Genomic DNA, 288,358 nt, shown 5'->3' on the forward strand with positions numbered 1-288,358 from the left:
TAATCAAAACTCATCACATAATTAAAATTTATATCGCTCAAATAATTGATAGACACATTTAAATACAATCATTTAGATTGTGTTTTGATATAAACTCAAATTAATTCTCATTTCCAAACTGAAAAATAATTAACTCAAAAAAAGGTCAAACCAAAATTATATAGGGAGAAGAGAGATGACTCGTGATGGGAAACTCAAAAAACACAACACCAAAACATGTCAACCCAAAGTAAAGACATTAAAAAAATAATAATAATAATAATAAAAAATTCATCAACCTAAAGTAAAGTTGCAAGAAAGAGTTAAAAATCTAGAGGGAGAGATAGCATAATCAAATTTTTTTTGGGAGAGAATATGAGAGAGAATAGCAAATTTATAGAATAAACTTTAATGAGAAGAATATTCAAAATGAAATGTATAGTTGTAAACACCAAATTATCCAAGTCATGCTATGTAATGGAATAATATTATATCATTATATTTATAATAAAATAGGATCACATCTAAAAATCAAAGAAAAAATGATAATAGATTTATTTATTTTTAGTCTATACTTACCCCAAAAAAAAAAAAAATCACATCTTACCATTGTATTCATATCCATATAATAATGTAGTACTAGTATTCAATGTCAAGTTGAAGGATCTAGTTTCGCTCTTGCTTAAAAAACAATGTCATTTTCATCAATGTTAAGAGATAGAGATCATAAAAATAAAAATTCCATTTATTTTTAGTTTATACTCACCCAAAATTGACCGAAGTAGACCAAACTGGATTGGACCAAATGAACCAAAGTGGACCAAATTGGAATGAATGGACTAAATTGGATTGAGTTGGACCTAAATGGACCGAATGAACCAAAGTGGACTAAAATGAATCGAATTGGACCAAATGAACCAAATTGAACAAAGTAGGCTGAATTGGACAGAAGTGGACTGAATTGGACCAAAGTATACCTAATTAGACCGAAATGGACCAAATTGGGTATTTATTATCTCTATTTCTTGAAGTTGATGAAAATGTCATATGGTTCTCTAAGTATGAGTAGAATTAATTGGGTCCTTTAACTTGGCCTTGAATACTAAATTAGCATACGGATATGAATAAAGTGATGAAATATGATTTTTTTTTTTTTTTCTGGTAAGTGTAAACTAAAAATAAATAAATGGTGTCTTTGCACAACTTGTTTGCATTGCATGTATTTTCTATTATAAGTTACATTTAGGTTCAAGAATGTGTAAAGTCATGATAGTTAAAAGTGACGGTCCTATCATTATCAGTAATTACAATTAATTTGAGAATATGTGTAAAGGTATAATGCATTATATATATATATATATATATATGGAAAGAAAATGATGACATGACTACTGATATGGCTCAATAGAAGCGTAATAATAATAAATGATACACATCATCTTTTAAATATTATATAGATATAGATATTAAATGGGCAAGGCGGGTGATAAATGGGTTGGAGGCATGCTAAACTTCTAATTAAATTGTACTCTCTCAACCAGGGGCAGAACCGAGATTTTTACTTTAGGGGGTCGAGATTAAACTATTACATTGTTTCACAATTCAAGAAAAACTCAAAGTACCACACAGTCCACCCCCCCCCCCCCACCCCCACCCCCACCCCCACCCCACACGTCTTAGATTTTTAATTCCAAAGTGAATCATAACTCATATAAATTGCATACAAAAGTTTCATTTCTACAAAATTGTCTTATATGAAATCTTTACATATTTCTAAACTCTATTGAGTATACAAAAGTTTTCCAATTTGCTAGTCATGTGTAACAATAACAAAAAAGAAATAAATATAAGTATTAACAAATATAAACTATATTTACAAGAAAACAAAAAAATAATAATAAAGAAATAAATCATAAACCATAAGATAAACAAATAGAACTGAAAAGGGGAAGATCTGAAAAAAGAATTTTGTGCCTTCAAATAAGAATACTATGCTTAGGGGTGGGAAACAATATGCATAATTCCTCCTTTACTCCTTTATTTGATCCAAAGAAGCTAAAGATACCCATATCAAATGCAATTTGGAGACACTAATTAGATAATTTAGTTTGGATTTGAAGCTGAAATTCTAAAATTGAAACAAGAGTACAATGAATTTTTTTTGGAGTAGAATCTATATGTGAGTGAAGTGAAGAGGTCTGGCCCACTGGGTTTGTGTAAGCCAAAGAAAAAGAATTTTGTTTGAGTTGTTGGAACTTAAAAAGGAAAGTGAGTTTCAACTTTCAACTTGTAAAGGTAAAAAAAAAAAAAAAAAAGATTTGGGAAGAAGCTGATGAAGCTTCCAATGGAAGCCAAATGCTAAAAGAATAAAAGTTTAAGCTGAAAAAAATGAATAGTGTGATTTGGGAAAGGGAGAAAGAGACCTGTCATGTATATCTGGGTCCAATTATTTTCTTGTGGGAACCAAGTCTTTATAAAATGTTATTTTCTTGTGTGGCCAAGTTTTTATAAAACATTTGTGAGTCCATATATTTATCTACTACTACTACTTAATTTTAAAAAATTTTGTAGGTGCATGGCTCTGCCCTGCTCTCGACCAGATATTTGTTTTTTTGACATATGTATCTAATTTGTACTCTCTCAGGCATGCAAATGTTTTATTTCTTGGATGTAACAATGTTTAGAATGCCACACATGACAATTTGTACCCCTCTAGCATTACTTAATTTTTTGACCTTCTAAAAAGTGGAGGAAAAAAAATATTCAATTTACATCTTTTATTTTCTTAAAAAAAAAATAAAAAATCACTAATTGACCTCCAATTTGGGGGCCTCTCCTTAGTAGGGGGCCCCAGGCTATGACCTAAGCCCTTATCGTGAGATTGAAGCATTTAAGTGAATAAAGAAAATGTAGACTTTTAGAGGGCGTTTGGCTTGCCCGTTTTCCTGCATCCACGTTTGGTGCTGCGTTTTCTTTGTTTTTTTTTTTTTTTTTTCCTTCTGCCCGCATAAGTTGACTTTGGTGGACAAAAATCACTGTTTTGCACTGTAGCAATACTGTTCATGTACTGTAGTAACACTGTTCACGCATTAAAAAATATTAAAAATAGGTCCCACGGTACTTTTCACAAATTTAAAAATTATTTTGCTACAGTGTTTTCAGTTTTCAGTTTTCAGTTTCAGCAACAATAAGCTCAATCCAAACGGACCCTTACTTTTATTATGTGGATGTAGGTGATGTGGCTGAATCATGTAAAATTCTAACTTTTTCTCTCTTTTCTTTTTTCCATACTCAATCACAAATTTCTACAAGATTGCAAGACCTAGAAAGTTCTTAAAAGTCGCTTCATTGCCTCAGTTTGAGAAGCTTGGCTTTGTTCAAACTTCAAAGAACCATGGGATCCTTTATTGGCAGCTCTAGAATATTCAACAGGTAAATGAAGGAAAATTCAACATTTTTAGTGGGTTGTGCTTTTATTTCATATCATGTCACCTTCCTGGATATTTGCTTGTAATGAAAAGTCTCATTGTGGAGGGCTAACCTCCTGTCTTATACGCCAAGGTCAAAGACATGGGTTTTATCATATAAAGGAAGAGAGGGACCTCTCACCTTACTTAACAAGCACAAATTGAAATTGTGCTTCTTGTTGACAGTCGTAACCATTACATCAATTACTCTTTTAGGATATGTGGAAACTTGTGGGTTTAAGATTTTCCGTTAGTTTAATTGGTAAAGTTTCTTGTGGTCGAATAAAAGATCTATGGTTCAATCCTCACTTACGCTAAAAGACTAATTAGCGTCTTGGTTTAATGATAAACACCAAAAAACCAATTATTTCATTGTCATGTCATGTATTTTAATATGTTCATTCATCATATGAAAACATGATAACATGCATTAAATCATGGCATGGACTTGAATATGTCAAGTTAGATTATCATTAGGATGAGGTTTCATGTTATTTTGCTATGAGTTTTGCCTCCTACATTTTATTAGAGTTTTTATTTATTTATTTATTTTATTTATGGTTAATCTTCTTAGATTTGTGAATCAGTGTGTTTAGAATTTAAATAAAGTCTTGCTTCATCAAAATTTTGAGGTGAACCACATGAAATGATGTTGTACAGACTTTACATCAGGAAATTTCCAGCATGTTATTTTATTTTTGTGTCACATGAAATAATAAAAAACTAAAAATATAATATGATTTTCTTTCGTACATATCATTAACATTTGATTTCCTATACATTAAATGGGTTTCTGCATTTTTCCCTATGTAACATGAAAACATTCACATGAAATGATTTAGAATTGTTTGAGAAGATCAAAATCCCAAATTTGCTATGAAATTTGTCTTTTAAAAGAAAACCATGGCACCTCCTCATACAACATGTAGGAGATCAAAATCCCAAATTTGCTATGAAATTTGTCTTTTAAAAGAAAACCATGGCACCTCCTCATACAACATGTAGGAATTTCATGTAGGATGTGCATTTTAATCTCTTTACATTTTCACGCATTTTCATGCATTTCAATATTACCTATGTATCTTAGGATAGGTTGCATTAATTACTTGATTGTTTTTCATTTTCCTTTTATATATTAGTGACTAACACTCTTTGTTGTAAATGTTGAATGCATTGGATGTTATTTTACTGAATTTTCTAGGTTTTAATGTAATTGTGTGATGGAAAGATAGATTATTTATATTGGTCATTGTACCTCTAACACCTTTTTACTTCATAACTTAGCCTCTCAAGTTTGTCTAAGGAATGTATATATGTAGATTAGGTTTTATTCGATGTAATTTCTTGCTTTCGATATTTTTCATTAAAATGCAACAAGGACATGAAATATGTATTTTCCTTTATATTGGATTGTTGGATTGTATTTAGAACCGAAACCATGAAATTTTTTTTATAGATACTTTTATAATTTATTTTAATTTTTTTTTTTTTTTGGTAAAATTTATTTTAAGGCTTTTGTTAATTTTTTCTTTAGCATAAATTAAAGTAAGTTATATATCCACAACTGATCTCCACCATGATACTCGTTATTGAGGTATACTAAGAATCTCAGTCTCCTTGAGTCTCTCGGTTCTCACAATTACAAATCCAAATCAACCCAAACACAAGAAATCTTTAATCCAACAATAATCACGTAAAAATGATTATATAAACCAATAAAATAAAATCATTTTGAACAAGGAATCCAAGCTTACAAATTACAACTAAGAAGGTGAAATACACCAAAGGATAATACGCACGAGACAAGAGAGCCTTATGGTAAAAAACAAACCGCAATGCAAGAGACAGGAAACCAACCACTATTGGCCAAATTCTGATACCATAATACAAATAAGAAAAGGCGTTACACCAAAACTTAAAAAAGGATGGCTATATTCAGTTGACAGAGGTAGAAAGCTATAATTAACATGCAGAACATATCTGCTTCAACATAAAAATCCTTGAATTCACAAAGAGAATTTTTGAATCTACTAAAAACTATAGGAGAGGACTCTCTAAAATGTTATGAATGACAATAGCTTTATTCCAACCTAAGGAAATAACAACCCTAGCCTAAACCTAAAAGTTAGAAAATTAGATGAAAATAGATGTACAAAGTCAGCCATTGTCATATACCACAAATGGTTAACTATGGGGCAATCAAAACTCAAGATGTCCTATTTTTTGAATGAAGGGGGAGAAGAAGTAAACAATGAAGGGCTTGGGGGCACAGAAACTTCAATCACTCCCTCGAGCATTTGTGTGATCTTTTTCATCGAGGGCCTCAGTGAAGGATCTTCTTGAATACACCAAATCGCCACAATCACAAACCTTTCTAGCCTCTTCATGTCATTCTTTGCCTCCTCGTCATCTTCTATCAACACATCTAATTTTTTATCTTTGTAGCATTCATAAGCCCAATCTATCAATGCCTCCTCTTCTCCTAGTGCAAATGCTACACTAGACTTGCAGCAAATGATCTCTAGTAACATCACACCAAAACTGTACACATCAACCTTAACCGAAATGGATGCTTTCCTAAACCATTCAGGTGCAAAGTATCCAATTGTCCCTCTTCTTGCTGTACGAGCTGCTCGACTTTGATCTGCCAACAAAAGCTTTGCTAATCCAAAATCAGCAATCCTTGGCGTAAAGTACTCATCTAGAAGTATGTTTTGAGGCTTTATATCGCAGTGGATGATTTGGGTACTGCACTCTTCATGTAAGTACATTAGGCCTCGTGCTATTCCAAAAGCAATTTGCACTCTTTGGTTCCAATGAGGCCTGGATATCCCAAAGAGAAAGCTAGCTAAAGAGCCATTACTCATGTACTCATAGACCAGAAGCCGATGCTGCCCCTCATCACAATAGCCGAGCAAACGGACTAAATTCTTGTGATGAGTTTGACCGATGACGCTCACTTCCGTTTTGAATTCCTTTTCACCTTCTTCTACCACCTTACCTAACTTCTTGACTGCAACAAATCTTTTAGAATCTGATGGAAGAACTCCTTTATAAACAGTTCCGGAAGCTCCTTTTCCCACTGTTTGCCTGAAGCCCTTCGTTGCTTCTTCGAGCTCTTTATATGTATAGCTTCTCACATTTGTTGTAAGTGTTCTATCAATATTCCATTGCGAATTGAGCCTTTTGTGGTACAAATAGATAATAGCCACAATACTACCTAAGAAGAAAAGGATATTAAGAAATGCAGAGCTGCCAAGGAGTAGTGCCAAGACAACTACCATAGACTGGTGTTTCTTATCTGAATCTATAATTTTAGGTGTCTTGATGAGAACTTTGCTAGTATTACTTTCTAGATACATTCCATTGGACAGAGGATACTTCTTCTTCCAACATTGATTACCGTTACCTTCATAGATGACCACAATACACAAGCAATCGTCAAGGCATAGCTGTCTACACTCTGCCTCATTAGCCACGGTAACACGACCGTAATCTGTGAACGGCCAATTCACATTTTGAAGCATTTTAAACTCTATATTTTCTTTTTGCCTTTCCCATCCAATTTGGCAGCTAGGCAATAAAAAATCTGGTTTGCAGCCTGCAAAATTATTGGATTGGTCCAAGGGAGAAAATCCCTCAGGACAAAAGCAAAATGCTGGCCCATTCCCACTAGAATCACCTGCGGTACGGCAATATCCGTTCGGTCCACAAAACCCACCTCCAACAGCAGCAGCATCACCAGTGAATGTAGCACAAATATCACTGGGAATGCTTTGCACTACAGTCCATGATGAAGAACAGCTCTCACTTGGGTTGCTCACCTTTCTGGTGTGGTTGTACAATCTGAAGCCACCATCATAATCAATCCTAGCCAAGTAGTAGAAATTTTCTTTTGAGCCTGCAGGACTTTCCTTGGTAAGGTTGTACACTCTGTTTGTATTTGCATCTTGGATATACATGTATCCATCCTCAGTAAAGTTCAACTGTGATTCCCAGTTCGTTGTGCCGGTGGCAAAATAAGCCTTCTCAAGGGCTTCAGATGGCATAGAAAGAGAGTAAAGCACGAAATTGCCATCAATCTGAAAAGAAAGCTGGAAACGCCCTTTTGAATAATTTGTCTCAGATTCTCGAGACCTGAGTGTGGTATTCATGTACAGTATTTGGCCAGGCAAGATTGTATCAGTAGGCTCTTTGAAGCTTTCCCATATAGAATTATACCGCTCATCTAAAATCACCAAGTTACCATTGTCCAGCAGAGCCGCACAACTGGATTTGGAACCATTCCTTGGAGTCTTCCATAACTCTTTGCCATTAGGGTCATTGAGAACAAATGCACCGCTGATATCCTGCGTCAGTTTAGAATCTTGTGGTGCTGGTTCATTTCCATTTGCAGACCAAACTATGGTTGGCTCTTTTATTTTATTGAACCAAACTGCAAGCAAGAACTTCTCACTTTCAAGAGGATGGAATCCGAAGGCAAATTCTTCTAATCTCGACGTGATTGGATTACTGTTTTGCCCTGCAACTAAAGGTGATGAGTCCAGCCTTATGTTACAGTCTTTTTCAGTGTAGGTGAAAACAGTGGGAAGGAGAGGAAGAAGCAGAAGCAGAAGCAAGAGACAACAAATATGAGGAAGTGTTGAAGTAGCCATTGTCGCAAAGGTTATGGCTTATGGGTTTATGAGTTAGAAAGAACCCAGGGCAACCTTTATATAGAAGAAAAAGTCTAATAGGTTTAAACTCGCTTTTCTAAGCAGTTGTTCAAGTCTTGTGATTGAAATTTCTAAGAACCACTGTCATTTTGTCATGGTCAAATATATTTTAATAAACTAATAATATATTGTTTGGAAAACGTCTAACTAAAGACTACCGAGTAATTTTTATTTGTTGACTAGCATCTAAAAAGCATGAATACTTCAACAATTAGCAATATCCGTATTGCACATGTATCCAATGTGAACTTTTGAATACCTTAAATTAATATCTTCTTAATTAGTTATTATTATTTAGAAAAATTTTACTCCTTATGACCTTTTGTTTGATAATTGGGATTTTATTTTTTGATCTAACAATATAATATTTTATTAAATAATGTGACATCGATATATATATATATATATATACATATATATATATATGCAAAAGACTAAAAATATAAGAGAAAACATACGGTCAGAGGTGGCAGTGTTGATTTACGCCACCAATCAGTGTTTGCCACGTCACACATTTAAAGAAAAACCAATACACTCTGTCACACACAATTTTAACTTACTCTGCACACACGTATCAGAGAGCAAACGCCGCGGCGTCGTTCTGGAGCTGGCGCCACCGCACCGAAGTTCTGATCCTTTTTTATTCATTCAAATATTCATTCTTTAACACTATCATCTCTCCCTCACAGACCCAACACAACCAACCCAGCCACCATCATCAAGCCACAAAACAACCCAGCCACCATCAATGAAGCCTACTGATCAAAACCACAGAAGATCGACGCCACTGATCAAACAATCCCAAAACCCACACAAGCCACACAAAATTCACAAAACCCACTGATCAAACAAAGAATAAAAAAGGATCAAAACCCACTTATCAAGACCGTATGGCGCCAGCTCCAGAACGACGCCATACGGTCGAGCTCTTTTACGACGACGGAAGCGGGTCGGGTCTAAGGCCGTTGCCGCCGAGCAGGTCGGATTTTCTGTTGGGGTCCGGGTTCGATCGGCTTTTGGAGCAACTGTCGCAGATCGAATTGAACGGCGTCGTCGCGAGGTACGAGAACCCGCCGGCTTCGAAGTCGGCGATCGAGTCGATGCCCACGATCGAAATCGACGAGACCCAGGTAGAGTCTCACTGCGCGGTTTGCAAAGAGCAATTCGAATTCGGATCCGAAGCTTCAGAATGGGTCTTAGAACGATTTGGAGGCTTCCTGGAGGTGGGTTTGCGGTGGGGAGGTTTTCTGGGCCGAGAGGGAGAATTGGGGAGCGAGAGCTTCCGGTATTGCCTAAAATCTATGTTAGCAATGTGCAATTCTTCATTGTTGATTTAAAAAAAAAAAAAAAAAACTGGTGCTTCTGCCTCTACAATGTCGGTGGTGATTCTGGGGAGAGAGAAGAAGAAGGTGACGTTGGAACTTAAAACTGGAAAGAGAATGAAATAAAAACAATAATGAGAAAAACGGTGGTTGACATGCCTTTTTTTTTTTTTTTAAGGCTTTTAGATGAAATAGTTGCCACGTGTCACTCATCTCCCATTACAGACTTACAGTGAACCTCTCATCACATTTGAATATGGCAAATGTGAGTTCCTCCTAAGTCCTATGATTAAGATTTTAACATGACATGTATGGACAAACATTCTGCAGACTGCAGTATTCTGTACATCATGTACTATTTTAGGGATATCCAACCAATCCTTATATGTAGATTCAGAAGTCACAACACTTTGTATTCAATTTTTTTTATGAATGTTGTGCTCCACTTTATAATCCTAGCCGTGTCTTGCTTTAATAGCCCAATTCATTTGGATGTGGTGGTGATTTGTCTGTTGTGAAAGTTTTGAGTTATGTGGTTGAGAAAGAGAGGAGCTAAGGGATTCAGAGGTATAACCTTTTACAACCACTTCTCTTCTTTTCTTTTTTACATTTCTCCTTTTTAATTTTTTTTTTTTTCTAAAATCTTTAGCTACACGTTTTTATAACTCAAAATCTTGATTTATTATTGGACAAATTGTGCTTCAAACGGGTACTCCTAAGGCAAATCTCTAGACTCTATGAAGTTCAAACATGATGAGTAAGGGTTTGAAATTTTATTCTTTTTCCCCTTTGGAAAATTTATTCTAGAAAATTGATTGCATTCCTGGGTAAATAAGAGGAAACACAAATACAATGCTTTAACAAAAATTAACTAAATTTATTTATTATAAAATTTGTTTGTATAAATCAATAGAGGGTTAGATTTTAATTATGTTGTTATCAATCTAACATTCGAGTTTTCAATTTTGACGTGTTGGGTTTTTTGTTGGAATTACATACAAATAAAAAAAAAGTGGTTTATGAAATCCCATGACAAAGGCAATGGCAAAGGATCCAATCATATCCAATTGCTCTCTCTCTCTCTCTACACAATTCACACCTTTGCCAAAATCACAAATGTATCATCAGAATTGGAATGTCCCTTTGAGGCGAATTTTATTTTTCCACATTTCCTTTGGGATGTTATTTTTAATGTTTTCCAGCTAGAAGGAACTTTGCTTTTTTAATTAATATTAATTTATAATTTTAAGGCATGCAAAATTATTGAAGTTTTCTATGTATGATGAAGATTTGAAAGCTTTAAGGAATCATCCAAATTTATATTTTGGAATTACTTTTTAACCATTGTGGTTTGTGACTTTCAAATGACTGCATATTGCAAATGGTCATGTTGATATTAGTTTGGGACACTTAAAAAAAGTAACAGAGTGTTGTCCTCCTTTTTGAAGTGTCTGTATAGTCTGAAACCTCCATCATGATCAATCCTAGCCCAGTAGTAGAAATCTTCTTTTGAGCCAGGATATTCCTTGGTAAGGTTGTGCACTCCGTTTCATTCGTTTGCATTCTTGATGTACATGTATCCGTCCTCAATAAAGTTCAACTGTGATTCCTAGTTCAGTGTGCCGGTGGCAAAATAAGCCTTCTGAAGGGCTTCGGATGACAGAGATTTTGTCAGAGAATAAAGCACCAAACTGCCACCAAATTGCAGTAACTGTTTGGCGTTTTGGTAGTAATTTGTCAAATTTGTTGAAATTTGACAAAATTACAGTTTTAAACTCAAAAATGAGGTTTGGCGTATTCTATTTTATGTTTTTGATAGGAAATCTTTCTTTTAAAAAAAATAAATAATAATACTATAATAATAAGAAGAAGTCTGCATTGTTTTCTGCAAGTGTTTATGTGTCACTGTTCATGAGTCATGCTTCATATTATCTGGATCCAAAGAACTAGTCACAATAAAATGCTAATGCTATATGATTCCAATACGTAAGGTCCATGAGGGATCTTATAAAGGATAGTGGAATAAAGCATCAATACTAATTTGATTGAACATAACATTTTATACCTAGTTAGTTGAATAAAATGCTAATTCATTCTTGACACAATAATTTGATATGTATGGCACCATTTTCCTTTTTCTTATCTTGTTTGTGTCATTGAAACTTGGAATAAAATGTGAAAAAAGGTGGCAAAGGATCTGAGCGGGAAAGAGATAAATGCATTAGCACAACACATATAGAACCTGCTGACACCATCAACACCATTATTCTTCAATACCCTCTATGATCCATATAGGGAAGGAGCTGACTTCGTTCGTGGATACCCCTTTAGCTTGAGAGAAGCAGTGTCTACTGCCATCTCTCATGGGCTGTGGCTCAACATTCCGACTATGATGCCCCTACTCAGCTTGTCAAGCCTCGTGAGCACAACACCAGGTTAAGTTTATTATCACTCTTAGTAAGGCTTGCTGTTGCTTCTTTTATTGGTTTGTCATTGCTGAACTATGATTTGTTTTTATTTTTATTTTTTTGGTTATCAGTATTATCTCACAAAATGTTCTGTTTTAATACATTTGGTAATATGCTATTCTGTATTTTTCTCAATCAACTTTCAACTTGATGTTATTCTTTTCCTTGGCTGCCAAATAGAGGTGAAGATCATTATCTGATTTTACAATTTTGTAGGGAATGATTCCTTAGTATTGTTGGAATAGACATTTTTTAAGTCTATGACTTCTTTTTTATTATGGTTTGGACTTTGGACTATTGCTGCATTTTTTTTTCCTAATGTTTTTAAATTCTCTAATAATTTCCTGGATTCTCACTCATTGAATTTTGGTGTGTGTGTTTGTAAAAGCTGCTTATGAAAATCCAGGTATTAGCAAGTTGATCAAGATGCTGGTTTCATGTAATGGTGTCTGTAAGATTTTCTTTTCACAAGCCTATAACAGACTGACAGAGATTTATATTTACTTTGATTTAGAATTTTTCTGAAGTTGCAAAATCTTAAAGAACTCTATAAAATTTCAAATTAAGATCTTTTGAACGAACATACCATAATAGAACTTTCCCAATTTTCAAAGATTTATTTCTTATATAAAGAAATGACAACCATGATGAAAGGCAAAATTACCAAACTCTGGACATTGAGGACTATGAGCTGGGACTCTGTCTCTCTCTCTCTCTTTCTCTCTCTCAATACTACCTATAGGTAGAAAAGATTGGTAAAATCAATTCATGACTTCCCAGAACTAGATTTTTTTTCAAGTATACAATTTTGTTTTCAACACTATTTCAGTTTATATTAATTTCTCTTATGCTCACCTGCTGTCCAATGTGTTCTATTCTAGGCATTTAAATGATCTTCTGACTCTTGACTTTTTCTGTAAAAGTCTTCTTTTTTTGTTCTTGTATCATGTGTTCTTGTATTTACATGATAAATATAATCACACAAGTTATTCCTTTGAAGGGTAAAAATATTAGCAATTCAGCCCTGGTGAACCATCATTCCTAGAAGTTGGCTTCCAATCAGATATTTAAATTTGCGTGCAATGATGCTTCTATCTATTGAGAAACCTTATGCACGAAATCAGTATTTTGCCAATTGAACATGTTTTTAATACATTTCTGCTTAATTTGTTTGCCTTAAAACTCATGGCTACACCTGTTTTTCATTTTTATTTTTTTCCTTCAAATGTTGCAGTCTAAGAACTTACAATTTTTTTTAGCGTGCAAATTCTTGATTTTATAGGCATTTACATGATCTTTTCACTCTCTACCATCAATGTAAAGTCTTTATTTGTCTTTGCAGGCTGAGGACTTGGTATAAGTTTTTTTAAGGTCTATTGGACAATTTAATTGACTTGATCCATTCAAAGAAGATAACAAAAGAAAATAGAAAGAACATTTTTGCAGTTGGTGATTCTTCTTCTTCTTTCCATTCAATATTTATAATTTTACTTGTTGATTTGATTTTTGAGAAATTCAAAACTTTTCAATTGAGCACATGTATCCGGAATCTGAATTACATACCAGAAGATATTTATTGTTTATCTAAGTATTATACGTATGATTCTAAATCATAATATTCATTTGAGGGGCATCAAATTATATTAGGTTCTCTATCTCATACACACCAATTTATGTATCAACCGTGATCCATCCTATTTTATTACACTAAAAAAGACAGATTCTTGATGAGAAATAGTATATTTGTAAGCCCAATTATAACAAAGAACAAAGAAGCAAATGTACCCCATTTTTATTTACTTATTTTTTAATATTATTAGTCATTTTTTCCAGCATAAAGAAAACCAACATTTTCAAAAGATCAAGCAGGGCAGAAAAATATAAAATACATTGAAAGCTTGGAGTGCAATATAAAAGTCTGGAAGTCATCCAAGAAAATGTGCTTCTCAACAAAGGATGACATTTAGTGATAGTATTGAACATATCTGAAAACAGGAAACATCAATCACATAATCTTGCAAGATTTGGAACCCAATGACTTGAACTTGATTAAAAATTCAATACTTTCCATGTGTCAGATCAAAAATAGGAAACATCAATCACATGGTAGCCAATAATATGTGGTTCTTGGGAAGAGTGATGCAGTGATGCTTGAGATACATGCATGTTGTTTTGGGTTTGGAGTTTGGATGTCCTAATTTGTTTTTGTTTTATGCGTAGGGGCATGACATTTTGTAATTTTCTTTGTATTTATTTCAGATTTGGTTGGTCAAAATGGACATTCTCAGATCTTTGTTTTTGTTTTAGCTGGTATCTCCACTATGACATTCTCAGATCTGGTAAACATATTTTCAACTGGCCTTTTCAGCATTATAGATGGTTAAGTAAGGGGGATCCTATAGCCCTTCTCTTATGTTTCTTTTTTGTTATGAAGATGCTGAAAAGGATGATTGCAAGAGCAGCAAGAGGCATTCTTATTGTGTTTCAGGTGGGAAAGGAAATTGAGATTTCAAACTTTGTTATAGATGATCCCTGCATCATCTTCGATTGGAAATTTAACTGAGCTTGGTTATCTTAGTTTTCTGCTTCTTTGCATTGAGACACTTCTTCATTAAAAAAGAATATGGGTTCAAGTGAATTGGTTTGAGCGGAAGATGAATTGGCAGCTTTGTAGGCTGCAAGGTAGGTTCTCTTCCCATGCAAAATTAACTTTATTAATTGCTGCAAGGATCTCTGTTTTAGGCTGCTTGGAATTTGATGATTGAACAAATATGGACATTAAATTCTATCAATATATATATATATATATGGACATTAAATTGAAGTGCATTTAACTACTTATTTTCTTTCTTTCTTTAGTATGCTGATATAGGTGGTTTATATATATGATAAATTGAAGTGCATTTTCCATTTTTGTGTTTGATTTCGTTCTAAGTATCAGATCAAATATTTGTAAAATTGTAGAAAAAAAGACATTTTGTCTAATATATTTTCTTGTCCTGCCCTAATATAGGCTTTGTGGAAGGGGCTGCCCTTTCTCAGATCCCAGTTTTTTCCATCCTGAATAATTCTCTTTTCAACTTTCTTGTCACAAAGCTTTAATTATTGTTTTTTGCAAATGCATTTGTAATCATGTTAGCAAGTCAGTGATATAGAAGGTGGAGGAGCCCTGTCTATGATCTATTTGTAATCATGCATTAAGACAAGTTAACACTTAACATGTAGTTGTATCTGCTTCTATTTGAAGTTGAAATAAATCTTGTTCTTTTGCACTAGCTATGTGATATGCTCTTCTCTCCTATTTCTTGTAGTTCAAATAGGCTAGACATGATCTTCATTAAGGGACCCTTTTGTATGCTAATTACCTTTGATTATGTACCCAAATTGAGTGGCATTATTTTCTGGTTTAAGTTATTTGTGTGTTTTATGTAGTTCTCAATATAATGGTGTTTATAAAAACTGAGAGTCAGATTTCAATTCGGTTCAGGCAAGGATAATCAGGAAATGACCTACCATAAAATAAAAAAAATTTTAAAAAAAAAGACCTATTAGATCATGAAGATATTGTCAGAGTTGTGTACAATATTCTTGTACTTTTGTTATTCAGGTATCACTTAGAATGAAAGACATCTGTGACATTATGTACACAAATATGGGCAATTATATCATTTGTTTGTTAATAGATGGTATATATGCAAAGATATCTAATATAAATATCATAAAGCAGAAAAATCTTGTGAGGCTCTGCCATGATTTTGAACTGTTTGTGAAATTTAAGATTGATAAGATAAATGGTATGGTTGTAGAGAAGGGTGGTCGGTCAAGACAGAGGAGAAAGTAGATCAAAGCCACAAAGTTCAAGTCATTACACTAACTTGTATATATTGGTGTGGTTCTTTTAGGTGAAGAGAATGATCAATCCTTTGCCAATAATGAGCTTGATGAAAGAGTGTACAGGCATTATGGGTCTCCTCAATTAGAATGGCTTTTCTTGGGATGTAATTTGCAAAACAGTGGCACTGTGGCAGCTGATGTTTAGCTTTGGGAAGCTCTTATCAAGGTTCCATTCTATCCCGTTAGTAATTTTGCTAGGATAAAGGGTTTTCCTCTAGTTATCACTAAAGAGCACCCCAAAGCATCGCATTCAAACTTGTATTTTTTTTTTTTTTTCTCCTTTGATGAAATGATATTTCTTCTGTATTCATTTAGTAAACTGAGTGTTTTTGGGTAACAAGGGATGTAGTATATATGATCATATCAATTCTATAATAATCAATGAATTGGATAATTTTGAGTAGCTTTTGTTAAGAAATGCATGTTGCAGGAACATTTGGATGCAACTGCATACAAATATAGGGGATCTCATATTTCTGATTTGTGCTTGATTTATGGTAACGAAAGTCAGAATGGAAGATCAAATTGTTTGGACATGAAAATGGAGGTCAACAATAATGCCCTTTGGATGGGATTGACGATAACTTGGGATATGCAATATCCAGCAATGGAGTTTGAAATATCTTATCAGGGGAAAAATAAAATGTTTGCAACTTCTTTAGCCTCTGCACGTTCTCAAAAATTTCAGAGATCAAGGGAGAGTTACAAGAAGCACTTGGGGAAAGGCCATGAGTAGTCAAAACAAATGTGGGTAACGAGAAGGACAAAGACTACAATTGAATAGAATGTATTGATACAACACTTCAAATTGTTCCTGAAATAGACGAGAGAATGGCCATGAAATTTGCAGCGAGGAAATGGTTATTGAGAAAGGTTTGACAGGATATCTATTTTGCTTGTCAAATTTAGAGTAAATATTTTTTTGGAATAGAATTTCTTGCTTGATTTCATTGTTTACTTATAACCAAATCATTTTCAAGTGTTCAAGGTTTTAATAGGAAGTCAATTTGATTTTGTTGGGAGTACCTGCAGCCAGGGCCGGCTCAAGGCCTAGGCAAGTTAGGCCTAGGCCTAAGGCCCCACTCAAAAACAAAATTTTTCTTAAGAAAAAAGGTCCCATTTTTTATAGTTAAAAGTCCAAATTTTTATAAAATTATATTTTTTTTTTAAAGGTTGTACTTTTTTTTATTAGTGATATACAAATTTTATTATTAGTTTACAAATTGTCATGTTATTAATCACAAAAAAATGTGATATAAACATTCATTAGTTAAATTGATGAAGTTCATCAATGAGAAACGATATCACATTATATTTTGAACATTTTATAGTATTTTTAATTAGCGTATTTTTCTTTTTCATTTCTATTAAGACTCTCAAAGTATGAGACAACCTTAACTCAATTGAAACCCTAAAATATTTCAAAAAGAAGTTGCAAATGTGTTAAATCATCAATTATAGATTAATCTCCCCCAATAGTTTGAGACTTTGATTTTTGTAAACTAATATCCTACAATACCATACACCAAATAATATATATATATATATATATATATATATCTCTCTCTCTCTCTTAAAATCAAAATATAAAATTAAAAAATAGATTACAACTTTATTTAACTATGCGTAGTATTATATCCAAAATAAAGTATCTTTTTCAATCGTAATATATTTTTATTTCTTTTTATTAATATTTATAATTCAACTATGATATTCAATTCTCTATATGAAATTAACATTAGTCTAGTTGGTATTATTTATGTATTTAATGTATCAAATTAACTTTAATTTAATTAGTATTAAATAATTTTGTTTAATTAATATTTACATATTAGAGGTCCCGCATAAATTTTTTGCCTTAGGCCCCAAATTATGTTAGGCCGCCCCTGCCTGCAGCTGCATGGTGATGTTTACTGTCTTGCTTCATTGATGAAAAAGTAACAAAGTTTATATTAAATATTAATTATTCTCTAGTCTTCAGACTTGGATAACCCATAATCAGAAGACGAAAGTAATTGAACATTCTTTCAATTACATGTACACTGATTTACTTTTTAAGGCATCGTGTACTTTCAAATTTTTTATTAAAAAAAATAATAATAATTTTTTTATTTTTTTATAAAATTATGGCAAAAATACATTTTTGGTCCATATATTTTGGGTTAATTTTCATTTTGGTTCTTAAATAGATTTTGCACCTACTTCAATCCCTAAAAATAGAAAATTATTTCCATTTTGGTCCTTGCCATCAACTCACTAACATAAAAGTCCTAAGTCCTATGTGGTACACAAAGTACGCTTTTGGCACAATAAATGCTAATATGGCCATTAAAATAATATTTAAAAAAATTATTTTGCATTTAAAAATTGTCATGTCAACATAAAAATTAATAAAAAAATTAATTTATCAAAAACAAAAACAAATTGTGGGGGCCAGACAGTCGCTAGAACTATTAAGGTCAAGTTAATTGGGCCTGTGGCCCATCCGAGGATGCAAATTTGTCCGAGGAGACCCAGGTCAAATTGTAAGGGTAACCACATGAAGGGAATAGTGAATATCACAAAAGGTGAGTTCAGTATTCGTCCGAGGACACAATCCTCCTCGGCAACATGAGTCCGAGGACAATCAGGACGCCATCTTGTTACAAACGTACCTCGGAACTATGTCACCACTAAAAGTGGGATAAGAAACCAAGGGTAAGAAAGAGAAAGCAAACAAATATCTATAGCAACAGCTGCCTCCGCATTAATTGTCTTTCAACCAATTCTCTGGCCGCACTAATGTGGAGGTGATACATGAACAGTGATGAAGCAGCCTTACAGCTACTAATAAGAAGTTCTAGAAGGTGTTAGATGGGACAGAAAGAAATTCCCTGAACCCAACTTACACGTGTGCGGTGAAGATGGTATGAAGGGGACAGTATATAACATGAAAGAATAGCATACGGAAGGGGGACGGAACATAAAAAAAAAAAAAAAAAAAAAAAAAAAAAAAAAAAAAAAAAAAAAAAAAAATACAATTGAAAAAGACTGAGAAACCTTAGAACTTTACTTGTTTCAAAGAGAAACCCATAGTGTCATCGGTTCTAATCCATCTATAAACGTGGGGTGAATCGTTTTTCTTTTGAAGAGTTAATCTAGTTCTCAAATATCCACGCTCTACAAATTTTATTGTTTGGGTCTTTGACGTACGAACCCAATACTCGTTTGGGGTCGTTGCAAATTGAGTCTTTACACAAATAATTCAAAAATTGAAATAATTCTATGTTCTCTTAAATAATAAAAAACTGAACAATTTTGATTTAAACTGAAATAAGTCAAAAACAAAAAACAAATAAATTTTAGTTGAAAGTTGCCCCAAATCAATAAATTTTAAATTTAGTTGTATTTGTAATTTGCCCCAAAAACAAATAATTTTTTTTTTTCAAACAAGTTTTCTCTCCCTCAAACCTGTTGGAGCCCTTGGATTTCTCTCTCTCAAACAATTGGATGTCTCTCTCTTTTGGTTCAAGCCACTGGCACTGCATCCGGCGGCCGAAAACCCAAATCACAGGTAGAACACAGATCACACCATCGCCACCGCCACCATTGACCGAAAACCCAGATCTTTAAGGCTCTCTCAATTTAAGCTCTTGATATCTGATTTGTTCTCTCTCTCTCTCTCTCTCTCTCTCTCTCTCTCATTGCCTTTATCTCTCTCTTTAAACCCATAGTTGAAAACCCAGATCGGTAGTCATTGGGTGGTCTGATCGGACCAAATCTGAAAGAGAGAGAAGCACATATGGTCACTTGGATTGGGTTTTCTTTGGAGTTTGTTGAGGATCTGTAGTTTGATGATTTTGGTTGGAATTTATAGAAGCACAAAGGTTGGGTTTAGTTGGTTTGATCGGTTAGTAACATTTTGCATTTTTAGTTGTAATTCGACGTACAAGGTGACTTTGATGGGTTGATTCCTTATAGGTCAAAATAATATATTATACTAGAATCAACCACAACTAAAAATGAAGGTATTATAAAAAAAGAAGTGCTACATTCACAATATTTTTCATAATATTTTCATAACAAAAATATGAATGCGTAAAACTAGAGTAGTAGCTACATTTTTTTTTTCTTCATTTTGCACTGATCATTGGCCCTTTTTTTTTTTTTTTCTTTTTTGGTATGATTAGACTGACTAGCCACAATTTTACCTATATAAAAAGCACCAATGCCTCTACAGTAACCTTTTGGTTTCGTCAACCCATTTTGCTTTTCTTTTCTTTTTTTCTTTTTTTTCCCTCTACAGTAAACTTTTGGTTTCATCAACTCATTTTGCTTCTTTTTTTTTTTTCTTTATTTGGTAAATTCGTCCAGTCCACTTTTATTTATTTATTTATTTTTATTTTTTTATATATAAAGTTGTTAGTTAACACAATAAATTGTCACAATATTTTTATAATTATTGATGTGTTAATTCCTTATAGGTCAAAATAAAATATCATACTAGAATCAACAACAACTAAAATAAAGGAATTATGAAAAAAGAAGTACTACATTCACAACATTTTTCACAATACTTTCATAACAAAAGTGTGAATGCGCAAAGCAAGAGTAGTAGCTACATTTTTTTTTTCTTCAATTTGCACTGTTCACTGACCTTTTTTTTTGGGGTATATGATTAGACTATGATCAACCACAACTGAAAATATATCTTTTGCAAAAGTGTTGTAACACCTGTTGTTATTATCACAATATTTTCACAATTGTTGAGATCTTAGTTTTTTTATAGATAAAAGAAATGCTAAGTCCACAACAGTTTTACATTAATTTTATAACAAATCATAGGTGGTAATTGGTAAGCTGCTATAGATCGATAAAATTTACCAATTATGTTCCTAGGCTTCCTTTTGGTTTAGTCAAATTTGGTGAGCTAAAATTCACTGTTTCACACACAATTTTATTCAGTTGGTTTTTTGGTTGTTTTTTTTATGCATAGTTTAAAGTAGTTGTCCCAATTAAAAACCAATAACAATTTATCACCTAGAATTTGTTGTCAAAATTTTGTGGATGTAACATTGCTAAAAAATAAAATAATAAAATGTCATACCAAGATCCACCATAACTAAAATTAAGGTATTGATAAAATATCGTGACATTTATTGTGTTCCTAACTTTTTAAAATTTCCTCATTTATATTTTGTAGACAAGCATATAGTCCTTGTCGTTACTCTCTTAGTTAAACCCTAACAAAATCTTATGATTCCTAGAATATTTTATTGTGTAATATCTAAAATGTCTCACTAAATTTTAAAGTCTCAAAAATTTTCTTCGTGTATTTTGCGTTTTATATGTTAGTTGTACTTAGAAAGTAAAAATGGTGATGTATAGTATTGTATTTGGGGAAATTATTGAGTACTCTCGGAGTATCATAAATGCATACATCCCTCTTAAATCTTTAAAATTTATAATTTTATCTAATAGAAACTTCAATGACATATGTCTTTTGTTATCTTATTCTTTTTTTTTTCTTTCTTTCTTAAAAATGTGTTCATTAAAATTTAAGTAAGCTAAACGTCGTAATTAGACTCATAAGATGATAAAAAAGGAAGTATGAATAACAAAATATTCATTGCAAATGGTTGTAGGTATTTAATTTAATGAAGAGTTTCAATTGTAGCCTATAACATCATTTATTGCAAAAATTTAAATATTGTGATAATGTTTTATCAAAACTTAGTTGTCTATTGTTGGAAGATAACGACATTTGTTATCATCCTTAGTAGAATTTTTTTGCAAGTAGATACTGTTTTTAGTAAATAGGTTTTAATAAATTATCATAGTAAATTAGCATAGTAAATAGATGATCATATTTTAAATAACTATTCTAAATTTAAGTACATAAATTCTTACTACTTAAAAAAAAAAAAAATTCTATCTTAAATTTTCTCACTCATGGGGCAGCATGTGCAAGGAACGTGCAACCCCTACTAGTTATTAAAAAATAAGGAAATGTTAAGAAGCACCTTGCACCATAAGGTACTGGTTAAAGTTTCTTTAATGAGAATCTATATAACAAAAAAAAAAATGACATAAAAATATTTTTAAAGTTGAAAAAATAACATAAAGTTGCAAAAAAAAAAAAAAAATTGTTAGAATAAAAGTAAAAAAAAAAATAAAAAAATGTTTGTTAACGGGCACATTGTGTAACACAACCCTTCTAAAAAAACAAGAAAAAGAAATTCTATATAGGAATTAATGTCCATAAGGGTTCTTTTGATCGGAGGGGTGGAAAAGTAGAAGTATAGAAAATGGTAGGAGGATGGAAAAGTGGGAGGAAAGAAAAAAATTGGGTAAATTATATATTTGGTCCCTATCCTTTACATCAAATTTCAATTTAGTCCCTAACCTTTCAATTGTATCAAGTTTGTTCCTAACCTTTCAATGTCATGCTAATTTAGTCATTGCCGTTATGTAGTGGATGGAAATGCCTGATGTGTCAAATGTTCTAAATAATAATAAATAAAAAAATTGTCATATCATTTGCCGCCTAGACTAACATGCCATCATTTTTTATTTTATTTTATAAAATGTCAGCATAATTTTAAATTAAAAAAGAAAAAGAAAAATAGCAGTTGGTAATAATGTCACTGCATTCACAAATGGCAAAATTTAATTCAATCACCTATCTGTTTCTCAACCAAAAAAAAAACTTATCAGTCTGGTTTGGGACATAGATGACATTGCCAGTTTGAAATATCATCGAGTTATTGCTAATTGCTATATGAAAATGTTGCAATTTTTGAACGATCGTAAAGATTGGAAATAAAATTAATAATTATTGCAAAAATTGTTAAACTTATAAAACGTATGTAAACATTGGTTTAGGATTGTCTTTGAGCCTCATCCAGCATTCCACACACAAGTTTGGCATGGAGTACGAAATTTCCAACCCTTTGTTTGACATTTTAGGAGCAGAGTGTAGATCACGCGCATGTAGAACAAACAACCTTCATTAGTGCATAAAAGAAAACAAACAACTTCTTATCATATTGCTTTGTGACCAATTTTTTTCTTTTTGCTGAATATTGTGACCCATTCATTATAAAGTTCTTTTTTCATTGCTTTTCATAGGCTTTTTAAGTAAATTTTACATTACTTTTTGACCAGCTATAAAAGTTTTTATTTTACATTAATTTTTGACTAGCAATAACGGTTTATATCATTTAATAAAGAGTTAAATAATTGAGACGGCAAAACTGCAATATCATGGAAGTTTATGGGTAAAGCCCAAAATAACTCCTTGTACTTTCAACGAACCATACCGGGGTCATTGTGGTCAATCAAACTATGTGAAAGACTCAGATGTCCCTCTTCCACGCAATCTAATACAGCTATTCCACCGACTTTAAATCATTTTAAAGTTTCACCGACTTTGTTAAAGTTAGTGGAAGACTGAAACTTCAAGAATTTTTTATAGTCTTCCGAACATGAAACAATATTTTAAAGTTTTGTTCACGTATTAGTGGTGGTCCTGAAGGATTATAAGAGTACATTATAGTCAATTCAATAGCCATGTATTAAGGACATTAAATAGTAAATAGCTAGCTTCACTAAAAAAATATAAAAATAAAATTTTTCATATTTTGTAATATTTTTTAATGTTCAAAAGTTATATAAAAGAAAGGAAAATAAAGAAGAAAATGTTTTAATGGAAGAGAAGGGCAATTATATGACTTAGTATGCGCTAGGGTCTTGATTATAAACCAGCTTTTTTCTTCTTCTATTTTTTCCTACTTTTTTGTAAATCTCACATGTATCTTCTACTTGTTTTATTTACCTATCAACTTTTATCTATAATGTTTTAACAAAAATCTAAATAAATTGTTTCCAAACAGACGCTTAAATTCATATAATTGGCTCTTTTAATCATTGTATGAGTTTGACGAAAACAATAGAAGCTATACATGAGGTTTATAAAACCATATCCATGTTAACTATAAATTGAAAAATTATTAGTTTACTTTCTACAAAACATGTAAAACTTGCATGATTATAGACTATATACAATATATACCATATTGTACATATTTATACTACAACATTATATTGTACACACTGTAGTGTAATTGTGTACAATTTACATCAATAGCAGATGAAAATTAAACCAATAAATTGTCCTTATAAATTTTACTCTACAGAGAGAACAATAAAGCATCCGATGATATTTTTCAAGTCTTGACACACAGTAGTGTGGCCTGTACCCATGGCCCGATCCCACCACCTGATGCAAATTTCTTCACTGAAGGAGCACGATCATCATGTGCGAAAAGTAGCTTTATATATGTAAATAATTGATTTCTCATCGAAAAAAACGAAAAATATGGGGAACAAAATCAACAACCTAAAGATACTGCTACCCTACCACCGTGTGTGCCTGTGACTCCTCCACTTGAGCTGAGCAAAGGCAATGAGTTTGTCTCCATTATTATTATTATAATACTCAAATAGTCAACAAATGACCTTTGCTTGGATCATGGAATGCTGGATGAGGCTAAAAGACAATCCTAAACCAATGTTTACGTACGTTTTATAAGTTAACAATTTTTGCAATAATTATTAATTTTATTTCCAATCTTTACGATCGTTCAAAAATTGCAACATTTTCATATAGCAATTAGCAATAACTCGATGATATTTCAAACTGGCAATTATTGTATCAATCTAAGAGATTTGGGGTTCAATCTTCGCCTACACTAAAAATTGATTGGTGTCTTGATCTGATGATAAAGAGCTATCATCAGGAGCAAACGCTATAAGTTGAAATTCTCTCTAAAAAAAAATTATTATATCAATCTCAACATCCAAAAACATTGTGCTAATTTCAAAGAGAGAGAGACAGAGTGGGGAAGATGGGCACAACTTTTGAGGAGCAAACTGCAGAATGATGCTACATAATGTAAAAGTTTCTAACTCGAATCGCTCCTTTTTTTTCCACCAAACAGTGTTAATGTCAGAGAATCTCAATCCTCTGCGAAATATTGTGTTGTGTTAATTCAAAGAGAGAAAGAGAGTAAACTGGCACAACTTTTGAGGAGAACAGTGTAGTTGTGGAAATTTTCAACCAATTCTTTGCCCCACCAAGCACTCTGAGAGAGGGAGAGGACACACAAGTTTGGCATGGAGTACGAAATTTCCAACCCTTTGTTTGACATTTTAGGAGCAGAGTGCAGATCACGCGCATGTCGGACAAACAACCTTCATTAGTACATAAAAGAAGACAAACAACTTCTTATCATATTGTTTTGTGACCAGTTTTTTTCTTTTTGCTGAATATTGTGACCCATTTATTATAAAGTTCTTTTTTCATTGCTTTTCACAAGCTTTTTAAGTAAATTTTACATTACTTTTTAACCAACTATAGAGGTTTTTATTTTACATTAGTTTTTGACTAGCAATAACGGTTTACATCATTTAATAAAGAGTTAAATAAATCTCAACTCGGGTTCCATATAAGATAGAAGATTAAATGATCTAAGAATTTTAATAATCAGCTTGATTCAGTTTAGCACAATTGCAACCTAATCTCACAAAACCCGAGAATACTTTATGATTGCCCATGTTATTCAAACAAATTTAAACATATTTTGAGGAGGACCTGAGTTTTAAGTTTCAAGAAGTGAAAATCACAACCGCCCTGTCATTTTTCCTCCTGGGATATATTTATGGTGAAATTACCAATTCAAAAATTTCTCCCACAAAAATTGGCATACAACTTATATTTAGTTGAGAAACAAAGAAAATGATTTGCTTGTTGAAAAGAATTGCTATTCTTGTAGAAGATTTTGTACCACTGAAAAATTGCACTGTTGATCAACGGAATGATTACCACAGTATTTCCCTTGTTAATGTTTGCATGAATATCAGTGTATGCAATATTTGTTTGTATTATTTCTCATTGCAAATCTCCAACATGTAATTAATTCCGACATGTTTACCAATGTTGGGGGGTGCTCGTATTCACTTGTGTTAAGAAAAAAAAAATCTTATTTCTATATACTATTACTTTTGAAAATCTAATGAACAATGTTATCTTTCATTTAACGTTTTTGTTATGCAAATCATCAGTTAATAAATATATGATAATGGTAAGAAGCGTTACAAATGAGATCACTAAAAAATATATAAAATTAATTAGTCACTATCATAATGGAGTAGTAGTTTATAATTTTACGCATCCAAAGAAGTGGAATATATAGAGTTTTCTTAAAGGTATGTGTAAAGATTCACATTTTATACGTGTGTGTGTATAAAAGTAAAAAAAGGTATATTTATGGTTTTTATTAACTTAAAAACTAATGAAAAACCAATGGTTAATAATTAAAATTATAGTTGTGTGGCCCGACGACAGATGGGCCAGATCCACCTATTCACAGGAATGCTTAAGGCCCAGGCTGAAGAGGATAGTAGTCCCAGCCCAATAAACGCAAAGCACCAATGGGCCATAGAAACTGCCGAGGAGGGTACAGCCCTCGGCTAGCCCAGAACTACACTAAGGAAAGGGGTAAAAGCGGCATAGGGATAATCTTGTAAGAAATCTAAAATATCTAGGAAGGGCCGCCCAAACTACCTGCCCTAGACGGAGCCTTGTCTCTCACAGAGTCGTGTCTCTTTAGCCTACTCAACCACTCCCAACAACTCATGTCTTAAACTGATGGGACAAGTGTCAGGCTAGGAAAGTTCGACCCTACACGTGGACGAAGGAAATTGAATGCATGCTAATATAAAAGGAAAATTTGCAACCTAAAGATGGGGGTTCCAAAAAAGAAAAAGAACCAGAAAAATGGGTGAACACCTCTAGATCATGCATGAACAACTTAACAAAACCACAGCCGAGTAAATATGACTTAGCCTTTCGATCCCACTCTCTACAAATGATATTGCACGGGTCCATTTACGTGCGAACCCAACCCTACCGTGGTCCAACGCAAATCGTGTCCCTACAATTGGCGCCGTCTGTGGGGAGGCTTGCATGTTAGCTCGAGCGGTGGTGAAGTTGAGCTTCTGTCGAACAAGGGGCTATGAAGGTGCCTATATCACCGGCGACATATTGCTGATATTCCAACATAAGCTCTTACTAGGGGCTACGTTCCATGTTGTTGACGACATAGACAAGCCTAGGGGCTTCAAACACCAGGCCAGCTCCCCCCACCTTGTTCGAGGAGCTAAGCCTTCAGAAAACAAGCAAATAAAAAGAAGAATACAAGTTTTGGACAGAACCAAGGCCTTGCATGGTCCTCGGACCCAAGCCTCTGGGGAAACCAACTACTTAAAAAGAATCGTACAAGTTTTGGACAGAACCAAGGCCTTGCATGGTCCTCGGACCCAAGCCTCTGGGGAAACCAACTACTTAAGAAGAATCGTACAAGTTTTGGACAGAACCAAGGCCTTGCATGGTCCTCGGACCCAAGCCTCTGGGGAAACCAACTACTTAAAAAGAATCGTACAAGTTTTGGACAGAACCAAGGCCTTGCATGGTCCTCGGACCCAAGCCTCTGGGGAAACCAACTACTTAAGAAGAATCATACAAGTTTTGGACAGAACCAAGGCCTTGCATGGTCCTCGGACCCAAGCCTCTGGGGAAACCAACTACTTAAAAAGAATCGTACAAGTTTTGGACAGAACCAAGGCCTTGCATGGTCCTCGGACCCAAGCCTCTGGGGAAACCAACTACTTAAGAAGAATCCTACAAGTTTTGGACAAAACCAAGGCCTTGCATGGTCCTCGGACCCAAGCCTCTGGGGAAACCAACTACTTAAAAAGAATCGTACAAGTTTTGGACAGAACCAAGGCCTTGCATGGTCCTCGGACCCAAGCCTCTGGGGAAACCAACTACTTAAAAAGAATCGTACAAGTTTTGGACAGAACCAAGGCCTTGCATGGTCCTCGGACCCAAGCCTCTGGGGAAACCAACTACTTAAAAAGAATCGTACAAGTTTTGGACAGAACCAAGGCCTTGCATGGTCCTCGGACCCTAGCCTCTGGGGAAACCAACTACTTAAAAAGAATCGTACAAGTTTTGGACAGAACCAAGGCCTTGCATGGTCCTCGGACCCAAGCCTCTGGGGAAACCAACTACTTAAGAAGAATCATACAAGTTTTGGACAGAACCAAGCCTTGCATGGTCCTCGGACCCAAGCCTCTGGGGAAACCAACTACTTAAAAAGAATCGTACAAGTTTTGGACAGAACCAAGGCCTTGCATGGTCCTCGGACCCAAGCCTCTGGGGAAACCAACTACTTAAGAAGAATCCTACAAGTTTTGGACAGAACCAAGGCCTTGCATGGTCCTCGGACCCAAGCCTCTGGGGAAACCAACTACTTAAAAAGAATCGTACAAGTTTTGGACAGAACCAAGGCCTTGCATGGTCCTCGGACCCAAGCCTCTGGGGAAACCAACTACTTAAAAAGAATCGTACAAGTTTTGGACAGAACCAAGGCCTTGCATGGTCCTCGGACCCAAGCCTCTGGGGAAACCAACTACTTAAGAAGAATCCTACAAGTTTTGGACAGAACCAAGGCCTTGCATGGTCCTCGGACCCAAGCCTCTGGGGAAACCAACTACTTAAAAAGAATCGTACAAGTTTTGGACAGAACCAAGGCCTTGCATGGTCCTCGGACCCAAGCCTCTGGGGAAACCAACTACTTAAGAAGAATCGTACAAGTTTTGGACAGAACCAAGGCCTTGCATGGTCCTCGGACCCAAGCCTCTGGGGAAACCAACTACTTAAAAAGAATCGTACAAGTTTTGGACAGAACCAAGGCCTTGCATGGTCCTCGGACCCAAGCCTCTGGGGAAACCAACTACTTAAAAAGAATCGTACAAGTTTTGGACAGAACCAAGGCCTTGCATGGTCCTCGGACCCAAGCCTCTGGGGAAACCAACTACTTAAGAAGAATCATACAAGTTTTGGACAGAACCAAGCCTTGCATGGTCCTCGGACCCAAGCCTCTGGGGAAACCAACTACTTAAAAAGAATCGTACAAGTTTTGGACAGAACCAAGGCCTTGCATGGTCCTCGGACCCAAGCCTCTGGGGAAACCAACTACTTAAGAAGAATCCTACAAGTTTTGGACAGAACCAAGGCCTTGCATGGTCCTCGGACCCAAGCCTCTGGGGAAACCAACTACTTAAAAAGAATCGTACAAGTTTTGGACAGAACCAAGGCCTTGCATGGTCCTCGGACCCAAGCCTCTGGGGAAACCAACTACTTAAAAAGAATCGTACAAGTTTTGGACAGAACCAAGGCCTTGCATGGTCCTCGGACCCAAGCCTCTGGGGAAACCAACTACTTAAGAAGAATCCTACAAGTTTTGGACAGAACCAAGGCCTTGCATGGTCCTCGGACCCAAGCCTCTGGGGAAACCAACTACTTAAAAAGAATCGTACAAGTTTTGGACAGAACCAAGGCCTTGCATGGTCCTCGGACCCAAGCCTCTGGGGAAACCAACTACTTAAGAAGAATCGTACAAGTTTTGGACAGAACCAAGGCCTTGCATGGTCCTCGGACCCAAGCCTCTGGGGAAACCAACTACTTAAAAAGAATCGTACAAGTTTTGGACAGAACCAAGGCCTTGCATGGTCCTCGGACCCAAGCCTCTGGGGAAACCAACTACTTAAAAAGAATCGTACAAGTTTTGGACAGAACCAAGGCCTTGCATGGTCCTCGGACCCAAGCCTCTGGGGAAACCAACTACTTAAGAAGAATCATACAAGTTTTGGACAGAACCAAGCCTTGCATGGTCCTCGGACCCAAGCCTCTGGGGAAACCAACTACTTAAAAAGAATCGTACAAGTTTTGGACAGAACCAAGGCCTTGCATGGTCCTCGGACCCAAGCCTCTGGGGAAACCAACTACTTAAGAAGAATCCTACAAGTTTTGGACAGAACCAAGGCCTTGCATGGTCCTCGGACCCAAGCCTCTGGGGAAACCAACTACTTAAAAAGAATCCTACAAGTTTTGGACAGAACCAAGGCCTTACATGGTCCTCGGACCCAAGCCTCTGGGGAAACCAACTACTTAAGAAGAATCCTACAAGTTTTGGACAGAACCAAGGCCTTGCATGGTCCTCGGACCCAAGCCTCTGGGGAAACCAACTACTTAAAAAGAATCGTACGAGTTTTGGACAGAACCAAGGCCTTGCATGGTCCTCGGACCCAAGCCTCTGGGGAAACCAACTACTTAAAAAGAATCGTACGAGTTTTGGACAGAACCAAGGCCTTGCATGGTCCTCGGACCCAAGCCTCTGGGGAAACCAACTACTTAAAAAGAATCGTACAAGTCTCGGACCCTCAACACCAAAAGGGCCGATATGAAATGGAGTAACATGTTTCTAAAAACATAATCAAAGTCACTCGATGCTCAGTCACCCCCTGCAATGAATTATTTGGAGTTCGTCGTTTCTCGGACAGCATTCCCGCACATATCACGGGACATTCAACCGATACCTAGGTTAGTTTCCTGAATTTAACTTATTGTCAATTATCATTATGCCTGGTAGTATAGGTAAGTTAAAACAAATTAGAACGAGTTGAATCGTGTTTCAAGGGGCTCTTGCCCTAAGTAGCGCTGAGAGAAAGCACATACGGGGAGTGCACTCAATTCACGAGGTGGTGTGCCAAAAGAACCATACCCAAAAACAAGTATATAAACTGCTATTTTTATTACGATGAAGAAATAGTACATCGTGCCATGAAAGCTGGAATCAGCCTACGTCAAAGCTTACTAGATGAGTACTACATAGGCAAGAAAAAGAAAAATACAAGAAAGCTGTAGAAAGCCGAGGAGGAATGTCGGAGGAAAGGTTGGCTACAGCTCCGAGACCTTATTCTTCCCCCGCACCCTTACCTGCCCATAACTCAGGCAGCCAAAAAGACCCAACTTGAACCTGACACCGTTGAAGAAAAGGTGCAGGGAGTTGAAGGTGATGGGGCTTTTTCTAAATATACACCTGCCGCAAAGCAGAGGCGCTGATGGAGGAAAACCCTTCTTCTGCCATACCAAAGTGCTGGCATGAACAGAGCCTGCTTCGGATTTTGGCTAAAGGAGGGAGAGACGCCATTCTCCCTCGGTGGAGATGGAATACTCTCCTGAACTTATGCTTCCTGTACCCATACCTTACTGTTAAAAGCCTCATGAAGACACGGCGCTTCTGTGGCGGAGACATTTCTTTCTTCCCAACCCTCACTTTCAACATGTAATGCCAAAAAGGGAGAACTCCGAAGATGGAAGCTGTGATGTGGGAGAAAATCTGAAGGATTTGTGCGTATATAAAGCCACTTTCTCTCCTTCCCATTTATTGGAAAAGACAAGGTAATGGCAGTCAACTCATGTGGTTTCCCAAGAAACGCTACAGACAAAACAGTCTTGGCTCAACTTCCAACATCAACTGCAACCACAAGATTAAAGAGCCTCGTAAAGGTGCACCTCGGTCCCCGTGACATCAGAGAGTACCACGTGGCCAGAAGTTGCAGAAATATCTCTTAAATCAGAGGCTAGGTGGATTCGTGGCCCCAGGTCCGCTTTGTGTAAAGGCCCAGGTACTTTGGCCTACGCCGAGCAATGACCATGGCCGAGAACAACCACTGTTAAGTACCTCGGGAAATGCTCAAAGGAAGGGAAAACCAAGTACTAATGCTGACATTGGTCTCGGACAAAACCTAAGGCTTGCATGGTCCTCGGACTCAAGCTAAAAGGGAAAACCAAGTACTAATGCTGACATTGGTCTCGGACAAAACCTAAGGCTTGCATGGTCCTCGAGCTCAAACTAAAAGGAAAAATCAAGTACATAAGATAAAACGCATAAGTCCTGAACAAAACCCAAGTTTTGCAAAGTCCTCGGACTCAGGCTGCCTGGGAAATCAACTGCCCAAATGAAGAAACTTCTCGGCTTAAATATTGGAAAAGGTTAAGGCTCGCGTATCATCGAAGTGGCAGAACAACCTAATGATCGTCAACTTAAAGAGGCCATTCATCCGGCGGGTAACACGTCCTCGGACAGCTACTTCTTACATCTAATCGGAGCATTTAATACCCATCCCGGCTAATTTTAAGATAAGTCTCCTTCTACACTGGTCGGATTGCTACGTTGAATAATTATTTTGTTAAAGTCAGTGCGGCATCTTTTTACCAACGATTACTTTGTCCTTATTTATTACTAATTGAAATGCTATACTATTATGCCGAGCAGCGCATTCGCATTTGTTAAGAGTATATAAACAAGACATACGAAATAGAATAACAATCACTTTTATTAATATGAAAAATTGTTACAACCTACAAGGAAGGGCTTAAACAAGCCTATACAAAAAAATAAACTGCTAAAACAGTAACAACAACCGTAACATAAATGAGTAAACCACCAAGTGTCTTCTGAATTCGCCTTCAAAGTCTTTCTGAAATCTATGCCTCAGTACTGTTCACATCCGGAGAAGATCCTTATACAAAAATAATGAAGGACAAGGAAGAAGAATTGGAACACATGGAAGCACTCCAGCAAGCTCTTGTTGCTAAAAAAAGTAAGGGAAAAAGAAGATGGAAGACATGAGCGGGAAGGAGGAGAAGAAGAGGGAAGCAATGAAAAGAAAGTAAAAGGAGCAAAAGAGGGAAAAGGGGAGCCCTATTAGGTACGCTCATGAGAGGGCAGATGGAGATGACAAGGGAGGTTTTTGACTCGGCCACACCGGAAATAGGATGTGACGAGCCCCTGCTTCGGATTTTGGCTAAAAGAGTGGGGAGACAAACCTTGAGTCTCCACCACCCTTGCCCCGACCGAGCCATCTCCAGTTTCGTTAAGGCATGGTGTTTCTGGGAAAGGAGGGATTCATTCATGGTTGATCACTATGGGGGGGCGTGTTATCAAATGAGGAATAACCAGATGGAAGAAGTGGATTCTGAGAAGAGTCTAAGGGATTCGCATATGAGAGAATCACCTTCTTGTCTTCTCTCTTTATATAGGGGAAAAAGACGAGGGTACGTGACACGCCCCGATCCTCTAACAAATCTACTAGTAAATGCAAAACCGTTTCGTTTCTCCAAGCAATCCGTAACCGCTGGAGTTAAGAGGCCTCGTAAAAGGAAGACATTAAAAGCGCACTACGGCTAACCAAACGGAATAAACGCATCACGCGTAAGTCAAGGGAAATACCTCGTAGACCGGCGCATTCCTTGGGGAGGTGAGAAGTCGCCGACGTTGATCAAGGGACGAACTTAATGAGCCGCAATAAAGTCTCGGTATTATCAAAACCCACCTTTCCAACCGAGGAGTTGGATAGCAGGGTTTTGAGGGGCTATTGTGTGGCCCGACGACAGATGGGCCAGATCCACCTATTCACAGGAATGCTTAAGGCCCAGGCTGAAGAGGATAGTAGTCCCAGCCCAATAAACGCAAAGCACCAATGGGCCATAGAAACTGCCGAGGAGGGTACAGCCCTCGGCTAGCCCAGAACTACACTAAGGAAAGGGGTAAAAGCGGCATAGGGATAATCTTGTAAGAAATCTAAAATATCTAGGAAGGGCCGCCCAAACTACCTGCCCTAGACGGAGCCTTGTCTCTCACAGAGTCGTGTCTCTTTAGCCTACTCAACCACTCCCAACAACTCATGTCTTAAACTGATGGGACAAGTGTCAGGCTAGGAAAGTTCGACCCTACACGTGGACGAAGGAAATTGAATGCATGCTAATATAAAAGGAAAATTTGCAACCTAAAGGTGGGGGTTCCAAAAAAGAAAAAGAACCAGAAAAATGGGTGAACACCTCTAGATCATGCATGAACAACTTAACAAAACCACAGCCGAGTAAATATGACTTAGCCTTTCGATCCCACTCTCTACAAATGATATTGCACGGGTCCATTTACGTGCGAACCCAACCCTACCGTGGTCCAACGCAAATCGTGTCCCTACAATAGTATTAATAAAATATTTAATGAAATCATCCTAAAAAAACTATTATACGCAACGCGCGAGTTTGCGACTAGTATATATATAAAAGTAGAGACCTCATGCGAGAGACTATGAGGTCCTGCCATGTGGCGCTCTATTAGAGCAACTTTTGCATTTGACCTTCCACCTCACCTCTTAAAAAATGGAATTTTAACATCTTTTTTGAAATTGAAAGGATGGAGGTTATTTAATTGCTTCAGCAAAAACCATTGAACCAATTCACTTCTCTTTTCAATTGAAGTTAAATAAAGACAGCACTAATTGTCACAGAGTAAAACAAAAGAAAAAATGTGTTGGACTTAGGAAGCACTAATTGCATATGCTAACCATGCGATTCTCTTTCAATGTTTTAGAGTATTAATTAAGCTCCACCATAGGAGATTTATCTATATAGAAACAAAAAAAAGACTCAAATGAGAATTAAAAAATAAAATACTTATTAGAAGCCTTTTGTCAAACACCTGGCAAATCTAGTAATTTGTTATTATTTATATAACCCTTATGGAAAAATAAATAAAAGAAATGCTATTATAGAGCCTAAATATTATCAACCCATACAAACCCTATAGCTTAGGCCAAATGAATTCATAGCCAAATGATCAAATGTATGGGAAAAAGTGGAGATAGAAATAGATGTCAAGAGGTTAGAAGAAATTGTGTCAAAGTTCAGGCATTCCAAAAGACAGGTTTAGGAGAGAGTAAACTAATGTGGCACTTAATAGAAAAGTCTTCTGGGCTGGAAGAATGTAGAGAGTCTTTCAATTTTAAGTGTCACTTGGCAAAGCCTGGTTTTTAAAGCAAAAATCTAGGAAAATGATTGAATACTCCTCCAAGAGTAACATACATACGTATTTTCCCTTTCTTACATAAATTGTGAATCTCATCATAAATTTAATTTGTAATTTTTTATTTTAAACTTGCAGCAAAATTACAGTTTTGTGCCTACCTTTGTCTCTTAAAATAGAAAATCATTTCTATTTTGGTCATTGCTGTCAACCTACTAACTGAAAAGTCCTACGTGACAGACAGAATGCGTTGTTGCACAATAAATGCTAATGTAGTTATTAGAATAATTTAAAAAAAATTATTAGGCATTTAAAAGTTGCCACATCAGCATATAAATTAATAAAAAATAAAACAAAAAATTTTAATGTATCAAAAACCAAAACAAATAATTCAAAAACTGAAATAATTCTAGTATCTTTTAAATAATAAGGCCCTGTTTGGGAGATGAGTTCTAGCAACTTTTTTCACGTTTTAAACAACTTTACACATATTTTCATACATTTTTTCATCTACACATATATCAAAACACTCAAACAACATAACTCAAACTTCTCTCCCAAACACCCCCTACAAAACTGAAGAATTTTGATTTAAACTAAAATAATTCAAAAAAATTTTAGTTGAAATTTGTCCCAAAAACAATAAATTTAGTTGTATTTATAATTTGCCCCCAAAAAAATAATTTTTATTTTTTGCAAACAGGCTTTCCCTCTCTCTCAAACCCGCTGGAGCCCCTGGATTTGTCTCTCTGTCAATCAAGCTTTAACTTGATTTAAAGTTAGTGGAACAGCTGTATAAGATTGCGTGGAAGAGGGACATCTACGTGTATCACATAGTTTGATTGACCACAATGACCCCGGTATGGTTCGTTGAAAGTTGAAAGGGTTATTTTGGGCTTTACCCAGAAACTTCCATGATATTGCAATTAATGAAAAATTATTGCATCGATCTCAGCATCCAAAAATATTGTGCTAATTTCAAGTACATGTAATCTAACCATAGAGACTATTTGGTACCCACCTTTGAACAACAGTTTTCATTATTTAAAAAACAATAACTATTTTGATACATATTTTTATAACATTCAAACACAAATTTTCATAACATTGAAAATTGAACAATAATACTTAAACAATGTTACTAAGCAGGCATATTTTCAAAATTCACATCTCACCAAAAAAATAAGAGATGGGTTTAAAAAAAAAACTTATATATATATATATATTATTTTTCAGGGAAATAACTTTAATAGTAAATCCTCCCTCAAAAATAAATAAACAAGAAATTTAAGGGGGCCATGGGCCCAAGGCCCCTTAGTGTAGCTGTGGGTCCGTCGTTGCAAACAAGCTCAGCCACAAGCGCATAGTCAGCAAGAGACGATGTAGACAAGTGCATGTAAAGTTCTTAAAAACAAGATAAAGTGAAAACTGTTTGATTGCATTATGCCAAAAATGGTCAAAAGTTACAATAATGCAAGGCTGAAAAGTATTCAAGCGTGAAGGTGAAGTTGGGTCTGACCTTCATAGATTAAGGTCAATATTGGATCAAATTAAAACTACCTGGATTAATTAAAAGGTGTCACAACTTCTAGCTTAGATCAACCCATAAGTTTTTCTCTATTACACTTTAAGATAGATTAATGGATTAATCGATTAATATATAAAAATAGATTAAAAAATGTTCAAATATAAATCTAAATAGTGGCATCCAGCTGGAGGAGTCTGCTAAAGGAGAAAATACACAGTGTACTATCAAGAGACAAAGATATAAAGGAGCAATTTATTGGAAGATGACAATTGACAAGAGATAGATTAGAGCAGAAAGTGCCCCATGCACGGTTTACTATCAAGAGACAACGAAATTAAGGAGCAATTTCTTGGAAGATGATTAGAGATAGAGCCGAAAGTGTCACAAGTATGTCGATTGACCAAAGCCTATCAAGTTATTGACTCCAGATGTACCCAATCCAGAAGTTCTTGATGACTTATTTAACTATGAAAAAAATTGTGTTTTATGGAACTAACTTCGCGTGATGAAAGTAGTCAAATATCATGTTTTGGCAAAATTTATAGTACATTAACACTTATCACCTTTTTTTTTTTGTGAATCTAAATGGTGTAATAGGCAAATGGTTTAATAGCCACGATTTATTTCTTACACTAAAATAGATTAGCATTGCCCATTCTGAAAATGGTTTCTAGGCATCGAATAAAGGCTCCTTAGAAAACGTTATCTACTTTGATTTCAATGTACACCTTTGGTTTTCTTCTCTAAGGATTTTTCCTACAAATTACTGTTTACTGATTGAGCGAGTCTATATGGTAGCTGTAGGTGATAATATTTGTCCTTGCATTCCCATGAGTATTTCAAACTTGCCAGGAAACACACACACAAAAGAGGGGGTTGGGGAAGACTTGACTTAACATCGTGAGGCACGGGTCTTCGTAGTCCAGTCATTTTTCTCTACTAAAGTACTACACCGAAATTTTTGAATCATAACAACCAAGACTATCTTCCTCTCAAGAAAATGAGTATCAAAGACTAGAAATGGCTAGATTCAATGTCAGGCTGACTAGGAAATCCTGATTGGTTTTGCTTGCAATCGTGAATCACAAGGACCGAAACTTAAGCATTGATTAAGTTACACTTGTGTATTCTCTCAATTTCATACTGCATATGTTAAAACCACTAATGTCAAGCCACTAAGTTTGACTATTCAAGCCATTCCAACTTAAACAAAATGTAAAAAAAAAAAGAGTTACTCGACTGTACTAAGATCAAATACTATAAAGAGATATTCAATTTCACTAACATTGAGTATCACAATAATTTTTTTAATTAATTTGAGTACTAAAAAAATAATAAATTATTAAATATTTTCAAAATAGTGCTATTTTATCATAAATTTTGTCAAAACAAGATATTTGACTATTTTCACAGTTCCCATGATATCTTGACACCGGTTTCAGTTCCATGAAACTTGGTAGAGCCATTGACTGTATTGTTGGAATCCAACAGGCTTGCCGCTTGTCAACTTGGAAGACACAAGTGCTCACCTAAACCTCAAGAAGAATAGGATTGCATTAAAATCTAATTAAGAAGTCTGAATACATGAACATCATGCCTATCATAATAAATATGCATCCCCACTCGGCCCTGTCGTCTCCTATCATAATAAATATGCATCCCCATGTGGCCCTGTGTAGAAAACTACGATGAAATGGTAAAAGTATTTATGGGTCTTGTTAACGTGCTGCCGTGCAGCATGGTATAAAGTTACATTAAAATACTAATGTTTTTGGGTGTAGGAAAAAGCTGGATGGGAGTGTTAGGCGTGTGTTAGATTGTCAGCTTAATTTGAAGGAAAAATGACGTTATTTTGCAATCAAACAAAAATGCTCTTTAATTTTTTCCTATACCTTCATCTAACCGATTAGCTTTATCTAGAGTCTGTTTCTAATTTTTTTTTTTTTTTTTTTTTAAACTTTATCTAGAGTCACAAACTTTATTTTTTGTCTTTGCTAAAAAAAAAAAACTTTATTTTTTGTCTCCTATTATTTTTAAAACAAAAATATAATGAAAACCGTTTTTTCATAAAAAATTCTATAATATTTTTAAAGTGGCCAATTAGATATTCTAAATTCAATTATTCATGAAATTGAAAAGAAAAAAAAGAATATATGTATGTATATATATATAAAGTATATTATAAAACAAAAATGAAAAACTTTTGTTATATATGTTGGGAAAAAGTAGATATTAAAAGCAAAAAAAAAAAAAAAAAAAAAAAAAAAAAAAAAAAAAGAAGAAGAAGAAGAAGAGAGACAATTCTATTGAATTTATAAAAATAAAGGGGAGAAATTTAAAAAGGCAAGAGGCCCACCCTTGGACAAAACAAATATTCAATTCACATTCAAATTAGTATAACAAATTCAAGTAGTATGTTTTTTCCTTTTTTCTTTTATGAACATAGGCGTGCAAAACTTCTTGATACTTGACTATTCTCTCAAACAAGAGCAAGGCTAGGGGCTTAAGGGGGACAATTCCTAACCCCACACCCTTAAAAGATTTTCTCCTCTCAACCAAAAAACTAGTCATAAGCATCTCCCAAAACTAAATATAAATACTCACCATCAGCCCACAAAAAGGAGATCACATTTTTCCCTTAGACTCGAAACTTTAGCACAAAATCCCAATCAACTAACAAGAGTTTTTACCATTCCAAAGCCTAGTATAATATAATTGAAGCTAATTCTTCAAAATGCGTAACACAAGGTTCAAGGTTATATATAGGTCATAAAAGAATAGCAAGAAACTATTTCAAAATAAAATTATAAAGTATTCGTGTATTGCGTGGGATATCATCTAGTCTATATCTATATCTGTATATTACTAAAAACTGAAGCATAGCATTTATTGCTACTGAGCTCCTGCTGTGCCACCTCATCGCCACATCATTCGCCACATAATTATTGTTTTTTTTTATTCCTATTTTTTTAACAAAAAAATATAAATAGATTATTGACTTTACATATTCATCTTTGTTGGTTTTACTTTTAACACCTATATATGTTTCTTTTTTATTTCCAATTTTCCTATAATTTTTTTTTTGACATTCACTTTTTTTTTAATATTTACACTTTCTTCAACCTTTTTTCTTTCTTTACCTTTTCATCTCCTCACTACCCTATACTTTAATATCACTATTCATCTTTCCCTTCATCTTCCTTTATTTGTCTCTTCTTATTCACTTTCTCTTACTATAAACTTGTCATTCTCTCTTCCATTATTTGCATAGTTTTCTCTCACAAAAAAGCTCTTTTTCTCTCTCTCAATGTTTTGGTGGATTTTTATTTTTATTGCATCTTCGCTTTAGGTTGATAAATTTTTGTGTTTTTTAGAACTCTAATTTAGTTCGATACAATTTAGTTTTGTGTTTTAAGCTTTTTTTTTTCTTTTTGATTGTTATAAAAATATAAAGATAGTAAATAAAAAATATAATAGTATTCCATTACATAGCATAATTTGGATAATTTAGTATTTATTATTATATCTTTTAATTTTTCTTAATTTTTTCTTCTCATCTTATTTTATTCAATGTTGAAATTCAACCACATCATCCTTATCATTAAATAATTTATATTTTCTCTCTCTTTTTGTTTTAAAAAATAAAAATTTAATATTTTACTTAATACTTAAATTCAAATAAAAGAAAATTGTGCTCATCAAATTGTACTAATTTTTTTATCATTTACACTTTCTCCTTCCCTTTACCTTTTCATCTCCCCAAACATTCTACCTTGATATCACTCTTCCTCTTTCCTTTTATCTTCCTTTGTTTTGTTTCTTTTTATTATCATCTTCTTAGTATAAATTTGTCATTCACTCTTCCATTCTTTACATAATTTTCTCTCACAAAAAAGGGGTTATTTCCCACTCTTTCTCCCTCAATTTTTTGGCAGATTTTTATTTTTATTTTTCTTGCATCTTTGTTTAAGCTTGATAAAGTTTTGTATTCTTTAGAAGTCTATTTTGGTTGATGGGATTTAGTTTCGTGTTTTAAGTTTTTTATTTTTTATTTTTTATTTTTTTATCACTTTGATTGTTAAATGTTATCATATTGCATTATAAAGAATTAAAGATAGTATATAAGAATATACTATTATTATATTACATAGAATGATTTGGATAAGTTAGTGTTTATTGTTATATATTTTATTTTTACCTTTTTTCTCATATAACTTTATTCAACATTTAAATTCAACCACATCTTCCATATATATCATTAAATTATTTATATTTTCTCTCCTTTTTTATTTAAAAAAAATAAAAATATAATATTTTTCCTAAATTAAATAAATAAAATTGTCCTCATTAAGTGGAGTAATGCTAGAGAAACACTCATTCTCACATCCAATGCATCAGAGGAAAAATGAAATACAAAACAAATCAAGTTAGAAACACTAATTAAAAAAAAAAAAAAAACTAATAATGCATATTTAATGTCATAGAACCATCATCCAATTTTGGAAAACGATAGGTTGCCAATGAGAGAGAGAGAGAGAGAGAGAGAGAGAGATGGTAAAGAAAAAAACCAATACAAAGTAATTAATAAAGAGTAGATAAAGGAAAAAAAAATAGCAAATGTCAATTAGTAACCATTGATTGGAAAACAAAGAGGTTATAAAGAGAAGTAAAATGTAAAATAGAGATTATTGTGTAGAAAACATTAAAAACTTTACAGTGTAATAAAATAAACTGTTAAATTTACTAAAAAAATTAAATCAACAATCAACAATTAAATACAATCATAGTACTAAATTTAAATTTAAAACTAATCAAACTCTAACTATGGAAACTATATTAATCAGAACTAAAAAAGAGATGTTCTCTGATAGTAGTAGAAATTACATAAGAAATAAAGTCAGAAAATTTTAAAATCTCTTTTTTCACATTTCATTTAACCTTATTTATAATATATATATATATATATTGATAGTTTTTAGACCCCTTAAAAACACAATTGGATTAACCTAGGTAATTAGCCAAGTTGTTACTTAGTCAAATTTAACAAATACTAGGTTATCACAATCAAAACAATCAAATCACGCAAAGCAGCAGAAAGATAAATAACACAAAGATATGATCACTTAGGAAACCAAACCGGTAAAAATCTAGGGAGGATTTGACCTAACTATCTTCAAGGTAAACTTGAATCTACTATCTTGAAAGAATCGAAATTCATATAATAAGACTTACAAGCCCCCACGCTCGACTTCTTATTGCTATCCACCAGTAGAACTTACTGACATGACCACGTGTAAGCTCTGAATCCACGAACTCCTTCTTTCTTAGATTCACTACCAGATACAAGCACACCTGCTTGTGTTTCTTTAAACTTCAATGACAGCAACTGAATTGATCATCAAGGTGTAGATAATATCTCCTCCTTGAAAACCCTAAGTTTGTGTAAAGGAAAACTCCTCTAGATCTCACAAGAGATTTACACAAACAGCAATATAAGCAACACTAAAACGTGGTTAGGGTTTTCCTTTTATAATTAGGACAAATTAGAAAACCCTAAACGTTTTAAACAAACTAGGGCTGAGTTGGAAACCTGCAGAAAAACGCATTCTACCCGATATTCGATCGATCGAGCTAGGCCGAAATGCACAGTAATTTCTACATTAGCTCGATTCTAACTTTACACAAAAGATACAACTTTAAGCAAGTCTAAACACAACTAAACATATTATTTTGATCATGGTTTGCTAACAATACACATTAGAGTTCTAAATACATAAAAAGCTAAGTCTTTATAGCCTAACATATATATATATATATATATAATTTCCATACATTATTATTTTTGAAAATCTAATGAACAATGCTATCTCTCATTTAACGTCTTTGTTATGCAAATCATCAGTTAGTAAATATATGATAATGGTAAGAAGTATTATAAATGAGATTACTAAAAAATATATATAATTAATTAGTCACTATCATTATGAAGTAGTAATTTATAATTTTACGCATCCAAAGAAGTGGAATATATAAAGATTTTTTGAAGGTATGTGCAAAGATTCACATTATATATATGTGTGTGTGTGTGTAAAGGTAAAAAAATGTATATTTATGGTTTTTATTAACTTAAAAACTAATGAAAAACCAATAGTTAATAACTAAAATTATAGTATTAATAAAATATTTAATGAGATCATCCTAAAAAAATTATCATACGTAACACGAGGGTATGCGACTAGTATATATATAAAAGTAGAGGGTCATGCAAGAGAGCATAAGGTCCTACCACGTGGCGCTCTATTAGAGCAACTTTTGCATTTGACCTTCCACCTCATCTCTTAAAAAATGGAATTTTAACATCTTTTTTGAAATTGAAAGAATGCAGGTTATTTAATTGCTTTAGCAAAAACCATTGAACCAATTCACTTCTCTTTTCAATTGAAGTTAAATAAAGACAGCACTAATTGTCACAGAGTAAAACAAAAGAAAAAATGTATTAGACTTAGGAAGCACTAATTGCATATGCTAACCATGCGACTCTCTTTCAATGTTTTAGAGTATTAATTAAGCTCCACCATATGAGATTTATCTATATAGAAACAAAAAAAAGACTCAAATGAGAATTAAAAAAATAAAATACTTATTAGAAGCCTTTTGTCAAACACCTGGCGAATCTAGTAATTTGCTCTTATTGACATAACCCTTATGGAAAAATAAATAAAAGAAACGCTATTATAGAGCCTAAATATTATCAACCCATACATACCCTACAACTTATGCTAAATGAGTTCATAGCAAAATGATCAAATGTATGGGAAAAAGTGGAAATAAAGATAGATGCCAAGAGGTTAGAAGAGATTGTGTAAAGTTCAGGCATTCCAAAAGACAGGTTTAGGAGAGAGTAAACTAATGTAGCAAAATGTAAACTAACGTAGAGAGTTTTTCAATTTTAAGTGCCATTTAGCAAAGCCTGGTTTTTAAAGTCAAAATTTAGGGAAATTATTGAATACTTTTAAGAGTACCGTATATACGTATTTATTTTCTCTTACATGAATTGTGAGTCTCACCATAAATTTAATTTGTAATTTTTTATTATAAACTTATGGCAAAATTACACTTCTGTGCCTACCTCAGTCCCTAAAAATAGAAAATCATTTTCATTTTGGTCGTTGCCGTCAATCTACTAACTGAAAAGTCCTATGTGGCAGATAGAGTGCGTTGTTTTTTTTTTTTTTTTTTTTTGATAAGGACAGAGTGCGTTGTTGCACAATAAATGTTGATGTAGCTATTAGAATAAGAAAGATACTATATCCACAACATTTTTACAACAAATCACAAGTGATTAGTTGTTAATGGTTCAAATTTGAACTTAACACTGAAATTACTTTTTTGCCCCAATAATAACAACCAGTAACAACTTGCTATTTAAAATTTGTTGTAAATATGTTGTGAAAATATTGTGGACATATCATTTCTCATTAGGATAATATTAAAAAAAAACTTATTTAGCATTTAAAAATTGCCACATTAGCATGTAAATTAGTAAAAAAAAGAAATTAATGTATCAAAAAACCAAAACAAATAATTCAAAAACTGAAATAATTCTAGTATCTCTTAAATAATAAAAAACCGAAGAATTTTGTTTTTTTTTTTAAAACCAAAATAATTCAAAAAAAACAAAAACAAATAAATTTTAGTTGAAATTTGTCCCAAAAACGATAAATTTAGTTGTATTTGTAATTTGCTCCAAAAAAAAAATATATTTTTTTTTTCAAACAAGTTTTCTCTCTCTCAAACCCGCTGCTACAGCCCCTGGATTTGTCTCTCTGTCAATCAAGCTTTAACATGATTTAAAGTTAGTGGAACAGTTGTAAAGATTGCGTGGAAGAGGGACATCTACGTGTATCACATAGTTTGATTGACCACAATGACCCCGGTATGGTTCGTTGAAAGTTGAAAGAGTTATTTTGGGCTTTACCCAGAAACTTCCATGATATTGCAATTAATGAAAAACTTCCATGACATTGTGCTAATTTCAAAGAGAGAGACAGAGTGGAGATGACGGGCACAACTTTTGAAGAGTAAACTGCATATTAATGTTATGTAATGTGAAAATTTCTAACCCGAATCTTTCTTTTTCTTTTTCTTTTTTTTCACCAAACAGTATTAATGTCAGAGAATCTTACTCCTCCACTAAATATTGTGTTGTTTTAATTCAAAGAGAGAAAGGGAGTAAACTGACACAATTTTTGAGGAAAATAGTATAATTGTGGAAAATTTCAATCAATTTTTTGCTCCCACCAAGCACTCTGAAAAAAGGAAAGGACAAATTAATTTGGCATGGTTTACAAAATTTCTAACCCTTCATTTGATGTTTTAAGAGTATTGCAAATTTTCCAAAAACCTTCGTTAGAGCATAAAAGAGGACAAATAATTTTTTAGCATGCTGTTTTGTGACCATTTTTTTAAAAAAAATATTATGATCCATTTCTTTTTACATTGCTTTTCCCAAACTTTTTAAGTAAATATTACATTACTTTTTGACCAGCTAAAGGATTTTATTTTACATTACTTTTTGACTAGTAATGACCCCGGTATGGTTCGTTGAAGGTTCAAAGAGTTATTCTGGGCTTTACTCAGAAACTTCCAGGATATTGCAATTCATGTAAAATGCGTGTCACTTTTTGAAAGAGAGACTACTTAAAGCCTAGCCTCTTGCATCCATTCACTCACCCTCAATTCCTAATTCGTCCTTCACTTTCCTCCCTTTCTATATTAACACCGCTTTCAAAGCTTTCTTTCTCTTCCTCCTTTCAACTTTTTTCATCTTTCTGCTCGTGAATCCCAATGGCCTCATCTCACCAACCCAAGGACTTTGATGTTTTCTTGAGTTTCCGAGGTGAAGATACTCGCCATGGTTTTGTAAGCCATTTATATAAGGCTTTGGATCAACACGGTATTCGAACCTTCGTTGATGATAATCTCACTAGGGGGGAAAACATTTCTGAAGAGCTTTTCAAAGCCATTGAAAACTCAAGCGCATCAATAATTGTATTTTCTAAAAACTATGCATCCTCTAGTTGGTGTTTGGATGAACTTGCTAAGATTATTGAGTGTACCCCCAAAAAAGTGCTACCAGTTTTCTATCAAGTGGATCCATCTGAAGTTCGTAAGCAAAAAGGGGATTTTGGAAAAGCGCTGACTAAGCTTGAAAAAAGAATTAAAGATAAGACAAAGGTACAAAGGTGGAGGGAGGCTTTAACTAATGCAGCCAATATTTCTGGCTGGGACGACAAAAACAGGTATTTGTATAATACTATGTACTCCTGTTTGTTGATCTTCAAGATTTTTAATGGTTTTGTGATGTCCATTAAATTTTATTGTTAATTAAACAACAACTAGAATTAATTGTTAGCTTTTATTTTCTCTTTCAATTTTACTAAATTATGAAAGTAAAATTTTCTTGTCATATCTTTTATACAATGCTATTTTTTTTTTTTTTTTAAATTTTGAGAAGAATCATTTATACTAAGCTAGTTAGCTATAGATTAAAGATGGAAATAAAAGAACTTAATATTAGATTACTTACCATTATTAATTAGGAATTTCACCCCTCATAATATTTGGAAAAATTTTAAAGAAAAAAACTTAATTCATTTTTTCTAAGCATATAATGAGGTCCAGTAAGATTATGTTGTCATCTGAGTGGACTTTTAATGCAACTTCATCCCAAAAGCTAATTGCTACCCAAAAAAATGAATTAAATAAAAATTTTCAATCTGAGTTACATGTCGCTTACTTCACCTAACAACACTTCAACTGTGATGTAAAAAGTAAACGTTTTGCATTCAGTTTATGTTATTTATTTTTCGTAGTCCAACTCGTTACATGTGTTAATTAAATGCTCTGTGAATGACAGTCGCACTGAATCTGAACTTGTCGAACAAATTATTGAAGAGATCTTAAATTCTGAATTCATTTGGATGCCATCAAATGATGCTACAATGCAGCAGCTGGTTGGAATAAATTCTCGCATGGAGGCGGTAACAAAACTTTTAGATATTAAATCAAATGATGTTCGCATGGTAGGGATCACTGGCCTTGGTGGAATAGGCAAAACTACAATTGCAAAAGCTATTTATGATAGGTTTTCAAATCATTTCAAAGCAAAAAGTTTTGTGGAGGATGTTAGAGAGCGGTCAAAGACAGAGCAAGACAAAATCCATTTACAAGAGGCACTTCTTAAAGGTATCTCAGAGGGTAAGAATTGGAGGGTGAGTACTATAAAGGAAGGAACTGCGATGATAAATAGAATTCTTTGCCTAAAAAGGGTTCTTATCATTCTTGATGACGTGGATAATGCCGACCAGATAGAAACATTGCTCGGACGATGTGAAGGCTTTGCTTCTCGAAGTAGGATCATTCTGACAACAAGAAATAAAAGATTGCTAGCTAAACGAAATGGTCTTTCAACCTATGACTATGGGGTTAAGGAATTACATAAAGATGAAGCTATTAAACTCTTTCGTAAGCATGCCTTCCCAAGTAATGAAGTCCCTGAAGATTATTTGGAACTTGAGAAACAAGCTCTAAGTTATGCCAAAGGCCATCCTCTAGCTCTAAAAGTAATGGGTCGTGATTTGTGTGAGAAACCTACAGATTATTGGGAAGATGCGTTAGATTATTATAAAAAAAATCCTCTTGAAGATATTCAAAATGTACTAAAAAGAAGTTATGGAGGATTAACCGAGAATGAAAAGAATATTTTCCTTGATATTGCATGTTTCTTCAAGGGATTTGACATGAGATATAATATTATTAAGGTTGCACTGAAAGCTTGTGGTTTATACCCAATATATGGTATTCAAAATCTTATTGATAAGTGTCTCTTGACTATTGATCGATATAATTATTTGTCGATGCACGACTTATTACAACAAATGGGTATGGACATTGTTCGACAAGAAGCACCACAAAAGCCTGGGGAACGTAGCAGACTATGGTGTTATGAGGAAACTCGTGATGTATTAACTGAAGATATGGTATGTATGTTATTTTGATACACTTCCACCCTTTACTTCACATGAGAGATGTATTACACTTTTTTCCCTTTTTATTTATTTATTTATTCTGAATATTATTTTTGTTTAAAGTTTATTAACTATTATATGTTTTGGTGACTCACTTACCCTTTTGTTCAACTAGGGTTCAGATAAAACTCGAAGCATGATATTGTGGCCGCCTAAATCAGAACAAGTAGAGGTGCAAGTAATGGCACAAATTTGTAAGATGAAAAATCTTAGATTGCTTTTGATTCGTAATGTACGTTGTTGCAATGGACCCCCTGAATGTCTTCCCAATGGATTAATCTTGCTTGATTGGCGTGATTATCCATTTTCTTCATGGCCACCAAATTTTTTTCCTAAAAAACTGGTTGTGCTCAACATGCCTTTTATCGTATTAAAGGAACCAGTACCCAAGCAGGTATGATCATTAGCATTTATAAATTATTATTTTTTTTTAAAGTTTTTAATTTTTAATTTATTCATATGTACTTCTTTAAAGGTTAAAACATGTTCTAACTTTCAAATTTTTTTCTACAGAATTTTGAATCCGTGACATATATGGACTTTAGTGGGTGCGACCTGATAACGAAAATACCTGACTTATCAATGACCCCAAATCTAATGACATTGATACTTTCTAACTGTAAAAATTTAATTGAGATTGATGACTCTGTGGGGCGTCTTGATAAGCTTGAAATGTGGGTCCTTACTGGTTGCCACGAACTTGAAACTCTTCCGGATCTCACGTTGAAATCTCTTAAATCTTTTGATCTGGAAGTGTTCCGGAGCATTAAAAAGTTTCCAAATATCTTGCACGAAATGAATTACCTCCATCGTTTACGTCTTCCAGAAAGCTGTACTGAATTGCCTCCGTCATTTGGGAATTTGATTGGGCTTAAGATCTTAGTTGTAGGAAACACTAATTCAGTAGAGGTGCATCTTCCGGGTAGCATCTATAATTTACAACATATAGAGGAGCTTGAACTTTATGGCAATGTCATATTTCCAAAGAATGTGGAGATTGATAGACAGCAAATGTCCAATTCTCCCAAATGTGTTTTTCCAAGGTTGAAAAAACTAGATTTTGAGGATAATAAAATTTACCCAGAAATAGAATTTATTTTGAATTATTGTTGTCCCCACACACTGGAAGAGTTAGGCATCTACTACAGCAATGTTGTCACCCTCCCAGAAAGCATGAGCAGATTTGAGAGATTACATACGCTTATTATTTTTCGTTGCGATGAGTTTCGGGAAATCCGGAGGCTTCCACATGGTGTAAGACGTGTAGAAGTACTCGGTTGGTACTCGCTGGATTTACAATCATTCTTTCAGGTATATCTCTCTCTTGAAGATATTAAGAAACTATTTGTGTTACCTTCACAAATACTACATGATTTGCTAAGATGTAACATATTGAATTTGCTAATTGCATGCAGCTGGTTCCAGAAATCATAGGGCTTCCACCAAATCTACCACCATGTTTAGGTGTAACAAGCCACATGTTTTCACAACAGCTGCTTCCACGCTCACTTTCATTGCCCGTAACTTCGGAAGAGCACCTTTGTGAACATAGTTTTGAGGTTGATGGAGATGATAATGATATTCCAAATTGGTTCAACCATCAAAGGGATGGAAATTTAATATCATTCTTGATTGGTCCCGAATTTCCAACAATTGCTCTCTGCATTGCTTTTGGAATAGAAGGTGGTTTTGATTATCAAGTCTTTGTTTCCATCAATGGTAGTGAACGAACGTTTGAAAGAAAACTCATTTTTAATCCGATAGAAGGGAGCTCTAGGCACCTGGGTTTTTGCTGTAGACCTCAGAGCTCATTGCAGGAACTATTTCGGGACTTGCAACTAACTGATCGGAATCATGTTGAGATCCTCTGTGAAACTCACTATCTTGTTGAAAGGATAGGAGTCCATGTAGAATGCAATTGCCCTCCTCCTCAAAATCCCAGAATCTTTGAAGACATTAATAGGCACCATTCTTTGCAATCAGGTTCAGGACTTCCAATGGATACAGAAAATGGATCAGACTTAGGTTTGGCATTTGACTCATCAAATGTTGATGGGTCTGATTTGGGCTCATCTTCAGTGGCCCATCCTGTAACGCCCCAAGTAAAAAGAAAGAGTGAAAAAAGAAAAAGGAAAGTAAGGCCACGTTTTGGAACGTTGTTTAAACAACAATTTCCTTTGTTTAAAAAAAGAAAAAGAAACGTGATGGTCTGATTTGTTTAAACAACTCAACTCAACTCAACTTCAAACTCAGATCAGATCAGATCAGATCGAATCCAAATCCAATGGCTATCGCTTTCTCAGATCTCCACACCGAATCAGGCCTCAAATCTCTCGACGAGTTTCTTTCCGGAAAATCCTACGATTCCGGAGACAATCTCACCAAGGATGACATCAAGGTATTCTACGCCGTTTGGTGAAACCCGGTGACTCTTTCCCCAATGTTTGCAAGTGGTACGACGCCGTTTCTTCCCAACTCGCTGCAAGGTTTGCTTTCTCACTCTCTCTCTCTCCCTCTCTTTAATTTATTTAACCTGGTTAAGTTTATTGTCACTCTTAGTAAGGCTTGCTGTTATTAGTTTGTTATTAAAAGTTTATTTGTTTATTTGTTGATATTTGACAAAATTACAGTTTTAAACTCGTAAATGAGGTTTGGCGTATTCTATTTTATGTTTTTGATAGGAAATCTTTCTTTAAAAAAAAAAAAAAATAATACTGTAATAATAAGAAGAATTCTGCATTGTTTTCTGCAAGTGTTTATGTGTTACTGTTCATGAGTCATGCTTCATATTATCTGGATCTAAAGAACTAGTCACAAATTCACAATAAAATGCTAATGCTATATGATTCCAATACGTAAGGTCCATGAGGGATCCTATAAAGGATAGTGGAATAAAGCATCAATACTAATTTGATTGAACATAACATTTTATACCTATTTAGTTGAATAAAATGCTAATTCATTCTTGACACAATAATTTGATATGTATGGCACCATTTTCCTTTTCCTTATCTTGTTTGTGTCATTGAAACTTGGAATAAAATGTGAAAAAAGGTGGCGAAGGATCCGGGCGGGAGAGAGATAAATGCGTTAGCACAACACATACAGAACCTGCTGACACCATCAACACCATTATTCTTCAATACCCTCTATGATCCAAATGTTGCAGTCTAAGAACTTAAAATTTTTTTAGCGTGCAAATTCTTCATTTTATAGGCATTTACATGATCTTTTCACTCTCTACCATCAATGTAAAAGTCTTTATTTGTCTTTGTAGGCTGAGGACTTGGTATAAGTTTTTTTAAGGTCTATTGGACAATTTAATTGACTTGATCCATTCAAAGAAGATAACAAAAGAAAATAGAAAGAACATTTTTGCAGTTGGTGATTCTTTTTCTTCTTTCCATTCAATATTTATAATTTTACTTGTTGATTTGATTTTTGAGAAATTCAAAACTTCTCAATTTAGCACATGCATCCGGAATCTGAATTACATATCAGAAGATATTTATTGTTTATCTAAGTATTATTCGTTTGATTCTAAATCATAATATTCATTTGAGGGGCATCAAATTATATTAGGTTCTCTATCTCATACACACCAGTTTATGTATCAACCATGAACCATCCTATTTTATTACACTAAAAAAGACAGATTCTTGATGAGAAATAGTATATTTGGAAGCCCAATTATAACAAAGAACAAAGAAGCAAATGTACCCCATTTTTATTTACTTATTTTTTAATATTATTACTCATTTTTTCCAGCATAAAGAAAAGCAACATTTTCAAAAGATCAAGCAGGGCAAAAAAATATAAAATACATTGAAAACTTGGAGTGCAATATAAAAGTCTGGAAGTCATCCAAGAAAATGTGCTTCTCTACAAAGGATGACGTTTACTGATAGTATTGAACATATCTAAAAACAGGAAACATCAATCACATAATCTTGCAAGATTTGGAATCCCATGACTTGAACTTGATTAAAAATTCAATACTTTCCATGTGTCGGATCAAAAACAGGAAACATCAATCACATGGTAGCCAATAATGCGTGGTTCTTGGGAAGAGTGATGCAGTGATAATTGAGATACATGCATGTTGTTTTGGGTTTGGAGTTTGGATGTCCTAATTTGTTTTTTTTTTTTTATGCGTAGGGGCATGACATTTTGTAATTTTCTTTGTACTTGTTTCAGATTTGGCTGGTCAAAATGGACTTCAGCTTGTGTCTCCACTCTGACATTCTCAAATGTGGTGAACATATTTTCAACTGGCCTTTTCAGCATTATAGATGGTTAAGTAAGGGGGATCCTATAGCCCTTCTCTTGTGTTTCGTTTTTGTTATGAAGATGCTGAAAAGTATGATTGCAAGAGCAGCAAGAGGCATTCTTATTGTGTTTCAGGTGGGAAAGGAAATTGAGATTTCAAACTTCATTATAGATGATCCCTGCATCATCTTCTATTGGAAATTTAACTTAGCTTGGTTATCTTAGTTTTTTGCTTCTTTGCATTGAGAAATTTCTGCATTAAAAAAGAATACGGGTTTCAAGTGAATTGGTTTGAGCAGAAGATGAATTGGCAGATATTGTAGGCTGTAAGGTAGGTTCTCTTCCCATGCGAAATTAACTTTATTAATTGAAGCAAGGATCTTTGTTTTAGGCTGCTTGGAATTTGATGATTGAACAAATATGGACATTAAATTCTATCAATATATATATATGGACGTTAAACTGAAGTGCATTTAACTACTTATTTTCTTTCTTACTTTAGTATGCTGATTACGTGGTTTATATGTATGATAAATTGAAGTGCATTTTCCATTTTTATGTCTGATTTCGTTCAAAGTATCAGATCAAATATTTGCAAAATTGTAGATAAAAAGACGTTATTTTATCTAATATATTTTCTTGTCCTTCCCTAATTTAGGCTTTGTGGAAGGGGGTGCCCTATCTCAGATCCCAATTTTTTCCATCCTGAATAATTCCCTTTTCAATTTTCTTATTACAAGGCTTTAATATTGTTTTTTGCAAATGCATTTGTAATCATGTTAGCAAGTCAGTGATTTGGAAGGTGGAGGAGCCCTGTCTCTGATCTATTTGTAATCATGCATTAAGACAATTTAACACTTAACATGAAGCTGTATCTGCTTCTATTTGAAGTTGAAATAAATCTTGTTCTTTTGCACTAGCTATGTGATACGCTCTTCTCTCCTATTTCTTGTAGTTCAATAGGCTAGACATGATCTTAATTAAGGAACCCTTTTGTATACTAATTACCTTTGATTCTGTACCCAAATTGAGTGGCATGATTTTCTGGTTTAAGTTATTTGTGTGTTTTGTGTAGTTCTCAATATAATGGTGTTTAAAAAAACTAAGAGTTAGATTTCAATTCGGTTCAGGCAAGGATTATCAGGAAATGACTTACCATAAAAATTAAAAAAAATTAAAAAATGACCTATTAGATCATGAAGATATTGTCTGAGTTGTGTACAATATTCTTATACTTTTGTTATTCAGGTGTCACTTAGAATGAAAGACATCTGTGACATTATGTACACAAATATGGGCAATTATATTATTTGTTTGTTAATAGATGGTATATATGCAAAGATATCTAATATAAATATAATAAAGCAGAAACATCTAGTGAGGTTCCGCCATGATTTTGAACTGTTTGTGAAATTTAAGATTTATAAGATAAATGGTATAGTTGTAAAGGAGGGTGGGCGGTGAAGACAGAGGAGGAGAAAGTAGAGCAAAGCCACTAAGTTCAAGTCATTACACTAACTTGTATATATTGCTGTGGTTCTTTTAGGTGAAGAGAATGATCAATCCTTTGCAAATAATGAGCTTGGTGAAATACAGGCATTACAAGTCTCCTCAATTAGAGTGGCTTTTCTTGGGATGAAATTTGCAAAACAGTGGCTTTTCTTGATGTTTAGCTTTGGGAAGCTTATATCAAGGTGCCATTCTATCCCTTTAGTAATTTTGCTAGAATAAAGGGTTTTCCTCTAGTTATCACTAAAGTGCACCCCAAAGCATAGCATACAAACTTGTATATTTTTCCCCTTTGATGAAATGATATTACTTCTGTATTCATTTGGTAAACTGAGTGTTTTTGGGTAACATTAGATGAAGAATATATGGTCATATTGATTCTATAATAATCAATGAACTGGATAATTTTTTGTAGCTTTCGTTTAAAAATGACATTTTGCAGGAACATTCAGATTTGTGCTTGATTTATGGTAATGAAAGTCAGAATGGAAGATCAAGTTCGTTTGGACATGAAAATGGAGGTCAACAATAATGGCCTTTGGATGGGATTGACGATAACTTGGGATATGCAATATCCAGCGAGGGAGTTTGAAATATCTTATCAGGGGAAAAATGAAAGTTTGCAACTTCTTAAGCCTCAGCATGTTCTCAAAAATTTCATAGATCATCAAGGGAGAGATACAAGAAGCACTGGAGGAAAGGCCAGTAGTAGTCAAAACAAATGTGGGTACCGAAAAGGACAAAGAGTACAATTGAATAGAATGTATTGATACAACATTTCAAATTGTTCCTGAAATAGATGAGAAGCTCTTTTTGAAGGGTTTTTGAACTCTTAGAAGATGAGAGAATGGCCACAAAATTTGCAGCAATGAAATGGTTATTGAGAAAGGTTCGACAGGTCATCTATTTTGCTTGTCAAATTGGGATATAATTTAGCTTTGGTTCCAGAGTTTTGTCAATGTAAATAAGATCCAATTTTAGAGTAAAGATAATTTTGGAATATAATTTCTTGCTTGATTCATTGTTATATTTATACCCAAATCATTTTCAAGTGTTCAAGGTTTTAATAGGAAGTCAGTTCGATTTTGTTGGGAGTACCTGCAGCTGCATGATGATGTTTACTGTCTTGCTTCATTGATGAAAAAGTAACTAAGTTTATATTAAATATTAACTTGTCACTGTCATTCTCTAGGCTTGAGACTTGGGATAAGCCAGAACCAGAAGTCAAAAGTAATTGAACGTACTTTCAATTACTTGTACACTGATTTACTGTTTTAAGTAATCCTACTTACAAATTAAAATAAAAAATAAAAAATAGTCATTCGTCTTTTATTGACTTATTTTTAGGTGGTTTGGGCTTAACCCCCAAGTGTGTTGGGCCTCATGTTTGTAGAATTTATCTCCCTATCTCTTTTATTCCCTTAGCAATAAATAAATAAAAAATAATACTACCAGAGCACCAAGTATAAGCAAATTTCATGCTAAAATGGCAAAGAGGGTGTTGTTTGCACCCAATGCATTATACATATATAACCTTTTTGGCATTTCTGCCATGTGGATCTCTAAGAAAAACAACCCAAACAATTTATACTTGTGGCCCAATACGTCAAAATTTACCCTATTTGTCAAACTGTATATTGTTTATTATAAAAAAAATGTAAAAAAAATTGTGTCATTTTTGTCTTACTGCGGATCGTTTCGTTTACATATATGAGTTCAATAAACATTATGCTGCTTGCAGTGTAAATTCGAGTAGTAGACTCAATGACTGTGGATTGGATGCTATAACATAGAAGTACTGGTAAGAGCATTTGCATCGGACTACTCAATAGGCTAGTCCAGCCAAAATATGCCAAGAAAGCCCAATTAATTGACCCACATTAGACTCGCAACCTAATAACAAAAATTCATGCAAGCTACACTAGTCTTAAACAATAGCATTTTTTTTTTTTTTTATTCATTTTCTTCCTCCATACCTGAGCTGTTTGGTAGTAGTTGGTTGCGGGTGTGGGTAGCAGCATGGGCAAAGGTGTGTAGTGCAGTTAGACATGGCAAAACGGGTCAGACCCGTTTTGACCCGACCCGTTTGACCTGCAACCCGTTTGACCCGTAACCCGATTGACCCGTTTAAAAATGACCCGTTTTGACCCGTGACCTGTTTTGACCCGCGACCCGATTGACCCGCGACCCGATTAACCCGACCCGAACCCGAACCCGAACCCGACCCGCACGTTTTGCCACGTTTACCAATGTTGAGTAGATTTAGATTAAGGTGTAATTTTTATAAAATATTTACTTATTCTTTTTTACTTAATATGTTATGTACTCCATTATAGTTTGTTATTTTTTACTTGCCACCTTTATTTTCTCTTCCTACTTTAAATAGATTAAAGATTATACCAAGATTAGTTTCTAGAAAGCTGGAACAGGAGTTGCACCAAATTTGGGTATCAATTCAAGTGTTTAGTGGTAATTGGTAACAATATCACTAGTGAGAATCTAATCACAATTAAGGAACTCATAAACAATTGACAGATTGCATCTATTTCCAAAAAAAAAAAAAAAAAATTGTTTGAAAAATACGGGTCAACTCGACCCGACTCACGACCCGACTCAACCCGCGACCCGTTTGACCCGCAACCCGATTGACCCGTTTTAAAAATGACCCGTTTTGACCCGTGACCCGTTTAACCCGCAAACCCGATTGACCCGACCCGAACCCGACCCGACCCGCCCGTTTTGCCACGTCTAAGTGCAGTCAGCAGTGTGGCATAGTGGGATTGACATGTGCATTGGCAAAGACAAAGTGAGAAAAATGTAAAGAGTAAGACTAAAAAAACCAAGAAAATCAATCTCCTCTCTTACGGTATTTTACATACATTTAGTCATACCCTCATTCTTGAATAAATTACTTCAAAGGGTTTCAAATATACCACCGAGGTGCTCTCCACGCTTTTCATTGATTTTTTCACACCCCAACCATTTTTTTTTTTTTTGGTTAAAATCAGTTTGGTCCCTCCCACTTTTTCATCCCCCAACCAAATGGACCAAGTGTTTGTTTAGAAAGAAATTGATTCTTGTGTTTTTTGTTTTTGTCTTCCATTCATATGCTGTGGTAGTTTTTTTTTTTTAATCACCACATAAGTTTTAAGTGTGCCAACTTGTCATTTGTTTGCCACATCAACATTTTTTGTTAATAAGTTTCCAGTAGAGACTAAATTAACTACAAATTAAAAATAGTAAAGACTAAATTGATTGTTACTAAAATGAAGAAACCAAACTAACTATAACCCCAATGTATGAACTAAAATGGTAATTTCACCCCAAAAAAAACCAAATATGGAACATAAAGTTAAATTCCTACTTGGCAGCTCTAATGTGTCAATGGCTACATAAGAAAAATATTTTTCAATAGCTCTATTTTGTCCCAGTACCTTTATTTTATATGCCATACCAATTATGAAAGGACATTTGACCAAGAACAATCTTTGAAATTCCTAGAGCCAAAGATGTTGTCACTTGCATGAGTTACATTATGGTTAATAAAATTGCTATATTTGACATGAACCTTAATCATATTATGATAAATACTTGGGTCATTCACAAATACAAGTTGCTATTGAAAGTTCGTCGTCCTCAAAATTTTCTGGCTTCATATCTTGGTTGGAATGTGGTTTGTCATGAGCTTTTCTACACATAACAAATTTCCAGTAATCACAATGTTTTTGCCTATCTCAATGGTGTGTAAAGTCTTGCTCAAGATGGAGAATTGTCACACCTTTCCATTGAAGGTAAGTAGCCCAAATAGTTATTGCAACTAATGATCCTTAATTTATTTTATATAGTTCCCGATGATGAATCAGCTTCAATTAAAACTAAGCTACAACTTAGCATATGATATTCTTTGAATATTTTTGAAAAAAAGTACTACCAAAATTGGTCACTAAAGCTACTTCTCTTCACTAAATGAAATTCTCTAGGAATTTAATAGTTATCCTAATTTGAACATGATTATAATAAAGTGCATCTATAAATGAAAATTCACACCATTGTTTGTTTGTTTGTTTGTTGTTGTTGTTGTTTTTTTTTTTTTTTTTTTGGAAATTTCCTTTCAGGTCTTGACTACTATGTTTGATAACCATAAGGGCAATCCTTAAATAATTGGTGACATATTTGCATCACTTGGAATGAAGGTCCATGACATGTAAGATTTGGTATTTGTGGCAAAAGATATATTTCTTACTATACCTTGCAAAAAAAAAACTAATTATTAACTCAAATCAAATCAGATCAATGGGATAAAGAAAAAGAACTTGTGATGGGGAATTGGAATGCCAATCTATAAAGAGAATCAAATTAAAATTTTAAAAAGACAATAACTGGTAGGGATGAAAGATTGAACTAATTAATAGACAATGGTTGAAGAAGGTAAAAAGTTGAACAAAGTAAATATTACCCAAAAAAAAAAAAAGAGGGATGCTAAAGATGTGGTGCATAAAGTGTTTTATAAAATTTATTACAAAATTTTCATTATCATATATATAGTATAGATATGTATAGACATTGTTTTTGTTTTTGATTTTTCATTATTTAGTTTTAAACATTTAAAATGAAACTAGATAAATATGTAAAGAAAAAGTTATATGTAATTTTAAAACTACCCAATATGAATGTGTAAAATCAATAATCACTTTATATATTTTTGTAAAAAAAGATAATAATAATTTCGTGATTAATAATATGGCAATGAGGTGGTGCAATAGAATCTTAGCAACAATAAATGATACACATACATATATATATATATATATATGTATGTATGTATGTATGTATGTATATTACATCAAGGCAATTTTCCATAAAATATTACATTTATCCTTGGCTCCAGAAATTATAGATGACTTCAATAAAGAAAATAAGGAAGCATCAACTCACTTGAAGTTATACAGAGGCAACACTAATTGCCATTGAGCCAAAAAAAAAAAAAAAAAGTTACATGCTGCATCAATACAATTTTCCATTAACATAACATTTATCCTTGGCTCTTCAAATTGCATATGACTTTCAGTAAAACAAAAAAGAAGCATCATTGCAATTGAAGTTAAATAAAGATAGCACTAATTGTCACAGAGTAAAACAAAATCTAGGAAAATTATTGAATACTTCGTGAGTACCATATATGTACTTCCTCTCTCTTATATGAATTGTGAGTCTCAGTATAAATTTAATTTGTAATTTTTTATCATAAAATTATGGAAAAAAATACACATTTGGTCTCTATATTTTGGGTCAATTCTCATTTTGGTTCTTAAATTGATTTTCCGCCTACCTCAGACCCTGAAAACAGAAAATCATTTTCACTTTGGTCCTTGTTGTCAACCTACTAACAGTCCTACGTGACAAACAGAGTGTACTACTGGCACAATAAATGTTGATGTAACTATTAAAATAATATTATAAAATTTTTTTCGACATTTAAAAATTGTCACGTCAGCATATAAATTAATAAAAAATAAAACAAAAAATTTTAATGTATCAAAAACAAAAACAAATAATTCAAATACTAAAATAATTCTAGTTTCTCTTAAATAATAAAAAAACTGAAGAATTTTGATTTAAACTGAAATAATTCAAAAAAAATACAAATAAAATTTAGTTGAAATTTGCTCAAAAACAATAAATTTAGTTGTATTTATAATTTGCCCCAAAAACAAGTAATTTTTTTTTCAAACAAGTTTTCTCTCTCTCAAACCCGTTAGAGCCCCTGGATTTGTCTCTCTCTCAAACCACTGGATATCTCTTGGTTCAAGCTCTTTCGGTTCAAGCCATTGCCACTGCATCTGACGGCCGAAAACCCAGATCAGAATGCCTATCAACTCTCACCCCAATACCTATCAGCTCTCACCCTCCCATGCTCTCTCTCCCTCTCAGTTTCCTCTCCATAGCCCAGCCACCTCTAATCCCTCTCTCCCACCCATCATTGACTCTGAGATCTAAGATCTATGCTAGAAATATACTTATCATTCTAATCAGTTATTTGAAGTATTAATGAGACCGATTGCTAATCATTTTCTTCAGCTTTTAACCAAAAGGAATTCTCTTTTGTGCTTTTTTAACCTCCACACACCAGTGGCGACGCCACGTTGGTCCCAGGGTGTTCCTTGGAACACCCTGAACTGAAAAAAGAAAATTATATATAAAAATAAATTTTTTTATTTGTTTACCCTTTAAAAAAATATATATATAGGAACACCCTCAATCAAAATTAGGAACCCTCAAATAAAAAAAAATAATAATAATTATTTGTTCTACTTTCAAGTAGCCCAAAAAAAAAAAAAAAACCCCAAAAAAAATTTGAACTAAAATCTTAAAAAAAAAATTGTAATAGAGCAAGCCCACCAGGAAAAAAAGCCCAACATCAATTGGTAAAGCAAACCCAATCTAAAGAAAAAAACAAGGTAAAGCAAACCCAACAAATTACAGTAGCAAACCCATAGATTCTTAAAAAAAAAAAAAAAAAAAAAAATTCCAATATACTGATCAGATTCTCAGAAACCAACGGACGGTGCTTGAAAGAAAGAAAGAATCCTAACCTAAAGTCTAAAATCCTAACCCATAAACCCAATATACTGAGCTCCAAAATGGCAAGACGCCAGAACCAACAGATCGGAAAAGGAGATTGCCAGATCGAAGAAGGAGATTGGATCGGTCTTCCTCGCCTCGATGTGCTACTTGAGTCCCGTTAGTGCCACCCCTCAGCCTCAAGTCTCCCTGCTCCTTTAACCTCAAGGTATTTCATCTCTATCTCAGTCTCTCTTTCTTCATCTCTGTCTGTCAGTCAGTCTCTCTCTTTCTTCATCTCAATTTCTCTTTATTAATATTTACCTTGTTTTTGGCTTTATCCGGTGTTGGTGTTTTTTTTTTTTTTTTTGCTGAATTATCCGGTGTTGGTGATGGATTGATGGTGTAAAGTGTTGGATTAATTGTCTTTTAGTGTTGGTGTTGGTGTCGGTGTCATTTGGTGAGATATAATAAATTGGCTTTATCTGATTGGCTCTAGTCTTGTGATTGGAGCCATGGGCCATTGGGGCAGGGTAGTGCAAGTGTGCTATGTGCTTGTATTAGTGCTAGTGCTAGTGCAAGTGTGCAACTAATAATTAATAAATATGACTATGTGCTATGTGCTAGTTGATTAGTTCAACTAATGGTTATAAAATATATAATGAATCACTCTTTTTTAGACTTGGACTTAAGCTATATGGTCTATAAATTTTTGTGCTACACAATTTATTGACTTTTTTTTTTTTTTTTTTGGTTAAGTAATAGTGTGATATTCCAAGTATCAAACAACCACAGTAATTAGTTGAACTAATTAATTTTGTTTGTTTGGGATATTAATTAACCAATAATTAATTGGGGAAAGCAACTAATAAAAAATAATTAATAATTTAATTAACCAATACATTATAAAAGACAAATAAATTAAATTATATTAGGTTAAACAACAATTAATAAATTTATAATTAATGAAACAACAATATAACAAATTATGGTTTATAAAAGACAAACAAATTAATGAAACAACTAAACAACAATGCATTTGGGAAAAATTCCTAGAGCCCCCACTGGGAAAAATTATGCTTCTTAAGAAATACCCTGGATAAAATTCCTGGAGTCGCCATTGCCACACACTGAGAATGGGACCCAACATCAATAGAGTTAACAATAGTGGTGATAATGGGTAGATTACCATCATTGTCAACATCTATGGAATGGGGTTTATTTCATGTGCTAGTTGGTCATTTTGACATTAACCAACGATTTCTAAATGCTCCCATTTTGGGAAGAACAATATGGTTTTTTGGTGTTGATTTGGTTGTGTGAGATTCATTTTTTTCTTTGATGATTTTGATTTTGGTTGTTTGATATGAGTTGGGGGTTATGATATTCAAATCTAGTTTTTTTTTTTTTTTTTTTTTGGGGTGGGGGGGGGGGGGGGTTTAGTTATGGTATTATGATCTTTGTGTGATGAAATTGTTGTTAAATATTTGACACATCATTTTCATGTACACGACCAAACACTATAAAATGAAAAATATTTTCCTAAAAATATTTTACTTCTAAAAATATTTTACATAAAAATAAACGGAGTGTAAAATACAAAAAAATTAATTAGAAATTTTATATCTCGAAATGTAATAAGAAAGGGGTTTTAGCTAAAAAAAAAAAATATAGAAAATCAAATAAATATTATTTAATTAATATTAAAAAAATCCATTTAAATATATTCCCAATTTATACTATATACTATTATACTATATATAGTATATAGTATAATGCTTTTTTAAGATAGTATACTCTTAGTCATAGATACAAGAGATAATATCTTTTTTTCAAATCTTAACTACCAAATAAATGCTAAAAAGAAAATATTAATTAAGAAGCTTTAATTTAGGGTGTGTTTGTTTGGATGTGAAACATGGTAAATGGAAAACTTTGGAGAGAAAATGGGAAGAATTTTTTTTTGAAATGTGTTTGGTTGGGTGTGAAGGAAAGAAGATAAATGGTGGGGTCCAAATATGTTTTTTCTCTGGACCCACCAAAAAGTTTTCTCCAGAAAATGGAGAGAAAACTAAATGGGAATGAGTTTTTTTTTTTTTTTTTTGATTATGCATTATTCTTTAATAAGGATATATGAGTATATTTACTCAAACTCATTTTTTTTATCCCTCTACTTTTCAATTTTCAACCAAATTAAACAAAAAGAAAATAAAATAAAATTTTTTCTATCCTCTCACCATTTTCTATTTTCCTACTTTTCTCCCCTTTCAACCAAACAGACCCTTAAGAGAGCAGTGTTGAAAATGCATCTTTAAGTTATTCAAAAGTATTTGCATTGGATAGGCATCCATGCATTCTTGACGCTAACGTTACTAGTTTGACATTTTTCAAACAATTTTTTGTTAGTCTATATATATATATAAAACCGAATCTTTTGAAACTCCCACAATTTTCTACGTCAGCACAATATTTAAATTAAATGTAAATTAAATTAAATTTTCCACCTCATCACTGTTTTTCTTTTCCAATACAAATTAGACTTCTAGCCAAATAAGGACACTCTCCCACCGCCTCTACTCTCTCCTATTTAAGAATTGCTTGCGAAGAAAACCTAAGCCCCAAAAACTTATTTTTGCCGCAACACAATTTTCTCCTTAAAACTTATTTTTCTTCAAGATTTTTTTTGAGGGCGGCTCATGCTTCACAATTCACATATTCCACTTATGTATTGGACTCCTCTCCTTCTTTGGTCAATGCATCAAGGTTAGGGTTATTTGATTTGTTCAATAAAAATTATAGATTTGTTGCTTTTTCTTATAAGTTTGTCAATTGTTGTTTTGTTTATTTAATTGCTAGGCCTGAATCTTTTAATTAAATCTTCAAATTTTTATTGAACAAATCAAATAACCCTAACCTTGATGCATTGACCGAAGAAGGAGAGGAGTCCAATACATAAGTGGAAAAGCTATAATCATGGATTCCCTTCTTTCTATTGTATTTCTCTATTGCGTAATTATATATATATATATATATATTGTTTTATTTCAATACTTTTGAAGCTTTGAATCTTCTGATTTAAAAAATTTTTTTTTTTGGCCTTTTGGAAGTTTTAACATCATAACTTTTGGGTTTTATTTTTTCTATTATCAGAAATTATCTAGAAGATTTCAATGAATATCCATGGATTATTCTTTTTGAGGGTAACCCATCTTTATCTTATATTTCTATTCCTAACTTTTTTTCCCTATATTTTTTCTTTAATTGTCCGTGTTTACGTCTCTTTTGTTTTTCTTATTTTTTCTTTAATTGTCCGTGTTTATGTCTCTTTTTGTGTGAGTATGTGTCATCGTATCTGGATACTTAGGCAAAATCTATAAAGACTAAAGATGCTTTTTTTTTTTTTTTTTTTTTTTTTTTTTGTAATGAATTCTGTGTTTTTCATGACTTTAGTGAGTCATATTCTTAATGATCGAAATGGTTTTGTTTGACGTGGATTTTGTTCATATTGGTTTCAAAGTTTATTTCTTGGCTTATATTATAGATTGTAATATATTTATTCATCAAATTGTTTAGTTGAGTTTGTTTTCGAAATTGTTTTCAGTGTTGGACATTTTCTTGAAGCATGTTGATATCATATATTAAAATACTGTTAAGTTGATAATAATAATAATAATATAGTTTAATAAATGTCTGAAACGTATAGCTGTTAACAAATGTTTTAGCTATATGATTTTATTTTACAAATTCAATTTTGGTGTTGTAGTAAAATAAACAAAGATTAAATTATATATTATGCTCAATACATTTCCCGTGCATCGCACGGGTTAGCGACTAGTTTATTATATATCCGAAGAAGACTCAGGCCAAGGAAAAAGACATTGGATCTTATTACAAGATTTAAAACCAAGTTTAAAACCAACCAAACATTTTCTTCTATAAAGGTTGTCGTGGATTTCTTTCTAAGTCATGAACCCAAAAACCTGTGCAATGGTTTCTTCAACACTTCCTCGTTGTTGCTTTCTCTTGCTTATATATACTTCTGCTTCTTCCTCTCCTTCCCACTGTTTTCACCTACACAACAGATGACCGTAACATACAGCAAGGAACTGGTCAACACTTACTTATTTACAACGTAACCTATTATCATCTATCTCAAATGCTTACCTTTCAACTGAGAGTGATTATACGTACAATGAAGGACTTGGGGGCACAAAAACTTCAATTACACCCTCAAGCATTTGTGTGATAGTTTTCTTGAATACACCAAATTGCCACAATCACATGCCTCTCTAGCCTCTTCATGTCACTGCTTGCTTCCTCATCGTTTTCTATCAACTTAACTAATTTTCTGTTTTAATGAATTAATGAATTTCGTTGATACGGCACTGTTTTGCTATAGATTTGCTAAAGGATTTAATGAAACGGTGTCGCAGCACTTAAGTGTAATGAGCTCAGTAGTTTGTTATTAAAAATAGAACACGTGTGATATTACTCTTATTGGCAATTAAGTGTGACGAACTTTCCCAATAATCTTGAAATTAGTTTCAGAGTTTTCTTCTTCTTCAATTAGAATGTATATAAATAAATAAATAACACTCAAAAAAAAAAAATTATATAAATAGCGTCTTTGTAATCTATTCTCACAACTGTTTGGGATCCACTTATTTTAGTGAAATTGAAAACTTTTTGCTGAAAGTACTATAAATAAAGGTAAAAGTTAGCTTAAATAGTACAGTGGGACCTATGAGTAGTATCAAAAAGTAAAGTGGGACCCATAAATTGTAGCAAAAATAAACTAAATAGTAAAATAAGATTGTAAAAAATAAACTATCCAATTGGGACGCTATAATCTTATTCAATATTTTTTTTTATTAGAGGTAAATTTTGACAAATCTATCATCGGATTATATTTTCTTCTTATATCTTCCATAATTGCAAACTTTCTAAAAAAATTAAAAATTAATCGCTATGTCATCAATAAATTATTTAAATGGTACGTTTTTAAGTTTTCATAACAATAAAGTTATTGTCAAGTTTAAGTTCGATTATAAGTTATATAATCTGATGAATTAAGCAGGTGGGTTTGAACAGGTCCATTAGCCATTCATGTCAACCCCATAGGCTTGGAAGGCCCATGACCTGAGATCCAATACCCAGCGCCTAGGAGGATCGAGTTGATTTTCTAGGCATCTTTAGAAATTAAAGTTTATAGGGTGAGCACCTTTTGACTTTGAAGTTTTAAAGTTTCAAATGAGCATTATTGGTGGTTAATGTTTCAAAAATAATTAAGGATCATTCTGTTTTTTTTTGAGAAGAAAGGATCATTCTGTTAATAAATATTATTCTCATTTTCTATGCGGCTGATTGAACAATGCCATAACATTTAGTCATTTAATAGCAACATGATAATATTTTTAATATTAACGAATTACACATTAAAAAAAAAAAAGACCTACAGAAGATCAAAGATCAAAGCCAAATCCATTTGAAATGGTTTTCATCAAATCAAAACCAAGCTAAAATTTCCATTAAAAAAAACCAATCAAGCTAAACTAATGACTTTAGGGATTGATAGCACTTGGTAAACTTCAAAGTCTAAGCACGTATTTTAGCCATTTTTTAAAAGAAAATTCAAGGCAAAAATCTGCTTTATATCCTATTACTTTCACCAATTGTTATTTTAGTCCATTAACTTTTATCAATTGTCATCTTAGTCCACAATGTTTAAATATTGTCATTTCAGTTCATTAACTTTGAATAATTGTCATTTTAGTCCATTGAATTTAAATATTTTCAGTTTTTGGAGACTTAAATAAGTTAATAAAATAATCATTTGTAATGATTACTTGGTGTGTGTGTGGGATAGGGAATGCATATGTCCGATATAATAATCAGATACTCAAAGAGATTTAGATACCAATTTTTTTTTTAAAATAAAAAAAAAATCATTTTCTTGAAATTGCATGTTGATAATATGAATTACCTATGATTTCAGGAGATTCTAGCCTTTTGCCCTTAATTTTTAAAAAATTTAGCAATATACCCCTTTTTCGAAACTATATAGGGATATGCCCCTGTTTCGATACTCGATTACCTTAAAATCGAGTTTCATTAAAATACTCGATTTGTAGAAAATCGAGTTATTTCAAATAAAACTAAAAAAAAAAAAAAACAAGCATGGAACTCGATTTTAGGGAAGTCGAGTTCCAAAACGCCGCTATAGGGCTTTAAAACGTCACTATAGGGCTTAAAAACGCCACTATAGGGCCCCTTGAACTTGGTATGGTTTATAAAAATTTTTTGCAAGAAAACGCCGCTATAGGGCTCTAAAACGTCACTATAGCGCCTTAAAACATCACTATAGCGCCTAAAAACATCACTATGGCACCCAGAACAAAGCGATTACACATAAAAAATTTTTGCAGAAAATCGCCGCTATAGGGCCTTAAAACGTCATTATAGGGCTTAAAAACGCCACTATAGGGCACCCTGAATATGGGCCAATCACAGTTCTAAAAAAATTTGCAGGAAAACGCCGCTATAGGGCTTTAAAACGTCACTATAGGGCTTAAAAACGCCACTATAGGGCTCCTTGAATATAGAACAATCACACTTATAAAATTTTTTTTTGCATGGAACTCGATTTCCTGAAACTCGAGTTTCATGGAAATTTTTTTTTTTTTTTTATATTTTTTTTTTAAGTTTGATCGGGCATAACTCGATTTTCTACAAATCGAGTATTTAATTGAACTCGATTTTAGGATAATCGAGTATCGAAACAGGGGCATGCTCCTATATAGTTTGCAAATAAGGGCATGTTGCTAATTTTTTTTCAAAATTAGGGGTAAAATGCTAGAATCCTCTATGATTTCATGTAAAGTATTATTTTCAGTTGTACGTAATTCGACGCACAAGGTGGCTTTGAATGCAAAATATATATATTTTTATTTCTCATTACTGAATGTAATGTTTGGGAAGAATATAATTTTATATTTAAGAAAAATGGATCAAAGTTTAATTTTTTGCTTTTTTAACTGGCATATTGATATACAGTAAAATAAATCTACGGGCACTGAACTTTTAATGGACTTTTAATGGATGTTCAGGGAGATTTGGCACATTGGAATTTTTTCTTTTGGAAGTGGTGGGGTCCACGTATGTGAGAGAGCATGAAAATTTCCATAAAAACTACTATACCTGAATTAGGAAAAACTAGAAGACTCTTGTGATGGATAACGTTACTTATCCTAAATTAAAAGGAAAATGTTAAAGTCACGCTACAATTTATTTTACAAACTTTTTTTATTTTTTTTTATTTTTATATTTCGAATTTAATAACTACTGATAATAACCGAGTGAGTGGAGATAGTCAGGCAGCTAGGGCCTATCTGGTAGCAGTATCTAAATATTTTTGTTCAGTTTTCAATGTTATAGGAATATATGTTTGAATGCTATAAAAATACGTGTTAAAAATTTTCTAAGGAAAACTTGAGTTCCATTTGCAAACTTGAGTTTCACAAACTGGAGTTTTAAAAATGTGGTAGATCCTTTATTTTTTTCACAAACAGTGATAAATTGATACATATTTTTCGAAACTGTGGTATTTGGCTATTATGCCCATACATCAAATATATGTGGTCCTGATTTTGAGAAATTGCATGCACCAAGACCACAATTTAACACCTTGACCTTGAGTCAGTCAATTGCAGGCCACACCACTCTATGTCAAGACTTGAAAAATATCTTCGGATGCTTTATTGTTCTCTCTGTAGACTAAAAATGAGTAAAATTTATAAGGACAATTTGTTGGTTTAAATTTCATCTGCTACTAATGTAAATTGTACACAATTGCACGACAGTGTGTACAATATAATGTTTTAGTATAAATCTGTACAATATTGTATATATTTATATAGTCTATAATCATGCAAGTTTTACATGTGTAGTAGAAAGTAAACTAATAATTTTTCAATTTATAGTTAACATGGATATGGTTTTATAAACCTCATGTACAGCTTCTATTGTTTTCGTCAAACTCATACGATGATTAAATTGTAACAATTTGAAGTCATATAGTTGTGCATTTTAAACTTTAGACTTTTATTTTATAAAATATTGAATCATGACGTTTATTTTATAATTATTTCCAAATGTGATTATTTATTTACTCATTTTTTCAGAAAATAATAAATTATTATAAAAAGAGCTAGCTATATGAATTTAAGAGTTTGTTTGGAAACAACTTATTTAGATTTTTGTTGAATACATTATAGATAAAAGTTAAAAGGTAAATAAAATAAGTAAAAGATATACGTGAGATTTATAGAAAGTAGGAAAATAAAAATAAAAAAAGAAATAAGCTGCTTTATAATCAAGACCCTAGCACATACTACGTCATATAATTGCCTGTATTTTTTTCTCTTCCATTAAAACATTTTCTTCTTTATTTTCCTTTCTTTTATATAACTTTTGAACATTAAAAAATATTACAAAATATGAAAAATTTTATTTGTATATTTTTTTAGTGAAGCTATTTAATGTCCTCAATACATGGCTATTGAATTGACTATAGCGTACAATTTTAACCCAGAAACTTCCGTGATATAGCAATGTAAAATTAAAACATATGTATGACACCTAGAAAGTTTAATAAGTTACTGTCGCACCGAAAGCATGACCACATAAATTAAGAAATGTCTCAGCTTGTTTGCATCCGGACCCTTTCTCAGTAGATTAGTTTTTCAAATATCGACTTATTAAATAAACAAACACTTTAAATGGGTTGAAGAATTAAAGTGTATGAACTATTTTTGGGATGTAAGAAAAAAATTATTTCTAGATGGATATTATATTTAATATTAAGTAGATTGAAATGGGTTGTGTGACTTGTGTCACATTCGCGTCAATCCAACATAACCCGTTTATTAAGCGTGTTAGGTGGGTTGAGTCAGGTCAACCCAACTTATTAACAGGCCGGATTAGGGTTAAAAGATCATGACACAGTTATTAAATGGATTAGATTCAAATTGAGTTATTTAATCGAATACTCCTATCTCGACACTACTCGAACCCGACACGTTAACCCAAATTCCTGAATTGACACTCCTATTAATAATCACCCATAAAAATATGTCATTTAAAATTGTAGTGAAAATATAGTAGAAATATCATTTTTTTTTTGTTCTTGGTGCAGAAAAGTTATAAGTTTATTTTTCAAAGAAAAGAGACACTACAAAGAAAACAAAGGCAACACCAATCTAATCCCCTTATTTACGCCTTACTCTTTTCCTTTTTTCTTTTTTACATTATCATTTAAAGGCTCTAGTCTAATCCTCCTGGACCACCGCTAATAGGTGAACGAAACTTTAAAATATTGTTTCATATTCGGAAGACTATAAAAAATTCTTAAAGTTTCAGTCTTCCACTAACTTTAACAAAGTCGGAGAAACTTTAACATGATTTAAAGTTTTTTTTTTTTTTTTTTTTTTGGTTACAAAGATTTACAATACTTAAACCTTCAATAGTTGAAGGCTTAAGCAAAGCTTTTAAACAACATGATTTAAAGTTAGTGGAACAGCTGTATAAGATTGCGAGGAAGAGGGACATCTACGTCTTTCACGTAGTTTGATTGACCACAATGACCCCGGTATGGTTCGTTGAAAGTTCAAAGAGTTATTTTGGGCTTTACTCAGAAACTTTTTACTTTTATGATAAAATTGCAATTAATGTAAAATGCGTGTCATTTTTTGAAAGCAAGACTACAATACAGTCTAGCCTCTTGCATCCATTCACTCACCCTCTTCCTGTTCACTTTCCTCACTTTATATTGACGCATCTTTCACAGCTTTTCTTCTCCTCCTACTTTCAACTTTTTTCATCTTTCAGCTCATAAATCCCAATGGCCTCATCTCACCAACTCAAGAACTTTGATGTTTTCTTGAGTTTTTGAGGTGAAGATGTTCGCCATGGTTTTGTAAGTCATTTACATAAGGCTTTGACTCAACAAGGTATTCAAACCTTCATTGATGATAATCTCCCTAGGGGAGAAAACATTTCTGAAGAGCTTCTCAAAGTCATTGAAAACTCAAGTGCATCAATAATTGTATTTTCTAAAAACTATGCATCCTCTGGTTGGTGTTTGGATGAACTTGCAAAAATTATTGAGTGTAGCAAAAAAGTGCTACCAGTTTTCTATCAAGTAGATCCATCTGAAGTTCGTAAGCAAATAGGGGATTTTGGAAACGAACTGACTGAGCTTGAAAAAAAAATTGAAGATAAGACAAAGGTACAAAGGTGGAGGGACGCTTTAAGTGAAGCAGCCAATATTTCTGGTTGGGACGACAAAAACAGGTATTTGTATAGTACTACGTACTCCTATTTGTTGATCTTCAAGAGTTTTAATTGTTTTGTGATGTCCATTAAATTTTATTGTTAATTAAACAACAACTAGAATTAATTGTTAGCTTTTATTTTCTCTTTAAATTTTACTAAATTATGAAAGTAATATGTTCTTGTCATATCGTTTATACTAAGCTTTTTTTTTTTTTTTTTTTTTTAAATTTTGAGAAGAATCTTTTATACTAAGCTTGTTAGCTATAGATTAAATATGGAAATAAAAGAACTTAATTATAGATTGCTTTCCATTATTAATTAGGAATTTCACCCCTCATAATATTTGGAAAATTTTAAAAGAAAAAAAAAAAAACTTAATGCATTTTTTCTAGGCACGTAGTGAGATCTAGTAAGATTATATGTCGTCATCTAAGTGGACTTTTAATGCAACTTCATCCCAAAAGCTAATTGCTACCCAAAAAAAGTGAATTCAATAAAAAAATTTCAATCTATGAGTTACATGTCGCTTACTTCATCTAACAACACTTCAACTATGATGTAAAAATTAAACATTGTTAGGGAGACTTAACCCAACAAACATCTTGCATTCAGTTTATGTTATTTTTTTTTCTTATGGTCCAACTCGTTACATGTGTTAATTAAATGCTCTGTGAATGACAGTTGCAATGAATCTGAACTTGTGCAAAAAATTGTTGAAGAGATCTTAAATTTCGAATTCATTCAAATGCCATCAAATGTTGCTACAATGCAGCTGGTTGGAATAAATTCTCACATAGAGGCCCTAACAAAACTTTTAGATATTGAATCAAATGATGTTCGCATGGTAGGGATCACTGGCCTTGGTGGAATAGGCAAAACTACAATTGCAAAAGCTATCTATAATAGCTTTTCAAATCATTTCAAAGCAAAAAGTTTTGTAGAGAATGTTAGAGAGTGGTCAAAGACAGAGGAAGGCAAAATACGTTTACAAGAGGCACTTCTTAAGGGTATCTCAGAGGATAAGAACTTGAGGGTGAGTACTCTATATGAAGTAATCACAAGGATAGATAGAATTCTTCGCCTAAAAAAGGTTCTTATCATTCTTGATGACGTGGATAATGTCGACCAGATAGAAACATTGCTCGGACAATGTGAAGGCTTTGCATTTGGAAGTAGAATCATTCTGACAACAAGATATAAAAGCTTGCTAGTTAATCGAAATGGTCTTTCAACCTATGACTATGGGGTTAAGGAATTAGATGAAGATGAAGCTATTGAAATCTTTCGTAAGCATGCCTTCCCAAGAAACGAAGTCCTTGAAGATTATTTGGAACTCGAGAAACAAGCTATAAGTTATGCCAAAGGCCTTCCTCTAGCTCTAAAAGTAATGGGTCGTGATTTGTGTGAGAAAACTATACATGAATGGGATGATGCGTTAGATTGTTATAAAAAAAATCCTCCTAAAGATATTCAAAATATACTAAAAAGAAGTTATGAAGGATTACCCGAAAATGAAAAGAATATTTTCCTTGATATTGCATGTTTCTTCAAGGGATATGACATGAGTTATAATATGATTAAGGATGTACTGAAAGCTTGTGGTTTAAACCCAGTATATGGTATTCGAAATCTTATTGATAAGTGTCTCTTGACTATTGATCAAGATAATTATTATTTGTCGATGCACGACTTATTACAACAAATGGGTATGGACATTGTTCGACAAGAAGCACCACTAAAGCCTGAGGAACGTAGTAGACTAAGGTGTTATAAGGAAGCTCTTGATGTATTAACTAAAGATATGGTATGTATGTTATTTTGATACACTTACTCCCTTTACTTCACATGAGAGATGTATTACACTTTTTTCCCTTTTTATTTATTTATTTATTCTGAATATTATTTCTGTTTAAAGTTTATTAACTATTATATTTTTTGGTGATTCACTTACCCTATTGTTCAACTAGGGTTCAGATAAAATTCGAAGCATAATATTGTGGCCGCCTAAATTAGAACAAGTAAAGGTGCAAATAAAGGCACAATTTTGTAAGATGAAAAATCTTAGATTGCTTTTGATTCGTAATGTACATTGTTGCAATGGACCCCTTGAATGTCTTCCCAATGGATTAAGCTTGCTTGATTGGCGTGAATATCCATTTTCTTCGTGGCCATCTAATTTTTTCCCTAAAAAGCTGATTGTGCTCAACATGCCTTTAAACCAATTAAAGGAACCATTCAAGCAGGTAAGATCATTAGCATTTATAAATTATTATTTTTTCAAATTTTTTAATTTTTAATTTATTTATATATACTTCTTTAAAGATTAAACCATGTTCTAACTTTCAATTTTTTTTTTTTTACAGAATTTTGTATCCGTGACATATGTGGACTTCAGATGGTGCAAGCTGATGATGAAAATACCTGACTTATCAATGACCCCAAACATAACGCTATTGAAACTTGAAGGGTGTAAAAATTTAGTTGAGATTGATGACTCCGTGGGGCGTCTTGATAAGCTTAAAGTGTGGGACCTTGGCAGTTGCGATAAACTTGAAACTCTTCCGAACTGTCTCACGATGAAATCTCTTAAATCTTTTAATCTGGAAGGATGTGAGAGGATTAAGAAGTTCCCAAATATCTTGCACGAAATGAAAGGTGTTGAATATTTAGATCTTCAGGGGAACTATACTAATGAATTGCCTCCGTCATTTGGGAATTTGATTGGGCTTAAGGGCTTAACTATATCATCGAATTCAGGAAAGGCACATCTTCCGGGTAGCATCTATAATTTACAACATATAGAGAGCCTTGAACTTACTGGAAATTTCATATTTCCAAAGAATGTGGAGATTGATAGACAGCCAGTGTGCAACCCTCTTGGTTGCTCTTCCAAATATGTTTTTCCAATGTTGAAAAGACTACGTCTTTTTCGCTATGAAATTTGCTCAGAAATAGAATTTATATTGAATTGTTGTTGCCCCCTCACACTGGAGGAGTTAGAAATCCACAGAAGCAAAGTTCTCACCCTCCCAAAAAGCATGAGCAGATGTGAGAGATTACATAGCTTATTATTAGATATTGCAATAAGTTGCGGGAAATCCTAGGGCTTCCGCATAGTATAAGACGTGTAGATGTAGAAGGTTGCCGCTCGCTGGATTTACAATCATTCTTTCAGGTATATCTCTCTCTTAAAGATATTAAGAAACTATTTGTGTTATCTTCACAAATACTACATGATTTGCTAAGATGTAACTTGTTGAATTTGCTAATTGCATGCAGCCACTTCCACCAAATCTACCACCATGTTTAGGTGTAACAAGCCACATGATAATGCTTCCACGCTCATTTACAATGCTTCCAATTTGGCAAAACCGCCTTTGTGAATATAGTTTTGAGTTAATAGGAGATGAGAATGATATTCCAAATTGGTTCAACCATCAAAGGGATGGAAATTTAATAGAATTCTCGATTGGTCCTGAATTTCCAACAATTGCTCTCTGCGTTGCTTTTGGAATACAAGATTATCGTGATTTTGATTATTGTGTCTTCGTTTCCATCAATGGTAGTGAACGAATGTTTGAAAGAAAATTCATTGAAATAGATTGGAGCTTTGGGCATCTATGTTTTTCTTGCAGACCTCAGAGCTCATTTCAGGAACTATTTCGGGACTTGCAACTAACTGATCGGAATCATGTTCAGATACACTGTAAAACTGCTTTCCCTCATGATCCTTCATCCAAAGAAATTGCTCCTATCGTTAAAAGGATAGGAGTCCATGTAGAATGCAATTGTATCTCTCAAGACATTAACAGGCACCGATCATCGTCAGTGGCCCAGCCTTTAAAAAAGAGAAACAAGACAAAGAAAAGTAAGGCCTGATTTTTCAGTTTCAGTTTTGGAACGTTGTTTCAGTTTTCTTTGTTTAAAAAACAAGAAAAGAAAAGTGAAGGTCTGATTTTTTATTTTGTGTCACGCGTGCCCCACCTTCCCCCCATAATATCCACCGCTCATCTCACACTATCACTTTACAAATTAGCAAATTCTTCTTTTTCATTTTTCCCTCAAACACTCTCTTCACTCTTTCATCCTCTCCCACCGGTGTACTTCACATATTTTATATGAGGTAAAAGTTCTAATATCTTTTTATAGGTTTTATGCTCTTGTTTAAGGTTATTTTTATCTAAGCTTTGATAAGGATACCCATATGATTTATGAACTTTGGAAGAGATATTTATGTGTTTATATGTATGGGTTTTGTATTGGTGGAATTATTTCATGAGTGGGTTTATGGTTGTGCTAATGGTGGCTATCTAAGGTTTATTTATGTCGGAAATTTAGGGGTTTTGAGTTATAACATATGTGGTAGTTAGTAAAACTAATTTTTCCATTACTACTGGGTTTATTTGGAGTTAGTTGAAATTCTTAATTTATTGTCTTGGAGCATATTGTGATTTTGCTTTCAATTCCAATCAGTTTCCACTGTGGGAGAGAATGGGAAGACTCTTGATTGGTTTGTTCTTGATGGTCTTTTTATTTTCATTTATTTTTGTTTTTTGTATTTAAGTAATTGTAATTTTATCAATTGGACTGTTCAATGGGACATTGGTCTTATCATGATAGAGATGCTCTAAGCCATAGATGCAAACATTTGAGAAGGCAATATAATGAGAAATGTAACCACTGATATTATGTCTAGTATTCTTATATCCAATCTTGTATCTTTAGAAAATTTGTTGTTCTTTACACTGCATCCGTATGCTTCTTTCATATAGAAATTAATCTGTTCTGAGTTGTCACAGATTATTGTTGCATAGAGTGAAGAGGTTTCTGATGGAGATGCAATGTAGATTTTGACGATGAAGACCCCAATTTGATGATTGGTATGTTTCTTGTTTCAGCATTGAGAGCTTTCCCCAGTAATTCAAGAACGTTGATTTACATGATCTTGTAAATGTTGTAGTCTAAGAACTTGCAGTTTTTTTTAGCGTGCAAATTTTTCATTTTATTGGCATTTACATGATCTTTTCACTCTCTACTATCAATGTAAAAGTCTTTATTTGTCTTTGCAGGCTGAGGGCTTGGAATAAGTTTTTTTTAAGGTCTATTGGACAATTTTAATGACTTGATCCATTCAAAGAAGATAAAAAAAGAAAATAGAAAGAACATTTTTGCAGTTGGTGATTCTTATTCTTCTTTCCACTCAATATTTATAATTTTACTTGTTGATTTGATTTTTGAGAAATTCAAAACTTTTCAAGTTAGCACATGTATCCGGAATCTGAATTACATACTAGAAGATATTTATTGTTTATCTAAGTATTATTGTCACACCCCAAACCTCGAAGGGTCCAAAGCATGAGAAAGACGTCTCAAATACCAGTAAATTTTTTCATTTTTTTGACAATTCAATCCACATAAATCCTATCAAGTGCCAACATCAAGAATTATCATAATAATCCCATAGAATATACTCACAAAGTAAGTGAGAGCTTTAAGCATTAATTACAAGGACCATTGGCCACAAAAGAATAGAGGTCTGAATAAACAATTACATATCAACAGCTTGTCCCATTAGTAGGAATATAGTCATAACCACTATAATACATAAAAGAATGAGTCAAACCTAGTCTAAAATGTACACCATCTAATATATCCATTACAAAAGTTCAGCATCAATCAGTAGTTAGTCTAACTACTATTAGCCACCCAAAAAGCTGTCTCAAAAGATTGTTGCCTACTCTGAAAAGTTTATAAAATAATGGAATGAGACAGAGCCCAGTAAGTAGCATATTTAATGGGAGGGGGGGAAATGCAAGTTTCATCTTCAATAATAATAATATGACAAGAATGATTACATAATGAAACACAAAGTTTCTCAAAGTAAATACCTTGAAACTATATACTATAATATGTGAGCATCAACAATATAATTTCTAAAACCATAATATCTAACATAAGATAAATTATCACAAATCTGCCACACTACCACATAAACTGGTCAGGGGATCCACCCATTCACAACTGGCATGATATTATCCTCTTTGGTATGCAGACTCTTGGCCTTATGGATAGCAACCTCACCCATACCCTCAAGGTTTTTCTCTCCCCCCATGGGCAGCAGAGAGAGCGCGTCAAATAGGACCTCTCTTGCATGTGGTCTCTTGGCCCCATGGGCAACAACCTCACCCACACACAATCAAGGAACCTCTTCCCCCCATGGACAGCAGGGAAGAACGCATCATCCAAAGTGAAAGGACACTGACCTGGATTTGATTCCGTTGTCACAAAGACTACTGAAACCAAATCGGGTGATCACCGAGAAATCACACATGGCATAGGGCTAAAATCACATAAACTCACAGGTTACCTTACTTTGAAACACATAGTTCATATCCAAGTAGTTTTAGAAAACCTTAAATAATCTAACTTCTACAAAGTTTGTAAGGTTTTCAAATTTCATTCTTGTCAAAAGATTTTCTAACAATTTCTCAAATAATACAAGACAAGATAAGCATCTTTAAATTTTTCAATACACCATAAAATCAATGATTTTCTTATCAAAGATTAAATAAATGATGCTCATTTTTCCATATCAACAATTCATGCATTTCCCCAAATGCAATACCAAATATGATGCATTTTTCATATATAGTAAGGGTCACAACACAATACATTTAAGAAAGCATATATCCATATATATCATTTTCCAAAATGTGTTTGACTCAAAAACAATATTTATAAGACATGGTTATTTTCCAAAAATACCCATTAAAAAGCTACTTACCTTACAATCGCAAAATCCTAATTCTCCAAGCTCCAAGGAAATTAGCTAGAACCTAAACAATACCAAGTAAACCTATCACAATAAGCATAGAGCTTGAAATTGCATCTAGCCACAATTTAAGAATTGCCAAATAATCACTTAATTAGGCAAACCTTGTATTTAACCTCATCAATAATAATATATTCTACTTCCAAAGTTTCTCAACAATTAGATTCACAAGGCATAAACTCCAATTTACAAAGTTAACCTATTTAATATCATCTCCAACATTATGACTAGCTTCCATAAAATTTACACTACATCATTAAGAGACCCATAAAAGCAAAATCAATATATCCTCCAAGATAAGAAACTTAGAACTTCAACTAACTCCAAATAAACCCAATGGCAATGAAAAAATTAAATTTACCAACCATCACATGTTATAACTTAAAACCCCTAAATTTTTCACCATACATAAACCTTAAGTAGTCATCAATAGCACAAAATATATACCCACTCATCAAATAATTCCACCAATACAAAACTCATACATAAAAACACATAAATATCACTTCCAATGCTCATAAATCACATGAGTAACATTATTAAAGCTTATATAAAAATAAGCTCAAGCAAAAGTGCAAAACCCACCAAAAAGATGAGAAATTTTTACCTCAAAAAAAGGATGTGAAGATGTTTATGGGTTCCCAAAAAAATTTCCAGTTATCTTGCCAGAAAATGATGGTGGAAATGGTGGTGGTGGTGTGGAAGTGCCGGTGGAGAAGATGAGAGTAGAGAGGAGCGTATGAGAGAATGAAAAAAAAGAAAGAAAAGAAGTGAAGTGAAAGAGCCGGCCAAGAGAGAATGGATAGTGTGGAAATGAGTGGTTGACCTTAAGTAGTCATCAATAGCACAAAATATATACCCACTCATCAAATAATTCCACCAATACAAAACCCATACATAAAAACACATAAATATCACTTTCAATGCTCATAAATCACATGGGTAACATTATTAAAGCTTATATAAAAATAACCTCAAGCAAAAGTGCAAAACCCACAAAAAAGATGAGAAATTTTTACCTCAAAAAAAGATGTGAAGATGTTTACAGGTTCCCCAAAAAATTTCCGGTTATCTTGCCGGAAAATGATGGTGGAAATGGTGGTGGTGGTGTGGAAGTGCCAGTGGAGAAGATGAGAGTAGAGAGGAGCGTATGAGAGAATGAAAAAAAAGAAAGAAAAGAAGTGAAGTGAAAGAGACGGCCAAGAGAGAAAATGAATAGTGTGAAAATGAGTGGTTGAGAATGATGGGTAGTGGGGTTAGGTGGGGCACGTGGGAGCTAAAAAAATCTGACCTTAACCCCCTTTTTTCTTTTTTTAACTGGGTCGTTACAATTATGCGTATGATTCTAAATGATAATATTCATTTGAGGGGCATCAAATTATAGTAGGTTCTCTATATCATACACACCTGTTTATGTATCAACCATGAACCATCCTATTTTATTACACTAAGAAAGACAGATTCTTGATGAGAAATAGTATATTTGTAAGCCCAATTATAACAAACAACAAAGAAGCAAATGTACCCCTTTTTTTATTTATCTATTTTTTAATATTATTAGTCATTGTTTCCAGCATAAAGAAAAACAACATTTTCAAAAGATCAAAGTCAGGAAGTCATCCAAGAAAATGTGCTTCTCAACAAAGGATGACATTTAGTGATAGTATTGAACATATCTGAAAATAGGAAACATCAATCACATAATTTTGCAAGATTTGGAATCCCATGACTTGAACTTGATTAAAATTCAATACTTTCCATGTGTCAGATCAAAAACAGGAAACCCCAATCGCATGGTAGCCAATAATACGTGGCTCTTGGGAAGAGTAATGCAGTGATACTTGAGATATATACATGCATGTTGTTTTGGGTTTGGAGTCTGGATGTCCTAATTTGTTTTTGTTTTACGCGTAAGGGCATGACATTTTGTAATTTTCTTTGTATTTGTTTCAGATTTGGCTGGTCAAAATGGACTTCAGCTTGTATCTCCACTATGACATTCTCAGATCCTGTAAACATATTTTCAACTGGCCTTTTTAGCATTATAGATGGTTAAGTAAGGGGATCCTATAGCCCTTCTCTTATGTTTCTTTTTTGTTTTGAAGATGCTGAAAAGGACGATTGCAAGAGCAGCAAGAGGCATTCTTATTGTGTTTCAGGTGGGAAAGGAAATTGAGATTTCAAACTTCATTATAGATGATCCCTGCATCATCTTCTATTGGAAATTTAACTTAGCTTGGTTATCTTAGTTTTCTGCTTCTTTGCATTGAGAAATCTCTGCATTAAAAAGGAATATGGGTTTCAAGTGAATTGGTTTGAGCAGAAGATGAATTGGCAGATATTGTAGGCTGTAAGGTAGGTTCTCTTCCCATGTGAAATTAACTTTATTAATTGAAGCAAGGATCTTTGTTTTAGGCTGCTTGGAATTTGATGATTGAACAAATATGGACATTAAATTCTATCAATATATATATATATATATATATGGACGTTAAACTGAAGTGCATTTAACTACTTATTTTCTTTCTTACTTTAGTATGCTGATATACGTGGTTTATATGTATGATAAATTGAAGTGCATTTTCCATTTTTATGTCTGATTTTGTTCAAAGTATCAGATCAAGTATTTGCAAAATTGTAGATAAAAAGACGTTATTTTATCTAATATATTTTCTTGTCCTTCCGTAATTCCCTTTCTCAGAGCAAAAAGAAGGGGGTGCCCTTTCTAAGATCCCAATTTTTTCCATCCTGAATAATTCCCTTTTCAATTTTCTTATTACAAGTCTTTAATATTGTTTGTTGCATACGCATTTGTAATCATGTTAGCAAGTCAGTGATATGGAAGGTGGAGGAGCCCTGTCTCTGATCTATTTGTAATCATGATTTAAGACAAGTTAACACTTAACATGAAGCTGTATCTGCTTCTATTTGAAGTTGAAATAAATCTTGTTCTTTTGCACTAGCTATGTGGTACGCGCTTCTCTCTGATTTCTTGTAGTTCAATAGGCTAGACATGATCTTAATTAAGGGACCCTTTTGTATACTAATTACCTTTGCTTCTGTACCCAAATTGAGTGGCATGATTTTCTGGTTTAGGTTATTTGTGTGTTTTATGTAGTTCTCAATATAATGGTGTTTAAAAAAACTGAGAGTCAGATTTCAATTCAGTTCAGGCAAGGATTATCAGGAAATGACTTACCATAAAAATAAAGAAATAAAAAATAAAAAATGACCTATTAGATCATGAAGATAATGTCTGAGTTGTGTACAATATTCTTATACTTTTGTTATTCAGGTGTCACTTAGAATGAAAGACATCTGTGGCATTATGTACACAAATATGGGCAATTATATCATTTGTTTGTTAATAGATGGTATATATGCAAAGATATCTAATATAAATATGATAAAGCAGAAACATCTAGTGAGGCTCTGCCATGATTTTGAACTGTTTGTGAAATTTAAGGTTTATAAGATAAAATGGTATAGTTGTAAAGGAGGGTGGGGGGCGGTGAAGACAGAGGAGGAGAAAGTAGAGCAAAGCAACAAAGTTCAAGTCATTACACTAACTTGTATATATTGGTGTGGTTCTTTTAGGTGAAGAGAATGATCAATCCTTTGCCAATAATGAGCTTGATGAAAGAGTATACAGGCATTACAAGTCTCCTCAATTAGAATGGCTTTTCTTGGGATGAAATTTGCAAAACAGTGGCACTGTGGCAGCTGATGTTTAGCTTTGGGAAGCTTATATCAAGGTGCCATTCTATCCCATTAGTAATTTTACTTAGATAAAGGGTTTTCCTCTAGTTATCACTAAAGAGCACCCCAAAGCATAGCATACAAACTTGTATATTTTTCCCCTTTGATGAAATGATATTACTTCTGTATTCATTTAGTAAACTGAGTGTTTTTTGGGTAACATGAGATGAAGAATATATGATTATATTGATTCTATAATAATCAATGAACTGGATAATTTTTTGTAGCTTTCGTTTAAAAATGACATTTTGCAGGAACATTCGGATTTGTGCTTGATTTATGGTAATGAAAGTGAGAATGGAAGATCAAGTTCGTTTGGACATGAAAATGGAGGTCAACAATAATGGCCTTTGGATGGGATTGACAGTAACTTGGGATATGCAATACCCAGCTAGGGAGTTTGAAATATCTTATCAGGGGAAAAATGAAAGTTTGCAACTTCTTAAGCCTCAGCATGTTCTCAAAAATTTCATAGATCATCAAGCGAGAGTTACAAGAAGCACTTGAGGAAAGGCCATGGGTAGTCAAAACAAATGTGGGTACCGAGAAGGACAGAGACTACAATTGAATAGAATGTATTGATACAACAGTTCAAATTGTTCCTGAAATAGATGAGAAGCTCTTTTTGGAGAGTTTTTGAACTCTTAGAAGATGAGAGAATGGCCACGAAATTTGCAGCGAGGAAATGGTTATTGAGAATGGTTTGACAGGACATCTATTTTGCTTGTCAAATTGGGATATAATTTAGATTTGGTTCCAGAGATTTGTGAATGTAAATAAGATCCAATTTTAGAGTAAAAATATTTTTGGAATAGAATTTCTTGCTTGATTCATTGTTATATTTATAGCCAAATCATTTTCGAGTGTTCAAGGTTTTAATAGGAAGTCAGTTTGATTTTGTTGGGAGTACCTGCAGCTGCATGGTGATGTTTACCGTCTTGCTTCATTGATGAAAAAGTTACTAAGTTTATATTAAATATTAACGTGTCACTATCACTCTCTAGGCTTGAGACTTGGGATAACCCAGAACCAGAAGACAAAAGTAATTGAACGTACTTTCAATTACTTGTACACTTGTTTACTTTTTTAAGGCATCCTGTACTTACAAATAAAAAAAAAAAAAATGTCATTCGTCTTTCATTAACTTATTTTTAGGTGGTTTGGGCTCAACCCCCAGGTCTGTTTGGGCTCATGTTTGTAGAATTTATCTACCTATGTCTTTTATTCACTTAGCAATAAATAAATAAATAAATAATACTACCAGAGTACCATTAAGTATAAGCAAATTTCATGCTAAAATGGCAAAGAGGGTGTTGTTTGCACCCAATGCATTATACATATATAACCTTTTTGGCATTTCCGCCATTTGGATCTCTAAGAACAACCCAAACAATTTATCCTTGTGGCCCAATATGTCAAAATTTACCCTATTTGTCAAACTGTATATTGTTTATTATCAAAAAAATGTAAAAAATTGTGTCATTTTTGTCTTAATGCGGATCATGTCATTTACATATATGAGTTCAATAAACATTACGCCGCTTGCAGTGTAAACTCAAGTAGTAGACCCAATGACTGTGGATTGGATGCTATAACATAGAAGTACTGGTGAGAGCATTTGCATTGGATTAGTCAATAGGCTAGTCCAACCAAAATATGCGTAGAAAGCCCAATTAATTGACCCCCATTGGACTAGCAACCTAATAACAAAAATTCATGCATGCTACACTAGTCATCCAAACATAACTGGCATTGTTGCTTAAACAATTACATTTTTTTTATGTTGTTCCCGATGATGAATTAGCTTCAATTAGAACTAAGCTACAACTTATCATATGATATTCTTTGAATATTTTTGAAAAAAATACTACCAAATTTGGTCTCTAAAGCTGCTTCTCTTCACTAAATGAGATTTTCTAGGAATTTAATAGTTATCCTACTTTGAACATGATTGCAACAAAGTTCATCTATAAATAAAAATTCACCCAGTTTCCTTTTAAAATTTTCTTTCAGGTCTTGACTACTATGTTTGATAACCATAAGGGCCGGCCATCTTGAAATAATTGGTGACATATTTGCATCACTTGGAATGAAGGTCCATGATGGCAAAAATGGCCCTTATGTGTGGAATTTTTTTTTTTTTTTTTCTCGTATTAGTTCTTGGTATGTAAGACTTGGTATTAGTGGCAAAAGGTATATTTCTTACTAATGTTTAGCCATAATTAATGTATAAGGGAAACTTCAAGGAGGCTGAAAAATCATTATAGACAAATCATTACGGTTTTGTTAATAAGTGGAACAAAATGTTCAAATTTCACCCTTTCATTTTTCTTTATAAAGATGGTTGTGGTTAACTTCCTGCTAGACACATCTTCTTGCTGGATTACAGAAGCTGTTTTTTTTTTTTTTTTTTTACAAATATAATATAATTGAAGCTAATTCTTCAAAATTCATAACACAAGGTTCAAGGTTATATAGAGATCATAAAGAATAGCAAGAAATTATTTCAAAATAAAATTATAAAATATCCATGCATCGCACAGGATATCATCTAGCTCAAATTAAAATAGAGAGATGTTAACATTAGTGGCTTCACGGCCTATTATTTATGTTTTTGGCTTTGAGTTGTTTGCGTGCACAGCTTCACAAAATTGCCTAACTTTGTTGACCTTTTCATATATATATATATATATATATATATATATATCTTCAGCGGTTTTGTAAAAAATAATAAATAAATCAATCAATAAAGTGGATGCCATGCAACAATTGAGTAGGGTAAATTTCTCTATTATTATTCTTTGTGATTTGTGAGAGCTTTTTTGGAGTATTTGAAGTTTGTGAAAGTGCTTCTATACTACTTTTCTATTTTTCATATTTATTAGGAAAACTTTCCCCTCGTCAACACCTATAAATGATTTAGGACAAAATTTAGTTACAAAATTGATTACAGCTTAAGAATACAATTTTACTCAATATTTTTTTATTGAATATAAATATTGACAAATCCACCATTGGATTACCTTTTTTATTTTTATTTTTAATTTTTTTATCCTCAATGGTTGTAAAATTTCTAAAAAATTAAAAATCAATAACTATATCATTAATATATTATTTAAATTTCAAGTTTTTGTAGTTTAAAACTAAACTATGCATAAATATAATCTTATAGATTATATAGTAAATAATATTCAATTGATACAAAATTTGACATATGTGTTAAGAGCATAAAGAACATGCAATCCAACTATTAGATTTTTGCCTTGCACTTATTTGTTTATCCTTGCAATTGTTGAGTGCTTCGATTAATTAATTTTCTAATAACGTATATTCTGCATTAAGTGCGTTTAGATTTAAAATTAACTAGTTGTAGACCCGCGCATTGCACGAGATAATTTTTTTTAGGGTGATCTTATTAAATATATTTGGAGTAATAAGTACTAACACTCTCCCATTCTGTTTATATTAATAACAAAATATTTTAAATTTATTTAAGAATCTGTTTATAAATGTTTAACCATGGTTAGTAAAGACATTACTCATAACTTTAGAATTAAAATACAAATTTATAAAATACCAAAACATTTGAAATGACAAATCTCTCCATAACTCATTAGGAAAAGAAAAGGAAAAAAAAAAAAAAAAAGCAAAAGACATTACTTAATATTTTGAAATACACTTTAATTTAAAATTTTAAAATGAGAGATTTTAATTTTAAAATTATGGTTAATTTTGGAACCTATCTTAAGCATAGGCAGGTTAGTACACAATATTTTAATATTAATTTAACAAAGTTTGGTCAAACAAATGTAAAGGGTGAAAATATTTTTTCCTTTCAAGTTTGGGGTAGAGTGTCATTTCTTCAAATCTCAAGAAAGGGGAATGTAATTACCCATATATTATTATTGTTGTTGTTGTTGCTATTATTAATAATTGATTTTTCATTTTCTTCTAAGTTAATAAAAACCTTACATATACCTTTTTATTTATTTATAGAATATACATTTTTTTAACCTTTACATATCTTTTTTTTAATGTGAATCTTTACATATACCTTAAGTAAACTCTATATATTCCACTTCTTTAGATGTGCAAAATCATAGACTACTATTTCATAATGATAGTAGCTAATTAGTTTTATCACTTTTTTTCATAATTTCATTTATAACGTTTTTTACTATTATTATAATTTCATTTCTAACTTTATTTCTTATGTAATTTCTATTATTACATGAGAACATCTCATTTTAGTTATGAATTAGAGTTTGATTAGTTTTAAGTTTAAATATATTGCTATGATTGTGTTTAATTATTGATTATTGATTCAATTTTTTAAGTGAATGTAACAGTTGATTTTATTGCACTATAAAGTTTTTAATGTTATTCATATTGGTTATATTTATTTTTTTATTTTTACTTCTCCTTACAACCTCTTTGTTTTCCAATTAAATTGCATTAAATATGCATTGTAGTTTTTTTTTTTTTTCAATTAATTTTGCTACCCTTAAGTTAGTATATCCATAACTATTAGTTTCTTTATATTATATTTGGTTTGATATCCTCATTATTATTATTATTTTTTAATTTAGTGTTTCCCAATTGGCATTTGTTTTGTATTATATTTTTTCTTTGATGTATTGGGTTTGAGAATGAGTGTGTCCCTAGTATTACTCCACTTTATGAGGACACTTTTATTTATTGAATTTAAGTAAAATTTTAAAATTTTAATTTTCTTAAATAAAAAAAGAAGAGAAATTAAAATATAAATAATTTAATGATATGGAAGATGTGGGAGTTGAATAGTGATATTAAGGTAGAAGGTAGTGGGGAGATGAAAAGATAAAGGTAAGGCAAAAGCTTGGACAAAGTGTAAATGAAAAAAAAAAGTACAATTTTTTAAGGATAATTTTATTGATTTAAATTTAAATAAAATATTCCATGTTTAATTATTTTATATATATATATATATATATAATTTAATGATGTGGAAGATGTGACTGAATTTAAATGTTGAATAACATAACATGAGAAGAAAAAAAAGTAAAAATAAAATATATAACAATAAATACCAATAAAGAGAACAATTGCACATAAAAGATTTTTATTCTTTCTTATAACTCTAATTAAGATTGATGGTTTTTTTTTTTTTTAATATGTGTTTTAGTATTGTGTTTTTTTAATTTCTCATCAGAAAGTCTTTTCTTTCCCTTTTATAATTTTGATTGAATTTTGGTTTGGATTAATACTTAGTTGTTTTTGGAAATAGGAATTTGAATATGCCTACCAATTTTTTTACTAATAAATTATTATAAAATCTATTTTTTTATTTCTTTAGTTTTATTTTAATTTTGGTTAAGTTAACCTTGTAATTTTGTGATGATTTTATTATTATGATAATTTCCTTATTCCATAAGAGATGAGTTGTATATTAAGCAAATGTAACACACTACAATAAAGTTAGAAGAATATGGTTCACCTTAAAAAATATTAATGAAATACAAATTTTTTTTTTTAAATGATATCCACCCCAAATGTTTTCCTATAATGACAAGCTTTATCTTTAACCTTTAAGAAATGCAATGCAATGACCAAAGGATATGCCCCTTTAATATATTGTCACTAATCAAATAAACAAAGGCTCCTGTCCCCTTTAGGTACAGGTTTATACGGAATTCAATTGTTTTCAATTTCTTCTTTCCTCTGTAACAAAGAACCATCAACCTTAACTAATCAAAAAAAAAAAAAAAAAAAACCATCAACATTAATTAGAGTCATGAGAAAGAACAAAAATAGGATAACATTTAACAATTAAAGAGAAAAAACAATTTAAAAAACAAATCTAAATGGCATTAACCAATGTGGAGTTTTAAAGAACTCTTGGTCTACCTAGAATATAATAGAGAAAATAAAAATGATACTAATACTAATTCTAGGAAACATATATAGAGAAATAGAAATATGGATGCTAATTAAAGAACATTGGCAATACCATCAATCCCATTTAAAGCTTAATCATAGCTCCACTAATTTGCTGACTTTCAAATTTTGGCTGGTATATATTCAAACGTTCTCTAATGCCGTAAAATTCCTTATTGTTTGGTTTTACTTGAATTCTGGCAAACTACCCAATCAAATTAAGGAGGAAATGAGCATAATGATTCTAATGTAGGAAAAAAAAAATCCCAAAGATTAGTAATTTGGCATAAATAGAAGAATGTATAAAAAATTCATCGAAAAATTGAGAGAGAACCTTTTTCTGAATTTCAGCAAACTACCCGTTTAAATTAAGTGAGAAAATGAGCATAATGATTCTAGTGTAGAAAAAGGAAAAGAAAAAAGAAAGGATTCCCAAAGATTAGTAATTTGGCATAAATAGAAGAATGTATAAAAAATTCATCCAAAAATTGAGAGAGAGAGAGAGAGAGAGAGAGAGAACCTTTTTTTTGTGAGAGAAAACCATGCATAGAATGGAATAGATAGTTACAAATTTATAGTAAGAAAGTGTGAATAAGAAGAGACAAAATAAAGGAAGATGAAGAGAATGAAGAAGAATAATATTTATGTAGAGGGTAGTGGGGAGATGAAAAGAAGAATAATAATATTTATTTAGAAGGTAGTGGGGAGATGAAAAGGTAAGGGTGGAGAAAGTGTGGAAAAAGTGTAAATACTACAATAAAATAAAAAGTAAATGTTAAAAACAATTATAGGAAAATTGGAAAGAAAATGATAATGAGGTGGACGATGATGTGGCACAACTGGAGCGTAGCAACAATAAATGCTACGCTTCATCTTTTAGATATATATAGATTAAGCTGTAATTAAAATTGAGGGTCTAAACTAGCTCTAGCATTTCCATTATCGAGCTTTCAATTTTTTTTTTCCTGAGTTTGAAAAATAATTCTCTACTTGTGGCTCAGTAGCACTTTTTGATCTCCACAGTAATATCTTGAGTTTGAATCCACTAATTATTATATATAAAAAAAAAGTTCTTGCAATCATGAATTTGAGAACTTGGGTGCCTGCTGTGCCTACACCAAGTTTCCTGACCAATCAACTACATAATCAAAGTGTCTAGTACCAGGACTCCTCATTCTATAAGTTGTGGAGAAGTGATTTATAGAAAACTTTACTACCAATTTTTGGAGAAACACAAAAACTGTGTGTTCCAAAACCCCATAACATCAAAGCCAATGTTTGGTACCATTTCTTGTCCTAACAGATCTGGAAGGGTGTTCTTTTTTATTCAGTTTCTTCTTTCTTTGTTTTGGTGATCATTTCTTTTCCTAACAGATTGAAGATTGAATTCCAATATTTTTCAGGTTTTAGAATTGGAATTTCAAAAATAGATGCTTTTTCTTTTTGTTTGGCAATTTAAGTTTAGCTTTTTGTCACACTTCTCCGTCAACCACCCCCCCCCCCCCCCCCCCCAAAAATAATAATAAAAAAATAAAAATAAAACTAGTTGTTTTTTGAAAACTAGTTTAGCAAATAAGATATTGAAAACTATGGGATACAAAACTATTTGTATCATGAATGATTTGAATTTTTCCATTTTGAGAATTAAAATTTTTTTTTCTTGACTACAATGTTTCGTTTCCTTCATCTATTAGAATTTAAAGTTGGATGACAAATATGATTGGTGCAGTTTTTTTTTTTTTTTTTTTTTTTTTTTTTTTTATAATATAAAATTTAAATTTCAACATCATGTTTGACTTGATTTGTTCAAGGAATAATTATTATGAATCAAGATCCCCTTGGATTGAAGTTCTCACAGTTACAAATCCAAATCAACAATTTAACTAACCCAGGAAAAAAAAGAGTCAGATTGAACTAGGAATCCAAAATTAAAGCTAAGTAACTAAGAAGGTGAAAGACACTAAAGAATAATAGGCATGAAACAAGGGAACCTTGTATCCAAGAACAAAGGACAGAGCAAGAGACAAATGAATAACGGAAACCAACCACGGATCAGTCTGAATTTGATACCATAATACAAATAAGAAAAGGTGTGGTGCCTCACCTTTAAAAGAGGTTGCTCAACACTTAGTTATTTACAAAGTTACCCATTATCATCAATCTCAAATGCTTACCTTTCAACTGAGGAGAATGAAAACTCAAGGGAACTACCTTTTGAAGGTGGAGAGTGATTATACAATGAAGGACTTGGAGGCCCAAAGACTTCAATAACTCCCTCAAGCATCTGTGTGATCTTTTTCATCGAGGGTCTCAGTGAAGGATCTTCTTGAATACACCAAATTGCCACAATCACAAGCCTCTCTAGCCTCTTCATGTCATTACTTGCTTCCTCATCGTTTTCTATCAACTTATCTAATTTTTTATCTTTGTAGCATTCGTAAGCCCAATCTATCAATGCCTCCTCTGCTTGCAACGCAAATGTAATACTAGACTTGCAACAAATAATCTCAAGTAACATCACACCAAAACTGTACACATCAACCTTAACGGAAATGGATGCTTTCCTAAACCATTCAGGTGCAAAGTATCCAATCGTCCCTCTTATTCCTGTTCGAGCAGCTCGAGTTTGCTCAGCCAACAAAAGCTTTGCTAATCCAAAATCAGCAATCCTTGGTGTAAAGTATTCATTCAGAAGTATGTTTTGAGGCTTTATGTCACAATGGATGATTTGGGTGCAGCACTCTTCATGTAAGTACATGAGACCTCTTGCAATTCCAAAAGCAATCTGCACTCTTTGGTTCCAATGAGGCCTGGATATCCCAAAGAGAAAGTTAGCTAAAGAGCCATTACTCATGTACTCATATACCAATAGCCGGTGCTGCCCCTCATCACAATAACCAAGCAACCGGACTAAATTTTTATGATGAGTCTGACCAATCACGCTCACTTCTGTTTTGAATTCTTTTTCTTTCTCACCTTCTTCTACCACCTTACCTAACTTCTTGACTGCAACAAATCTTTTTGAATCTGATGGAAGGACCCCTTTATAAACAGTTCCGAAAGCACCTTTTCCTACTATTTGCTTGAAGCCCCTGGTTGCTTGTTCGAGCTCTTTATATGTATAGCTTCTCACATTTGTTGCAAGTGTGCTATCAATATTCCATGGCGAATTCAGCCTTTTGTGGTGCAAGTAGATAATAGCCACAATACTAGCTATGAAGAAAAGGATATTGAGAAATGCAGAGCTGCCAAGGAGTAGTGCCAAAACAACTACCACAGACTGGCTTTTCTTCACTGGAACAAAGCTATTAGGTACCTTGATGAAAGCTATTCTCGTAATATTTGTGCTATATCTTCCGTTGGACAGAGGATACTTCTTCTTCCAACAATAGCCACCTGTTTTCTCGTAGATGGCCACAACACACATGCAATCGTCAAGGCATTGCTGCTTACACTGTGTCTCATTAGCCCCTTAAACAAGGCTGTAATCTGTAAACGGCCAGTCCATATTTGTAAGCCGTACAAAGCTTACCTGCCCTTTATTTTCTTCCCATCCATTGTCGCAGTTGGGTAATGGAAAATCTGGTTTACACAATTACACCCTGCCCAATCCTCATATGGGTTCAATTGAGAAAATCCGTAAGGACATGAGCAAAATGTCCCGCCCCCACTTGAAGCATCTGAGGTACGACAAACACCGTTGAGTCCACAGAACCCACCTACAAAAGTATTAGCATCAAATACACCACAAATATCAGTAATACCAGGAATGCCTTGCACTGGCTCCCATGTTGAAGGACAGCTTCCACAACTTGTGTCCTGCTGTCTTAGGTGTTTGTATATTCTGAAGACCCCATCATAATCAATCCTAGCCATGTGGTAGAAAGAGTCTTTTGAGCCTGGATCTTGTTGAGTAAGGTTGAAAATGTTAGTTGATTTGTTCGCATCTTGGACATACATGTATCCGGCTTCAGTAAAGATCAACTGTGATTCCCAGAACATTGTCATGGTGGCAAAATAAGCATGATTAAGAACTTCAGATGGCATATTTATAGAATAAAGCACCAGATTGGCATCAAGCTGTAAAGAAAGCTGGAAGCGGCCATAAGAATAATTTGTAATAGATTGGTGAGACCTGAGTGTGGTATTCATGTACAGTATTTGGCCAGGCAAAATCGTATCAGTAGGCTCTTTGAAGCTTTCCCATATAGAATTATACTGCTCATCTAAGATCACCAAGTTCCCATTGTCCAGTAGAGCCGCACAACTGGATTTGGAACCATTCCCTGGAGCCTTCCATAACTCATTGCCATTAGGGTCATTGAGAACAAATGCACTGCTGCTATTCTGCGTCAGTGTAGAACCTTGTGGTGCTGGATCATTGCCATTTGCAGACCAAACTATGGTTTGGTCCTTTGTTTTAGTAAACCAAACTGCAAGCAAGAATTGAGACTCTTTCTCATTGATTTGAAAATGGCGGAATCCAAAGGAAAATTCACCTGAAAGCGACGTGAATAATGGATTAATATCTTGGTCTGTAACTGAAGCCGGTGAGTTCAGCAATATGTTACAGTCATCTTTGGTGTAGGTAAAAACAGTGGGAACGAGAGGAAGAAGCAGAAGGAGAAGAAAGAGAGAACAACAATGATGAAGTGTTGAAGTAACCATTGCCATAATAATGGTTATGGCTTATGGGTTTATGAGTTAGAAAGAAACCATTACAACAACATTTATAATGTTTGATAGGTTTTAAACATGCTGTTCCAAGCAGTTGCTGTAGTCTTGTAATTGAGATTATTTAAGAACCAGTCATTTTCATGGTCTATGACTTCTTCAGATATTTGAATTAACTAACACCAAATTGTTTGGTGTCTAACTAATAAGACTAGCTAGCGTCAAGAAAGCATGAATGCTTCAACTAGTAGCAATATTATGAAATGAGAAAACCTTTTCAATTAATAAAGATAACTCTTTAATCCCTCTCCCTTAAATTAATAGTAGCTTCTTAATTACTACTAGTTTTTTTATTATTCAGACAGATGTTGCTCTGCTTTAGCATTTGTATGATAGTTAAGATTTTATTTCTTGAGTGTAATGTCCTAGAAACAACATGATTCTATGTACACCTTTTGAGTTTATAATAATTAATCTAAACCAAGAAGAATCAAGAGATTTATACATTTTAGGGCTAACTTGATATAATTTAAGGTTTTTTTTTTTTAAATTTTTTTTAATACAGAGTGTCAACTTATGACGTCCGCTTCTGATGATTGCGCTCTTTATCGTCATTCTAAATCATCATTTAGTTTAACTTTCTGCTCTCAAGTCTCAAGCTATTAAAAGAATTGAACATGAATAATTTTTTTTTTTTACAATTGTCCAATATTTAGAAGCCTTTCAAGGAGAGGGAAAGAGTGAAAAACTCATTTATATATATATATATATATATATATTTCTTTTTAAAATGTTACAGAGGATATGATTTTATTTTCCTATTAAAATAACTGAAATTTAAAATGAAAAAAAAATCAATACATGACAAGTTATCTTTGGTGGAACATAAAGTGGTATACAAAAAATGATACAAATAATTTGTATTCACTCAATTAGACCTTACTAGCAGCGTCATTAGCTTAATACATGGGCAATGACGCATTGCCCAAGCTTATAAAAGTGGCAATTTCCACGCCGTTCCTTGATTTAATGCATGTATCATTCCAAGTCCTCACTCTCTCTCTCTCTCTCTCTCTCTCAATTCGTTTTTCTACAATTAATAGCGTAATGACTCTATTAATTACTCCATCTGTTGACAATTGTCAATTGTGGCTTGATTGCCTATTAATTAAAAGGTGTATATATTTGCAATTTGAAATAGTCATTAGGTCGGCTTCTAAAAAAAATAGTCACATTAGCGATTAGCTAGGTATCTTGGTTGAAGCCTCGGCATTGTTTCGTTTGTGAAACTTGATCAAATCAAATTAAAATAGAGAGTAATTAACGTATGTGGCTTGACCGGCCGCCTTTTTTTTTTTTTTTTTTTTTTTTTTTATTCTCTTTTTTGAGAATCTTGACCGCCTATTATTTAAGGGTTGGCTTTGAGTTCTTTGCATGCACAGCTGCACAAAATTGCCAACTTTAGTTGAACAGTATATATATATAGAGAAATGATATGTCCATAATATTTTCACAACATTTTTACAACAAATCCTAAGTGTCAGGTTGTTACTGGTTATTATTGTTGGGGCAAAAAAGTAATCTTAGTATTAGGTTCAAATTTGAACTAATAACAACTAACCAACTATGATTTGTTGTGAAAATGTTGTGGACGTAGCACCTCTCATATATATAACTAGTTGCTAGGAAAAATTTTAGATCAAAGGTTAAAATGTTCTAATTTAAATATTTTTCTAATTTCAACTATTTGAAAGCTAAATCAACTCCAATATAAGATGAAAGATGTAGTTTAAGGGTAATTATTGGGTATTCACGGAGTACCATAAATGTGTATTCCCCCTCTCTCACATAACTATGAGTCTCACTAATTAAATTTATGGTGGGACTCACAATTCATGTAAGAGGAGGGAGTACACATTTATGGTACTTCCGGAATATTCAATAATTTTCCGTAGCTTAAACATTACTTATGAAAAATTGTCAAAAATCTTACCACATAAGATCGTTAAATATGAAAAAACATACAAATATTATGGAGTAAAACATTACAATAATTAAAACATGCTCTTACATTTGTTTAATAAGTATTACAAAAGAATTAGTAAACAAAATTATTTATAATTGTGCTTGTATCTTCAAGCTTTATTCAATGTCTTTTTGGATTTTGCTTTTTGTGAAAAATTCTAATTCTCTTTTGTTCATTGTTTAGAGATTAGATCCATACAAATATTCTAAAAGATTAAACATACTAAAAACAAAAGATATTTGACCAAATGATCGTGCCCTTAACTCTTGCAATTAGCAAGTAACATAGGACATTAATTGCAACTAATCAAATAATTCAACAATTTTAGATCTTACAAAGCATGACAGCAACTATGTTACCAAAAAGCCAAAAGCTTAGAACATTGCATAATTCAACAATACTATGCAAATCTTATATAATCAGTCCATCAACCTTTTTCTTAATTAAGAATAGTAATTAAACAGCACCAAGAAAAAAATTGCACAAGAAAAATAAGATAAAACCAATATGAGTATAAGGCTAGAAGATGTACTCTAAATTCTTGCAATTTTTTATTAAAAAAAATCCATAATTAAAGCAAACATAGAGTTAATATAATTAATTAAGAAATCAAACAAATAAAATTATAGCAATGTTTTATACAACAATATCTAAATATTCAAAAAAAAATCCTACCATATCACAGCCAAATTTGAGATTGGAGCATAATATAAAGAGATCCAAAGAAAAGGGGTACCATATTGATGCAGGGCGAGTAGAGTTGCTAGGGTTTTGGTTAAACAAAAAGAACTCAAATGTGAGAAAAGAAAAATCTAAATTTGATTTTTTTTTAAATACAATTCATACTTGTCCAGCCATGCCAAACACACAAAAGACAATTTAACACAATGGGTCCTCTTTATCTAGAAGGTGGCTCTTTCATCGGTCTTGGAATTCATATTACACAAAAATTGCAACGGAGAGCAAAGCAAAAAAGAAAAAAAAAAAGAGAGAGAACTTGAATTCATTTAGAAGAGGAAAAGAAGCATTATGTTTATGATGGACCAATGCAATCGGATTTTCTGGGTCTTCATTGTGGATAAGAGATTGGATTGGAGTGAGAGGGAAGGAAGGTGGCAATTGAAGCATAAGGTTTTCACCGTGTGTAGAGTTTTCAGAAATTTGGAAAATAAATAATAAAGAGAATAAATTAAATTTAAAAAATAATAATGATGTGGAACATTGTGAAGGCTCCAAAGCTTATGTGGTACAATATAAGGAAGTCAACAAATAGTCAGATATCTTTGATTATATATATATATATATATATATTATTTAGGGTAAATTGCATATTACACCCCTAAAGTTTGGGGGTGTAAAATTCAGATATTTACAAACTTTAGGGAGTAAAATCCAAATTCTGAAACTTCAGGGTGTAAAATCCAAACACCCAAACTTTAGGGGGCAAAAGCCAAATTTTGAAACTTCAGGGTGTAAAATCCAATTACCTCCAAACTTTAGGGGTGCAACTTGTAATTTACTCTATTATTTATAGGGAAACTACTAATTTGGTCCCTATCATTTATATCATATTTCAATTTGGCCCTAACTTTTCAAGGGGATTCTAGCATTTTACCCTTATTTAAAAAAAAAATTAGCAATATGTTCCTGTTTTAAAACTATTTAGGTCTATGCCCCTTTTTTGAAACTCGATTTTGAGAAAATCAAGTTTCAAATGAAAAACTCGATTGCTTTAAAATTGAGTTATGCCTGATCAAACTTCAAAAAAAAAAAAAAAAAAAAAAAATTGCGTGGAACTCATGTTCCATAAAAAACGCCACTATAGGTATGGAAGAATGCAGCTATAGATCAAACTTTTTTTTTAAAAGAATTTTGCATGGAACTCGAGTTCATGGAGCTCGAGTTCCATAAAAACACCACTATAGGTATGGAAGAATGCAGCTATAGATCAAACTTAAAAAAAAAAAAATAAAAATGCATGGAACTCGAGTTCATGGAGCTCAAGTTCCATAAAAAACGCCACTATAGGTATGGAAGAATGCAGCTATAGATCAAAATCAAAAAAAAAAAAAAAAAAAAAAAAAATTGAATGGAACGCGAGCTCCATGATTTTTTTTATTTTATTATTATTATAAGTTTGATTGGGCATAACTCGATTTTAAAGCAATCGAATTTTTCATTGAAACTCGATTTTGAGAAAATCAAGTTTCAAAACAGAGGCATGGACCTAAATAGTTTCAAAACAGGGACATATTGCTAAATTTTTTTATAAAATAAGGGCAAAATGCTAGAATTCCCAACTTTTCAACTATGCCAATTTAGTCCCTAACTTTTTAGTGTCGTGTCAATTTAGTCTATGTTATTATCTCTTGGATGAAAATTACTAACGTGGCTAACGGTCAAAATAAAAAGTTAGTTTCTATTGATGTGGCAATAAACTAATTTTTATTTTGGTTATTTGCCACATTTGTAATTTTCATCCAAGACATATCAACAGGTATTAAATTAACACAATACTAGAAGGTTAGGGACTAAATTGACACAATTAAAAATTTATGGACCAAACTAAAATATGGTGTAAATAATAGGGACCAAATACATAGTTTACCATTATTTATATCTAAAAGATGAAGGTGAATCACATTTATGTCATCATTTTCTTTCCTTCATTTCTTAAAAAAATGTGTTTAAGTATTAATGTATGTAATAATGCATTATCTTTATACTCATTCTCAAAACTAATTAGAACTTATAAATCATGATATAACCATCACTTTCACTACTATGACTTTACATGTTCTTGAACCTAAATGTAACTTATAATATAAAATACATGTAATAAAAACATCTTCGGTGGAGACATCATTTATTTACTTTTAGTTTATACTTGCCCAAAAAAATCTCATTCCACCATTGTATTTATATACGCATGTAAATGTAGTATTCAAGGCTAGGTTGAAGGGTTTAGTTCCGCTCCTACTTAGAGAACCATATATTATCTTCATCAATTTCAAGAGATAGAGATAATAAAGCTCTTAAAAATGGTTTTTTTTTTCCTCTTTCTTTTTCCTTTTTGTATAAAATATTATATGCAAGAGGTTTTCTTGATATGATTTTTGTAGTGTACCAACTTTCTCTACATGGTGTCAAATTCAACTCGAATAACACATAGAATCACAAATGCATGCATAATAATTTAATTAAAAATATTAATTTCATAACAAATCTAATTGATGTTACTTTAACAACAAACCACTTCCATCATATTGGAATAAACTATTTATCATAGATTATGGTTTTCTATCACTTTATTCTTATAATTATTATTAATTTTTTGAGTTATGTTTACTAATTATGGTTCATTATTTGGTCCATTTTGGACTATTTGGTCCAGTTTGGTTCAATTCGGTCCATTTAGTTCAATTCGGTCCATTTGGCCCATTTCAGTTCAGTTTAGTGTATTTACTTAAGAATGAGAAAAGTTAAGTTTGGGTTAAGTGTATTATTAATTGTTTGAGTAATATCAATTGTAATTATATGATAATCTTTTATTATCTTGATCATCTCCTTAAGATAATGAGAATTTGAATAATAAATTTGAAAATTAAAAACTTTAGTTGTACCAAAAGAAATTAGGAAAATATAGTGCATATTAACAATAATTAGAAGAATACAGACCACTTCATAAAAGAATAATATCAATTAAAAACACCAAAAAAGATACAATTATATATATTTGTAAAAATACCAAAAATGATACAATTATATATTTGTTAAAATAGAGAGATGAAAGTTACTTTTAGAAATTGTTTAATTTTTAGGGAGCAAATTATTTACAATGAACAATACATTATACCACATCTCAAAATAATTATATATTCCCTTGAATTCCATGGGCTTGCGACTAGTATGAATAAAACCTATTATACACTTGTGTGTATTCATACAAGTGTTAAATAACACTAAGTCTTGATGCTAACCCACATTTTCAATTTTGAAATCATGAGTTAAACTGAAGATTTCAGAGTTATTACACACTTGTGTGCATATACACAGGTGTCTAATAAACAATGCCCATAATTATATGTATCTTATAAGATTTTGTAAAAAAAAGAAAAGAGGTAAATAAATAAATAGAATGCCATTTGACAATTGAGTAAGGTAAATTTCTTTATACTTAAATCTTTGTGATTTGTGAGAGCTTTTTGGGCGTATTTGAAGTTTACGAAAGTGCCTCTATACTACTTTTCTATTTTTCATATTTGTTAATGAAAATTTCCCCTCGCCAACGTCTACGAATTTAGGCCTAAGGTCGAGCCACCTAAATACTTGATATTCACTCCTGTACTTGACTGCGTCTATTTTTCTTCGTTTCTATCTTTCTCAAACTCGTAATAATTTTTCACACAATCTTATATGAGAATGCTATCCAAAAGCCCTTGCACACAACACTACCTCCATAGTCCTCATATGCATTTCCTTGACACAGGATGCACCTCTGGCAAACATGACACCCTCTACGCTTGATATTTCTATGTTAACCATATTAAGCTGGGCTTTCTAAATTTTCAAATATCATTCCTAATTTCCAGACCATGAGCGAAGTTTAGTCCTAGTACGCAGGACTCCTTATTCTATAAGGTCTGGAGAAGTAATTTATAGACAACTTTACCACCAATTTTTTGGAGAAACTAATTTCCAGACTCTATCTGCGACACATTGCTTAAGCAGAAGATACTTCTCATCGCATCAAAGTCTGACCACTAAGTTACTAACTCCATAATCAACGAGGATTCATAATATTACAGCAGACTTTACTTGACTGAATCAAGTTACTTTGCTCGTATATGGTAATTTCTAGTTCACATCACAAGTGAGTTTTCATTGAGTTTAAGTTAGGTTATAAGGTACATAATGTATTGAATTAAGGGGGTTTGAACAGGTCCATTATCCCCTTCCATAACACCCCTATAAGTGAAAAGGTCCATGATCATGAGATCCAAACCCCCGGTCTGCTAAGTGCCATGACGACTAGTGCCAACAAAATTGACAGAACTTTAAACAAAGATTGAGGCATGCATAACAGTATAAACTTGTAAGCTGGTACTTACTACTTAGTCTAGAATAACATGTGCAAATGTTTCCACATTAAAGCTCTAAAAAACACAAGCACGCAGAGAACACAAATCAAGATCAAAAGCCAAAGAGTTTTGTTAGTACATTTTAAATTAAATATGTTGAAACTCAAAATAACTGAATATGAATAAAGAGATGGGTTATAATAAAATTTGTTAAAGAAAGAGTTACTTGTATGTAAGTTAGATTAAATAAATTAAGAGAAGTTTTCTAAATTAATAAATGACATGTAGGTTATGTGAAGGGTTGGAAGACTATATATATGGCTATGCTATGGAGTAATTTCATATCAAGAGTGAATGAAGAGAAATAGTTAAAAACAAAGAGTATTGTGTGAGAGAGTGAATTCAATAATATTCCTAAATACTTGAAAGATTTCGGGCCAAAGAAAGGTGTTCTTCTAGTGGAGTTTTGAGCTTGAACACTTTGTGCAGAAGCTGTTCTAGCTATACAACATTTGTTGGGCTGTTGTATCCTGGGGGAGACAAATCAGAGAAGGTCTACATCGGTTACAAAGATTAGCCAACCAAGGGCTTGAATCTCCTTAAAGAGAGCGAGTGTCACGCCTTAGTCCAAATAGTGTTGTGTTCTTCTCTTCAAATTAATAATATTCAGCATATTATTCAGTTTCTCTTTATGTTGTTTCTATTATTATTGTTTTTGCACCAACAATTTTAAGGAGATTCAAGATGAAGCCAACAACTGAGAAGCCAAATGACAATGTCAGAGATCTCAACAAGCCCTTCCGTTTTAAGGGAGCCCATTTCAAAAGATGGAAAGCCAAGGTCCTTTTCTATCTAAGCCTTCTTAAGGTAGCCTACGTCCTCACTGAGAAGAATCCAAACGAGGTTTCTATTGACGAAATGACTGAAGATGAACTCTATGATCATCAAGAAAAAATAGATAAGTATGAACAAGATGAGTATAAATGTCGTCATTATCTTTTAAATTGTCTTGCAGATCATTTTTATGATTATTATAATACTACATACAATTCTGCAAAGAAAATTTGAAAAGCTTTACAAAGCAAATATGACACTGAAGAGGCTGGTGCAAAGAAATATGCAACTAGTCGTTTCTTTCATTATCAAATGGTGGATACCAAATCTATTGTGGAACAGATTCAAGACTTTCAAATGATCGTAGCAGAAGTTAGATCCGAAGGCATAAAGATTGAGGACAACCTTATTGTGGCTAGCATCATTGACAAGCTACCACCATCATGGAAAGAGTTCCAAAAATCAATGCGCCATAAGCAAAAGGAGACATCCCTAGAATCCTTGGTCACTCGCATCTACGTAGAGGAGGAAGCTAGAGGACAAGATGCACTTATAACACAAGAGGGTAATGGACATTCTACCACCAAGGTAAATTTAATTTCTGCAAGCAATAACCAACCCAAAGATCATTTTCCTAAAAATGCACAATTGAGGCCAAGAAAGAAAAATATGAAAAATTATGGTAGACCTCACAATAGGGGCAACCCTAGTCAAAGGAATAAGAACCAAGGACCGCCTTCAAATAACCAACAAGTTAATGCATGTTTTGTCTGTGGCAAGAGTGGGCATATTGCTCAATTTTGCAAATTTCGAAAACATGGATCTATCCCACAGGCTAATGTTACCGAAGAGCCTTTAGTGGCTATGATTACAGACATATACATGATCCAATATGTTGAAGGGTGGTGGCAGACTCTGGTGGCAATAGGCATGTCTGCTATGATAAAAATTGGTTCAAAATATACACTCCTTTTGAAGAAGAAAAAACAATTATGCTTGATGACTCTAGTAAAACCAAGGTACTTGGGAGTGGTGAGGTTGAGCTAAAATTTACCTCTAGATGTGTGCTCACTGTGAAAGATGTGCTATACACACCGTCCATGAGGAAAAATCTAATGTCAAGCTATTTGCTGAATAAGGCTGGCTTCAAACAAACAATGGAATCTGATCAATATGTAATCTCTAAGAAAGGATTATTTGTGGGCAAAGGGTATGCTTGTGATGGAATGTTCAAACTAAATATTGAAAATAATATATCATCAGCTAGTTTTGTTTATATGTTGTCTTCTGTGAATTTTTGGCATGCTTGCTTGTGTCATATAAACAGTAGATATGTGGGAATTATGAGTAACATAGGATTAATCCCAAGACTAACAAAAGATTTTGAAAAATGTAAAGCATGTAGTCAAGCTAAAATTACTAAACGACCTCATAAAAATGTTGAAAGAAATACCGAATTGTTAGAACTAATTCACACAGATCTTTGTGAATTTGAAGGAAAATTAAATCGTGGAGGAAACAGGTATTTCATCACCTTTATTGATGATTTCTCCAAATATGCATATGTTTATCTATTAAAAAAAAAGTGTTGCTTTTGAGAAATTTAAAGAATTTCTTAAAGAAGTTGAGAACCAATTCGATAGAAAAATAAAAAGATTTAGAAGTGATAGAGGTTGGGAGTATGAATCTATTGAGTTCAACTCATTTGTTCAGTCTTTGGGAATAATCCATGAAACTACTCCTCCATACTCACTTGCACCCAAAGAACACAAGCACCCAGAGAACACAAATAAAGCTCTAAAAGCTCTAAAAAACACAAGCACCCAGAGAACACAAATCAAGCTCAAAAGCCAAAGAGTTTTGTTAGTACATTTTAAATTAAATATGTTAAAACTCAGAATAACTGAATATGAATAAAGAGATGAGTTATAATAAAATTTGTTAAAGAAAGAGTTACTTGTATGTAAGTTAGATTAAATAAATTAAGAGAAGTTTTCTAAATTAATAAATAACATGTAGGTTATGTGAAGGGTTGGAAGACTATATATATGGCTATGCTATGGACTAATTTTATATCAAGAGTGAATGAAGAGAAATAGTTAAAAACAAAGAGTATTGTGTGAGAGAGTGAATTCAATAATATTCCTAAATACTTGAGAGATTTCGGGCCAAAGATAGGTGTTCTTTTGGTGGAGCTTTGAGCTTGAACACTTTGTGCAGAAGCTGTTCTAGTCGTACAACATTTGTTGGGCTGTTGTATCTTGGGGGAGACAAGTCAGAGAAGGTCTGCACCAGTTACAAAGATTTGCCAACCAAGAGCTTGAATCTCCTTAAAGAGAGCGAGTGCCGCGCCTCAATCCAAATAGTGTTGTGTTCATCTCTTCAAATTAATAATATTAAACATATTATTCAGTTTCTCTTTGTGTTGTTTCCATTATTATTGTGTTTGCACCAACAAGTTTCTAAATTTTTTTCTATTCTCATTTGTCTGACCAATAGGGTGCCAAGAAATATAGTGTGGTTCTCACAGAATACCTCCATTATAGCTTCCCATAAGGCTTTTAAGTTAAAAACCTGCCCATCCGCCAGGTTGAGAAACTGGCTTGGTATCTATGATCTTTGGCTTGCCAAAAGGCTGAGCATTATTTCCTTCACTAATGGGGTTTGATATCTGAGGGCTACTAGAGGGGGTAGCAGAAAAACTCTCTGTTCCAAAACCTCATGTATCAAAACTAGCGTTTACTCGTGTAGCCTGCTTACTTTGGTGACCATTTCTTGTCGAAACAGATTTGGAAGGGTGTTCAGACAAAAAGTTCGTTATTTCTGTGTTAGTGTTTAGAGATGTCTGAATAAAGGATATAATTAGATTTCTCTGGAATCTCTGTTAATTTGATATGGGATACCTCACAAAAATACACTCTTCCTTTTTCTCTCTCTTTTTTTTTTTTTATTTATTTTTTTTTAATTGGCTTTTTTTTGCACTTTATCCCTTAATTTTAGCCCCTTATTAGTTTCTTACTGGATTTAAGATTGAATTCCTATATTTTTAGGGTTTTAGAATTTGAATTTAAAAAATAATGCTTTTTCTTCTGGCAATTTAAATTTAGCTTTTTGCTTTTTGTCTAACTTTTTTTTCTTCCCTAAAAAAAATAATAAAATTGGTTGCTTTTTGAAAATAAGCTACCAAAAAATTTGAGATACCAAAGGGAAAAGTATGACAAATGATTTGAACATTTTTCTTTTTGAGAAATCAAATATGCTTGACTAGCATGTTTCATTTCCTTCCCTCTATTAGAATTCAAAGTTAGTTGACAAACATGATTGATGTAGGTTTTTTCATTTCCTATTTCAAATTCAAATTTGAACTTGTTAGAAGTGATTTGCTCAAGGAATAATTATAAATGGATCTTGACCCCCTTGGGTTTCTCAAAGTTACAAATGCAAATCGACCCACACACAAGTATAATTTAATCCCACAAAAATCACAGCAAGAACAATATGACAAACCCAAGATTAAAAAAAAAAAAAAAAAAAAAGATTGAACTATGAACCTTATTGCCAAGAACAAACCACAGTGCAAAAGAAAAATGCATGAAGGAAACCAACCGCTTATCATCGTGACTGTGGTACCATAAAGCAAACAAGAATAGGTGTGGCACTACTGCCGTATGTACAAAGTTACCCATTCTCATCTGTCATAAATGGGGCATAGAAACCGAGGACAATGAAAAATAAAAAAATGAACTACTTTTTGAAGATGAAGAGGAAGTATACAATGGAGGAGGAACAGAAATTTCAAAATTCAAATGTATATATATACACTTGCCAAAAAAAAATTATATGGTAAACTAATTTATTATGACCATCCAAATTAAAATGTTGAACACCCTAAGTCGAGAATTTCAAAAATTTAGGTCTGACACAAGTAAGAGTAATGCTACTACATTCACAACATTGAATTAGATTAAATTTTTTGAAGTTAAATTTGGTGCTATTGTTTAAAACCTTAATTGTACCATGCGTTTTTCTAAAATCTATTTTCGTTAATCGTTCGGTTCTTAAAATCTTCTTTATAAGACTCTATCTTTCAATAAAATTTGACTCTTATTTATGTGTTTATGGTTATAGCATTCACACTTTCGGTATATTCCTCAATCTTAACATCTTTCTCTAAATTTATTGACATTATGACACTTTTGTTTTACCTCAATCGTAACATCTTTCTCTAAATTTACTGACATTATGACTTTTGTTTTCAGTATCTTCCAATACTTTCTTTGTTCTATTTTTTATATTTAACAATCGAAGAAGAGATTTCATTTAAAAATAAAAATAACATAGAAAAAATTATGCTATCCTACTGGATTTAGTATCCTTTCTTGCAAAAAACCTCAGAGATCTCTTTCTTATTACTTTTTGTATTCGAGTTTTACAGCCGGTTAATTTTGTATTTGGGGTCTAAACAAGCATAAGTGTTTTAACTCAACTTAGTAGTCTTTAATTGTGTTAAGTTATGATTTTCTCATAACATGTATGTTGGCTTATTCCATGACAAAAAGGTGTTGTAATTGCATTAATTTATTTCCTTGTATTTTGTGGGAATTTATTGTAAGAGATGAGTGTGAGAGAATGAGAGAAATTGCTCAAGATGTACAAGTTGTGACTGGCTCGCAATTGGACCGCGACTAGATGAGCCACGAAATTGCCACACGTGAGGAGCACATACAAGAAGGTGAAGAGTCAAGCCAGCTATCATAGCAAAATACAGCCTGTGCAATTGGTTATCTCGTGCCTCGGGTCGCAACTTGCACCAATCGCGAGTGAGCCGCGAGCTGCCCATGTTTGACTGAAAATGTGACTTTTTGTATTCTTCTCACACCCACTATATATACCATCATCATTACCCCCAAAAATTAATAAGAGGCCATTGAGAGAAAAACCATAGAGAGGTTTCTACAACACACCCACCTTATTAGAGAGAGAGCTACTCATCCTTAAGTGAGAATTCATTTGTAGCCTATTCTTCTTCTCTCTCCAATTGTTACACCATTCAGAGGAGATTCATACCCAAACACAACTCACACCTATTCAGAGTGTAGAGAGTGATTTGGAGTTTGGGAAGCATTGGAAGATGCCGAAGATGGTGGATGCAATATGGAGCTTATTGCGAGATTCGGAAAGCTAGTGAAGACATGGTTCGGCGTAGCCTTGTTGGTAGCAGGAGCTTGGAGGGCTCAAGTACATTGGGTAGACAAGGCTTAAAGGGTTTTTTGTTATTCGTGTACTCCAACTTATTCACTAGTAGATCGATTTTGACTTGGAGGGTCACGGAGAGGTTTTTCACTGAGTTCTTTGGTTTCCTCTTCGATAACACATCTTGGTGTTATCTTGTATTTGCATCTCTTTTCCCTTACTCTTAGCTTTATAATTTTTGTGATTTGTTGATGATTATGGTTTAGAGTAGTTTTCGGGATTTTGTATGCTTATTACATTTGTTTTTGCACTTAGATAAGTAGGTGTAAAAGCAACCCAGCGGGTAGTTTTTCTGCTTGGGGTCTAAACAAGCACAAATGCTTTGCCACTTGCTGCTTTTTCAAAATGTATTAAGAAGAATTTTTGTTATGTTCATAGATTAGTTTAAGAAGAATTCAAGTCAACGATTCAATAAAAAAAAAATTGTCTTTCACCGCCCCAAAATTTAGTCTTTAAGCTTTTTTAAAGACCACAGTTCCACTGGTCTGACTGACCCGTGTCCCACAAGGCCACAACACATCCACTCAACTCTCCGCAAATTAATTATTCATATTTCATAACACTAACAAGCACTTCTTATAATTATAAGACTATGCCCATCTGGTGTTGTTTGGTTACAATAATTCCAAAACTCAATTGGTTATAATCGACGTGCACTAACTATGCCTTTACACATCAGTACGTGCACGCGTATGTGCATTTTCAGATGTGCACCCAGATTTTCCCTTTTTATTAATATAGTGGAAGGTTTCAATTTGAATAGAAAGACAAATTATTTACGTGAATACACATAGTATTATAACTTGGCTAATTGCTGGTGTTGATCTTAATGTATTGTATATCACGCACCATGGATGTGGCATCATTGACATAGAATGCTTAGAACATGATAATTATTACTAAGACAAAGTTTAACTACAAAATTAGTTGTAACCTTAAATTATAACCTTACATAATATTTTTTTATTAGAGGTAAATTTCGACAAATCTACCATTGAAGTATATCTTGTTCTTATATCTTCCATCCTTGCAAAATTTCTAGAAAATTAAAGATTAATAGCTATGTCACCAATAAATTATTTAAATTGTAAGTTTTTGTTGTTTAAAATTATATATAAAATATAAGCTTATAGATCATATAGTAAATAATATTTGATTGATACAAAATTTCACATGTGTATTAAGATCGTAAAGAACCTGCAATTCAACGGTTATATTTTCAAAATATATAATAATGTTTATTTTATTGAGTAGGATTGTAACCTTAAGATTGTAACCTTAAATTACAACTAATTTCGTAGCTAAACTTTGTCTTACTTACTTATTATATTTGGACACAATGAGATATTTAACACTTTTTTTCTTTTAGCAAGAAAAGCTAAATATATAGCTGATTATCAGGTGTGATTAGAAAATGTTCGACCTAATTTCCTTTATTTTTTTATTCACACACCTCTAACCTGAGACTATTACTGAAATCAATTAAACATTCGGTGTCCATTAATTCCTAGAAATCACTATAATTATTGGGGAATATGAATCCTATACCTGAATCTTTTTCTCATCGTTCTAGTTCTTGTTTTTTTACTCCAAAAAATCCTATTCTACTTCATATCACTGAAGAACTACAATCAGATGGGTTTGAACCTACCACCTAAGATCTAAGAATCCAATAAAAACCTACTTAAGATTTACAATTTTTCTGAAAAAATGAAGAAAAATTGACCACGTTCATATAGACATGGCAAAACGAGCGGGGCGGGTCATGTTTAGATCAATCAATCGGGTTTGTGGGTCAAACAGGTCATTTTTTAATGGGTCAATCGGGTTATGGGTTGGGTTGAATTGACCCATATTTTTAAAACGAACTTTTTGTAATTTTTTTTAAATACCAAAAAAAAAAATGGCAACCTTTTGAGAGAGAATGAATAAAATCAAATGAGGAAATGAATTGCACTTAATGCCACTTGTTAATATCCATCCAATTCTGACATTTTTGAGCATGACTAAAATTCTTTATAGTCATGAATTCATGATGGAAAAAATCTTCAATGTTAATAACTCATTGCCAAAATGCACAAATTTATAACTTAAAAAAGAGATAGATCTTAAGGAGCACCAAAAAGTATATAATCCTATAAAATAAAGAATAATTTTTTTTTGAAAAAAAAAAAAATAGAACTACATGTCTTGGGCCATGTCAAGTTATCAAGACTGAAAGAAAAGAAAAGAAAAGTAAAATATAAGAGAAAAGAGTAGACGCGGAGAGTAGCTAATTGCAAAGCAGTGGAGGCACAGAGGGAAACTGTGAAAGCTCTTAGGCGTGTGACTATGTGAGTGTTTGTGTGTTAGGTGCCTTAGTTATTTGTGAGTGAGCACATAGTTTTGTTTTGTCACTTTTTTTTTGGGGGGGGGGGGGGGGGGATAACGTCAAATTTTTTTTTAGTTTTTTCAATTTGTCAAAAAACAAATAACTTAAGTTTGTTAAGTCATAATTCAATAAGTCATAAAGTAGTGTATGTGTTACTATGTTAGTAGTGTTAGTGTCCTAGTATGTGTTAGGGACATATTTATGTAATTGGCTAATCCTTTGACAAAATGCACTTTACTTGTAATAAGGTAGATTTAGGATGAGTTTAGTACTTCAAGAAACAAGTGTTCAAGTTTAGTATTGAAGCCATGTAAATCTGACTAAGAAACAAGTGAAGAATGTGCTGCTCGTTAAAGCTCGACAAAATCCTTTCTATCGAGAATTATTGCTGAGGATCGACACAAGTTGTATCTGTCGAGAATTACGAAATCAGAAATTCCAGATGTGATTACACGCATATCCTTCAGTATTTCTGTAGGGTTTCTTTTCTTACAACCCTAGACATATATAAAGATTATTTTAAGAGCCATCACAAGTGATGCAATGTGATGCAAAGTGATAATACATTCACATTGTGACCGAAGACAGAATATGCTCTAGTTCATCATATTCTCTATAGAAACTACTGCATCTTCGCGTCAAGGGTTTTGTGACCAAGGAGCTTCCTGATCTTCATTATTGATGAACGGAAAAACTTTGCATCCAACAATCTTCCTCAAGTTGGTGGTTAGACACGTACTAGGATCAGTGCATCATTGGTTAGTCACATACTGGGATTCGTGTATTGAACAGAGAGATTGCCGCTACAATACAAGTCCAATTGGGTATTGGGGTAAGGGTTCAACTGTAGGTTGATATTGGGTACTGGGATTCCTTTTACTTGTAACCACTTGTTATTGATAATAATGGATTCTCGGGAGTGGTGACCTTAAATTCACCTGATGGGGTTTTGCCTCGATGGTTTTTGAATGTTTAAATAGTGTATAAAACACTATGAACGTCTAGACTCCCAAAATATAAATTACCAATTCAAGCTTATTATCAAATAATGTATGTGCGGAATATGAACATAAGCTTATAACAGAATTGATAAACAATCTAAACCAAATAAAATCACATCTATAGTAGAAATTAAATGGAAAATATTAAGGAAAGAGAGATGCAAACACAAGGACAACACAACAATGTGTTATTGAAGAGGAAATCGAAGCCCTTGGCGTAAAACCTCTCCGCCGCCCTCCAAGCAGTAAATAATCCACTACAGAATCAAGTTTGGATACATGAACAGCAGAAGACCCTTCAAGTCTAATCTACCCAATGTACCTAAGCCCTCCAAGCTCCTACTCCAACGAGGTTATGCCAAACATTTGTCTTCTCTAGCTTACCGGATTCCGCTATAGCCCATAGCATCAACCAATATCAATTTGTCCCTTCCTAACTACTTCCCAAGCACCAAAAACCTTCTCACAAATATGGGTATGGTGAGAAAAGGATTTGGCTAATGAACCTTTCAAGGATGTAACAATGAAGAGGGTGAGAGTTGAGGAATTTGAAGAGTCACTATGTAAAGATTGTTGATGAGTTAATCTTGTTTTTCTCTAGGGTTTCTCTCTCAAAATTCTCTCTGGAAGCTCTCAATATTTCGTGGGTATAAGGGGTATTTATACTGGAGTGAGAAAGGAATGCGAAGAGTCAATTTTTCAAAATAGAGTGGACTGGCGACTAGATTGAGTCACAAGTCCAAGCTGCGAGTTAACTGAATGGCCAGTCTGGACTTTTTGTCCTGTAGTGCTATAGCTGGCATGACGGTTCAGCTTCTCTGCATGCTTCACTTGTGTGCATCCTTTGGCGGCTTGCTAGTCGTGAGCCACCCGAGAGATCCAATCGCAAGTCCCTGCTTCAGTGCACAGTCTTGAGCATTTCTTCACATTCTCTCACACATTACCCTTACATGATTCCCACCTAAATACAGGGATTCTAAGTGTTGAATTACAAGAAAATTGGTATGGAATACTGCCAACAAGATGGTTGATTAGATTCAACCTTACAATCTCCCCATTTAGCTATTCCGTGACAAAACCCTAAAACAAACTCTAGACTTAACATGTGAGTTGGGAATAGTTGAACAAAACTCACTCACACCTAACTCTAGAATCTGTGAAGCTCTTGAATCATAAGAACAAGTATCTCCTGAAACACAACAACACAGTATGATCATTATATGCAGAAAACTTGTAATGTATATGGAGCAAGCACAATGCGATCAAGCAAAATGGACTTAAGCAATAAACCATGGCTTGACCAAAAACGAACAATCACTATAAATAGTGATCACAATGCTCATTCACACACGGAATGAACATCCAGACATGCAAGCTAATAAACTTAATGCAAAGTATTATTTACATGTCCAACACTTAACCGATACATAAACACTAGGTAAATGCATCGAGGATAAAAATCCAACAAAGGGCACAAGAGTGATGTACTTAAAGAAAATGCAAAACATTAATCAACAAGTACTACACTACAAAGCAAGGGTACAAATCTCTTTCTCTCTTTCTCTCTGAACTATGAGCAAAGCAAAATCATAGTTAATATAACACAAATCTCTTTCTCTCTTTCTCCTCCTATCATATCACTCCCCCTATCATGAATCATATGAGCTGTGATGAACTTGGATCATATATACCTGTAACCTGAAACACTTGCACAAAACACATTAGACCCTCAAGGTAAATCAAGTAATAAAAGGACAAGTATAATGTAACAAGTAAATTGCGATCAAGTAAACACGATGTGAAACATATGAGCAACTTGATCATACACCAAAACAGTCATATAGAAATGACTACAATGATCACATAGCAAAGCAAATAATCATCCGAACATGCATTCAATGAAGCACAATAACATAAGGATGTATGCATGTCCAATACACAAACATGATGCGATGAGAACAACAAAGCATAACTCAAAGCACCATAAAGCCACCAAGAAAACAAACAAAACAGAGTTTTCTAATTAACACAATGTCTTCTCCCCTTTGATATATGCATCTCCCGTATGGAATATTTCTCCCCCTATTTCTCCCCCTAAGGATGTGCACAAGAGTCATATAGAAACGACAAAACTCTCCGGTATACTACTCTAGAGTATACTCTCCCCTTTTTTGACATGAATAGACAAAGGGGTCAAGGAGAAAAGAGGACAAGATATGAAGGTACAAACAATGATAATGATACATGAGGGATGCGAGATGAATGAGAAAATGAAGCTCAAACCTAAGACAAAACAAAATGCTACAAAGTATAAGGTAAACATGACATGCTAGGATGGAGAAATAAGGTATAGACCAATGCATGACAACGGTAGCAAGGTGTGTGCAAGAGGTGGCTATGTGTAATGCATGACCAAAGCATGGAAAAAGCACACGTGGGGCAAGGTGTGTTAAATACACAACCAATGAACTAAGCATGTTCCTAATGAGGAAACATGAGAAACCCCAAAGTTTGGTACTCATCCGGGTCCAAACAAGTGAGAAAATGCCTAAGAGGCATTTTATCAAACACCTAGTATGCACACTATGAACAACAATATAAAACAATGCATGAACATCATGAAATCCACCCTTAATACATGTTTTTTTTGCCACAAGGGGCCAACGTCCAATGCAAATCAACAAAAGAAACCAATCCCATGAAAAATGTAAGGTTGAATTTATTCAACCATCTTATTGGCTGTATTCCGTGCCAAATTTGCTTGTAATTCAGCATTTAGTAACCCTGTATTTAAGTGGGTTTGTTGTAAGGGTAGTGAGTGAGATAGAGTGAAGTTTGCTCAAGAGTGTGCAAGAAAACAGAGACTCGCGGCTGGGACTCGCGGGTGGACTCGCGGCTGCAAGCCGCCAGAAGCAGCACACGTGCCAAGCATGCTGGAAGATGAACAGTCATGCTAGCTGGAGCACTACAGGACAAAACAGGACAACTGGCCATACGGTTAACTCGCGACTGGATCTCGCGACTTGGTCAAGCCGCGAGGTCAAGTCGCGAGCCACCCTTGTTTTGTAAAACCTGACGTTTCACATTCCTCTCCCACTCCAGTATAAATACCCATTTTACCCACGATTGAAAGAGAGCTTCCAGAGAGAATTTTGAGAGAGAAACCCTAAAGAAAAATAAGATCGTTTCACACACAATCCCTACCTTAGAGTCTCATCATATTCCTCAACTCTCTTCCTCTCCATTGTCAAATCCTTGAGAGGCATTATACCAAACCTGGTTCTCACCATCATCTTCACTGTGAGACAGTTGTTTGGATTTCTGGGAAGCAGTTAGGAAGGAGCCAATCTTCATTGGTTGATGCTACGGTCTAGTAGCGGAATCCGGGAAGCTAGAAAAGAAAAAGGTTCAGCGCAACCTCGTTGGAGCAAGAAGCTTGGAGGGCTGAGGTGCACTGGGTAGATTAGGCTTGGAGGGTCTATTGCTGTCCTTGTATCCCAACTTTATTTTCTAGTGGATTGATTACCGCTTGGAGGGCGGCGGAGAGGTTTTTCGCCGAGGACTTCGGTTTCCTCTTCGATAACACATCGCGTGTTGTCTTTGTGTTTGCATCTTCCTTCCTCTCTATCTTTGCCTTTATATTTATCTGCTGTGGATTTTATTTTGTTATGGCTTAGATAGTTTATAACCAATTTCATTTTATAGCATGTGTTAAGTTTCCGCACACTAGTTGTTTGACATATTGCTTGAATTGGTTAAGTTGTATTTTGGGGGTCTAAACGTTCAAAGGTGTTTTGTACACGTTTTTGAACTTTCAAAAAAATTTGACAAAAATTAAGTTTTCCCAACCCTTATGATGAAAATCCCAACCAAGAGCACAAAACTCTCTAAAACATAATCAAAGGATCAAAATTAATGAAAAGAGTTTATAATTACCTTAGAGATGTTAATGGAATGAAAAACCATTCAAATTGATTGGGTTTTGATGTAAAAATATTGAAAGAGGGGTTTAAAAGAGGGTGTGAGAGGTTTAAAACAATTTTCCCACGAAAAGGTCTTTAAAAAGCTGTTTTTGGGTGTTTCGCGACTGGTTAAGTCGCAAAAATTTTGTGAGTCGCAAGTGAGTCGCAAGCGAGTCACGAGATGAGTCGCGGAAGCTTCTGGATGAACTTGCGACTAGAGTTTCGTGACTGGCGAGTTGCGAAAAACTCTGACACCTGTTTTTCAACACAGAACATGTTTAAACAATGAAAAACAAAATAAGCACTAAACATGAACACAAAGAGTGATAAAAATCGCTTCCAAAAACATATAAAAAGATCAAAAATCTTTTTGGATTGATACATATATAGTTGAGCACACACACATCACATTTAAACAAGTACGATCGAACAAATGAATAAGGCATTCATTAAATATTAGATATGTGTGTTGTGTGTGTATCAAATGTGGAATAATCCTTAGTCTAGAATGAAGTTTCAATGATTAATTTAATCAAGTCATACACAACTAGTACTAAGTCAAGTGGTCTATCTCAATTATAGATATAAACATATATGACCTCCCACAAGAAAATGATTACATATCTTTGAAACTTTTCATTTGGCTTTTTTACAATTCATAACATTTGATCATTTTGAATCAATAGATCTCATTTTGAGATCGATGCCTGAAATTTTTGATATTTCAATATGATGAACAAGCCTTTAGCTTTTTGGGCATCATACATTTTCATAAAAGTCGCTTTCCCTTTTTCCTAGACGAATACTAGTATGTGCGACAGCTTTTGCAGCTCATTATCTCTTTTCATTTTGAGATTTACATTTTTTGAGCTCTTTAAGCAAAAAAAAAAATAAAAAAGTGTGGGAAGATATATAGGCACAAGTCTATGCAAGTATCAAAACCATCAAGACTATTGACCAATCATTCATGACAAGCTTGAAGATCGATTTACAACAATCACACATAGATGTCAAGATTTTTCCCACAAAGATAGATGTGCATAAAGAACAAGCTAAGCTTGTGAATGCATAAAGTCATATGTACGAAGGTACAAGGCAAAACGCACATGTGATATGTGCTCAAACATATACGATCAAACTTTTTGAAATTTTCACTTTTTATGTGATTTTGGATTTTTACTCACACAAAACTAAAAAATAAAAGTAAGACCAAAACAAAAGCAATGCATAAAAAGAAAAGCAAGATGCACAAAATGCATAAAGATATGACATTCAATGCATGAAGGGTCCCACAAAGATCGAAAGAATTAGATCAAGGACCAAAAGAGCAGAAGCTCAACCATAGGAACCCTTCCTCATCCAAACAGAATGATTGTTTGGAATGAGTGTCTCATGAGAAGTGAGACAAGGGTTGTAAGAATGAGAACCAGAGATTCACATAGACAAGGAGTTAAGAGCATTAAACACTTTCTTTAACAACATCTTATTTTCGCTCAAATCCAGTTTATCCTTTGTAGTACAACTTCCATTAAGCTCAAGTTTCTCTTATCTTTTGATTCTTTTAAAAGCATGAAACTTAAAGCAATGAGGTCTTATATGACCAAAAGCACCACAATGGTGACACACAATGTGTTTAGGTCCACTAGGCTTTTTGGGAATGGATCTAGCAACTTGGTTTTGTTCTCTCTTCAACTTATGACATTGAGATCTTATATGACCAATCACACCACATTGGTGACAAGTTGGAACAAACTTAAATCCATTCAAAACCTTAGGTTGAAACCTAAACGGAGGCTTTGACTTAAGAGCCTCTCTCTCCACCTTTTGATTTCTTTTGTGTGGAGGAGCGTACACCAATTTATCTTTTGAGGTAGAACACACAATAGGCACAAAATCAGGTACCACAACATGATTACAACAAATATTATCATCCCTTTTAGTAATAGGTTCAACAATCAAACACTTGGCATGCATTTTCAGAGATTCATTCTCACATTTTAGCTCATCAACAAGTTTGTTAGACAAAACAAGATTAGCGTCAAAGTCCATATTCAAACATTCAATCTCTTTCAGCTTTTCAAGAGAATTTTCAACAAGTTTCTTATATTTCTAAACCAATTTGTTGGATTCATTGAACTTAGCAATCAAATCATCATTTTCACAAAATAACTTGCTCAAATCTTTATGAAACTTCGTAGCCTTTTTCTTGAAGAGTTTGATGTTAGGAATATCAACAACACCCAAAGATTCATGTAACATAGCATCACAATCATGAGGATCATCACTCATAGAGACATTTTCACAAACACGTGGCATGTTACATTCATCAACATCCAAAACATGCATAGAGGCATATAAAGCACTATCAATGACAAATAACACAAGGGGTCAAGGATCACACTTAGGTATTTAAACCAAAACAAGTGTACCCGCTCTGATACCAATTGAATATTCAAATAGTGTATAAAATACTATGAACGTTTAGACCCCTAAAATGCAAATTACCAATTCAAGCTTATTATCAAACAAAGTATCTACAGAATATGAACATAAATTTAAAACAGAATTGATAAACAATCTAAACCAAATAAAATCACATCCATAGTAGAAATTAAATGGCAAAGATTAAGAGAAGAGAGATGCAAACACAAAGACAATACAACGATGTGTTATCGAAGAGGAAATCGAAGCCCTCGGCATAAAATCTCTCTGCCGCCCTCCAAGCGGTAAATAATTCACTAGAGAATTAAGTTGGGATACATGAACAGCAGAAGACCCTCCAAGCCTAATTTACCTAGTGCACCTAAGCCCTCCAAGCTTCTACTCCAACGAGGTTACGCCGAACCTTTGTCTTCTCTAACTTATCGGATTCCGCTATAGCCCATATCATCAACCAATATCAATTGGTCCCTTTCTAATTGCTTCCTAAGCACCAAAAAGTCTTCTCACAGATATGGGTATGGTGAGCAAAGAATTTGGCTAATGAACCTCTCAAGGATGTAACAATGGAGAGGGTGAGAGTTGAGGAATTTGAAGAGTTACTATGTAAAGATTGTGGATGAGTCAATCTTGTTTTTCTCTAGCGTTTCTCTCTCAAAATTCTCTCTAAAAGCTCTCAATATTTCGTGGGTATAAGGGGTATTTATATTGGAGTGAGAAAAGAATGCGAAGAGTCAGTTTTTCAAAACAGAGTGGACTGGCGACTTGGCCTCGTGACTTGACAGAGTTGCGAGTCCAAGCTGCGAGTTAACTAAATGGCCAGTCTGGACTTTTTGTCCTTTAGTACTACACTTGTGTGCATCCTTTGGCAGCTTGCCAATCACGAGCCACCCGCGAGATCTAGTCGTAAGTCCCTACTTCAGTGCATAGTCTTGAACATTTCTTCACACTCTCACACACACTACCCTTACATGATTCCCACCTAAATACAGGGTTTCTAAGTGCTGAATTACAAGCAAATTGTAATGGAATAAAGCGAACAAGATGGTTGATTAAATTCAACCTTATAGTTTTCCCAATTCGTAAACAAATCATCTATGTCAAACTTATTTTCCGTTGCATTTAGTTTAGTTGGTGATTTGTTTGTGCCACCACGCTATTGCATGTTAAATTGACTTAATTAATTAACTTGGATAATTAATTAATTAATTTGCAACTCATTTTTTTTATAACATTTACACTTTCTCCAACATTTCTTATTCCTTTCACATTTTCATCTCCCCATTGCCCTCTACCTTAATATCTCTCTTCATCTTTTCCTTTCATTTATTTTGTTTCTTCTTATTCTTATCCTCCTAGTATAAATTTTTTCATTATCTCTTCCATTCTATATTTCTATGCATAATTTTCCCTCACAAAAAAAGTTAATTCTCTCTCGCTCTCTCTCTCTCAATGTTTTGGAGAATTTGTTATTTTCTTGCATCTCTACTTTAGGTTATTAATTTTTTTTGTATTTTTAAGAGCTCTACTTTGAGTTGATACAATATAGTTTTGTGTTTTAAGTTTTTTTCTTTTTTCTTTTTTGTTCTTTTTGATTGTTGAATTTTATCCTATTGCATTATAAAGAATAAAATATTATTCTATTACATAGCATGATTTGGATAATTTTACCATTTAAGAATTTTACATAAGTTACATAGATAATAGTAAAACAATAATAATAATAGTAAAATATATATTTATGAGATAACTCTAAAAAAATTATCACGTGTAACGTGCGGGTCTGTGACTAGTCTATATATATATATATATAACCAAAGCCTCTGGAGCTCCCACAATTTTCCACATCAGCACGATATTTAAATAAAATTATTTTTGTTTAGTCCAAACTAAACAAGGAATGAAACTTTATCTCTCTAAGAAGTCCAACTTAAACTCAAACTCATCATTATCATTTTTTTTTTAACAAAATTATTTTTGCTTAATCCAAACATAACAAGGAGTGAAACTCTATCTCTCTAACAAGTCCAAATTAAACTCAAACTTAAACATAGATAACTTATCTTCAAATTTGCGAGGTTAATTATGTACACTATTAAAAGCAAAGCAAACCCCAATATTTTTTTTTAAAAGCCGAGTAGAAGTATGAGCTCTTCTTATGTTATTTTCTTCTCATTTACTTTGATAATATATATATATATATATATATATATTTTATGGTGGAGTCAACACAAAATCAAAATAGATTTCTTATCAGGAGTAGGAGTTTTGTCTTCCTCTTTTCCGATAAATAAACTATGTACACAAGAGGAAAGGCGATGTGCTTCTTGGCCACGTAGAGTATTTCCTTTTCCAATACTTTTATTGTTTTTGACTTTTTGGTTTTCATTTCATTTGAATTATATGAAAAATATTGAGTCGGCCAATTAAATAGGGTTGAAAAAAAATAAAAATAAAAAGGACCGCATGAAGCGTGATAGGTATTATTGTAATTTGGTTTTTTTTTTTTATTTTAAAGATTGCAATTTTATTGTTAAAATAATTATTGAATTGATGAGCTCCACAATTTTCCACATCAACATGATATTCAAATAAAAATTATTTTTGTTTAGTCCAAACTTAAGGAGGAATGAAAATCTATCTCTCTAATAAGTCCAATTTAAACTCAAACTCATCATTATCATATTTAAAAAAAAAAAAATTATTTTTGTTTAATCCAAACATACCAAGGTGTGAAACTCTATCTCTCTAACAAGTCCAACTTAAACTCAAACATTGATAATTTATCTCCAAATTTGCGAAGTTAATCATGAACACTATTAAAAGGAAAGCAAACCCCAATATTTCTTTTTAAAGCTGAGTAGAGGCATGAGCTCTTCTTATAATATTTTCTTCTCATCTACTTTGTTAAAATATATATATATATATATATATACACATTTAATGGTGGAGTCATCATAGAATCAAAATAGAGTTCTTATCAGGAGAAGGAGTTTTGTCTTACTCTTTTCCGATGAATAAACTATGTACACAAGAGGAAAGGCGGTGTGCTTCTTGGCCACATAGAGTATTTCCTTTTCCAATACTATAATTGTTTTTGACTTTTTGGTTTTATTTAATTTGAATTATTTGAAAAATATTGAGCCGGCCAATTAAATAGGGTTGAAAAAAAATTAAAATAACAAGGACCACGTGAAGCATGATAGGTATTATTGTAATTTGCTTTTATTTATTTATTTTAAGATAACAATTTTATTGTTTAAATAATTATAGAATTGACGAGCTCCAATATTTTCCACGTTAGCACGATATTTAAATAAAATTATTTTTGTTTAGTCCAAACTTAACAAGGAATGAAACTCTATCTCTCTAACAAGTCTAACTTAAACTCAAACTCATCATTATCATTTTTTTTTAAACAAAATTATTATTTTTTAATTCAAACTTAACAAGAAGTAAAACTTTGTCTCTCTAACAAGTCCAACTTAAACTCAAACTCAAACATTGATAATTTATCTCCAAATTTGCGAGATTAATCATGAAAACTATTAAAAGCAAAGCAAACCCCAATATTTTCCTTTAAAGCCGAGGAGTGGTATGAGCTCTTCTTGTGTTATTTTCTTCTCATCTACTTTGTTAAAAAAAAAAAAAAATTCTTTTATGGTGGAGTCAACACAAAATCAAAATAGAGTTCTTATCAGGAGTAGGAGTATTATCTTCCTCTTTTCTGATGAATAAACTATGTACACAAGAGGAAAGGCAGTGTGATTCTTGCCCATGTAGAGTATTTCCTTTACCAACAATTTTATTGTTTTTGAGTTTTTGGTTTTTATTTAATTTGAATTATTTGAAAAATATTGAGCCGGCCAATTAAATAGGGTTGAAAAAAAAAATTAAAATAAAAATGACCGTGTGAAGCGTGATAGGTATTATTGTAATTTGCTTTTTTTTTTTTTCTTTTAAGCTTACTATTTTATTGTTTAAATAATTATTGAATTGATGAGCTCCACAATTTTCCACGTCAACATGATATTTAAATAAAAATTATTTTTGTTTAGTCCAAACTTAACGAGGAATGAAACTCTCTCTCTATAACAAGTCCAATTTAAACTCAAACTCATCAATAACATTTCTTTTTTAAAAAAAATTATTTTTGTTTAACACAAACTTAACAAGGAGTGAAACTCTATCTCCCTAACAAGTCCAACTTAAACTCAAACATTGATAATTTATCTCCAAATTTGCGAGGTTAATCATGAACACCATTAAAATGAAAGCAAACCCCAATATTTTTGTTTAAAATGAGCTCTTCCTATATTATTTTCTTCTCGTCTACTTTGTTTAAAAAAAAAAATTATTTTTTGGTGGAGTCAGCATAGAATCAAAATAGAGTTCTTATCAGGAGAAGGAGTTTTGTCTTCCTCTTTTTTGATGAATAAACTATGTACACAAGAGGAAAGGCGGTGTGCTTCTTGGCTACATAGAGTATTTCCTTTTCCAATACAATAATTGTTTTTGACTTTTTGGTTTTTATTTAATTTGAATTATTTGAAAAATATTATTGAATTGATGAGCTCCACAATTTTCCACGTCAACATGATATTTAAATAAAAATTATTTTTGTTTAGTCCAAACTTAACGAGGAATGAAACTCTCTCTCTATAACAAGTCCAATTTAAACTCAAACTCATCAATAACATTTCTTTTTAAAAAAAAATTATTTTTGTTTAACACAAACTTAACAAGGAGTGAAACTCTATCTCCCTAACAAGTCCAACTTAAACTCAAACATTGATAATTTATCTCCAAATTTGCGAGGTTAATCATGAACACCATTAAAATGAAAGCAAACCCCAATATTTTTGTTTAAAATGAGCTCTTCCTATATTATTTTCTTCTCGTCTACTTTGTTTTAAAAAAAAAATTATTTTTTGGTGGAGTCAGCATAGAATCAAAATAGAGTTCTTATCAGGAGAAGGAGTTTTGTCTTCCTCTTTTTTGATGAATAAACTATGTACACAAGAGGAAAGGCGGTGTGCTTCTTGGCTACATAGAGTATTTCCTTTTCCAATACAATAATTGTTTTTGACTTTTTGGTTTTTATTTAATTTGAATTATTTGAAAAATATTGAGCTGGCCAATTAAAAAGGGTTGAAAAAAAATTAAAATAAAAAGGACCGCATGAAGCATGATAGGTATTATTGTAATTTGCTTTTTTTTTCTTTAAAGATTACAATTTTATTGTTTAAAAAATTATAGAATTGAGGAGCTCCACAATTTTCCACGTTACCACGATATTTAAATAAAATTATTTTTGTTTAGTCCAAAGTTAACAAGGAATGAAACTCTATCTCTCTAACAAGTCTAACTTAAACTCAAACTCATCATTATCATTTTTTTAAAACAAAATTATTAATTTTTAATCCAAACTTAACAATGAGTAAAACTTTGTCTCTCTAACAAGTCCAACTTAAACTCAATGTCAAACATTGATAATTTATCTACAAATTTGCGAGATTAATCATGAACACTATTAAAAGCAAAGCAAACCCCAATATTTTCCTTTAAAGCCGAGTAGTGGTATGAGCTCTTCTTGTGTTATTTTCTTCTCATCTACTTTGTTAAAAAAAAAAAAATTAGTTTATGGTGGAGTCAACACAAAATCAAAATAGAGTTCTTATCAGGAGTAGGAGTATTATCTTCCTCTTTTCTGATGAATAAACTACGTACACAAGAGGAAAGGCAGTGTGATTCTTGGCCATGTGGAGTATTTCCTTTTCCAACACTTTTATTGTTTTTGAATTTTTGGTTTTTATTTAATTTGAATTATTTGAAAAATATTGAGCCGACCAATTAAATAGGGTTGAAAAAAATTAAAATAAAAATGTCCGCGTGGAGCGTGATTGGTATTATTGTAATTTGTTTTTTTTTTTTCTTTTAAGATTACAATTTTATTGTTTAAATAATTATTGAATTGATGAGCTCCACAATTTTCCACGTTAACATGATATTTGAAAAACAATTATTTTTGTTTAGTCCAAACTTAACGAGGAATAAAACTCTGTCTCTCTAACAAGTCCAATTTAAACTCAAACTCATCAGTATCATTTCTTTTGAAACAAAATTATATTTGTTTAACCAAAATTTAACAAGGAGTGAAACTATATCTCTCTAACAAGTCCAACCTAAACTCAAACATTGATAATTTATCTCCAAATTTGCGAGGTTAATCATGAACACCAATAAAAGGAAAGCAAACTCCAATATTTTTTTTAAAGCTGAGTAGAGGTATGAGCTTGTTAAAATATTATTTTCGTCTCATCTACACTGTTAAAAAAAAAAAATTTATTTTATGGTGGGGTCACCAAAGAATCAAAATAGAGTTCTTATCAGGAGAAGGAGTTTTGTCTCCCCATTTTCTGATGAATAAACTATGTACACAAGAGGAACAGCGATTTGCTTCTTGGCCACGTAGAGTATTTCCATTTCAAATACTTTAATTGTCTTTGACTTTATGGTTTTTATTTAATTTGAATTATTTCAAAAATATTGAGCCGGCCAGTTAAATACGGTTGAAAAAAAAATTAAAATACAAAGGACCGCGTGAAGCATGATAGGTATTATTGTAATTTGCTTTTTTTATTTTTCTTTTAAGATTACAATTTTATTGTTTCTACAATTATAGAATTAATGAGCTCCACAATTTTCCACGTTACCACGATATTTAAATAAAATTATTTTTGTTTAGTCCAAAGTTAACAAGGAATGAAACTCTATCTCCGTAACAAGTCTAACATAAACTTAAACTCATCATTATCATTTTTTTAAAACAAAATTATTATTTTTTAATCCAAACTTAACAAGGAGTAAAACTTTGTCTCTCTAACAAGTCCAACTTAAACTCAAACTCAAACATTATTAATTTATCTCAAAATTTGGGAAGTTAATCATGAACACTATTAAAAGCAAAGCAAACCCCAATATTTTCTTTCAAAGCCAAGTAGTGGTATGAGCACTTCTTGTGTTATTTTCTTCTCATCTACTTTGTTAAAAAAAAGAAAAAATTATTTTATGGTGGAGTCAACACAAAATCAAAATAGAGTTCTAATCAGGAGTAAGAATATTATCTTCCTCTTTTCTGATGAATAAACTATGTACACAAGAGGAAAGGTAGTGTGATTCTTGGCCACGTAGAGTATTTCCTTTTCCAATACTTTAATTGTTTTTGACTGTTTGGTTTTTATTTAATTTGACTATTTTAAAAAATATTGAGCCGACCAATTAAATAGGGTTGAAAAAAAATTAAAATAAAAAGGACCCCGTGAAGCATGATAGGTATTATTGTAACTTGCTTTTTTTTTTTCATTTAGGATTACAATTTTATTGTTTAAATAACTATAGAATTGATGAGCTCCACAATTTTCCATGTTCGCATGATATTTAAATAAAATTATTTTTGTTTAGTCCAAACTTAACAATGAATGAAACTCTATCTCTCTAACAAGTCTAACATAAACTCAAACTCATCATTATCATTTTTTTAAAACAAAATTATTATTTTTTAATCCAAACTTAACAAGGAGTAAAACTTTGTCTCTCTAACAAGTCCAACTTAAACTCAAACTCAAACATTGATAATTTATCTCCAAATTTGCAAGATTAATCACGAACTCTATTAAAAGCAAAGCAAACCCCAATATTTTATTTTAAAGTCGAGTAGTGGTTTGAGCACTTCTTGTGTTATTTTCTTCTCATCTACTTTGTAAAAAAAAAAATTTATTTTATGGTGGAGTCAACACAAAATTGAAATAGAGTTCTTATCAATTGTTGGAGTATTATCTTCCTCTTTTCTGATGAATAAACTATGTACACAAGAGGAAAGGCAGTGTCATTCTTGGCCTTGTAGAGTATTTCCTTTTCCAACACTTTTATTGTTTTTGACTTTTTGGTTTTTATTTAATTTGAATTATTTGAAAAATATTGAGCCGGCCAATTAAATAGGGTTGAAAAAAAATTAAAATCAAAATGACCGCGTGAAGCAAGATAGGTATTATTGTAATTTTTTTTTTTTTTCTCTTTTATGATTACAATTTTATTTTTTAAATAATTATTGAATTGATGAGCTCCACAATTTTCCACATCAAAATGATATTTAAATAAAAATTATTTTGTTTAGTCCAAACTTAACGAGGAATGAAACTCTGTGTCTCTAACAAGTCCAATTTAAACTCAAACTCAAACTCATCATTATCATTTCTTTTTAAACCAAATTATTTTTGTTTAACCCAAACTTAACAAGGAGTGAAACTCTACCTCTCTAACAAGTCCAACTTAAACTCAAACATTGATAATTTATATCCAAATTTGCGAGGTTAATCATGAACACCGTTAAAAGGAAAGAAAACCCTAATAATTTTTTTTTTTTTTAAAGCTGAGTAGAGTTATGAGCTCTTCTTATATTATTTTCTTCTCATCTACATTGTTTAAAAAAAAAAATTTATTTTATTGTGGAGTCGGCATAGAATCAAAATAGAGTTCTTATCAGGAGAAGGAGTTTTGTCTTCCTCTTTTCTGATGAATAAACTGTGTAGACAGGAGGAAAGGCAGTGTCATTCTTCGCCATGTGGAGTATTTCCTTTTCCAACACTTTTACTGTTTTTGTATTTTTTGTTTTTATTTAATTTGAATTATTTGAAAAATATTGAGTCGGCCAATTAAATTGGGTTGAAAAAAAATTAAAATAAAAATGACTGCGTGGAGCATGATAGGTATTATTGTAATTTTTTTTTCTTTTAAGATTACAATTTTATTGTTTAAATAATTATTGAATTGATGAGCTCCACAATTTTCCACGTCAACATGATATTTAAAAAAAAATTATTTTTGTTTAGTCCAAACTGAACGAGGAATGAAACTCTATCTCTCTAACAAGTCCAATTTAAACTCAAACTCATCACTATCATTTCTTTTTAAACAAAATTATTTTTGTTTAACCAAAACTTAACAAAGAGTGAAACTCTATCTCTCTAACAAGTCCAACTTAAACTCAAATGTTGATAATTTATCTCCAAATTTGCGAGATTAATCATGAACACCATTAAAAGGAAATCAAACTCCAATATTTTTTTTTTTAAGCTAAGTAGAGGTATGAGCTCTTCTTATATTATTTTCTACTCATCTACCTTGTTAAAAAAAAAAAAAATAATTTATTTTATGGTGGAGTAGCATAGAATCAAAATAGAGTTCTTATCAGGAGAAGGAGTTTTGTCTTCCTCTTTTCTGATGAATAAACTATGTACACAAGAGGAACGGTGGTGTGCTTCTTGGCCACATAGAGTATTTCCATTTCCAATGCTTTAATTGTTTTTGACTTTTTGGTTTTTATTTAATTTGAATTATTTGAAAAATATTGAGCCGGCAAGTTAAATACAGTTGAAAAAAAAATTAAAATAAAAAAGGACCGTGTGAAGCGTGATAGGTATTATTGTAATTTGCTTTTTTTATTTTTCTTTTAAGATTACAATTTTATTTTTTGAACAATTATAGAATTAATGAGCTCCACAATTTTCCACGTTAGCACGATATTTAAATAAAATTATTTTTGTTTAGTCCAAACTTAACAAGGAATGAAACTCTATCTCTGTAACAAGTCTAACTTAATCTTAAACTCATCATTATCATTTTTTTAAAACAAAATTATTATTTTTTGATCCAAACTAAAAAAGGAGTAAAACTTTGTCTCTCTAAGAAGTCCAACTTAAACTCAAACTCAAACATTATTAATTTATCTCCAAATTTGCGAAGTTAATCATGAACACTATTAAAAGCAAAGCAAACCCCAATATTTTCTTTTAAAGCCGAGTAATGGTATGAGCTCTTCTTGTGTTATTTTCTTCTCATCTACTTTGTTAAAAAAAAAAATTTATCTTATGGTGGAGTCAACACAAAATCAAAATAGAGTTCTTATCAGGAGTAGGAGTATTATCTTCCTCTTTTCAAATGAATAAACTATGTACACAAGAGGAAAGGTAGTGTGATTCTTGGCCATGTAGAGTATTTCCTTTACCAACAATTTTATTGTTTTTGAGTTTCTGGTTTTTATTTAATTTGAATTATTTGAAAAATATTGAGCCGGCCAATTAATTAGGGTTGAAAAAAAAATTAAAATAAAAAAGACCGCCTGAAGCGTGATAGGTATTATTGTAATTTGTTTTTTTTTTTTCAATTAAGATTACAATTTTATTGTTTAAATAATTATTGAATTGATGACCTCCACAATTTTCTACGTCAAAATGATATTTAAATGAAAATTATTTTGTTTAGTCCAAACTTAACGAGGAATGAAACTCTGTGTCTCTAACAAGTCCAATGAAAACTCAAACACATCATTATCATTTCTTTTTAAACCAAATTATTTTTGTTTAACCCAAACTTAACAAGGAGTGAAACTCTATCTCTGTAACAAGTCCAACTTAAACTCAAAAATTGATAATTTATCTCCAAATTTGCGAGGTTAATCATGAACACCATTAAAAGGAAAGAAAACCCCAATATTTTTTTTTTAAACTGAGTAGAGTTATAAGCCCTTCTTATATTATTTTCTTCTCATCTACATTGTTAAAATAAATAATAAAAAAAAAATTAATTTTATGGTGGAGTCAGCATAGAATCAAAATAGAGTTCTTATTAGGAGAAGGAGTTTTGACTTCCTCTTTTCTGATGAATAAACTATGTAAACAATAGGAAAGGCGGTGTGCTTCTTGTCCACGTAGAGTATTTCCTTTTCCAATACTTTAATTGTTTTTGACTTTTTTTTTTTATTAAATTTAAATTATTTGAAAAATATTGAGTTGGCCAATTAAATAGGGTTGAAAAAAAATAAAAATAAAAATGACCGCATGAAGCGTGATAGGTACTATTCTAATTTGTTTTTTTTTTTCTTCTAAAAGTTCAATTTTATTTTTTAAATAATTATTGAATTGATGAGCTCCACAATTTTCCACGTCAACATGATAATTAAATCAAAATTATTTTTGTTTAGTCCAAACTTAACGAGGAATGAAACTTATCTCTCTAACAAGTCCAATTTAAACTCAAACTCATCACTATCATTTTATTTTTAAGAAAATTATTTTTGTTTAATCCAAACTTAACATGGAGTGAAACTCTATCTCTCTAACAAGTCGAACTTAAACTCAAACATTGATAATTAATCTGCAAATTTGCGAGGTTAATCATGAACACTATTAAAAGGAAAGCAAACCCAAATATTTTTTTTTAAAGCTGAGTAGAGGTATGAGCTCTTCTTATATTATTATCTTCTCATCTACTTTGTTAAAAAAAAAAAAAAAAAATTATTTTACAGTGGAGTTAGCATAGAATCAAAATAGAGTTCATATCAAGAGTAGGAGTTTTGTATTCCTCTTTTCTAATGAATAAACTATGTACACAAGAGGAATGGCGGTGTGCTTCTTGGCCATGTAGAGTATTTCCTTTTCCAACACTTTTATTGTTTTTGACTTTTTGGTTTTTATTTAATATGAATTATTTGAAAAATATTGAGCCGGCCAATTAAATAGGGTTGAAAAAAAATTTAAATAAAAATGACCGCGTGAAGCGTGATAGGTATTATTGTAATTTGTCTTTTTTTTTTTTTGTTTTAAGATTACAATTTTATTGTTTAAATAATAATTAAATTGATGAGCTCCACAATTTTCCATGTCAAAATAATATTTTGATAAAAATTATTTATGTTTAGTCCAAACTTAACGAGGAATGAAACTCTATCTCTCTAACAAGTCCAATTTAAACTCAAACTCATCAATATCATTTTTTTTTAAATAAAATTATTTTTGTTTAATCCAAACTTAACATGGAGTGAAACTCAATCTCTATAACAAGTCGAACTTGAACTCAAACATCGATAATTTATCTCCAAATTTGCGAGGTTAATCATGAACACTATTAAAAGCAAAGCAATCCCCAATATTTTCTTTTGAAGCGGAGTAGTGGTATGAGCTCTTCTTGTGTTATTTTCTTCTCATCTACTTTAAAAAAGAAAAAAAATATATTTTATGGTGGAGTCAACTCAAAATCAAAATTGAGTTCTTATCAGGAGTAGGAGTATTATCTTCCATTTTTCTGATGAAAACTATGTACACAAGAGGAAAGGCAGTGTGATTCTTGGCCATGTACAGTATTTCCTTTTCCAATACATTTATTGATTTTGACTTTTTGGTTTTTATTTAATTTGAATTATTTGAAAAATATTGAGCCATCCAATTAAATAGGGTTGAAAAAAAATTAAAATAAGAATGAACGCGTGAAGCGTGATAGGTACCATTGTAATTTGTTTTTTTTTTTTTTTTTTTTTTTTTCTTTTAAGATTACAATTTTATTGTTTAAATAAATATTGAATTGATGAGCTCCACAATTTTCCACATCAACATAATATTTAAATAAAAGTTATTTTTGTTTAGTCCAAACTTAATGAGGAATGAAACTCTATCTCTCTAACAAGTCCAATTTAAACTCAAACTCATCATTATCATATTTTTTAAAGAAAATTTTCTTTGTTTAATCCAAACTTAACAACGAGTGAAATTCTATCCCTCTAACAAGTCGAACTTCAACTCAAACATTGATAATTTATATCCAAATTTGCAAGGTTAATCATGAACACTCTTAAAAGGAAAGCAAACCCCAATATTTTTTTTTTTAAAGTTGAGTTGAGTTATGAGCTCTTCTTATATTATTTTCTTCTCATTTACTTTGTTAAAAAAAAAAAATTTATTTTATGGTGGAGTCAGCATAGAATCAAAATAGAGTTCCTATCAGAAGGAGGACTTTTATCTTCCTCTTTTCTGATGAATAAACTATGTACACAAGATGAACGGCGGTGTGCTTCTTGGCCACGCAGAGTATTTCCATTTCCAATACTTTAATTGTTTTTGACTTTTTGGTTTTTATTTAATTTGAATTATTTTAAAAATATTGAGCCGGCCAGTTAAATAGGATTGAAAACAAATTAAAATAAAAATGACAACGTGAAGTGTGATAGGTATTATTGTAATTTGATCTCTTTTTTTTTTTCTTTTAAGATTACAATTTTATTGTTTAAATAATTATTGAATTGATGAGCTCCACAATTCTCCACGTCAACATGATATTTAAATATAAATTATTTTTGTTTAGTTCAAACTTAACGAGAAATGAAACTCAAACTCATCATTATAATTTTTTTTTAAACAATTATTTTTGATTAATCCAAACTTAACATGGAGTGATACTCTATCTGTCTAACAAGTCGAACTTAAACTCAAATATTGATAATTTAACTCCAAATTTGCGAGGTTAATCATGAACACTATTAAATGGAAAGAAAACCCCAAATTTTTTTTTTTTTAAAGTTGAGTAGAGGTATGAGCTCTTCTTAAATTATTTTCTTCTCATCTACTCTGTCAAAAAAAAAATATATATTTTATGGTGGACTAAGCATAGAATCAAAATAGAATTCTTATCAGGAGAAGAAGTTTTGTTTTCCTCTTTTCTGATGAATAAACTATGTACACAAGAGGAACGGCGATGTGCTTCTTGACGATGTAGAGTATTTCCTTTTCCAATACTTTAATAGTGTTTGACTTTTTGGTTTTTATTTAATTTGAATTATTTGAAAAAATATTGGGCCAGCCAATTAAATACGGTTTTAAAAAAATGAAAATAAAAAGGACCGTGTGAAGCGTGATAGGTATCATTGTAATTTGCTTTGTTTTTCTTTTTTTTTTCCCTTTAAGATTACAATTTTATTGTTTAAATAATTATAGAATTGATGAGCTCGACAATTTTCCCCGTTAGCACGATATTTAAATAAAATTATTTTTGTTTAGTCCAAACTTAACAAGGAATGAAACTCTATCTCTCTAAAAAGTGTAACTTAAACTCAAACTCATCATTATCATTTTTTTACAACAAAATTATTTTTTTTTAATCCAAACTTAAAAAGGAGTAAAATGTTGTGTCTCTAACAAGTCCAACTTAAACTCAAACTCAAACATTGATAATTTATCTTTAAATTTGCGAGGTTAAAAATGAACACTATTAAAAGCAAAGCAAACCCCAATATTTTCTTTTGAAGCGGAGTAGTGGTATGTGCTCTTCTTGTGTTATTTTCTTCTCTTCTACTTTGTTAAAAGGAAAAAAATTAGTTTATGGTGGAGTCAACACAAAATCAAATTTGAGTTCTTATCAGGAGTAGGAGTATTCTGTTCCTCTTTTCTGAAGAATAAACTATGTACACAAGAGGAAAGGCAGTGTGATTCTTGGCCATGTAGAGTATTTCCTTTTCCAATACTTTTATTGTTTTTGACTTTTGGTTTTTATTTAATTTGAATTATTTGAAAAATATTGAGCCGGCCAATTAAATAGAGTTGAAAAAAAATTAAAATAAAAATGACCGCGTGAAGCGTGATAGGTACTATAGTAATTTTTTTTTCTTTTAAGATTACAATTTTATTGTTTAAATAATTATTGAATTGATGAGCTCCACAATTTTCCACATCAACATGATATGTAAGTAAAAATTATTTTTGTTTAGTCCAAACTTAACGAGGAATGAAATTCAATCTTTCTAACAAGTCCAATTTAAGCTAAAACTCATCGATATCATTTTTTTTTTTAAATTAAATTATTTTTGTTTAATCCAAACTTAACATGGAGTGAAACTCTATCACTATAACAAGTCGAACTTAAACACAAACATTGATAATTTATCTCCAAATTTGCGAGGTTAATCATGAACACTATTAAAAGCAAAGCAATCCCCAATATTTTCTTTTGAAGCGGAGTAGTGGTATGAGCTCTTCTTGTGTTATTTTCTTCTCATCTACTTTAAAAAAGAAAAAAAATATATTTTATGGTGGAGTCAACTCAAAATCAAAATTGAGTTCTTATCAGGAGTAGGAGTATTATCTTCCATTTTTCTGATGAAAACTATGTACACAAGAGGAAAGGCAGTGTGATTCTTGGCCATGTACAGTATTTCCTTTTCCAATACATTTATTGATTTTGACTTTTTGGTTTTTATTTAATTTGAATTATTTGAAAAATATTGAGCCATCCAATTAAATAGGGTTGAAAAAAAATTAAAATAAGAATGAACGCGTGAAGCGTGATAGGTACCATTGTAATTTGTTTTTTTTTTTTTTTTTCTTTTAAGATTACAATTTTATTGTTTAAATAAATATTGAATTGATGAGCTCCACAATTTTCCACATCAACATAATATTTAAATAAAAGTTATTTTTGTTTAGTCCAAACTTAATGAGGAATGAAACTCTATCTCTCTAACAAGTCCAATTTAAACTCAAACTCATCATTATCATATTTTTTAAAGAAAATTTTCTTTGTTTAATCCAAACTTAACAACGAGTGAAATTCTATCCCTCTAACAAGTCGAACTTCAACTCAAACATTGATAATTTATATCCAAATTTGCAAGGTTAATCATGAACACTCTTAAAAGGAAAGCAAACCCCAATATTTTTTTTTTTAAAGTTGAGTTGAGTTATGAGCTCTTCTTATATTATTTTCTTCTCATTTACTTTGTTAAAAAAAAAAAATTTATTTTATGGTGGAGTCAGCATAGAATCAAAATAGAGTTCCTATCAGAAGGAGGACTTTTATCTTCCTCTTTTCTGATGAATAAACTATGTACACAAGATGAACGGCGGTGTGCTTCTTGGCCACGCAGAGTATTTCCATTTCCAATACTTTAATTGTTTTTGACTTTTTGGTTTTTATTTAATTTGAATTATTTTAAAAATATTGAGCCGGCCAGTTAAATAGGATTGAAAAAAAATTAAAATAAAAATGACAACGTGAAGCGTGATAGGTATTATTGTAATTTGATCTCTTTTTTTTTTCTTTTAAGATTACAATTTTATTGTTTAAATAATTATTGAATTGATGAGCTCCACAATTCTCCACGTCAACATGATATTTAAATATAAATTATTTTTGTTTAGTTCAAACTTAACGAGAAATGAAACTCAAACTCATCATTATAATTTTTTTTTAAACAATTATTTTTGATTAATCCAAACTTAACATGGAGTGATACTCTATCTGTCTAACAAGTCGAACTTAAACTCAAATATTGATAATTTAACTCCAAATTTGCGAGGTTAATCATGAACACTATTAAATGGAAAGAAAACCCCAATTTTTTTTTTTTTTTAAAGTTGAGTAGAGGTATGAGCTCTTCTTAAATTATTTTCTTCTCATCTACTCTGTCAAAAAAAAAAAAAATATTTTATGGTGGAGTAAGCATAGAATCAAAATAGAATTCTTATCAGGAGAAGAAGTTTTGTTTTCCTCTTTTCTGATGAATAAACTATGTACACAAGAGGAACGGCGATGTGCTTCTTGACGATGTAGAGTATTTCCTTTTCCAATACTTTAATAGTGTTTGACTTTTTGGTTTTTATTTAATTTGAATTATTTGAAAAAATATTGGGCCAGCCAATTAAATACGGTTTTAAAAAAATGAAAATAAAAAGGACCGTGTGAAGCGTGATAGGTATCATTGTAATTTGCTTTTTTTTTCTTTTTTTTTTTTCCCTTTAAGATTACAATTTTATTGTTTAAATAATTATAGAATTGATGAGCTCGACAATTTTCCCCGTTAGCACGATATTTAAATAAAATTATTTTTGTTTAGTCCAAACTTAACAAGGAATGAAACTCTATCTCTCTAAAAAGTGTAACTTAAACTCAAACTCATCATTATCATTTTTTTACAACAAAATTATTTTTTTTTAATCCAAACTTAAAAAGGAGTAAAATGTTGTGTCTCTAACAAGTCCAACTTAAACTCAAACTCAAACATTGATAATTTATCTTTAAATTTGCGAGGTTAAAAATGAACACTATTAAAAGCAAAGCAAACCCCAATATTTTCTTTTGAAGCGGAGTAGTGGTATGTGCTCTTCTTGTGTTATTTTCTTCTCTTCTACTTTGTTAAAAGGAAAAAAATTAGTTTATGGTGGAGTCAACACAAAATCAAATTTGAGTTCTTATCAGGAGTAGGAGTATTCTGTTCCTCTTTTCTGAAGAATAAACTATGTACACAAGAGGAAAGGCAGTGTGATTCTTGGCCATGTAGAGTATTTCCTTTTCCAATACTTTTATTGTTTTTGACTTTTGGTTTTTATTTAATTTGAATTATTTGAAAAATATTGAGCTGGCCAATTAAATAGAGTTGAAAAAAAATTAAAATAAAAATGACCGCGTGAAGCGTGATAGGTACTATTGTAATTTTTTTTTCTTTTAAGATTACAATTTTATTGTTTAAATAATTATTGAATTGATGAGCTCCACAATTTTCCACATCAACATGATATGTAAGTAAAAATTATTTTTGTTTAGTCCAAACTTAACGAGGAATGAAATTCAATCTTTCTAACAAGTCCAATTTAAGCTAAAACTCATCAATATCATTTTTTTTTTTAAATTAAATTATTTTTGTTTAATCCAAACTTAACATGGAGTGAAACTCTATCACTATAACAAGTCGAACTTAAACACAAACATTGATAATTTATCTCCCAATTTGCAAGGTTAATCATGAACACTATTAAAACCAAAAGCAAACCCCAATATTTTCTTTTAAAGCCGAGTAGTGGTATGAGCTCTTCTTGTGTTATTTACTTCTCTTCTAATTTTTTTAAAAAAAAAATTTATTTTATGGTGGAGTCAACACAAAATCAAAATAGAGTTCTTATCAGGAGTAGGAGTATAATCTTCCTCTTTTCTGATGAATAAACTATGTACACAAGAGGAAAGGCAATGTGATTCCTGGCCATGTACAGTATTTCCTTTTCCAATACTTTTATTGTTTTTGACTTTTTGGTTTTTATTTAATTTGAATTAGTTGAAAAATATTTAGCCGGCCAATTAAATAGGGTTGAAAAAAAATTTAAATAAAAATGACCGCGTGGAGCGTGATAGGTATTATTGTAATTTGTCTTTTTTTTTTTTTTCCTTTTAAGATTACAATTTTATTGTTTAAATAATTATTGAATTGATGAGCTCCACAATTTTGCACATCAACATGATATTTAAATAAAAATTATTTATGTTTAGTCCAAACTTAACGAGGAATGAAACTCTATCTCTCTAACAAGTCCAATTTAAACTCAAACTCATCATTATCATTTCTTTTTAAGCAAAATTATTTTTGTTTAACCTAAACTTAACAAGGAGTGAAACTCTATCTCTCTAACAAGTCGAACTTAAAATCAAACATTGATAATTTATCTCCAAATTTGCGAGGATAATTATGAACACCATTAAAAGGAAAGCAAACCCCAATATTTTTTTTTTTTAAAGCTGAGTAGAGGTATGTGCTCTTCTTATATTATTTTCTTCTCATCTACTTTGTTAAAAAAAAAAAAAAATTATTTTATGGTGGAGTCAGCATAGAATCAAAATAGAGTTCTTATCAGGGGAAGGAGTTTTGTTTTCCTCTTTTCTGATGAATAAACTATGTACACAAGAGGAACGGCAGTGTGCTTCTTGGCCACGTAGAGTATTTCCTTTTCCAATACTTTAATTGTTTTTGACTTTTTGGATTTTATTTAATTTGAATTCTTTTAAAAATATTGAGACGGCCAATTAAATAGGGTTGAAAAAAAATTAAAATAGAAAGGACCGTGTTAAGTATGATAGGTACTATTATAATTTGCTTTTTTTCTTTTCTTTTAAGATTTCAATTTTATTGTTTAAATAATTATAGAATTGATGAGCTCCACAATTTTCCTCATTAGCACAATATTTAAAGAAAATTATTTTTGTTTAGTCGAAACTTAACAAGGAATGAAACTCTATCTCTCTAACAAGTTTAACTTAAACTCAAACTCATCATTATGATTTTTTTATAACAAAATTATTATTTTCTAATCCAAACTTAACAAGGAGTAAAACTTTGTCTCTCTAACAAATCCCACTTAAACTCAAACTCAAACATTGATAATTTATCTCCAAATTTGTGACGTTAATCATGAACACAATTAAAAGTAAAGCAAACCCCAATATTTTCTTTAAAAGCGGAGTAGTGGTATGAGCTCTTTTTGTGTTATTTTATTCTCATCTACTTTGTTAAAAAAAAGAAAAAATTATTTTATGGTGGAGTCAACACAAAATCAAAATAGAGTTTTTATCATGAGTAGGAGAATTTTCTTCCTCTTTTCTGTAGAATGAACTATGTACAGAAGAGGAAAGGCAGTGTGATTCTTGGCCATGTTGTGTATTTCCTTTTCCAATCCTTTTATTGTTTTTGACTTTTTCTTTTTTATTTAATTTGAATTATTTGAAAAATATTGAGCCGGCCAGTTAAATAGGTTGAAAAAAATTTAAAATAAAATTGACCGCGTGAAGCGTGATACGTACTATTGTAATTTGGTTTTTTTTTTTTTTTTTTTTTTTTTTTCTTTTAAGATTTCAGTTTTATTGTTTAAATAATTATTGAATTGATGAGCTCCACAATTTTCCACATCAACAAGATATGTAAATAAAAATTATTTTTCTTTATTCCAAACTTAACGAGGAATGAAACTCAATCTTTCTAACAAGTACAATTTAAACTCAAACTCATCAATATCATTTTTTTTAAAATAAAATTATTTTTGTTTAATCCAAACTTAACATGGAGTGAAACTCTATATCTCTAACAAATCGAACTTAAACTCAAACATTAATAATTTATCTCCAAATTTGCGAGGTTAATCATGATCACTATTAAAAGCAAAGCAATCCCCAATATTTTCTTTTAAAGTCGCGTAGTGGTATGAGCTCTTCTTGTGTTATTTTCTTCTCATCTACTTTTTTTTTTTTTTTTAAAGTTATTTTATGGTGGAGTCAACACAAAATCAAAATAGAGTTCTTACCAGGAGTAGGAGTATTATCTTCCACTTTCCTAATGAATAACCTATGTACACAAGAGGAAAGGCAATGTGATTCCTGGCCATGTACAGTATTTTCTTTTCCAATACTTTTATTGTTTCTGACTTTTTGGTTTTTATTTAATTTGAATTATTTGAAAAATATTGAGTCGGTGAATTAAATAGGGTTGAAAAAAAATAAAAATGAAAATGACCGCGTGAAGCGTTATAGGTACTATTGTAATTTTTTTTTTCTTTTAAGTTTACAATTTTATTGTTTAAATAATTATTGAATTGATGAGGTCCACAACTTTCCACGTCAACATGATATTTAAATAAAAATTATTTTAGTTTAGTTCAAACTTAACGAGGAATGAAACTCTATCTCTCTAACAAGTCTAATTTAAACTCAAACTCATCATTATCATTTTTTTTAAACAAAATTATTTTTGTTTAATCCAAACTTAACAAGGAGTGAAACTCTATCTCTCTAACAAGTCAAACTTAAACTCAGACATTGATAATTTATCTCCAAATTTGCGAGGTTAATCATGAACACTCTTAAAAGGAAAGCAAACCCCAATATTTTTTTTTAAAGCTGAGTAGAGGTATGAGCCCTTCTTATATTATTTTCTTCTCGTCTACTTTGTTAAAAAAAAAAAAAATTTTATTTTATGGTAGAGTCAACATAGAATCAAAATAGAGTTCTTATCAGGAGAAGGAGTTTGTCTTCCTCTTTTCTTATGAATAAACTATGTACACAAGAGGAACGGCGGTGTGCTTCTTGGCCACGTAGAGTATTTCCATTTCCAATACTTTAATTGTTTTTGACCTTTTGGTTTTTATTTAATTTGAATTATTTGAAAAATATTGAGCCGGCCAATTTAATATGGTTAAAAAAAAAAATGACCGCTTGAAGCGTGAATTGTTTTATTGTAATTTGCTTTTTTTTTTTTTTTCTTTTAAGATTACAATTTTTTTATTTAAATAATTATAGAATTGATGAGCTCGACAATTATCCACGTTAGCATGATATTTAAATAAAATTATTTTTGTTTAGTCCAAACTTAACAAGGAATGAAACTCTATCTCTCTAACAAGTCTAACTTAAACTCAAACACATCATTATCATTTTTTTTAAACAAAATTATTATTTTTTAATCCAAACTTAAGAAAGAGTAAATCTTTGTCTCTCAAACAAGTCCAAATTAAACTCAAACTCAAACATTGATAATTTATCTCCAAATTTGCGAGATTAGTCATGAACACTATTAAAAACAAAGCAAACCCCAATATTTTCTTTTAAAGCCGAGTAGTTGGATGAGCTCTTCTTGTGTTATTTTCTTCTCATCTACTTTGTTAAAAAAAAAAATTTATTTTGTGGTGGAGTCAACACAAAATCAAAATAGAGTTCTTATTAGGAGTAGGAGTGTCATCTTCCTCTTTTCTAATGAATAAACTACGTACACAAGAGGAAAGGCAGTGGGATTCTTGGCCATGTAGAGTATTTCCTTTTCCAATACTTTTATTCTTTTTGACTTTTTTGTTTTTATTTAATTTGAATTATTTGAAAAATATTGAGCCAGCCAATTAAATAGGTTTGAAAAAAAATTAAAATAAAAATGACCGCGTGAAGCGTGATAGGTATTATTGTAATTTGATTTTTTTTTCTTTTAAGATTACAATTTTATTGTTTAAATAATTATAGAATCGATGAGCCCCACAATTTTCCATGTCTACACGACATTTAAATAAAATTAATTTGTTTAGTCCAAACTTAACAAGGATTGAAACTCTATCTCTCTAACAAGTCTAACTTAAACTCAAACTCATCATTATCATTTTTTTAAAACAAAATTATTTTTCTAATCCAAACTTAACAAGGTGCGAAACTCTATCTTTCTAACAAGTCCACCTTAAACTCAAACTCAAATATTGATAATTTATCTCCAAATTTACGAAGTTAATCATAAACACTATTAAAAGGAAAGCAATCCCCAATATTTTTTTTTAAAGTTGAGTAGAGGTATGAGCTCTTCTTATGTTATTTTCTTCTCATCTTCTTCGTTTAAAAAAAAAAAAAAAAAATTATGGTGGAGTCAACATAGAATCAAAATAGAGTTCTTATCAGGAGAAGGAGTTTTGTCTTCCTCTTTTCTGATGAACAAACTATGTACACAAGAGGAAAGGCGGTGTGCTTCTTGGCCACGTAGAGTATTTCCTTTTCCAATACTTTAATTGTTTTTGACTTTTAGGTTTTTATTTAATTTGAATTATTTGAAAAATATTAACCTGGCCAATTAAAGAGGGTTGAAAAAAAATTAAAATATAAAGGATCGCGTGAAGCATTATAGGTATTATTGTAATTTGCTTTTTTTTTTTTCTTTTAAGATTACAATTTTATTGTTTAAATAATTATAGAATTGATGATCTCCCCAATTTTCCACGTTAGCACGATATTTAAATATTTTTTTTTTTTGTTTAGTCCAAACTTAACAAAGAATGAAACTCTATCTCTCTAATAAGTCTAACTTAAACTCAAACTCATCATTATGATTTTTTTTTTAAATTATTATTTTTTAATCCAAACTTAACAAGGAGTAAAACTTTGTCTCTCTCACAAGTCCAACTTAAACTCAAACTCAAACATTGATAATTTATCTCCAAATTTGCGAGATTAATTATGAACACTATTAAAAGCAACGCAAACCCCAATATTTTCTTTTAAAGCCGAGTAGTGGTATGAGCTCTTCTTGTGTTACTTTCTTCTCATCTACTTTGTTAAAAAAAAATTATTTTATGGTGGAGTCAACACCAAATCAAAATAGAGTTCTTATCAGGCGTAGGAGTATTATCTTCCTCATTTCTGATGAATAAACTATGTACACAAGAGGAAAGGCAGTGTGATTCTTTGCCATGTAGATTATTTCCTTTTCCAATACTTTTATTGCTTTTGACTTTTAGGTTCTTATTTAATTTGAATTATTTGAAAAATATAGAGCCGGCCAATTAAGTAGGGTTGAAAAAAAATAAAAATAAAAATGACCGCGTGAAGTGTGATAAGTATTATTATAATTTGTTTTTTTTTTCTTTTTTTTTCTTTTATGATTAAAATTTTATTGCTTAAATAATTATTGAATTGATGAGCTCCATAATTTTCCACGTCAACATGATTTTTAAATAAAAATTATTTTTGTTTAGTCCAAACTTAACGAGGAATGAAACTCTATCTCTCTAACAAGTCCAATTTAAACTCAAACTCATCATTATCATTTTTTTTTAAAACAAAATTATTTTTGTTTAATCCAAACTTAACAAGGAGTGGAACTCTATCTCTCTAGTCGAACTTAAACTCAAACATTGATAATTTATCTCCAAATTTGCGAGGTTAATCATGAAAACTATTAAAAGGAAAGCAAACCCCAATATTTTTTTTAAAGCTAAGTAGAGGTATGAGCTCTTCTTATATTATTTTCTTCTCATCTACTTTGTTAAATATATATATATATATATATATATATTTTATGGTGGAGTCAGCATAGAATCAAAATAGAGTTCTTATCAGGAGAAGGAGTTTTGTCTTCCTCTTTTCTTATGAATAAACTATGTACACAAGAGGAATAGCGGTGTGCTTCTTAGCCACGTAGAGTATTTCCTTTTCCAATACTTTAATTGTTTTTGACTTTTTGGTTTTTATTTCATTTGAATTATTTGAAAAATATTGAGCCGGCCAATTAAATATGGTTGACAAAAAATTAAAATAAAAAGGACCGCGTGAAGGTGATAGGTATTATTGTAATTTGCTTTTTTTTTTTTTTTCTCCTTTTAAGATTACAATTTTATTGTTTAAATAATTATAGAATTGATGAGCTCCCCAATTTTCCACGTTAGCATGATATTTAAATAAAATTATTTTTGTTTAGTCCAAACTTAACAAAGAATGAAACTCCATCTCTCTAACAAGTCTAACTTAAACTCAAACTCATCATTATCATTTTTTTAAAACAAAATTATTATTTTTTATTCCAAACTTAACAAGGAGTAAAACTTTGTCTCTCTAACAAGTCCAACTTAAACTCAAATTCAAACATTGATAATTTATCTCCAAATTTGTGAGATTAATCATGAACACTATTAAAAGCAAAGCAAACCCCAATATTTTCTTTTAAAGCCAAGTAGTGGTATGAGCTCTTCTTGTGTTATTTTCTTCTCATCTACTTTGTTACCACAAGAGGAAAGGCAGTGTGTTATTTTAAACCCAATATTTTCTTCTCTCTATCATATATATATTTTATGGTGGAGTTACCACAAAATCAAAATAGAGTTCTTATCAAGAGTAGGAGTATTATCTTCCTTTTTTTTGATGAATAAACTATGTACACAAGAGGAAAGGCAGTGTGATTCTTGGCCATGTAGAGTATTTCCTTTTCCAATACTTTTATTGTTTTTGACTTTTTGGTTTTTATTTAATTTGAATTATTTGAAAAATATTGAGTTGGCCAATTAAATAGGATTGAAAAAAAAATTAAAATAAAAATGACTACGTGAAGCGTGATAGGTATTATTGTAATATTTTTTTTTCTTTTAAGATTACAATTTTATTGTTTAAATAATTATAGAATCGATGAGCTTCACAATTTTCCATGTTTGCACGAGATTTATATAAAATTATTTTTGTTTAGTGCATACTTAACAAAGAATGAAACTCAATCTCTCTAACAAGTTTAACTTAAACTCAAACTCGTCATTATCATTTTTTTTAAACAAAATTATTTTTTTCAATCCAAACTTAACAAGGAGTGAAACTCTATCTCTCTAACAAGTCCAACTTAAACTCAAACTCAAATATTGATAATTTATCTCCAAATTTGCGAGGTTAATCATGAACACTATTAGAAGCAAAGCAAACCCCAATATGTTTTTTTTTTAAACTGAGTAGAGGTATGAGCTCTTCTTATGTTATTTTCTTCTCATCAACTTTGTTAAAAAAGAAAATTTTAGTTTATGGTCGAGTCAGCATAGAATCAAAATAGAGTTCTTATCAGGAGTAGGAGTTTTGTTGTTAGGAACCCGGTGGTTCCTAATGGAGATTGATGGGAATTATAAGGGAATGGATAGGGATTATAGGTAAATTGACTTAATTTGAGGTAGTCACCCTCTATAGAGAAAGAGAGAGATTAAGAGAGAGAAATGCACTAACAAATTGGTTTATTCTTCATTGATTTCTCATATTGGATTACAATCATGTATTTATAGGAGACTAGCTCTAATCTCATTGGTCCACATGGCCTCATCCTATTGGTTCTATTATTCCCCATGTGCATTAATAATTCCAACATGTGCTAAATGTGATTAACATGCTTGGAATTGTAACTAACTAACTAACTAGGTTCTATTATTCCCCATGTGCATTAATAATTCCAACATGTGCTAAATGTGATTAACATGCTTGGAATTGTAACTAACTAACTAACTAAATCTCAATACAACAATTATTATCCATATGCTTATAGCATTCCTAACATTTGTCCTCCTCTTTTCCAATGAATAAACTATGTACACAAGAGGAAAGACAGTGTGCTTCTTGGCCAAGTAGAATATTTCGTTTTCTAATACTTTTATTGTTTTTGACTTTTTGATTTTTATTTAATTTTAATTATTTGAAAAATATTGAGCCGGCCAATTAAATAGGGTTGAAAAAAAATAAAAATAGAAAGGACTGCGTGAAGCGTGATAGGTATTGTTGTAATTTGCTTTTTTTTTTCTTTTTCTTTTATGATAACAAATTTATTGCTTAAATAATTATAGAATTGATGAATGTTTTTTCATCGTTTAAAGTTTAGACCAGTTAAAATTTAAAACTTATTATTTTAGGGGTTCATGTACTTTTTTCTTTTTCTTATATTTCTCTTTTGAATGGTCATATATTTTTTGAATTGTTTCATTAACTTATTCTTTAATTATATATATTTTTTGGCATTTTGGAAGTTTTAACATCTGAATTTGTGTTAGTTTTTGCAATATTTAAACATGTTTAGCTGATTTCAATGACTACACCATGTATTATTCTTTTGAAGGTAATCAATTTTTCTTTTATATTTCTCTATTTTATAATCATATACATTTTGTTTTGTTTCAAAAATATATAGGAGGTAAATCTTATGATTCTTTAATATTTTTTAGTATTTCAAAAGTTTTTAACATTTGAATTATTCTTTTGATGGTAACACATCTTTCTCTTATATTTCTTTGTTATGTAGTCACACACACACACACACACACACACACACACACATATATATAGATTATCTTTAATTTGCAGGTTTTGAATCTTTTGATTCCTTTCAATAGTTATAGCCATAGATTATTCTTTTAAATGTAACTTATCTTTCTTTTATATTTCTCTATTGTTTAGTCATATATATTTTGTTTTGTTTCAACAATTTCTAGGCAGTTTATCATCTGATTCTTTAATTTTTTTGGTCTTTCATCAGAAATTTTAATATCTGAAATTTTGAATAGGCCATTGCACGTTCAAGCAATGGCTTCTTCATCAAATTGTAACACAAATTAAAGTCATACAATAGCAAATCATGCAATGATGTAGTTTCTTAATCAATTTAAGATTTTATAAAATTATTTTAGTCCATTTCACAAATAGGTAAATTCTCGTGCATAGCACGGGTTAGCGACTAGTTAGAAATAAAATTTGCAATCTTCCCATAAAAAATAAAATTAAAAAAAATGAAAAATAAAAAGACCTCACTAGCTACGTCATTAGCTTAATGCATGGGCACTGACTCATTAGGGATTCATATCCCGTGCAATACCTAGGTATTGCACGGGGTGCGGTGCAATAGTTCTAATCTCAGCCTTTGATTTAATCCAACGGTTGTAATTAATTGCCACGTCATTGATCCGTGTCTCACTTGGTGTTGGGCTATCTTTCTTCACCTCTCCTTGGCTTTGTAATTGTAACCGCTACTCGCTCTCAAACTCAAAACACTAAAACATCAATTCACCTGTCCGTGAATTTAATTACCCACAAACAAACAAACAGAAAATTTTCCAACCAAAGCTGATTTCTTTGAAACACAAACGCATGATCACACAAAGCAGATGTGGAAAACTATCAAGCACAAAAATCACATTAATAACACTCACTTCCAAAAACCCAGATTTTTTTTCCTCTTAACTTAACATTTTCTGATTCTCCATTAGCACCTAAACTTCAAGCAATCTCCTTATCAATTATCATCACCACCAACAATGGTAGTTCTAAACTACATCTCAATGACCTCTACAGCCACACCCATATCTCAGTACTCTCCAACTCCATCTGTGCCAGACCCAAGGCAAACCAAGGTCATCCTCCCCAAGAATGGCTTTGGATTTAACTTGGTAGTTTTGTAAATCTTGACCTTCTTGATGATATATGTTTTTTTTTTTTTTTTTTTTGATAGGGATGATATATGTTATTGCCACATGAAAGATTTCAAAAAGCCATGCTATTCTGTGTATCTAAAAAAAAAAAATCATTGAGATGGATGAATACCAAAGTTGGGTAAGGCTAATTAACTAAAAGAAAATTTGTAATATTTGAATTATTTGGTCTTGTTGCCTCTGGATTAATTTCTTAGGATGAAAGCTACTCACCCCACCACAAAAAGGCTTGTGATTTGATGAAGATACTAGATTAATGAACTTTGGTATTTCGTTCATATTCAGAAAGACCAATATATAGCAAAAACTGAGTAAAAAGAGAGGCCATAGACATTAAAAGGCAAAAGAAAACATATTTTCTCATTAAAAAGCAAAAGATTTACATATTTTCATGAGAAGACTGAAGAGAACCAGACTAGAAAAGCATTTACATTAAAGAAGACCCAAAAATATGGTAAGATCTTCTCCAAGTTTATACATATTCACCTAATTAAAGAAACTCTCCTAAATTAAAACCCAGCAGCACTCATCAGATGAGAGACCAAAAGAATGGCACCATTAGTATCGTTCGACCCTTTTCTTTGAAACCCACTTGCCATTGGCTTAAAGATGAGGCCTCAAGTGAGAGAGTGGATATAGAATCTCAACCCCATAAGTGTTAAAGAAGACATAGTAGTGATCGTCGCTTCCCAGAAATAGTACCGACCCACCCGCCATCATTATCATAAGCATCAACCGCATCATAAAGAGAAAACCCAGTAGCCGAAACCCTAGGTGTCATGGGCCTGAGCTCGGCGGCGGCGACAATCTCAGTGAGTGGCTGAGATTGGTCTTCTTCAGAAACCAGGTTCTTGTAGCGCACGGCATAGGAGTGGTTGCCTATGTTGGAAATCACAGTGGCTGCGTAGTAAGAACCCACAAAACCAACTTGCTTGCTGCAAACTTCAACTTCATCACCCCTCCTCAAGGTCAGACCGGAAAGCACCGCCGGTGGTGGTCGGTGGGCCTCGGAGGCTTCCAGTTGTAGCCATGGTTATGGAGATTCAACTTGGTGGAAGAGAGAAGTTTTGAAATTTGGATTTGGTGAATCTGAACACAATGTGAGCGTTTGGTTTCAGCTGAAACTGCTGAAACCTGCGTTCACGTTTCCTTCCTTCTTTTCTTTTTTTTTTTTTTTTTTTTTTTTTCAGCGCACGGACAATAAATTTACTATATAGAGACAAAAATCTTTGTTTATGTACTGTAGCAGTACTGTTTACATATTTAAAAATATTAAAAATATATCCTACGGTACTTCTCACCCATTTAAAAATTATTTTGTTACAGTATTTTCAGTTTTCAGTTTTCAGTTTCAGCAACAATAAGTTTAATCCAAACGGACCCTATAGAAGGGGAGAGGTGAAGAGAGATAGCCCAACACCAGGTGAGACACGGATTGATGACGTGGTAATTATTTACAATCGTTAAATTAAATCAAAGGCTGAGATTAGAACTATTGCACCCCGTGCAATACCACTCATTAGCCAAGCCTATAATAGTAGCATTTTCCACGCCGTTCCTTGATTTAATGCATGTCTCGTTCCAAGTCCTCTCTCTCTCAATTAGTTTCTCTACAATTAATAGAGTAACTCTATTACTCTATTAATTACTCCATCTGTTGACAATTAATAGGTCGGCTTCTCAAAAAAAAAAAAAAAAAAAAGTCACATTAGGTATTTTGGTTGAAGCTTCGGCATTATAATTTTTGGTGTTTTTAATTGTAGGGTAGAAAAAACAGGGTTTATTGGTTTAACATTCTACTTAACCTACTCAGCTTAGATAATAGCATAAAATAGGTATCTGCACATGTCCACCTGGTAAAGACCAATTATGACAAAGCTTCTTCTCGTTCCCATGTGAAGTTACTTGGTAAAGACCAATTACATGTGACGTTTTTGGGAAAGACAAATACCAAAATTTTGCATCCGAAAGCATGACCACATGTTGTTTGCATTCGGACCCTTTCTCAATAGATTATTTGTTTTCAAATATCGACTTATTAGATAAACACTTTACTTATCGAAGTGGTGACTGCACTGGTGAGCACCCCACCACCCCCCCCCCCCCACTTTTAAAATGCTAACGTAGAAAATAAACTATATATTGCGATGGGTTAATTTGTCCTTGAAAACGGCAATAATTTTTTTTTTTTTTTAATTCTGTGTGAGAAAGGGAAAAAAAAATTTTATTTTAATATACTGAAAATTAAAATGAAGAAAAAATAGTTTGATTGACCACAATGACCGGTATGGTTCCTTGAAAGTTCAAAGAGTTATTTTGGGCTTTACTCAGAAACTTCCACTTGAAAGCAAGACTACATTAAAGTCTAGCTAGCCTCTTGCATCCATTCACTCACCCTCAATTCCTAATTCGTCCTTCACTTTCCTCACTTTCTATATTGACACAGCTTTCACAGCTTTCCTTCTCCTCCGCCTTTCAACTTTTTTCATCTTTCTGCTCGTGAATCCCAATGGCCTCATCTCACCAACCCAAGGACTTTGATGTTTTCTTGAGTTTCCGAGGTGAAGATACTCGCCGTGGTTTTGTAAGCCATTTATATAAGGCCTTGGATCAACACGGTATTCGAACCTTCATTGATTATAATCTCCATAGGGGAGAAAACATTTCTGAAGAGCTTCTCAAAACTATTGAAAACTCAAGTGCATCAATAATTATATTTTCTAAAAGCTATGCATCCTCTAGTTGGTGTTTGGATGAACTTGCTAAGATTATGGAGTGTAGCAAAAAAGTGCTACCAGTTTTCTATCAAGTGGATCCATCTGAAGTTCGTAAGCAAACAGGAGATTTTGGAAACGAACTGACTGAGCTTGAAAAAAAAAATTGAAGATAAGACAAAGGTACCAAGGTGGAGGGAGGCTTTAACTAACGCAGCCAATCTTTCTGGCTGGGACTACAAAAACAGGTATTTGTATAGTACTACGTACTCCTGTTTGTTGATCTTCAAGAGTTTTAATGGTTTTGTGATGTCCATTAAATTTTATTGTTAATTAAACAACAACTAGAATTAATTGTTAGCTACTATTTTCTCTTTAAATTTTACTAAATTATGAAAGTAAAATTTTCTTGTCATATCTTTTATACAATGCTTAAATTATTTTTTTATTTTTTTTTTGAGAAGAATCAATTATACTAAGCTAGTTAGCTATAGATTAAAGATGGAAATAAAAGAACTTAATATTACATTACTTACCATTATTAATCAGGAATTTCACACCTCATAATATTTGGAAAAATTTTAAAGAAAAAAACTTAATTCATTTTTTCTAAGCATGTAGTGAGATCCAGTAACATTTTAATGCCACTTCATCCCAAAAGCTAATTGCTACCCAAAAAAAATGAATTAAATAAAAATTTTCAATCTAAGTTACATGTCGCTTACTTCATTTAACAACACTTCAATTGTGATGTAAAAATTAAACATCTTGCATTCAGTTTATGCTATTTATTTTTCATAGACCAACTCATTACATGTGTTAATTAAATGCTCTATGAATGACAGTTGCACTGAATCTGAACTTGTCCAAAAAATTGTTGAAGAGATCTTAAATTCTAAATTCATTCAAATGCCAGCAAATGTTGCTACAATGCAGCTGGTTGGAATAAATTCTCGCATAAAGGCGGTAGCAAAACTTTTAGATATTGAATCAAATGATGTTCGCATCGTAGGGATCACTGGCCTTGGTGGAATAGGCAAAACTACAATTGCAAAAGCTATTTATAATAGCTTTTCAAATCATTTCAAAGCAAAAAGTTATGTAGAGAATGTTAGAGAGTGGTCAAAGACAGAGCAAGGCAAAATACATTTACCAGACACTTCTTAAGGGTATCTCAGAGGACAAGAATTTGAGTGTGGATACTCTATATGAAGGAAGCACAAGGATAAATAAAATTCTTCGCCTAAAAAAAGTGCTTATCATTCTTGATGATGTGGATGATGCTGACCAGATAGAAACATTGCTCGGACAATGTGAATGCTTTGCTTTTAGAAGTAGAATCATTCTGACAACAAGAAATAAAAGCTTGCTAGTTGATCGAAACGGTCTTTCAACCTATGACTATGGGGTTAAGGAATTAGATGAAGATGAAGCTATTGAACTCTTTCGTAAGCATGCCTTCCCAAGTAATGAAGTCCCTGAAGATTATTTGGAACTTGAGAAACAAGCTATAAGTTATGCCAAAGGCCTTCCTCTAGCTCTAAAAGTAATGGGTTGTGATTTGTGTGAGCAAACTATACATGAATGGAATGATGCGTTAGATTATTATAAAAAAAATCTTCATGAAAATATTCAAAAAATACTAAGAAGAAGTTATGAAGGATTAACCGAAAATGAACGGAATATTTTCCTTGATATTGCATGTTTCTTCAAGGGATATGACATGAGTTATAATATGATTAAGGATGTACTGAAAGCTTGTGGTTTAAACCCAGTATATGGTATTCGAAAACTTATTGATAAGTGTCTCTTGACTATTGATCGATATAATTATTATTTGTCAATGCATGACTTATTACAACAAATGGGTATGGACATTGTTCGACAAGAAGCACCACAAAAGCCTGGGGAACGTAGCAGACTATGGTGTTCTGAGGAAGTTCTTGATGTAGTAACTAAAAATATGGTATGTTTGTTGTTCTGATTCACTTCCTCCCTTTACTTCACATGAAAGATGTATTACTCTTTTTTCCCTTTTTATTTATTTATTTATTCCGAATAAGATTTTTGTTAAAAGTTTATTAACTATTATATGTTTTGGTGATTCACTTACCCTTTTGTTCAACTAGGGTTCAGATAAAATTCGAAGCATAATATTGTGGCCGCCTAAATCAGAACAAGTAGAGGTGCAAATAAAGGCACAATTTTGTAAGATGAAAAATCTTAGATTGCTTTTGATTCATAATGTACGCTGTTGCAATGGATCCCTTGAATGTCTTCCCAATGGATTAAGCTTGCTTGATTGGCATGAATATCCATTTTCTTTGTGGCCACCAAATTTTTTTCCTAAAAAACTGGTTGTACTCAACATGCCATATAGCCGATTAAAGGAACCACTCATGCAGGTATGATCATTAGCATTGATAAATTATTATTTTTTTCAAAGTTTTTAATTTTTAATTTATTTATATATACTTCTTTAAAGATTAAACCATGTTCTAACTTTCAAATTCTTTTTTCAACAGAATTTTGTATCTGTGACATCTGTGGACTTCAGTGTGTGCAATTTGATTAGGAAAATACCTGACTTATCAATGACCCCAAACGTAACGAACTTGAAACTTAGTCACTGTAGAAATTTAGTTGAGATTGATGACTCCGTGGGGCGTCTTGATAAGCTTGAAGTGTGGGACCTTTTGTGTTGCAAAAAACTTGAAACTCTTCCGAACTGTCTCACGATGAAATCTCTTACATATTTTAATCTGGTAGGATGTGAGAGGATTAAGAAGTTCCCAAATATCTTGCACGAAATGAAAGGTGTTGAAGATTTATATCTTTGGGGGAACTGTACTAATGAATTGCCTTCGTCATTTGGGAATTTGATTGGGCTTACGCGCTTAACTATATCATCAAATTCAGGAGAGGCACATCTTCCGAGTAGCATCTATAATTTACAACATATAGAGATGCTTGAACTTCGGGGCAATCTCATATTTCCAAAGAATGTGGAGATTGATAGACAGCCAATGTGCAATTCTCTTGGTTGCTCTTCCAAATATGTTTTTCCAATGTTGAAACAACTAATACTTTTTGAATTTGAAATTCGCTCAGAAATAGAATTTATTTTGAATTATTGTTGCCCCCTCACACTGGAAGAGTTAGAAATCTACGATAGTGAAGTTGCCACCCTTCCAGAAAGCTTGAGCAGATGTGAGAGATTACATACGCTTAATATTACATGTTGCTATGAGTTTTGGAAATTCCCAAGGCTTCCACATAGTATAAGAGAGGTAGATGTAGCAGGTTGCCACTCGTTGGATTTACAATCATTCTTTCAGGTATATCTCTCTCATAAAGATATTAAGAAACTATTTGTGTTACCTTCACAAATACTACATGATTTGCTAAGATGTAACTTGTTGAATTTGCTAATTGCATGCAGCTTCGAGAAATCATAGGGCTTCCACCAAATCTACCTCCATGTTTAGGTGTAACAAGCCACATGTTAATGTTTCCACACTCATCTACAATATCTGGACTTATCTGCCTTTGTGAATATAGTTTTGAGACTACAGGAGATGAGAATGATATTCCAAATTGGTTCAACCATCAAAGGGAAGGAAATTTAATATCATTTTCGATTGGTCCCGAATTTCCAACAATTGCTCTCTGCATTGCTTTTGGAATACGAGATTCTTTTTGTGCTTTTGATTATTATGTCTTCGTTTCCATCAATGGTAGTGAACGAACGTTTGAAAGAAAAATAATTGATATAGAAGATTGGAGATTTGGGCATCTGAGTTTTTTCTGTAGACCTCAGAGCTCATTGCAGGAACTATTTTGGGACTTGCAACTAACTGATCGGAATCATGTTGATATCCTCTGTGAAACTTTCCCTCGAACTTATCCTTGTTCATCCAGAGAAAATATTGCTCCTATCGTTGAAAGGATAGCAGTCCATGTAGAATGCAATTGCCCTCCTCCTCAAAATCCCAGAATCTTTGAAGACATTAATAGGCACCATTCTTTGCAATCAGGTTCGGGACTTCCAATGGATACAGAAAATGGATCAGACTTAGGTTTGGCATTTGACTCATCATATGTTGATGGGTTTGATTTGGGCTCATCTTCAGTGGCCCAGCCCCCTGTAACGCCCCAAGTAAAAAGAAAGAGTAAAAAAAAGAAAAAGAAAAGTAAGGCCACGTTTTCGAACGTTGTTTAAACAACAATTTCCTTTGCTTAAAAAAAAGAAAAAGAAAAGTGATGGTCTGATTTGTTTAAACAACTCAACTCAACTTCAAACTCCGATCAGATCAGATCGAATCCAAATCCAATGGCCCTTCTCTTGTGTTTCGTTTTTGTTATGAAGATGCTGAAAAGTATGATTGCAAGAGCAGCAAGAGGCATTCTTATTGTGTTTCAGGTGGGAAAGGAAATTGAGATTTCAAACTTCATTATAGATGATCCCTGCATCATCTTCTATTGGAAATTTAACTTAGCTTGGTTATCTTAGTTTTTTGCTTCTTTGCATTGAGAAATTTCTGCATTAAAAAAGAATACGGGTTTCAAGTGAATTGGTTTGAGCAGAAGATGAATTGGCAGATATTGTAGGCTGTAAGGTAGGTTCTCTTCCCATGCGAAATTAACTTTATTAATTGAAGCAAGGATCTTTGTTTTAGGCTGCTTGGAATTTGATGATTGAACAAATATGGACATTAAATTCTATCAATATATATATATGGACGTTAAACTGAAGTGCATTTAACTACTTATTTTCTTTCTTACTTTAGTATGCTGATTACGTGGTTTATATGTATGATAAATTGAAGTGCATTTTCCATTTTTATGTCTGATTTCGTTCAAAGTATCAGATCAAATATTTGCAAAATTGTAGATAAAAAGACGTTATTTTATCTAATATATTTTCTTGTCCTTCCCTAATTTAGGCTTTGTGGAAGGGGGTGCCCTATCTCAGATCCCAATTTTTTCCATCCTGAATAATTCCCTTTTCAATTTTCTTATTACAAGGCTTTAATATTGTTTTTTGCAAATGCATTTGTAATCATGTTAGCAAGTCAGTGATTTGGAAGATGGAGGAGCCCTGTCTCTGATCTATTTGTAATCATGCATTAAGACAATTTAACACTTAACATGAAGCTGTATCTGCTTCTATTTGAAGTTGAAATAAATCTTGTTCTTTTGCACTAGCTATGTGATACGCTCTTCTCTCCTATTTCTTGTAGTTCAATAGGCTAGACATGATCTTAATTAAGGAACCCTTTTGTATACTAATTACCTTTGATTCTGTACCCAAATTGAGTGGCATGATTTTCTGGTTTAAGTTATTTGTGTGTTTTGTGTAGTTCTCAATATAATGGTGTTTAAAAAAACTAAGAGTTAGATTTCAATTCGGTTCAGGCAAGGATTATCAGGAAATGACTTACCATAAAAATTAAAAAAAATTAAAAAATGACCTATTAGATCATGAAGATATTGTCTGAGTTGTGTACAATATTCTTATACTTTTGTTATTCAGGTGTCACTTAGAATGAAAGACATCTGTGACATTATGTACACAAATATGGGCAATTATATTATTTGTTTGTTAATAGATGGTATATATGCAAAGATATCTAATATAAATATAATAAAGCAGAAACATCTAGTGAGGTTCCGCCATGATTTTGAACTGTTTGTGAAATTTAAGATTTATAAGATAAATGGTATAGTTGTAAAGGAGGGTGGGCGGTGAAGACAGAGGAGGAGAAAGTAGAGCAAAGCCACTAAGTTCAAGTCATTACACTAACTTGTATATATTGCTGTGGTTCTTTTAGGTGAAGAGAATGATCAATCCTTTGCAAATAATGAGCTTGGTGAAATACAGGCATTACAAGTCTCCTCAATTAGAGTGGCTTTTCTTGGGATGAAATTTGCAAAACAGTGGCTTTTCTTGATGTTTAGCTTTGGGAAGCTTATATCAAGGTGCCATTCTATCCCATTAGTAATTTTGCTAGAATAAAGGGTTTTCCTCTAGTTATCACTAAAGTGCACCCCAAAGCATAGCATACAAACTTGTATATTTTTCCCCTTTGATGAAATGATATTACTTCTGTATTCATTTGGTAAACTGAGTGTTTTTGGGTAACATTAGATGAAGAATATATGGTCATATTGATTCTATAATAATCAATGAACTGGATAATTTTTTGTAGCTTTCGTTTAAAAATGACATTTTGCAGGAACATTCAGATTTGTGCTTGATTTATGGTAATGAAAGTCAGAATGGAAGATCAAGTTCGTTTGGACATGAAAATGGAGGTCAACAATAATGGCCTTTGGATGGGATTGACGATAACTTGGGATATGCAATATCCAGCGAGGGAGTTTGAAATATCTTATCAGGGGAAAAATGAAAGTTTGCAACTTCTTAAGCCTCAGCATGTTCTCAAAAATTTCATAGATCATCAAGGGAGAGATACAAGAAGCACTGGAGGAAAGGCCAGTAGTAGTCAAAACAAATGTGGGTACCGAAAAGGACAAAGAGTACAATTGAATAGAATGTATTGATACAACATTTCAAATTGTTCCTGAAATAGATGAGAAGCTCTTTTTGAAGGGTTTTTGAACTCTTAGAAGATGAGAGAATGGCCACAAAATTTGCAGCAATGAAATGGTTATTGAGAAAGGTTCGACAGGTCATCTATTTTGCTTGTCAAATTGGGATATAATTTAGCTTTGGTTCCAGAGTTTTGTCAATGTAAATAAGATCCAATTTTAGAGTAAAGATAATTTTGGAATATAATTTCTTGCTTGATTCATTGTTATATTTATACCCAATTTCAAGTGTTCAAGGTTTTAATAGGAAGTCAGTTCGATTTTGTTGGGAGTACCTGCAGCTGCATGATGATGTTTACTGTCTTGCTTCATTGATGAAAAAGTAACTAAGTTTATATTAAATATTAACTTGTCACTGTCATTCTCTAGGCTTGAGACTTGGGATAAGCCAGAACCACAGGTCAAAAGTAATTGAACGTACTTTCAATTACTTGTACACTGATTTACTGTTTTAAGTAATCCTACTTACAAATTAAAATAAAAAATAAAAAATAGTCATTCGTCTTTTATTGACTTATTTTTAGGTGGTTTGGGCTTAACCCCCAAGTGTGTTGGGCCTCATGTTTGTAGAATTTATCTCCCTATCTCTTTTATTCCCTTAGCAATAAATAAATAAAAAATAATACTACCAGAGCACCAAGTATAAGCAAATTTCATGCTAAAATGGCAAAGAGGGTGTTGTTTGCACCCAATGCATTATACATATATAACCTTTTTGGCATTTCTGCCATTTGGATCTCTAAGAAAAACAACCCAAACAATTTATACTTGTGGCCCAATACGTCAAAATTTACCCTATTTGTCAAACTGTATATTGTTTATTATAAAAAAAAATGTAAAAAAAATTGTGTCATTTTTGTCTTACTGCGGATCGTTTCGTTTACATATATGAGTTCAATAAACATTATGCTGCTTGCAGTGTAAATTCGAGTAGTAGACTCAATGACTGTGGATTGGATGCTATAACATAGAAGTACTGGTAAGAGCATTTGCATTGGACTACTCAATAGGCTAGTCCAGCCAAAATATGTCAAGAAAGCCCAATTAATTGACCCACATTAGACTCGCAACCTAATAACAAAATTCATGCAAGCTACACTAGTCTTAAACAATAGCATTTTTTTTTTTTTTTTATTCATTTTCTTCCTCCATACCTGAGCTGTTTGGTAGTAGTTGGTTGCGGGTGTGGGTAGCAGCATGGGCAAAGGTGTGTAGTGCAGTCAGCAGTGTGGCATAGTGGGATTGACATGTGCATTGGCAAAGACAAAGTGAGAAAAATGTAAAGAGTAAGACTAAAAAAACCAAGAAAATCAATCTCCTCTCTTACGGTATTTTACATACATTTAGTCATACCCTCAATCTTGAATAAATTACTTCAAAGGGTTTCAAATATACCACCGAGGTGCTCTCCACGCTTTTCATTGATTTTTTCACACCCCAACCATTTTTTTTTTTTTTTGGTTAAAATCAGTTTGGTCCCTCCCACTTTTTCATCCCCCAACCAAATGGACCAAGTGTTTGTTTAGAAAGAAATTGATTCTTGTGTTTTTTGTTTTTGTTTTCCATTCATATGCTGTGGTAGTTTTTTTTTTTTAATCACCACATAAGTTTTAAGTGTGCCAACTTGTCATTTGTTTGCCACATCAACATTTTTTGTTAATAAGTTTCCAGTAGAGACTAAATTAACTACAAATTAAAAATAGTAAAGACTAAATTGATTGTTACTAAAATGAAGAAACCAAACTAACTATAACCCCAATGTATGAACTAAAATGGTAATTTCACCCCAAAAAAAACCAAATATGGAACATAAAGTTAAATTCCTACTTGGCAGCTCTAATGTGTCAATGGCTACATAAGACAAATATTTTTCAATAGCTCTATTTTGTCCCAGTACCTTTATTTTATATGCCATACCAATTATGAAAGGACATTTGACCAAGAGCAATCTTTGAAATTCCTAGAGCCAAAGATGTTGTCACTTGCATGAGTTACATTATGGTTAATAAAATTGCTATATTTGACATGAACCTTAATCATATTATGATAAATACTTGGGTCATTCACAAATACAAGTTGCTATTGAAAGTTCGTCGTCCTCAAAATTTTCTGGCTTCATATCTTGGTTGGAATGTGGTTTGTCATGAGCTTTTCTACACATAACAAATTTCCAGTAATCACAATGTTTTTGCCTATCTCAATGGTGTGTAAAGTCTTGCTCAAGATGGAGAATTGTCACACCTTTCCATTGAAGGTAAGTAGCCCAAATAGTTACTGCAACTAATGATCCTTAATTTATTTTATATAGTTCCCGATGATGAATCAGCTTCAATTAAAACTAAGCTACAACTTAGCATATGATATTCTTTGAATATTTTTGAAAAAAAGTACTACCAAAATTGGTCACTAAAGCTACTTCTCTTCACTAAATGAAATTCTCTAGGAATTTAATAGTTATCCTAATTTGAACATGATTATAATAAAGTGCATCTATAAATGAAAATTCACACCATTGTTTGTTTGTTTGTTTGTTGTTGTTGTTGTTGTTTTTTTTTTTTTTTTTGGAAATTTCCTTTCAGGTCTTGACTACTATGTTTGATAACCATAAGGGCAATCCTTAAATAATTGGTGACATATTTGCATCACTTGGAATGAAGGTCCATGACATGTAAGATTTGGTATTTGTGGCAAAAGATATATTTCTTACTATACCTTGCAAAAAAAAAAAACTAATTATTAACTCAAATCAAATCAGACCAATGGGATAAAGAAAAAGAACTTGTGATGGGGAATTGGAATGCCAATCTATAAAGAGAATCAAATTAAAATTTTAAAAAGACAATAACTGGTAGGGATGAAAGATTGAACTAATTAATAGACAATGGTTGAAGAAGGTAAAAAGTTGAACAAAGTAAATATTACCCAAAAAAAAAAAAGAGGGATGCTAAAGATGTGGTGCATAAAGTGTTTTATAAAATTTATTACAAAATTTTCATTATCATATATATAGTATAGATATGTATAGACATTGTTTTTGTTTTTGATTTTTCATTATTTAGTTTTAAACATTTAAAATGAAACTAGATAAATATGTAAAGAAAAAGTTATATGTAATTTTAAAACTGCCCAATATGAATGTGTAAAATCAATAATCACTTTATATATTTTTGTAAAAAAAGATAATAATAATTTCGTGATTAATAATATGGCAATGAGGTGGTGCAATAGAATCTTAGCAACAATAAATGATACACATACATATATATATATATATATATGTATGTATGTATGTATGTATGTATATTACATCAAGGCAATTTTCCATAAAATATTACATTTATCCTTGGCTCCAGAAATTATAGATGACTTCAATAAAGAAAATAAGGAAGCATCAACTCACTTGAAGTTATACAGGGGCAACACTAATTGCCATTGAGCCAAAAAAAAAAAAAAAAGTTACATGCTGCATCAATACAATTTTCCATTAATATAACATTTATCCTTGGCTCTTCAAATTGCATATGACTTTCAGTAAAACAAAAAAGAAGCATCATTGCAATTGAAGTTAAATAAAGATAGCACTAATTGTCACAGAGTAAAACAAAATCTAGGAAAATTATTGAATACTTCGTGAGTACCATATATGTACTTCCTCTCTCTTATATGAATTGTGAGTCTCAGTGTAAATTTAATTTGTAATTTTTTATCATAAAATTATGGAAAAAAATACACATTTGGTCTCTATATTTTGGGTCAATTCTCATTTTAGTTCTTAAATTGATTTTCCGCCTACCTCAGACCCTGAAAACAGAAAATCATTTTCACTTTGGTCCTTGTTGTCAACCTACTAACAGTCCTACGTGACAAACAGAGTGTACTACTGGCACAATAAATGCTGATGTAACTATTAAAATAATATTTTAAAATTTTTTTCGACATTTAAAAATTGTCACGTCAGCATATAAATTAATAAAAAATAAAACAAAAAATTTTAATGTATCAAAAACAAAAACAAATAATTCAAATACTAAAATAATTCTAGTTTCTCTTAAATAATAAAAAAACTGAAAATTTTTGATTTAAACTGAAATAATTCAAAAAAAATACAAATAAAATTTAGTTGAAATTTGCTCAAAAACAATAAATTTAGTTGTATTTATAATTTGCCCCAAAAACAAGTAATTTTTTTTTCAAACAAGTTTTCTCTCTCTCAAACCCGTTAGAGCCCCTGGATTTGTCTCTCTCTCAAACCACTGGATATCTCTTGGTTCAAGCTCTTTCGGTTCAAGCCATTGCCACTGCATCTGACGACCGAAAACCCAGATCAGAATGCCTATCAACTCTCACCCCAATACCTATCAGCTCTCACCCTCCCACGCTCTCTCTCCCTCTCAGTTTCCTCTCCATAGCCCAGCCACCTCTAATCCCTCTCTCCCACCCATCATTGACTCTGAGATCTAAGATCTATGCTAGAAATATACTTATCATTCTAATCAGTTATTTGAAGTATTAATGAGACCGATTGCTAATCATTTTCTTCAGCTTTTAACCAAAAGGAATTCTCTTTTGTGCTTTTTTAACCTCCACACACCAGTGGCGACGCCACGTTGGTCCCAGGGTGTTCCTTGGAACACCCTGAATTGAAAAAAGAAAATTATATATAAAAATAATTTTTTTTATTTGTTTACCCTTTAAAAAAAATATATATATAGGAACACCCTCAATCAAAATTAGGAACCCTCAAATAAACAAAAATAATAATAATTATTTGTTCTACTTTCAAGTAGCCAAAAAAAAAAAAAACCCCAAAAATAATTTTGAACTAAAATCTTAAAAAAAAAAAATTGTAATAGAGCAAGCCCACCAGGAAAAAAAGCCCAACATCAATTGGTAAAGCAAACCCAATCTAAAGAAAAAAACAAGGTAAAGCAAACCCAACAAATTACAGTAGCAAACCCATAGATTCTTTAAAAAAAAAAAAAAAAAAAAAAAATTCCAATATACTGATCAGATTCTCAGAAACCAACAGACGGTGCTTGAAAGAAAGAAAGAATCCTAACCTAAAGTCTAAAATCCTAACCCATAAACCCAATATACTGAGCTCCAAAATGGCAAGACGCCAGAACCAACAGATCGGAAAAGGAGATCGCCAGATCGAAGAAGGAGATCGGAGATCGGATCGGTCTTCCTCGCCTCGATGTGCTACTTGAGTCCCGTCAGTGCCACCCCTCAGCCTCAAGTCTCCCTGCTCCTTTAACCTCAAGGTATTTCATCTCTATCTCAGTCTCTCTTTCTTCATCTCTGTCTGTCAGTCAGTCTCTCTCTTTCTTCATCTCAATTTCTCTTTATTAATATTTACCTTGTTTTTGGCTTTATCCGGTGTTGGTGTTTTTTTTTTTTTTTTTTTTTTTTTTTTTTTTTTTTTTTTTTTTTTTTTTTGCTGAATTAGCCGGTGTTGGTGATGGATTGATGGTGTAAAGTGTTGGATTAATTGTCTTTTAGTGTTGGTGTTGGTGTCGGTGTCATTTGGTGAGATATAATAAATTGGCTTTATCTGATTGGCTCTAGTCTTGTGATTGGAGCCGTGGGCCATTGGGGCAGGGTAGTGCAAGTGTGCTATGTGCTTGTATTAGTGCTAGTGCTAGTGCAAGTGTGCAACTAATAATTAATAAATATGACTATGTGCTATGTGCTAGTTGATTAGTTCAACTAATGGTTATAAAATATATAATGAATCACTTTTTTTTAGACTTGGACTTAAGCTATATGGCCTATAAATTTTTGTGCTACACAATTTATTGACTTTTTTTTTTTTTTTTTTTGGTTAAGTAATAGTGTGATATTCCAAGTATCAAACAACCATAGTAATTAGTTGAACTAATTAATTTTGTTTGTTTGGGATATTAATTAACCAATAATTAATTGGGGAAAGCAACTAATAAAAAATAATTAATAATTTAATTAACCAATACATTATAAAAGACAAATAAATTAAATTATATTAGGTTAAACAACAATTAATAAATTTATAATTAATGAAACAACAATATAACAAATTATGGTTTATAAAAGACAAACAAATTAATGAAACAACTAAACAACAATGCATTTGGGAAAAATTCCTAGAGCCCCCACTGGGAAAAATTATGCTTCTTAAGAAATACCCTGGATAAAATTCCTGGAGTCGCCATTGCCACACACTGAGAATGGGACCCAACATCAATAGAGTTAACAATAGTGGTGATAATGGGTAGATTACCATCATTGTCAACATCTATGGAATGGGGTTTATTTCATGTGCTAGTTGGTCATTTTGACATTAACCAACGATTTCTAAAAGCTCCCATTTTGGGAAGAACAATATGGTTTTTTGGTGTTGATTTGGTTGTGTGAGATTCATTTTTTTCTTTGATGATTTTGATTTTGGTTGTTTGATATGAGTTGGGGGTTATGATATTCAAATCTAGTTTTTTTTTTTTTTGGGGGGGGGGGTTTAGTTATGTGTGGTATTATGATCTTTGTGTGATGAAATTGTTGTTAAATATTTGACACATCATTTTCATGTACACGACCAAACACTATAAAATGAAAAATATTTTCCTAAAAATATTTTACTTCTAAAAATATTTTACATAAAAATAAACGGAGTGTAAAATACAAAAAAATTAATTAGAAATTTTATATCTCGAAATGTAATAAGAAAGGGGTTTTAGCTAAAAAAAAAAAATAATATAGAAAATCAAATAAATATTATTTAATTAATATTAAAAAAATCCATCTAAATATATTCCCAATTTATACTATATACTATTATACTATATATAGTATATAGTATAATGCTTTTTTAAGATAGTATACTCTTAGTCATAGATACAAGAGATAATATCTTTTTTTCAAATCTTAACTACCAAATAAATGCTAAAAAGAAAATATTAATTAAGAAGCTTTAATTTAGGGTGTGTTTGTTTGGATGTGAAACATGGTAAATGGAAAACTTTGGAGAGAAAATGGGAAGAATTTTTTTTTGAAATGTGTTTGGTTGGGTGTGAAGGAAAGAAGATAAATGGTGGGGTCCAAATATGTTTTTTTTCTGGACCCACCAAAAAGTTTTCTCCAGAAAATGGAGAGAAAACTAAATGGGAATGAGTTTTTTCTTAATTGACAAAAATACCCATGTACACATGGGCTTCTTCAAGTTGCCATTAATTTTTTTTTCTTCTCCCCAGAATAGTCATTGCCTTTTTTTTGTTTTGGTTTTGTCTGAGTTGTAAGTAACGTTGCCTCTTTCTTCTTTCTTTCTTTTTTTTCCTATTCTTTTTTTTTTCTTTTGATTTTCTAGGGCCTGGGTGTGCTTCTTCTTCTTCTTTTTTTTTTTTTTTTTTAGGCAATAATGTTGCCTCTTTTTTTTTTTTCCTAGGGCCTGGGGTGTGACAGTTTTTTTTTTTTTTTTTTTTAGATGTGATTTTTTTTGGGACATGATTTATATTTTTTTTAATAAATTTGGGTAATTGCTCTTTGTTTTTTTGTGATTATTTGTCACTTTTTTTTTATTATGCATTATTCTTTAATAAGGATATATGAGTATATTTACTCAAACTCATTTTTTTATCCCTCTACTTTTCAATTTTCAACCAAATTAAACAAAAAGAAAATAAAATAAAATTTTTTCTATCCTCTCACCATTTTCTATTTTCCTACTTTTCTCCCCTTTCAACCAAACAGCCCCTTAAGAGAGCAGTGTTGAAAAGGCATCTTTAAGTTATTCAAAAGTATTTGCATTGGATAGGCATCCATGCATTCTTGACGCTAACGTTACTAGTTTGACATTTTTCAAACAATTTTTTGTTAGTCTATATATATATATAAAACCGAATCTTTTGAAACTCCCACAATTTTCTACGTCAGCACAATATTTAAATTAAATTTTCCACCTCATCACTGTTTTTCTTTTCCAATACAAATTAGACTTCTAGCCAAATAAGGACACTCTCCCACTGCCTCTACTCTCTCCTATTTAAGAATTGCTTGCGTAGAAAACCTAAGCCCCAAAAACTTATTTTTGTCGCAACACAATTTTCTCCTTAAAACTTATTTTTCTTCAAGATTTTTTTTGAGGGCGGCTCATGCTTCACAATTCACATATTCCACTTATGTATTGGACTCCTCTCCTTCTTTGGTCAATGCATCAAGGTTAGGGTTATTTGATTTGTTCAATAAAAATTATAGATTTGTTGCTTTTTCTTATAAGTTTGTCAATTATTGTTTTGTTTATTTAATTGCTAGGCCTGAATCTTTTAATTAAATCTTCAAATTTTTATTGAACAAATCAAATAACCCTAACCTTGATGCATTGACCGAAGAAGGAGAGGAGTCCAATACATAAGTGGAAAAGCTATAATCATGGATTCCCTTCTTTCTATTGTATTTCTCTATTGCGTAATTATATATATATACATATATATATATATATATATATTGTTTTATTTCAATACTTTTGAAGCTTTGAATCTTCTGATTTTTTAAAATTTTTTTTTTTTGGCCTTTTGGAAGTTTTAACATCATAACTTTTGGGTTTTATTTTTTCTATTATCAAAAATTATCTAGAAGATTTCAATGAATATCCATGGATTATTCTTTTTGAGGGTAACCCATCTTTATCTTATATTTCTATTCCTAACTTTTTTTCCCTATATTTTTTCTTTAATTGTCCGTGTTTACGTCTCTTTTGTTTTTCTTATTTTTTCTTTAATTGTCCATGTTTATGTCTCTTTTTGTGTGAGTATGTGTCATCGTATCTGGGTACTTAGGCAAAATCTATAAAGACTAAAGATGCCTTTTTTTTTTTTTTTTTTGTAATGAATTCTGTGTTTTTCATGACTTTAGTGAGTCATATTCTTAATGATCGAAATGATTTTGTTTGACGTGGATTTTGTTCATATTGGTTTCAAAGTTTATTTCTTAGCTTATATTATAGATTGTAATATATTTATTCATCAAATTGTTTAGTTGAGTTTGTTTTCGAAATTGTTTTCAGTGTTGGACATATTCTTGAAGCATGTTGGTATCATATATTAAAATATTGTTAAGTTGATAATAATAATAATAATAATAATAATAATAATAATATAGTTTAATAAATGTCTGAAACGTATAGCTGTTAACAAATGTTTTAGCTATATGATTTTATTTTACAAATTCAATTTTGGTGTTGTAGTAAAATAAACAGAGATTAAATTATATATTATGCTCAATACATTTCCCGTGCATCGCACGGGTTAGCGACTAGTTTATTATATATCCGAAGAAGACTCAGGCCAAGGAAAAAGACATTGGATCTTATTACAAGATTTAAAACCAAGTTTAAAACCAACCAAACATTTCCTTCTATAAAGGTTGTCGTGGATTTCTTTCTAACTCATGAACCCAAAAACCTGTGCAATGGTTTCTTCAACACTTCCTCGTTGTTGCTTTCTCTTGCTTATATGTACTTCTGCTTCTTCCTCTCCTTCCCACTGTTTTCACCTACACAACAGATGACCGTAACATACAGCAAGGAACTGGTCAACACTTACTTATTTACAACGTAACCTATTATCATCTATCTCAAATGCTTACCTTTCAACTGAGAGTGATTATACGTACAATGAAGGACTTGGGGGCACAAAAACTTCAATTACACCCTCAAGCATTTGTGTGATAGTTTTCTTGAATACACCAAATTGCCACAATCACATGCCTCTCTAGCCTCTTCATGTCACTGCTTGCTTCCTCATCGTTTTCTATCAACTTAACTAATTTTCTGTTTTAATGAATTAATGAATTTCGTTGATACGGCACTGTTTTGCTATAGATTTGCTAAAGGATTTAATGAAACGGTGTCGCAGCACTTAAGTGTAATGAGCTCAGTAGTTTGTTATTAAAAATAGAACACGTGTGATATTACTCTTATTGGCAATTAAGTGTGACGAACTTTCCCAATAATCTTGAAATTAGTTTCAGAGTTTTCTTCTTCTTCAATTAGAATGTATATAAATAAATAAATAACACTCAAAAAAAAAAAATTATATAAATAGCGTCTTTGTAATCTATTCTCACAACTGTTTGGGATCCACTTATTTTAGTGAAATTGAAAACTTTTTGCTGAAAGTACTATAAATAAAGGTAAAAGTTAGCTTAAATAGTACAGTGGGACCTATGAGTAGTATCAAAAAGTAAAGTGGGACCCATAAATTGTAGCAAAAATAAACTAAATAGTAAAATAAGATTGTAAAAAATAAACTATCCAATTGGGACGCTATAATCTTATTCAATATTTTTTTTTATTAGAGGTAAATTTTGACAAATCTATCATCGGATTATATTTTCTTCTTATATCTTCCATAATTGCAAACTTTCTAAAAAAATTAAAAATTAATCGCTATGTCATCAATAAATTATTTAAATGGTACGTTTTTAAGTTTTCATAACAATAAAGTTATTGTCAAGTTTAAGTTCGATTATAAGTTATATAATCTGATGAATTAAGCAGGTGGGTTTGAACAGGTCCATTAGCCATTCATGTCAACCCCATAGGCTTGGAAGGCCCATGACCTGAGATCCAATACCCAGCGCCTAGGAGGATCGAGTTGATTTTCTAGGCATCTTTAGAAATTAAAGTTTATAGGGTGAGCACCTTTTGACTTTGAAGTTTTAAAGTTTCAAATGAGCATTATTGGTTGTTAATGTTTCAAAAATAATTAAGGATCATTCGGTTTTTTTTTGAGAAGAAAGGATCATTCTGTTAATAAATATTATTCTCATTTTCTATGCGGCTGATTGAACAATGCCATAACATTTAGTCATTTAATAGCAACATGATAATATTTTTAATATTAACGAATTACACATTAAAAAAAAAAAAAAAGACCTACAGAAGATCAAAGATCAAAGCCAAATCCATTTGAAATGGTTTTCATCAAATCAAAACCAAGCTAAAATTTCCATTAAAAAAAACCAATCAAGCTAAACTAATGACTTTAGGGATTGATAGCACTTGGTAAACTTCAAAGTCTAAGCACGTATTTTAGCCATTTTTTAAAAGAAAATTCAAGGCAAAAATCTGCTTTATATCCTATTACTTTCACCAATTGTTATTTTAGTCCATTAACTTTTATCAATTGTCATCTTAGTCCACAATGTTTAAATATTGTCATTTCAGTTCATTAACTTTGAATAATTGTCATTTTAGTCCATTGAATTTAAATATTTTCAGTTTTTGGAGACTTAAATAAGTTAATAAAATAATCATTTGTAATGATTACTTGGTGTGTGTGTGGGATAGGGAATGCATATGTCTGATATAATAATCAGATACTCAAAGAGATTTAGATACCAATTTTTTTTTTTAAAATAAAAAAAAAAATCATTTTCTTGAAATTGCATGTTGATAATATGAATTACCTATGATTTCAGGAGATTCTAGTCTTTTGCCCTTAATTTTTAAAAAATTTAGCAATATGCCCCTTTTTCGAAACTATATAGGGATATGCCCCTGTTTCGATACTCAATTACCTTAAAATCGAGTTTCATTAAAATACTCGATTTGTAGAAAATCGAGTTATTTCAAATAAAACTAAAAAAAAAAAAAAAAAGCATGGAACTCGAATTTCGGGAAGTCGAGTTCCAAAACGCCGCTATAGGGCTTTAAAATGTCACTATAGGGCTTAAAAACGCCACTATAGGGCCCCTTGAACTTGGTATGGTTTATAAAAATTTTTTGCAGGAAAACGCCGCTATAGGGCTCTAAAACGTCACTATAGCGCTTAAAAACGTCACTATAGGGCCTAAAAACATCACTATGGCACCCAGAACAAAGCAATTACACTTATAAAAATTTTTGCAGAAAATCGCCGCTATAGGGCCTTAAAACGTCACTATAGGGCTTAAAAATGCCACTATAGGGCACCCTGAATATGGGCCAATCACAGTTCTAAAAAAATTTGCAGGAAAAAGCCGCTATAGGGCTTTAAAACGTCACTATAGGGCTTAAAAACGCCACTATAGGGCTCCCTGAATATAGAGCAATCACACTTATAAAATTTTTTTTTGCATGGAACTCGATTTCCTGAAACTCGAGTTTCATGGAATTTTTTTATTTATTTATTTATTTTTTTTAAGTTTAATCGGGCATAACTCGATTTTCTACAAATCGAGTATTTAATTGAACTCGATTTTAGGATAATCGAGTATTTAATTGAACTCGATTTTAGGATAATCGAGTATCGAAACAGGGGCATGCTCCTATATAGTTTGCAAATAGGGGCATGTTGCTAATTTTTTTTTCAAAATTAGGGGTAAAATGCCAGAATCCTCTATGATTTCATGTAAAGTATTATTTTCAGTTGTACGTAATTCGACGCACAAGGTGGCTTTGAATGCAAAATACATATATTTTTATTTCTCATTACTGAATGTAATGTTTGGGAAGAATATAATTTTATATTTAAGAAAAATGGATCAAAGTTTAATTTTTTGCTTTTTTAACTGGCATATTGATATACAGTAAAATAAATCTACGGGCACTGAACTTTTAATGGACTTTTAATGGATGTTCAGGGAGATTTGGCACATTGGAATTTTTTCTTTTGGAAGTGGTGGGGTCCACGTATGTGAGAGAGCATGAAAATTTCCATAAAAACTACTATACCTGAATTAGGAAAAACTAGAAGACTCTTGTGATGGATAACGTTACTTATCCTAAATTAAAAGGAAAATGTTAAAGTCACGCTACAATTTATTTTACAAACTTTTTTTATTTTTCTATTTTTATATTTCGAATTTAATAACTACTGATAATAACCGAGTGAGTGGAGATAGTCAGGCAGCTAGGGCCTATCTGGTAGCAGTATCTAAATATTTTTGTTCAGTTTTCAATGTTATAGGAATATATGTTTGAATGCTATAAAAATACGTGTTAAAAATTTTCTAAGGAAAACTTGAGTTCCATTTGCAAACTTGAGTTTCACAAACTGGAGTTTTAAAAATGTGGTAGATCCTTTATTTTTTTCACAAACAGTGATAAATTGATACATATTTTTCGAAACTGTGGTATTTGGCTATTATGCCCATACATCAAATATATGTGGTCCTGATTTTGAGAAATTGCATGCACCAAGACCACAATTTAACACCTTGACCTTGAGTCAGTCAATTGCAGGCCACACCACTTTATGTCAAGACTTGAAAAATATCTTCGGATGCTTTATTGTTCTCTCTGTAGACTAAAAATGAGTAAAATTTATAAGGACAATTTGTTGGTTTAAATTTCATCTGCTACTAATGTAAATTGTACACAATTGCACGACAGTGTGTACAATATAATGTTTTAGTATAAACAATGGCGTGCTCTCTAAAGGGTAGAGGAAGCCGTGCTCTCTCAAGGGAAGAGGCAGCTGAACTATTGAGAAGCAAGAAGAAGGTAAAGGATGTCAATCATGCTGATTTCAGAGAAGGGGCCAACGAGAATGGATCTTACTCACAGAACAACAATGCTTGGGCTTCACCCAACAAGTCTTTCAAGGAAAAATTGGTAGGAGAAATACCAGGAGCCTATGCTCAAGCCTTCGATTTTTACGACCAAATGGAGGATGATGTTGACTCCGATGAAGAAGTTTCTGGCTTACGCGAAGGTTTAGCGGCTATAAAGCTATCTAAGGAAACTAAACTGCGTATAAGGGGGTCGTGGTCGAAAGCTCTGATTGTCAAGCTTTATGGAAGGAAAATAGGTTTTACCTACGTCCAAAACAAACTCCAGCAACTGTGGAAACCCAATGGGAGACTAGACTGTGTGGACCTTGGAAATGAGTTCTTCTTAACGAGGTTCTCAATGAAGGAAGACTTGGATGCAGTTTTGAGGAAAGGGCCATGGTTCATAGGAGAGCATTATTTATCTATTAGGCCATGGGAACCGTTTTTCAATCCGGATGTAGCTAACGTGTCATCAATAGCTGTTTGGGTTCGATTACATCATTTACCTATTGAACTTTATGAGGCGGAAGTTCTTAAACAGATTGGGGAAGCCATTGGGAAAGTTTTGAGAGTCGATACTCATACCGCCATGGAAGCTCGGGGTAAGTATGCGAGGCTATGCATTCAGGTAGATGCGAATAAACCGCTAATCAATACTGTGCTCATTGGGAAATTTGAGCAAACAGTGGTGTACGAGGGCATCAACAAGCTCTGTTTCGTATGCGGCAGGATTGGACACAAAAAGGAAGCATGCCCATATTCAGTCCGGTGTACTGAGCCATCGCCGGAGAAAGATGTATCGCCGGAGAAGGAGCTGGCTGGTACTAAAGCACAAAGTACTAGCCCATGAAGAATGCATGATACTGGCAGGCGCGGGGTTGGCAGTGACGTGGCTGAGAGTAGTGGAACGGCGCAAGACGAGGACAAGTATGGTTCGTGGATGCTGGTTACACGTAGGAGAGCAAGACAAAATGGGACCACAAAGGGGATGGTACAGCCGGACCCCACGAAATCAAGACAGAGCGCAAAACAGAAAGATCCCTTGGCAAGGAATAAGGCCAGCAACGGAAATAAAGATTGGAAGGAGAAACCTGAGGTGGGCTTTGCTTACAAATCTGCTTTGGATATGGTTGGACAGGATCATTTGTCATTGGGCCCGAGCCTGAAGTTTGGGGGTGGAACTAACATTGTTGGGCTTCCTCCTAAAGCCCAAGATATTCATTCAGTGAAGGCAAAAAAAGCCTTGGCCAGAAGTAGGGCTTCAGTCCATTTGAATTCAGAACCTGCTAGTAGCAGCAGGACGCCTCTCGCAGAAACACAAGTCGTGACTCTTCTCGGCAACAATGGAGGAGATGCAAGCTCGTTGTTCCAATTTTCAGCAGCAGCGCACACCGATCTGGGGACGCTTTGCAAAGACGAGGTGGAGAGGAATCATCAACGTGAGCTGGGCATTCAAAGTCAAGGAAAGATCAATCATTTAAGCTCTACGGTGGACGGTAACAGAAGCCTTGAGGTGGCCGACAACTGTGTTGGGGTGTTGATTTCAAAATCTGGGGGAGGATTGGAACCTAATTGTTCTTTAGATGGAATCATTGAAGAGAAGGATGAAGATTCTATCATGGGTGGTCCGAACGATCCTTGTAGAAGGGAGGATGGCGAAAAGAAGGGAGAAGATAGGATGGAGTTCGAGGATGAAGGAGGCTCCGGCACTTCCTCTTGAGCTGGGTTTATGTTCTTTCCTCTCTGTTTTTGATGAATATAATAATTTGGAATAACCGGGGCGTGCTGAAGCCCAAATTTCAGCATCATGTTAGAGAGTTAGCTCGTAATCATAATCCGGCGTTGTTAGTGATTATGGAGACCAAGCTTGGTGGAGCTCGTGCAAAGGAAATATCAGATAGACTTCCTTTTGATGGCGCCATCCATACCGAAACAATTGGGTACGCAGGAGGCCTTTGGCTGCTCTGGAATGCTGATATTGTGGAGGTGATTCATTTGGCAAATACAGAGCAAGAAATCCATGTGGAAGTGAAGGTACTTGCTACTAAACTCTCTTGGATTTTTTCTGCTGTTTATGCTAGTCCTAGGATTGCTGAGAGAAATACTTTGCGGGAAAATTTAATTAAAGTAGCAGATCTTCATAATAAACCTTGGGTAATAGCTGGGGATTTTAATGAACCCCTATTGGATGAAGATAAGTTTGGAGGAAGGCCTGTTAACATTCATAGATCTCTGTTGTTCAAAGATTGTCTTGATAAGTGCAATATGGTGGATTTGGGATTCTCGGGTCCCAGATACACGTGGAGTAATAGAAGGGATTTAAATAACCTCATTCAAGAGAGAATAGATAGGTTTTTTATGAATCCTAGTTGGTGCCTCTTGTATCCAGAAGCTAGGGTCTCCCACCTTACTCGTTGTCATTCCGACCATTGTCCCGTTCTCCTTGAAACTGTCCCTAGACAGACCAATTTTCTCAATAGGCCTTTTAGATTCCAAAGTTTCTGGTTGTCTGACCCGTCTTTTCCTCAAGTAGTGACTAAGGCTTGGAATCAGGATGATAATCTTTCAACTTCTATTGATAGATTTACAAATGATGCTATGATATGGAATAAAAATCAGTTTGGAAATATTTTTGAGAAGAAAAGAAGATTAATGGCTAGGCTTAATGGAATTCAGCGGGTTTTAGCTTCCAATCCCCAATCTTCCCTTATAGATTTGGAAAACCAGCTCCTTAAAGATCTGGATGTAGTGCTGAATCAAGAGGCGGAGTTGTGGGCCTTAAAGTCTAGAATTAATTGGATGGTGTTGGGTGATCGTAATACCTCTTTCTATCATGTTTCTGCTCTTGCTAGGAGGAAAAGAAACACTATTTGCATGGTGAAAAACGAGGTAGGGGACTGGCTTACGGAGGAAAGAGAGGTAATGAACCATTTTAGAGAGGGGTTTATAAGGCTGTATACTACCAGCCAAGTCAAGGCTGGTTGGAATCATAACCTCCGGCAGGGGTGGCAAAGTAGTCTCACGGAGGAGGAGAAGCACAGTTTAGACCAGCCGGTGATAGATGCTGAAATAGTCACTGCCTTGTGGTCCCTCAAGGCTTTCAAGGCTCCAGGTCCTGATGGACTGCATGCTGGATTTTTCCAGAGATTCTGGTCCACAGTGGGGGATTCTGTTAAAGAGGAGATTAGGAAGGCTTTCCTATGCAGAAAAATTCCAGATTACTTAAATAACACAAGCATTGTCCTTATTCCTAAGATCCAAAGCCCGGAATCCATTAGCAACTATAGACCTATTAGCTTATGCAATTCGGTTTACAAAATCATTACTAAAATCATAGTGGGGAGGTTGAGACCTTATTTGGATAAATTAATAGGTCCTTGTCAATCGGCTTTTGTTCCGGGAAGAAGAGGAGTGGATAATGCTATTATTGTTCAAGAATTAATCCACACTATGGGTAAAGCTAAGGGCAAAGGAGGTTATATGGCTTTGAAAATTGATTTAGAAATGGCCTATGATAAATTGGAGTGGAGTTTCATTAGGGATATGTTGATCCGGTTTAATCTTCCAAGAAATTTAATTGATCTTATTATGAGCTGCATCACTTCGGTCTCCACCTCTTTACTCTTTAATGGAGGTGCTCTAGAGCCTTTTCATCCTTCTAAAGGGATTAGGCAAGGCGATCCGCTATCTCCGTATATCTTCATCATGTGTATGGACTATTTGGGGCAACTAATCCAGGAAAGGTGTGATGACAAGTCCTGGATTCCTCTTAAAGCTTCCCGAAGAGGGCCAACTTTCTCGCATCTATTTTTTGCAGACGATCTTGTCCTCTTTGCCAAGGCAAATATGGAAAATTGTCTTGTAATTAGAGAAGTGTTGGATGACTTTTGTAGCCAATCCGGTCAAACCATAAGTGAAGCTAAATCCAGGGTTTTCTTTGCTCCCAATGTGGACCGTAGTGATAGAGAAGCCTTGAGTGACATCCTCGGTTTTCAGTCTACCCCTAATCTAGGGAAGTACCTTGGCTTTCCCATTAAGCATAATGGTGCATCAAGTCAGGATTTTAACTTTGTGTTGGAAAGGGTGAAAAAGAAACTTGCAGGTTGGAAAGCAAATCTCCTCTCCATGGCCGGGAGGTCAGTTCTGATCCAAGCAGCCACTTCTACCATCCCAGCTTATGTTATGCAATGCAACCAGCTCCCAGGGAAGATATTAGAGGGCATAGACCAAGTAAACCGAAACTTCTTGTGGAACTCCTCAACCAATAAGAAGAGTATGCACTGGGTGGGATGGAAAAAGGTAACTACCCCTAAGGATGTAGGTGGGTTGAGTATCCAAGCTGCAAAAGGAAGGAACACGGCTCTTCTTGCTAAATTAAATTGGAGGTTTCATACGGAGAAAGATTCTCAATGGGCCAAAGTGTTGAGACTGAAATATTGTACTAATCGGCGTTTAATTTCTAGAGATGAAGCTAGGCTGCCTTGCTCTCGAACTTGGAGGAGTATGAAGAAAGGGGAACCTGTTTTCAAGAAAGGAATTACTTGGGTTCTGGGGTATAACAGCAATCTCAGCTTCTGGCATGATAATTGGACCAAGGCGGGCATCTTAAGGAATATCATCCAAGGTCCCCTAACCACCGAGTCTAATTTGTTAGAAGTTAAGGATGTTGCTAGTTTGGAAGGTTGGAAGTGGAATTTGCTGCAAATAGAGATTCCTGATGAGGTTAAAAGAGTAATTCAAGCTACCCCTTTCTCGTGTGTTGCAAGGAATCAGGACAAACTAGCTTGGAAACCTTCCCCCAAAGGTTCCTTTGATCTTAGTAGTGCTTATCTCCTTGCTAGTGAACCTCTACCTGATCCGGCCTTCCAAGGGAAGTGGATTTGGAAGCTAGATACCTTGCCGAGAATTAAAACCTTCATTTGGAAGTGCATGCACCATAGTATAGGGGTAAGAGATTGTTTACAAGCCAGGGGGCTGCAAGTTGACAATATTTGTCCCCACTGCCATAATAGGCCAGAATCCATCATTCATGCCCTTCGGGACTGCCATGTACTCAAGACTATCTGGCATCAACTAGGAATCAGCTGCTTGGACACAAGTTTCTTCTCGGCTAACATGCAAGACTGGCTCATGTCTAATTGTAAGGATAAAGGAGTTCGAAGTTCAGGTCAAGCTCCTTGGAACCAAATTTTTATGTTTGCTATTTGGAATATTTGGAAGGGTAGGAACTAGCTGGTTTTTGAGAACAAGAATTTGAAGTCTAGTATGGCCAAAGACATCTTTTACCAAGCACTAGAATACTTTCACTGTGCGGGCAAGTTGCTGGTGTCAAAACAGAAAATCTTGAAGCAGGTGCGCTGGGAAAAACCTTGTAGTGGCTGGTTGAAATTAAACACTGATGGGTCAGTTTTGGGGAACCCGGGCTTAGCTGGTGGTGGAGGTGTTCTGCGAGATGAGTTTGGTAGCTGGATTGGGGGGTTTTCTAGAAGGATTGGCATAGCAAACAGCTTCACTGCTGAGTTATGGGCGTTGCGGGATGGCCTTCTCATATGTAGGCAGCTGAATGTCCAAGCCGTGGCGATTGAGCTAGATGCAAGTGCCATAGTTGATGCATTTTCTCATCAGTCTGCAGCTAATACTATTGTGTCTTCAATATTGGATGACTGTAAGCTATTGATGTACCAAATCCCTCAAACTTCTATATCTCATGTCTACAGGGAAGCAAACAAAAGTGCTGACTGGCTTGCTAGTTTCGGTCTTAACTTAGATTCAAATTTTGTACTATGGAATGGTCCGCCTGTGGACCTTATTCCTATTCTAGAGGCTGATAGCCGTGGTCTGTATAGTAGCAGACATTGTGTAGTTCCTGGTTTTGCTCCTTAGTTTAATGTTATTCCTTTTTCTACCAAAAATAATGTTTTAGTATAAATCTGTACAATATTGTATATATTTATATAGTCTATAATCATGCAAGTTTTACATGTGTAGTAGAAAGTAAACTAATAATTTTTCAATTTATAGTTAACATGGATATGGTTTTATAAACCTCATGTACAGCTTCTATTGTTTTCGTCAAACTCATACGATGATTAAATTGTAACAATTTGAAGTCATATAGTTGTGCATTTTAAACTTTAGACTTTTATTTTATAAAATATTGAATCATGACGTTTATTTTATAATTATTTCCAAATGTGATTATTTATTTACTCATTTTTTCAGAAAATAATAAATTATTATAAAAAGAGCTAGCTATATGAATTTAAGAGTTTGTTTGGAAACAACTTATTTAGATTTTTGTTGAATACATTATAGATAAAAGTTAAAAGGTAAATAAAATAAATAAAAGATATACGTGAGATTTATAGAAAGTAGGAAAATAAAAATAAAAAAAGAAATAAGCTGCTTTATAATCAAGACCCTAGCACATACGACGTCATATAATTGCCTGTATTTTTTTCTCTTCCATTAAAACATTTTCTTCTTTATTTTCCTTTCTTTTATATAACTTTTGAACATTAAAAAATATTACAAAATATGAAAAATTTTATTTGTATATTTTTTTAGTGAAGCTATTTAATGTCCTCAATACATGGCTATTGAATTGACTATAGCGTACAATTTTAACCCAGAAACTTCCGTGATATAGCAATGTAAAATTAAAACATATGTATGACACCTAGAAAGTTTAATAAGTTACTGTCGCACCGAAAGCATGACCACATAAATTAAGAAATGTCTCAGCTCGTTTGCATCCGGACCCTTTCTCAGTAGATTAGTTTTTCAAATATCGACTTATTAAATAAACAAACACTTTAAATGGGTTGAAGAATTAAAGTGTATGAACTATTTTTGGGATGTAAGAAAAAAATTATTTCTAGATGGATATTATATTTAATATTAAGTAGATTGAAATGGGTTGTGTGACTTGTGTCACATTCGCGTCAACCCAACATAACCCGTTTATTAAGCGTGTTAGGTGGGTTGAGTCAGGTCAACCCAACTTATTAAAAGGTCGGATTAGGGTTAAAAGATCATGACATAATTATTAAATGGATTAGATTCAAATTGAGTTATTTAATCGAATACTCCTATCTCGACACTACTCGAACCCGACACGTTAACCCAAATTCCTGAATTGACACTCCTATTAATAATCACCCATAAAAATATGTCATTTAAAATTGTAGTGAAAATATTGTAGAAATATCATTTTTTTTTTTGTTCTTGGTGCAGAAAAGTTATAAGTTTATTTTTCAAAGAAAAGAGACACTACAAAGAAAACAAAGGCAACACCAATCTAATCCCCTTATTTACGCCTTACTCTTTTCCCTTTTTCTTTTTTACATTATCATTTAAAGGCTCTAGTCTAATCCTCCTGGACCACCGCTAATAGGTGAACGAAACTTTAAAATATTGTTTCATATTCGGAAGACTATAAAAAATTCTTAAAGTTTCAGTCTTCCACTAACTTTAACAAAGTCGGAGAAACTTTAACATGATTTAAAGTTTTTTTTTTTCTTTTTTTTTCTTTTTTTTGGTTACAAAGATTTACAATACTTAAGCCTTCAATAGTTGAAGGCTTAAGCAAAGCTTTTAAACAACATGATTTAAAGTTAGTGGAACAGCTGTATAAGATTGCGAGGAAGAGGGACATCTACGTCTTTCACGTAGTTTGATTGACCACAATGACCCCGGTATGGTTCGTTGAAAGTTCAAAGAGTTATTTTGGGCTTTACTCAGAAACTTTTTACTTTTATGATAAAATTGCAATTAATGTAAAATGCGTGTCATTTTTTGAAAGCAAGACTACAATACAGTCTAGCCTCTTGCATCCATTCACTCACCCTCTTCCTGTTCACTTTCCTCACTTTATATTGACGCATCTTTCACAGCTTTTCTTCTCCTCCTACTTTCAACTTTTTTCATCTTTCAGCTCATAAATCCCAATGGCCTCATCTCACCAACTCAAGAACTTTGATGTTTTCTTGAGTTTTCGAGGTGAAGATGTTCGCCATGGTTTTGTAAGTCATTTACATAAGGCTCTGACTCAACAAGGTATTCAAACCTTCATTGATGATAATCTCCCTAGGGGAGAAAACATTTCTGAAGAGCTTCTCAAAGTCATTGAAAACTCAAGTGCATCAATAATTGTATTTTCTAAAAACTATGCATCCTCTAGTTGGTGTTTGGATGAACTTGCAAAAATTATTGAGTGTAACAAAAAAGTGCTACCAGTTTTCTATCAAGTAGATCCATCTGAAGTTCGTAAGCAAATAGGGGATTTTGGAAACGAACTGACTGAGCTTGAAAAAAAAATTGAAGATAAGACAAAGGTACAAAGGTGGAGGGACGCTTTAAGTGAAGCAGCCAATATTTCTGGTTGGGACGACAAAAACAGGTATTTGTATAGTACTACGTACTCCTATTTGTTGATCTTCAAGAGTTTTAATTGTTTTGTGATGTCCATTAAATTTTATTGTTAATTAAACAACAACTAAAATTAATTGTTAGATTTTATTTTCTCTTTAAATTTTACTAAATTATGAAAGTAATATGTTCTTGTCATATCTTTTATACTAAGCTTTTTTTATTTTTATTTTTTATTTTGAGAAGAATCTTTTATACTAAGCTTGTTAGCTATAGATTAAATATGGAAATAAAAGAACTTAATTATAGATTGCTTTCCATTATTAATTAGGAATTTCACCCCTCATAATATTTGGAAAATTTTAAAAGAAAAAAAAAAAACTTAATGCATTTTTTCTAGGCATGTAGTGAGATCTAGTAAGATTATGTCGTCATCTAAGTGGACTTTTAATGCAACTTCATCCCAAAAGCTAATTGCTACCCAAAAAAAGTGAATTCAACAAAAAAATTTCAATCTATGAGTTACATGTCGCTTACTTCATCTAACAACACTTCAACTATGATGTAAAAATTAAACATTGTTAGGGACACTTAACCCAACAAACATCTTGCATTCAGTTTATGTTATTTTTTTTCTTATAGTCCAACTCGTTACATGTGTTAATTAAATGCTCTGTGAATGACAGTTGCAATGAATCTGAACTTGTGCAAAAAATTGTTGAAGAGATCTTAAATTTCGAATTCATTCAGATGCCATCAAATGTTGCTACAATGCAGCTGGTTGGAATAAATTCTCACATAGAGGCCCTAACAACACTTTTAGATATTGAATCAAATGATGTTCGCATGGTAGGGATCACTGGCCTTGGTGGAATAGGCAAAACTACAATTGCAAAAGCTATTTATAATAGCTTTTCAAATCATTTCAAAGCAAAAAGTTTTGTAGAAAATGTTAGAGAGTGGTCAAAGACAGAGGAAGGCAAAATACGTTTACAAGAGGCACTTCTTAAGGGTATCTCAGAGGATAAGAATTTGAGGGTGAGTACTATATATGAAGGAATCACAAGGATAAATAGAATTCTTCGCCTAAAAAAGGTTCTTATCATTCTTGATGACGTGGATAATGTCGACCAGATAGAAACATTGCTCGGACAATGTGAAGGCTTTGCATTTGGAAGTAGAATCATTCTGACAACAAGATATAAAAGCTTGCTAGTTAATCGAAATGGTCTTTCAACCTATGACTATGGGGTTAAGGAATTAGATGAAGATGAAGCTATTGAAATCTTTCGTAAGCATGCCTTCCCAAGAAATGAAGTCCCTGAAGATTATTTGGAACTCGAGAAACAAGCTATAAGTTATGCCAAAGGCCTTCCTCTAGCTCTAAAAGTAATGGGTCGTGATTTGTGTGAGAAAACTATACATGAATGGGATGATGCGTTAGATTGTTATAAAAAAAATCCTCCTAAAGATATTCAAAATATACTAAAAAGAAGTTATGAAGGATTACCCGAAAATGAAAAGAATATTTTCCTTGATATTGCATGTTTCTTCAAGGGATATGACATGAGTTATAATATGATTAAGGATGTACTGAAAGCTTGTGGTTTAAACCCAGTATATGGTATTCGAAATCTTATTGATAAGTGTCTCTTGACTATTGATCAAGATAATTATTATTTGTCGATGCACGACTTATTACAACAAATGGGTATGGACATTGTTCGACAAGAAGCACCACTAAAGCCTGAGGAACGTAGCAGACTAAGGTGTTATAAGGAAGCTCTTGATGTATTAACTGAAGATATGGTATGTATGTTATTTTGATACACTTACTCCCTTTACTTCACATGAGAGACGTATTACACTTTTTTTCCCTTTTTATTTATTTATTTATTCTGAATATTATTTCTGTTTAAAGTTTATTAACTATTATATTTTTTGATGATTCACTTACCTTATTGTTCAACTAGGGTTCAGATAAAATTCGAAGCATAATATTGTGGCCGCCTAAATCAGAACAAGTAAAGGTGCAAATAAAGGCACAATTTTGTAAGATGAAAAATCTTAGATTGCTTTTGATTCGTAATGTACATTGTTGCAATGGACCCCTTGAATGTCTTCCCAATGGATTAAGCTTGCTTGATTGGCGTGAATATCCATTTTCTTCGTGGCCATCTAATTTTTTCCCTAAAAAACTGATTGTGCTCAACATGCCTTTAAACCAATTAAAGGAACCATTCAAGCAGGTAAGATCATTAGCATTTATAAATTATTATTTTTTCAAATTTTTTAATTTTTAATTTATTTATATATACTTCTTTAAAGATTAAACCATGTTCTAACTTTCAAATTTTTTTTTTCTACAGAATTTTGTATCCGTTACATATGTGGACTTCAGATGGTGCAAGCTGATGATGAAAATACCTGACTTATCAATGACCCCAAACATAACGCTATTGAAACTTGAAGGGTGTAAAAATTTAGTTGAGATTGATGACTCCGTGGGGCGTCTTGATAAGCTTAAAGTGTGGGACCTTGGCAGTTGCGATAAACTTGAAACTCTTCCGAACTGTCTCACGATGAAATCTCTTAAATCTTTTAATCTGGAAGGATGTGAGAGGATTAAGAAGTTCCCAAATATCTTGCACGAAATGAAAGGTGTTGAATATTTAGATCTTCAGGGGAACTATACTAATGAATTGCCTCCGTCATTTGGGAATTTGATTGGGCTTAAGGGCTTAACTATATCATCGAATTCAGGAAAGGCACATCTTCCGGGTAGCATCTATAATTTACAACATATAGAGAGCCTTGAACTTACTGGCGATTTCATATTTCCAAAGAATGTGGAGATTGATAGACAGCCAGTGTGCAACCCTCTTGGTTGCTCTTCCAAATATGTTTTTCCAATGTTGAAAAGACTACGTCTTTTTCGCTATGAAATTTGCTCAGAAATAGAATTTATATTGAATTGTTGTTGCCCCCTCACACTGGAAGAGTTAGAAATCCACAGAAGCAAAGTTCTCACCCTCCCAAAAAGCATGAGCAGATGTGAGAGATTACATAAGCTTATTATTAGATATTGCAATAAGTTGCGGGAAATCCTAGGGCTTCCGCATAGTATAAGACGTGTAGAAGTAGAAGGTTGCCGCTTGCTGGATTTACAATCATTCTTTCAGGTATATCTCTCTCTTAAAGATATTAAGAAACTATTTGTGTTATCTTCACAAATACTACATGATTTGCTAAGATGTAACTTGTTGAATTTGCTAATTGCATGCAGCCACTTCCACCAAATCTACCACCATGTTTAGGTGTAACAAGCCACATGATAATGCTTCCACGCTCATTTACAATGCTTCCAATTTGGCAAAACCGCCTTTGTGAATATAGTTTTGAGTTAATAGGAGATGAGAATGATATTCCAAATTGGTTCAACCATCAAAGGGATGGAAATTTAATAGAATTCTCGATTGGTCCTGAATTTCCAACAATTGCTCTCTGCGTTGCTTTTGGAATACAAGATTATCGTGATTTTGATTATTGTGTCTTCGTTTCCATCAATGGTAGTGAACGAATGTTTGAAAGAAAATTCATTGAAATAGATTGGAGCTTTGGGCATCTATGTTTTTCTTGCAGACCTCAGAGCTCATTTCAGGAACTATTTCGGGACTTGCAACTAACTGATCGGAATCATGTTCAGATACACTGTGAAACTGCTTTCCCTCATGATCCTTCATCCAAAGAAATTGCTCCTATCGTTAAAAGGATAGGAGTCCATGTAGAATGCAATTGTATCTCTCAAGACATTAACAGGCACCGATCATCGTCAGTGGCCCAGCCTTTAAAAAAGAGAAACAAGACAAAGAAAAGTAAGGCCTGATTTTTCAGTTTCAGTCTTGGAACGTTGTTTCAGTTTTCTTTGTTTAAAAAACAAGAAAAGAAAAGTGAAGGTCTGATTTTTTATTTGGTGTCACGCGTGCCCCACCTTCCCCCCATAATATCCACCGCTCATCTCACACTATCACTTTACAAATTAGCAAATTCTTCTTTTTCATTTTTCCCTCAAACACTCTCTTCACTCTTTCATCCTCTCCCACCGGTATACTTCACATATTTTATATGAGGTAAAAGTTCTAATATCTTTTTATAGGTTTTATGCTCTTGTTTGAGGTTATTTTTATCTAAGCTTTGATAAGGATACCCATATGATTTATGAGCTTTGGAAGAGATATTTATGTGTTTATATGTATGGGTTTTGTATTGGTGGAATTATTTCATGAGTGGGTTTATGGTTGTGCTAATGGTGGCTATCTAAGGTTTATTTATGTCGGAAATTTAGAGGTTTTGAGTTATAACATGTGGTAGTTAGTAAAACTAATTTTTCCATTACTACTGGGTTTATTTGGAGTTAGTTGAAATTCTTAATTTCTTGTCTTGGAGCATATTGTGATTTTGCTTTCAATTCCAATCTATTTCCACTGTGGGAGAGAATGGGAAGACTCTTGATTGGTTTGTTCTTGATGGTCTTTTTATTTTCATTTATTTTTGTTTTTTGTATTTAAGTAATTGTAATTTTATCAATTGGACTGTTCAATGGGACATTGGTCTTATCATGACAGAGATGCTCTAAGCCATAGATGCAAACATTTGAGAAGGCAATATAATGAGAAATGTAACCACTGATATTATGTCTAGTATTCTTATATCCAATCTTGTATCTTTAGAAAATTTGTTGTTCTTTACACTGCATCCGTATGCTTCTTCATATAGAAATTAATCTGTTCTGAGTTGTCACAGATTATTGTTGCATAGAGTGAAGAGGTTTCTGATGGAGATGCAATGTAGATTTCGACGATGAAGACCCCAATTTGATGATTGGTATGTTTCTTGTTTCAGCATTGAGAGCTTTCCCCAGTAATTCAAGAACGTTGATTTACATGATCTTGTAAATGTTGTAGTCTAAGAACTTGCAATTTTTTTTAGCGTGCAAATTTTTCATTTTATTGGCATTTACATGATGTTTTCACTCTCTACTATCAATGTAAAAGTCTTTATTTGTCTTTGCAGGCTGAGGGCTTGGAATAAGTTTTTTTAAGGTCTATTGGACAATTTTAATGACTTGATCCATTCAAAGAAGATAAAAAAAGAAAATAGAAAGAACATTTTTGCAGTTGGTGATTCTTATTCTTCTTTCCACTCAATATTTATAATTTTACTTGTTGATTTGATTTTTGAGAAATTCAAAACTTTTCAAGTTAGCACATGTATCCGGAATCTGAATTACATACTAGAAGATATTTATTGTTTATCTAAGTATTATTGTCACGCCCCAAACCTCGAAGGGTCCAAAGCATGAGAAAGACGTCTCAAATACCAGTAAATTTTTTCATTTTTTTGACAATTCAATCCACATAAATCCTATCAAGTGCCAACATCAAGAATTATCATAATAATCCCATAGAATATACTCACAAAGTAAGTGAGAGCTTTAAGCATTAATTACAAGGACCATTGGCCACAAAAGAATAGAGGTCTGAATAAACAATTACATATCAACAGCTTGTCCCATTAGTGGGAATATAGTCATAACCACTATAATATACAAAAGAATGAGTCAAACCTAGTCTAAGATGTACACCATCTAATATATCCATTACAAAAGTTCAGCCTCCATCAGTAATTAGTCTAACTATTATTAGCCACCCAAAAAGCTGTCTCAAAAGATTGTTGCTTACTCTGAAAATTTTATAAAATAATGGAATGAGACAGAGCCCAGTAAGTAGCATATTTAATGGGGGTGGGGGAAATGCAAGTTTCATCTTCAATAATAATAATATGACAAGAATGATTACATAATGAAACACAAAGTTTCTCAAAGTAAATACCTTGAAACTATATACTATAATTTGTGAGCATCAACAATATAATTTCTAAAACCATAATATCTAATATAAGATAAATTATCACAAATCTGTCACACTACCACATAAACTGGTCAGGGGATCCACCCATTCACAACTGGCATGATATTATTCTCTCTGGTATGCAGACTCTTGGCCCCATGGACAACAGCCTCACCCATACCCTCAAGGTTTTTCTCTCCCCCCATGGGCAGCAGAGAGAGCGCGTCAAATAGGACCTCTTTTGCATGTGGTCTCTTGGCCCCATGGGCAGCAGCCTCACCCACACACAATCAAGGAACCTCTTCCCCCCATGGACAGCAAGGAAGAACGCGTCATCCAAAGTGAAAGGACATTGACCTGGATTTGATTCCGTTGTCACAAAGACTACTGAAACCAAATCGGGTGATCACCATCAAATCACACATGGCATAGGGCTAAAATCACATAAACTCACAGGTTACCTTACTTTGGAACACATAGTTCATATCCAAGTAGTTTCAGAAAACCTTAAATAATCTAACTTCTACAAAGTTTGTAAGGTTTTCAAACTTCATTCTTGTCAAAAGATTTTCTAACAATTTCTCAAATGATACAAGACAAGATAAGCATCTTTAAATTTTTCAATACACCATAAAATCAATGATTTTCTTATCAAAGATTAAATAAAAGATACTCATTTTTCCATATCAGCAATTCATGCATTTCCCCAAATGCAATACCAAATATGATGCATTTTTCATATATAGTAAGGGTCATAACACAATACATTTAAGAAAGCATATATCCATATATATCATTTTCCAAAATGTGTTTGACTCAAAAACAATATTTATAAGACATGGTTATTTTCCAAAAATACCCATTAAAAAGCTACTTACCTCGCAACCGCAAAATCCTAATTCTCCAAGCTCCAAGGAAATTAGCTAGAACCTAAATAATACCAAGTAAACCTATCACAATAAGCATAGAGCTTGAAATTGCATCTAGCCACAATTTAGGAATTGCCAAATAATCACTTAATTAGGCAAACCTAGTATTTAACCTCATCAATAATAATATATTCTACTTCCAAAGTTTCTCAACAATTAGATTCACAAGGCATAAACTCCAATTTACAAAGTTAACCCATTTAATATCATCTCCAACATTATGATTAGCTTCCATAAAATTTACACTACATCATTAAGAGACCCATGAAAGCAAAATCAATATATCCTCCACGATAAGAAACTTAGAACTTCAACTAACTCCAAATAAACCCAATGGCAATGGAAAAATGAAATTTACCAACCATCACATGTTATAACTTAAAACCCCTAAATTTTTCACCATACATAAACCTTAAGTAGTCATCAATAGCACAAAATATATACCCACTCATCAAATAATTCCACCAATACAAAACCCATACATAAAAACACATAAATATCACTTCCAATGCTCATAAATCACATGGGTAACATTATTAAAGCTTATATAAAAATAACCTCAAGCAAAAGTGCAAAACCCACCAAAAAGATGAAAAATTTTTACCTCAAAAAAAGGATGTGAAGATGTTTATGGGTTCCCAAAAAAATTTCCGGTTATCTTGCCGGAAAATGATGGTGGAAATGGTGGTGGTGGTGTGGAAGTGCCGGTGGAGAAGATGAGAGTAGAGAGGAGCATATGAGAGAATGAAAAAAAAGAAAGAAAAGAAGTGAAGTGAAAGAGCCGGCCAAGAGACAGTGGCGGAGCTAGGATTTTAGTTTAGTGGGGGCAAGATTAAAAAAATAGCGATAGTTACATATTATGTGAAAGAAACACAGCTGAAATCGTGTTCATGATTTTCAATTATAATTGCAAAAACGTCAAAACAAACCTTGGCTATAAATAACTTTGGTTACTTAGAACTAACAAAAGTTACAAAACACCTTTGAAAATGATGCAACTTTAAGCACATCTTAAAAACTAGTAAGGATTTCCTCTAGACACTTTAAATTCAAAAGTTTAGAGAGCCAAGAGAGCTAGCATGAAACCCCCCAGTTTCATGACTTTAAAACAGAGTATTTTTCTCAACTTTTGAAACTTTGCAGCAATAGCAACTTGTTGACCCATAAAACCCATGGATTAGCTAGCTAAGATTCCCTCAAAATTATTGATTTTCAATTAATGTAAAACACAAAAAGTTCCGTAAGACTTCTAATAATAATTAGAAAAGAAAGAAAAAAAAAACTATCGTGAGTTCATAATTAAGTTATTAGTTTTTTTTTTCTTTCAAATAATATGTAAAACTTATCTTTTCTTATCAAAAAAAAAAAAAAAAATTGTGATACTTATCTCTTGACTCTTAGTTAAAAATATCAAACTAATCTAAAAATCTAGTAAGGGAGGGCAAAATAAGCATTGGGCTGCTATATTAAAAGAGTTTGGGGGAGGTCGGGGGGGCATTTGCCCCCTCTCGACCCCCCTTGGCTCCCCCCCTGCCAAGAGAGAAAATGGATAGTGTGAAAATGAGTGGTTGAGAATGATGGGTAGTGGGGTTAGGTGGGGCACGTGGGAGCTAAAAAAATCTGATCTTAACCCCTTTTTTTTTTTTTTTTTTTTTTTTTTTTTTTAACTAGGTCATTACAATTATGCGTATGATTCTAAATGATAATATTCATTTGAGGGGCATCAAATTATAGTAGGTTCTCTATATCATACACACCTGTTTATGTATCAACCATGAACCATCCTATTTTATTACACTAAGAAAGACAGATTCTTGATGAGAAATAGTATATTTGTAAGCCCAATTATAACAAACAACAAAGAAGCAAATGTACCCCTTTTTTATTTATTTATTTTTTAATATTATTAGTCATTGTTTCCAGCATAAAGAAAAACAACATTTTCAAAAGATCGAAGTCAGGAAGTCATCCAAGAAAATGTGCTTCTCAACAAAGGATGACATTTAGTGATAGTATTGAACATATCTGAAAATAGGAAACATCAATCACATAATTTTGCAAGATTTGGAATCCCATGACTTGAACTTGATTAAAATTCAATACTTTCCATGTGTCAGATCAAAAACAGGAAACACCAATCGCATGGTAGCCAATAATACGTGGCTCTTGGGAAGAGTAATGCAGTGATACTTGAGATATATACATGCATGTTGTTTTGGGTTTGGAGTCTGGATGTCCTAATTTGTTTTTGTTTTACGCGTAGGGGCATGACATTTTGTAATTTTCTTTGTATTTGTTTCAGATTTGGCTGGTCAAAATGGACTTCAGCTTGTATCTCCACTATGACATTCTCAGATCCTGTAAACATATTTTCAACTGGCCTTTTTAGCATTATAGATGGTTAAGTAAGGGGATCCTATAGCCCTTCTCTTATGTTTCTTTTTTGTTATGAAGATGCTGAAAAGGACGATTGCAAGAGCAGCAAGAGGCATTCTTATTGTGTTTCAGGTGGGAAAGGAAATTGAGATTTCAAACTTCATTATAGACGATCCCTGCATCATCTTCTATTGGAAATTTAACTGAGCTTGGTTATCTTAGTTTTCTGCTTCTTTGCATCGAGACATTTCGGCATTAAATAAGAATATGGATTCAAGTGAATCGGTTTGTGCGGAAGATGAATTGGCAGGTATTGTAGGCTGTAAGGTAGGTTCTCTTCCCATGCGAAATTAACTTTATTAATTGCTGCAAGGATCTTTGTTTTAGGCAGCTTGGAATTTGATGATTGAACAAATATGGACATTAAATTCTATCAAATATATATATATATGGACATTAAATTGAAGTGCATTTAACTACGTATTTTCTTTCTTTCTTTAGTATGCTGATATAGGTGGTTTATATGTATGATAAATTGAAGTGCATTTTCCATTTTTGTGTTTGATTTCGTTCTAAGTATCAGATCAAATATTTGCAAAATTGCAGAAAAAAAGACGTTTTCCATCCTGATAAATTCCCTTTTCAATTTTCTTGTTACAAGGCTTTAATTATTGTTTTTTGCAAATGCATTTGTAATCATGTTAGCAAGTCAGTGATATGGAAGGTGGAGGAGCCCTGTCTATGATCTATTTGTAATCATGCATTAAGACAAGTTAACACTTAACATGTAATTGTATTTGCTTCTATTTGAAGTTGAAATAAATCTTGTTCTTTTGCACTAGCTATGTGATATGCTCTTCTCTCCTATTTCTTGTAGCTCAATAGGCTAGACATGATCTTAATTAAGGGATCCTTTTGTATGCTAATTACGTTTGATTTTGTACCCAAATTGAGTGGCATGATTTTCTGGTTTAAGTTATTTGTGTGTCTTATGTAGTTCTCAATATAATGGTGTTTAAAAAAACTGAGAGTCAGATTTCAATTCAGTTTAGGCAAGGATTACCAGGAAATGGCTTACCATAAAATAAAAAAAATTTAAAAATGACCTATTAGATCATGAAGATATTGTCAGAGTTGTGTACAATATTCTTGTACATCTGTTATTCTGGTATCACTTAGAATAAAAGACATCTGTGACATTATGTACACAAATATGGGCAATTATATCATTTGTTTGTTAATAGATGGTATACATGCAAAGATGTCTAATATAAATACAATAAAGCTGAAACATCTAGTGAGGCTCTGCCATTATTTTAAACTGTTTGTGAAATGTAAGATTTATAAGATAAAATGGTATGGTTGTTGGGGGGGGGGGGGGGGGGGTGGGGTGGGTGGCGGGTGTGTGGGAGGTCAAGACAGAGGAGGAGAAAGTAGAGCAAGGCCACAAAGTTCAAGTCATTACACTAACTTGTATATATTGGTGTGGTTCTTTTAGGTGAAGAGAATGATCAATCCTTTGCCAATAATGAGCTTCTGAGCTTGATGAAAGAGTATACAGGCATCACGGGTCTCCTCATTTAGAATGGCTTTTCATGGGATGAAATCTGCAAAACAGGGGCATTGTGGCAGTTGATGTTTAGCTTTGGGGAGCTTATATCAAGGTGCCATTCTATCCCATTGGTAATTTTGCTAGGATAAAGGGTTTTCCTCTAGTTATCACTAAAGAGCACCCCAAAGCATAGCATACAAACTTGTATTTTTTTTCCCTTTTGATGAAATGATATTACTTCTGTATTCATTTTGTAAACTGAGTGCTTTTAAGTAACATGGGATGAAGTATATATGATCATATTGATTCTATAATAATCAATGAACTGGATAATTTTGAGTAGCTTTCATTTAAAAATGACATTTTGCAGGAACAATCGGATGCAACTGCATACAAATATAGGGGATCTCATATTTCTGATTTGTGCTTGATTTATGGTAAGGAAAGTAAGAATGGAAGATCAAGTTGTTTGGACTTGAAAATGGAGGTCAACAATAATGCCCTTTGGATGGATTGACGATAACTTGGGATATGCAATGTCCAGCTAGGGAGTTTGAAATATCTTATTAAGGGAAAAATGAAAGTTTGCAACTTCTTAAGCCTCAGCATGTTCTCAAAATTTTCAGAGATCATCAAGGGAGAGATACAAGAAGCACTTGAGGAAAGGCCATGAGTAGTCAAAACAAATGTGGGTACCGAGAAGGACAAAGACTACAATTGAATAGAATGTAGTGATACAACACTTCAAATTGTTCCTGAAATAGATGGGAAGCTCTTTTTGGAGGGTTTTTGAACTCTTAGAAGATGAGAGAATGGCCATGAAATTTACAACGAGGAAATGGTTATTGAAAAAGGTTTGACAGGACATCTATTTTGCTTGTCAAATTGGGATATTATATAGATTTGGTTCCGGAGTTTTGTCAAAGTAAATAAGGTCCAATTTTAGAGGAAAGATATTTTTGGAATAGAATTTCTTGCATGATTTCATTTTTATACTTATACCCAAATCATTTTCAAGTGTTCAAGGTTTTAATAAGAAGTCAGTTTGATTTTGTTGGGAGTACCTGCAGCTGCATGGTGATGTTTACTTTCTTGCATGGTTATATTAAATATTAACTTGTCACTATCATTCTTTAGGCTTGAAACTTGGGATAACGCAGAATCAAAAGAGAAAAGTAAGTAAACTTACTTTCAATTACATGTACACTGATTTACTTTTTAAGGCATTCTGTACTTTAAAAAAAATAAATAAATAAGTTATTCGTCTTTGATTAACTTATTTTTAGGTGGTTTGGGCTCAACCCCCAACTGTGTTTGGGCTCATGTTTGTAGAATTTACCCATCTCTTTTATTCACTTAGCAATAAATAAATTAATAAATAATACTACAAACAAGAACAAGCAAATTTCATGCTAAAATGGCAAAGAGGGTGCTGTTTGCACCCAATGCTGTCAAAATTTACCCTATTTGTCAAACTGTATATTGATTATTATCAAAAAATGTAAAAAATTGTGTCATTTTTGTCTTAATGCAGATCATGTCATTTATATATATGAGTTCAATAAACATTACGCGGCTTGCAGTGTAAACTCAAGTAGTAGAACCAATGACTGGATTGGATGCTATAACATAGAAGTACTGGTAAGAGCATTTGCGTTGGACTAGTCAATGGGCTAGTCCAGCCAAAATATGCCTAGCAAACCCAATTAATTGACCCACATTGGACTAGTAGCCAAATAACAAAAATTCATGCAAGCTACACTAGTCATCCAAACATAATTGGCATTGTAGCTTAAACAATTACATTTTTTTTTTTATATAGTTCCCAATGATGATTCAGCTTCAATTAGAACTAAGCTACAACTTAGCATATGATATTCTTGGAATATTTTTGAAAAAAATACTACCAAATTTGGTCACTAAGGCTGCTTCTCTTCATTAAATGAAATTTCCTAGGAATTTAATAGTTATCCTACTTTGAACATGATAGCAATAAAGTTCATCTATAAATAAAAATTCACATAGTTTCCTTTTAAAATTTTCTTTCAAGTCTTGACTACTATGTTTGATAACCATAAGGGCCATCCTTAAATAATTGGTCACATATTTGCATCACTTGGAATGAAGGTCCATGATGGTAAAAATGGCCCTTATGTGTGGGACATTTTTTTTTTGGTATTAGTGGCAAAAGGTATATTTCTTACTATATTTAGCCATAATTAATGTGTAAGGGAAACTTCAAGGAGGCTGAAAAATCATTGTAGACGAATCATTATGGCTTTGTTAATAAGTTGAACAAAATGGTTAAATTTCACCCTTTCATTTTTCTTTATAAAGATGGCTGTGGTTAACTTCCTGCTAGACTCATCTTCTAGCTGGATTATAAAGGCTTTTTTTTTTTTTTTTTTTTTATACTAATATAATATAATTGAAGCTAATTCTTCAAAATGCATAGCACAAAGGTTCATGGTTATATAGACATCATAAAAAATGGCAAGAAACTATTTCAAAATAAAATTATAAAGTATTCACGCATCATACAAGATATAATCTAGTTCAAATTAAAATAGAGAGTTGTTAACATACGTGGCTTGACTTCCTATTATTTATGTTTTTGGCTTTGAGTTGTTTGCGTGCACAGCTTCACAAAATTGCCTACCTTTGTTGACCTTTTCATATATATATCTTCGGCGGTTTTGTAAAAAATAAATAAAGAGAATGCCATGCAACAATTGAGTAGGGTAAATATCTCTATTCTAATTCTTTGTGATTTGTGAGAGCTTTTTTTTGGAGTATTTGAAGTTTGTGAAAGTGCCTTTATACTACTTTTCTATTTTTCATATTTATTAGGAAAACTTTTCCCTTGTCGATGCCTATAAATGATTTATGACAAAATTTAGTTACAAAATTTATTGTAGTTTAAGGATACAATTTTACTCAATATCTTTTTATTGAAGATGAATATTGACAAATCCATCATTGGATTTATATATATATATATATATATATCCTCAATGCTTGTAAAATTTCTAGAAAATTAAAGATTAATAACTATATCATTAATAAATTATTTAAATTTCAAGTTTTTATAGTTTAAAACTAAACTATGCATAAAATATAATCTTATATATTATATAGTAAATAATATTCAATTGATACAAAACTTGACATATGTGTTAAGAGTATAAAAAACATGCAATCCAATTGTTAAATTTTTGCCTTGCACTTATTTGTTCATCCTTGCAATTATTGAGTGCTTCGATTAATTAATTTTCTAATAATGTATATTCTGCATTAAGTGCATTTAGATTTAAAATTAATCAAGCTGTAATTAAAATTGAGGGTCTAAACTAGCTCTAGCATTTATATTACGAATTGAAGAATAGAAAATCTGTATTTCCATTAATGAATTGAATTGATTACATGAGCTGTATATATATTGATCTGTACAGGTGTGAACACACAAGCTAACAGACTAACAGAATTAACAAACTAACACACGTGCAAGCTACAAAACTAACTAACACTCTCACATACTAACACTTAAGTAAATATCCATACACATTAAGCTACAAGTCGTATGTGCATTATTTTTCTCTTGCATTGACCTGCCGTTTATGCTCTGTTACAGAATTAGCATCTCTATGTTCAGTGTTTTGATCCTCTGTATTCTTGACTTCGCTTCTGCTCTTGCTGCTGATCTTGGCAGATTCACTTGAACTCTGATACTCCCCCTCAAGAGCAGCAGGGGCATGTATATTAAGCATTCCCATTTTACAAGTAAGAGTTGAAAATTGATTGTAATTCAAGGCTTTAGTAAGCAGGTCAGCTAACTGACAGTTTGATCTAACATGATTCAACTTAATCACCTTTTCTAACACCTTATCCCTAACCACATGACAATCTATTTCTATATGCTTTGTCCTCTCATGGAAGACTGGATTGGAGCCAATATGCAACGCAGCTTGACTGTCACAAAACAGCAGAGCCTCCTTCTCATGATTCACTCCAATGTCCTTGAGAAAGTATAGAATCCACACTAACTCACATGTTGCTACTGCCATGGATCTGTACTCAGCTTCAGCTGAGGATCTTGATACTGTGGATTGCTTCTTGGACTTCCAAGACACTAAAGAATCACCAATGAAGATGCTATAGCCAGTCACTAATCTTCTAGTGTCAGGACATGCAGCCCAATCTGCATCAGCAAATCCTTTCAGGTGCAGGTCTGTGCTAGAAGAGAACATGAGTCCTTTGCCTGGTTCACCTTTCAAATACTGCAACACTCTTTGTGCTGCACTCAGATGTGGTCTTCTTGGTTTGGACATGAACTGACTGAGTTTATGGACAGCAAAAGTGATGTCAGGTCTTGTGATTATTAAGTACAAGAGCCTACCCACAAGCCTTCTATAATGACTAGGATCCTTAAGCTCTTCTCCTTCAAACTTGCTCAGCTTTAAGTTATGCTCCATGGGAGTCTTAGCACACTTACAGCCAAGCAATCCAGCATCACTGATTAGTTCAAGGGTGTACTTCCTTTGACAGAGAGCAATACCTTTGTCTGATCTTGCAACCTCCAAACCAAGGAAATATTTCAAATCACCCAAATCCTTAAGCTTGAACTTATCATCCAGCATGACTTTAAATTTGTCCACTTCAGCCTTGTCATTGCAAGCTATTAAAACATCATCTACATAGACCAAAAGAATCATGAAGATGTCATCATGTCTTCTGGTAAACAAGGAATAATCAGCTTTGGATTGGATGAAACCCAGCTGAATCAAGGTGCTTGAGAATTTGGCAAACCATTGCCTAGAAGCTTGCTTGAGGCCATAGATGGACTTATTGAGCTTACAAACAACCTCCCCCTGGCTGTGAAACCCCTGTGGAAGAGCCATATACACTTCTTCATCCAAGTCACCATGAAGAAAAGCATTATTTACATCCAATTGGCTAAGAAACCAACCCTTAATGGCAACAACAACAAGAACAATCTTGACAGAGACCATTTTAGCCACAGGGGAAAATGTTTCAAAGTAATCAATGCCCTCCTTTTGTGTGAAACCCTTAGCCACTAATCTGGCTTTATATCTCTCAATAGAACCATCAGCTTTATACTTGATTTTGTAGACCCATTTGCAGCCAATGGAGCTCTTACCAGCAGGCAAGGGTGCCAATGTCCAGGTATTATTAGCTTCAAGAGCTGCTATTTCAGCAGCCATGGCAGCCTGCCATTGGGGATCAGACACGGCTTGATGGTAAAATTGAGGCTCAACAAGAGAAGAAATGGCACAGCAATAGGCTTTATATGAGGGAGAAAGATGGTGATATGAGACATGAGAAGAAAGGGGATGAGCAGTACCTAATTGGGAAGAAGAGCTGGGTAGAAGTAGCATAATTGCAATGGAAGTCCTGTAAATAAGAAGGTTTTGTAACAGATCTAGTGGACCTTCTAAGAGGGACAGGAGCTGCAATAGGATCAAGAGATGTGTCTGGAACTTCATCAAGTAGATCATCATCAATAGTATGATGTACTTGGATGATAGAGTGAGGAGTGAGGGCAGGAGTTTTGGACAAAAAAGGATCATCATGTAAGTGAGAAACAGGAGAGACACATGGTAAAGGTAATGAAGTCAGAGGAATAGAGGCATTGGAAGAATGAACATAAGGGAAGATAGACTCATGAAAAACAACATCCCTAGAGACAAAAACTGCATGAGTGGCAAGATCATAGAGCTTATAACCTTTGACATTACATGGGTAGCCAAGGAAGATACATTTTCTTGCCCTTGGGGAGAATTTGCTTCTATGATGAGCAATAGTAGAGGCAAAACACAGGCAGCCAAAGACTTTGAGGTGAGCATACTCAGGAGGCTTATGAAATAGAAGCTCAAAGGGTGTTTTGTCATTCAACAAGGGGGAAGGAAGTCTATTGATTAGATAGGCAGCAGTCAAGACACAATCACCCCAAAATTGCAAAGGAACTTGAGATTGAATTTGTAAAGCCCTAGCAATGGAAAGTAAGTGTTGGTGTTTTCTCTCCACAACAGAGTTTTGTTGTGGAGTATAGACACAACTAGTTTGATGGATAATGCCATGGGAATTAAGAAAATCAGTCATGGAAAATTCTTTGGCATTGTCAGTCCTAATGGATTTATTATGTTGACCAAATTGTATAGCAACCATAGTATAAAAGGATTGAAAGAGGGGCCTAACATCAGATTTGGATTTCATTAGGAAAAGCCAAGTGGCTCGGGTAGCATCATCCACAATGGTCAAAAAATATTTATAGCCATCCAAAGTAGGGATAGAATAAGGTCCCCAAACATCCATATGAACTAAATCAAAAGGACAAGCACAAATGTTATTATTGAAAGGAAAAGGTAATCTTTTAAGCTTGGCCATAGGACAAACTTGACAAGTCTTATTACAAAAGGATTGCAAAGATGGAATATTGGAACCTAAAACTTTAAGCTTCATATCTGAAGGATGTCCTAGTCTTGCATGCCAAAGAAAAGAAGATGCAGAACTTGCAGTGGTGGTTGCAGAGAAAGGAAGAAAAGAATCATTGAACTTGTGATTGCTTAAGTAATCAGCAAGTCAAGAGTGAGGAATGTGTTGTAGACTATCACACTGCAGCAAGTACAGCCCATCAACAGCCTTGCCCATCCCAATCGTTTTCCAAGGTAAAAGGTCCTGGATAAAACAATAAGTTGAAAGGAAAACAAGGCAATAAGGCTGGGATAAAGTGAGTGTACTGACAGAGAGCAGATTGAAGCTAAATGAGCGAACACAAAGAACATTAGTGAGGGTGAGTGAAGGGGAAAGGACAACAGTGCCTATATGAGTGACTTGAGCTGATTCCCCATTAGGCAAGTGAACCAAAGACTGTATAGTAGCAGTAATTGAAGTCAATAGATCAACTGAACAAACAAAATGGTCTGTAGCTCCAGTATCCAAAACCCATGTCCACTTATCATAAACTCTTCTATTTACTACTTGTGCAGAGAAAACACTGTGAGAGAGGTCAATACCTGACATTGGAGCACTAGCAGGTGTAGAAGATGATGCTATATTGGCCATGGAAGCTTCTTTGACTGGAGCAGAAGGTATAATGGATGAAGCAGAAGCTCCAAATAGTGCAAAAAGCTGTTGATACTGCTCCGGAGTAAAGGCAGTCTGATGGTGCATTGGTGAAGCAGCAATGGGTGATGCATCTGAAGATACTTGATGAGCCATAAATGGCTTATTCTTGAACTTAAAACCTGGTGGAAAACCATGCTTTTTATAGCATTTCTCCACTGTGTGACCAGTTTTGCCACAATGTGTGCAAGTTGGTCTTTCCTTCCCTTTACCAGCATTACCAAGAAATGAACCAAGATGTTCATTGGACAACTTAGCAGCCAAAGCAGTGGAATCAACCTTAGCAAAGGATGTGTTAGGTACTGATCTTTGGGTCTCCTCTTGAATTAGCAATGAGTAGACTTTGCTAAGAGATGGAATAGGATCCATAAGCAAGACTTGAGATCGAACTTGGGAGAAAGAATCATTCAAATCCCATTAAAAATTTCATGACAGATTCTCTTACTTGCAGATCAGTAAGCCTCTTGTTAATATTGCAAATACATTTACCACAAGTGCAAGAAGGAAAAGGACTAAGGTTTTGTAATTGATCCCAAAATACCTTCAACTGAGTGAAGAAGTCAGTGATAGACATTTCTCCTTGATGAAGCTCTGCTATGTCCTTTTGAAGGTTGAAAACTCTAGGTCCATTTGTTTGGGCAAATCGATTCTTCAAGTCATTCCAGATTTCTAAGGCAGTATCTTCATAAATGATGCTTGCTTGGAGCTTTGGTGAGACTGAATTGGTTAACCATGTCCCAACCATGTTGTCACATCTTATCCAGGCCTGCACATTCGAAGGAGTTGATACCAATGGTGATGAGAGAGTCAAAGTTCCATCAATGAACCCTAGCTTATTCTTGGTAAGTAAAGCTTTTCTCACTGCACGAGCCCAGGCTGAGTAATTTTCACCACCTATCAATGGTTGTGTGACAAGAACTAAGCTTGGATTCTCTGCGTGATGCAAGAACAGAGGGTCATCCATTGGAGATTCTTGTGAAGATGAAGAAGATGGATTCACAGATGTGGAAGCATCTGTTGAACCATTTTCATTCGTAGCAGAAGCCATAGATGGCGAGAATGAAGAATAAGATTCCTAAGAATTAAATTTCTCAAGAACAGAGAGATTTTCTCGGGAAAATTTGAGAGAGAAAGAAAATGCAAAACCCTACAGGAATTTGGGAATTTGCTCTGATACCATATTACGAATTGAAGAATAGAAAATCTGTATTTCCATTAATGAATTGAATTGATTACATGAGCTGTATATATATTGATCTGTACAGGTGTGAACACACAAACTAACAGACTAACAGAATTAACAAACTAACACACGTGCAAGCTACAAAACTAACTAACACTCTCACGTACTAACACTTAAGTAAATATCCATACACATTAAGCTACAAGTCGTATGTGCATTATTTTTCTCTTGCATTGACCTGCCGTTTATGCTCTGTTACAGAATCAGCATCTCTATGTTCAGTGTTTTGATCCTCTGTATTCTTGACTTCGCTTCTGCTCTTGCTGCTGATCTTGGCAGATTCACTTGAACTCTGATAATTTACATCATCGAGCTTTCAAATTTTTTTTTTTTTTCTGAGTTTGAAAAATAATTCTCTACCTGTGGCTCAGTGGCACTTTTTGATCTCCATAGAAATATCTTGAGCTTGAATCCACTAATTATTAAAAAAATAAAAATAAAAATTTCTTGCAATCATGAATTTGATAGCATAGGTGCCTGCTATGCCTACACCAAGTTTCCTGACCAATCAACTACATAATCAAAGTGTCTAGTACACAGGACTCCTCATTCTATAAGTTGTGGAGAAGTGATTTATAGAAAACTTTACTACCAACTTTTGGAGAAACACAAAAACTCTGTGTTCCAAAACCCCATAATATCAAAGCCAGTGTTTGGTACCATTTCTTGTCCTAACAGATCTGGAAGGGTGTTCTTTTTTCTTCAGTTTCTTCTTTCTTTGTTTTGGTGATCATTTCTTGTCCTAACAGATTGAAGATTGAATTCCAATATTTTTCGGGTTTTAGAATTGGAATTTCAAAAATAGATGCTTTTTCTTTTTGTTTGGCAATTTAAGTTTAGCTTTTTGTCTCACTTCTCCGTCAACCCCCCTCCCCCCAAAATAATAATAATAAAACAATAAAACTAGTTGTTTCCTGAAAACTAGTTTAGCAAATAAGCTATTGAAAACTATGGGATACAAAATTATTTGTATCATGAATGATTTGAATTTTTCCATTTTGAGAATTTAAAATTTTTTTTCTTGACTACAATGTTTCGTTTCCTTCATCTATTAGAATTTAAAGTTGGATGACAAACATGATTGGCGTAGTAGTTTTTTTTTTTTTTCCTAATATAAAATTTAAATTTCAACATCATGTTTGACTTGATTTGTTCAAGGAATAATTATTATGAATCTCGATCCCCTTGGATTGAAGTTCTCACAGTTACAAATCCAAATCAACCGACATGCAAGTATGCTTTAGTCCCACAGAAATTACAGCAAGAACAATTTAACTATCCCAAGAAAAAAAAAAAGAGTCAGATTGAACTAGGAATCCAAAATTAAAGCTAAGTAACTAAGAAGGTGAAAGACACTAAAGAATAATAGGCATGAAACAAGGGTACCTTGTATCCAAGAACAAAGGACAGAGCAAGAGACTAATGAATAACGGAAACCAACCACGGATCAGTCTGAATTTGATACCATAATACAAATAAGAATAGGTGTGGCGCCTCACCTTTAAAAGAGGTTGCTCAACACTTAGTTATTTACAAAGTTACCCATTATCATCAATCTCAAATGCTTACCTTTCAACTGAGGAGAATGAAAACTCAAGGGAACTACTTTTTGAAGGTGGAGAGTGATTATACAATGAAGGACTTGGGGGCACAAAGACTTCAATAACTCCCTCAAGCATCTGTGTGATCTTTTTCATCGAGGGTCTCAGTGAAGGATCTTCTTGAATACACCAAATTGCCACAATCACAAGCCTCTCTAGCCTCTTCATGTCATTACTTGCTTCCTCATCGTTTTCTATCAACTTATCTAATTTTTTATCTTTGTAGCATTCGTAAGCCCAATCTATCAATGCCTCCTCTGCTTGCAACGCAAATGTAATACTAGACTTGCAACAAATAATCTCAAGTAACATCACACCAAAACTGTACACATCAACCTTAACGGAAATGGATGCTTTCCTAAACCATTCAGGTGCAAAGTACCCAATCGTCCCTCTTATTCCTGTTCGAGCAGCTCGAGTTTGCTCAGCCAACAAAAGCTTTGCTAATCCAAAATCAGCAATCCTTGGTGTAAAGTATTCATCCAGAAGTATGTTTTGAGGCTTTATGTCACAATGGATGATTTGGGTGCAGCACTCTTCATGTAAGTACATGAGACCTCTTGCAATTCCAAAAGCAATCTGCACTCTTTGGTTCCAATGAGGCCTGGATATCCCAAAGAGAAAGTTAGCTAAAGAGCCATTACTCATGTACTCATATACCAATAGCCGGTGCTGCCCCTCATCACAATAACCAAGCAACCGGACTAAATTTTTATGATGAGTCTGACCAATCACGCTCACTTCTGTTTTGAATTCTTTCTCACCTTCTTCTACCACCTTACCTAACTTCTTGACTGCAACAAATCTTTTTGAACCTGATGGAAGGACCCCTTTATAAACAGTTCCGAAAGCACCTTTTCCTACTATTTGCTTGAAGCCCCTGGTTGCTTGTTCGAGCTCTTTATATGTATAGCTTCTCACATTTGTTGCAAGTGTGCTATCAATATTCCATGGCGAATTCAGCTTTTTGTGGTGCAAGTAGATAATAGCCACAATACTAGCTATGAAGAAAAGGATATTGAGAAATGCAGAGCTGCCAAGGAGTAGTGCCAAAACAACCACCACAGACTGGCTTTTCTTCACTGGAACAAAGCTATTAGGTACCTTGATGAAAGCTATTCTCGTAATATTTGTGCTATATCTTCCGTTGGACAGAGGATACTTCTTCTTCCAACAATAGCCACCTGTTTTTTCGTAAATGGCCACAACACACATGCAATCGTCAAGGCATTGCTGCTTACACTGTGTCTCATTAGCCCCTTAAACAAGGCTGTAATCTGTAAACGGCCAGTCCATATTTGTAAGCCGTACAAAGCTTACCTGCCCTTTATTTTCTTCCCATCCATTGTCGCAGTTGGGTAACGGAAAATCTGGTTTACACCCTGCCCAATCCTCATATGGGTTCAATTGAGAAAATCCATAAGGACATGAGCAAAATGTCCCGCCCCCACTTGAAGCATCTGAGGTACGACAAACACCGTTGAGTCCACAGAACCCACCTACAAAAGTATTAGCATCAAATACACCACAAATATCAGTAATACCAGGAATGCCTTGCACTGGATCCCATGTTGAAGGACAGCTTCCACAACTTGTGTCCTGCTGTCTTAGGTTTGTATATTCTGAAGACCCCATCATAATCGATCCTAGCCATGTGGTAGAAAGAGTCTTTTGAGCCTGGATCTTGTTGAGTAAGGTTGAAAATGTTAGTTGATTTGTTCGCATCTTGGACATACATGTATCCGGCTTCAGTAAAGATCAACTGTGATTCCCAGAACATTGTCATGGTGGCAAAATAAGCATGATTAAGAACTTCAGATGGCATATTTACAGAATAAAGCACCAGATTGCCATCAAGCTGTAAAGAAAGCTGGAAGCGGCCATAAGAATAATTTGTAATAGATTGGTGAGACCTGAGTGTGGTATTCATGGACAGTATTTGGCCAGGCAAAATCGTATCAGTAGGCTCTTTGAAGCTTTCCCATATAGAATTATACTGCTCATCTAAAATCACCAAGTTCCCATTGTCCAGTATAGCCGCACAACTGGATTTGGAACCATTCCCTGGAGCCTTCCATAACTCATTGCCATTAGGGTCATTGAGAACAAATGCACTGCTGCTATTCTGCGTCAGTGTAGAACCTTGTGGTGCTGGATCATTGCCATTTGCAGACCAAACTATGGTTTGGTCCTCTGTTTTAGTAAACCAAACTGCAAGCAAGAATTGAGACTCTTTATCATTGATTTGAAAACGGCGGAATCCAAAGGAAAATTCACCTGAACGCGACGTGAATAATGGATTAATATCTTGGTCTGTAACTGAAGCCGGTGAGTTCAGCAATATGTTACAGTCATCTTTGGTGTAGGTAAAAACAGTGGGAACGAGAGGAAGAAGCAGAAGGAGAAGAAAGAGAGAACAACAATGATGAAGTGTTGAAGTAACCATTGCCATAATAATGGTTATGGCTTATGGGTTTATGAGTCAGAAAGAAACCATTACAACAACATTTATAATGTTTGATAGGTTTTAAACATGCTGTTCCAAGCAGTTGCTGTAGTCTTGTGATTGAGATTATTTAAGAACCAGTCATTTTCATGGTCTATGACTTCAGAAATTTGAATTAACTAACACCAACTTGTTTGGAAAAAGTCTAACTAATAAGACTAGCTAGCGTCAAGAAAGCATGAATGCTTCAACTAGTAGCAATGTTATCAAATGAGAAAACCTTTTCAATTAATAAAGATAACTCTTTAATCCCTCTCCCTTAAATTAATAGTAGCTTCTTAACTACTACTAGTTTTTTTATTATTCAGACAGATGTTGCTCTGCTTTAGCATTTGTATGATAGTTGAGATTTTATTTCTTGTATATATCTACGAGTGTAATGTCCTAGAAACGACATGATTCTACATACACCTTTTGAGTTTATAATAATTAATCTAAACCAAGAAGAATCAAGAAATTTATACATTTTAGGGCTAACTTGATATATTTTAAGTTTTTTTTTTTTTTTTTTAATTTTATTACAAAGTTTCAACTTATGACGTTCACTTTTGATGACTGCACTTTTATTGTCATTCTAAATCATCATTCAGTTTAACTTTCTACTTTCAAGTCTCAAGCTGTTAAAAGAATTGAACATGAATTTTTTTTTTTTTTTTTTTTTTTTTTACAATTGTCCAATATTTAGAAGCCTTTCAAGGAGAGGGAAAGAGTGAAAAACTCATCTATATATATATATATATATATTTCTTTTTAGAATGGTACAGAGGATATGATTTTACTTTCCTTATAAAATAACTGAAATTTAAAATGAAAAAAAAAAAAAAAAAAAAAAAAAAAAAAAAAAAAACTCAATACATGACAAGTTATCCTTGGTGGAACATAAAGTGGTATACAAAAAATGATACAGAAAATTTATATTCACTCAATTAGACCTCACTAGCTGCGTCATTAGCTTATAAAAGTGGCAATTTCCACGCTGTTCCTTGATTTAATGCATGTATCATTCCAAGTCCTTATTCTCTCTCTCTCTCTCTCTCTCTCCCAATTCGTTTTACCACAATTAATAGCGTAATTACTCTATTAATTACTTCATCTGTTGACAATTGTCAATTGTAGCGTGAATGCTTATTGAAAGGTGTATATATTTGCAATTTGAAATAGTCGTTAGGTCTGCTTCTAAAAAAAAATAGTCACATTAGCCGGGTATCTTTTTTTATTTTTATTTTTATTTTTTTTGAGAAAGCATTAGCCAGGTATCTTGGTTGAAGCCTCGGCATTGTTTCGTTTGTCAAACTTGATCAAATCAAATTAAAATAGACAGTAGTTAACGTATGTGGCTTGACCGCCTATTATTTATTTGTTTTTTTTGTTATTTGTTTTTTTTTGAGAATGTTGACCGCCTATTATTTAAGTGTTGGCTTTGAGTTCTTTGCATGCACAGCTGCACAAAATTGCCAACTTTAGTTGAACTTGTCAAGTGTATATATATATAACTAGTTGCTAGAAAAAAAAAAAAATTAGATTAAAGGTTAAAATGTTCTAATTTAAATATTTTTCTAAGTTCAACTATTTGAAAGTTGAATTAGTTCCAATATAAGATGAAAGATGTAGTTTAAGGGTAATTATTGGATACTCCCGGAGTACCACAAATGCATATTCCTCCTCTCTCACATAATTGTGGGTCCCACTTAGGGATGACTATATCCATTGGGTAATGGATATCCAACCTTACCCGATCCAAATGTTTCGGATAATACCCGGTTCTTCATGAGTAGAGCTTAACCGGGTAGGGTATGAATATTATCCGAATTGTTCGGGTAGGGTATGAATATTATCCAAACCCGACCCATATTAAAAAAAAATAAAAAAAAAAACCCTAAACCTCTCTCATTGTCACTCACACTCTCTCTGCCTCTCCAGACCAGAGCTATTGACCTACTCTCTTCTCTTCCCAACCCATCCAAGCACGTCTTGTGGTCAGTCATAGCAGCACTGATCCACCATGTCTGTGAATCGCTAATCTTGGCCGTCGCCGACGACTCGTCATTCTCGTTGTTACGGAGTGCCGAATCAGCTTCTTCTACTTCTATTTCCACACAACACTCATCGTCTTTCCTCGTTCTTTTTGGATTCGGCCCGGACCCGTCTCAATTGGTAATCTCATTCTCATCCACCTCCACGACCATCGGGTCCTGGTCCAGGTCAGGATCCGAATCTGTCGTTTCAAATAGCAACCCCTTCGCCGTCAAGTGGTTGACCCCATGGAGAGTCGAGAACGTTGTTTGCGACATGCAGTTGACTTCCACAGCAGTCCTGTAGGGTTCTGGCAAAATACTGAACGCCAAAGCTAGCTTCGGCAGTATCAACAGCTGGGATAGCGGTGTCAAATCGTCGATGCTTGGTAGCCCAACCTCCCACTCCATCACTCTGTCCTCATCGTTGCCATTTTTGCCGCCACGAATTCGTACTCGCTCATCTTCATCAACATCAAATCATATCCGAATACTCTTTGAATTTGTGAATTCGATATTTAGATCTAAAAGAAAAAGAAAGAGAGATATTTTTCTTGATATTCAAAGCATTGTTTTTTCTTTTTTAAGATTGGTTAGATTTTATGTTAAAATGTTTTGGATTAAAAAAAAATTAAATGGGTTTTGGGTAGGGTATGGATATCTATGGATAATATATTCGGGTAAGATTTGGGTATGGATATTAATGGATATTGATAATTGGGTATCTATGGGCAAACTTTTCGGGTAGGGTATGGGTATACCCGATCCATACCCTATCCATAGCCATCCCTAGTTCCACTTATTAAAATTATGGTGGGACCCACAATTCATGTGAGAGGGGAGAGTATACATTTATGGTACTCTTAGAGTATTCAATAATTTTCCGTAGTTTAAACATTACTTATGAAAAATTGTCAAAATCTTACCACATAAGATCGTTAAATATGAAAAAACATACAAATATTATGGAGTAAAATATTACAATAATTAAAACATGCTCTTACATATGTTTAATAAGTATTACAAAAGAATTAGTAAACAAAATTATTTATAATTGTGCTTGTATCTTCAAGCTTTATTCAATGTCTTTTTGGATTTTGCTTTCTGTGAAAATTTCTAATTCTCATTTGTTCATTGTTTAGAGATTAGATCCATACAAATATTCTAAAAGATTAAACATACTAAAAACAAAATATATTAGACCAAATAATCGTGCCCTTAACTCTTCCAATTAGCAAGTAACATAGGACATTAATTGCAACTAATCAAATAATTCAACAATTTTAGACCCTACGAAGCATGACAGGAACTATGTTACCAAAAAGCCAAAAGCTTAGAACATTGCATAATTCAACAATACTATGCAAATCTTATATAATCAGTCCATCAACCTTTTTCTTAACTAAGAATAGTAATTAAACAGCACTAAGAAAAAAATTGCACAAAGAAAATCAGATAAAACCAATATGAGTATAAGGCTAGAAGATGTACTCTAAATTATTGCAATTTTTTATTTTAAAAAATCCATAGTTAAAACAAACATAGAGTTAATATAATTAATTAACAAATCGAACAAATAAAATTATAGCCATGTTTTATACTACAATATCTAAATATTCAAAAAAAATCCTACCATTTCATAGCCAAATTTGAAACTGGAGGAAAATATAAAGAGATCCAAAGAAAAGGGGTACCATATTGACGCAGAGAGAGTAGAGTCGCTAGGGTTTTGGTTAAACAAAAAGAACTCAAATGTGAGAAAAGAAAAATCTATATTTGATTTAAAAAAAAAAAAATACAATTCATACTTGTCTAGTCATGCCAAACACACAAAGACAATCTAAGGCAATGGGTCCTCTTTATTTAGAAGGTGGCTCTTTCATTGGTCTTGGAATTCATATTACACAAAAATTGCAATGGAGAGCAAAGGAAAAAAAAAGAAAAAAACAAAGACAAAAGAACTTAAATTCATTTAGAAGAGGAAAAGAAGCATTATGTTTATAATGGACCAAAGCAATTGGGTTTTCTGGTCTTCATTGTGGATAAGAGATTGGATTGGAGTGAGAGAGAAGGAAGGTGGCAATTGAAGCATAAGGTTTTCACCGTGTGTAGAGTTTTCAGAAATTTGGAAAATAAATAATAAAGAGAATAAATTAAATTTAAAAAATAATAATGATGTGGAAAATTGTGAAGGCTCCAAGGCTTATGTGGTACAATATAAGGAAGTCAACAAATAGTCAAATATCTTTGATTATATATATATATATATATATATATATATTATTTAGGGTAAATTGCAAATTACACCACTAAAGTTTGGGGGTGATTGGATTTTACACCTTGAAATTTCAAAATTTGGGTTTCACCCCTAACATTTGAGGGTGTTTGGAGTTTACACCCTAAAATTTCATAATTTTGGGGTGTAAAATTCAAATATTCACAAATTTTAGGGGTATATCCAAATTCTGAAACTTTAGGGTGTAAAATCCATACACCCAAACTTTAGGGGGCAAAAGCCGAATTCTAATACTTCAGGATGTAAAATCCAATTACTTCTAAACTTTAGGGGTGCAATTTGTAATTTACTCTATTATTTATAGGGAAACTACTAATTTGGTCCCTATCATTTATATCATATTTCAATTTGGCCCTAACTTTTCAACTGTGCCAATTTAGTCCCTAACTTTTTAGTGTCGTGTCAAATTAACATAGTAAATTAACATAGTATTGGAAGGTTAGGAACTAAATTGACACAATTGAAAAGTTATGGACCAAATGAAATATGGTGTAAAGGATAGGGACCAAATACATAGTTTACCATTATTTATATCTAAAAGATGAAGGTGAATCACATTTATGTCATCATTTTCTTTCCTTCATTTCTTAAAAAAAAATGTGTATAAGTATTAATGTATGTAATAATGCATTATCTTTATACTCATTCTCAAAAATAATTAGAACTTATAAATCATGATATAACCATCACTTTCACTACAATGACTTTACATGTTCTTGAACCTAAATGCTTATAATATAAAATACATGTAACAAAAACATCTTCGGCGGAGACATTATTTATTTACTTTTAGTTTATACTTGCCCAAAAAAATCTCATTCCACCATTGTATTTATATCTGTATGTAAATGTAGTATTCAAGGCTAGGTTGAAGGGTTTAGTTCCGCTCCTACTTAGAGAACCATATATTATCTTCATCAATTTCAAGAGATAGAGATAATAAATCTCTTAAAAATGGTTTTTTTTTTTTTTTTTCCTCTTTCTTTTTCCTTTTTGTATAAAATTTTATATGCAAGAGGTTTTCCTGATATGATTTTTGTAGTGTACCAACTTTCTCTACATGGTGTCAAATTCAGCTTGAATAACACATAGAATCACAGATGCGTGCATAATAATTTAATTAAAAATAGTAATTTCATAACAAATCTAATTGATGTTACTTTAACAACAAACCACTTCCATCATACCGGAATAAACTATTCATCATAGATTATGGTTTTACATCACTTTATTCTTATAATTATTATTAATTTTTTGAGTTATGTTTACTAATTACGGTTCATTATCTGGTCCATTTTGGACTATTTGGTCTAGTTCGGTCCAATTCAGTCCACTTGGGTCACATCTAGTCCATTTTGTCCACTTCGGTCCAATTACATCCATTTTGGTCCATTGTTTCACTTTGGTTTGATTGGTCCACTTCGAGCTATTTGGTCTAGTTCAGTCCAATTTAGTCCTCTTTGGTCAACTTAGGTCCAATTTAGTCCATTAAGTCCACTTAAGTCTATTTAGTTCAATTCGGTCCATTTGGTCCATTTCAGTTCACTTTAGTGTATTTACTTAAGAATGAGAAAAGTTAAGTTTGGGTTAAGTGTAATATTAATTGTTTGAGTAATATCAATTGTAATTATATGATAATCTTTTATTATCATGATCATCTCCTTAAGGGAATGAGAATTTGAATAATAAATTTGAAAATTAAAAAATTTAGTTGTACCAAAAGAAATTAGGAAAATATAGTGCATATTAACAATAATTAGAAAAATACAGACCACTTCAAAAAAGAATAATATCAATTAAAAACACCAAAAATGATACAATTATATATTTGTAAAAAAACCAAAAATGATACAATTATATATTTGTAAAAATAGAGAGATGAAAATTACTTTTAGAAATTGTTTAATTTTTAGGGAGCAAATTATTTAAATAAACAATACATTATACCACATCTCAAAATGATTATATATTCCCATGAATTCAATGGGCCTGCTACTAGTATGAATAAAACCTATTATAGGCTTGTGTGTATTCACACGAGTGTTAAATAACACTAAATCTTGAGTCTAACTCACATTTTCAATTTTGAAATCATGAGTCAAACTGAAGATTTTAGAGTTATTACACACTTGTGCGCATATACACAGGTGTGTAATAAACAATGCCCATAATTATATGTATCTTGTGCGATTTTGTAAAAAAAGAAAAAAGAGGATAAATAAATAGGATGCCATGCGACAATTGAGTAAGGTAAATTTCTTTATACTTAAATCTTTGTGATTTGTGAGAGCTTTTTGGGCGTATTTGAAGTTTGCAAAAGTGCCTCTATACTACTTTTCTATTTTTCATAATGTATTGAATTAAGGGGGCTTGAACAGGTCCATTATTCCCTTCCATAACACCCCCAAAAGTGAAAAGGCCCATGACCATGAGATCCAAACTCCCGGTCTGCTATGTGCCATGACGACTAGTGCCAACAAAATTGACAGAATTTTAAACAAAAATTGAGGCATGCATAAAAGTATAAACTTGTAATCTGGTACTTAGTCTAGAATAACATGTGCAAGTGTTTCCACATTAAAGCTCTAAAAAACACAAGCACCCAGAGAACACAAATCAAGCTCAAAAGCCAAAGGGTTTCTAAATTTTCTCTATTCTCATTTGTCTGACCAATAGGGTACGAAGAAAGATAGTGTGGTTCTCACAGAATACCTCCATTATAGCTTCCCAGATGGCTTTTAAGTTGAAAACCTGCCCATCCGCCAGGTTGAGAAACTGGCTTGGTATCTGTTATCTTTGGCTTGCCAAGAGGCTGAGCATTATTTCCTTCACTTATGGGTTTTGATATCAAAGGGCTACTAGTGGGAGTAGCAGATAAACTCTCTGTTCCAAGACCCCATGTATCAAAACCAGAGTTTACTCGTGTAGCCTGCTTACTTTGGTGACCATTTCTTGTCGAAACAGATTTGGTAGGGTGTTCTGTTAAAGCATGCACCACCTCAGACAAAAAGTTCCTCATCTTTTTTATTCAGTTTCTTCTTTCTTTGTGTTAGTATTGTTTAGAGATGTCCGAACAAAGGACATATTTAAATTTCTCTGGAATCTCTGTTAATTTGATATGGCATACTTCACAAAAATACACTCTTCCTTTTTCTACTTTTTTTTTTTTTTTTCAAATTGGCTTATCCCTTAATTTTAGCCCCTTATTAGTTTCTTACTAGATTTAAGATTAACTTCCTATATTTTTAGGGTTTTAGAATTTGAATTTCAAAAATAGTGCTTTTTCTTTTGGCAATTTAAGTTTAGCTTTTTGCTTTTTGTCTAACTTTTTTTTCCTCCCCTAAAAAAGTAATAAAATGGTTGTTTTAGTTACCAAAAATTTTGAGATACCAAAGGGACAAGTATGACACATATGATTTGAATATTTTTCTTCTTGAGAAATCAAATTTGCTTGACTAGCATGTTTCATTTCCTTTCCTCTATTAGAATTCAAAGTTAGTTGACAAACATGATTGATGAAGGTTTTTTCATTTCCTATTTCAAATTTAAATTTGAACATGTTTGAAGTGATTTGCTCAAGGAATAATTATAAATGAATCTCGACCCCCTCGGGTCGTAATTCTCAAAGTTACAAATCCAAATCAACCCACACACAAGTATAATTTAATCCCACAAAAATCACAGCAAGAACAATTTAACAAACACAAGATAAATAAATAAAAATAAATAAATAAATCAGATTGAACTATGAACCTTTTTGCCAAGAACAAACCACAGTGCAAAAGATAAATGCATGAAGGAAACCAACTGTTAATCATCCTGACTCTAATAGCATAATATAAACAAGAATAGGTGTGGCACTACTGCCGTTTCATTCTAAAAAAAAGAAAAAGAAAAAAAGAATAGGGATTGCTAAATACTCAGTCATATGTACAAAGTTACCCATTCTCATCTATCATAAATGGGACATAGAAACTGAGGACAATGAAAAATCAAAAAATGAACTATTTTTTGTAGACGAAGAGGAAGTATACAATGGAGGACTTGGGGTTACAGAAACTTCAATTACTCCTTCAAGCATTTGTGTGACCTTTTTCATTGAGGGTCTCAGTGAAGGATCTCCTTGAATACACCAAAGTGCCACAATCACAAGCCTCTCTAGCCTCTTCATGTCATTCCTTGCCTCCTCATTGTTTTCTATCAACTTATCTAATCTTTTATCTTTGTAGCATACATAAGCCCAAACTATCAATGCCTTTTCTTCTTCCCTTGCAAAGGCAACGCAGGACTAGCAACAAATGATCTCAAGTAACATCACACCAAAACTGTACACATTAACCTTAACTGAAATGGATGCTTGGGTAAACCATTCAGGTGCAAAATTCCCAATTGTCCCTCTTATTGCTGTAAGAGCTGCTCGACTTTGCTCCGCCAACAAAAGCTTTGCTAATCCAAAATCAGCAATCCTTGGGGTAAAGTACTCATCCAGAAGTATGTTTTGAGGCTTTATTTCACAATGAATAATCTGAGTGCTGCACTCTTCATGTAAATACATTAGGCCTTTCACTATTCCAAAAGCAATTTTCACTCGTTTTGAATTCCTTCTCACCTTCTTCTACTACCTTATCTAACTTCTTGACTGCAACAAATATTTTAGAATCTGATGCAAGGACCCCTTTATAAACAGTTCCAAAAGCACCTTTACCCAATATTTGCTTGAAGCCCATGGTTGCTTGTCCGAGCTCTTTATATGTATAGCTTCTCACATTTGTTGCAAGTGTGCTGTCAATATTCCATGGCATATTCACCTTTTTATGGTACATGTAGAAACTAGCCACGAAACTAGCTAAGAAGAAAAGGATATTGAGGAAGGGTAAAACTTAGGTACAGTTCCTTGAGTACAGTACATTAGGTTCCCTTCTTAAAATCTTGACATCTGTCCAGTTTAACAAACCAAGCAAACGGCGTTAAAACTTAATTTTTTTTTCCCCCTTCTTCCTTCTTTTTCCTGCATTGCACTTGCAAGAGAACCCACGGCTTCATATTTCAGATCTTTCAAATGGTAGGATCTGTGGCTTCCGCTGAAGAATAAAGAGATGAGCTATGCTTTCTACTCCAAATAAATCCAAATAAAGTAAAAAGCCAAAATTCACTGTGGAAAATCCAAATAAATCCAATAGTCATGGGCTCACTGCAACTAAAACCATATAAAATAATAAAAATAACCATGAAGATAGTGGAGGTACTCCTTTTGAGAGAAGAAAAAGGAAAACAAGGAAGTCTGAAGATGATAAATTATTGGGCATGATGGGCTTACCTTAATGGGCCTGACGGATTGGGTCTCTTGGGCCTGCGTATGTATGGTCCCAGCTTTGAAGGCCCATCACTACTGACGCAGCAAGGGCCCATGGTCCGGTAATGAGAATCCTTGCTCACCACGTTTGGAAGAATTGGGAATAGAGTCCCACATTGAAAAGATGTGGGAACCAAAAGGGAAAGTCAACTCCTTATCACTATAAAAGGCGTAATACCCACAGAAATCGAGGTATGCTTTTATGAACACTCTCTAACGCACTAAGTAAAACAAAGGAATTCTAACTTGACCGTCGGAGAGCCTTCGGCCGGCACCACACCAGTGCTTCTCTGAAGGATTCTTTTGTTTGTTTCGTCGTGCAGGTTCGATTCGAGCCGCGAGTACGGTGTGACCCATTGGTGACGGTTTTCGACGTCATCAGTTGGCGCCGTCTGTGGGAAGTGCATAACATTCCTAGACAAAAGAGTTACATGGTACTCACGCGCTCGATGGCAACCACTAATGACGTCCACGAAGAAGCCCCTACGACTGCCCTCGAGAGACAGGTCAAGACGCTCGCCGCAGCCGTGGAGCGCCTCACCAAGCGAAACCACGACCTGGTAGAGCAGCTGAATCAAAAGAGTGCGGCGGTGAATAGCCAGGGAGATCAAGAAGGGAACAGTGCGGAGAGGAGAAATAATGACGGACCGCAGGAGAGCAACGCACCGAGCAAACAAGTGCGACGGGACACTAGCATCCCTTCAGTGACGGATACAGCTCCACAACCCATCATCGCGGAAATGCAGGCGATGAAGGAGCAGATGGAAGTGCTGATGAACGCTCTCAAGGGGCGAGTGTCCAGTGACCTTGACGACCTTGTCAACCGGACCGACTCGCCATTTACGGCGTCCGTCAATTCCTTCCCCCTGCCGAGCAAGTTCCGCATGCCGAGTATGGACAGTTATGACGGAATAAGGGACCCTCTCGATCACCTAGAGACCTTCAAAACGCTGATGCACCTTCAGGGAGTGGCAGACGCAATTATGTGTAGGGCATTCCCTACAACCCTGAAGGGCGCGGCGAGGATTTGGTTCAGCCGACTAACACCAAACTCCATCGGCACCTTCAAGGAGCTGAGCGCTCAGTTCACTACACACTTCATTGGAGGACATCGGTACAAGAAATCCACGGCTTGTCTGATGAACATCAAGCAGAGAGAGGAGGAGACGTTACGGGCCTACATATCACGCTTCAATAAAGAAGCGCTCTCGATTGACGAAGCCGACGACAAAATATTGGTGGCCGCGTTCACAAACGGGCTGAAGGGGGGTAAGTTTTTGTTCTCCCTATACAAAAACGACCCAAAGACAATGTCGGAGGTGCTTTACAGGGCCACCAAGTATATGAACGCTGAAGACGCTCTACTAGCAAGAGAAGACAGACCGAAGAAAAGAGACAGACAAGAGGATCCCCGACAGGACCAGGGGCAAAAAAAAGGACGGATGGGAGATCGAAGGGACGAGAGACGTCCAAAACCCATGGGTGGAAGGTTCACAAGTTTCACCCCGTTGACCGCTCCGATAGACCAAGTCCTAATGCAGATTAAGGACGAAGGATCCCTGACGTTTCCGGGAAAGCTGAAGAGTGATCCCAACAAAAGGTCAAGAGACAAATATTGCCGCTTCCACCGTGACCATGGTCACGACACTGCCGATTGTTACGACTTGAAGCAACAAATCGAAAACCTTATCCGACAAGGAAAGCTGAAGAAGTTCGTCAGCAAGGAAAGAATGGATCAACCCCAACAAGAACAACACACCCGTCGAGAAAACGAGCGGCCAAGGCCCCCAATAGGGGACATAAGGATGATAATTGGAGGAACAGCTGCGGCCGGATCGTCCAAAAAGGCTCGCAAAACGTACCTTCGGATGGTACAGAATGTCCAGCTGGCAGGCACGGTACCAAAGATGGCAAGAAGGGAAGGCCCCATTATCGGGTTCTCGGAAGAGGATGCAAGACGCCTACACCATCCACACGACGATGCACTCGTCGTCACCTTGCGGGCAGGCGACTACAACATCCACCGGGTGTTGGTCGACAACGGTAGTTCGGCCGACATCATGTATTATCCGGCATTCCAACAAATGAGGATTGATAGAGAGCTGCTAATACCGACAAACGCCCCGCTCGTTGGTTTCGGGGGGAGTAGGATATTCCCTTTGGGCGCCGTCACGTTATCGGTGACGGTAGGAGACTACCCCCAACAAATCACCAAGGACGTAACATTCTTGGTGGTCGATTGCTCGTCAGCCTACAATGCTATTATTGGACGGCCCACTCTCAACTCGTGGAAGGCGGCAACATCAACATACCACCTGATGATCAAGTTCCCAACGGAGTATGGGGTAGGAGAGCTACGCGGAAGCCAAATTGCCGCGCGAGAATGCTACGTAGCTATGATGGAGGTGGAAGACCAGATCCAGGCCTTGAACATAGAAGAACACCGAACGACGGCAGAACCTACTGAGAAGCTAGAGGAGATAGTTCTCGACAGTTCCAATTCAGATCGAACTACCAGGATCGGAACGCTTGCCAAACCCGCAATCCGTCAAGAGCTCGTAGCTTTCTTGAGGAGCAATAAGGATGTGTTCGCTTGGAGCCATGACGATATGCCAGGAATCGATCCCTCGGTCATGGTACATAAGTTGAATGTGTTGCCCTCGTTCCCACCCGTCCGACAAAAGAAGAGAGTATTCGCCTCGGAACGAGACCAAGCAATAGCGGAAGAGGTCCGCAAACTCCAAGATGCAAGCTTCATCAGGGAAGTCTACTACCCCGATTGGCTGGCGAATGTGGTAATGGTGAAGAAAACGAGTGGCAAATGGCGGATGTGCGTGGACTTCACCGATCTTAACAAAGCATGCCCCAAAGATAGCTATCCCCTTCCAAGGGTCGACATCCTAGTGGACTCGACGGCTCAACACCAATTGCTAAGCTTCATGGATGCTTTCTCGGGTTATAACCAGATCCGCATGCACGAGGACGACCAGGAGAAGACTTCGTTTGTAACCAGTCAAGGTCTCTTCTGTTACAAAGTAATGCCATTCGGTCTGAAGAATGCAGGGGCAACATACCAGAGACTAATGAACAAGATGTTCGCACAGCAAATCGGGAGGAACGTCCAAGTTTATGTCGACGACATGCTGGTGAAGAGCCGGAAGGAGGAAGACCATTTGGAAGATCTCAAGGAAACATTCGGCACACTCCGATCCTACAACATGAAGCTCAATCCAGGAAAGTGCGCGTTTGGTGTAACGGCAGGAAAATTCCTAGGATTCATGGTATCTCAAAGGGGGATTGAAGCTAACCCGGACAAAATCCGAGCCATAATGGAGATGGCCCCCCCGAGAAACGTGAAGGAAGTACAGAGCCTTAACGGCAAGGTAGCGGCATTGAATAGATTCGTGTCGAGAGCGACGGACAAATGTTTACCTTTCTTCCGAACATTGAAAAAGTCATTCGAGTGGACGGACGAGTGTCAACGAGCATTCGAGGAGTTAAAAACCTATCTATCTTCACCACCTCTACTGAGCCCCTCGCAACCAGGTGAAGAGCTCTTCCTCTATTTGGCCGTCTCCACTGTGGCCGTCAGCGCGGCCTTAATCAGAGAGGAGGACAGGGCACAGAAGCCCGTGTACTACGCCAGCCGGGCGCTCCGCGGTGCCGAGGAAAGATACCAACCTATGGAGAAACTCGCTTTTGCGTTGGTCACGGCGGCTCGCAAGCTCAAGCCCTACTTTCAAGCCCATACCGTGAACGTAATGACCGACAAGCCCTTGCGAAGGGCACTAAGTAATCCTGAGGCCGCAGGTCGACTGACGCTGTGGGCAATAGAATTGAGTGAGTTTGACATCAAATACCGTCCACGTGTGGCCATTAAAGGACAAGCTGTAGCCGACTTCATAGCAGAGTTTACGCATGACGCGGACAAGGGGGCGGAAGAACCCCCCCAGTGGAACATCTACACCGACGGATCATCCAATAAGCGAGTTGGAGGAGCCGGCATGATATTGCTGTCACCTGAAGGAGACAAGATTGAATCTATGGTCCGTCTCGACTTCCCCATTACCAACAACGAAGCAGAATACGAAGCGGTAGCAGCAGGACTCGACCTAGTCAAAGCCGCCGGAGCTGAAAGTGTGGTCGTCCATTGCGACTCTCAAGTGGTGACCAATCAAGTAAACGGAGATTACGAATGCAAAGGGGAAAGGTTGAAGAGATATCTTGATCAAGTGAGGGCTAGAGTCGACGGGCTAAAAGCAATATTCGTCCAGATCCCCAGGGGAGACAATGAGCCCGCTGATCGGCTAGCCAAAGCCGCTTCAGCAGAACATATGATAACACCGGGTAATGTGCTTTCCTTTGTTCAAATCTTTCCGCTAATAGACCCCGACAACATGCAGGAGATACGCTCCGAAAGAAACTGGACTACGCAGATAACTTCATACCTAAAGGATGGGATATTGCCTGAAGAGAAGGAGGCAGCGAGAAAGTTAAAAGTCCGAGCGGCAAGGTTCGTCTTGATAAAAGACATTCTTTACAAGAGAGGTTTCTCCCGTCCTTACCTAAGATGTCTCGGGGATGAAGAGGCAGACTACGTGATGAGGGAAGTACACGAAGGAATATGCGGGAATCATTCTGGATCGCGGTCGTTGGTGCACAAACTGCTACGAGCTGGGTATTACTGGCCGACCATGCAAAAGGATGCTGAGTCCTACGTTAAAAGATGCGACAAATGCCAGAGGTTCAGCAATTTTATCGGACAGCCAGCTGAAGAGCTAACCCCCATAACGGCTCCATGGCCGTTCGCTCAGTGGGGACTGGACATCATGGGACCTTTCCCAACGGCGATAAGGCAGCTAAAGTTCTTGGTAGTGGGCATTGACTACTTCACGAAATGGGTAGAAGCGGAAGCCCTGGCCACCATTACAGAAAAGAACATTAGAAGTTTTGTCTGGCGGAACATAGTATGTAGGTTTGGTATTCCTAGAGTCCTTGTCTCAGATAACGGGAGGCAGTTCGATAACGGCCCCTTCCGTGATTTCTGCTCACAGCTAGGAATAAAAAACCACTACTCATCCCCCGCCCATCCTCAGGCTAACGGTTAGGTTGAGGTCACAAACCGATCCCTGCTAAAGATTATCAAGACTCGGCTCGAGGGGGCAAAGGGCATATGGCCAGAAGAACTGCCAAGCATACTGTGGGCATATAGGACAACGGCGAGGACTCCGACAGGAGAGACACCGTTTCGACTGACCTACGGGAGCGAGGCAGTCATCCCAGCGGAAGTTGGGCTCACAAGCTACAGGGTTCACAACCACGACGAGGGAAGGAATGACGAATCCATGAGGCTACAACTGGACCTTATAGATGAGGTCAGGTCGGCAGCAGAACAGAGGATCGCTAGATACCAGGATCGCATGTCCAGACATTTCAACTCCCGGGTCCGACAAAGAAGCTTCCAAGTTGGAGACCTCGTACTCAGGAGGGTCATGGGTACAACTAGAGACCCTACACAGGGAAAACTCGGCCCCAACTGGGAAGGACCTTACAGAGTTACGTCGTGGAAAAGGAAGGGAACATACCACCTGGAGACAGTAGACGGAGAAAAGCTGCCGCATCCGTGGAATGCTGAGCACTTGAGGAAATACTACCAGTGATAACGACACGACAACCAGTTTTTCTTTTAAGACTTTTTGACATTATTAACTTTTCCATCAACTGTTTAACTATTTTTGCTACAATCTTGTCGTGCCTTTTTAAGCCCGGGGGGGCAGGCACTTTTCCTTTACACATTTCTATCAACTTTGATTTTCTACTTGAATGCCGTTACAATTGCCCACAAAGTAACTGAGTTCCACCAAATGTGCGGATGTGGAACATAGGTCCACAAGATGGACGGATACCGAATCAAGTCCGCATGATGGACGGGTAAGCCTACGAGGATTATCACTTCCACAAAGTGGACGGATCACTAAGGTGATGAAATATAAGTCCACAAAGCGGACAGATCACTAAGGTGATGAAATATAAGTCCACAAAGCGGACGGATCACTAAGGTGATGAAATATAAGTCCACAAAGTGGACGGATCACTAAGGTGATGGAATATAGGTCCACAAAGTGGACGGATCACTCAGGTGATGAAATATAAGTCCACAAAGTGGACGGATCACTAAGGTGATGAAATATAAGTCCACAAAGTGGACGGATCACTAAGGTGATGAAACGTTAGTCCACAAAGTGGACGGACGGATCACTACGGTGATGAAACGTAAGTCCACAAAGTGGACGGATCACTAAGGTGATGAAACGTAAGTCCACAAAGTGGACGGATCACTAAGGTGATGAAATATAGGTCCACAAAGTGGACGGATCACTAAGGTGATGAAATATAAGTCCACAAAGTGGACGGACGGATCACTAAGGTGATGAAACGTAAGTCCACAAAGTGGACGGATCACTAAGGTGATGAAATATAAGTCCACAAAGTGGACGGATCACTAAGGTGATGAAATATAAGTCCACAAAGTGGACGGACCACTAAGGTGATGAAAAATGTCCACAAAGTGGACGGATCACTAAGTTGAACATAATTCCACACAGTGGACGGACTATCCCACAGGGATAATAAAAGAGCATGTACGCAAAGTGGACGGACCACTAGCAACGTTAATTTTTATAAGTCCGTTCAAAAGTGTCATACAACACCACAGAATGAACGGATCCTCAATTGTAAGTGCTCAATAAAAAAAAAAATAATAATAAGTCCTCAATACGGACGGACAAACAAAATATTCTCACAAAAAATCCTTCCCCAAGAAGGGAGACGGAGCTTTAGACAAAATACCAAACAATTGTAAAAAGCATATCTGAACATTGAGCAAAAAGCCCCCAAAGGCAAATGTTTAATACAATTAAAAAAGAAGGACGGATTGTTCACAAAATAAAGTACATATGCATCAATCTTTCTTTTCTTCAGTAACCGGGACATCCTTCGACGGGGCGGAATCTCCGTCTCCTTGAGCAGCACCGTCGCCAAAAAGGTCCTCCGTATTTTCTGAGGCGACGGGGAGGGCAGAAGTCTGGGCTTGATCTTCAAGTTTGACCATCGTCAAATCCAGCTCTGGATAAGCCTTCTTGACTTGACGGAGAGAGTCATCAAAGCCTTGAAGGAAGGAGTCCGACAGCTCGCCCAAACAGGTTTCCGAGCATCGATACTCCTCGACGGCTGCCTCTTTCGCCTGACGGATCTCAACTTTGAGTTGTTTGATCTCCGCCTCTTTATTCTCTATGGCCGTCAGCGCAGTGGCCGTCTTCTCCTCCAGCTCCTTCCTCACCTTCTCAGAAAGCTCCAGCTTCCTCTCCATCTTGGACCTCCATTGATGGAGTTGTCCGAGCTCTTCCTCCGTCTGCTCTGCCTTTGCGCGAACCCGGTCCAAGGCACTCTCACGGTTGAGACACCGGTCCAGTAGACCCTTCATCATGACCAAGGACTGCGAGTAGAAAAGAGACCGTCACATAATGTAAATAAAAAAAAGAGAGAAAAAAGAAAAGTATAAAAACTTATTTGACATAGCCAACCTGAGCGACGGCAAAGAGGCCCGTCTCCCCCATGGCCTCCGTCGAATGGTTCCCCAGATCTTCGTAGTCTTCTGCCGTGATGATGGACGACAGCTTCTCCAATGCATACTTGGAGTCGTCACGGAGAAGGGAAGGAGGTCTCTCTTGCTTACCCTCTGGGGCCGTCATCAGTCCTTTACCCGTCCCCTTCTTAGCTGGGGTGACGGTCTTGATACCCTCAGCCATTAAACCAACCACAGGTTCAAGTGAGACCTTTGGTTGCTTGAATGGACGGTCAGATTTTGATGTTGGTTTCCTCTTAGGTGCTGAAGCCGACACCTTAGGAACCACCTCGCCGGATTCCCTCTTCTTGACGGCTTGGGATTTGATCAGGGCTCTCCTTTTTGCGTCCTCCATCTCTGCAAATAATGACGGATGAAATTAAAACAAAATAAAGCTAAGTAAATGGCAAAGTAAAGTCGACGGGCTTACGTCTATGAACGCGCTCGTCGTATCTTATTGCTTCTTGGGTGGGCTCAGGACCGTCGCAGTACCAATGTATGGTCCTCGGATTCACCAACTTAGCCCAAGTCCTTTCCTCCGGCGTAGTCTTCTTGCAAACCTTTTCAAGAAAGCTAAACTCCTCGAGGCTGACTTGAGGGCGCCGTCTACCTGCAAAGAAAAATGATCAAGATATACACATATAACTGGACGGATATGAAAGGCAGTACAAAATTTAGACGGATGCATACGTGTCTGATTTATAACTGCCCAAGTTGTGTCGACGGGCATGTAATCCGTCTCCCCTGGATGGTTCATCCATCTGTCACCCTCCAGGAAGAAGTACCGACTCTTCCAGTCTCTATTTGAGTCTGGGGTCTCAAAGATCACCTTCAACAAGGGGCTCCGACTGGCAAAACTGTACATCCCCCTTGATCCCGAGATCTCGTCTGGACGGTAACAGTGAAGAAATTCACGGACCGTCAACTTCCTTTCCCCGTTTGACATTGCACCGTAAAGAATCTCCATGGCTATGAAGACCCTCCAGGCGTTAGGGGATATCTGGGTGACGGACAACCCCAGATACTGCAAGAGTTCCCTATGAAGCGTAGAAAGCGGGAATCGAAGTCCAGCCTTCAATGCCTGCTCGTACACTCCTACACCGTCTACCCCTTCGTAATAACACTTCTCCGACCCATATGGTAGACGGATGGAGACATAGTCTGGGATTTGGAAGTTGGTCCTGAAGGTACTGAAATGTTTCTCCCTGATGACGGATGTAAACCTATGCACAGTCCACTCTGGCAACATGATGAACTGCCTTAGTCCATCAGCGCCTACGACGGACTCCAGTGGTTGATCCCCGTCATCATCGGAACCCTCTACTTCAACTATCTCCACATCCTCATTTGTTGAGGACGAAGAGGAGGCAGACGGACTCCTATCTTCGCCGGGGCTCTCTTGGTCTTTATGACCGGACGGGTATACATCCTCGTATTCCGTCCCATCACGAACCACCGACTGGTTACTTGACGCACTAGACATTTCCTACAATTGACAATAAAACCTAAGACCGACGGGTTTGAAAGTGTTGACGGGTATGGAAAGCCTAACAACAATGCATGGACGAAAATGTAATTTGACTATTGTAAATTAGAAGCACTTACCGAACTTAGCAGAGGATAGGTGACGGTTGGTGTGATCAGCAAGTATTCGTCCTCGACGGATTGCACTGATAAGGTTGACGGCTTTGCTCTGACAGGGTTGACGGCTTCGCTCTGACAAGTGTTTTCTGAGTGAAAATTGAAAAATGAAAGAGTTAGGCGCCTTATATATATAGGAAGTGCACGGGAGACGAAGCGACGCTTCGATCCTATACAACGACCATTCAGAGAGTGACACGTGGCATGCTTAATAAATGCTGACAACCTGTCAGTACGTACCAACAGATTTGTACCCGCCATGTATCCGTCAACTTGATGATTCTTCCTTTGACGGGTTGATCCAGCTGGGACCGTCGTTCTATTTTGCATGAATCCGTCATAGCCATATGTAAGGACCGTCACCCCACTGATCCTTTGACCTTAAAGGTGACGGATCATTGGGGTGAAGGGGGCAACTGAAGATGATAAATTATTGGGCATGATGGGCTTACCTTAATGGGCCTGACGGATTGGGTCTCTTGGGCCTGCGTATGTATGGTCCCAGCTTTGAAGGCCCATCACTACTGACGCAGCAAGGGCCCATGGTCCGGTAATGAGAATCCTTGCTCACCACGTTTGGAAGAATTGGGAATAGAGTCCCACATTGAAAAGATGTGGGAACCAAAAGGGAAAGTCAACTCCTTATCACTATAAAAGGCGTAATACCCACAGAAATCGAGGTATGCTTTTATGAACACTCTCTAACGCACTAAGTAAAACAAAGGAATTCTAACTTGACCGTCGGAGAGCCTTCGGCCGGCACCACACCGGTGCTTCTCTGAAGGATTCTTTTGTTTGTTTCGTCGTGCAGGTTCGATTCGAGCCGCGAGTACGGTGTGACCCATTGGTGACGGTTTTCGACGTCATCAAAGTCCATCAGCTATGAACTTGTTCTCATCTCAGCCGATCAAAAGCTATGCTTTCTGCTTTCCCACGGTGCTCACCAAAAAGCAAACAAAAAATCTCCAGCAAAAAAATAAAAAAGAAAGGAGAAAATAAAGAAGCCGACGATTTTTTATCGCCGGAGAAACTATGGAAACCGTTACTTTAACTATTCTAACACTAGATCTAGCCGGAAACCGGCGGTCTGGCAGGAGAAGAAGAGGTATGTCACCACGGTGGAGCCATCGGTCTTGAAAAGGTTGAGCTCTGCGGACGATCTGAGAGTGGCGAAGATTGGTCCGGCGATGGAGAAGGTGACGATTTTGAGAAGAGGCGAATCGTTGGACTCAAAGCTTTTTTCTTTTTTCCCCTTTCTTCCTTATTTTTTTGCTGGGGCTTTTTTGTTTGCGTTTGATGATGATATCTATTTATTCTTCAACAGAAGGCACTAATCCTACAATGCCAAGATCTGAAGCCATGGGTTCTCTTGCAGTTGCAGTATAGGAAAAAGAAGGAAGAAGGGGAAAAAAAATTAAGTTTTAACGCCGTTTGTGTGGATTGTTAAACTGGACAGATGTCAAAATTTTAAATAGGTAACCTAATGTATTGTACCTAAGGTACTGTATCTAAGTTTTGTCCATTGAGGAATGCACAGCTGCTAAGGAGTACTGCCAAGATAACTACCATTGGCTCACCTTTCTTATCTGACTTGCCTTCATATCTGAACCATGACCTTTAGGTACTTTGATGAGAGCTATTCTTGTAATATTTGTGTTCTTTCTTCCATTAGACAGAGGATACTTCGTCTTCCAGCAAGATCTATCTTTATCATCATAAACTGCCACAACACACAAGCAATCATTGAGGCATAGCTGTCTGCACGTTGCCTCATCAACTGCAGATCCTTTAAGAAAGTTGTTATCTGAGACCGGCCAGTCTATGTTTGTTAGCTTTACAATTTCATACTCTTTATTTGCTTCCCGTCCATTGTGGCATTTAGTGTGAAATTTGGTTTGCAGCCTGTCCAATAGTCCGATTGGTCCAACGCAGAAAATCCAACAGGGCAAGAGCAAGATGCATGACTATAACACTTTCTTTAGTACGAATGCTGTTGGGTCCGCAGAACCGACCACCATTAGCATAATTAACAAATGCATCACAAATATTATCAGGAATGCCATTTACTTCAGTCCATGATGCGAGACTACTTCCACCACTTGTGGTGTCCTCCTTTCTGAGGTGTTTGTATAATCTGAAGACTCCATCGTGATCAATCCTAGCCATGTGGTAGAATGTTTCATTTGAGCCAGGATTTTCCTTGAAAACGTTGAACCAATTGGTTAATATTGCGTTTTGGACGTACATGTATCCGGCCTCAGTAAAGTTCGACTGTGTTGCCAAGTTTACTGTCCAGCTAGAAAAATAAGCTTTCCCAAGGATTTCAGATGGCATAGATAGAGAATAAAGCACCAGATTTCCATCAGACTGAAAAGCAAGCTGGAAGCGCCCTTTTAGAATAATTTGGGTCAGATTGGTGAGACCTGAGTGTGGTATTCCTGTACAGTGTTTGGCCTGGCAAAATTGTATCAGTAGGCTCTTTGAAGCTCTCCCACATTGGATTATATTGCTCATCTAAAATCACCAAGTTCCCATTATCTAGCATAACAAAGCAACTGGATTTTGATCCATTCCTTTGAGGTTTCCATAACTCTTTGCCAAGAGGGTCATTGAGAACAAACTCTTTGTTGCTAGATAGCTTCAGTGCAGAACCTTGTGGTGCTGGATTATTGCCATTTGCAGACCAAACTATGGTTTTGTCTTTTATTTTATCAAACCAAACTGCAAACAAGAATTGGTTCAGAGTCTTATTGCTTTGAATAGGATGAAATCCAAAGGCAAATTCACCTGAACGCAACTTCCATGGACCAGTTCCTTGCTGTGCAATTAAAGGTGAGTCCAGCAATATATTACAGTCATCTTTGGTGTAGGTGAAAACATCGGGAAGGAGAGGAAGAAGAAGAAGTAAAAGCAAGAGAGAACAAAAATGAGGAAGTGTTGAATTAGCCATTGCAATGGTTATGGCTTATGGGGTTATGATTTAGAAAGAACCCATGGCATCCTTTATATAGAAGGAAACGTTTAGTGGGTTTTAACTTGACTTTTTAAGCAGTTGTTCAAGTCTTGTGATTGAAACTTCGGAGAACCACGGTCATATTTCATGGTCAAGATATTTTTTAATAGACTAACATCAAATTCTTGTGGAAAACGTCTAATTGCAAAGCTGAACCGGAAGCTTCAAGTCCTTGAGCATCATCCTATCCACAATGATACTGAAATCCAGGAGGTACGAGCGTCTTTGAACCGATGGTTAGATGCTGAAAATACAATGTGGCACCAGCACTCACGAAATTTGTGGATCACTGATGGTGATAGGGACACTTCTTTCTTCCATCAGAAAGCATCAAACCAGAAAGATAGAAACTCCATTCGGGGCATTTGTGATGCAACGAGGCAATGGCAGGAGGATAATCACACCACTGAGAACATCATTCTGGATTATTTTGAGACCATCTTCCGCTCCAATGGGCCTATTGATACCTCAGTCCTAGTTGATGCAGTCCAACCTGTGGTCACAGACAAGATGAATACCTTCCTCACTCGGGTTTTCACAGCTGAAGAAGTCCATAAAGCTCTCAAATAGATGCATCCCAAAAAATCTCCTGGTCTTGATGTATGGCCCCTCTCTTTTATCAACACTTTTGGTCTCTTATTGGTGAATGTGTCACCAAAACTGTTCTGGATTTCTTGAACTTGGGTATTATTCCTCCAAATTTTAATGAAACACATATTGTTCTCATTCCAAAGACCAAAAATCCCACGAATATGACTCAATACAGACCGATAAGTCTCTGTAATGTTATTTCTAAACTCACCAACAAAGTCATTGCTAATCGACTGAAGCGCTTCCTACCCCATATTGTATGTGAAAACCAAAGTGCTTTCACATTTGATTGCCTCATCACAGACAATATTATTGTTGCCTTTAAAACTATGCACCACCTTAATCAAAAAAGGAGCGGTAAGATTGGTGAGATGGCCTCAAAGCTAGATATGAGCAAGGCTTTTGATCGTGTTGAATGGGGCTGCCTGGAGAAAATTATGCAGAAAATGGGTTTCAATGATAAGTGGGTGAAACTTATAATGCAATGTATTACCTCTGTTACATACTCCGTCAGGATTAATGGGAAACCCCAAGGTCACATAATCCTGTCTAGGGGTTTGAGACAAGGGGGCCCTAGTTCCCCTTTCTTGTTTCTTTTCTGTGCAGTGGGACTCTCAGCTCTTCTAAATCGATCTGTAGCTGCTGGACAACTTCGGGGTGTATCGGCTTGCCCACTTGGACCAAGAATATCTCATCTATTCTTTGCTGATGATAGCATCATTTTTTGCCGAGCAACACCGGAACAATGCAGCCATCTTGAGCATATTTTAACTATATATGAACAAGCCTCGGGCCAAAAACTAAATAAGGAGAAGATTGCTCTTTCTTTAGCAGAATTACCCCACGGGACACACAAGAAGAGATAAAAATTCGCTTTGGAGTAGAGGTGATTAGATAGCACGAGACTTATTTGGGCCTGCCATCCTTAGTGGGCAGATAAAAAAAATACACCTTCAAGGCTTTAAAGGAGAAGCTGGATAACAAACTCTCAGGTTGGAAAGAGAAGCTATTATCTCAAGCAGGTAAAGAAGTTCTCATCAAGGCAGTTGCACAGGCCATTCCCACATACACAATGAATGTCTTCAAACTTCCAAACTCCCTATGTGATGAATTGGCTGGGATGATTCGAAAATTTTGGAGGGGCCAAAAAGAAGGTAAAAACAAAATGGCATGGCTGAGCTGGGACAAAATGTGTACACCAAAGGAAGAAGGGGGATTGGGTTTTCGAGACCTCAAGGCTTTCAACCTTTCTCTCTTAGCTAACGCTGGCATTTACAGATGAACAACAACTCATTGGTCCAAAGAGTACTTAAAACCCGCTATTTTCCAAATACAAATTTCTTACATGCGAAGTTGGGCACAAAACCATCATTTGCATGGCGAAGCATTTTGTCTGCTCAAACTGTTGTGCAATTAGGCTACCGCTGGCAGTTAGGAGACAGTAAGTTCATTTAAGTGTGGATGGATCATTGGCTGCCAAGACCCTCCACCTTCTGTGTCCTCACACCGCCGACTTTACTGCCTGTAAATACTAAAGTGGACTCTCCTATGGACCAAGAAAGTGGAGAGTGGAATCTAAACCTGATCAACCAGGTTTTCTTCCATGAAGATTCCACATCCATCCTAAGCATTCCTCTAAGCCGCCACAAGCCAAAAGACCGCATGATTTGGGCTTTCACTCCTAGGAGGCGTTTCACTGTCAACAATGCATACAAAGTTCCAAGAACCATCACCAAGCTTTCTACCTCAGCCGAGACATCCCAGAGCAATGAGCAAGCCTGGTTTTGGCGCCACATTTGGAATTTGCACATACCCAACAAGATAAAAAAATTTACGTGGAAAGCATGCAACAACATACTTCCCATAAAAGCCAATCTCTACCATAGACGGGTTATTGACGACCCCATATGTGAGGCTTGCACACTAGCACCAGAAACGGTTGGACATTTATTTTGGGAGTGCAATGTTGCTAAGGAACTTTGGACCCTCTTGGACATACCACTAGAGAGAACTGGGATCATTCATAGGTCTTTCATGGACCTCATCTAGTATCTATTCTTCAAATAGCACATGGACACCACACTTATCGAACTGGTAGTCACAATAGCATGGAGTGCATGGTTCAACCAAAACAAAACCCGCTTGGGTGAAGCAAGACAAACTCCGCAAGAAATTCTGAGACGAGCTCGCTCCATATTACATGACTTCTAGCTTGCACACCTACTGCCCACTCAGCTCAAAGAAGCCATGGATGGCTGTTGGGTCCCACCTGTGTTTCCCTGGTACAAGGTTAATGTAGATGCCACAGTCTTCTCTTAGCTTGGCATGGTCGGCGTTGGTGTGATTATTAGGGACCACCTGGGATCAGTTGTCGTAGCCTTAAGCAAATGCCTCCCTTTCTCGTTGGATCCTTTGGTGGTAGAAGCAAAGGCAATGGATGAAGCCATTGTTTTTGCATGGGACATAGGAGTCAGAGATGTCATTTTCGAGTCTAATTCCATGCTAGTTTGCCATGCTATGGAGAACCCCACGGACGCCCCGGTCTCTATCTCTACCGTGGTCTTAGGCTTTTGCGCAAGACTTCCTGTGTTCCGTACTTTCCAATCATCCCATGTGAGGCGACAGGGCAATAGACCAGCTCATACTTTAGCTACTTTTGCAAAGAATATTGACTCTTTTGTGACTTGGATGGAAAAGTGTCAATAAAATGAGAGTAGTTCTTATAAAAAAAAAAAAAAAGTCTAACTAGTAGAAACATCCATACTAGACATGTACCCAATGTGATTTAAAACAATAACTTAAAAGTATTTGTCTCTTAAATTTGTAATATTTAATTAGGATTAAGAAATTTATACATTTCAATTGGAAAGAATCTTAATCCACCAATTTATATTTTGAATTGAAAATTAGGATGGGTACTTAATTATTTATTTACTTTAAGTGAGTGTAATCAAAGTATTCATATTATACCATATCATAGATTTTCAAGAATAGATTAAAAAAAAAAAAAAATGTCGTACCCAGTGCATAAAGCTTTCAAATCTGCAGGGTTTGGGAGAGATCATGATTGACAATTAGGACTGTCCACCACCTGCCCGGATCCGATGATCTCCACCCAATAACCGCCCGATCCATGCGGTGGTTCGTTCGGCCGCAGGTTGCCAATGCCAATACTTAATGTTGTCAATTCGAGTGGTAGTTTGGCTGTTTGAGAAACCGACGAACTCGACCTGCCCAAAGACTTATTATCTCCATTTCAAAAATTGCGAGTTTTGGCCAAAACTTCGGTAAGCCCGACTCTAACTTCATTGGTATTAGGTGATTTAGGCCAAATCTCGACAGATCCAGCCAGATCTTGGTCAAATCTCCACAAATCCAGCCAGATCTTTGTCAAATCTTCATAGATCCAGCCAATTCTCGGCCAAAACTCCATAGATCCGAGGGAATATCGGACAAATCTCATTACATCTGGCCAAATTTTTGCCAAAATCAGACAAGATCGGCAAACCTAAAACCAACTAATACACACCCGAAATCGATATGACCCAACCCGATTGATCTGAAACTTCATTCAGGTCAGTTGCGGGTTAAAATCTCCCCACCCAATGATGTTGGGTCAAGTTTGAGTTGGGCACAAACCCGACCTAGCCCAACCTGTGGATAGCCCTATAAATAGTTTTACTCCCAATTTATTAGAGAGATTGATTCTCAAACTTGAACCCAGTTTATCTTCAAAGATTGATGTTTGGGTTAATTGTAGTCCCCCCCAACCCTCCCCCTTCCATGGTAAATATTGGATACACTTCAACTCCCCCTCAACTTTAAAGATGTGCAATGTCCCCCTTTTTTTGTTGGTAACTTGCATATCACACTATACTATTACTACATTCCGTGAATTTCAAATTTCTTAATAGAAATTTTTTTTTTTAGGAAATGTGTGCATTGTGCATATTAAAATCTCCATTAAACCCATCGTTTATATTAAAAGACCAATTTTTCCATAAAGATTAAATAGGGTGAAAAAATTATTAAGGATTATCTGGATCTAGATTGAGTACCTAAATTGTTGTTTTTAAAGGGGGAAAAAACCCCAAATTCTTAATTTAAAGAGAGAATAATTGAAAAATATTAGAATCATCATCTCAATTCCTGAAGAGGAAGAATTATCAGAAAAAAAATATGACAACAATCCTAAAAATCATCCTTTCATGAAGGCAAAAAATATCCTGTAATTTGTAAAAATTCTTTACTTAGAGCTAAATATAAACTTTGTCACTACCATTAGATCCACTAAACATAAAATTTTCAGCCCTTAATGAATTGACCCACAATTTGACCATGCTTCAAAGACTCTTTCCCCATCGAAACCCCCATACCATCTTATGCCACCCACAACCCAATCCCATTGGCAATGAAGAGAGAGAGAGGGGGATACTTTTTTTTCCCTTTTAAGGTATTCATGATATTTTTTAAAGTTGAACACAATTTTTGATAAGAAAATTAAAAATTTCTTAAAATTTTTTTAACTTAACAAAATTCAGTAACAGCGGGGTAATATGTATATCAATCAATTAATATATATATATATATATATAAAAGCAGAGATCTCATACGAAAGAGCATGAGGTTCTAACAAGTGACGTCTTCTATAACTTTTTTATTTAAGCCATCTTTTTTTTTTTTTGTTCCAAGTTATTTCACCTCATTCCCCCCCAAAAAAAAAAATATTACACCTCATCTGTTATTGCTACTCCTCACCTCCTCTAACGTTTAAACTTCCAAGTATACCATTAATTCAGCCCTGCTACATCTAACCTTTCAATTGCCCGCCCCTTGCAATTATCCAAGTTATATTTTAGGCTTTACCATACTTTCAGCCCTGAGTCTTAATCATTTCTGTAATTTTTACATCTCTCTTGCCTCTCCTCTTCGCTCTACAACATCACAACCATATCTTCATCACCATCTCCAAACAAATCTGCAACTTCACCATCATCTCTTGAGCCAAACTGAAAAAATTTCACAGCAGAAACTGAAAACCCAAAACCCACCATTTTAGACAAAGTGAAATCCCAAACCACCTACCATCGCCATCAGACAAACCAAATCTCCACCACTGTGACACACCTGCCGCCGATTTGCAACCCAAACCCAAACCCGCAACACCACCACCCAAAATTGATGCTTTTGAGCTGAGGAGGCAGACGGTGGTCTGAAAATGGGTGGGACTCTGTTTGTTTTGTGGTTCAAAAGGTGAAGTTTTTGGCCAAGAAAGAAGTTTTAAATCTATTTGTTTTGGAAAAAATTTCTTGCGTTACCTTCTCGCATGTTTATGCTCTATAATTTTTTGGGATTTTAGTTTGGCTAATATGGTGGCTTTGGGAAATCTTTTCAACTATTCTTCTCAATAAGATGATAATTGATAATGGGTATTGACTGAAATCTATGTTAGCATTGTGCAGTTCTTCATTGTTGATTTAAAAAAAAAAAAAAAAAAAAATTTGGTGCTTCTGCCTTTACTGTGTCGATGGTGATATTGGGGAGAGAGAGAAAGAGCAAGAAGAAGGTGACATTGGAAACTGGAAAGAGAATGAAGTAAAACAATAATGAGAAAAACTGTGGTTGATGTTCCTTTTTTTTTTTAAAGCCTTTAAATGAAATATTTGCCATGTGCTACTAGAGGAAGTTGGAGATTTTAAAATGGAGGTGAGCCTCTCCATTACAGACTTACAGTAAGCCCTCTCTCTCTCTGTTTTTTTTTTTTTTTTTTTCAAAACTTAGGGTTCTAATGGGAACCTTTACCTGAGTTTTGGTTTTTCATTCTCATGTTGCAAGTAGGATTAAAAGACCAGAAATATTAGAAGGAAGCCCTAACAGGGTCAGAAGACATTCTGGAGAAGAATATCGCAAATGTGAGTTCCTCCTAGAGCATTAGTATCCTGTCTCTTACATGACATGCATGTTCAAACATTTTGCAGATTGCAGTATTCTGTACATTATGTACTAAATAGACAAGAAACAAGAAAAAAGAATTGTTCTATTTTAGGGATATCTAACCAATCCTAATATGTAGATTCAAATAGAATTCATAGCACTTCGTATTCAATTTCTTATGAATGTTGTGCTCCATTCTATAATCCTAGCCATGTCTTGCTTTAATGGCCCAATTCATTTGGATGTGGTGGTGATTTGTTTGTTGTGAAAGTTTTGGAGTTATGTGGTTGAGAAAGAGAGGAATTGTGAGATTCAAAGGTATAACCTTTTACAATTACTTCTCTTCTTTTCTTTTTACGGATTTCCTTTTTAATTCTTTTTTTTTTCCTCTGAAATCTTTAGCTACACTTTTTTATAACTCAAAATCTTGATGTATTATTGGACAAATTGTACTTCAAACGGGTAATCCTAAGGCAAATCTCTAGACTTTGTGAATTTTTATTCTTTTTCCCCTTTTGAAATTTTATTCTCTAAAAGTGATTGCATTCTTGGGTAAGTAAGAGGGAACACAAATAAAATGCTTTAACAAAAATGAACTAAATTTACTTATTATAAAATTTGTTTGCATAAATCAACAGAGGGTTAGGTTTTAATTGTGTTGTTATCAATCTAACATTAGATTGTGCAATTTTGACATGTTGGGTTTTTTGTTGGAATTACAGACAAATACAAAAAAGAGGTTTACGAAATCCCTTGACAAAGGCAATGGCATCAGAATTGGTATGTCCCTTTGAGGTTAGTTGTATTTTTCCCCATTGTTTCCTTTAGGATGTTATTTTTAATTTCAATAATCAACTAGGTATCTTTTTTTTTTCTTTTTTTTGGTTTTTGATTCTTCATTGATTTCATTATTTAGTTATAAACATCTAAATTAAAGTAGATGAATATGCAAAGGCAAAGTTATATGTAATATTAAAACCACCTAAGATAAATGTGTAAAGTCAATAATCTATTTATAATTTTTTAAAAAAAAGAATAAAAAATAATTCTAAATTAAAGTAGATGAATATGTATAGGAAAAATTATACGTAATGTTAAATCTACCTAAGATTAATGTGTAAAGTCAATAATCTATTTATATTTCTTTTGTAACATAATAGGAATAAAAAATAAATAAGAAAAATAATAATTATATGGCCAATGACGTGACAATGAGATGGTGCAATTGGAGCATGATAGCAATAAATTTTATGTTTTAGCTTTTGATAATTGCTATTTCGGGTTAAAATCTTATTTCAACTGCTGCCATGCATTAGCCACCTATTGATGCTACGGTGCTTAAAGGCCCTATGGGGAATCTTTGGTTTAACTATATATTCTTACAAGATATCAACACAGCACAAATTTCATTTTCCTGTGCATTGTAATTTAGCTTTCTTATAAAAAAAAATTATATTTTGATTAATTAATATATATTTTTTTTTATTAAGGATCCACTTGATTGAATTTTGATTCAGAGAAAAGAAAGCGTGGAGCTGAAATAACTTACTCAGAACATCTTTTAAAAGATTATGTGGTACGATTAGGACCTTATGTTAGTTTATGTGCTGATTAATGAATTTGTGCAAGAAGGTGAATTAGAAGGTCTGACTTTACATGTGCAGGATATGAACTTTATGCAATCTTTTGTAGGAGGTGGAGCATTCAAACAATGACACAATAACACATTATGAGGCAGCAATGGCGAACTACTGTGGTTGCTATTGCTATTGCTTCTTCCTTTAATGGGCCTACACATAAGCAAGCTTCCATCATAACAAACCCAACTATAAATGAAAGCGTGAAACATTTAAAGCTGCAAACACAAACCCTACTATAAATTAAGCTTTAATGCTTATATTTGACAGTTTGCTATGTAAATTAATGAAGTTTTCCATGTAAGATGAAGAATTGAAGATTTGAAACCTTCAAGGGGGCATCCAAATATACATGTTGGAATTACTTTTTGACCATTGTGGTTTGTGACTTTCAAATGACTGCATATTGCAAATGGTCATGTTAATATTAGTTATGGATACCTACAAAAACTAACCGTGTTTTCAAATCTAAACTTGGCGGATTTGGCACTAAATGTGCTCACTAGAATTTTTTGTTTTAATTTTGAGCTTTAATAGGATTTCATTAAACATTGACATTGAAATAGGAGTGCTTTTTTTATATTGATGTCTGTGATTTCTTAGACGTTTCAAATATATATATTTGTCTCCTTACCCTTCTACTATTCATGACAAATGATACCCAGGTTTGAAATTGATTTGAATTTAGTTTTACTAGCATAAGTCTGTTAATTAATTATGACTAACAATAATAGTATTGACGAACCCAAATTTCTCCTCAACTTTCCAAAAAAAAATAACATATGGACATTATAGAGGGACATCACAAACCTCTTACATATGCAAGTTAAATTTAAATTAGACTACATACATTCCAACTCTAATCAAGCAACTTAGTATTCTTTACTCACCTTTGTCTTTAGATATCAGGGCACATTAAAGATGCTACTCCTCACCTTTATGCTTTATCTACATAAAGTTTCCAATTTGTTGGGGTGTTTCATGTGTTGCTAGATGTGAGAGTACGTGTTGTTTGCGGTTTAGAGAGAAAGTTTTTTTTTTTTTTTTTTTTTTTTTTTTTTTTTTTTTTTTTCGGTTCAAGTATTCATATTGTATCAAATCAGATTTTAAAATTTTTGACCAATCTCTGTTTCCGGATTGCATAGTATATGGCGTATAGGCATTTTCTATTTTGATGCACGAAAATCGTAGAAAGCTTTAAGTTTTTCATTTGATATTTCAATAGGATCATGGCAATTGCACACGGTTCATTGACCCTTTTTCTTTAATCAGAAAACAGAAACTTTATTAACTATGAAACTGAGATTACATCTTGGATAAAAGCTTGTTGAAGAAAACAATGAGTCTCTTCAATCCAAGTTGAGAAATCAACAATACTAAAAGTATGTTTAGCTAAAAAGTGAGCTGGCCTATTTCCTATCCTTGTCATGTGCGTGCAAAAAAACAACTCTACAAATTTCTTGTAAAGATGAAAAAATTCCATATATCACAGGGGTGAATCTTCTTAGCCAAAGCCTGGGACCATTTCAATATGCAAAGTTATTTCTTGATGTAGATAAGTTTATAAATAAATACAACAACAAAATTTTTAGTCCCAAAATTTAAGGTCGGCTATGAATCTTCTACCGATTAGATTGGATCATGGCAATTGCACACGGTTCATTGACCTTTTTTCTTTTTCTTTTTTTAATCAGAAAATAGAAACTTTATTAACTATGAAACAGAGATTACATCTTGGATAACTAGATAAGAGCTTGTTGAAGAAAATAAGGAGTCTCTTCAATCTAAGTTGAGAAATCAACAATGCTAAAAGTATGTTTAGCTAACAAGTGAGCTGGCCTATTTCCTATTTCCTATCCTTCTCACGTGCATGTGAAAAACAACTCTACAGATATCCTGTAAAGATTAAAGAATTCCATATATCACTGGGGTGAATCTTCTTAACCAAAGCATGGGACCATTTCTATATGCAAAGTTATTTCTCGATGTGGATATGTTTATAAATAAATACAACAAAGTTTTTAGTCCCAAAATTTAAGGTCTGCTACGAATCCTTTACAGGTTAGATTGTGTCGGTCATGTGAGCTCTTTTCCTCCATTCTATCATTATTTGAAAATAAATCCCTCGTTAGAAACCTAGTCCACTTTCTAAACTTCTTTATAGACAAAACTTGACTTCAAATCCCTCACTTATTGTTTTTTTTTTTCCCCCCAAAAAAATTTCCCATGCAATCATTATTCTAATCCACTTTTCTAAAGCAATTTGAGTACCCTGCAACTTTAGCTTGGGTTGTATTTGGTGACCATCGGGTAAGTTTCATGGTACCGTCAAGGATTAATGTATATGTTGGCTAAGTGATTAGAAAAGTCAGCAACAGATATTGATAAACAGATTTCTAAATATACTAAATATCCTTTAATATCATGTAAAATTGTAAATATTCATCAAGCCTTCTAAGAACACTTAAAAATTAGCAATAGAAATATTTTCATATCTGAATGATGAAGATCCCTCCATCCTTCAAAAAAGATCAAGATTTTTGGAGTGTGTTTATGCATGTAAAGATTTTTTTTGTCAGTAGCTCATAAAGTGAGATCTTTTTGCCACATGAATCACAATTGATTTTTCCTAGTCTTATGAATTATGTTCTTGAGGATTATCGCCTAATCCTTCTGGAGATGTCGGTATGTTACTGACGTTCGCCTGTTTGGAGTGTATTGTTCTACAGTGCATTTCCCCGGTGGTTTTTGAATACAGACAAAATTCCCAGAGGCAATAGATTTTACAATGCGGAACCAGGATGACATGAACAAAGCTTTGATTTTTTAGATTGTAATTTTGACTCTTTTTGTATCTGTTTGTAGAAGGGTTACAAGATAACTCAAAATGCAGGTTGTTCCATTAAGGGTTGTTTATAGCCAAAACGAGCCTACATTTACTTATTCACTAAGGTGCAACAAAAAAGGTCCAAATTAAATTACTACTTAAGACACATAAAGAGAAAAAATGTCAACCAGAATTTGATAACTAGTGTGCCTGCACCATGTTACCTGACCAATTAGCTACATAATCAATTAGGTTGAACCAAACGTGAACATGATACTCCTGCTTCTGCAAAGTTTGTAGACAACTTTACAGCCAGTTTTTGAAGAGGCAGATTCCCAAACTCTAATTTACTACACATTGCTTGTGCAGAAGACAATTATCATCGCATCAAGGTTTGACCTCTCTAACTCCATAATCAACAAGGATACAGAACAATTCGAGCAAATTTATGACTAATCAAATTCTTGGAGTCTCCATAGCCTCTTGTTGGACAAACACCATATCCCCTACTCCCTCTACTATAATCTTTGCTCATATATGGTCATTTCTAGTTAACATAACAATCAAATTACTACCAAGTTTAAGTTGGATTATGAGCTATATAATCTAATGAATTAAGAAGTTTGAACAGGTTAATTATCCTTTCACCCAACAGGTACGAAGGGCCCACGACCATGAGATCCAGTCCCCTGGGCCTCTAGGACACAAGGGGTTAATTTTTAATTTTTTTTAAAAATATAAAACTATAAAAATTTATCGCCAGTATGCAGTGCCATTAAAGTAGTTGTGCAGATATAAATCAAGCAAGCATGCAAGATCGTCAGAACTCAGAACTTTAAACAACAATTGAGACATGCATTAAAGTATACACCTGTAGTCTGGTACTTAGTCAAGAATAATATCACAAATGTTTCCGCATTAAAACATCTATAAAACACAAGCACCCAGAGAACACAAATCAAGCCCAAAAGCCAATAAGTTACTAAATTTTCACTATTCTCATTTTTCTCACCAAGGGTGCCAAGAAATATAGTGGGGTTCTCACAGAATACCTCCATTATAACTTCCCAGATGACCTTGAGTTAAAAACCTGCCCATCCAGCAGGTTGAGAAGCTGGCTTGGTCTCTGTAATCTTTGTCTCCCCAAAACGCTGAGCATTATTTCCGTCACTGATGGGTTTTGATATCTGAGGGCTATTACTGGGGGCAGCTGAGAAACTCTCTGTTCCAAAACCCCATGAATCAAAACCAGTGTTTGCTTGTGCAACCTGCTTAGTTTGGTGACCATTTCTTGTCCTAACAGATTTGGAAGGGTTCTCTTTTGAAAGAGGTTTCTGTGGCTTAGGTTCCTCAGCAAATGCTTGCCATTGCTTTGGCTCCGGGCTCACACTATTCCTGTCAGATTTTTCTTGCTGTGGTTCCCAAATTGTTCCTTCAATCTTGTCCTTTTGCTGAAAAAAGAATAAATTCTATCAATAACAGATATGATGGAGAAAAAATAATCAAATTCTGATAGTTTAAAGCAAAGAAAATTATACCAAAGGAGTTGCAGGAGAGCTTTGAATTTTTGAAACATTTTTATTTGGTGATGGATTTCTAGCAGCAAGTGCTTGCTTGAGCTCTTGAATCTCCTGTCTTTGAGATCGACAAATGGCAGATAGCTTTTCAAATTTTGAAGTTATTTCAGCCTTCTCCAAGTTTGTTTGCTTCAGCTGCCCCTTTAGCCTCGCTACTTCAGCCTCTAATGCTTCCTCCTTTTCAGAATTACTATTACTAACTGTGGAGCTGAACTTCTCAGTATCAAATTCAGCAACAAAAGTGTTAAAAGTGTCATCTTGAAAAGTAGCTGTAGTCTCAACTTTTGATGGTTTTGGCCTATGTGTGCCACGGTCTGTACCCTTCTGGGAAAATGTCATCTCAAAATCCTTGGAAGAGCCATCCTCAGCCTTTTGTGATTTACCATGTGCATTTTTTCGTACAGTATAAGTTTGTATGTCTGCCTCTTTTGCAGGGCTAGTATTCCTAGGTAAAGGAAGATTCTCAGGCTTAAATTGATCATTTTTTGATGTACCATGGGTAGTAGGTTCTTCATCAAATTTGGGTCTTGTCATGTCCTCAGGAACAACTGAATCTTTTGCATGCAGACTGGACCAGAAAGCACCAAGCTGCCCCCCACCTCCCCCTGCCCTAGAAGAAGGTTGTGATGTGTTCCTAGTTTGTTCTCCAGATGAAGGTGGGGGTGGCGGACTTCTGCGAGGCACTGGATGCGCCTTATATGCAGGCTTTGGAATACCTGTTACATCAGCCTCACTTCAATTGAAAGCAAATCTCAAATATTTGTGGTCTTTCTTAATATCAATTTACAGTTATCCAAAATTAAATCTGCTCCAACAAAATCCATGTCAAGAATTTATGAAATGTTAAGTTTTCTTCATTTCAATCAGGTTTAACACTAAAAGCTAGAAGGTCAAATTTAATAATTCATACAGAAAGAAGAATGAGTTTTGTAACAAGTACACCTTTGACGTCCTCACCTTCATGTATGTCCGCGGATTTCATTTCAGGTGGCCTATCAGGTAAAGACTTCTGAAGATTAGCAGGTAACTGCTCATTAACACGAAACCACACCTGCCAACATTGTAAAAAATCCCAGCATCAGTTAGTAGAATGTTTAATCTTCACCTAAGATTGCTAGGACAAGATGATCTAAAACTAACCTAAATTCATGGAGATGAATGGCCAATCAAGCAAAGCGCTTGCCTGCGTGATGTCTGGTCTGTCATCTGGTGAAGATTGAAGCATCTCTTTGATCAGGTCTGTAACAGAGGAGCCATATTTGGGTAACTCTGGAATGCGATAATTCCCATTTAAAATTTGAAGCTTTGATTCTCCATCAAATGCACTTTTGAAGTAGCAAATCCGATAGAGGAGGCAACCCAGCGCCTGCAGATTGACAGAGTAACGTCAGTTCCTTATTGCACATTTGATTAGATTATTTGACTGTTTCTGCATTTCACTCTGAATTACAAGGTTCAGCTTGACTTACCCATATGTCTACCTTCTCATTTATAAGTTCTCTCCGAAAGAGATCCCACATCTAGGTAAAGGAGGAAAACAAAAATCAAATAACTTTAGCATTAAAATCAAAAATTTAACATTGTAAGAGTGAACTGTGAAGTTCAATGTTCAACCTCGGGTGCTCTATAAGCAGGTGTCGTGTGCTTCCTGATATTATCTTCTTCAATGCCCATTTCTTCAGGCTTCTCAAAACGCTTATGATTGGTAGAGGTGCTGCCAAAATCGCACAACTTCCATACTCCATCAGATCCCAGCAAAAGATTCTCAGCTTTCAAGTCTCTGAAAATGAGAGGAAGAAATAACAATAAATCATAAATATTTCTTAGCAAGCAAAAACAAAAGGAAACTAATATGTCTCTTCAAATAAATTAATGGCAAAGGATGTCTTTTCTTCTTGCAGTACAAGCATGACTTACAAGTACATCAATCCAAAATTTGCCACAATGTAATCACAAGAGGAGAAAATGGGGGTTGGCAAAAACTATACTCATCAATACCTTCAAGCAACCATTTTTTAACTATTTTAAGATAATGCAAAAATGGTAAAGGTTAATCTTAAAATTTTTTAAATGTATGATTTCCAACAACAACAACCAAGCCTTAGTTTCAAAATTTTATGAAGTATGCTTTCAAGGTTTTTTTTTTTTTTTTTTTTTTTTGGGGGGGGGGGGGGGGGGGGGTGGGTGGGGGGGGATAATATATAAAGGGAGAAGATTACAGACTTACAGTCACCTTGTTAGCATCTATACCTGTGGGCAATGGGAGGGGACTGGCAGTGCATGGCAAAAACAGCATTACAGACATCCCTGAAGATTGAGAGGACCTGTTTCTCATCAAAAAATCCGGACCCTCTGCTTTCCAGCACATTAACCAGAGATTTCTCACAGAATTCCATCACAAGGAATGCTTCTTTGGTTCGTCCCATATCCAAGATGGTATGGGCATAAAGTGTGACAACATTAGGATGTCCCTTAAGTGACTTCAACACTGAGATCTCCTTCATCACCAATTCCTCTAATTCCTCATCATTAAATATAATGTGCTTTAAAGCATACTGCTTTGACACATTCACAAGGTCCCGAGCTAAGTATACACAAGAGAAACCTCCCTCCGCAATGGCATTTCGGACATTAATTTTAAGATTTCCAACATCAAGCGAACGGCCTTCAAGCCCCACAGGTTCTTTTTGCATAAATGGTTTGAACCTCCACATGATTCACACAATGAAGACAAAAAAAAAAGGCACTGCAAACGCAATCAAATACATTACTAATACCCCGCATTGGCAATACAAAGCACACAAATTCTCACATCGAGTCACTGTAAAATAAATAGCATCAATCTAATCTAAAGAATTCGGCAATAAAGAACAGTACAAGAAAGATCTTTATATCATCCTTAAAAGATTCAAAATTCACAATCTAAAACCCAAAATCATTGAGCGAGTAGATCTGAATAATGCAATAAATCCTTAGATACAGAAATTCAAGATCTGGATCAAATTCCAGGACCTGATCTTCCCACATAGAACCTAAAAATTCAATCTTCACATACTATTTTCATCTGAAATCCAAAACAGAAAAATCAACCAATAATTCGAGCTCAAATCAAACCAGAATGTACAAGACAAACGAGTTCAAAATCCAGTACAAGTTAACAATTTGAGCTAGAAATTTAAGCAAATTGAAGGAAACAGATTCCATCCTAAAATTCTGGCCAATACATCATTCATTTTCCTACTATATCTCGGCAACCAAACAGATTCTCTCGAATGAATCAAAGAAATGCAATAGAGCTCAAATTCCAGCACAAGTTAACGGTTAAAGATTCGAGCTAGGAATCTAACAAATTGAAAACTTTAACAATAAAATCTTTAAAAAAAGACTCAGAAAAAACCGATTCAATATAAACTCATTTATTTTCCAACGATTTCTCAACAACCAAACAGACTCTGAACAAGTCCAAAAGAAATCCAATCAGGCTCAAAATTCCACCACAAAGCTAACGAATTGAGCTATAGAATTTCAAACCAATTCAAATAAACATTAAAAAAAAAAAATTAAAAAAAATCAAACCAAAGCATATTGAATTCAAACAATATCTCCAAATACAGAATCCGAGTGAATCTATAGAAAAAATGCAATGAAAATGAAAAGCCATAGAAGATCGTACCTTGTAGAATCGGATATGAGTCTCTGACAATAGCTTGCTGTGGAAGGTGATTCAGAACCCGATGCTGAAAGTACAAAAGCAATTGAAGCTTTGTGGTTTTTGAGATCTGATACCGTAAAATAAATAAAAGAGAAAGTTCAAAAACCAAATCTCTCTCAGCTTTTTCTGATTTCACACAGAGAGAGAGAAAGAAAGAGAGATACGAGACGCGTTTAACAACAAAGAGCGAGAGAGAGGGGGAGATATTTATATAGAGAGAGGAAGGATTGACTGTGGTCGTGATTTTTTTATTACTTGGAGAGAAAGCGATCTGAGCCGTTGGTTTGTGTGGGGACCATCAATCGAACGGTTGTTAATTTTTTGATTATTTTTGGACTGTTTGATAGCATGGGATGTGGGCCCGTGCTTTCGGTGGTAATTGGAGTAACTTGCACATGAACGTGACTTTCCCTCTGTGGGGAAAGGTGAAATGTTTTTGTACTCGCGAGAGTTTGGTAGGTTGGTACTCGCTCGATCTTGGTGAAACGTAGCAAAATTCTATTGGTGGATTTGGTGGACCCTACCAAAATTTTGGTGGACACGTTGGATGCAATGTAGACTAAATATAGTAGTATTATTATTGGACTATTTATTAAGGCCGGCAGTGAGTGCTTTTGTTAGGTTTAAATATTATTAATTTTTTTTCTATTTTTAAAAATAAAGGTTGAATTTATTATTGTGTTACTTATTTCAATTCTATTTTAGTTTCTTAATTATGACTGGAAGGAGATGATTATTAATCAAGAATAGTAATAATAACTAATATAATAAGACTAAAAAAAATGATTTTATGTAGAATTGCTAGTTGAGTTTTTTAATGATTTATGTAATGCTTGCAAGTGAGAATGATTAAATTTTTATTTAAATAGATAGTTATAGAAGAAATTAAATTAGTAATGATGTTCAACTACCAACTACAGAATGATTAAAGGAACAGATTAATAAATAGTTACATTATTATTATTATGGTGGGTATTTAATTTTAAATTAATATTTATTGCTTTGTGTTTCCGGAACTTCATAGTGTGCTGTTGACTTGTTGTCAAATTGTGAAATTGTGATAATGACAACGTGGGGAGATAGATAGCGATAAGAATTGATAGGATGGTTGTGTTACATCCTCTCCTTCTAACCTTATTTTATATTTTGTATTTTTTATAGCTTAATTCAATTTCATTTCATTATTGAAGAGAGAATGCAAAGGCCAACAAAAATTGGCTAAGTTGCAGCGAGTAAGTTGAAAAGAAATCTCATTGAACAACCGGGCTCCCTCTTGAATCCCCTACACTAGGTGACCAATGCAATAACCTCAAGCTCCTTCTTCCTTGACCACCTTAAACACTATACTCTAATTGCCTTTCACCACAACTTGAATAGGCTTCAATTTCTTTCGTTTGTACGACCCTCCCAACTCGCTCTGAAACTCATCACAAATAATTAGTTCCACTCCCAATATGCTCAGCTTTTATTTAGTACTCTAGTGCATTGAACCTACTGTGATGAATTTTTTATCACGTGTCAACATTATAATAAGTCCAATGAATTGGAGACACTAAACTCAAGTTCTTCTCCTCCAAATGTTTGGTCCTGGAGGCTGGAGTTCCATCCATACTCAGCGTGTATCTAAAAAGTAATAATATCTTTATAACATTTTAAAATTTATTACCTTTTTTTTAAATGATCTAATATTTTATTTGTAACCATTTATGTCTTTTAAACCACATTGGTCTTTGCATACTTCTACTTCTATATATGATTTTTAATAGGCTGAAAAAACATTTAGGTATATTATTAGCATATGAAAAAAAGGAGTATAATAGGGTCGTCAATTTGGGGTTTCCACAGTGGGAGGTTTTTGTGTTCTTAGCCCTAGCTCAACTAAATTGGGGATTTGTGATTTGATCGAGAGTCATAGAGGGATAATTTGGTCTTTGTGTAATGTTATTCCTACGCCACGTGTTCAACATTTTTATAAAGAAAATGATTTAGTCCAAGCTAGATCATGAAATGTTTTCCTTTTTCCAGAGAAAAAAACAAAATAAAACAAAACACCAAATCAAGTCATCAACATTCTATTACGTAAGATAAAAATCAACAAAAATATATAAAGTAGATTATTTACAAAAATGCGTTCTAGTTATCTCAACTAATAAGGTTTATTATTCTCAAATAAGAGATTTAGAATTTAATTCCATTTTTTCTATAAAAAAAAAAAGTTCAATTTTGTCTACATGAATAACCAATTGGAATCTTAAATAGAAACTATCCATTAAAAAGAAGGTTTTACTTTATGGATAAAAATAATATTTTAAGCAAGCCTGTTTATATCTTAGACTTATTTTTAGAGAGTATGTGGATTTGGTCAGTGTTTTCTCGCAGACGCATTTTTGTCTTTTTTTTTTTTTTTTAACCAGCGTCTATTGCATTATTCATAGGACATGAATAGTGCAAATAGGTAAATAAACAGTATTTTTTGTGTGAACAGTAATCTGAAATTTTTTTTTATTGTTTTTAGTTTTTAACAAAATAAATGGTATATAAACCCACACTTAGTCTCTCTTCCACCTAACTAGCAACTTATCTCTCTTAAAATAAATTTAAAAAAAAAAAAAACAACTTTGAAAATTTATTAATTATTATTATTATTATTATTATTTTGGTTTGTCTTTTCTCTGTAGTAACGACTGGCTAATGGTTTATACAGTTTTCTCGAGTCTCTCATAAATCCATAAACCCTAGTTCCCTCTCAAAAACCCCAGACCTCTGTGTCCGTTGCGCGCAATGGAGAACCAAGAAGACCCAGCTCCAAAACCCAAGGATCAACCTCTCTGCGAGGAGTGCAAGCAAAACCCATCAAAGTACAAGTGCCCAGGTTGCTCTGTACGCTCTTGTGGCCTCTCATGCGTCAAGGCTCACAAGCAACGCACTGGTTGTACGGGCAAGAGGAACCAGACCCAGTTCGTCCCTCTCTCACAGTTCGATGATAATCTCCTCATCTCTGGTACTTTTTTTTTTATCGTGAATTCAGACACCCTTTTAGCTGGTTTTGAAGCTAAACTCGTTTTCAAATGTTGGTAGATTATCATATGGTTGAGAAAGTTTCTGTTTTGAAATTTTGATATTTCTATTTCAATTTCATTACCCTGTTTTACTTTTTTGAAATTGGTTTTACCTCGTGAATTTAGAGACCCTTTTGACTGATTTAGAGTTCTATACTTGTAGATTATCATATTCTTGAGAAAGTTCTTATTTTTTACTTTTTACTGTTTGAATTTGATTTTACCTTTCAGCTGGTTTTTGAAGCTAACATTATCAATATTCTTTTCAGGGTTCCTTATTAGAGTTCTATACTGCTAGGTTATCATATCCTTGAGAAAGTTTCTGTTTTGAAAATTTAATTCAAGTTCAATTTTCTGTTTTATCTTTTTTTGAATTTAATTTTACCTCATGAATTCGGAGACCCTTTTAGCTGATTTTGAAGCTCACTCATTAACAATATCCTTTTTATGCTTCCTTGTTAGAGTTCTATACTGGGAGATTATCATATTCTTGAGAAAGTTCCTATTTTTAAGTTTTATTTTTTGAATTTGATTTTATCTGAGAATTCAAATGCCCTTTTCACGGTTCCTTATTAGTGTTCTGTACTGGTAGATTATTATATGCTTGAGGAAGTTTCTATTTTGAATTTCAATACCAAGTTCTACTTTTTTGAATTTGATTTTACCTTGTGGATTCAGACACCCTTTTACCTGGTTTTGAAGTGCTCTCATTATTGATACCCTTTTCAGGGTTCCTTATTAGAGTTCTATACTGGTTGATTATCATATGCTTGAGAAACTTTCTATCTTGAAATTTCGATTTCAATTTCAATTCCCTGTTTTGCTTTTTGTGAATTTGATTCTCATGAATTCAGAGACCCTTTTGCCTGGTTTTCAAGCTCTCTCATTATCATTATCATTACCCTTTTCAGGGTTCCTTATTTGAGTTCTATACTGGTGGGTTATCACTTATCATAAGCTTCAGAAAGTCTCTATCTTGAAATTTCAATTTCAATTTCGATACCAACTTTTACTTTTTGAATTTGATTTTTTCTTTTTAATGTGAATTGTAATTAGCTCGAGAGGAATTTGCAATTTTTGTTTGAAGTTTCATTACCTTTATTGCAATTATGGACTTCTTTTCTCCTGCTCAATGAAATTTACTCTATCGTTATTTTAATCACATTTTCTATTCTGGTATATTATCGTATGCTTGAGAAAGTTTCTACTTTGAAATTTCAATTTAGATACCTTGTTTTACTTTTTTGAATTTGTTTTTACCTTTTTATGCGAATTTATAATCAGCTAAAGAGGAAATTTGCTATTTTTCTTTGAAATTTCACTACCTATATCACAATTTTTACATCTTTTCTCATATGAGTGGATTATAATCTGCTTGATAAATATTTCTCTTTGGTTTCTTTTAGTCAAAATTATGATAACCTTTATGTGGCTGTGAAGATTTAAGTACATGTAGAATTTAATATTCTTGAGGAATTTTGTTCTTTTGGTGTGAGATTTTATTAGGATAACTTATCTCTCTTACTCTTTTTGTATATGTTATAATTTGCTTGATTAAGTTATGCTATTTTGCTTTCATCTCTAAACCAAAACTCTTCTGTTTGGAACATTCTGTGTGTAGATTATAATTTGCTAGAGGAAGTGAAGAGGGTTTCCGAATCTGCTCAGAGAATGAGAAGTAAAGTGTGCGGTTATTCTCATTATAAATTACCATATCACCTAAAAAGTCTCCGGAAAGCTGCTGCGAGTCGGAAGACAAAACTCCTATTTCTCCCTAGTGGAATGTCAAAGAGGGAGAAAAATCAAACTCGATACAATAATAGGTTATTATTAGTTTCCTTGGACTTCATTGTTGTGGATTCAATTATAAATTATTGGTTATTTAGTTTACTTGTGATTTACCATAGGATACCTCATTGTGGTATCCTTTTTCTTTTTCCTGTTGACATATTTGATGTGTTCAGCTTATATGCTTCTTGCTATCTATAAGAAATTGGTTAATGACTCAGTCATGGCCTCTTTCTCTCACTATGGTGGTATTTTTTCAAAGATGAATATTTGTAAATCTTTGCATAATGGTATTGGAAATGAACTAAGATTCTCTGTTGCGCTGGGGGGTATTTTTTTAATCAGATTTTGCTGTTCATCTTAATGATTGTTTCAGGAAGAAAACCATTGAGTGGACCATTGAGTGGCAGTTTCACTCAACAGATGTCGTTTTACATGACCATGGGTAAGCTCTCTTACCCACTCTTATCCGTGGATAACTAATTATTCTTGTTAATTCTTATCCTTCTGTTAGCATGAGTCAATTGGTTTGTAACTTCATAGATCAATACTGTGTATTTTGTTTAAACACTGATGCAATTTTGTTTTTCAGATTAAATGAAAATATGAACCTTTCCTCTGTTATTGAGAATCATCTAAAACCTGGCCCTTGGAATCACCAACTAAGACAATTCTGTGACGAACAGCTGGACTGTCTCAAGTTTTTCATCCGTAAATATCCTAAGGTTTCTTTCTTATCCTTTGCTGGTGGTATTGTTGAATACTTCATCATGGTTATCTAAGAGCATTTTCATTCCCGAGAAAGGTTTGCCAGTTTTGTTCTCAAAGTGGTCAAATTTTGGACCTCTAATCATCAATTGGTCCTTGGTCTTAAAGTTGCAATTTGGCTGTGTTCAAATTGAGTTTGTCTGAGAAGGCCAGCTTTTATGTGAGGTTGTGTTGGTGCCCTTGTAACTGTTTAGAGACTTGAATTGAACATTTTTCATTTTGACAATCTAAGAGTCTGTTTGGGATCCGCTTATTTTGTTGAATGTACTGTAGATAAAGGTAAAAGTTAGTTGAAATAGTACAGTGAGACCCATAAATAATACTAAAAAGTGTAGTGGGGCCATGAATAATAGCAAAAATAAGCTGAATAGTAAAATAAGTTGACAAAAATAAGTGTTGCCAAACGCACACTAAGTGTTATATTTCGAAAAATATTTTGAGCATTTTTGGAGGTTTGCACCTGTGGATGATTCATCATGTGTAATTATGTATGATATCCTCCCTATGGTCTTTGGACCACATTGCATCTCCTAGCCCAATTAATTTGGATCGGAGAACAAGGTAATAAGTTCAATCTGATACATGTGTTGTATCCACCTATACAAAAATTTGTCTGTTTTGTCAGCTTGATCTATCTCTTAGGCATAGATATCATGTCTACTAGGTGCTTTACCTCGCTACTATCTTTAGAGAGCTTTTGGGTGCCATATATAATGCACTTCGCGGGTGTGATAATATTATTGCTATTGGCTTAAATTGTCTGTATTTCTAGACAAAAAGACAGACAGATTTTAATTGGCATATATTAGATGATTGTAGTACATTGGTTGATTCTTGACTAGGTTGGCTTAATGGTGCAACAATTGCTCCGACTAAAGGCTGAAGTACTGCTTCATGCTGCTGTTTTATATGTGGTATTCTCTTTTGCACTAGACTTCAAAATTGAGCACCTGTATTGGGGTCAAGTAGAACTATGAATAAGATTGTGGTCAATGGATTGGGTTTCTTTTGGCACCAAGTATTGTTGAACCTTTTGAACTTATTGTTAAAGGGTGATTAAAATAGTGCTAGTCTCATCTAAGTGGGTTCTTGGGAGTGGTGGTTAGTACTTGGATTTTCTTTTTTTGTTAAGTATGAATTTTATTTGAAAAGGAAAAGGGATATACACAAAGATTGTGTACTAGCCCAAGTCAAAATATACAACTCAAAATGAAAGAGAATTGTTAAGTTGTGGATGTTCTGCCCTTTAGGAGTTGATATTCATTATATGTTTTCTCTTTTTGTTATTTATTTTCATCTTTTGGTGGAGATATTTCCTACTTGGGCTTGCACTTTCTCATGGCAACCTAAGACTTGTTTATTCTGATTAACAATTGTCTTGTTCATCTTCATTTGCCTAGCTGGTATTTTTTATCTAGACAAGATCTGATATGTGTGTGTGTGTATATATATTTTGCAGGGTCCTAGGTCACCTTTCCGTGAGTTGGATGTAAAGGCCCCAATAAGGCAACAACTATCCAATTTAGTTATATTGGAGTATCCTGTAATATATGTCTTTCTCCCTTCGCACAACTTTGATTTTGAAGTCATTAAAGAAGCCAATCCTGTTACTCACAAAACAAAGTTTAAGGATTTTGGAAGCAACCCAAGCCCAATCCCAGAAGGTGTCCCTTTCAAGGAGGAGGAAATAGAAGAAGACAACAGCTCTTCAGATCCTCATGTTTTTGATCTCATGAAACATGTGAATTCAAGTCCAATGCGTCGATTCCCTCATCAGAACAAGCTGTCTGAGAAAGTGATAAACAACTCATCAGAGAGGTCATTGTTGTCAAGAGTGGAAACAGGCAACTGTTCACTTTTCGGCTCTGCCGAGGAACCAGGAGTTTCTGAAATTAGGGAGTTCGATTTTGATCAGGGCTTAATAGATGCGTACTCAGATCTAATTGCAGAAAACAATCCTGATGACTTCCTTGATTTGGAAGGTGTATTTACTGATGAAGTAATTGTGGAAGAAATAAGGAATTTCTCAGAAGAGCAGGGAGTCTTCTCAGCAGAGGAGGAATTAGAGGAAGGAGAGATTCTTGAATAATTGAAATTATAAAAGGAAAGGACCAACTATAGAAGGAAAGGACCAACTGCCAAGGATTGTGCTGATAATTATGATTTTTGTTAGTGCTTTGGCATTGAGCTCTGGTTGCTGCAATCATGCCTAAGAAACAAAATTACTTTCTTAGCATTATTGATTGAGAAGTGCATGCTTTCGTTCATATCATGCGGAAGGAGGTGTCTCAGTCGCTCTTAGTGTCTCCATTTCCTCTTATACAGATGATGATGCTTTTGGTTGAGACTACAATATCCGCTTGTCAATTTTCTAGGGAGCATTGCCCACAAGCTACACAGGACAGAAGCAGATTACATCAACTGTTAAAAGGTGATCTGAATTTGAGGATTTCCCAAGATTTGGATAGCCTGCCTTCTTGATTACTGTTGTGCTTCCTTCCGGGAGCAACTCAAGATGCAATGTATTTTGCTACAGCTCACTCTGAACTGCTTATAAGTCTTCATTAATTGATTCTTTTTACTGGTTTAGAATGTCGAACTCTCTTCATTTGTCATTTTGGTATTATTTGCTAATATTGATTTCCTTAGATGCTTGGTAAAGTATGATCTACATCATGTTTTATTCTTGTGAAGATATGAAAATTTGTTGTAGAGATATGAATGTGTCTTTTACACTAATTCCACAGTCATTTGTTCTTCTTGACTTAAGAGTTAAGACCTTGTTGCAAATGAAAAGAAACCCAGAATCCATCCAAAAAGAAATGAAGCATTCTTCCAATCATGTTTCAGGCAAACAGATGCTCACCCAAAATGATTGTCAAATTCCTATATAATTGATTATTAATAGAATAATCAATTCTTATTTGTCATTATTTGACAGAAACAGCTTCTTGTCTGCTATTACAATTGTAAAAATCAGCATTATGGAAACTGTGGAGTATTATTCAGATAATTCTTGGATCAGGAAGTGCAGGATTAGAAAATTCTGGAGCAGAAGGAGATTGATAAATGGAAGCTATGCTCAACATTGAGATGGATGAAGGGAAGTCATCCTCAGACACACCGATACCATTCAATAGAATCAATATGAAAGGCTTACAGTAGTTTAAATTCATAGATCTCCACACTATATATAGACTATAGACACTAACAACCCCCAAAGTTACAACTAAAGGTCAAAGCACATTTACAAGACAAACATGGTAATTTACAAAACTCACCACACTTAGTAAGTGGTAGTACTAAGCTTAAATTCAAGACAAGATCTATTGATTAATACAATCTTTCCAAATGACTACACTTTCAATGGCAGTCACGAAAATGCTTATTTGGAAATTATTTGGCCTATTATGACACTACATCACTTAGATACTACTATTATTTGAAAATCCCATGGATGACTTTTCAGCTTTGGATGTTGAACAGTAGAGGAAAGGACATGGGGGTGCAGAAATCTCAAGAATGCCATCTAGCATATGAGTGACTTCTCTCATGGAAGGCCTCAATAATGGCACATCCTGTACACACCAAATTGCCACCATTACTAGCTTCTTCACCCAATTCATATCACTAATAGCCTCTTCATCATCTTCCACCAATCTTTCAACTTTCCCTCTACTATAGCATTCATATGCCCATTCTGTAAGTATCGCTGCCCTCTCCATCTCAACTTCCACACATCTCCTGCAGCTAATGATCTCCAACAACATGACACCAAAACTATAAACATCCACCTTTACTGTGACTGGTGTGTTTCTGAACCATTCTGGTGCAACATAGCCTTTAGTCCCCCTGATGCCAGTGAGAGTCCGGGTTTGTTGGTTCATCAAAAGCTTTGCCAATCCAAAGTCAGAAATTTTGGCTGTAAAAAAATCATCCAAAAGTATGTTTTGAGGCTTTATGTCGCAATGAATGATTTGCATGCTACATTCTTCATGTAAGTACCTTAGTCCTCTAGCAATTCCTAATGCAATCTGCATTCTTTGTTGCCAATTGGTCTTATTACTCCAAAAAGGAAACTCGACAATGAGCCATTGTACATAAACTCGTACACCAAAATTCGGTGTTCACCTTCATCACAATAGCCAAGTAACCGTACCAAATTCTTATGGTGAGTTTGGCCAATCACGGTTACTTCAGTTTTGAATTCCCTCTCACCTTCCTTTATCATCTTGTCTAGCTTCTTGACAGCAACATAGTTGCTATAACTTGATACTATTACCCCTTTATAAACAGTGCCAAAAGAACCCCTGCCCAATTCTTCTTTGAACCCACTAGTAGCTTCTTCAAGATCTTTGTATGTAAATGAACGCAGATTCATTTCAAGATCTTTTGTATGTAAGGTTCTGTAGAAATTTGGCAGTTTTCCTTGCCACAAACAGAAGACAACTAGAGAAATTGCAGCTACAGAAAAGAAATTAAAAAATACAGAAGTACCTAGGAGGACTGCAAGGATCAATATCTCTTGATTCTGCCTTCCTTGGCCTGGATTTGGATTTGTAGGATTCTGTGAAGAGCTATTCAATTTAAATTTCTTGAATAGAGCTTTTCTATCAATGGCGCTGCTGTTGAACCTCCCATTAGAAAGCGGCAATTTCTTCTTCCAACATCTTCCTGTGCCATTATTAAACTTTGGATCCTGGAAAATGATGACTGCACAATAACAATCGCGCAGACAAGAATTCTTGCATTCAAATCCTGTTGTGGGTTGTAGTAGTTCATAGTCAGCTAAAGGCCAATCAGCATACTCCATCTCCAAGAATTCAAATTGATCTTCCGAAATCACAGTACCCATCTCGTTACATTCATTCATGTAGCTTACATCATCTTGTTTGCAGCCACTATACTTGTTATTTACATCCAAGAGAGAGAAGCCTGGGGCGCATTGGCACTCTGGCATACCATGGGCTACCAGTGAACATATGCTATTATAACCACAAGGGCCACTTCCAAAAGTGTCGTAAATATCCAGGCAGATGTTTTCAGGAACATACCAAGTTGCAGACCAGGTTTGGTTTCCAGTAAAATTCTTTGGGTGAGTATAGAGTCTGAAAACACCATCAAAGTCAAGTGTTGCCCTGTAGTAGGAGTCTGAGTCTGTCCTCAAGACCTCTCCCTTTGATGAAAGGTTGGATATGCCTCCCAGTGAGTTCTTGACTTGAAGGTAGCCTGGCTTGTCCAAGATTAGCTCAGAAACATCTTGTTTAGCATAATAAGCCCCATAAGGATTTTGGGTGTAGACATCTATTTGATTTAGTATCAGAACGTATGAGGAATTTGATAGCTGTGGGTTATTGAAACGGAGCTGAAATTTACCCACCCCATAGTTTTCTTCAGACACGCTAGAGAAAAGGTTGCTCCCAAGACCCAATAGTTGGGTTGGTAACATGGTATTTGTTGGTTCATCGAAGCTATTCCATAAGATGTTTGAGTTTGTGCTTGTTATAACAAAATTCCCAGTGTCTAGCATAGCCCCATTTGATACTCGAGGATTCTCATTGTTGCTGGACCTCCACAACTCCCATCCACCTGGAGCTTTGAGTACAAGTTGTCCAGCTGTGTTAAGCTCAACTTTTGATTCTCTCTCTGCCGGGTAATCTCTGTTTGCAGACCAAACTATGGTTTCATCTGGTATCTTAGCAAACCAGATGGCAAGAAGGAACCGATCTTGTCGACCTGGAAAGCGACGGAATCCAAATGAAAAATCAGCAGATGGTGAAGTCCATGTGGAGTTATCATCTGTGGCAAAGAGAGCTGAACCCACACTGATGCTAGTATAAACTTGAGCTATAGCAGGAACCAGGAGGGTGATGACAAGGACAAGCAAATGACAGTGAAAAGGAGCGAGTGCTGAAGCCATTGGAAGAAGATGGAGATAATACTTAAGTTGTAAATGGTGGTCTTATAATGAACTTTGTGCAGCCATGGTGAATATAATTGAGTAAAGGAGTACAATTTGAACTTTGCCAATGGTCAAAACAGTCAGGAAAACCATAATGCAGGCAGCAGTAAGGCAATTGATACATCTCGTAGTCATAGATCACAAAGGCTTCAAAATCTCACTGTTTTGGATTACTTATTTTTTGGATTTTCAACCACTATGTCACTTTTGGCACGGCATGCACTTTGACTTAGACGAAAAATTGACATTCTCAGATGGCTTTTCATCTAGTCAGGAGTGAGCAATTGCTGTAAGATAATCGGTGAACAGTGACAAATATAAAGAGTATATTATCAGCAAACAACCAAAACAATCAACCTTAATTTGGCATTACTTTGACCCTTCTTATTTGTTGCATTAAAAAATGAATAGTAGCATAAGTGAGTAGTTTAGTTTTAGTTGGATAACGTGGGTTTTTGGTGATTTCATTGGAATCAGTCATACTAGCTACTTGGGAAGTTGAAGTAGTGTAATTTGATTTTTCGCCTAAAAACTAATGTCCATGACCATGAGCAGACAACCGGTTTCTACCTTACTGAAAGGGAAGAAACGAACCTTCATACACCTGAATATTAACCATTATATATTGTATGAGAAAATACTAAGAATGAATAATCCTCTCTGAATTCTTATAGTACAAATATTTTCTATATCGTGTTCATCACTTCGATTTTTTTTAATCTTTTGGTTTATGGCATGTGGCTTTTATCGTGCTGGCGAGTCGGCTAGCAAAGAGTCAACTTTGTCTGTCTATTTTTACACTACATAGGGGAGGTTTATACGTGGACTTAAAGAAGTTATATTCTAGTTGGTTTTGATCTTCATAGGTTGAAAATTCTAGAAAAAGAATAAATAATACTTTGAATTGTTATAAGTTAAAAACCTTGTGCGCCTGGTCGTAATTCAGACCTAACTATGCTTAGTTTCAACTACAAAATCCGTATATGCGACAAACAGAACAAGCATAAGGTGTCATCTCAACCTTCTTTAATGTGATTTTTCTTTGTATAAAATCAAGAAAAGAAAATGGCTTGGTTCTTTGCAGTAGTTGGTCTTTTAAGGACTTTATTAACAGTGGCCTGCCCTGCTATTTGCCAAGTTGTGGTGAAGCTTCAGAGTAGAGGTATTCATTCAGTTCTAATGATCACAACAGCAAAGAGTGGACTTACAGCGGCTCAAAGAGTTTTAGGTCGAGACAGCACAAAGGATGAACATCCCACGACAGAGCTTATTATTTCTTAAGAGACCAGCTCATGAAGAGCATTTGTCACGGCATGACTGCCTTACTATACATGCGTTTCCAGATTTGGGTGCGGGTACTGGTGTGGGTGCAGGACTCGGCAATTTTTGAAAAAATAGGGTGTGGGTGCGGCGATTAAAAAAATATTTATTTAAATATTTTATATATTGCTAAGCATACTTTTTTATATAATAATAATAGAGAACTCATTTTTTTTTTTTTCACTTTTTTTTTCTTTTTTAAATTTTATATATTATTAAGTAGATTATAAATATTTAAGATAATAATTAGTTTTTAATAGCGGAGTGATTTATCTTTATCTTTTTGTATGGTACTTTACTTTCAAGAAATCAAGTATTGGGTAAATTTTTTTTTTTCATTTTTTTTTTTCATTTTTGTAAATTTTATATTATTAAGTGGATTATAAATATTTAAGATAGCAATTAGTTTTTAGACTGTGGACCGCGGAGTGATTTATCTTTATCTTTTTGTTTTCTTTTTACTGGGTAATTTTTTTTTTTAACTTTTTTTTCTTTTGTAAATTTTATATTGTTAAGTGGATTATGGACTGTGAAGTGATTTATTTCTTTGTTTTCTTTTTCTTTTTGTATGGTACTTTATTTTCAAGAAATCAAGTATTGGGAAAAAAAAATTTCACTTTTTTTTTAATAAATTATATATTATTAAGTGGATTATAAATATTTAAGATAGTAATTAGCATTTAGAGTGTTGACTATGGGGTGATTTTTTAAAATCTTTTTTTATTCTTTTTCTTTTTGTATGATACGTTACATTCAATAAATAAAGTAATGAGATTTTTTTTTTTTTTTTGTAAATTTTATATTATTAGGTGGATTATAAATATTTAAGATAGTTATTAGTATTTAGAGTGTGGACTATGAAATGATTTATCTTTATCTTTTTTTTTTCTTTTTTTTTTTGTTTTGTATTTTACTTTCAAGAAATCAAGTACTGGGTAAATTTTTATTTTTTTACTCTTTTTTCTTTTGTAAATTTTATATTATTAAGTGGATTATAAATATTTAAGATAGTTATTATTATTTAGAGTGTCTAATGTGAAATGATTTATCTTTATCTTTCTTTTTCTTTTTCTTTTTGTATGATACTTTACTTTCAAGAAATCAAGTGATGGGTAATTTTTTTTCACTTTTTATTTTGAAAATTTTATATTATTAAGTGGATTGTAAATATTTAAGATATTAATTAGTATTTAGAGTATGGACTGTGGAGTGATTTATCTTTATCTTTTTATCTTTTTTTTTTTTCTTTTTTATGGTACTTTCAAGAAATCAAGTATTGGGTAAGGTTTTTTTCACTTTTTTTTGGTAAATTTTATATTTTGAAGTGGATTATAAATACTTAAGATAGAAATTAGTTTTTAGAGTGTGGATTGTGGAGTGATTTATTTTTCTTTTTTTCTTTTTCTTTTTTATGGTACTTTACTTTCAAGAAATCAAGTATTGGGTAATTTTTTTTTTAGTTTTTTTTTCTTTTGTAAATTTTATATTATTAAGTGGATTATAAATATTTAAGTTAGTAATTAGTTTTTAGAGTGTGGACCATGAAGTGATTTATCTCTCTTTTTTTTTCTTTTCTTTTTTATCTTTTTCTTTTTGTATGGTACTTTGCTTCCCAAAAATCAAGTACTAGGTAAACATTTTTTTTTCTTTTGTAAATTTTATATTATTAAGTGGATTATAAATATTTAAGCTAGTAATTAGTTTTTAGAGTGTGGACCATGAAGTGATTTATCTTTTTTTTTTTAATCCTTTTCTTTTTGTATGGTACTTTACTTTCTATAAATCAAGTACTAGGTAAACTTTTTTTTTTTCATTTTTTTTCTTTTGTAAATTTTATATTATTAAATGGGTTATAAATATTTAAGATAGCAATTAGTATTTGGAGTGTGGACCGTGGAATGATTTATTAAATTATTGTTTTCACTTTTTTTTTCTTTTGTAAATTTTATATTATTAAGTGGATTATAAATATCTAAAATAGTAATTAGTATTTAGAGTGTAGACTGTGGAGTGATTTATCTTTATCTCTATCTTTTTCTTTTTGTATGTTACTTTAATCTCAAGAAATCAAGTACTGGGTAAATTTTTTTTTTCACTCTTTTTTTTTTTTTTTTGTAAATTTTATATTATTAAGCGGGTTATAAATATTTAAGATAACAGTGATTATTTATAGTGTGGATCGACTATGGAGTGATTTATCTTTATCTTTTTTTTTTTTCTTTTTGTATGGTACTTTAATTTCAAGAAATCAAGTACTTGATAATTTTTATTTTTTTACTTTTTTTTTTCTTTTGTAAATTTTATATTATTAAGTGGATTATATATATTTAAGATTAGCATCAAGTCATAACAAATATGTTGTTGTCAAGAAGCTAGACAATATGGTGAAGGAAGTTAAGAAGGAATTTAAAACCATAGTGATTGTGATTGGCCAAAACTGGCCAATCTCAAAAATAACAAGAAAGGGTAAGAAATAACGAAAACTAGCTTTAAAAAAAAAAATTATGGTGTTGAAAGCAGCGAGGACATTGTTTTCATGTCCTCCTCGAGTGTTGTGAGCAGAGGGACAGGAGAGAGAGGCCTGGCCGTGGGGCACAGAGAATAATGCTTTGGTTGAGGACCTCATTAGAGAAGAAGGTGAGGGTTGGGGAAGGGAACATGAAAGGAGAGAAGAAAAAAAATGAAAGAGAGAAAAGAGGAAGCTGAGTAAGAAGGGTGAGTACTGGTGCATTTCTAAAGTGACAATGTGATCTATTTATAGAAGAGAAAGAGCGAGTAAAATAAATGAAAATTTTGGGCTAAACCTCACAAATGTTTTTTTATAAGTTATTGCTGTGACCAAATTTTTTATTTGTCTTTACGGCCAACCACTAGCATTTTTCTAAATAAGTTAAATGATTAACATATATTAAGCGTGAGTAATGCTATAAACACAAAATTTTTACACAAAGTTGACATGATAAACTTTTATAGATTCTCATTTGAGTTCATTACTTATATCTTACTAATAATCACTCACAATATCAACTATTTGTAAAAAAAAAATAAAAAAAATGTTTGTAGCTCTAGCATTTTTTATTAAACATTGATGCCAATTGCCTCAACAAATTTATCTAATAATCAATGCCTTGAGAAGTGAGGATGAATCTTTAGCCTTCTAAACATTTGCTCACTTTTGCAAAGTATTTTACAGATATCTTTAGTGATGTTATTTTCTCACGTATCATAGAAGATCTTCCTCCACATGTTTATGATGTTAAACCTAACTAAACTTGAGTTACTTTTTTACTTACCAATATTTTGATACACTTTTAGGATGAGAACTTATTATTTTTAAATTTTTTTTTTTTTAAATTACAAATATACTTTAATCCACTTTCAACAAAATTTCGAATAAGTCATTCACAATCGAAATCTGCCGCTCATTGAGGTTTCTTCTTCACAGTATTGTTAGTGTAGTAGCTTTGTTTTGTAAAAAGACTGTCTATAGATTTTGGGTATTATTTCATTGAAACCTACTGCATCTACTTCATCCCTTTCACGTTTTTGTAAAGCATCTTGAATTCTGAATTACTTTCTTTTCAATCTCAGCTCTTCCCAGTCTGCACAACTTGCATAGTCTTCTTTGTTATAATTCCTTGGCTATAACACAACTGCTCTCATTTTACCTACAAAGAATTATGTACTCAACTAATCTCTAACGCCAAAGTTAATGTTGTCCGGCTGATATTTATGAATACAACTTTTTGGTTTTTATTCCCTTCACTTTAAGTACAAATAGTAATTATAGTTTCTAGCTATTGCCAGTGCCATGTTATTGAATTCCACTATGGCAGCAGCATCAGATTGATGATGGTGAGTGTGGTACTAGAGATGGAGGCTAAAAACGAGAAAACAAAAGCACCGCTCAACAGAACTATTCTTCTTTATTGTTATTATTATTATTTAGAATACCACTATGGCATTATAAATACACAGAACAAGCCTCAGGTTTGCTTTGTTTTTGTTTTGTTTTGGTTTTTAATTTATTATTATTAGAGTATCATTTAAGTACATGAAAATCAATTGTCTACTGTAAGGACCAGATTTGAATTCCTAGCCCAACATGTGGATGGACTTAGGCCCAAAAAACCCAAAACAATGAATATAATGGATTAGAAAATTGGGCTTTAGTTGATCGAACAACGAGTTAGATAGGTTTGATGACAAAAAGATGAAAATAGACAACTGTACACTAAAGAAAAAACGTCCTCGGCGAAATCTAAGGACACTGGTTCTTATATAAAGTTCTTACGTAACGTTACAAGTTTGATTGTAGATTGCTACAATATTTCTTTCTTGAATTTTCTAATCCTTCTATCTTACTCCCTCCTCTATCTTTTATACTGCCTTTCCTTTTCATATTCACCATTCACGTGCTTGCCAGACAGTCGATGTAGATACTTGTCCCATCAACACTCCCCATAAGTCCTTATGTAGTAGCTGTAAGGCTGAAATACACCGTTCAGATATCACTTCTCCATTAATGCGGCCAGGGAGTTAGCTGTAGTGCATTTAATGCAGAGGTAGCAACTTTCTCTTTAGATATTTTAGGACATCTCCCTGTCCTGAGTTCTCATAATGCTTATCCATATCAACCGGGTGCTTCTGTGACATTTTTCCGGACGACAAGCCACCTCTATTGACCTCAGCCTTAGTTAGCCGAGGAGGCTCTCTGCATCCTTAGCACAACTCACAGGGTAGTTATGATCTCCACTGACTTCTCCTTTTGCCAACATGAGCCCTTTTGACAGCGATTACCCCTTCTCAGACGCCTTTAGTCCTCGGCTTGGGTTTTAGGCCCATCATATACCCAAACGACAGGCCTCGGAGCCCCAGGCCCCTACATCTACTATTATCAATAAATTGACACTTTAGTTAGAAAGTAGCATATTAAATGAGATATGAACTTCTTCTCAAAAAAAAAAAAAAGTTTTTAATAAATGATATAAATTTTGATTAATGAATATATACAAATAAATAAATTTATCTATATATATATATATATATATTTAAATATATAAAATTAGTGGTAAACATGAAATAGTACATCTCAATATCAACCGGTATCAAAATATTTCGTCTTACTAATCAAATCGAAACAACTTTCGGCATAGTATTGACTCCATTTACATTATCTCATAGTGGTTTTTCCATTTGAAAATGTTATCCATTAGTTTATCACTTTATTTCCATATTGTTCTCTTATTTTATTACTTATATTGTTTGCTTTTAGATTTGGTGATTTATTTTTACAAACTGTTGATGTGACCAACTTCTTATTGATTTTTATTTACGTCTAACATTAACATTACTTTTTTATTTACCGATAACAACTCACCACATTTTCAGTTTGTAAAAAATTTTGTAAAAAAGTTTATATATCTAGCATTACTCTTGAAGGGAAATACCGTGGGACAAACTTTGAATAATTTCACAATATAATAGAGTCAAACTTGAGTTTACAATAAATTAGAGATATAGCTTAAACAAATAAAAACTCTTTCTTTTATTTTTCACTCGGCTCTCCTCCTCATTGTGTATCTCTTACAGTTTTTTCTTTGCTCTCTGTGTTTTTCTCTTATACTTTCTCTCTTGCAATTCTTCACTGTCATCACACTTTTGGGACTTTACCCCACCAAATGGCCAAATCAGAATGATCTTTCTTTTATTTCTTCATCTTCAGCTTTTCTTTCTTTTCTTCCTTCACACGCCTAAGTCATATCAGATAAATGAAAAAGCTAACTTGTCTTTGACTTAAAAGGCTTGAGTGAGAAAAGCAGCTTTGACATCCAAAGCACCCAACAAATAAAGTCTAGCAAATTAATATATATATATATATATATATATACCACACGTTATTTTTTTTCCAATAAACGTATACCACACATTATGAGTGAGGAGTATATATTAAGACTAAGAGCATCTCCAACAGGAGAGCTAAACACAAAATCCTCTCTACTATAGAGAGTAAACCCACAAAATAAGTCTCCATTGGACTCTTTATACCCAGAATTTTTTTTGGCTCATGAACAGCAGCTCATCAAGTCTAATGGGCTACTGTTCATTCTTCAAATGTTTTTTTTCCTATTATAATAATCAAGTATTGAATAAAAAAATGTTGGAAGATGTGTAGTTGTTAAAAAAAGAATAAATAATGAATGAAGAAATAATATTTAAATGAGATATAGAATGAGATAGGGAATCTGTTGGAAAGTGTATTTGAAAAAGTGGATAGCTAAAAGGTAAAAGTCACTGTTCATTCTCTAAACAGTACAAAAATTTGCTTAATTTGCTGGAGATGCTCTAAGAGCATCAAGAAGCAAATTCTGATATCTGTTGGGAAAGAGGGATGGAGAGATTGATATACCACTCCGTGGTTTGAGCTGGAAAAACTCTGCCTTTTTAATATCTGGCTTTTCTAGAAACTAGAATGGATGTGAGAGTTGAGAGGTTGAAGTAGGTTGCTCAAAGTGGAGATATTGATGCCTTTTACCCCTTAATTCGAGAGGATGTTAAACTTTTGGAGTACATCGACGAGCTACCATTTGCTGATACTCCTTTACACATAGCTGCATCTGCTGGGCACATACCATTTGCCACAGAGATGATGGGATTAAAGCCTTCATTTGCTTGGAAACTAAATCCAGATGGGTTTAGTCCCATTCACCTTGCTCTACAAAATAGGCATATCGAGCTGGTACGACGGCTTCTGCAGTTTGATGGGGACCTTGTTCGAGTCAAAGGAAGGGAGCGTCTCACTCCTTTGCATTATGTAGTAGCAACAGGTGATCACCACTGTGATCTATTGGAAGAATTTCTATTAGTTTGTCCGGATTCTATTGCAAATGTGACAGTGCAAAACAAGATCGCTTTGCAAATTTCCCTCAAATATGATAAGCTCGAGACTTTTAAATTCTTTGTGGGACGGCTTGGAAGAAATCTATATATATCTAAAAGCTGAAGCATAGCATTTATTGTTGCTACACTCCAGTTAAGCCACATCAGCACTACATCATCATTTATTTTCTTTTTTTAATTTTTAATTTTTTTTTATTTACCAATTGACATTTATTGAGCATCTCTTTAAATTCAAGTGTTACTCTATTTCCAACTTTACTATGTGTCTCTCCATTAGGCCAGACTCTTCAAATGCCATTATCATATGAAATTTTGATAGTCATTGGTAGATTGCAACCTCCTCACCTCTTTATATATTTATATAAATTTTCAATTGTATTATGTTATTATATGGAATTCTGATAGTCATTGGTAGATTGCAACCTCCTCAACTCCTTACCTCCTTTTTTTTTCCTTTATAAATTTTCAATTGTTTTCTCTCCACAAATTGATTGATATTGGCTACAACAGGATAGTTTCTTAAGTGTTTTTTCAGTTCTTTTGGTCATGGCTCTAGTCCATTGCCAAAACCCAATCAAATGATTGCAAGAGAAGAGAGTGACTCTAGAGCTTGTGAACGAAACTGAAGCACATGAGAGGCGAACATTAGTAGCTCATGTCCAAAGGGTATGAACTCAAACTAAGTTTTGTTATTTTTATTATTCTTATTTTTATTTGTTTATTTCCATCTCATAACTAGAAAAAAAAATGTAATTCAATTATGGGATTTTATGATGAACGAGTTTGAGTTTTCATGGTCTCAAAAATATTCAAATATATTTTTAGCTTTTTCAAAATTGATTTCAGTTAGGCATTTGATCATGTTTGTTATAAATTGCTTTGTAGTTGCCCTTCTCAAGACTTCAGGAATGTTACTCTCAATATGTTTGCTATTATGTTTTTCTAATTGATAATTAACTTCAATGTGATGTTTTCATTTTGGTTTTTGTTTTTATCTAAGAATTGAGTTAGAGAAACAAGTAAAAAAAATCTCTTTATCAATGATTCGAGGATCTCAACTTTGATTTGAATGAACTTTGCTGGGTCTATGGTAAATAAATGACTATCTACTACCTCCACCAATTTGCGAAATGGGTTTTGTTTTGGGCAAGATTTGCAAAATGGGTACATGGACTAGAAATGGGTTTCAATTTTGGGGTTCTCTTGTTGTAAATTTCTTTGTAGGTGTAGTGATTTTGGTGTTTGAATGTGGGTCCTATTTTGTTATGGGTATTGTGCTTGGAAATATTAGTAGAGCAATCTGCTTGTTTAGAATAATTTAGTTGGTCGATTGGTATTGTGGTTTTTGTCAAGGCCTCATGGAGATTCTCAAATGATTCAATTTTGTGCACATATAGTGCTTGTACTTAGATATTTACTTGCTAACGAAAATAATGAGTGTAGACCAACGCTTTTTAAGTAATGAGTGTTGGTGATCTCATTCTACATATGTCTTAATTGTTAAGTTTATATGTATCTTCCTAAAACTCCTCAAGTAACTACATATTTTGGGTTTGGGAAGAACATTGGGAGAAAGAAAAATCAAATTCTGTTTGATTAAAGAAAATGTAAGAAAATAGAAAGGAAAAATAAAGAAAGGAAAAAAAATTGGTACAAAAAAAATATTTTAAAAAGCTGATGTGGCATTTTCTGCCATCTAAGCATTGATAGGGCATAACAACTAATACAATCTGATAATTTCCCATAACCATTTAAAGTTCATGACCTAGAATGCTAATAGCCATCCTCTCCAAGGCAAAAACAATTGGTTGAGTTCAACAAGTTTGCTACCAACTTTGACCACAAGGTCATGGCAATATAAGTGACTCACATCTATATATTACTAAAAGTTAAAGCGTGACATTTATTGTTGCTGAGCTCTTGTTACGCCACCTCATCGCTATGTCATTCGCTACATAATTATTATTTATTATTTATTCCTATTTTTTTACCAATATATATATAAATAGATTATTGACTTTACATATTCATTTTTGTCGGTTTTAACATCTATATATGTATTTCTTTTTTATTTCCAATTTTCCTATAATTTTTTTTTTACATTCACTTATTTTTTAAGTATTTACACATTCTTCAACCTTTCTTCTTCCCTTACCTTTTCATCTCCCCACTACCCTCTACTTTAATATTATTATTCATTTTTCCATTCATCTTCCTTTATTTGTCTCTTCTTATCCCTTACCTCTTACTATAAATTTGTCACTCTTTTCCATTCTTTGCATAGTTTTCTCTCACAAAAAGGTACTCTCTCTCTCTCTCTCTCTCTCTCTCTCTCGCAATGTTTTGGTGGATTTTTAATTTTTATTGCATCTCTGCTTTAGGTTGATAAATTTTTGTATTTTTAAGAACTCTAATTTAGGTTGATACGATTTAGTTTTGTGTTTTAAGTTATTATTATTATTATTTTGCTCTTTGATTGTTAAATTTTATCCAATTACATTATAAAAAAAATTAAAGATAGTAGATAAAAATAAAGTAGTATTCCATTGCATAGCATAATTTGGACAATTTAGTATTTATTGTTATATCTTTTAATTTTTTTTTTCTTCTCTTCTATTTTACTCAATATTGAAATTCAACCACATCCTCCTTATCATTAAATTACTTATATTTTCATCTCTTCTATTTTTCTTCTCTTCAACCTTTCTCCTTCTCTTTACCTTTTCATCTCCCCAAACATTCTACCTTGATATCACTCTTCCTCTTTCCTTTTATCTTCCTTTATTTTGTTTCTTTTTATTATCATCCTCTTAGTATAAATTTGTCATTCACTCTTCCATTCTTTACATAATTTTCTTTCACAAAAAAGTGGTTATTTCCCACTCTTTCTCCCTCAATTTTTTGGTGGATTTTTATTTTTATTTTTCTTGCATCTTTATTTTAGCTTGATAAAGTTTTGTATTCTTTAGAACTCTATTTTGGTTGATGGGATTTAGTTTTGTGTTTTAAGTTTTTTATTTTTTTGTGACTTTGATTGATAAATATTATCATATTGCATTATAAATAATTAAAAATAGTATATAAGAATGTACTATTATTATATTACATAGAATTATTTGGATAAGTTAGTGTTTATTGTTATGTATTTTATTTTTATTTTTTCTCATATCATTTTATTTATCATTTAAATTCAGCCACATCCCCAATATATATCATTAAATTATTTATATTTCCACTCCTTTTTTATTTTAAAAAATTTTAAATATAATATTTTGCCTAATTTAAATAAAAAAAATTGCCCACATTAAGTGGAGTAATGCTGGGGAAACACTCATTCTTACACCCAATGCATTACAGGAAGAATGAAATACAAAACAATCAAGTTAGAAACACTAAATTAAAAAAAAAAAAAAACTAATAATGCATATTTATGTCATAGAATCATCATTAAATTTTAAAAACGATAGGTTGCCGAGAGAGAGAGAGAGAGAGAGAGAGAGAGAGAGAGAGAGAGAGAGAGAGAGAGAGAGATGGTGTAGAAAAAAACCAATACAAAGTAATAAAGAGTAGATAAAGAAAAAAAAAATAAAAAACCAAACGTCAATTAGTAATCGTCGATTGGAAAACAAAGAGGTTGTAAGGAAAAGTAAAAAATAAAATAAAAATTACCATGTGGAGAACATTAATAACTTTACAGTGTAGTAACATAAACCGTTAAATTCACTTAAAAAATTAAATCAACAATCAACAATTAAAAATACAATCATAGTAGTAAATTTAAATTTAAAACTAATCAAACTCTAACTATGGAAACCATATTAATCATAACTAAAAAAGAGATGTTCTCTAATAGTAGTAGAAATTACATAAGAAATAAAGTTACAAAATTTAAAAATCCATTTTTTGATATTTCATTTAACCTTATTTATAATATATATATATATATATATTTATTTATTTATATATAAAATTTTCATATGCTATTGCTTTCAAAAATCTAATGAACAATGCTACCTCTCATTTATCGTCTTTGTTATGCAAATCATTAGCTAGTAAATATATGATAATGGTAAGAAGTGTTACAAATGAGATCACTAAAAAAAAATATATAAAATTTATTAGCCACTATCATTATGGAGTAGTAGTCTATAATTTTACGCATCAAAAAAAGTGGAATATATAGAGTTTTCTTAAAGGTATGTGTAAAGATTCACTATATATGTGTGTGTGTGTATAAAGGTAAAAAAATGTATATTTAAGGTTTTTATTAAGTTAAAAACTAATGAAAAACCAATGGTTAATAACTAAAATTATAGTATTAATAAAATATTTAATGAGACTATCTTAAAAAAATTATCATGCGCAACGCATGAATATGCGACTAGTAGTTATAATTTGTATACTCACTATTTTGATTTTCTATGGAAATTCGTAACATTGATAAAATGAATGTAATGACAAGTGGGTGATTTGTATATGGACACATTGATGAATGTGTGTAGTGGACATGGGTGGAATCAATGGCACATTATTGTTTGACAATTTGGTCTTTGATGGAAATTGGTATAAGTGAGGGTCTATTAAATTTGATCGTTTTGTTGAAGTAAGGTTTGTTTAAAACATATTTTATTTATTTACCTTATTGTAAATAAGTTTTTGTAAATAATGATTCTAACCTATTAAACCTTACTTTAATTTATTTTTTTTGGTTTTATCATTTTCTGTTGGCAGCTAACTAGACATCACTTTTAGGAATTAAGGATGCATGTAGCTAGTACAAAGGGTGCACCTAAAAATTCAAAAGAATTAAAATATGATACAATCTCATCACGTGAAGAAAAAGTGGAAATCTTACATTGTATTGGCATGTCCCTCCATTATTATTGGGTTATAAATATCGAATCTAAAAAAAAAAACCAAAATAATAAAATGATATATTTGTAGAAATAGAGATTTGGAATTTTTTTTTTAAATAGTTTAATTTCTTAGGAGAACAAATTATCTTCAATAAATTTTAGAGAGAATAAATTATGGATTATATCATATTAAAAATAATTATATATTCCCGCGCATCACGTGGATCTGCGACTAGTTTATGTAAAAATTCTGAATTTTCTGAAAGAGCCGTCTTGAATTGGGAAGACAATCATGGCAATATTGTGTTGCACATTGCAATATCAAAAAATAAAAGCTAGGCAAGCTCTCTCCACTAACATCTATTGAGTATTATCAAGCTATGAATAAAAGGGAAAAATAAATTATAAAATAACCGAAATATTCTAGATGACCATTTTATTTTTTGAACCAAAATTCAATTTTGGGGCTAAGCAATTTTTTTTCCCCAAAAATTAAAATATTTTATATTTTAATATGCTATTTAAAAATGATTAAAATTTTAAGGAGTGATGGCCTCCCTTGGTGTATGTACATATTGTTCCGGCACTAGTAATATATAAAAAATTATCTCATCATTTAATGATTCAATGGCTTTGCAAATGCATGTAAAATACATCATATATGATCTTTTTTTTTTTTCTTCTTTCATTATAATTTTTATTGAAAAGCATAAAAAAAGAAAGAATTTTCAAAAAAAAAAAAGAAAAGCATAAAAGAAGAAATTTATGCATTTGGATTAAGAACGGACCAAGCACGAGGATTGATTAATTTACATTGATGAGATTAGTGACCGTGTATCACTACATTTTGTAGGCTGTGAGTCACTTAGTTGCTTGGGGATCAGAATTTGTCAGTATAAACCGTACAAATTTAGAGGGTAAAACAGCATGGGACATCTTGCAAGGACAAACACAGGTAGACAACAGAAAGATCAAGGTTATGCTACACCATTGCTAAAGCCAAATCAGGTTCATCTCTTTCTACAAAAAGTTGGTATGCAGACTGCCTAAGGCCGCCATCAATAGGATATTTCGAGTTTTGGAGAAAGAATCATGTTCGTCAAATGACAGCATTATCAGACGAAAGGTGGAATGTACTTCTGGTGGTTGCAGTCCTGTTTGTAACAATCAGCTATCAAGTGGTAATCAACCCTCATGGGGGACTTTGGCAAGATGATGGTAAGTGCAATGCCACAGAAATACGGAATACTCTCATTCCAGAACCAGTGATCGGGCTCAATGCAATACAACAGTAGCACACACAGCGGGGACACCCATTGGTTCAAAAGAATATGGATTCTTCTTTTTTATGGTGTTCTCAGTTTGTAATTTTTTAATATTTGGGATGTCAAACTTAATGGTTTTTCTCCTCCTTCCAGTACAGTACAACAGGTGTCCGGTCTTCATGGTCATTCTCTCCCTCGGGTTTTGTTTTTGTATGTCATTCTTGACCATAAACCAGGCTCCAGTGTTGGCGATTTCTCTTTTTGTGCTTTGGCTCGCGCATACAGTCCTAGTAATGGTTGTTTTTGGTTTGGGAATAGACAGGAAGACGTCTAAACTCAAAAGATTGCAAGAGTCAACGCTAAGTGGTTTGCGGATTCAATCATTGGAGAAGAATTGATGGGAGAAAAAAATAAAAAATTTGGCCGACCTTGGAGCTGTATGTCACAAACTATTTTATAACATTCTTACAAACTCACCACATGAACAGTTTGTAAAAAAGTTCGTAACTTTAGCATATTCTTTTTGTTTTTGTTTCTTCAATAATAAAATTTAGTGTATGCGTTTCTAAGGGCATAGTTGAAGTACCCAATGTGGTCTATGAATATAATGTATATAGTAATAAAGCAGTGTGATTGCATAGATAGTATTACTTAATTTTTGAATTTGTAATCATATTTCTCACATACCTTTGTATTAGAGTTCCATCCCTTCTCCTTTGTGTGTGTATATGTTTGTTTATTAGTTAAAAAAAAAAAAAAAGCCTAGCGTAATTTGTCTGTATTTTCTAGACACAAAAGACACAGATTTTAATTGGCATATTTTAGATTATTGTGGCATATTGGTTGATTCTTGACTAGGTTGGCTTAATGGTGCAACAATTGCTCCAATTAAGGGCTGAAGTACTGCTTCATGCGGGTGTTTTATACGTGGTGTTCTCGTTTGTACTAGACTTCAAAATTGAGCACCCTGCATTGGGGTCAAGTTGAACTATGAATGAGATTGTGGTCAGTGGATTGTGTTTCTTTTGGCCCCAAGTCTTGTTGAACCTTTTGAACTTCTTGTTACAAAGGGTGATTAAAATAGTGCCAGTCTCATCTAAGTGGGTTCTTGGAAGTGGTGGTTAATACTTTGATATTTGTTTTTGTAAAGTAAGAATTTTATTTGAAAGAGAATTGTTCAGTCATGGATATTCTTCCCTTTAGGAATTGATATTCATTATGAGTTTTCTCTTTTTCTACCTTTTGAATTATAAAAAAGACTTCAAATGCTTGCACTTGCTCACGGCAACCTAAGACTTGTTTTTTTCTGATTAACAATTGTCTTGTTCATCAATAATTAAAAAGTGATTAGAATTTGGGGATTTCCCAAGATTTGGATAGCCTGCCTTCTTGATTACAGTTGTGCTTCCTTCAGGGAATTAACTTAAGATGCAATGTATTTTGCCACAGCTCATTCTGAACTACTTACCATCAGCTCTTCTATAAAAAATGCAATTTTGACACATCAAAAGCATACTTTATTATTTTACTACATCATTTTACAATATTCCATTCATCACATGTTTTATCATTTTATTACTTTATTATATTCCCTCTCACCTTCCTTTATCATCTTGTCTAGCTTCTTGACAGCAACATATTTGCTATGACTTGATACTAATACCCCTTTATAAACAGTGCCAAAAGAACCCCTACCCAATTCTTCTTTGAATCCACTTGTGGCTTCTTCAAGATCTTTGTATGTAAATGAACGAAGATTCGTATCAAGATCTTTTGTATGTAAGGCTCTGTAGAAATGTGGTAGTTTTCCTTGCCACAAACGGAAGAAAACTAGAGAAATTGCTGCTACAGAAAAGAAATTAAAAAATGCAGAAGTACCTAGGAGGACTGCAAGGATCAATGTTGCTTGATTCTGTTTTCCTTGGCCTGGATTTGGATTTGTAGGATTCTGTGAAGAGCTATTCAATTTCAATATCTTGAATAGAGCTTTTCTATCAACGGCACCGCGGTCATACCTCCCATTAGAAAGCGGTAATTTCTTCTTCCAACATCTTCCTGTGCCATTATTATATTTCGGATCCTGGAAAATGGCAACTGCACAATAACAATCGTGCAGACAAGATTTCTTGCATTCAAATTCTGTTGTGGGTTCTAGTTTTTCATAGGCAGTTAAAGGCCAATCAGCATTCTCCATCTCCAAAATTTCAAATTGATCTTCCGAAATCACAGTACCACCAATCTCGTTACATTCATTTATGTAGCTTACATAGTCTTGTTTGCAGCCACTATACTTGTTTCTTTACATCCAAAAGAGAAAAGCCTGGAGCGCATTGGCACACTGGCATACCAGAAGCTCCTATGATACATATGCTGTTATAACCACAAGGGCCACTTCCAAAAGTGTCAACGATATTCAGGCAGATGTTTTTAGGAACATACTGAATTGCAGACCAGGTTTGTTTTCCAGTAAAATTCTTTGGGTGAGTATGGAGTCTGAAAACACCATCAAAGTCAAGTGTTGCCCTGTAGTAGGAGTCTGAGTCTGTCCTCAAGACCTCACCCTCTGATGAATGGTTGGATATAGCTCCCAGTGAGCTCTTGACTAGAAGGTAGCCTGACTTATCCACAGGGCCGGCTCAAGGCCTAGGCAAGTTAGGCCTAGGCCTAAGGCCCCACTGAAAAATAAAAAATTTCTTGAGAAAAAAGGCCCCATTTTTTATAGTTAAAGGCTCAAATTTTTATAAAATTATATATATTTTCTAAAGATTGTACGTTTTTTAATTAGTGATGTACAAATTTTACTATTAGTTTACAAATTACCATGTTATTAATCATAAAAAATGTGATATAAACATTCATTAGTTAAATTGATGAAATTCATCAATGAGAAACAATATCACATTATATTTTGAACATTTTATAGTACTTTTAATTAGCGCATTTTTCTTTTTCATTTCTATTAAGACTCTCAAAGTACGAGACAACCTTAACTCAATTGAAACCCTAAAATATTTCAAAAAGATGTTGCAAATGTGTTAAATCATCAATTATAGATTAATCTCTCCTAATAGTTTGAGACTTTGATTTTTGTAAACTAATATCCTACAAAACCATACACCAAATAATCTCTCTCTCTCTCTCTCTCTCTCTCTCTCTCTTAAAATCAAAATATAAAATTAAAAATTAGATTACAACCTTATTTAACTATGCATCGTCTTATATCCAAAATAAAGTATATTTTCCAATTGTAATATATTTTTATTTCTTTTTATTAATATTTATAATTCAGCTATAATATTCAATTCTCTATATGCAATTAACATTAGTCTAGTTGGTATTATTTATGTATTTAATGTATCAAATTAACCTTAATTTGATTAGTATTAAATAATTTTGTTTAATTAATATTTATCTATTAAAGGCCCCGCATAAATTTTTCGCCTTAGGCCCCAAATTATGTTGGGCCGCCCCTGCTTATCCATGATCAGCTCAGTAACATTAAGTTCAGCATAATAAGCTCCATAAGTATTTTGGGTGTAGACACCTATTTGATTAAGTATCAGATCGTATGAGGAATTTGATATATTTTGTTGTCTGAAACGGAGCTGAAATTTACCCCCCCTAGCTTTTTTCGGACATGGTAGAGAAAAGGCTGCTCCCAAAACCCAGTACTTGAGTTGGTAACATGGTGTTGGTTGGTTCATCGAAGCTATTCCATAAGATGCTTGAGTTTGTGCTTGTTATAACAAACTTCCCAGCGTCTAGCATAGCCCCATTTGATACTTGAGGGTTGTCATTGTAGCCGGACCTCCACAACTCCCATCCACCTGGAGCTTTGAGAACAAGCTGTCCAGCTGTGTTAAGCTCAACTTTTGATTCTCTCTCTGCTGGATAGCGTCCGTCTGTAGACCAAACTATAGTTTCATCTGGTATCTTAGCGAACCAGATAGCAAGTAGGAATTGATCTTGTTGACCTGGAACTGGTGAACATGATTGAGTTTATGTAAAGAATATACTATATGCAAACTGCCAAAACAATCAACATCAAAGGAAGACGGCTATAAAAAAAAAAATAAAAAAAGAAAAACTTTCACATTAAAATGTTGACTGTTGACTTTTAGACCTTGATTTTGATTCAAATCTTAACCCATTGCATTTTTCCGTTATTATTCAGCTTATTTTTGTTACTATTTATGAGTCTTATTGTACTTTTTGATACTAATAATGAATTTCATTATACTATTTCAACTACATTTTAGCTTTATCTATAGTACTTTTAGCAAAAAAATTTAAATTTCAGGTAAATAAATTGTTTTCAAACATAGTCTAGCATAGCCCCATTTGATACTTGAGGGTATACACCTATAAATGATATCTCACATTAAATGAATAATATTTTATGAATTTTTATACTATAAATATTTTTTGGACAAAATTTAGTTACAAAAAAACATTATTACATTACTACCTTACTCAATAAAATAAACATTATTATATATTTTGAAAATCTAATTGTAGAATTACATGTTTTTTAAGCTCTTAATACATATATCAAATTTTGTGCTAATTAGATATTATTTACTATATGATCTATAAGTTTATATTTTATGCATAATTTTAAACTACAAAAACTTATAATTTAAACAATTTATTAATGATATAGCAATTGATCATTAATTTTCTAGAAATTTTGCAAGCAGGGAGGATATAAAAAAAAACATGTAATCGAATAGTGGATTTGTCAAAATTTAGCTTCAATAAAAGGAACTTGAGTAAGATTATAGCCTTAGATTACAACCAATCTATATCTATATATATTTAAAAGCTGAAGCGAAGCATTTATTGCTGCTATGGTATCTCTAATTAAGCCACATCAGTGCCATATCATCATTTATTTTCTTTCTTTCATTTTTATTTTTTGATTTATCAATTGACATCTATTGAGCATCTCCTTAGATTTAGGTGTTACTCTATTTCCAACTCTACTGTGTGTCTCTCCATTAACCCAGACTCTTCAAATGCCACTATTATATAGAATTTTGATAGTCACCGATAGCTTGCAACCTCTTCACCTCCTCACCTTTCATTTCTTTCTTTATTAATTATCAGTTGTTCTCTCTCCACAAATTGATCGGTATGGTCTTCAATGGGATAGTTTCTTGAGTGTTTTAACCATTCTTTCTGTCATGGCTCAAGTATGTTTGCCAAAACCCAATCAAATGAGTGTAAGAGACAGAGAATGACTCTAGAGCTTGTAGATGAAACTGAAGCACATGAGAGGCAAACATAAGTAGCCTAGGTTCAAAGGGTAAGAACTCAAAATGAGTTTTGTTATTTTTATTATTCTTATTATTTATTTATTTCCATCTCATCATGTGAAAATAAATAAAGTAATTCAATTTTGGGATTTCATGATGAATGAATTTGAGTTTTCATGGCCTCAAAAACTATTCAAATATATTTTTTCTTTTTCATAATTGATTTGAGTTTGGCATTTGATCATGTTTGTTATAAATTGCTTTATGGTTTTCCTTCTCTAGGTTTGTAAGAATGTTACTCTCAATATGTTTGCTATAATATTTTTCTATTTGATAATTAACTTCAATGTGATGTTTTCATTTTGATATTTGTTTTATAGTAAGAGTGTTATTTATTTTCACCAAAGAGAAATTGCTATTGTTCTCTTTTTCCTGTCATTTTATATAATGATCTAAATTTCTTTTTTTTATCTCTATTCAAGATGTCCACTCATTGACAGATGTTAACAATCAAGCCTCGCAATCACTGGAAGCTTTTTATTTTATTGAAAACCATACCAATAAAGTGGTAACCATTCTTTTCTTAGAAACTTTTGAAGGAAGGGGAATAATTTTTTTTTTCTTGCGGTGGTGCTTGATAATTTGCTTTTTATGGTTCAATACACAACAGTTATATTAGATTTCCTTTTTCTTATATTAATAATTTGTTGTTTACTATTTAATTGGACTGTTTGGTGACCCAAAAATTGTGAAATGAAAGAGAAAAAAAAGTAGAGTTTGAATCTTAATTTTTTTTTTGGTATGGAACTTGGGGTCTAACAGTTTAAATTTTTTAAAATGAAACTTAAATTCTTCAAAGTACATCAGTTTAAGTAGCTTGTTGTGTTGTGGTTGGAATTTTGTGTTTTGGACCTTAGTTGGCCTGTTTGGTTGATGAATAACTTTGTGGATTGTTTAGTTTTTGAAAAATTGTTTGGGATTTTAGGAGTGATAAAATTCAAAGAACTGAATTCCTTTTAAATTTCACTAGTATCTAGCTTTAAGCTAATTTTTGTGTGGATGGAAAAATCAATTGGTTCTTAATTATTGAATATCTATCTATAATATTTTGTACATGAACAATAGTTGGGTTTCTAGTTTTAGATTTTGGATTATGTAATTATTTTCAAAAACTTGATTTTCTTTTTAGAATTTTCTCCCCTTGAATATCTAGAATACTATGTACATGAGTATTAGACAAAACTTAACAATACTGCTATAGGCTAAGTTTTAAATTTTAAATTTTGCTATTTCTTTCATTATTAAACATGGTATGATATAGCTGATGTGATCCAACGAAGGCGAAAGCAACTACTATTTTTGGGGCATAGCAACTGATACAATTTCATAATTTTCCATAGTCATTTAAAGTTCATGAGTTGGAATGCTAATAGCCATCTTCTCCAAGGCAAGAACAATTGGCCCAGCTGGAATGCCACCAACTTTGACCACAACGTGTTGGAAAATTTTTATAAAATTTTTATTATTGATTAAATGGTAATTTAAGTGGAAATATCAAATTAATTTATTTTTTATATCCTTTTCATCATTTTTCCTTTTTACCAACTTTTGAGATTTGTAAATTACTTTCTATTTAACAATTAATTTCATATATCTAGTGATATAATGCATGGTTTAATTGCTTTTTACCACAAATTTAAAAGCTTAGTGTATGTTTGGCTAAAATTAAAAAGCCAACTTATTTTACAATTCAGCTTATTTTTGCAACTATTCATGGGTTTCATTGCACTTTTTGATACTATTCATGAGTCTCATTATACTATTTCAGCTAACTTTTATCTTTATCTACAGTATTTTCAGCAAAAAGTTTTTAGTTTCAGCAAAATAAGCAGATCCCAAACAATTCCTTAGGCTGAAGCTTTTTAAATCATAGAATTGATTGTCATGCTTTAGCTACTTTTATGACAGATGTTTGAATTCTTTAAATTCATAAAAGATAACATGGTTTGATACCGACGTGAAAAAGAATCTTTTTTTTTTTTTTGAATCTTATTATTTCCACATTGGAAATATTGGTTGTTCCACATTTTTCCAATAGGAATGGTCTTAATTAGTGATGTTGATTGTTGGATAGTTTCACGTCAACAAAATAATATAATAAATGTATTAATTACTATTTTGTCATATATTTTGAAAGTAGACATATCAATTTGTATAGGCTATTTAGTAAAATGGCAAAACTTAAGTGCAATACTATGTTATATTGTCTATTCTTATATAGCAAATGAGTTCATAGGAAATTTAAATAAAACTTTCCATCATCTTTAGAATCTTGATTTAGAAGATAACATGGTTTGATATCGACACGAAAAGAATCTTTTTTTTTTTAATCTAATTATTTCCACATTGGAAATATTGGTTGTTCCACATTTTTCCGATAGGAATGGTCTTAATTAGTGATGTTGATTGTTGGATAGTTTCACTTCAACAATATAATTTAATAAATATATTAATTATTTTTTTATCGTGTATTTTGAAAGTTGACATATCAATTTGTATAGGCTTTTAGTAAAATGGCAAAACTTAAGTGCAATACTATGTTATATTGTCTATCTTGAGATAGAAAACGTGTCCATAGGAAATTTAGACCTGAATAAAGCTTTTCATCATCTTTGTCATCTTGCATTAAAAGATAACATGGTTTGATACCAACACAAAAAAGAGTTTTATTATTAATTTTTTTTTAATATTATTATTTCCACATTGAAAATATTGGCTGTTCCACATTTTTCCGATTAGAATGGTCTTAATTAGTAATGTTGATTGTTGGACAGTTTCACTTCATCAATATAATTTAATAAATATATTAATTACTATTTTATCGGGTATTTTGAAAGTTGACATGTCAATTTGTATAGGCTCTTTAGTGAAATGGCAATACTTAAGTGCAGTACTATGTTATATTGTCTATTCTTAGATTGCAAATGTGTCCACAGGAAATTTAGACCAGAATAAAACTTTCCATCATCTTTGGCATCTTGCCTTAAAAGATAACATGGTTTGATATTGACACAGAAAAGAATCTTATTATTATTATTTTTTTTTTTGAATCTTATTATTTCCACATTGGAAATATTGGTTGTTCACTTGTTCAACATTTTTCTGATAGGAATGGTCTTAATTAGTGATGTTGATTTTTGGATAGTTTCACTTCAACAATATAATTTAATAAATAAATAAATTACTATTTTATCGTGTATTTTGAAAGTTGACATATCAATTTGTATAGGCTATTTAGTAAAATGGCAAAACTTAAGTGCAATACTATGTTATATTGTCTATTCTTAGATAGCAAACGTGTCCATAGGAAATTTAGACCAAAATAAAACTTTCCATCATCTTCGGCGTCTTGCCTTATAAGATTACATGGTTTGATATAGACATGAAAAAGAATCTTTCTTTCTTTTTTTTTTTTTTTTTTTTTTTTTTGAATCTTATTATTTCCACATTGGAAATATTGGCTGTTCCACAGTTTTCTGATAGGTATAGTCTTAAATTCTTAATTAGTGATGTTGATTGTTGGATAGTTTCAATTCAACAATATAATTTAATAAATAAATAAATTATTTTTTTATCGTATATTTTGAAAGTTGACATATCAATTTGTATAAGTTATTTAGTAAAATGGTAAAACTTAAGTGTAGTACTATGTTATATTGTCTATTCTTAGATAGCAAACATGTCCATAGGAAATTTAGACCAGAATAAAACTTTCCATCATCTTTGGCGTTTTGCCTTAGAGATAACATGGTTTGCTACTGACACTTTTTTTTCTTTTTTCTTTTTTTGAATCTTATTGTTTCCACATTTGAAATATTGGCTGTTCCACATTTTTCGGATAGGAATGGTCTTAATTAGTGATGTAGATTGTTGGATAGTTTCACTTGTGATGCTTGGTGAGTTAGGATATTTTCTTTGGATCCAGGTTTGCAATTATTCATTGTCATGGAAATGTTAGTGGATTTTGAGTTAGAAGAAGGTTACCTTATCGTGTGGCTCCACACTCCATGTTTGGACCATTATAATTTCCCAACGTTTTTGAAAATTCGCAAGAGCCCCCCATACAACTGATTTCGTTTTTTTTTTTTTTTTTTAAATAAAAAATGAGTTGTGGGGGCAACTAGTGTAGGTTCCCTACCTGGGCATGAGTATAGTAGCACTCTACCCGCTCTTGGACAAGACTCTATACTCTCGGTCTGTGAGAAACTCACTTATTATTCTTTGAACCGTTTGGGATGGAGATAAGATATAAGGAGCACCTATACATAGACAATTTTGTAGCTAAACTTTGTCAAATAGTTTCTATATTGCGTTCATTGCTTAGAAATTGTCTTTCTTCTATTTAATTAGATATTTTGTATTTTGTATTATGTATGGCATGTGGCTTGGAATGTGTTGGCAATAATGCCGGCTTGCCAACTTTGGATTAAGATCTCAGACCAAGGACAAGACTCGTCTAATTTAGTGACAGGTTATCACTACTAAAAGTCACTTACTCACTCGGGGAAGGGTGGTAAATGGGCAGGTTAGGTCATAAATGGGTTGGGTGTATAATTACCCATTTATTCATTTATGACCCGTTTATATATAAATTAATTATCCATTATCAACCCAACCTATTTAATTGCTAACCCACCCATTTAACCCAATATGACCCAAATACCTCTAAAACTACTTGAATACCCTCTTGACCTCCAAAATACCCTTAAATACCAAAAATGATGCCAATACACCTAATCTTCCAAAATTGCCAATATACCTTTGGACATCCAAAATTATCTCCAAAATCTTTAAAATTAGCAAAATACCGATGAAACTTCTAAAATGACCAAAATACTCCTAATATCTCTAAAATTACCAAATATGCTTAAAAACCACTAAAATGACCAAAATACCTCAAAAATCTCTAAAATGACCAAAATATCCCTGAAACCCAAAAAAATGACCAAAATACCCCAAAAATTGAAAAAATAACCAAAATACCCCCGAAACTTGAAAATTACCAAAATACCCCCCAAAACCTAAAAATTTACCAAAATACCCCAAAATCCTAAAAATGACCAAAATACCCCCAAAACCTAAAAATTGACCAAAATACCATCAAAACCCAAAAAAATGACCAAAATACGCCCGAAACCTAAAAATGACCAAAATATCCCTAAAACCCAAAAAATTACCAAAGTACCCCCAAAACCCAAAAAATGGCCTAAATACCCCCAAAACTCAAAAAATGACCAAAATACCCCTTGAAACCTAAAAATTACCAAAATACCCTTGAAACCCATAAAATTACCAAAATATCCCCAAAACCTAAAAATGACCAAAATACTTCAAAAACCCAAAAAATGGCCAAAATACCCCCGAAACCCAAAAAATGACCAAAATACCCCCGAAACCTAAAAAATTACCAAAATACCCCCGAAACCCAAAAAATGACCAAAATACCCTGAAACCTAAAAATTACCAAAATACCCTTGAAACCCATAAAATTACCAAAATACCCCCAAAACCTAAAAATGACCAAAATACCTCCGAAACCCAAAAAATGGCCAAAATACCCCCGAAACCCAAAAAATGACCAAAATACCCCCGAAACCTAAAAATTACCAAAATACCCTCGAAACACAGAAAATTACCAAAATACCCCCAAAACCTACAAATGACCAAAATACCCCCAAAACCTCAAAAAATGCCAAAATACCCCCGAAACTCAAAAAATACCAAAATACCCTTGAAACCCAAAAAATGATTGAAATACCCTCGAAACCTAAAAATGACCAAAATACCACCAAAACCTAAAAAATTACCGAAATACCCCAAAACCTAAAAATTACCGAAATACCCCAAAACCTAAAAATTACCAAAATACTTCTGAACCCTAGAAATTTATCGAAATAACCCTAAAACTAAAAGACGACAGAAATGCCCTCATAACCTATTAAATAGCTAAAATACCCTTAGAATCTAAAAGATGATCAAAATAACCCCGAAACCTAAAAAATTACCGAAATTCCCTCGAAACCTATAAAATGAATGAAAGACTCTTAGAACCTTTAATTTGTCAAAAATATCCTCGAAACATCCAAAATACCCTGCAGCCTCTATTTCAGTAATTTTAGATGTTTCAAGTGTATTTTGGTCATCTTACATGTTTAGGGGCATTTTGGTCATAATTTGGGTTTCAGGGGTTTTTTCGATCATTTTTTTAGGTTTTGGGGGGTATTTCGATCATTTTTTAGGTTTCAGGGTATTTTGGTAATTCTTTTAGGTTCGGGGGTATTTCAGTTATTTTTTAGGTTTTAGAGGTATTTCGGTCATTTTTTAGGTTTATGGAGTATTTTGGTAATTTTTTAGGTTTAGGGAGTATTTTGGTAATTTTTTAGGTTTAGGGTGTATTTTGGTAATTGTTAGGTTTTGGGGGTATTTCAGTAATTTTTTTAGGTTTTTGGAGTATTTTGTTCATTGTTTTAGGTTTTGGGCTATTTTAGTCATTTTTTAGGTCTTGGGGTATTTTTATCATTTTACATGTTTCAGAGGTATTTTGGTCATTTTTTAGGTTTTAGGGGTATTTTTGGTAATTTTAAGGTTTCAGAGGTATTTCGGTCATTTTAAAGGTTTAGTGGGTATTTTGGTCATTTTTAAGGTTTAGGAAGCATTTTGGTCTTTTTTTTTTGGGTTTTTGGGGTATTTTGGTAATTTTTGGGTTTTGGGGATATTTTGGACATTTTAGAGGTTTGGGGGGGGGGGGGGGGTGTTATTTTGCTCATTTTAGAGGTTTTGGAGGTTTTTTTTTCTCATTTTGTGGGTTTTGGGGGAATTTTGGTCATTTTTTTGGGTTTTGGGGGAATTTTGGTCATTTTTTGGGTTTCGAGGGTATTTTTGTCATTTTTTGGGTTTTGGAGGTATTTTTGCCATTTTTTAGGTTTCAGGGGTATTTTGATCATTTTTTAGGTTTTGGGGATATTTTGGACATTTGAGAGGTTTTGGGGGGGGGGGTATTTTGCTCACTTTAGAGATTTTGGAGGTATTTTGGTCATTTTCTGGGTTTTGGGGGTATTTTGGTCATTTTTTGGGTTTCGAGGGTATTTTTGTCATTTTTGGGTTTTGGAGGTATTTTGGTCATTTTTAGGTTTCGGGGGTATTTTTGTCATTTTTTGGGTTTTGGTGGTATTTTAGTAATTTTTAGGTTTTAGGGGTATTTTTGTCATTTTTTGGGTTTCAGAGGTATTTTGGTCATTTTTTGGGTTTCAGGGGTATTTTGGTTATTTTTTGGGTTTTAGAGGTATTTTGGTCATTTTTAGGTTTCAGGGGTATTTTGGTCATTTTTTGGGTTTTGGTGGTATTTTAGTGATTTTTAGGTTTTAGGGGTATTTTGGTCATTTTTTGGATTTTGGGGGTATTTTGGTAATTTTTAGGTTTCGGGGGATATTTTGGTCATTTATTGGGTTCTGGGAATATTTTGGTCATTTTTTAGGTTTTGGGGGTATTTTAGTCATTTTCTAGAAATTTAGATTTTATGTTGTTTATTTAAATTTTAGATGTGTTTAGTGGGTATTAGTGGGTTTATCCATTTAGACCCATCTAATTAAATAACTAAATGAGTCTTTACCCATTTAACCCAAATATTCAAATGGGTTGGGTTAAGACTTACCCAAATAAGGTGGGTAATGGGTGGGTTCATGAATATGGATAAAAATTGCCACCCCTACTCGGGGTTTTGGATTTGTCCGTGTAAACGTTACGAATTCCGAGGGAAAATAGCATGGGACATCTTGCAATGTCAAACACAAGTTGACAACAAAGAGATCAAGAGATCAAGCTAATTCGGATTCATCTCTATCTACATATAACAGGCAGCAGACTGCCTAAGGCTGTTGAGATGTTTGGAGTTTTTCAAAAGAGATATGGTCCTGAATTAATGACATTATCAGATGAAAGGCGCAATATGCTTCTGGTGGTTGCAGTACTGCTTAGAACAATCACCTATGAAGCATTATTCAGCCCTCTTGGGGGGACTTTGACAAGAAAAATTTCTTGAAATAATTCCCTTGTAACTTTTGCAAAATATGTCATCTTTTAGATTTAGGGGTATTTTGGTAATTTGGGGTATTTTAGAGTTGAGGGATTTATAGAAATGATACTTGAATCATAATTGGGTATCCAGTTAAAACTCAATTAACATTAATGTTAATTGGGTCAAATTGGATTAAAACATATTTAACCCAATTGGTAATTGAGTGGGTTTGGAACTTATTCAAGTGGGTGGATTTGGATGGGCAAATAGGTTTGGGTTGATTGTACTATCCCTAGGCAAGATGATGATAGCAAGTGCAATGCCACAGCAGCACACAAAGCAGGGACATCGATTGCTTTAGATGGGAGCCCTTTTGTGTTGTTCTTGATTGTTAATACTTTGACATTGGTGTTCTCAAGCTCAATACTTTTTGTCCTTGTTCCGGCTGGGCACAATAGCACTCCGTTCTTCGTACACAATAGCACTCCGTTCTTCGTACCCAATATCTATCTACCTCTAGTGTTGTTATTTTAATTTGTTCATTCCTTACCATAACTCAGGCTCCAGATTGGACTCTTGTTTTACTGTTTCTAAGGGCATAGCTTAAGTATCCAATGTCATCTATGAATATAATGTATATTGCAACAAAGCAGTGTGATTGCATAGCATTATTTAATTTTTTTAATTCGTAATCAAAATTTCTTACAAACTTTTTTTTATTAGAACTCCATTCCCTCTTTCTTGTGTGTTGATGTGTTTGTTACTAATAAAAATAATAATTACACTTGCATTGAGTACTGAAAAATCTAGTTTAGGTTGGTTCTGATTAATTTAACTGATAAATTAGAAAATGTTTTACATGATGCACATGTACACTATCCATTTTGAAATTTTAATAAGAAATTATTTCTATTTCTCATATATAATACTTTTGGGAATTTGTTAGGTTTTGAGTTTGTAATGTTGGCAAACCATGACAAAACATGACAAAAACTAAGTCTTATTAGTTTAGAATGGTCTACATTGAAGCCCAAGACAGAAAACTCAATTTTGGGATAAAAACAAATGAGTTACAAGCTGGTTGGTTTGATCGATCGAAAGACAGGTTCGATTGATCCAAAATTGCATATCAGGAAAATCAGCAAACGTAAAAAGGCCATAACTTATTCGTTTGAAGCCCAAATCGTGAGCTGTTTTTTCCAATATTTAAAGGACATTATAAGCTAACCCTAGGTGGGGTTTTGAGAGTTTTTTAGAGAGATTAGAGTGTATCTTGTGCCTCTTTTGTAGATCTAGGGTTTTGTACCCAAAAACTCTCTTATGTCTTGTACCGGTGTTATTACTTGAAGAATCTCAAGATTCGATATTGTAGAAGTTGCTGCCTTCTCTTGTCATCAAAGGTGTTGATGATCTAAATCTTCAAGGGTGGTCTTGGAGTCACAAACAGGAGAGTTTGTGTTGCTAAACCTTTGAGTGAGATCTCAAAGTCACAAACGTGGGTGTTTGTGTTTTGCAAAGGCCAAAGAAAGAAGGAGTCCGTGGATTCGGAGCTTGCACGTGGTTGTGTCAGTAAGTTCTACTGGTGGGTAGCAATAAGAAGTCGAGCGTGGGGGCTTGTAAGTCTTATTGTATGAACTTCGATTCTTTCTAGTGGATTTGCTTTTTACTTTGAGGATAGTTAGGTTAAATCCTCCCCAGGTTTTTTACCGGTTTGGTTTTCCTGGGTTATCATATCGTTGTGTTATTTATTTTTCTGCTGCTTTGCATGATATGATTGTTTGATTGTGATAGCCTAGATTTGGAATTTGGACTAAGTAACAACTTGGCTAATTACCTAGGTTAATCCAATTGTGTTTTAAGGGGTTTAAAAACTAACAGAATTAATTTCAAATATATTATGAGAGATTGAAAATAGAGGAGAATGTAAATTGTCAAATATATAATTATTTTTCACAAACTTAAACACATAATTTTGTTTGTTTCTGTTGTTGTCAAAGTACAAAACTCAAGCAAAAATGCCAAATATCTATAATAATTTTTTTTTCACATAAATTTTATAAAAAATAACTATAGTTTTTTTTTTTACATAAATAATTTGTGCACCACCTATACGTAATCAATAAGTGAAAATAAATTCATTTACCCCACTAAACTCTTCTTAAATTTGAAGTATTTTTGTATTTTAAAAGTATGCACAAAAGTTTAGTTTGTAGATCAAAAAGTGAATGAGATAAGACTATCACCCATTGAATCCTCCAATACCCTCCAAATTCAATTTTTTTTAGATATAAGACATGTGGTGTTTAAAAATCAAATAAATGCTAGCTACGTGTTGCACATCTAACTGAAAATGGGAGGGAAAATTATCATACATATCAATTTTTTAAAAGCCTTTTTTCTATCATCCAGGGAGATTAGTATAAATAGTTTGCATTTTATTTTTTATTTTTTAAAGTGAGTGTTTTATTTCAAATTAAAAGGGGAAGTAAGTGTAATAATGGAAAACCACAGGGGAGGCCAGTACAACTTTTCGGTGTTAACAATATAAATGACACGTAATCTGTTGGTAAGATTTTCAAAATATATTCCACTCAAAATTGACATATACAAAATGTGGAACTACAAATAAACCATGAAGATTGATTTGTCGAGATTTCACTTGATCACTAAAAAGTGAATGCAGTCTCTCTCTCTCAAAATTCTTTTCTTTCTCTCACTATATTTCTAAAGCCCTATTCAAATGGGAAGAGATCCTATTTATACTGGTTGATCCTCCCTTCAGTACAGTTGATTATATTAAGAGAGCTCATAAGATACTTGTCCCATCAGGAGTCTTCTCCACTTTTTGGAGAGGATGAGTAGGTTAATGGGTATGGAGCATTTTTCAGACCAATCATTTAATAATTTCTAACTATTCTTTATGGCCCTATAACACTCATCTTATGTTCAATTATATTATTCATATCATTAATAGGAAGAAAATAAAAAGAACAAAAATTGTTATGAATATAAATAATTATATATATATATATATATAGCCTAAATGAATTTATAATTTGGCTAATTAAAGTGTACAATTTTCTTTTTCCATTCCTTGAAAGAGAGTGGGCAATTAACTGGACATATAATTTTTTGGCTTTAAGAGTCTTCTACATTAGAAATTAAAATAAAAAACAAATTGAGAGAATTATTGTTTCTATCATATAAACTGTTTATTTATTTTTAATAGATTCCACTATATAAAAGAATAGGGTGTAGAAATAATCCATTTTTGTGCAGAAATAATATCAGCAATAAAATGATTTATCGAGGTAAATTTAATTATAACATCTAAGGTTGATTCTCTACATATGGATAACATATTTCATTTAAAAAATAGATCCATTTTTTGGTTTTGGCTTACAATTACAGAATAAATTCATAAAATAATGAAAGATCATATTATATACCCCTAAATAAAGCAAAGATTAAAAAGTTTAAATTGTGATTAAAATCCTAATGAAATCACCATCATCCATACCAAAAGTCAAGTTACAACTTTGTTAAAAGAAGCTCTATATTCTTCTTCATCACCTGCTATCTTTGCACTAAATCAATTTATCTTTGCCACATCTGAGTGCAAGCTCCTCGTCACTAATTTTTTGGTCCAAGGTCAATTAAATTTGAAAAAAAATATATATATATATATATATATCTGAAATTGAATTAATTTGTATAGAGAAGATTTTAAATTACAAACAAACTATAACATTAGGACCAAATTTGGTAAGTTCTATCAATCCTAATCTTTACAGTTTGATAGCTTCTGTCCTATCTCTACAATTCAGACCTTGTGTTGGTTTAAATTTTGGCTTTGATTTTCGATTTTGTGAGGTGAGTATAATGATTATGCATAATAAACTAACAACGATTTATGGGTTCTCAGATTGTGGTTGAAATGGTAAATTAAAAATAAAAACTATTATAAGAACTTAGCTATAGCATTTAAAAAAAAAAAAAAAAAAAAACTAAACATTGTTTTTTGATTTTTACATGCTGCCATTAATAATCACATCTCGGCCTGAGGTTAATCTTCTGTGTCAATCCTATCTGTCTGGGATCATTCACAACCTTAAAAGACCACATAAAAAACCAAAAACCATAATCCATTTAATTTTGGCACGAAAATTTTCGAGAAATTTATTACTTTCTATGAAAATAATAAATCCACAGATCCAATAAATCCTTGTTCCCAAAGTATAATCTATTTTTGTTATTCTATTCTCATTGCACATATCGGCAACGTCCCTATCATCGCAGATGTCGTATTCATTTTGACTTGTTAACAATTCATATTAATTTAGATTGTCATTTTCTCCACCCATAATGTGAAATTGAATATAACAAAACATGGCTTCATCAGGAAAAAATAAACAAATTCTAACAAAACATTGAGAAATATAAAATGTACATGTGTGAATATAATGTAACTTCCTTTGATTAAATTATTTTGCTAACAAACAAGTCGGCTGGAAAAGCACAGTTGTACTTAAAAAAAAAAAAAAAAAAAAAAAATCCTGATGACTTCCTTGATTTGGAAAGTGTTTTTACTGAGGAAGTAATTGTGGAAGAAAGAAGGAATTTCTCAGAAGTGCAAGGAGTCTTCCTAGCAGAGGAGGAATTAGAAGGAGGACAGATTCCTGAATAATTGAAACTGTAAAAGGAAAGGACCAACTGCCAAGGGTTGTGCTGATATTTATGATTTTTTTTGTGCTTTGGCATTGAGCTCTGGTTGCTGCAATCATGCCTAAGAAACAAAATTACTTTCTTAGCATGATTGATTGAGAAGCGCATGCTTTCATTCATATCATGTGGAAGGAGGTGTCTCACTAGCTCATAGAGTCTCCATTTCCTCTTATACAGATGATGATGCTTTTGGTTGAGACTACAATATCTAGCCTGTCAATTTTCTAGGGAGCATTGCCCACAAGCTAAACAGGACAGAAACAGATGACATCAATAGTTAAAAGGTGATCTGAATTTGAGGATTTCCCAAGATTTGGGTAGCCTGCCTTCTTGATTACAGTTGTGCTTCCTTCAGGGAGCAACTTTAATGCAATGTATTTTGCTACAGCTCACTCAGAACTGCTTATAAAGTCTTCATTAGTTGATTCTTTTTACTGGTTTAGAGTGTCAAACTCTCATCTTCTGTCATTTTGGTATAATTTGCTAATATTGATTTCCTTAGATGCTCGGTAAAGTATGATCTACATCTTATGTTTTCTTCTTGTGAAGATGTGAAAATTTATCGTAGAGATACGAATGTGTTTTTTAAACTGATTCCATGGTCATTTGTTTTTCTTGACTTAAGACCTTGTTGCAGATGAAAAGAAACCCAGAATCTATCCAAAAAGAAATGAAGCATGCTCCCAATCATGTGTAAGGTAAACAGACGCTCACCCAAAATGATTGTCAAATTCCTAAATAATTGATTAGTAATAGAATAATCAATTCCTATTTGTCATTATTTGACAGAAACAGCTTCCTGTCTGTTATTACAATTGTGGAAACTGTAGTAGTATTCAGATAATTCTTGGATGAGGGAGGAAGTTCAGGATTAGAAAATTCTAGAGCAGAAGGAGATTGATAAATGGAAGCTATGCCCAACATTGAGATAGATGAAGGAAAGTCATCCTCAGACACACTGATAATATTCAATAGAATCAATATGAAAGACTTACCAGTAGTTTAAATTTGTAGATATCCACACTATATATAGACTACAGACACCAACAACCCCCAAAGTTACAACTAAAGCTCAAAGCACATTTACAAGACAAACATGGTAATTTACAAAACACACTACACCTAGTAAGTGGTAGTACTAAGCTTAAATTCAAGACAAGATCTATTGATTAATACAATCTTTCCAAATGACTACACTTTCAAAGGCAGTCACGAAAATGCTTATTTGGAAATTATTTGGCCTATTATGGCACTATATCACTTAGACACAACTATTATTTGAAAATCCCATTGATGACTTTTCAGCTTAGGACGTTGAACTGTAGAGGAAAGGACATGGAGGTGCAGAAATCTCAAGAATTCCTTCTAGCATATGAGTGACTTCTCTCATGGAAGGCCTCAATAATGGCACATCCTGTACACACCAAATTGCCACCATTACTAGCTTCTTCACCCACTTCATATCACTAATAGCCTCTTCATCATTTTCCACCAATCTTTCAACTTTCCCTTTACTATAGCAATCATAAGCCCACTCTGTAAGTATTGCTGCCCTCTCCATCTCAACTTCCACACATCTCCTGCAGCAAACAATCTCCAACAACATGACACCAAAACTATAAACATCCACCTTTACTGAGACAGGTGTGTTCCTGAACCATTCTGGTGCAACATAGCCTTTAGTCCCCCGGATGCCAGTGAGAGTCCGGGTTTGTTGGTTCATCAAAAGCTTTGCCAATCCAAAGTCAGAAATTTTGGCTATAAAAAAATCATCCAAGAGTATGTTTTGAGGCTTTATGTCGCAATGAATGATTTGCAAGCTGCATTCTTCATGTAAGTACATTAGTCCTCTAGCAATTCCTAATGCAATTTGCATTCTTTGTTGCCAACTTGGTCTTATTACTCCAAATAGGAAACTCGACAATGAGCCATTGTACATAAACTCGTACACCAAAATTCGGTGTTCACCTTCATCACAATAGCCAAGTAACCGTACCAAATTCCTATGGTGAGTTTGGCCGATCACAGTTACTTCAGTTTTGAATTCCCTCTCACCTTCCTTTATCATCTTGTCTAGCTTCTTGACAGCAACATATTTGCTATGACTTGATACTAATACCCCTTTATAAACAGCGCCAAAAGAACACCTACCCAATTCTTCTTTGAATCCACTAGTGGCTTCTTCAAGATCTTTGTATGTAAATGAACGAAGATTCATATCAAGATCTTTTGTATGTAAGGTTCTGTAGAAATGTGGTAGTTTTCCTTGCCACAAACAGAAGAAAACTAGAGAAATTGCAGCTACAGAAAAGAAATTAAAAAATACAGAAGTACCTAGGAGGACTGCAAGGATCAATGTTGCTTGATTCTGCTTTCCTTGGCCTGGATTTGGATTTGTAGGATTCTGTGAAGAGCTATTCAATTTCAATATCTTGAATAGAGCTTTTCTATCAACGGCACTGCGGTCGTACCTCCCATTAGAAAGCGGTAATCTCTTCTTCCAACATCTTCCCGTGCCATTATTATATTTCGGATCCTGGAAAATGGCAACTGCACAATAACAATCGTGCAGACAAGATTTCTTGCATTCAAATTCTGTTGTGGGTTCTAGTTTTTCATAGGCAGTTAATGGCCAATCAGCATTCTCCATCTCCAAGATTTCAAATTGATCTTCCGAAATCACAGTACCCATCTCGCTACATTCATGCATGTAGCTTACATCGTCTTGTTTGCAGCCACTATACTTGTTATTTACATCCAAGAGAGAGAAGCCCGGGGCGCATTGGCACTCTGGCTTACCATAAGCTCTCAGTGAACATATGCTATTATAACCACAAGGGCCACTTCCAAAAGTGTCCAAAATATCCAGGCAGATGTTTTCAGGAGCATACCTAGTTGCAGACCAGGTTTGGTCTCCAGTAAAATTCTTCGGGTGAGTATAGAGTCTGAAAACACCATCAAAGTCAAGTGTTGCCCTGTAGTAGGAGTCTGAGTCTGTCCTCAAGACCTCACCCTCTGATGAAAGGTTGGATATAGCTCCCCGTGAACTCTTGACTAGAAGGTAGCCTGACTTATCCATGATCAGCTCAGTAACATTAAGTTCAGCATAATAAGCTCCGTAAGTATTTTGGGTGTAGACACCTATTTGATTAAGTATCAGATCGTATGAGGAATTTGAAATATTTTGTTGTCTGAAACGGAGATGAAATTTACCCACCCTGTAGCTTTTTTCGGACATGGTAGAGAAAAGGCTGCTCCCAAAACCCAATACTTGGGTTGGTAACATGGTATTGGTTGGTATATCGAAGCTATTCCATATGATGCTGGAGTTTTTGCTTGTTATAACAAAATTCCCAGTGTCTAGCATAGCCCCATTTGATACATGAGGGTTGTCATTGTAGTTGGACCTCCACAACTCCCATCCACCTGGTGCTTCGAGTACAAGCTGTCCAGCTGTGTTAAGCTCAACTTTTGATTCTCTCTCTGCTGGATGGCGTCCGTTTGCAGACCAAACTATAGTTTTATCTGGTATCTTAGCAAACCAGATAGCAAGAAGGAACTGATCTTGTTGACCTGGAAGGCGGCGGAATCCAAATGAAAAATCACCAGATGGTGAAGTCCACGTGGAGTTATCATCAGTGGCAAAGAGAGCTGAACCCACACTTACGTTGGTATTAACTTGAGCTATTGCAGGAACCAGGAGAGTGATGACAAAGACAAGCAAATGATTGTGAAAAAGAGCAGTTGCTGAAGCCATTGGAGAAAGATAGAGATAATACGTAAGTGGTAAATGGTGGTCTTATTATGATGAACTTTGTGTGGCCATGGTGAACATGATTGAATTTATGCTAACAACCAAAACAATCAACGTCAAAGGAAGGCAGCTTCTAAAAATAAATAAATAGTTAAAAAAGAGAAAAACTTTCGCATAAACATGTTGACTGTTGTCTTTCGCATTAACAGTAGAATAAGTGGGTAGCTAGTGTGCATTTAGCATTGGCTTAAAAAGCCAATTTTTTTACTATTCAGTTCATTTTTGCTACTCTTCATGGGTTCCATTGTAATTTTTGGTACTAATAATGAGTCTAACTGTACTATTTTAGTTATATTTTAACTTTATTTATAGTACTTTTAGCAAAAAGTTTTCAATTTTGTTGTGAGAATTGGGTGAAAAAATCTGTTAACACAAGGTTAAAGAAGAGAGAGAAGAAAATAGGACACAAGAAATTTTTATGGTTCAGCAATATGCCTACATCCATGGGAGGTGACAAAATAAATTTTCACTATAACTGTGGAGATTACAACAATGGCTTGAAAACATTCACACAAAACCAAACCCCAAATACACCATTGGTTCTCTCACAAATAATTAGAGAACACCCTATTGTACTTAGACAAAAGTTGCAAGACACTCTCAGTTCCTAAATCTGGTGCACACATAGAGGAGAAGTTCTTTTCTATCTCTCTGTCTGACGCAGGAACTATCTCATGCTCACACACTTTTTTTTTTTTTTTTTTTTTTTTTTTTTTTTTTTTTTCTGGGTAATTATTTATGCAAGGGCTAGAAGTCTTGAGTTGAAAGTCACTAAGATCTTAGTGACTAGGTACCACTTGGGCCAACAGCAGGGCCGACTTAACAGTAGATGCAAGAGATGCAATCGTCTAAGGCCCCCAAATAAAAGAAGGCCCCACTTGTAAAAAAATTATATATATATATATATATATAATATATTTATTTATATATTTTAGTTAAAAAAATTTTAACATTTTTATTGGTCAATAAAATGCATTAAAAAGGCCCCATTGTATCCTAAAATGCAAAACACTAAAAAGGGAAAAAAAAAAAAAAAAAGAAGTCAAAGTTCACCTACCACAATTAAATTTTAGGAGACAAATGTATTAACCCATTCTTGAAATATGCTAAAATTAAAATTAATAGGAGACAAATGTATTAACCCATTCATGTGTATTTTTATTTAACGACACTCGGAGCAAGAAACCTCATATCAAAAAGCAATTAATTTGAACCTATTGAAACTATCAAATATAATAATACCAACCCATAGCAGATTAAACTTACGAGACTAACCGAGATAACAGCTGAGTGTACCGTAACGCGCGTGAGGTAGTTGTTCGAGAATGAGAAACCCAAAATAAACCATCCAAGAGGGTTGCCGAGTAGTGTGGAACTTTGGCCGTGTTTTCGATAACACCTGGCCTCTGATCCGAGGACCGAGGTATGATTGTACCGGGTTGTGTCCAAAACTTGTAGTTTTTCTGTGAACCGTGAGCGGTTCTGGCGGTTCAAGTTAGAGCTATTTTTATTAAAAAAAATAAAAACATTACAGACTCATAGCACCAAATCACCATTGTTGAAGCTTCAACCATAACATTTTGTCAAATGTTGAACTCGCATCAATGCTCTAGATAGTTTCAGGCGAAAATTTCTTTTCGGCAATGAGAGCTTCTGTGAAATTTTTTTTTGAAAGAAAAAAAAAAGAAAGAAAAGAAGAAGAAAAGAGCAGCCACTGCACGATGACAATGTAATGCTCTGCAAGAGTTTTTGACCCAAAAGAAAAAAGAAAAAAACCATGATTGTTTCTGTGAGTGAAACTGAGAAGGAGGCAAAGGAAGAGTTTTGTGAGGACTGAGGAGATTTGTGAAGAAGAAAGAGTGAAGAGGGTTCATCAAAAAAGAGAAAGAGGGAACACTAAAGAAACGTGTAGCGGTGTAGGCAACTAGGTATTGGGAAAGCATTTTTTTTTTTTCCTGAGCATTACTGGAAGCTATTGTACCCATCTTCGCATTATCCTTATCTGCATCATTTTGTTTTGTCTGAGTATTACTAGAAGCAGGCATTGGGAAAGTAAAAGAGGCATTGGGAAGGTAAAATTTTTAAATGGGTGGATGAGAAAAATTTAAGATATTAGTAAAAAAATAAAAGAAAAAAGAAATAGATAAAGATGTAGAATTATAAATGGTGGAGGAGATAAATCAATCAATCAAACGGTGGAGAAAAAAGGAAGAAAAAAAAAAAGAAACAAAAAAAGGAAAAATGGATTGTACTTAGGCAATTTGAAAATGTGAAGTACTATGTCCACAATATTTTTACAACAAATCACGGGTGGTTAGTTATTATTGGTTCAAATTTAAATTTAGCACTAAAATTACTTTTTTAACTCAACAATAACAACCTATCACTTAGAATTTGTTGTAAAAATATTATGGACATATCATTTCACTTTGAAAAGTATAAGAAATTTAAAAAAGAAATGAGATGTCCACAGTATTTTCATAACAATATTATAGTGGATGATATAATGAGTATAAAACTTTTATACTCATTATATCATCCACTATAATATTGTTATATACTTATTTATTTGTTTATTTATTAGATTTGCTTAAAATTTAATATTTTTTGTGTCTTATGAAAATTATGATATGAAAAATATATTTGAAAGATAAATCTCATATTTATTTGGAGACTATTTTATCTAATTTTTCTATTTTTACTAATTTAATGTATTTATTTATATTTAAAATAATCATTAAATTAATTATGACGTCATCACGGTTCGACCTTGGTTCGACCTCAAAAACCTTGAACCTCTCCCTTTTATGGTTCAATGAACGGTTCGGGTTTAAAAACCTTGAAATATCACTATTACTACCAACACTAAACTACTAGTAGCATAAAGAACTAAAAACAGAACTACTACAAGTCATTTATACGGAAACAACAATTGAGTCTTTATGCTTGTCCTGCTCAGGTTGCAGCTTGGAACTTGAAGCTTGAAGTTGATCCTCCTGATACTCCCCCTCAAGAGGAACAGGGGAATGTATATTCATTAAGTTCATCTTGGACAACAAATGAGAAAATTGTTGTGAACTTAGAGCTTTTGTCAATAAATCTCCAACTTGAGCCTTAGTTCTAACATGTAGCAGCCTTATCACCTTAGCTAATACTTTATCCCTGACAATGCGGCAATCTATTTCAATATGTTTCGTCCTTTCATGGAACATAGGATTTGCCCCAATGTGTAAAGTAGCCTGACTGTCACTGAAAAGCAGAGCTGCCTTAGGATGTGCAACCTTAATGTCCTTCAGAAAACTAAGTAACCACACAATTTCACAAATAGCAACAGCCATTGCTCTATACTATGACTCTGTTGATGACCTTGAGGCTATTTGTTGCTTCTTAGATTTCCAAGAAACAAGAGAATCTCCAATAAAGGCACAATAGCCTGTAGTTGATCTTTGGGTATCAGGGAATGCAGCCCAATCTGCATATGCAAATGCCTTGATATGCAACTCAGATTGACTAGAGAACAACAAACCTTGTCCATTTGTTCCTTTGATATAGTGTAGAACTCTATTTGTAGCTTGCAGGTGTGGCAATCTAGGCTTAGCCATAAATTGACTTAGCCTATGGACTGCAAATGTGATATCAAGTCTCGTGATAGTTAAGTAAAGCAGCCTTCCAATTAATCTTCTATACATGCTAGGATCCTTCAATTCCTTCCCTTCAAACTTACTCAACTTCAAATTCTACTCCATAGGTGTCTTTGCTAGCTTACAACCTAACTACATCCTCTAGAAGCTCTAAAGCATACTTCGTTTGACATAAGTGTATGCCTTCTTTGGATCTTGCTATCTCCAAGCCCAAAAAGAACTTTAAGTCTCCCAAGTCCTTAAGCTTGAACTGCCTATCTAGCAACACTTTAAGCTTATCTATTGCCTTCACATTATCACTAGCAATAAGCATATCATCCATATACACCAATAGTGCAATAAAGCTACTAGAAGTACTTCTTGTGAAAAGCGAGTAATCTGCCTTAGACTGTTGAAAACCCAGTTGAACCAAGGCTTGAGAAAACTTAGAGAACCATTGCCTAGATGCTTGAGACCATATAACGACTTATTCAATTTACAAACAACTCCTCCTTATTGTGAAAGCTTGGGGGCAAAACCATGTAAACTTCTTCATCAAGCTCTCCATGTAGGAAAGCATTATTCACATCAAGTTGAGACAAACACCACCCTTTCATAGCAGCCACAGCAAGCAAAGCCTTAATGGATACCATTTTAGCTACTGGGGAAAAAGTTTATAAGTAGTCTAAACCCTCCCTTTGAGTGAATCCCTTGGCAACAAGCCTAGTTTATACCTTTCTATGCTCCCATCTGCCTTATGTTTGATCTTATACACCCATTTACAGCCTATAGGCTTCTTATGAGCAGATGAATGAGTCAAAGACCAAGTATTATTAGCTTCTAAGGTAGCAATCTCAGCAGCCATAGCCTCCCTCTAATTGGGATCTTGAATAGCCTAGGCATAGGTAGTAGGTTCCACAATAGAAGATATAGAATTGGAAAAATTTCGATGGGTGGCAGAAAGTTTAGAATAAGAAAGAAAGTTTTGAAGTGGATGAGAGGTACCTTTCTTAGGAAGAGATTGAATGAAGGGTGAAGCACTCACCTAGTTGCAATGATAAGACTGCAAATATGATGGTTTGTGAGACACTCTGGCAGACCTCCTAAGACCTTATTTTGGAAGTTGGGGTTGGACAACCAAAGGAGGCTCAACTAAAGGAACAGGTTGAGAAAGAGATGGTTGTTGAGGAGAGGAAGCATCAGGCAAAGTAGCAGGTTGGGAGGTAACTGGCAGAGTGGTCTGAGGAAGTGAGTCATTGGATGAAATAGGAGCAGGTTGTGAGCTAGGATCAGTAAGATGGGCACCCTGAAGTGAATCAGATGGTGATGAGCTAGGAGTAGCATCATCATCAATATCAGAATCTGAATCAACATTAGATGCAAAATGCTGATCATTAATAAAAGAAGCATGAAACATAGGGAAGGAAGTAGAATCTAAAGGGAATGTAGTAAGAGTAGAATTTGACACAGGAGGAAGGGAAGTAGTAGATGGAGTGGAATACATAGAGTCTAAGGAAATAAAAGGAAAAATGGACACATGGAAGATCACATCCCTAGAAATGAAAACTTTTCTAGAAGTGAGATTAAGGAGCTTATAACCCTTTGTGGCAGGAGGGTAACCCAATAGAACACAAGCTTGTGACCTAGGTTGAAACTTGTCTTTATGAACAAAAATAATGGAAGAGTAGCATAAGCAACCAAACACTCTTAAATGGTCATAGGAAGGTTTAATATGAAAAAGGAGCTCAAAAGGAGATTTGTTTTGGAGAATGCGAGAGGGTAATCTGTTAATAATATGAGTTGCAGTGAGAATGCAGTCTCCCCAATAGCATAAAGGGACATTTGACTGAATTCTAAGTGCTCGCTGATGCTTTCTCTCTACAACAGAATTCTATTGAGGAGTGTAAACACAGCTCTTTTGGTGAATTATGCCATGAGCAGAGTAAAAATCAGTAAGAAGAAACTCTTGTCCATTATCAGATCTAATAGATTTAATGTTGGTACCAAATTGGGTTTGAATCAATTTATAGAAAGAAATGAGGTACCCTCTAACCTCAAATTTAGCCTTTAAAAGATGAATCCAAGTATATCTAGTAGCATCATCAACAATGGAGAAGAAGTATTCAAAACCTTCATGAGTAGAAATAGAGTAAGGTCCCCATATATCAACATGAACAAGATCAAATGCAGAAGAAGAAAAGTTGTTATTAAAAGGAAATGGTAACCTTTTCTGTTTTGCCTTAGGACAAATGTTACAAACATCATTACAAGAGTCAAAGGAAACAGATAAGCTATCTTGCAAAGATAGCAGCTTATTCATGGAAGGGTGACCTAATGCAAAATTAACAGAAGAAAAAGAATGACCAGACTTGTGTTTGAGAGGGTTAGACTTGTGTTTGAGAAGATGATCTGCCAAGAAGAGGAACTAATGCAATCTGATCTTTGCAACAAGTAGAGGCCATTATACATTTCACCTATTCCAATCGTCTTCCAAGATGAAAGGTCCTGGATGAAGCAAAATTGAGAGAGAAAAACAAGACAATATGGGAGTTGTTGAGTCAGTTTGCTAATAGACAACAAATTAAAAGAAAAGGAATGAACACATAGAACATGATCAAGAATTAAGGTTGCAGAAAGCTTGACTGTGCCAATGTGAGTTACTTGAGCACTTTCACCATTAGGTAATTCAACAACACATTGGGTTAAAATGGTGACAGAGGTTAAAAGGCTAACAGAACAAATTATGTGATCAGTGGCACCTGTATCTAAGACCCAAGTATTGAAACTAAAAGCATTTCTATTCACTACCTTGGCCACAAATACAGAATGCTTTAAGTTGAAA

The 288,358-nt window shown here is 33.6% G+C and overlaps 10 protein-coding genes, 3 long non-coding RNA genes and 2 pseudogenes across 67 annotated transcripts; 5 read left to right on the forward strand and 10 right to left on the reverse strand.

Annotated features, from left to right (window-relative positions):
* Window positions 1-5,361: 5,361 nt before the first annotated feature.
* On the reverse strand, window positions 5,362-91,118 carry LOC126724117 (G-type lectin S-receptor-like serine/threonine-protein kinase LECRK1). Of its 2 annotated transcripts, none has more exons than XM_050428421.1 (2): window positions 90,541-91,118; window positions 5,362-7,583 (listed from the first exon to the last, which is right to left on the reverse strand). In XM_050428421.1, the coding sequence occupies exons 1-2, from the start codon at window positions 91,077-91,079 to the stop codon at window positions 5,663-5,665; spliced, it is 2,460 nt and encodes an 819-aa protein (XP_050284378.1). In that variant the 5' UTR covers window positions 91,080-91,118; the 3' UTR covers window positions 5,362-5,662. The 2 variants fall into 2 exon arrangements, with proteins under 2 accessions (XP_050284378.1, XP_050284379.1); XM_050428422.1 differs by lacking the exon at window positions 90,541-91,118 and adding an exon at window positions 8,722-8,854 and having other exon boundaries at window positions 5,362-7,968.
* Window positions 11,347-16,846, forward strand: LOC126724121 (uncharacterized). The gene is made up of 5 exons (XR_007654622.1): window positions 11,347-11,918; window positions 13,294-13,400; window positions 14,211-14,633; window positions 15,854-16,011; window positions 16,276-16,846. It is a non-coding gene; the product is annotated as an uncharacterized LOC126724121 (long non-coding RNA).
* LOC126724115 (disease resistance protein Roq1-like) lies at window positions 44,101-184,449 on the forward strand. Of its 50 annotated transcripts, XM_050428411.1 has the most exons (13): window positions 44,101-45,439; window positions 46,057-47,179; window positions 47,343-47,621; window positions 47,741-48,538; window positions 48,643-48,691; window positions 73,209-73,766; window positions 74,698-74,778; window positions 74,968-75,075; window positions 78,684-78,741; window positions 78,836-78,889; window positions 78,980-79,085; window positions 80,328-80,485; window positions 150,380-150,964. In XM_050428411.1, the coding sequence occupies exons 1-7, from the start codon at window positions 44,985-44,987 to the stop codon at window positions 74,715-74,717; spliced, it is 3,282 nt and encodes a 1,093-aa protein (XP_050284368.1). In that variant the 5' UTR covers window positions 44,101-44,984; the 3' UTR covers window positions 74,718-74,778; window positions 74,968-75,075; window positions 78,684-78,741; window positions 78,836-78,889; window positions 78,980-79,085; window positions 80,328-80,485; window positions 150,380-150,964. The 50 variants fall into 50 exon arrangements, with proteins under 50 accessions (XP_050284368.1, XP_050284366.1, XP_050284369.1 ...); XM_050428409.1 differs by having other exon boundaries at window positions 78,836-79,085; XM_050428412.1 differs by lacking the exon at window positions 78,980-79,085.
* Window positions 75,343-78,022, reverse strand: LOC126724122 (uncharacterized). 2 transcript variants are annotated; one of them, XR_007654623.1, is made up of 2 exons: window positions 77,750-78,022; window positions 75,343-76,734 (listed from the first exon to the last, which is right to left on the reverse strand). It is a non-coding gene; the product is annotated as an uncharacterized LOC126724122 (long non-coding RNA). The 2 variants fall into 2 exon arrangements; XR_007654624.1 differs by lacking the exon at window positions 77,750-78,022 and adding an exon at window positions 77,338-77,717.
* Window positions 143,890-182,071, forward strand: LOC126724116 (disease resistance protein RUN1-like). 3 transcript variants are annotated; one of them, XM_050428418.1, is made up of 10 exons: window positions 143,890-143,987; window positions 172,263-172,662; window positions 173,318-174,440; window positions 174,605-174,880; window positions 175,001-175,813; window positions 175,918-176,506; window positions 177,435-177,515; window positions 177,705-177,811; window positions 181,772-181,829; window positions 181,924-182,071. In XM_050428418.1, the coding sequence occupies exons 1-7, from the start codon at window positions 143,936-143,938 to the stop codon at window positions 177,452-177,454; spliced, it is 3,273 nt and encodes a 1,090-aa protein (XP_050284375.1). In that variant the 5' UTR covers window positions 143,890-143,935; the 3' UTR covers window positions 177,455-177,515; window positions 177,705-177,811; window positions 181,772-181,829; window positions 181,924-182,071. The 3 variants fall into 3 exon arrangements, with proteins under 3 accessions (XP_050284375.1, XP_050284376.1, XP_050284377.1); XM_050428419.1 differs by lacking the exon at window positions 172,263-172,662 and adding an exon at window positions 144,986-145,211 and having other exon boundaries at window positions 143,938-144,388; window positions 173,541-174,440; XM_050428420.1 differs by having other exon boundaries at window positions 143,938-144,323; window positions 172,598-172,662.
* Window positions 178,079-180,256, reverse strand: LOC126724123 (uncharacterized). Its single transcript, XR_007654625.1, has 2 exons — window positions 180,074-180,256; window positions 178,079-179,470 (listed from the first exon to the last, which is right to left on the reverse strand). It is a non-coding gene; the product is annotated as an uncharacterized LOC126724123 (long non-coding RNA).
* Window positions 184,450-193,052: 8,603 nt separating the features above from the next.
* LOC126724125 (G-type lectin S-receptor-like serine/threonine-protein kinase LECRK1) lies at window positions 193,053-194,622 on the reverse strand. Its single transcript, XM_050428431.1, has one exon. The coding sequence runs from the start codon at window positions 194,597-194,599 to the stop codon at window positions 193,349-193,351; it is 1,251 nt and encodes a 416-aa protein (XP_050284388.1). The 5' UTR covers window positions 194,600-194,622; the 3' UTR covers window positions 193,053-193,348.
* Window positions 194,623-194,918: 296 nt separating this feature from the next.
* Window positions 194,919-195,836, reverse strand: LOC126724126 (G-type lectin S-receptor-like serine/threonine-protein kinase LECRK2). Its single transcript, XM_050428432.1, has one exon. The coding sequence runs from the start codon at window positions 195,834-195,836 to the stop codon at window positions 194,919-194,921; it is 918 nt and encodes a 305-aa protein (XP_050284389.1).
* Window positions 195,837-212,401: 16,565 nt separating this feature from the next.
* LOC126724127 (uncharacterized) lies at window positions 212,402-213,796 on the reverse strand. The gene is made up of 3 exons (XM_050428433.1): window positions 213,606-213,796; window positions 213,135-213,532; window positions 212,402-213,046 (listed from the first exon to the last, which is right to left on the reverse strand). Exons 2-3 carry the CDS (start codon window positions 213,528-213,530, stop codon window positions 212,513-212,515), a joined length of 930 nt encoding a protein of 309 aa, XP_050284390.1. The 5' UTR covers window positions 213,531-213,532; window positions 213,606-213,796; the 3' UTR covers window positions 212,402-212,512.
* Window positions 213,797-217,178: 3,382 nt separating this feature from the next.
* LOC126722822 (G-type lectin S-receptor-like serine/threonine-protein kinase LECRK1) lies at window positions 217,179-217,766 on the reverse strand. The gene has a single exon (XM_050425962.1). The coding sequence runs from the start codon at window positions 217,764-217,766 to the stop codon at window positions 217,179-217,181; it is 588 nt and encodes a 195-aa protein (XP_050281919.1).
* An 11,886-nt stretch (window positions 217,767-229,652) lies between these two features.
* On the reverse strand, window positions 229,653-234,288 carry LOC126724128 (uncharacterized). Its single transcript, XM_050428434.1, has 8 exons — window positions 234,069-234,288; window positions 232,646-233,141; window positions 232,010-232,175; window positions 231,865-231,915; window positions 231,579-231,761; window positions 231,353-231,446; window positions 230,357-231,111; window positions 229,653-230,269 (listed from the first exon to the last, which is right to left on the reverse strand). The coding sequence occupies exons 2-8, from the start codon at window positions 233,107-233,109 to the stop codon at window positions 229,901-229,903; spliced, it is 2,082 nt and encodes a 693-aa protein (XP_050284391.1). The 5' UTR covers window positions 233,110-233,141; window positions 234,069-234,288; the 3' UTR covers window positions 229,653-229,900.
* A 2,498-nt stretch (window positions 234,289-236,786) lies between these two features.
* LOC126724131 (putative box C/D snoRNA protein SPCC613.07) lies at window positions 236,787-242,409 on the forward strand. 2 transcript variants are annotated; one of them, XR_007654628.1, is made up of 6 exons: window positions 236,787-237,108; window positions 238,788-238,989; window positions 239,331-239,399; window positions 239,547-239,679; window positions 241,182-241,890; window positions 242,048-242,409. XR_007654628.1 is itself a non-coding variant. In XM_050428436.1 (5 exons), exons 1-5 carry the CDS (start codon window positions 236,889-236,891, stop codon window positions 241,809-241,811), a joined length of 1,254 nt encoding a protein of 417 aa, XP_050284393.1. In that variant the 5' UTR covers window positions 236,787-236,888; the 3' UTR covers window positions 241,812-242,409. The 2 variants fall into 2 exon arrangements, 1 of the variants encoding a protein (XP_050284393.1); XM_050428436.1 differs by having other exon boundaries at window positions 241,182-242,409.
* A 375-nt stretch (window positions 242,410-242,784) lies between these two features.
* LOC126724129 (G-type lectin S-receptor-like serine/threonine-protein kinase LECRK3) lies at window positions 242,785-245,818 on the reverse strand (annotated as a pseudogene).
* A 7,658-nt stretch (window positions 245,819-253,476) lies between these two features.
* On the forward strand, window positions 253,477-259,757 carry LOC126722823 (ankyrin repeat-containing protein BDA1-like; annotated as a pseudogene).
* Window positions 259,758-279,388: 19,631 nt separating this feature from the next.
* LOC126722824 (G-type lectin S-receptor-like serine/threonine-protein kinase LECRK1) lies at window positions 279,389-281,839 on the reverse strand. The gene has a single exon (XM_050425964.1). It carries the CDS (start codon window positions 281,837-281,839, stop codon window positions 279,389-279,391), a length of 2,451 nt encoding a protein of 816 aa, XP_050281921.1.
* Window positions 281,840-288,358: the final 6,519 nt, after the last annotated feature.

The sequence above is a fragment of the Quercus robur genome, chromosome 4 (assembly GCF_932294415.1).
Source record: "Quercus robur chromosome 4, dhQueRobu3.1, whole genome shotgun sequence".
NCBI classification, from domain to species: Eukaryota; Viridiplantae; Streptophyta; class Magnoliopsida; order Fagales; family Fagaceae; genus Quercus; species Quercus robur.

Excerpts from the sequence above, each read along its gene's own strand:
- LOC126724115 (XM_050428382.1), top strand. The coding sequence starts at position 44,985 with ATGGCCTCATCTCACCAACCCAAGGACTTTGATGTTTTCTTGAGTTTC. Across the intron at positions 45,440-46,056 it reads GGCTGGGACGACAAAAACAG|TCGCACTGAATCTGAACTTG; the intron begins GTATTTGTATAA and ends TGTGAATGACAG. Across the intron at positions 48,539-48,642 it reads ATTTACAATCATTCTTTCAG|CTGGTTCCAGAAATCATAGG; the intron begins GTATATCTCTCT and ends AATTGCATGCAG.
- LOC126724117 (XM_050428421.1), bottom strand. The coding sequence starts at position 91,079 with ATGGCAATGGTTACTTCAACACTTCATCATTGTTGTTCTCTCTTTCTT. Across the intron at positions 7,584-90,540 it reads TACATGAATACCACACTCAG|GTCTCGAGAATCTGAGACAA; the intron begins GTCTCACCAATC and ends TACCACACTCAG.
- LOC126724116 (XM_050428418.1), top strand. The coding sequence starts at position 143,936 with ATGGCCTCATCTCACCAACCCAAGGACTTTGATGTTTTCTTGAGTTTC. Across the intron at positions 143,988-172,262 it reads TGTTTTCTTGAGTTTCCGAG|GTGAAGATGTTCGCCATGGT; the intron begins GTGAAGATACTC and ends TGAGTTTTCGAG. Across the intron at positions 174,441-174,604 it reads ATGTATTAACTGAAGATATG|GGTTCAGATAAAATTCGAAG; the intron begins GTATGTATGTTA and ends TTGTTCAACTAG.
- LOC126724125 (XM_050428431.1), bottom strand. The coding sequence starts at position 194,599 with ATGTGTGTTGTGGCCATTTACGAAAAAACAGGTGGCTATTGTTGGAAG.
- LOC126724126 (XM_050428432.1), bottom strand. The coding sequence starts at position 195,836 with ATGGCAATGGTTACTTCAACACTTCATCATTGTTGTTCTCTCTTTCTT.
- LOC126724127 (XM_050428433.1), bottom strand. The coding sequence starts at position 213,530 with ATGGAGGACGCAAAAAGGAGAGCCCTGATCAAATCCCAAGCCGTCAAG. Across the intron at positions 213,047-213,134 it reads GCCTCTTTGCCGTCGCTCAG|TCCTTGGTCATGATGAAGGG; the intron begins GTTGGCTATGTC and ends TTCTACTCGCAG.
- LOC126722822 (XM_050425962.1), bottom strand. The coding sequence starts at position 217,766 with ATGGCTAATTCAACACTTCCTCATTTTTGTTCTCTCTTGCTTTTACTT.
- LOC126724128 (XM_050428434.1), bottom strand. The coding sequence starts at position 233,109 with ATGTGGAGGTTCAAACCATTTATGCAAAAAGAACCTGTGGGGCTTGAA. Across the intron at positions 231,916-232,009 it reads CTGCTTATAGAGCACCCGAG|ATGTGGGATCTCTTTCGGAG; the intron begins GTTGAACATTGA and ends TCCTTTACCTAG. Across the intron at positions 231,447-231,578 it reads ACAGACCAGACATCACGCAG|GTGTGGTTTCGTGTTAATGA; the intron begins GCAAGCGCTTTG and ends CAATGTTGGCAG.
- LOC126724131 (XM_050428436.1), top strand. The coding sequence starts at position 236,889 with ATGGAGAACCAAGAAGACCCAGCTCCAAAACCCAAGGATCAACCTCTC. Across the intron at positions 237,109-238,787 it reads TGATAATCTCCTCATCTCTG|ATTATAATTTGCTAGAGGAA; the intron begins GTACTTTTTTTT and ends TTCTGTGTGTAG. Across the intron at positions 239,400-239,546 it reads GTCGTTTTACATGACCATGG|ATTAAATGAAAATATGAACC; the intron begins GTAAGCTCTCTT and ends TTTGTTTTTCAG.
- LOC126722824 (XM_050425964.1), bottom strand. The coding sequence starts at position 281,839 with ATGGCTTCAGCAACTGCTCTTTTTCACAATCATTTGCTTGTCTTTGTC.